This window comes from Mesoplodon mirus, assembly GCF_964341445.2.
Source record: "Mesoplodon mirus genome assembly, chromosome: 20".
NCBI classification, from domain to species: domain Eukaryota; kingdom Metazoa; phylum Chordata; class Mammalia; order Artiodactyla; family Ziphiidae; genus Mesoplodon; species Mesoplodon mirus.
Genome location: NC_138996.1, coordinates 23,749,018 through 23,962,580, shown reverse-complemented (window position 1 = coordinate 23,962,580; position 213,563 = coordinate 23,749,018). Strand labels below are relative to the sequence as shown.

At 40.3% G+C, this 213,563-nt stretch overlaps 3 protein-coding genes across 7 annotated transcripts; 2 read left to right on the top strand and 1 right to left on the bottom strand.

Moving 5' to 3' along the window:
- The first annotated feature begins 45,847 nt into the window (after positions 1-45,847).
- Positions 45,848-148,651, top strand: MTMR7 (myotubularin related protein 7). Of its 4 annotated transcripts, none has more exons than XM_082608645.1 (14): positions 45,848-45,990; positions 88,135-88,257; positions 89,469-89,631; positions 97,713-97,870; positions 107,222-107,350; positions 114,200-114,334; positions 123,468-123,600; positions 136,821-136,930; positions 138,014-138,139; positions 139,971-140,020; positions 142,115-142,315; positions 143,932-144,072; positions 145,405-145,531; positions 146,244-148,651. In XM_082608645.1, exons 1-14 carry the CDS (start codon positions 45,940-45,942, stop codon positions 146,604-146,606), a joined length of 2,010 nt encoding a protein of 669 aa, XP_082464771.1. In that variant the 5' UTR covers positions 45,848-45,939; the 3' UTR covers positions 146,607-148,651. The 4 variants fall into 4 exon arrangements, with proteins under 4 accessions (XP_082464771.1, XP_082464774.1, XP_082464772.1 ...); XM_082608646.1 differs by lacking the exon at positions 45,848-45,990 and adding an exon at positions 50,998-51,053; XM_082608648.1 differs by lacking the exon at positions 146,244-148,651 and having other exon boundaries at positions 145,405-146,012.
- Positions 148,652-153,951: 5,300 nt separating this feature from the next.
- VPS37A (VPS37A subunit of ESCRT-I) lies at positions 153,952-192,796 on the bottom strand. 2 transcript variants are annotated; one of them, XR_014292388.1, is made up of 13 exons: positions 192,374-192,796; positions 180,780-180,854; positions 178,774-178,888; positions 178,139-178,239; positions 167,244-167,469; positions 165,710-165,780; positions 163,007-163,134; positions 162,868-162,926; positions 162,721-162,789; positions 158,661-158,804; positions 157,092-157,172; positions 154,644-155,516; positions 153,952-153,999 (listed from the first exon to the last, which is right to left on the bottom strand). XR_014292388.1 is itself a non-coding variant. In XM_082608739.1 (12 exons), the coding sequence occupies exons 1-11, from the start codon at positions 192,496-192,498 to the stop codon at positions 157,092-157,094; spliced, it is 1,194 nt and encodes a 397-aa protein (XP_082464865.1). In that variant the 5' UTR covers positions 192,499-192,796; the 3' UTR covers positions 154,622-155,516. The 2 variants fall into 2 exon arrangements, 1 of the variants encoding a protein (XP_082464865.1); XM_082608739.1 differs by lacking the exon at positions 153,952-153,999 and having other exon boundaries at positions 154,622-155,516.
- An 89-nt stretch (positions 192,797-192,885) lies between these two features.
- Positions 192,886-209,939, top strand: CNOT7 (CCR4-NOT transcription complex subunit 7). The gene is made up of 7 exons (XM_082608742.1): positions 192,886-193,048; positions 194,546-194,756; positions 196,607-196,800; positions 200,189-200,350; positions 203,084-203,228; positions 205,566-205,676; positions 207,523-209,939. Exons 2-7 carry the CDS (start codon positions 194,640-194,642, stop codon positions 207,649-207,651), a joined length of 858 nt encoding a protein of 285 aa, XP_082464868.1. The 5' UTR covers positions 192,886-193,048; positions 194,546-194,639; the 3' UTR covers positions 207,652-209,939.
- Positions 209,940-213,563: the final 3,624 nt, after the last annotated feature.

Below are 213,563 nucleotides of genomic sequence, written 5' to 3'. Positions count from 1 at the left end.
TCCCTCCCACCCTCCCTATCCCACCCCTGTAGGTGGTCACAAAGCACAGAGCTGATCTCCCTGTGCTATGCAGCTGCTTCCCACTAGCTATCTATTTTACATTTGGTAGTGTATATATGTCCATGCCACTCTCTCACTTCATCCCAGCTTACCCTTCCCCCTCCCCGTGTCCTCAAGTCCATTCTCTACGTCTGTGTCTTTACTCCCGTCCAGCCCCGAGGTTCTTCAAAACCTTTTTCTTTTTTTTAGATTCCATATTATCCTTATCATGTTAAGACAAGTTACTGCAGTCTTCTCAACAACTCATGGTGCCTTCTCATCGATTATAGAATCAAACTAAACTCCTATCTTGTACAGACCCCATCAGTATATCTTCTTGACTTAATCATGTGTCCAAGATGGTAGCCACTTGCCACGTGCACCTCTTGAGTGCTTGATTCATGACTAACCTGAACTGAGATGTGCCGAAGAGTAAAATCTACCCTGAATTTCAAAGACCATACGATCAAAGTCATGTAAAAATGGCTCACTAATAATTCTTTCACATGGATTACACGTTGAAGTAATTGGAATTATTGGAATTATTTTCACCTGTTTCTTTTGACTTATTTTTCTATGCGACTGCTAGAAAATGTTAAGTTACAAACGTGGCTCACCTTGTATTTTACTGGACAGCGCTGCTTTAGACAATCAACAAGCCTGTTCTGGGCTAAGCAAGATGCAACAAATTTTTTAAAAAGCACGAATAATCCACCCCTTCACAACCCAGCTGGGGGATAAGACATTGAAAATCAATTATTGACACAACTGGTAGGAAAATGCCAAATGACTGAAGAAGAAAATTAGCCCTATGGAAGCTTAAAGGAGAGAAGTGGTCAGGAAGCCTTTTCTGAAGAAGTGGAATTTCAAAAGATCCTTGAAGGACAGATCGATTGCTTTTCTGCAGCTGTGGAAGAAAGATAAAGCCATTCTGGGACAGAGGAGGTGGGAAAGCACTGAGGAGGCTTGGGGTAAATGCGTAGACCATTGGCTGGGGTGAGTGCCATGCCCTGGAAGGGACTCGGGTCTCTGTGTGTCTCTATGTGCTCAGTCACCTCTAGGATGACTTCTTGCCTGCTTTTCACCATTCTCTGTCCCGTTGCTTCCTTCCAGGCTTTACCATACTCAGGACCTGAAGCTAGGATAAAAGGTACATGCACGTTGCCAGCCAGATCTTTACCTTGCTTCTGACGAAGTTTCCAGAAAGCGTGCTCCAGTGTAGGCTCCCAGACAGTGGCACCGCATGGTGTGTTTTTTTTGTTTGTTTTTTGTTTTGTTTTTTTGCGGTAGGCGGGCCTCTTGCTGTTGTGGCCTCTCCCGTTGCGGAGCACAGGCTCCAGACGCGCAGGCTCAGCAGCCATGGCTCACGGGCCCAGCCGCTCCGCGGCATGTGGGATCTTCTTGGACCGGGGCACGAACCCGTGTCCCCTGCATCGGCAGGTGGACTCTCAACCACTGGGCCACCAGGGAAGCCCCGCATGGTATTTTCGCTGAGGAAATGTTCTCCCGCGCTGGGGAAACCTTTGAATGGAGGGTCCGACCCAAGTAAAGAACAGAACTCAGTGTTCATTTAAATTGCCACCTATCTATGTTGGCCAACCATTCTGATTTGCCCAGGAGTGTTCTAGTTTCAGCACTAAAAGTCCCAGGTCCCAGGAAACCCTTCAGTCCCAGGGAAACTGGGATGGTTGGTTCCTTTTACTTCCTCTGCCTTTTTAGTCACTACTGTGATTTCTGAGACAAAATGACAGATAGTACAATTGGGTTGAAAAGGAGTGTGGTTGCTTTCTCTGGTCACAGCAGTGCTGACTTGACAGCATTTTTCCTCAGCCTTGGTTTTGTGATGTCCTGGGGGGGTCACAATTCTTCATGTTAAATTCATTCAACTTCCCTTTTAAAAATGTGTCACTGGATACACCCAGTCAAATAGAAGGGGGATACTTTAGTTCCAAAAAGTGGGAGTAGACAGAGTCCTACCTGCAAGTAACCTTACCTCTTCATTGGAGCCTAATCATCCCAGTCAGTTCCCTGTTACTTCCTCCTGAGCCTCCTTCTGGGCCCTGGGAAGTCATGCTCCTCTTGTAAGTCCCATTCTTGTTCTCAAGGCCTGATAGCTAAAGGACGTCATCCATACGAAGAGAAAACACCTAGATGAGAAATTCGAGAAGCAGATGCAATTCCAAGTTCCGGCAGGAAAAGGGTTACCTGATTTAAGAAGTCTCCTGTCCCAAAGGAATGAAGCAACAATGGTGAATGGGTAGGTGATACTGACCTGAAGATAAGGTCTGAAGATAAGATACTGACCTGAAGATAAGATACTGACCTGAAACCTTTCAGATCATACCATCTACACCATATATTCATAAAGCTTAGCTGCAGTAGAATCACTTACCCAAAAGTTCTTGCACAAGTCTGAAAAAATATCCAAATTCTAATTTCCACTTAGCAACTACCTCTTGCACGGTGCTGTGAATTCCAAGTTGCAAAACTTGGGTCTCAAAATACTCATGTGGAAAATGTTAGTATCTACCACCTTCCAGGGCTTCTGTGTAGCCTCATCAAAAAATTAAATACTTGGAGGTCAAACAATGAAAAGCAAATTAACCTCTGGTGGTGGGGGGTAAGGGAGAGGGACAGTTGGTTCCTTGCTTAGCATGACTTTGATGTTTTACTGTCTGGCTTGGGCTCCATCCCTTAAAAGATCCATCCCTTAAAAAGCTCTATGAGTTGGTAACCTGTTCTTAAAGACCTCAGGGGATGAGAGCTTCAGAGAGTATACTTCTTTTTTTTCTTTTTTTGCGGTACGTGGGCCTCTCACTGTTGTGGCCCCTCCCGTTGCGGAGCACAGGCTCTGGACGCGCAGGCTCAGCGGCCATGGCTCACGGGCCCAGCTGCTCCGCGGCATGTGGGACCTTCCTGGACCGGGGCACGAGCCCGTGTCCCCTGCATCGGCAGGCGGACTCTCAACCACGGCGCCACCAGGGAAGCCCCAGAGAGTATACTTTTAAAGCTCCCACCTCTTTTACTTTTATATTTGGATTGGCACGAATTGATGCCTCTCAGCAAATTAAGCAGTCTTTTGTGCCTTTTGTATCCTAGACAGAGAGGCAGTCTGTTTTAATGACGAGCAATCTGGTACGCCGAGTTTCTTCATACAAGTCAATGTTGGTTTACTCCGTCCCAGGGAGAACACCTGAGTTCTTCCTCGGTTGCATAGAAGAGTTCAGAGTGCTGGCTCTCACGTGGCTTGTTCCCTAGTCTCTACCGTCACATCTGGCCGCATAAGAAACTGTGCATTTTCTCCAGAAGCTTTAGGGGAAATTGCCCTTTTGTGCTTTTGGATCTGGATAGAGAGCTTGTACAGCCAGGCTAAACCTGAGTAGGATCCTGGTCTAATTTGGAAGGCACTTCAGTTCTGCCTGGGTTTTCATTTTCATCTTTCCCAAAATTTAATTCTGGGGAAGAAATCATGAACTAAAAAGATATAATTACATACAGATGTGCAGTAAAAAACACAAACTAATCCTACTGGTTGCTAAGTTAGCTAAATGTATGATTTTGAGCAAAAAGTTCTCAATTGCAGTTTTTTCACTTTCTTTTTCCTGTGAAGTGGGGATAATAATACTTCCTTTAACTTCTCCAAAAGATTGTGAGGGTGTTACACAGGTAAGCAAAAACACTGTGAACAAGTTAAGTCACTCATTAAGGTTTGGCATGGTTCATACCCCATCAGTCTAAAATTCAGTTCCAAATACAATTTAAAGTTAAAAATCCAACTCATTTCTCAGGCTATGCATGTAAACCACGTAATGTAGCATTATCTTTAACGTTACATTGAAACGAATAAAATAAAGTTTTAAATAACTGATACTTTTAAGCCAGGTTGATGTGTTCAAGCAATCTTCCAACAATAGTTCTATCTTTGGGGTCATCTTCCCTGTGTCAGCAGCAGTCATCGCCAGAGTGTGACCCATGACCTGTTAACTGGCCGAAAGGACCTCAGCCTGATGATCATAGTGCTTTCCCTTCTGTTGGCCCCTGTGTTGACCTTCTTTCTAGCCTTCTTACAATTCAGGGAAAGTTAGAGCAAAAAATAACTAGCAGAAGAAAAATAGGAGAGAAGAAAAAAATCTTGAAATTACAACATTTTAATTTTAAATTCTCAGTCATTTCACAGCCTATGTAGGTAAGTGATAATTATTAAAAGTATACAAAAATACATTCCCATTTATTATTAAATGCATCTAAGGATGAGTCTTAGGAAAATCTACTGGGGCCCCACGTCTAACGCTGCAATCTCAGCCTCCCAGCAAGGCCAGGCAGGTAACATCAAACTTTGAGGCTAGCTGGGCATCAGACGATAGTGGGGTGCGGGGAAGGAGGCTATAGAACTGAGAAAACATTCAAATACAAAACTTTAAACACTGAGCCAGATAGGCAACACACAAATACAGGCTGAATTAGTCCCCAGGCAGGGCTGCCAATTTTCCACATCTGTTCTAAAGGTTACTCATATAACCGTGCAGTCAACTGAAATGATTTATTAAAATTATTTTTTAAACTACATTCACTATAGGCATAGTGGATATTTAATTGTCTGTACTATTCTAGTACGTTATTCCTTTTAAGGTACAGTTTCACATTTTTTTTAAAGGAAATACAAAGTTTAGTGTAAATTTCTTTCAAAAAGTTACATAAGCATATTTCCCATGAGAAACTCCACTTGTTCGTGTGGGAAACTATACAAAGGAGTTTATTAGCAATAAATTGTGCATGGTCATCAGAATAGCAAAGTAATCTTTTTGAACTGAGTGCATATTCTAATCCTCCTGTATGAATTATGTGAATAAAATCTTTGAAGAGTTGTTGAGGAGGCAGTCTTGGCTAAATTGAATTTGACAGTGCCCCTTTATCTAGTTCCAATGTGATTAGACTATGGGGTGCATATAGAATCATAGAGGATACTGCTTTAAAATATGGTGCAATGAGTACATTCCAGCATTAGATAAAGCAACTCAGGACAGTGAACACTGCATTGAATAAAAGTAACTTCAACATCCACAATGTAACGTTTCCTTTTTGGGGGGAGGGGTTCAATTTGATAGGCTGTTTCACATCATTTTATTTTTATGAAAGTTTGACAGTAATATCCAAGGGGGTAAACATCCATTTTACAACTATATGTTTTACATCCTTAAGTTCCAGCCGGTTGTGCCCTGCTTGACCCCAGGAGGTGCCATTCTCATGGACAACAATGTGAAAAGCATCCCTGGGATTCAGGCAAAGTACAATGTACACAGCCTTAAAGCAACCTCACTGAAGATTCAAGGGGTAAACAACTTGTTCTGCATAGGCATGTTTCTCAAAGAGCAGAACTTTGTCCACTTAAGTACCCAAATTTAAAACACCTGTGTGGGGCTTCCCTGGTGGCACAGTAGTTGAGAGTCCACCTGCTGATGCAGGGGACGCGGGTTTGTGCCTCTGTCTGGGAAGATCCCACATGCCGCGGAGCGGCTGGGCCCGTGAGCCATGGCCACTGAGCCTGCGCGTCCGGAGCCTGTGATCCACAACGGGAGAGGCCACAACAGTGAGAGGCCCGTGTACCGCAAAACAAACAAACAAACAAAAAAATCTGTGTGTATGTACATAATTGTAAATAAGCACTTTAAATGTTTTTTTTAAATCAGTGTACAATTTCCTGGATCCTTAGAGAGATGATGCAGATGAAATTTTCTTGTACCTTTGGGTCACGATTATGAGGGTGCAAATAATGAGAACACTGTTTGTAATGTGTGTTACCCCCGTGGTTATTGAAGTGTGCATGGTATTTTTAAAATGTTATGAATATGTCTTTAAAGAAAAGACAATATTCAAGGACTCTATCTTAGCTTGGATTTCCCCAGAAACCAACACGAGACAAGGATTTGACTGCAAGAAATTTATATGGGAGGAATAAGGAAATAGGGAATTAAGATGGGGGAGGGAAGGAAACTAATAAAGGGTGTTGTCAAAAGCATCATGTTGACAAGTGGCGCTTAACCCTTTGGGAGACAGTGTGGATGATGTGTCTCAGAATTCTCATTGAGGGAGAGGGAAATGGGACACATACACATCAATTCCATCCCCTTTGATGCAGGGCTTCTCCTGGGGACTGTTAACTCTCCTCGAACACGGACAAACAGGCTGAAATGGCCAGAGAAAGACCTACAAAGGCACACGAAGGACCTTGTCATCGCCGTCCTCGTTATGTCATAGCAGCCCTGGATCCTCACGTTAATCAGGACTTCTTTCTTTGCTTATTGGTCACCTGGAGTAAGAAGCTGAAATGCCAAGGGAGAAGATGTAACTTAAGGTTCAGTGGAAACTCGCTCTGTCCCCTTATAGAAGGATCCCTCTCCCTCCCAGGAACCAGGACCCAGCACAGGCAAAGTGGTGGGAATGGGAAGCACACATTTCCAAGTCACTCCCTGACCCGTGTACTTTAAACACGAACCCTGTTGCAGGCTAACTTGTTAAATTAAATTAGGGTATATCAGGGCTCACAGCCCCTGCATCCTACAATTTTGTTCAAGATATGACATTGGGGGGCTTCCCTGGTGGCACAGTGGTTGAGAGTCTGCCTGCTGATGCAGGGGACACGGGTTCACGCCCCAGTCCGGGAGGATCCCACATGCCGCGGAGCGGCTGGGCCCATGAGCCATGGCCGCTGAGCCTGCGCGTCCGGAGCCTGTGCTCCGCAACGGGAGAAGCCACAACAGTGAGAGGCCTGCGTACTGCAAAAAAAAAAAAAAGATAAGACATTGTTCTTGATTTCTTACCATGGCCAGTAGAGGCATTTTCAGGAGACTTCCATTTGGCCTTTCTTAACAGATGATTTACTCTGCAGGTCAAGGAACCTGTGTGGGGTGAGATTTTGCCGGCTCTGAGCATTGTCATTTTGATTATGCCCTTGGGTAACACAGACATTTCTACTTGGATGCACTGGATCTCCTGTCAGATGAACTTGGGCCAGGACTCCAGACTCCATTTATTCTCTAGCCTCTGAGTAGCCCCGACTCTAAAAAGGGGCCACCATGTTGACTTACATCCACCAGGATGAGTATCCTGCATCTCACAACTGGAACTTAATTCTGCTGAGCAAATATAGGAGTACACAGTACAGTTCCATCTATTCTTCTATTCAGTGTGTTTATGCCCCCAATTAAGCATGAGACAGGGGCTGTGAGTCTGTTTGTCACTCCTTAGCTGCTTTCAGATCCCACGTTATCTGTCGTTCCACTGCACCAGTTACGACTCTGTGATTTGAAGGTACATATACTTTGTACGACATGGTCTCTAAATGCAATCCGTAACTCCTCCAATGCCAAGCAAAGGAGCGATCTGTTCCAGTGCTGGAGGAAAACCAATCGTGAAATAAGTAAGAGATAGTTTGTCTCCTGTGAGGTGACTCTTGGCATCCATCACCATCCTAAGAGATTTCCAAGGGTCATGCTTTTCCTTTGCCGTCATGCTACCCTATTTAACCTAACCCCTGAATAAGATACAGTGCCTTTGTAATATTTGCCCTTCACTGGTGTCATTTAGTAAAGAGATTTGGGGAGGAGCTAATTCTGTTTTCTCTTTGAGTGTAATATTTACCTTCAATTTGTAGCTGGTTTGCTAAGCTTGTTGACATATCTCTGAGGCTTGCCAATTTTTTTCTCTCTAAGAAGTACAACTTTTAATATCTTTTATTTTGTTCTCTTCTCTGTCTTTAGCAATAAAACGAATCAATTTTATACTAGTAGGTATTATTTTGTGCTTGTTCTGGAAATAGGTTCACCAGCAGTGTTATTGCACTTTCTCTTTTTTTAAAAATTTTTAACAGTATGAGAGCTTCCATGGCTTTCTTTTACTCTTTGGCAATGTTTTATGATAGACAGTTTCCTGGGCACTAGTGGTGATGGGATTGCTGGTCTAATAAAAGCATTTTCAGATATTCTTCAGTGTCCTTCTTATTTCCTTCTCTTTTGTAGCTGCTTATACAAAATCACCTTTCAGATTCATTTGTCCCAACACATACTGGTTGATATTCTATATTCATGTTAGTGTGTTGTGTTCCCTTTCTACACTTATGGCTTGCAATTAGATGTTTTGCTTATTTTATTTTTAAATAAATCATTCTTAGGCAGTCAATCAATTTTTAGGATTGACTGTAAGAAGAAATAAAACATCAAAGAAGTAAAACCTATATGCACATTTTTATCTGACCCATACTCTCCCATAGAACTTCACTGGTGATAAAACAAATGAAATCTGCAGCATTTTCAGTGTGCTTACAAGTATGTGAGAAGGTGAGTGGATATTCCCAAGCATGAGTTAGATAACATCTTAAGATTATTTTTATGCTATGGTTCTACTATTACCTCCAGGAAAAGAAAACAAACGCAACCAAATGTATTATAGGACAGTGGAGAACCTGGGATTTATATTTTTGCCGTTCAATGTTCTTTCTGTCCATTGGTAAATTATACTGTTGTCATAGAACCATTGAAAGCTAGAGTTGAAGTGGGTTTCTGGCATGACCCAGCACAGCTATTCCATTCTTCACAAAAGTGAGGACCTAGGTAATTTAAATGTCTTTTCCTAAAGTCGTAGCCCTAGTTAGTGGTAGAGCTGGTGGTGGGGAGATACCCAAAGTGAATGTTATAATTTTTTGGCTATCATTTTTCTTCTCAAAACAAATCCCATGACTGTGCCTATATGTAATGTAGGAAAATTCTCTGGAATTTCCCAAGTCAGCTGGACGTCTTGACTCCAGGGAAGAATGCAAATGTCAAGAGAGGTCCACCACTAATGCATCACTGCTCTCGTAATAAAGGGGGCAGGTGTCCTGTGGGTCAAGGCTGAAACAGTTGGCAGGAGAGTAGTACTTGCCGCAAACACGATTCACCACTAGACAAATACAGGATTTCAATACTTAGGACAACTTGTCCTGTAACCTTGTGATTTCAAACAGAGATGTGAGTGGAAGTGTAGGTAGAGAGACAGCAAGACAATGACTAGGCATTTGCTAAAACCATCTGTCAACTAAATGAAATGTATCAAAAACCTGTACAAATACAAAAGATAAAGTACATGGGGTACGTTATTAGAAAAGACAAATTTTTGAACATTGCTTTATCCATCTCCAATGTACTGCTTAATTTTTCTCTAAGGGATTAAAACGATGTCTTCTCAATGGTTGGGAGAGGTTAGGTTATGTCTCTAAGGTTAGGTGAGTTTAATAGAGAATACTATACAAAAGGCAAAGCTTTTAATAAAACTCAGGTGAAAATAAAGCAAGGCTGAATCGTTGGCTCATCTTTCCCATCTGGCAGCCCTGTGATTAGTGGTATCAGGGGGTGTGTGGAGGGGGTGTGTGGAGGGGTGTAGCTGGAGAGCTGCAATCATTGCTTTCTCTCTGGTGTTGACGTAGGTGTCAAAAACTGGTTGACATGCTTGATATGTTGGGCAATTCTTGTGATAACTTAGTTCAAGCTTCTGCTCTTAGGCAAACACCTAAGTGAAAAACAGACTATAAATATCCACTAGCTGGAATGCCCAGAGGCTAATCTGGTTTTGCTCCATGTACAGTATACACTTCATCCCAGCAGATGGTCACGATGTGGTGGTGCAGGGTGATACATGCTTTCTTATTCAGAGACCCACTGATGACAAATTCTCTCCTTTACACCGTTAGCTCTAGTTTAATGAGATCCTGAAAATAAATGTTAGGCTAACATTAAATAATGTTTCTAGGGAAATATATAAGGGGCTAAATCACTTTGCTTAAATTAAATCTTAATAGTGGTAACTTGATTTTGTGAGTGCAAAAGGGAATGCTATGACACCTCTACATGGGTTTGAATATAAAAATTATGTTTAATCTGCGGTTACCATAGATTTAGCTATAAAAATCATTTCAAGGACATTGTGTTGTGATGTAATGTACAACATGACAAATATAACTAACACAGCTGTATGTTACATATGGAAGTTAAGAGACTAGTAAATCCTGAGTTCTCATCACAGAAAAAAAAATTCTATTTCTTTAATTAGAACCTATATGAGATGATGGAATTCACTAGATTTATTGTGATAACCACTTTATGATGTATGTAAATCAGATCATTATGCTGTACACCTTAAATTTATATAGCACTGAATGTCAATTATATCTCAATAAAACTGAAAAAAAAAACATTGTGTTTTTACACTTCTCTGGGAAAAAAGTTGACCTTTCTAAAAATAATAAAGGATATACACACAGGCAAATTTTTTCCTTTTAGTTAATAAAAAGGAGTAATGCTATGCAATTTTGAAGCACACCTGACATATATTTGGCACTTAATTAAACAAACTTTGTAATAAATGAATAATTATTTGAGCTTTGAGGGGTTTTCTTTTCCTTCAGTAAGCCTTATAATGCTTTGAAAATTCTCTTAATACAATTACATTGGTCATCATCCAGTTCATAGAGAAATATGGAGCTTTTTAAACACCATATAAGCCGATAAAATGTACACAGTCTGCTTTCCAAGAGCTTTCAGTTGGAAAGAATAGTCAGTTAAATCAATATGTAGGAAAAATTCAGATATGTAAGTGTACAGCAGACTTAGGGATAATATAGCAAAGTCTGCATTATTGAACCTCCTTTTTTCAACACAATAGTTGATTTTATATAAATAAAATTTTATTTTCCCACCCACCCATTAACCCCTAAATGAAATATAGTCAACTTCACTTCCACATAAATTAGCAAATCTGAACACAGAATCTTTTTTTTAGTTTCATGTATTCAGTAGAAAATCATAAGCAATATAATAGTCATCCATAAAGCCCAAAGCTTAAAATAATGGATATCCTCAAATGAGACATTAAAAAGGGGAGGGGCTTCCCTGGTGGCGCAGTGGTTGAGAGTCTGCCTGCCAATGCGGGGCACACGGGTTCGAGTCCTGGTCTGGGAGGATCCCACATGCCGCGGAGCAACTAGCCCCGTGAGCCACAATTACTGAGCCTGCGCGTCTGGAGCCTGTGCTCCGCAACGAGAGGCCCGCGCACCGTGATGAGGAGTGGCCCCCACTTGCCGCAACTAGAGAAAGTCCTTGCACAGAAACGAAGAGCCAACACAGCCATAAATAAATAAATAAAATTAAAAGAAAAAAAAAGGCAAAATTCCTTTAAAAAAAAAACTTTAAAAAGGGGAAAAGTAAAATTCAGTGCTGTGCCACGTTTTTAGTAGAATTCATTAAGAATACAAATGAAAAGAATTTCACTGGGTTTGGTTGAGAGAAACACTGTACCAAGTTCTTCCCAGAACATGTTTTGACAACCACGGTTGCACTTGGTTTTTGAGCTCATATGCATTACAAAGCAAATGAAATCCATATGTTTCTGATTCACTTACACTCAACTCATCAAAATGTAGTTGTAGGAGCTTCTTGATGTCTGAGCAGCTTATAAACCATACTTTGCCCTTATGAAATAGAACTCAAAGACAGAATTGGTTTGCATTCAACATATAATTATCTAAAAACTATCTGAGGAATTTCGTTCAACCCATGTGGCTTAATACATATTGTGCTATCTCTTGGAAATGAACAAGCAGTACAGGATGTTTAGCCAAATAAATCCTTATTATCCCTTCTTCCCATTGCCTTTTTGCTTCCATTGGTTTTCAAGGGAAACAGAAGGAATTTAGCCTGCCAAGAGAAATCTGTTCATTCCTCGAGGAACATAATATATTCTATTAATTTTCTCTCGAATTCTTCATGTAAACAATAATGAAAAAGAAAAAAAAAGAAAAAGAAAAAGGACTTCCATGGTGGTCCAGTGGTTAAGAATCCGCCTTCCAATGCAGGGCATAAGGGTTCGACCCCTGGTCGGGGTACTCAGATCCCACATGCTAAGGGGCAACTAAGCCACAGTTAGAGAAACCCACGCGCTGCAACCAAGAGCACTCTCACTGCAACGTAAACACAGCACGGCCAAAAAAAAAAAAAAGTTTGTCGACTATGGAGTTAAGTAATTCTCATTCTTAGTTCTTGGTTGGACTATTTTTTTTAATATTTATTTATTTATTTATTTTTGGCTGCGCTGGGTCTTCGTTGCTGCTCACGGGCTTTCTCTAGTTGTGGCGAGCGGGGGCTACTCTTCATTGCGGTGCTCAGGCTTCTCATTGCGGTGGCTTCTTTTGTTGCAGAGCACGGGCTCTAGGTGGGAGGCTTCAGAAGTTGCAGCACTTTGGGCTCAATAGTTGTGGCTCGCGGGCTCTGGAGCACAGGGTCAGTAGTTGTAGTGCACTCGGTCAGTGGCTCCGTGGCATGTGGGATCTTCCTGGACCAGGGCTCGAACCCGAGTCCCCTGCATTGGCAGGCGGATTCTTAACCATGTGCCACCAGGGGAGCCCTCTTGGTTGGACTTTTAATCAGGGAATTTTGATCAGAGTTTGATTATTGTTTATAACGACTTGAAGTGTTAGCTCCACAAAGACAGTGACTGTGTTCTTTAGCCTTGCGTTCCCACATCTGGCACAACACCTGGCACAGAAGACTTGGTTGAAGGAATGATCATTGCTAGTCTTGTTGAGGTGACTGGTCCTTTGCTCCTTGTTCCTTAATAGAGTATAAGTGACACTACAATCAATTTATTTTAAATAGATGTGCTTGGGGATAATATAGAGATGTAACAGTAAATCTGATATTGGGTTTTGCAGAAGATTTGAAACATTTTAGCTGCTCAGATCATCAAGAATTCTTCAGGCAGCCTTTAAAGCTGCTATGTTATAACCAAAATGGGATTCAGGAGAGTCGCCAAACAAAAAATCCAGTGGACAGCTTTTCTGTGGGGTCAGTAACATTCCGTGTTACCCCATGAGAGAAGGTCTTCTCCAAAGACAGTGCTTCTAGGGCTATGGGTTTCTCTGTCACTTCTTCACCTACCTGGTGGGGTTGGAGTCCAGCCTCAACACAGCAATTGGTCCCCTGATACGTGGACCTTGTAGGCAAGGACTTCGTAAAATATATATTTACTAGGTTGGTCTCTTTTCTCCACTAAGCTTATTCCACAGATGACCCTGCAATTATTTTCCAGTCCCTTCCAAAGGGGATTTTGTCATTACATCCTCTCCTCTCAGCAGGGCTTAAGAAGGCAGGGAGAAATAGAAAAAAAAAGTATTTAAGGTCAACAACCCTTAAACTGTGTAACCCTGGGTAAGTGGTTCAACCTCTCTGAACTTCAGTTTGGTTATTTCAAAAGCAATTATAATAACTAGCTTGAGGATTGTAATAAGAATTATACGCAGTGCCTAGCACATAACTGGTTCTTATAAATATTCGATTTTTCCTCTCTACTCTGATAGCCTGAAGAATATCATACCTACTTGTATGCTCACATTTATTACTTCAGCTCATATTCATCAGGTACCATGAGCTAGGCAGTCTGTGAAGTAACTTGGCCATTGGCATGAAGGAAAGGGAAGTGACCATGTCCTCTTGGGGTTTCAAACTGAGTGGGAGGGAGACATTCAACAATTACACAAATGAAGATGTATTTACAAATTGCAACATTCTGTGAAGCAAAAGTAGAGTACTGTAGGCACTGAGGCTGCCAGGCACCCATTCCTAGTCAACCGACTTGTTTCCAGGAAAATACCGAGATTTATAACACCCCGTGAATTTTCATGGTTGTAGCTGCAGTCACATGTGATGCTTTCCAATTGTATTTGATTTTTATAGCCTTGGGAGGGATCAATACTTGTGTTTATCAGACATATAAAAACACATAAAACAGCGTGTGGGATTCATGTTAAAGCATTAATATAAAGAGAGGCTAACATTATCATTAATGTTTAGTTATTATAAATCATCAGTAGATTTGCATCCAGAAGTCTGTACGACACATCTGCTTACACTAGGGATATCCTATAGGCAAGATACTTATTGCCAACATAGAACAGAAAGTAGCCATCATGTGTTATTGCCCAGGAAAGGGAGTGCTCTATTCTCTTTTTTTTTTTCATTTCTTGAGGTTACTTTACATATTAAAAATTGCACATATTTAATGTATACATTTTGATGAGTTTGGACATATGCATACATTTGTGATACCATCACTACAACCAAGATAATAAACATAGCCATCACCTCCAAAAGATTTCTTGTGTGCCCTTGCTTGTTTTTTGTTTGTTTCATTTTGTTTTGTTTCATGGTAGTAAGAACACTTAGTAAGAGATCTGCCTTCTTAATAAGTTTTTAAGTGCACAGCACCATATGTTAAGCATAGGCACTAGGTTGTACAGCAGACCTCCAGAATTTATTCATCTTTTTTTTTTTTTTTGCGGTACGCGGGCCTCTCACTGTCGTGGCCTCTCCCATTGTGGAGCACAGGCTCCGGATGCACAGGCTCCGGATGCACAGGCTCAGCGGCCATGGCTCACGGGCCCAGCCGCTCCGCGGCATGTGGGATCTTCCCAGACCGGGGCACGAACCTGCGTCCCCTGCATCGGCAGGCGGACTCTCAACCACTGTGCCACCTGGGAAGCCCCTTTCCTGCCGCAAAAAAAAAAAAAAAAAAAAAGAGGAAGAAGGAGGAGGAGGAGGAGGGGGAGGGAGAGGGGAGGGGAGGGGGAGGGGAGGGGAGGGGGGAGGGGAGGAGGGGGAGGGGGAGGGGAGGGGAAGGGGAAGAAGATACTTTACTATCACCACAAGACTCCCTTACATTACCCCTTTATGGCCACACCTATCTTTCCTCCCCCATCCATAATCCCTGGTGACTCCAAATTTGTTCTCCATCTCTACAGTTATATTATTTCCCCAATGTTACATAAACAGTATCTTACAATATGTATCCTTTTGAGATTTTTTTCCACTGTGCAAAACTTCTTTGAAGTTCATCCAACTTACTTCATGTATCAATAGTTTATAACTTTTATTTCATGGCATGCATGTACCAGTTTGTTTACCCATTCAGTCAGTGAAGGACATTTGGTTAATTTCCAGCTTTTGACTACTATGAATAAAACTGCTGTAAACATGTTTGAAGTTCTTCGTGAAAATAAGTTTCTGTTCTTGAGAATAATTGCTGGCCTGCAGGGTATCTGCATGATTAGTTTTATAAAACACTGACAAACTGTTTTCCAGAGTGGCTGTGGCATTTAACTTTTCCATCAGCAATGCACGAGTGATACAGTGTCTCTGCGTCCTCTCCAGAATTTTGTGTTATCACCATTGAAAAATTTTAGCCTTTCTGATAAGTGATATCTCATTATGGTTTTACTTTGCATTTTTCTAATGAGTAATAATATTGAACATCTTTTCATGTGCTTATTTGCCATCTGTATATCCTCTTTGGTGAAATATCTAGTTATTTCTTTTGCCCATTTTCTAATTGGATATTTTTAATGTTCAGTTTTGAGAGTTATTTATTCTAGATGCAAGTCCTTTGTTGGATGTGTGATTAGAAATAGTTTCTCCAGTTGATAACTTTTATTTCTCATCTTTTTAACAGAATCTGTCATAGAAGAAAAAATTTTAATTTTGATGAGGTCCAACTTATTAATTTTCCTTTTATGAATTATGCATTTATTGTTTAGTCTAGAACTCTTCATCTAGTCCTCATTCCCAAAGTTTGCCTTTTCTCCCCCTTGGAAGTGTTATATTTTTACATTTAACTCCAGGATACATATTGAGTCAAATTCTGTATAAGGTGTGAGGTGTGAGATATAGGTTTTTTAATTTGTTTTGTTTTTTTGTCTATGGGTGTCCAACTGCTCCAGTACCATTTATTGAAAAGGCTATATCTCCTACATTGAATTGTTCTTGCCCCTTTGTCAAAAATAAATTGAATCCATATTTGTGTAGATCTATTTCTGGGTCTCTATTCTGTTCCACTGATTTATATGTGTCTTTGTATCTGCCAGTACGACAGCCTTGGTTACTGTAGCTACGTACTAAGCCTTAATCTTGGGAAGTTATTCCTCCCAATATTTTCTTTCTCAAAATTGTTTTGGCCATTCTAGGGCTTTTTCCCTTTCCATGTAAATTTTAGAATAAGCTTCTCTATGTCTATAAGAAACCTTGCTGAGATTTTGATAGGAGTTGTGTTGAAACTGTAGGTCAATTTGTAAGAATTGACATCTTTATTACTTTGAGTCTTCCAATCTTTGAACATGTATGTCTCTCCAAGTACTGAAGTCTCCTTTGATTTCTTTATTCAGCATTTTGTAATTTTCATTATCTAGATCTAATACATGTTTTCTTAGACCTATACCTAAGTATTTCATTTTGGGGGGTGCAATTATAAACGGTATTGCATTTTTTAGTTTAGTTTTCACTTGTTTATTGTTAGTGTATAGAAACAATTTCTGTATGTTGATTTGTATCATGTGACTCTACTTAACTCACTTTTAAGTTCTAGGAGTTTTTTTGTAGATTCCTTGGCATTTTCTATGTAGACAATTCTGTTGTCTACAAATAGAGATAGTTTCATTTCTTCGCTTCTAATCTGCTTGCTTTTTATTCCTCTTACTTGTATTATTATCATAGCTAGAACTTCCAGTACAATGTGGAGTAACAATGGTGAGAGTGTGCATCCTTGTCTTGTTCTTGATCTTATAGGGAAAGCAATCGGTCTTTCATCATAAAATATAATGTTAGCTGTAGATTTCTTGCAGAGGCTCCTTATGAGGTTGAGGACATTTCCCTCTATTCTCATTGTAATGAGAGTTTTTACCATGAGTCAACGTTGAATTTTCTCAAATGATTTTTTTTTGCATCAATTGATATGACCATATGATTTTTCTTCTTTAGCTTATTGATATGGTAGATTACATTGATTGATTTTCAAGTATTGAACCAGCTTTATGTTCCTGGAATTAATTCTACTTAGTCTTGTTGTGTTAGTCTTTTTATACCTTGTTGAATTGCTAAAATTATGTTGAGGATTTTTGCATCTAACTGCATAAGAACTATTTGTCTGCAGTTGTGTGTGTGTTGTCTTTATCTGGTTTGAGTATGAGAGTAATAATGGCCTTGTGAAAGGAATTAGGAAGTATTCCCTCCTCTTTCTGAAAGAGATTGTATAAAGTCAGTGTTCATTATTTAAATGTTTGGTAAAATTTTACAGTGAAAATATCTGGGTCTGGATAGTTCTTTCTCAGGAGGATTAAAATTACAAATTCAATTTCTTGAATACTTACAGCATTATTCAGGTTACCTGTTTCATCTTGCGTGAATTTTGGTAGTTTGTGGAGTGCATAAAAAGGGGAAGGGGAAAGTATTCGGGTAAAGACAGTGTTACCACAATGTAAGGTAAACTACACCTAAAAGTCAGCCCAAAGCTAAATACTCCCTAACAGATACTACTTGTTACTTTTCTCACTAATAGAGCTCCCAAGCTCCCAGACTTTCTAAAGTATCCAGCTTTGATTTATTGTTTTAACAGCACATGCAACTTGTTTAGAGCGGGTAACTGTGGCAGTAGCTATTAGTCTCTATGCGTAGTTCAGAAGTCCGTATCCATTTTTACAAGTATAATATGTGCTGATTCAGGCCCACTACTGGTTTTGTGGCAGTACACACTCCAAGGCACATGTAAACTGAGTCATATACAGACACGAGGCAGTGACAGAACACCCAAGCACCTGTGACACAATGAGTTAATGTAGAGCGCCCCCAAATGCCTTTGAAACAAATACATGCCTTAAAAGCCAACTCTAGCGTAAATGCTCTTTATTTTCAATTTGAGAATATTGATTATGAACAAAAAGAAAAAAGGTTTAAAATTATTTCTCAGAGAAACTGATCTAAATGTTAAGGAAACTGCTGCTGCGTATGGGGAGAAGCAAGTCCCTGTTCTGTTTCCTCCTTCCAGCAGTGTCAGAGATCGTGGACAAGTTTCTTAGCACCACGCCCTAGGAACCATGACTGAGACTTTTCCAATGTCTCCAGTCTCTATGGCACCCGTATTCTATAAACAGAGTGTAGTCACTCAAACCTGTGGCTTTTTAATCATATAGTTGGCAAGGTTGCTATTGGCTGCTCACAAAGAATTCTGTCTTTTTGAAAAGCACATCTGTTGACGTAGGATGGTCTTTTCATGTTGGATTTTCATGTTTATCACTTTTTAGCAAATAGTCACAGCATGGGTACCCCCTTCAAAAACAGATCTGAACATCTACATTCATGAGGAATCAATTTGTTAAGTCTGCTGGAAGGACACAAGACCTGAGGATGTTAACCAAATCCCCAGGCCTGGTTAGGAGTGGTCATTAGACCATCAAATAATCAGGGACCCTAGATGATCACAAATACAAGCCAGAAACATCCCAAAGTTATCCTGACTCATATTACAACCATCTACCCATTACTAATCCAGTTCTTGGCCAGAATATCTTTAAGAACAGACTCTAACTTTCTAGGTCACCATAATGGAGATTTATTTTTTCAGTTTCAGAAGAGTAAGACACTGATGAATCCTATAACTCCAGACTACACACATTGTAGGATTTTTATCCTATAAAGTTTCACATTATAGGGATTTGGTCCCCATAAGAAAATTACCGGTCTCTTAAAGCACGTATTTTATTTACATTTCTGCTGTAGTATTTAAGATATTTAAGAAATAAGAATACTTAAATCAGAGATTCACTTCTCACATTTTTATTTAGACAGTCTTTTGTTCTTTTCTGGACAGACAGATTATAGGCATACCTCATTTTATTGTACTTTGCTTTACTGTATTTCACAGATATTGCTTTTTTTTTCTTTTGTTTTTTTTAGAAATTGAAGTCTTGTGGCAACCCCGAGTCAAGCAAGTCTATCAGTGCCATCTTTTCAATAGTCTTTGCTCACTTCATGTCTCTGTGTCACATTTTGGTAATTCTTGCACTATTTCAAACTTTTTCATTGTTATTATATTTTTTGTAATGATCTGTGATCAGTGATCTTTGATGTTACTATTGCAAAAAGATTATGACTCACTGAAGGCTCAGATGATAGCATTTTTTAGCAATAAAGTGTTTTTTAAATTAAAGAATGCACATTGTTTTTTTTAGACAATGCTATTGCACACTTAATAGACTACCGTATAGTGTAAACATAACTTTTATATGAACTGGGAAACCAAAAATTCATGTGACTCGCTTTATTGCGGTGGTCTGGAACTGAATGAACCCACAGTATCTCTGAGGTACGCCTGCCTGTATTTTGGTATTGTTTTATAAAATGAAAGTGAAAACAGTGAGACATATGTCATCTAATTTTATGAATAAATTTTATCAAATAAGCTTACAACAACTTAAAGTATTAAAAATATGTAGGAGTGATGACATGGTAACATCGCATTCACTTCATTTTGCAGAATATGACACCTGGAAAGAGACATTGTGGGTGCAGACCCCATGATTACAGCTGCTTAAGCCCCAAACTGCAAGGAAATGGTCCCAATTTCTTCTTCCATGAAAACGCGTAGCTTGTTATCATCCTTCATTTTGAACTTCCCGAGCCTTTTTCAAGTCTGCCCTTCTGTCCATATTGTGATGCCTTTCTATTTCATTCTGAGAAGCAATAAGATGTGGAGTGGAAAGATGCCTCTGATTTCCCCAGGTGAGAGAACACGCCAATGACAAAGGTTGTTCTGGTGTTTTATTTTCCCCTAAATCAGTGTTTCCCAACGTCTATGAGGATGACAATGACCAAGGCACTAAAAATACTAATTCTCGGGCTTCCCTGGTGGCGCAGTGGTTGAGAGTCCACCTGCCGATGCAGGGAACGCGGGTTCGTGCCGCGGTCTGGGAAGATCCCACGTGCCAAGGAGCGGCTGGGCCCGTGAGCCATGGCCGCTGGGCCTGCGCGTCCAGAGCCTGTGCTCCGCAACGGGAGAGGCCACAACAGTGAAAAGCCCCGCATACCGCAAAAAAAAAAAAAAAAAAAAAAACCCTAATTCTCAACCTTTGCCTTTGAAGAGTCTAATTCAGTAGGCTTAGGGTGGGACCCAGGGAGCTCTCATTTTAATAAGTTCCCAGGATGCTGTTACTATCAGGGCAGTTTAGGAAATGTTGAATTAAAGTAGGGTTTTGTTTTTTTTTTTTCTTTTGCGGTACGCGGGCCTCTCACTGCCGTGGCCTCTCCCGTTGCGGAGCACAGGCTCCGGACGCGCAGGCTCAGCGACCATGGCTCACGGGCCCAGCCGCTCCTTGGCATGTGGGATCCTCCTGGACCGGGGCACGAACCCGTGTCCCCTGCATCGGTAGGCGCACTCTCAACCACTGCGCCACCAGGGAAGCCCCTAAAGTAGGTTTTTTTTGCACATTGCATTTCAAGAACCCCCTTTAAAGAATCAGGGCCACTGAAGGAGGCTGTGCAATTTGTTCTCCACCAGCCCTGCTGGCTAGGAGGCGCTGTCTGGCAGGAGTGTGTGGGAGCTGGGAAAGGAGAGCTTGTTAAATTTGTCCACCCAGAGGAGGCGCTTTTTTCTAATTGGCACCACATTGCACCTGTGCTCACAGCTGACTCTCATGAGAATGGCCGAGAATGCTGGTTATATATACAGAGTCCTGGATTCTTACCTAATATCTATTGAAAAAGGATCTCTGGATTGGGTTGTATTTTAAACAAGCTCCCCCACTTCCCACCACTTGGACTCTAGTACGTATAAAAGTTGGAGAACCACCAACAGCTTAGACCCAAACTCAAATAGCAATCTCTTTGATAGATGTGGCTCTGTATTCTTTAATCTCTAATCTTTGAGGACCTCAGCTCCTCGGCCCAAAGGCTCTCTACCAACTCCTAATACCTTTGAAACCGGAGCCAACTTATAATAAACACTGCACAACCAAATTATGATTTCCATCACTGGAGCTCAACCACTGCTACCCTGCCCTGCATGGCTGTGTTAACCCAACACCTGTGTCACCCTCATTTTCTTCTTAGTTTCCATGCTTTATTGGACTCTATCCTTCATGTTTCAGTTGTACTGCAACTCATTTGAAAATTTGTCTCTATTCTCTATAAAGTTTGCAAGGTCCCTGAACCCAGTCTCCTCTGATATTTCATCTGGTTCCTGCCGTGTTGCTTTCCACTCCTTGATTCTCTGCAGCTTTTCCTTCTCACCACCTGATTGGCTGTTATCCACCCACAGTGCTCAGCCTCATGTAAACTCAGCACCAGAGAAGTTCCCCCTGGATGTGCTGGTTTCCTTCCTGTGGGATGAACCAAGCAGTTTCTTTGGATACCTACAATCGATCAAGCTGGTAGGAGCTACTCAGGTTTGGATGTCTGGGAACAGATGTTATTGAATTGGTTTTTATTTACTTTTTTATTTAGTCCTGTGATTTGGCTGCTGTTGCACTAATTTTAGTCCACTGCATTTCACAAGATAGTCTCTGATTTAAAGCTTAGTGAAATGAGACACGGGAGAAAGGACAAAATGAAAACCACCACAAAACTTAATCAACTTCCCCAGTCCTTATTTATCTTATAACTAGAAGTTTGTACATTTGGCCACCTTCATCAAATTCCCCCACCCTCTACCTCAGGTAACCACAAATCTGGTCTCTTTTTCTGAGTTTTGTTTTTTGCTTTGTTTTGTTTTGTTTCCCCAATTTTAGTTATTTATTTATTGACCATCACAGGTGGTATCTATTTTTTTATTTTTAATTTTTTTGAATTTTTAAATTTAATTAAATTTAATTTTTTTATACAGCAGGTTATCCATTTTATACACATCAGTGTCTACATGTCAATCCCAATCTCCCAATTCATCCCACCACCACCCCTCCCTCACCGCTTTCCCCCCCTTGGTGTCCATACGTTTGTTCTCTACATCCGTGTCTCTATTTCTGCCCTGCAAACCGGTTCTGTTTTGTTTTATTTAAGAGTCCATATGTAAGTGAGATCATACAGTATTTGTCTTTCTCTGTCTGACTTATTTCACTAAGCATAATGCCCCCAAGGTTCATCTATAGTTAACCCTGCTATACGGCATATTTGAAGGTTGTTAAGAGAGTAGACCTTAAAAGTTCTCAGGACAAGGAAGAAAAACCTTTTTTTTTGGTAACAAAATGAGGTAATGGATGTTAATGAAAACTACTGTGATGATCATTTCATAGACTATGTAAGTCAAATCTTCATGCTGTACACCTTAAATTTATACACTGTCATATGTCAATCATATCTCAATAAATCTGAAAAAACTTAAGCAACTTCATATTTGCCGGTAAACCTTACATAGTGATTTAAATTCTGCTTCCCGCTTTCTTAGAATATTTTCTAATGTTAGAATTTTAAAAAATCTGTATCCGAGGGGCTTCCCTGGTGGCTCAGTGGGGATCCGCCTGCCGGTGCAGGGGACGCGGGTTTGATCCCCGGTCCGGGGGGATCCCGCATGCCGCAGGGCGGCTGGGCCCGTGCGCCACAGCTGCTGAAGCCCGCGCGCCTGGAGCCCGTGCTCCGCAGCGGGAGAGGCCACGGCTCACCACGGCTGGGGAGGGCCCGCGTGCAGCAACGGAGGAGACACAACGCAGCCAAGGATATAAAGAAAGAATTAATAAATAAATAAATAAATAAATAAATGCGAGTCCCTGCTCTTTGGAAAAAAAAAAAAAATCTGTATCCGAATATTTTTTTTTGATCCCTGCCTTCTAAAGCAGTGAATGCCTATAAGTGCTATTAAGTCTACCCACTTTAAGACACAGTGAGGGGTGACTTTCCTAGTCTCAGATTCCTTCTCTGTATTATTGGTTACTGCTGCTGCCATGGTAACCAGGCTCCTCCCACTCCAGAGTTCAGATGATTCAGATGACTCATTCAGATGAGTCCCGGAAGGAAGACCCTTCACTTACTAAGGGGGATGGTATTTAATGTGGTTTCGCTTGACTTCACATAACAAGAGTCATAAATAACATTGTAGCAGATCAAAAATCACCATTTTTTAAGCTTTAAAAAATAGCTTCCCAAGGGGTAAAAGAACCTTGATTTGGGGGAAATCGTTGATTGGGAGGCAAAAAACACAACTGCAACCAATTTTTCCTAAAAGCGAATATCGTGCCACAAGGATTAGATCCATCTATGACTTGTTGTTAGTCTATGATCATTAAAAAATGACCAGTTCTGAAAGTGAAAGGATACTCATTTTATTTATGAAATGTTATTAATGAAGCACACCATTTTATTTAATAATACAAAGTGAAGTTTTAGTCTTATAAAGCAATTCATTTCCCCCAAGAATTTGCCCCCAGAAAACTAGGTTATGGATGCATGGATGCTGATTTTCCATGTGACTTGACTGGGCTTGAATCATCGTTGCAAACTCTACTTAACGATGTCAAACATCTTGTGATACAAATATCCTAGAAAGGTTTGCTAATGATGCACTTTCAGTGGCCTTGGGCATGGAAATCAATAATGTGAAATCTCCTCTTGAAACAAAGCCATCTGATGGTAGGCAACGTTCCACACATGGTAAAGTAACTGACTCACGTGACGAGAATGACACACCAGCTAGGTGGTGACTTCACAGAGGGAGAGGAAGCTTAGGCTATGTCCAGACAAGGTGTGTCCTTGTCCTCAAAGGAAGGGGACAGACTTATGCCAATTGCCAGATGGTGTTTTATCTCCCGGCACTATTTTCCTGTCTACCTGCCTCCTTGTATTTAAAGTTATCCAAAGAACACTTCCGGTTGAAAAAGAATTTCTCTTTTACTTGCAAAACCAAATCTATATCTGTATCTGCTTCTCTTACTCAGATAATTTGGAAAATATTTAATTGCTATTGCCCACTGTGGTAGCCTGGGTTAAGGGAGCTAGAGCCGCAGAAGGCTAGGGATCTGACGTAGATAATATAGAGCCTGGTTCCGGGTGTTGTCCCTCAGCCCTCGTGTTCTGTCCTGGAGAGAAAGTAAATCGGTGCTCTAATAATAAAAGCAATCCCCCAAAGAGCTGAATTCATAACGACATAATATTGGAAAACGAGGGTTTACATTCTGAAAGCTTTAGAAAGTGATCTGGTGCCTTTCTTTGGTGGTTTAGAGAGAAGGTGAGGAGATTGACGGGAAGGTGTTGGTTAAGGGTTGTGCTGCGGTAACAGGCCCCCGACCCCCTCCCCCGCAGTTTTTTTTTTTTAACGGTACTTGGGCCTCTCACTATTGTGGCCTCTCCCGTTGCGGAGCACAGGCTCCCGACGCGCAGGCTCAGAGGCCATGGCTCACGGGCCCAGACGCTCCGTGGCATGTGGGATCTTCCCGGACCGGGGCACGCACCCGCGTCCCTTGCATCGGCAGGCAGACCCCCAACCACTGCGCCACCAGGGAAGCCCCCCGCGCTTTTTTAAGTTCAAGGTATGAAGACACATCATCTCAAATCTTAGCGGGTGGGGGTGGGGAGGCATGAAATAACGGTGAGTCCATGCTTAGTGTCAGGGTTCAGATAATATTTCAAAGTTTATGGTAAGTTCATAAACATCTGGAATCTCCCAAACTGGCCTGGCTTGGTCGCAAGAAAGGCTCTCACGAGATTTTTCAGAGTTACTTCCTGCTCTAATCAGGATGTACGTGTATAAATATCTTTTCCCAGTACGTCTCCATTTTTGTTTCCAGGTGAAATGGGATGTGTAGGTGTGATCAGAATGCAAAATGAGAAAACATACTTCACATCTTTTATTAATGGAGGATTGTTTCCATAGCTTCTATCATAGGTCTTTAGTAGTCAATAAGATCTATCTGATAATTTGTTTAAAATGTAATTTTAATCTTGCTATTTATGTCTATATTTGTACATATATATGTATGTGTGTATTTACACAAAAATATATATACATATATAAACACGCATATATACATATACTACACACAAACACACACATATTTACTTGTTTGTTTATGAAAAATAAGAGAGCAAGACATGACGTTCTGGTGTTCAGAGATATAGATACACAAGTGCTACAATCCTTTTGTGTGTTTCAGGAGAAAAATGTGGTAGCACAATTATGAGGAAATATGATTTTATCTTCAGTAAAACTCTCTATAGGAAATTATAAGGCAAATTTTAAAGACTATTTTTCCTCTGTACCCAAAACCCAAATATATCAACTGGCTTAATAGAGGAAAAAGTAGATAAAAATAACATTTTAAATTTCTGTATTTTTCTGTAGAAGGGAGCAAATGCTTATGACTATAGAAAATTGCAAATACTAATATTTGCAGTTTACAGGGAAAGTTCGAGACTTACACTAGACGTTTCAAAGCCCAACTTCTGAGTGCTGAGCCTTTGCCAATATACAACATTTATTTTTGGCTCCATGTGTGCTTACAGAGTTTGCTTATACCAAGTTTTATGTAGCCTTTGATTTTTATCCAAAAGATTTGTTCAACACCCCTAATGAGCTTCCTTTTCAGACAGGTTAGTGGCCTTTCTATAGGGGCTGAAATGTTTGCACCAATTTGGCTCATTTTAAATAAACATATAAAACCAATGATGGTAATGGAGAGAATACACAGGAACCCAGTGCTGGGACCTCATGTCACAGCAGGAATGATTCATCAGTAAGGCAGTCAGAGTTCCCAGGGTAAATAATTTCCATTTTACCACTGGACTAGAAGATAAGGATAGAGCTGTCTTTTAAAAAAAATTAAGTTTAAAATTTCTGACATCTTTTATTTGGTAATATCTTAGAAATACATATATATTAAACTCTATTCTTCCTAGTCCCTAAAATACTTGGGGTAGGGGGCGATCTTATGAGTAAAAGAAAACTCTCCAGGGCCAAGCATGAGGATAAGAGATTATAAAAACTCGATTATGAAGCCTAACCATATCTAGTTAATGGAGGGCAAAGAAATTTCTTACGAAAAGGCAAAAATAATCAAGCTCTTATTTTATTTTAAATTTGCTGAGTCCAGTGATTCAATTTTTCTAGGGAGAAGTCTAAAAGACCCTTTACTTCTTGAATTCAATGAATAGTATGTTGTGGTTAATAATGTATTCAACAAACATATCAAAGAAGTTTGAAAACAAGCCACCATGCTAATTTAGTTTATTATCCAAAAAGTGTGGGGTTCAGTATTCAAGTAATGCTTTCAATTTAGCTAAGAATCAGATCTGAGAATATGTAACCCATCTACTAGAGGTGAAGGGAGCTGCACAGAAGTTCCGGCCAACCATTCGATCATCAGCTATTAGTTATCTATTTCTATGGCAAGTACCATGCTAGGCAATGGATATATAGACATGAAGAATCAAAACTGGTCATTCATGGTCCAGTGAGTATCTGAACGTGTAATAGATTATTGTAATATACCATGACAAGGGCCATGTCACTCTAAGGGCTGGGCACTCTAAGAAAACATGGGGGTCATAAGACAGCGATTGCCTCAGAGAACTGGGAAAGGCTTCAAGGATGAGGTGACCTCTGAGTTGGATCTTGGAGGATGAGCAGGTGTGTTTCTGATGTGGGAGGAGCTGGTCATTCCAGGCAAGGGAACTGCCTGTACCAAGATGCGGAGTCCGAAATTTAGCAGAGCTTTTGAGAAAGCTGAATGTTACTAGAGTGTTTTGAGCTTGTACATGAGTACAAGGGCAGGGTATAGCATACATGGGTAAATTCTCCCATGGTTTTCCTGTATCATCTTTTCCTGTTCATTCACTTTATAAAATAAGACTGAATGATCCTTAAGGTTCAAAATTTTATGATCCTATGAAAGGGAAAAAAATCTGATCTGAGTTGGAAAAAAGAGCTTGGGGGTGAACGAGGGTGTGGGATTGTTTCTATGAAAGTGAAGATTTGCAGCTGCTTCACGCAAGTTACACTGAGTAAAGAGAAAAAAGAAAAAGAAAAAAAAAGACTTTTTTTTTCTATTCTTAGTACATTTTGACATGTGCCTCTCGCACTATTTGGAAAGAAGATGACAATTTTTCTTCCCAATAACAAATACTTCTTTTTTCATTTTCTTTTATTAGACTCCCTCCGCAAATGGAAAGTTTTTGTCCTGGTCTTGTCCTTAGACAGAAAAGCATGTATTTTAAAACTAGGCAATCTACGTCTAAGAACCAGTTTGCTGTCATTTACAGATAGGCACATGTGCAGGGAACCAGGGTCTAAGTTCTGGGCAGAGCTGCCCTGTAACAGTGTTCTTTGCAGACTTCAGACACCAAAACTAAACCTCAAGTTACTGGGATGAGAGAAACAACCTGTAAACCTGATAGGCTGTTGACAAATGAAAGACAAACAGAAAACTATTTCCCATGTGGTACATAATCCTAATTAAAAACATAGAAGTTGAAAAAATAAGGTGGCTTATAAAAGACAAAGACATGGGATTTTTCTCACACATTCTATTGAAAATTACCATGAGCATTTATATTCATGGGGAAAGAAATGAATCTGTTGTTTAGTTAAATAACTGAAATTGAACTCAAAAACACAGAGACTTAGTTTAAATTTAAACACTAGGAAAGGATAATTACTTTTCCAAATGATACTCTCTGAGAGTGTAGTTTTAACAAGTAAAGGAAATCAGAAAAAAAATTTCTGATTTTTTAAAGCTTGAATTTTAGCTAATTTCTTTTATTTTAATATCCAAAGTCCTAAAGAGTACTTGAGCTGTTTTGCTACTTTGAGATTGGTAATTAAAGACTACTGATTGCTCTGACATAAGTAGCTTGGCCCCAATACCCTTGTACTCTCAGACAGGAAACCTTTGCCTTTCCCTGTTCTCATGCCTTTCAGAGTAGCCGTCCTTCACATCTTCATCCACCCAAAGCTTAGCCACTTTTAAGATCAAATTCAAACCATCTCCCCTGTAAAATGTCCATTTGATCATCTCTGCTTGAATAGTTGCTTTCTGCTCAGAAATTCTTCACAACCTATTACCCATCACTTAACTGGCAATTAATCCCATGCTAGCTCTTATTATTATCCTGAATCTTGTATTGTTGACTCCCAGTACGAGCAGGTGTTTCTGCCTAACCTCCTCAGCAAGATCATTGCTCCTTGAGGACAGAGACCTTTTCTTCTTGGCGTCTTTACAGAGTTGAGTTCAGTAAATATTTGGTGATTTGTGTCATTGGTTAACTCAACAAACATTTACGAGGCAGCCACCATGTGAAATGAACTAACATAGACCCCGTGTCACGAAGGCTAACCGTAAATCTAGTCAATAAAATGTAAAAATCTTTAGCCCATCTTTAGATGAGTCGCTAATTTCTATAAGTTATTAAGTCAGGGTCCAGACTTCTTTTTCGTTGGTGACTCCCTTGGGCCTCACATGGACCCTCCAGGTTCACATTATTCTAATTTCCCAGCAGTCCTGCTGACATTAGCAGTCTTTTCTCTACAGTCTCTACAAAAATCTCATTTCACTTGGTTGGATCTGATTGGATGATGAGAAAGTTTCTACTCCCCCCCCCAACCTCCGGCCCCATGTATGAGTGATGGGACAGGATGAAAGTGGATGGGTTAGGGTGGTGTTGACAGAAAAACAAACCATTGTTCTGTTACCAGGACAAATGTAAGTGAATGCTGAGTAACAAAAGAACATATATCGGCTGTAACTTTCTTGCTCACTATATAAAAGTTGATAGAAACGAATCTCTAATGTAATGAAATTAATTGATTTCCTTTAAAAAAGAATTTTCTTTTCTAAATTTTGTCTTAGTCCTCACCAAAAAATCCCACAACAGGAATAAAACAAAATGTGCCAGTTTTGAGATGCTCTCAAATGCAGAATACAAAAATATTGGCGCTTCTTTTTGTAGCAATTTAATTTGTTTCTTAAACTCCACTCAGGGCAACACTACCACCAATGGAGATGCAGATTGTTTCAGGATAGGTTAAAAAAAAAATTGATACCATAGCCATTAGCCACATGTTACTATTCAAATTAAAATTAAATACAGTTAAAAATTCAATAACATTCACATTTGTCACAGTGCAGGTGTTCAGTGGTCATGTGTGGACAGTGCAGATGAAGACTATTTCCATGGTGGCAGGACATTCTATGTGCAGCAATGATTTAAACTATGATATTTATTTCCAGAATTTTATCACAGATCAGATTTTTGAAACCATCTCATGTAGGACAACTTAATTAGACAGGTAAAAGCAAATTCTGAGGGGGTTACAAAGAACGCCTCATGCTTTTCACGTTTCTGTCCTTAATGTCTAGATGACTCCCAGTTTTATGAGTTTGGCTGGATGCCCTTTGGTGGCTATTGTTAACTGTCCCATCCCAGTGCGACAGTTGAGTCCTTCGTGGCTAGACCCTGGAGTCTCCAGTGAGCAGTCAGTATTCAGTCAGCTCCGTCTCCCACTGGAATAGAACGTGCCCTCAGCCTCATCGCAGTTACTCATCTGCTGGCTGCAGCCGCCCTCTTTTTTTTTTTTTTTTTTTTTTTTTTTTTTTTTTTGCGGTATGCGGGCCTCTCACTGCTGTGGCCTCCCCCGTTGCGGAGCACAGGCTCCGGATGCGCAGGCCCAGCGGCCATGGCTCACGGGCCCAGCCGCTCCGCGGCATATGGGATCCTCCCAGACCGGGGCACGAACCCGTATCCCCTGCATCGGCAGGCGGACTCTCAACCACTGCGCCACCAGGGAGGCCCTGCAGCCGCCCTCTTGCACATGTCTGGCTGGAGCCAAAGCAGTTTGCTCCTTCCCACTGCCCCCATGGTCAGCACAACCTTCCCATTGAATCTTTTTCTTTTTTATTGAGATATAATTTACATACAACATTGTGTAAGTTTAAGGTGTACAAAGAGCTGATTTGATACATTTCTATATTGCAATATGATGACCACCAGCCTCAGCTCTCAGCTCTATCATGTGAAATAATTATCAGTTTTTTTCTGGTGAAGACAATTAAGATCTAGTCTCTTAGCAAATTTGAAGTTTATAATACAGTGTTGTTGACGATAACACTTTGAATCTTTTTTGAAATTGGCAGAAACAGAAAAATCAGGCCCAGAGCATACCCTTGGATCACTTTGGTCCCCTTGGCGCTTCTGGGCTTTTCAGGGGATGAGGAACACCAGGGATCTCTGTATGGCTTTTCAGAAGCCCCAGAGCAGGATTTTGTGGTTGCCTTCCCACAAGTGAGAAAGAAGAACCAAACGAGCACACACTTTGTCAGAGAGCGTCCCTTGTTGTTTGCCCGGGTAGGTGAGGGCTGGCCAAGGAGTGCAGTCAACCCCAGAAAGGCTTGGATCACATTTCTGTGGTCAGCCTGGTGCCTATACTTTCCCCATCCCAAGAGTCCAAGCTATCAGTTCTGTGTTCTCCTAGGTCAGCTTTTCCTTAGGAGTCCAGCATTTCTGGGACAGTCAAATCTCCTGAGTCCCTAAAGACAAAGTCTTTGAACACTTCGCCTATAGCACTCTATATGGCACCTGGTGACACTGAACCACTTGGGATCATTTGCTCACACAAATTTGCCTTTGAGAGGTCTCACTGTGCAGTTTTACATTTTCAGTCATACCATTCAAATGTGTAAATGTTCTTATAAAGTGATTGCTTGAAACATTTCCAAAAGTAACTTAACTTTTTTTTTTTTAATTTATTTTTGCTGTGTTGGGTCTTCGTTTCTGTGCGAGGGCTTTCTCTAGTTGTGGCAAGCGGGGGCCACTCTTCATCGCGGTGCGCGGGCCTCACTATCGCGGCCTCTCTTGTTGCGGAGCACAGGCTCCAGACGCGCAGGCTCAGTAGTTGTGGCTCACGGGCCTAGTTGCTCTGCGGCATGTGGGATCCTCCCAGACCAGGGCTCGAACCCATGTCCCCTGCATTAGCAGGCAGATTCTCAACCACTGCACCACCAGGGAAGCCCTAACTTAACTTTTTAAATTTTAAAATATAGGATATAGAAAAAAGTCAGATTTTCTTGAATCGAATAAATTAAAATCATTTATAAGGGTTTTGTGTGACAGCTTTACCGAGCTGTAATAGACATGTCCTACTGTCATGTTTCAAGTATACAATTTGATAGGTTTTGACATACATGAAAACTTCACCACAATCAAGTTAATGAATCACCACCAAAAGTTTCCTTGTGCGCTTTGCAATCCCTTACTCTTTTCCTCTCCACCCCCTCCAACTAACCCCCTCCCAATCCCCAGGCAACCAGTGATCTGCTTTCTGTCAGTATAAATTAGTTTGTATTTTCTAGAATTTTATATAAATAGAATTATACAGTGTCTACTCTTTGTGTGTGTGTGTGTGTTGCCGGGGGAGAGTCTGGCTTCTTTCATTCAGCATAAGTATTCTGACATTCATGCATGTTGCATGAATTAATAGCTCATTTTTTTTTATTGGTGAGTAGTATTCAGTTGTATGGTTATACCACAATTTGTATATCCATTCACCTGGCAATGAACATTTGGGTTGTTTGGATTGTTTACAGTTTTTGTCTCATAAATAAGCGTGCTATGAGCATTCATGTACAAATCTTTGTATAGACATATGCTTTTGTTTCTTTTGGATGAATACCTGGGAGCAGAAAGGCTGAGTCAAATGGAAGAAATACCTTTAAACATTTAAGAAATCGCCAGTTTTCCAGAGTGTTTGCTCCATTTTATATCTCCATCTGCAGTTTATAAGAATTCCAGCTGCTCGACATCTTTGCCGACATACAGTATGGTTAGTCTTTTAATTTTAGCCATTTTTATAGGTGTGAGGTGATATCTCATTATAGCTTAATTTGCATTTCTTTATTGACGAATCATGTTGAGCATATTTTTATGTGCTTATTTGCCATTCATGTATCTCCTTTGGTGAAGTGCCTGTTCAAATGTTTTGCCCATTTTTAAGTTAAATTTTTTTCCAGTTTTATTGAAATATAATTGACATGTAACATTGTGTAAGTTTAAGGTGTTCAATGTGATGATTCGCTCCATGCCTATATTGTGAAATACTTACCATTATAAGGATAGTTAACATATTCTTTACCTCACATAATTACCATCTTGTTGTCACGGTGAGAATATTAAAGCTCTCCTCTCACAGCAACTTTCAAGTATACAATACAGTGCTGTTAGCTATAGCTCCCAAGCTGTAACTTAGACACACAGAACTTGCTCATCTTATAACCAGAAGTATGTGCCGTTTGACTAACATCTCCCCATTTCTCCACCCTTCAGCTCCTGGCAACTACTCTGTGTTTCTATGAGTTTGATGTTTTTGATTTCACAAAGAAGTGAGATCATACAGTATTTGTCTTTTTCTGTCTGACTTATTTCACTTACTCTAATGCCCTCAAGGTCCATCTATGTTGTCTCAAATGGCAGGATTTCCTTCTTTATTACGGATGAGTAATATTCTACTGTGTCTATGTACCGCATTTTCTTTACCTATTCACTTATGAATGGACATTTAGGTTGTTTCCATGTCTTGTTTGCCCATTTAAAAAAATTACTTGGTTTGTTCTCATAATACTGAGTTTTGAGAGTGTCTTATATAGAAGTCCTAGATACAAATCCTTTATCAGATATGTGATTTGTAAATATTTTCTTCCAGTCAGTGGCTTGTCTTTTCACCCTCTTGAGAGGTCTTTCAATGAGCAGAAGTTTCTTGATTTTTGATAAAGTCCAATTTATGTCTTTTTTTTTTAATGAATTGTTGTGCTTTTGGTGTTATCTGTAAGAAAACTTTTGCTCAGCCTGAGGTCACAAAGATTTTCTCCTATGTTTTCTACTAGAAGTTTTATAGTTTTATGTTTTACATTTAAATCTATGATCCATTTTGAGGTGAATGATGTGAAATATGAATCACAGTTTATTTTTGCATGTGGATATCCAATTTTTCTAGCACCGTTTGTTGAAGATTATCCTTTCGCCACTGAATTGCTTTTGTTCTTTTGTTGAAAATCAACTGACTATATATGTGTGGGTCTATTTCTGGACCCTGTATTTTGTTTACTCTATTTGTCTGTTCTTAAACTGATACTACATTGTCTTGATTACTTATAGTTTTACACTTTTGAAGTTAAATACTATAAATCCTCCAAACTGGTTCTTATTTTTTTAAATTGTTTTGGCTGCTCTAGGTCCTTTGCATTTCCATGTGAATTGTAAAAGCAGTTTGTGAATTAGACAAAAACAACCTGCTAGAATTTTGACTGGGATTGCTCTGAATCTATAAATACATTTGGGGAGAAACATTATAATAATATCAAGTCCTCCAATCCATGAAGACAGTATAACCCTCCATTTATCTAGGTCTTTAATTTCCTTCGGCAATGTTTATAGTTCACAGTGTACAGGGGTTGCACATTTTTTTTGGTTAGATTTATCCCTATTTAACATTTTAAATGTATTGTAAATGGTATTATTTTTAATTTCCAATTATTGGTTGCTAGCATGTAGAAATACAATTGATTTTTGTATTGATCTTCTATCCTTGCTAAGGATACTTGTACTAAGTACCCTTAGCATCATTGCTAAGCTTACTTGTTAGTTCTTATAGTTTTTTGTAGGTTCCATAGGATTTTCTGTGTATAAAATCATGTTGGTTACAAATAAAGAAGTTAACTTCTTCCTTTTCAATCTGGGCATCTTTGAATTCTTCTCCTTGCCTTATTGCACTGGTTAGAATCTCTAATACAATGATGAACAACAGTGGTGAGAGTGTACATCCTTGACTTGCTTCTGATCTTAGGGAGAAAGCTTTCAGTCTTTCATTATCAAGTATGACATTAGCTGTAGTTTTTTGTAGATGCCCTTTGTCAAATGGAGGAAGTTCCCTTCCATTTCCAGCTTGCTGAGAGTTTTGTTGTTTTTAAATCAGGAATGGATGTTGGCTTCTGTCAAATGATTTTTCTGTATCTATTGAGATGACTATATGAGTTTTTTTCTAATAATACGGTAAATTACATTGATTTTTGATTGTTAAAAAAACTTGCCTACCTGGGGAAAATAGGGTTTTTATTTTTTTATTTATTTTTAATTTAATTTTTATTTTCTATTCGAGTATAGTTGATAAATAGGGTTTCTAAAACAGAGAAATCAAGTTGGATTTGAGTTTAATCTACTTGACTGCCTAGTTATCATAGCACAGTTTATTAACTTATGAAAGATTATTTTTCTAACTATGATTGTTTTCAAAAGCTCTCAAAAATTGTTAATTTTCAGAGTGAAATGATCTTGAAATAGATAAAATTTGTAATGATAATTGGATTACCAGTTGTAATGATAATTGGATAAATGCAATGTGTTCTATTCTTTAGTCTTTTTAGAAATGAGAAAATATTTGAAGTGTCTACTTTTCATGGGATGTTAGGCATTTCCAAACACATTTTTCAGTGTAGGGTGACGTGTTTTGTGTGGTTCCATGCATTTACACAACTCTCTTTCCCCCTCTCTATTTTGTGAGAACATTGGTTGGGAACTATCATGAATCAACTCCCTTTTGGAGTCATTTTCCTCAGAGGGGGTTGCAGGAACACTGCTCCGGGTGACCCTGGTAGTCCACAGAGGGGGGACATGAAGGAATTAAACAATAACACCACCCATCAGCTACTGCTCCCAGAGAGATGCACAGGAAATGTTCCTGATCAAATTTCAGTTGAAACTCAGAGCAGGAAATGACTGTTCCCATTAGAGGGGAATTAAAAGATTCCCTCAGGCCTCAAAGGCAGTGAGGTTGATTGTACCCCTGAGCAAGTTGCCAAAGTGAGAAGGCAGATAATGAGCTCTCTGGCTGCAGACACAGAGCCCGTCTGCCGTTTCATTAACCAGTAAATCAGGTGGAGCAGGCTGGAAGGAATCCAAGCCTTTGGAAGAAATGGCGTGATCAAGACTTCATCCTCAAGGAAGTTAAGCAACTTCTTTTTGTGTGTGTGTGTGTGGTACGCGGGCCTCTCACTGCCGTGGCCTCTCCCGCTGTGGAGCACAGGCTCCGGACACGCAGGCTCAGCGGCCATGGCTCACGGGCCCAGCCACTCCGCGGCATGTGGGATGCTCCCGGACCGGGGCACGAACCCGTGTCCCCTGCATCGGCAGGCGGACTCCCAACCACTGCGCCACCAGGGAAGCCCTAAGCAACTTCTTAAGCAAAGACTAGGAATAGTGGCAATACAATGGCAGGATTTCAGAACAGGGAAGCCGGGTGCAAACATTGCCCGTGCAATTTCTGGCCTATGTTTCCTTCTAGTTTCTTTCTGAGCCTCCTTCAGTTTTCTTGTGTTATCGTTAGGTGACATACACAAGGCAACTAGCTTGTTACTGGTACATAGCTGTACAAGGAGAAAGATGCCATTCATAACCTAAGTGACTTCTAGGGACGGATTTTGCTCCATGGAAAGATGCTTCATCTTACCTGAGACTTAACTGGCTTGTGTGTGATGAGATTAGGAGCTGGTGTTGACTTGCTCTGCACATTGCGGAAGCAGAACTTGGAGTTCCCAAGGCAAACTGGGTGGAAAGGAACAGAGAAGTGAATGTGAGTAGAGAAATCCAGAAGGAAGAAGAAAGGCTGGGTGAAGGGCCAGCGAGAAACCCCATAGTGAATGCCATGGCACTTCAACAGCAGGAATGCTTTTGAGTAAAATGTTTTGAGTAAAAATTGTATACACCTTCCTCATATATTGCACAGATATGCAAAATTGGAACTTTCTTCATTTCTCTATAATTGAACTAAATTTTGAGTCCCCTTTTTAATGGGTAGTGACAAAATAATCTTCTGATTCAGTGTTAGCTCAGATACTTAGGGTTGAAACTCCATAGATTCTGGCTATCACTTCAGTCATTTCCTATTCTTCCTCAACTCTTCCCTCCTTTCTGCCCAGGAGGTAACCTAAGTTCCAGAATGAAGTGACTTTAACAATCATCCAGGTCAGGGGAAGAGGATGTCTGGTCCTCAATCACCCCCTATCCATCTCTGGCAGCCTCTGAGCTGCACCTTCTCCCACCAGCCTCTGGATGCACGTCCTGCTGCTTGTGCTGAAGAGACCACTGTCCTCCCAATAACCCTCCTGATGATCTGTTGAATGCAGGCCACTCTGGGTCCTGCTCACTGGGGCATAGATCCCAGATTCCTTCATGTCCCCTGGCCTGAGTGTCACTCCCACCCCCCTTTCAGGGGCCACAGTAAATTTGTGTTGCTGTCCCCATATCACCATGGCAGCCCCTGAGGCTGCCCTTGGGCCAACTGTCTGGGCATTTTTCAGATTTTGCTGGTGCCGGTTTCTCTAAGAGACTCTCAGACTTCCCATATTATGCTTTGAGAGGGAAGATCTAGTCCTTTCCTGCCTTGGGTTCTCTAAACCCATCTTGGATTTCCAGCTGTCTTCTCCACCTGGACTCAGCCTAGGCAGGGAGTGAGGCCAGGGTCCAGGAGCACCAAATACTCACAGACTCACACTCCTGCTCTTCTCTCCCCTTTGGAGTTCTTTCCCTCGACAAGAAAAGTCTTTCATCCTCTTCTTGTGTGGCTGAATATGGACTCTTCATCTTTCTCCTCCCCATATATTGTTTGAGGGAAAACTTTATGTCTTCCTCCCTCAGGCTTTGGATCTTAACAATTAAAGCTAAGTTTTTGGAATTGAGAAAACATTTTTTTCCAGGTATTGTGGCTTTCAGCTCAACTCTCTGCTACTCAAGGGCTTTTGGGGTCTAGCTTTTATCCGACCTCCTCTTAAGAGCACATGAAAGATATTATAGCTGCCTGAGTAGTCGGAAGAAAGATAATGGTCAAAGGAAATGGAAGGAAAGGGAACGTCAATTCATATTTCAAGTAATATTCACTACACTAATAGGTGTTTTCAAATTGGTAGTACTGTGCTGGGTGATGTGACATAAGCAATCCTAAAAATTAAAAAATATATATATCCTCAGTATTATCTACATATTCTCAAATATTTGGTTTGAGTTGTTTTATGTAGAAATACAGGAAAAACTGAGTTGTAAGTCTAAGATGACAGACCATGGAAGAGAGGCAACAGGACCCTAGAACCTGTGTTGACTTTCCTCCTCATGTAAAACTCTGCAGAAATGTGGACTTTCATGGGGCCTGGACTGTGGGTTTAAGCTAATTTCATCTCAGAGAGTGAGTATATCCCAGCTGACATCTGGGTGAAAGAGGAAACAGTCAGGAAAGGTTAGCTAATTACAGTTGTGGTGGAATTAGAAATCGTGGTGGTAGGACTGTTCTTGAAGAAGCAGATACCCCTGTGCCACTTGGGTGGGGAAAGAACAACACGGTGCAAGGTAGAGCAGTGGGTATCCCCTTAGCTCGTTTAGGGTCCTAGGTGAGAGAAACCGAGACTGATACCCTAACCCACCTTGTATCTCCTACAAATCATTACCTACCACATAAAATAGTGCTCCAGAGGACCTTAGCATGGTCTTCGATCAATGCTGGTTTGCTGACCTTGCAAGCAGGTCATCTGAGCATCTGTTTAAGTTGCTATGATCAAGTACTTTTGGGTTGTCTGTAAGCTGCTAAGTGTATTAGTCATGGTTCTTCAGAGAAACAGAATCAATAGGAGATATATACAGAAAATATATAGAAGACATCATAGGCTATATATATCTATCATTATATATTTATTTTATCATCCTAATATCCTATATATATATATTCTATTATTCTCTATCCTATTATCCTGTTAGGACATTCTATTATCCTATATGTATTCTATGTATCTTTCATATCTATATCTATCTTCTCTCTATTTTTAAATCTAGATATGGATTGATTTATTTTGAGGAATTGGCTCATGGGATCATGGGGGCTAGAAGTCCAAAATCTGCAGGGCAGGCCAGCAGGCTGTAAATTCCAGCAGGAGTCGTTGCAGTCTTGAGTTCAAAGACAGCCTGGAGGCAGAATTCCTTCCTCTTTAGGGACCTCAGTCTTTCCTCTGAAGGCTTTCAATTAATTGCATGGACCCACCCACATTACGGAGAGTAATCTGCTTTACTCAAAGTCTACTGTTAACCACAGCTAAAAAAAAATTGCCTTCACAGCAATAAGTAGGCTGGTGTTTGACCTCACAACTGGGCAACATAGCCTGGTCAAGCTGACACATAAAGTTAACCACCAAAATAAGGGGGTTTGCTTTTGTTTTCTTTAGAGGCAAGGACAGTGGAAATCGTGACGGACACATTGTTTCATCAGACAGGTTTGAGCACCGGTGGAAAGATGGGTGAGCCACTAACTAAAGGAGTTCATGGGAAATTCTGTGGACTCTGGACTCAAACAGAGCTGCTTTGCAATTCAGAAGAATGTGACCCAGAGCTGGGGAGAGAGGCATCCTGCCCATGTCTGTGAGAAACCCAGCATGGTTCCTGCCCTTCTAAACGGTCAGCCTGGAGGTGCCAGGAAACAACTCCTTGGCATGATGTTAACCTTCTCATTGATGGTAGCAGTGGTGATGAGGAGGTGTCCCCCAGGTGGGGTTCTCATAAGACAGAAGCCGGAGTGGAGCTTGTGGAGAACAGGTGTTCCTGGGTGTATCCAGTAAGCCTCTAGGAATGTCTGGACATGCCTGGGGGTAACATTTCTGGAGACAGGAATTTCTGTCTGGGCCAATGGAGACAGTGAGCCCATGGAAGTCACATCCACAGGCTAGAAAGACCCAGAGACTTCTGGCTTATATTCTTTTTACTTTACAGACTGAGAATTCAATTAGTCTTGATACACTTTTTGTGGATTTCATAGGAATTCTTACAGGTATTGTTATCTATATCTATCTACAAACTGTTTGAACTCTACCTGATCATTAAAGTCTAGAGTCCAGGCTCAAGATGAGCAAAACCATCTCTGTTCAAGTATAGACATAAAGATGAGTGTGTTAATGTTGCATAAAATCTGGTCTTTGGTCAAACTTACGGCGCTGTCTGAGGGTCAGCTGACTTAGTTGACTTAAAGCAGTAAGCTATCTAGCTGTTGAACAAGAGCACAAGGTATGGGGTAAGAGAACCATGAATTCAAATTCTGATATCGGCCTTCCCTGGTGGCGCAGTGGTTGGGAGTCCGCCTGCCAATGCAGGGGACACGGGTTCGTGCCCTGGTCCAGGAGGATCCCACATGCCACGGAGCGGCTGGGCCCGTGAGCCATGGCCGCTGAGCCTGCGCGTCCGGAACCTGTGCTCCGCAACGGGAGAGGCCACAACAGCTAGAGGCCCGCGTACCGCAAAAAAAAAAAAAAAAAAATTCTGATATCACCTTGACACGTCTGTGACCCAGATTAGTTATTTAAGTCTTCATTCCTTCCTCTCCTTATGGATCTCTTATAAGCTTTAGCACATAGTAAGGACTCAACAAATTGTAGTTGTTAATGTTACTGTTGTCAGTTTCATCTGCCATCCTTTCCGTATTTTCCCCTTAAACTTCAGCTGACATCTGTGAAAGTAAGTGGTAAGTATCTACTGGGGTTCTTAACCCAGGTGGACATTTGGAAATGAAGGGGCATTTGTAAATATTGCTGGGGAGGGGCACTGTGTTTGGATGTCACAATGACTGGGTGTTCCGCGGGCATTTGGTGCCCAGAGATCAAGGACAACAAACGCTCTGTGGGTCGGTCTTGCATCAGGAATTAATGGTCCCACTCCAAATACCCCTATAGTGCCCATTAGTGAGAAATGCTGTGTTTTCCTTTCTGCCTATTTTGAGTTAAAAAAAGAGAAATGAAGTGGAGGAGGAGCTGGGCCCAAGAAGAGGGGTTTTCGAGGGCATAAGGTGAGAGGCGCTGTTCCAATTGCTTTGAATTCACCACTCCCTGATTCCTCACAACAACCCAGTCATTAATTCCCATTTTACAGGTGAGGAAACTGAGGCACAGAGAGATTAAGCCTAGGAAGTGCTTATTCCCCTGGTAAGTGGAGAGCCTGAATTCAAGCCCAGGCGGGCTGACCCTAGAGGCCCATACTCTTAAGCACCCCATTATCATGCCTCTCGATAAGGTAAAAGAAAGCAAAACCAAATTAAGCAAAACTAATTAAACAATACAAAACACTAGCGGTGCGTATAATTGGTTTTAGAGTTTCCTAGGCTAACTGAAAATTCTTTCTATTTTAAGCTCAAAAAGATTGAAGTGATTTTCTTGGGTAGTGCCTCCCATTATGTTGTAGGAGAAACAATTTGAGGAAAGTATTAATAATCTCAGTGGCACCAAATGCACTTCTCTACAATTGGAAGTGAGCCCTCTTGGTGCAGATAACACGTGTGTGCGTGTGTGTGTGTGTGTGTGTGTACGTATATTTTTCTATCTTCTATTTATAGAGATAAATTTATATTGAGGTATTATTCACTCTCCATAGTATTCGAATGAAAAGTTTGATATTAATTTTTTTTCAGAAAATAGAATTATACTTTGTTACTTAAAGGATGAGGTGAAGGAATAAAGAGAATACCTTGACTTACAAATAACCTACATGACTTAAAACAACCTGCACTTTTGTGTATTCCATAATGATGACCCCAAGTTGCAGATTGTAAACTTTTCCTTATTCAGTGATGAACACAGACTTAGAGGTGTCTCATGCTGACCCTGCTGGCCAGTTGGCATAGTATTTTAAACTATGTTGTTTTCTTGGTTTGTCCAGGAGAGTTTGTACAATTATTTGAATATTTAATACATTTTGCCATTATTTTAAATACTTAGTAATAGAAAAATAATACTAGTGATATGACAATTGCAGCAGATGTAAGTAACTAGTCATGGTCAGGTGTTTAGCTGAGTTAGAAACATGGACTTTTGAAGTTAAGCCTATCAAGTATGTATTAAATAGTGAGTGAAAATGTAAAGAAACAAAGCGTACAAAATGCTAGAAATAGGTTGTTGAAGCTCAGGACTGACAGTTGAAGGGCACTAATGGTAGAAATGGAAAATCTTTAAAATTAAAGATTGGAAATTAGATTGGCGAAACTCCAGAGATCCGAAAGCCTAGGGAAGTTCCCAGAGCTTCTGCCAGCTGTTTCCTCCTTCAAAGCACAAAGGAGTCAGGTGTTCAGTTTTCACTCAATAAATACTTCAGTAGAGTCAACAAGCATCGTCACATTCTCTTACTCAATCTTATGTGTTTTTTTTTCCTAGTAAGCTTCTCTTCCTAAGAATAAAAGAAATTGCTTTTGTTCCATGCTGATGCCACTTCAAGTAACTCAAGCAAACTAGAATTGAGATACGAAATTACTTAAAAAAATTTTTTTGTCTGTATGTACTTGTCCTGCTTTTTGGTGTTTAGCATATGTGTTATGTATCCTGAAAAGAGACGAATGATATCCATTTATACCACTATTAGGGAATTTTGTGATTTTTAAAACTTTCTAGTCAGGGAAGCTCTATTGTTTAGTCAATTGGGAGTCTGTGTCCTGCTTTGGTTTTCAGGGATCCTGGGCATACAAAGGTGGTCATTAATATAAGGTCATGGGAAATCATTGTTGAGTCAGTACCTACCTCTCTCAACTCTCCTTTGTTCTTTAATTCAGACGTTTAGAGTTTAAACAGTGCTTTCAAAAGTTGGACCAGGATACCATCAATTAAAATGGAATAAGATCAATCTTTCTCAATTTTCAGGAAAAGGAATTATCTCTTTAAATTTTTTCTCCTATACATGTTCTTAAAATCTTTTGTGTTTGCTATTCCCAAGACCAAAAGGAATGAACAAATTGCTAACAAATATGACCATAAAATTTGGGAGCATCCTACAAAGCAGATCTTTTATTGACACATTATCATGGTTGAGATATTCTATACATGACTGCAAAAATAGCCACACATACAGTTATATATATGTAATCCTCTATCTATCCTGATGGAATACTGTTTCATAGTCTGCAAAGACCACAGAACCTAAAGAGCTTTATGACTTCCAGGTGCTCTTTAACCTAAAAATGTAAAGAGGAAAGAGTTGAGATACTGGTCTTCAAGAGGAGTCACTTCCGTTGGCACCCCATCACTTAAGGCTGCTCTGGGGCTTGTGGAAGTGGCCCCTCCTGCTTCTAAGGTGGAGGGAGGAGGTCTATTCCTAAAATGCAATGTTCCTTATGCGTTTTGATGTAAAGTCATATGTGGAAATTCAGTACAGTGTAAGTAGCAGTATGACTAGTACCATTGTTTGCAGACCCTTCTGAGGAATGGCCCAGAAATTTAGTCATCGTCTGTGAAATCTGAGAACCAAACAACCTTCTTACAATGTGACTTTTGGACGATAATTCATTCCTAAGTTGGCGATTATTCATGCAGACTCCCTGAAAAATGACCAAATGATCAGGAACAAAACGCTGAAAATAAATGTGATCTGTTCTACCTGCAGGTGATGGGGTTCCTATCTTGTGCCGTGTTCAAACTCTTTAGGCTTGTCTTTGCCGTGGCAAGACAGTCAATCACGTCTGCCAAATCCAAATGCAAACATAGGTGGTTCTCAGCAAGTTAGAGCCAGATCAAATCCGTGTTTAGTTCACCATCTTGCACAAATCTTGTTCACTGATTTTGTTTACAAAAATATTCTCTCTGCCAAAGAAGAGATGGAAAAATTCCCTTGCAGAGCCAGCATTCAAAATTACTCATTATCTCCACAAGAAACCCTAATGTAACCCAAGAACAACTTTTACATTTGTTTATTAAGAGTCTCAAATTGTCCTGGCTATGAGATCTATGTTCATATATATTTTGCCAATACTTAGCATCTGCATCTAAATTTTAAAAAGAAGGGGATTAAGATAAGGTTTTATTAATTACATATGACCCAAACACCAAAGATACAGCTCAGATTTTTTACTAAAAGTTAAAGTCAGTGAAGTAATTTTTTTTATAGAACATTGGCTTTGAAGCACAGAACATTCCTCCAAGCTTGATTATACTTCATAGAAAAATCTTTGGGGTATTTTTTTTTTTTTTTGGTTGTAAAAACAGCATTGCCAAAATCCTTACAACTCAGGAGGGAGCGCCCTCCTCTTTTCTTTTTCCAGCTATTGTTAAACACTTGGGATATTGTTTTTATTGTTTCCTTATGGAAAATAAGCCAGATTTTATCCTTAAAAATGATTACTTTTCAGAAAGACTATTTTTGACCTGAAATTTTAGGTATACACTTAAAATTCTCTCAACTCTTCAGTAGTCTTTTTAAAAAAACAAAATAAATTTTTTCTCCACAAAAATATTTGTTTTGACTCTTGACACTATGACGTGATTATTGATTATTTTTCTATTTGAAATTACCTTTTTAAAGTATGCATTCTTTGTAATTATTAAAATGTGCAATGTAAATATTTGTAAAATATAAAAAAACAAAATTATAATCACCCACAAATCTACACCCAGATGTAATTGTTATGCCTGTGTTTTTCTCTTCTATTTTTTCTCTCTTTACTTTCACATATACACACACACATTTTGAAACACAACTCAGATCACACTGTATATACAGTTTAGTACTTGGCTTTTTGGCTTAAAATTTTGTTATGAGCATCTTTCTATGTCATTAAGTATCCTTTGGGAAAAAACTTTCAAGCTCATACAGTATTTCATATACAGCCAGACCACATTTTATTTTAAAATTCTATTTATTTATTTTAAAAGTTAATTAATTAATTAATTAATTTTTGGCTGCGTTGGGTCTTCGTTGCTGCGTGCAGGCTTTCTCTAGTTGCAGCGAACGGGGGCTACTCTTTGTTGCGGTGCGCAGGCTTCTCATTGCGGCGGCTTCTCTTGTCGCGGAGCATGGGCTCTAGGGGCACGGGTTTCAGTAGTTGTGGCACAGGGGCTCAGTAGTGTGGTGCGCTGGCTTAGTTGCTCTGTGGCATGTGGGATCTTCCCGGGCCAGGGCTTGAACCCATGCCTCCTCCACTGGCAGGTGGATTCTTAACCACTGTGCCACCAGGGAAATCCAAAATTCTGTTTATTTTTTGATATTTATTGCTTCTAATGTTTCACCAACCAAAACGTGACAGGGAGTCTTGGGTGGACTGGAGCTGGGGCTCAGATGCTTCCAGATTGTTGGATTAGGCAGAATCCTGTCCCCCAGGGGTCCGTTGGAATACTGTTATTTTCACGGGAGCTGAAGAACATCCTGAATTTACAAAAACTTGAATGCTGCACAGATATTTGCGAAAATCTGAAGAATTAGGGAGCCTGTGACGATATCAACCTGCCCCACAAAACCTAACTCCATGCAAAGAGAGAGAAATTCATCACGACTGAAAACGGGATCAAAATGAAAGGTACGTCCTAGCATCAGGGCTTGATGTCGGAAAGGGAGTGTGGTGGTTCTGCGTCCAAGGTTCTGACTGATCTCAGAAACATTCCGTTTCTGCGCCTGGTGGAAAACGGCAATGTCCACGTATTGACAGATTGTGAACTCTGACACTTGGCAACTCAGGAGCTCTGCTATGGACAAACCCTAAATGAGCTTCATGAGAAGGTCTTACCTTTCATTTCACAAGAATATCTGCCGTGGGCAGATGTCCCGCGCTGGAGTGCGATGGCGGCTTCACAATCTCACAAAGTTTGAGAAGAGCCTGTTTTCAGCAGTGTAGGTGTCGATGACCACAGAGTAGCAGTGTTGACAGTGGCGGTGACGGACTACAATAGGACGAAGTCTCAGTTGAGCATTGGCACTGAATGAAGCTGTCGAAGATCCAGAGTGGAACAATGGTGGAGAAAGGAAAAACCTCTCATACTCTGGAATATTGAACATCTTTGATGTGAGAAATCCTCCAAACGGAGTGCAAGTTTGATTTTTGAATCAGAAGATAGAGGCAGCATTACAGCTTCCCTGGCATCGAGAACAGCAGATTTCCAGCAGCAAGAGCAGCAGGTGAAGAGCAACAGCATCGTTTGCCTCTCACTGTGTCTGCTGCAGCAGGATCCTGCCCTGGCTAGCGATGCAGCAGGGAGCCACCAGGACTGGCTGTGCATACACGTTGGTTCCTCTGGAAGTATTAGGAAGAAGAGGACTCTATATAATGAAGATGGAGGCTTAGGGCTGTTGAGATTTTAGATATTAATATTCATGTGATTGCCTTTATATTCCTAAGTTTCTGAAGCCTGAAATATTTACATTTCATAAATTATGTTGTTCTAAATATCTGTATCAAGTTGGGATCAGTGCAAACCACTCTAGGTATTTGTATTCATCAGCTTGAGTTGCCATAACAAAATAGTACAGACTGAGTGGCTTGAACAACAGAAATTTATTTTTCATAGTTCTGGAGGCTGGGGATTCCAAGATCAAGGTCCCCCAAGTTTTTGGTGAGAGCTCTCTTTCCTGGCTTGCAGATGACTGCCTTTTTGCTGTATCCTCATATGATAGACAGGGAGAGAGAGCGAGACAGCGAGAGATCACTTCCTCTTCTTATAATGGCACCAGTTCTATTGGACTAGAGCCCCACCCTTATGACCTCATTTAATGTTTATCACCTCCTCATATTTGGATCTGCTGGGGTCAAAAAGCCACTGTCATAGATCTGGTTCCACCACAACTCAAATCAGCTGGAGACCCTTTTCTTACCCAAGGCCCCACTCAGAGCTGGTGGGCCTGATGGCCAACTCTGTAATAGGCTAGAGGGCTGCAAAGCAAAGCAACTTGCCTTTCATGCTGGAGAAGCTATTTCACCGCTGCGGATGCCTAGAAACTTCACTGAGATGGCAGGACCCCGAATTTCCCCAGAATGTATCTCCCATCCTCTGACACAAGTGTGCTTTATCTTGGGCATCTTGGACCCCTGCAACTTCCTGTTCATTCCATCCGACCAGCATGACATTGTCAGTGTAGTGACCCAGCGTGGTTCTTGGAACAGGGGACTGATTAAGGTCCCCTGTGGACAAGCTGTGACAGAGATGCATAAAATTGCACTTCCAGATGAAAATAAACTGCTTATGACGATCTCTGCTTATTGGAATGAACAGACAAGAGTTATTTTGCAAGAACTGCATTTGGAGGGAATGTTGAAGTGAATCTTGAAATGAACCTAGGGGATTTGATACACAGGAATAGTGTGAACAAAGACATAAAGGTAAGTGAATGCAGGATATAGAAAGTGATTGGTTGACTAAGTGATACATTCAAAAAATATTTATTGAGCACCTACTAAGCGCCAGTGACTTAACTTTGCTGAGTTTGTAAAAGAGAAAGAGAAAGGTAGGATGTGACTGGGCCTTGAATGACAGAATAAGGAGATAGTACTTAATTAAAAGGCAATTGTAAACCACCTGAAAGTTTTTAAGATGGAGAGTGATGATTAGAGTTGCTTTTCATGAAGATTGATCTGGCAGCAGAGGCTAATATTCCAGCCAGGAAGAAGCAATGAGGATCTTAGAGCAAAGGCAGTGAGAAAGGAAGGGGAAGGATCAGCTGAGGAAAAGTTGTGGATGAGGAATCCGCATCTGTCTGGGTATGGGGGCCGGTGAGGGACATAAGCCAGAAACAACTCGAAGGCTCTGAACTTGAGTGATTGAGATTAACCAAAGAAATAATGACGTCAAGAGGAGGTTTGGTATCAGGTAGAAGACAATGATAATAATAATCGTAGCTGATATTAGTAGACGGAAGCACCTTGAGGGCAGGACTGTGATTGCTTTGGTTCACACTTTATCCTTGGTGCTCGGCTCACAGAGAATGCTCAATAAATATTAGTCACAAAATATATGCTCGATCTCACTGAATTGTCACATCCATCCTAAGAAGGAGGTGTAATTATGCCCCATGTTTTGCTATCCATTTTATTTTTTATTTTGGACTACCTCAGGCATATACAAATAAACAGGAAATAATGTAATAAACATCATATATATAGAGATATCTCTCTCTCTATAGATATCTACTCCTCAGCTTGAGAAGAAGAAAGTAATACAGATATTATCATTATCTCCATTTTACAGGTAAGAAAGCTGAGGCTGAGAGGGGTCAAAAACTTGTTCAAGGTCACACAGCTAGCACGTGCTGCATCTGTGACTTGACTATAGGCCTGTCTGTCCTACCTAGTTTGTGACATTGATGGGACATCCATGTGGAGGTACTCAACAGGTGGATGGATATAGAATATGTGAGGTATGGAGAGAATCTAGGATTAGCAATATTGCCATGGGAATTGTCTGCATCAAAATGGTGGTTGAAGGGTCAGCAGTGGGAAGGGATAAACAGTAAGTGCTCTGAGGATACAGACTTGTGTCTGAGTGATGTGCCTTCTTGGAGGGAGAACAAAATAGGCGAGTCTAGTTTAAAACCTTGCCTGTTCATAGAGTAAGAGCTCCTTTTATGCTGGTCCAGAGTGTCCCCTTTGGTTTCTAGAAAAAGGGCAGAGCTGCCTGCAATCCACAGAGTGCTATTCTCTATGTCTGGCATAGGGCGAGGCCAAAGAAGACATTGGTATTTGGCATCATTGGCTTTATAAAAATCCTGGAGGTGAGGATGTCATTTTTTCTAGGCAGAACCCCAAATGCAGCTCTAACTCTATCCTACTGGGTATCTAGCCTGCTTCTAGCTGAGGCTCGGCTTGTATAGAGATGGGTGCCCTCCTCCACTCATCCCCGTGGAGCGCTGAGGCGTAGTAGGGCTGAATAGGATTTTACTGAGTTGGTAATCATTAGCAATACTACCCTCCTGAGGAAAGAGTTCTTGGCTTCACTCCAAATCAGAAGTTTTAGTTGCCTCAGGAGAAATGTAAGAATTCTGGAAAAAGTCTTGCAAGTGCTGATAAGCATCCAAATCTCCTCATGCCACTGAAGATCACAGCATTTGGGGAAGTTCCCAGTGAATATCAAGTTTGGATTTAAAAATTCCTATGATAATATTATTTGCAACTAGACTATCTGTGTGATAAAAATTTCTTAAGGAGAGGTTCTGCAGAAGAAGTGTGGTAACACACAATAAAGTTGAAGTCTTGGCAGATGACCTGTGTCATCAGATCTCTTCAATGACATTATCAAACCCCTTGAAAGAAGATCAGAGACACAGAAGGTATGTTATTTTGACTCTCAGTGTCCCTTCTTTAGAATGTCAGGGTAGGCGAGGGTAGGTACAAAACTTAACCTCTAAATCTCAGTGGCTTCATGCAATGACCACCACTACAAAAAGCTGTTCTTTTCACTCAAAAGAATCTGCTGTGACACTTCAGAGTAGCTCCCTGCCAAGTAATGACTTGGAGAAACAGCCTATTTTTCTCTTCATGTCCATCTAATGCTGAATAGTTTGTGGCCACAGTCACAGTATATACTCAGAGTGAATTTATCATCATTATTTTCTCTATAATTTCAAGATAAGATCTCCAAATAACAAGACAAGGGAAGAGAAAGCTGGAGGGCCACAGAGGTTTTGCAGAACTTTGGCTTCAAAGTGACACAGGTCACTTTCCACAGCCCTGGTCCATGGTGCCACCCAACAGTAATAGGGCGGGGAAGCATCGTCTCCTGTGTGCCCGTGAAGGAAAGGAGAATTAAATATCTACCATTTTCACAGAGGTAGAAAAGCACTGAAACATGAGCACTAAAGATAAAATGGGGACAACCATACTGTGTGCTGTCAAGGGAAGAAGTAGTTTGATGAATATGCAGGTAACTAGGTCTTAACCTTATTGTCTGATATTTTGCTTGATGGTGAAAATAGTTTTGTTGAATTTTCCATCCAGGATTCACAAGTGCTAGCTTAAAAAAAATAGCCATTTTCCAACCCACTGGGCAAAGTGGATCTGTAGTGTAAAAAGTAAATTGATGTAGTATAAATATGGATGTGGATCCCTCTGCAAATTATGTGGTGTTAGAAGGATACATTTTTTTCTACCCTTCTTACTTCTTGGTTCTGGTGCCAGATGGAGAGATTTCTGCTCTGTGAACACTCAGAGGTGCAACATTTATCCAAATGACCCATGGTTCATAACCAATGCAACAGTAGCAAACTTTAGGAATTAAGTATATGATCCCGAGTTCACCTATTATTTTCCATATAATTAACATGGAAAATGTAGGAAGTAGGTCAATCTCCTTGAGGCTACTTTTGGCATTTCCACATGCTCTGTTGCCATCTTACTGGTCTACTTTTCACTTCCTTGGTGTTATCCATATCACTGTTATGGAACTTGGTATCCTCCTCCTCTGGGTCTCCCTTCAATTTCCCAGCATCTGCCAGGGTACCTTGTGCATGACCATCAGTAAATTAATATCAATGATTCTTAACTAAATGAATGGCTGGTTTCACTTTCTGCCCTACTTAGGATCAACATGTATTCTAGCTTCTCTCACTCCACTGCCCTCCAGCTCTTGCTGCTTTGTTCAATCTCTTCTGCCCCACTGGGTGGTGGTTCAGAGAAGCAGTGAAACATGGGGGCACGAGGCAGTGCAGAGAAAGTGAGAAAGAGCAGAGTGGCTGTCTGGGGTCAACACAGCTTGTGATCTAATAAGCTGGATAGCGATCGGGGCTGGGGGTCAAGTCAAGGAGGATTCCTCAGAGAACTGTTAGATCAAACCCAAATGTTTACTTACAGAGATTTCTTTCCCTATTGTTATTTTATTTCTAGCTTATTCTATGTTAACTTATCCTAATAAGTGGAATGAGGTCAGAGGCTGAATTGGAACCAGAGTGCTCCTGACGCTATTCCTGGTGTTTTTTAGTAACAAGAAATTATACTCTGGGTCAGTTTTGCCATATGCAAACATCAGTTTACTGAACTTGTCCTAATTGCCTCCCAGATTGAAAGGAGGATGAAATGATAAAAGATATGTGAAGGGGACCTGGAAATTTAAAAAATGCAATACTGTATTGATTAAATAAACATTTATTTGGAAGGTTGCAGTGTGCCTACCATGCACTGGACAAAAAGAGATTAAAAAACCCAATGTCTACAGCCAAAGAATTTACAATCCAGGTAAAAGAGAGATGAGTAAGAGCTAGGAAAAACTTGGATAGATATTATTCTAAGAACTATGAACAGTTTTATGAAATAATTAGTTATGGTAAACCTTTACACACAGGTTTGCAAGAAAAAAAGGCGGGGGTGGGTGGCGCGCATTTCTTCCCTTTGGCTTTTCCAAATGGCTTCGTACTAACAGTGGCAACAACTACTCTTTTTTTTTTCTTTTTTTTTTTTGCGGTACGCGGGCCTCTCACTGCTGTGGCCTCTCCCGTTGCGGAGCACAGGCTCCGGACGCGCAGGCCCAGCGGCCATGGCTCACGGGCCCAGCCGCTCCGCGGCATATGGGATCCTCCCAGACCGGGGCACGAACCCGTATCCCCTGCATCGGCAGGCGGACTCTCAACCACTGCGCCACCAGGGAGGCCCAACAACTACTCTTAATATCATAAATGGAAGAATGATGCTTTATAATGGATGCTTTGTTATCTATATCTTCCAGTTCAGTTAGTTAGAGCTACGTGAAGATGTCAAATGAGCATCCAGTACGGTGCCAAGGGAAAGTGTCTCTTCCAATGGTAAAGTCACAGGCTGATGTGAGATGCCTGTCTTAACAGCACTTTCTCGAGCGCTAACACTGTTGCTATTTCCACCTTCATCCCAAATGCTCTGCCGCCTGTGGTGAAATATACAGACAGGGCCCAAGAGGCCACACTGGATCTGGAGTGTTTGTGGCAGCCTTTTTCCTGCCCCACCCTGAAGTCCCACCTATCCTGGGACGCTCTGGAAGGAAGCCCATAGGCGGTGTGGAGCAGCGCTTGGTCCCATCTCTCCTCCAAGAGGCCACACCCACCGCAAGGCCCCCATTGTGTCTCGGGTAACAGTAACCCCACAGTCTTACGCTGGCTGCCCTTCTTCAGAGGAAGCGGGCGGCTCTGGCTCCCGCGACCCCAGCCAGGCAAGGGGCTGGGCGGCGACAGGCGGTGCAGGTGGCAGTGGCGCAGAGACGCGCGCTCTAGGGCCGCGCGGGCGCCCCGAGCCCCGCACGCCTGCCTCGCGCGGGCGCCGCCGCACCTGAGGGCGGAGCCAAAGCCCGAGACCCGCCCGCTCCCGGGCGTGAAGCCCCCTCCCCGCGTCCCTCCCGCCGCGCTGCAGACGCGCGCAGGTGCGTGAGGCGTCTCCCGCCCGGGGCCTGCAGACGCGGGCTCGCCATGGAGCACATCCGCACGCCCAAGGTTGGTGCTGCGGGCGCGGGCGGAGGCGGGAGAGCGGGAGCGGGCGGAGGAGGGAGAGCGGGAGCGAGAGGAAGGATGCTGAGCCAGCTGGAGGCCCGGCTTCCCTGTCCGGCGCAGACCGAACTGGCACCGCGAGCGAGCGAGGGAGGAGGCGGCGCCGGAGCCTCTCCCGCTTCGCCGGGAGGCTGGGCTTCCTCTTGCTGCCTCACAGGCCTAGCCTTGGCTGCTGCTGGATCTAACCTCTTGTCCTTGGGGATGCTCACTGGACAGAGGGCTGGACGGGAGGGAACCCCAACTGCCTGTAGAGTAATGGGGCTGCTGATAGGCTGATAAACGCTCCCTTCTGGTCTAGCACTAGGTTGCTGCTTAAATTTTTTTTTTTTTTCTTCTGTTGGCTGCTCTGAGCAGTTGAAAGAGAAACAAGCCTTCCTAATAACAGGTGCAGGGAAACGAGTTACGTGCAGGTGCGTTGAATGCACTCGGGAAGCTTGTTGAATCTAAGGGTTCAGACCCGCCCAACCCGCCCTTCTGCTTCTTGGTCCTCAGGCTATCAGCTGCAGTGGACCTTGCACGGAACAGGTGATCAGTGTTCGCTGTAGACTGAATGTTATCAATCCTTCCATCTTCTTGCCTTTCCCAGTGGGTTGCAGCTTACAGACTTCGTCCACTGGTCTGTTTTAAACAACACCAGCTCTTAACAACTCAACAAAAGCGACTGGTCCCAGATCATTTCAGTTAAATAACACTGGAAACGTTGACCCCTGTACCAAACCTTACTATTCATGGTTGTACTAGTAATAACATTTAGAGCGAAAAAGGTGATCGACATTCCTGATAAAAACCCTAAACTAGGGACAAAACCTATTTCAGGAACCTGTTGGCTGTCTCTTGTTACTACCACTACAGCGCCTTGCGTTTCCGGGATGATCTCCTGTTCAAAATCTAGGTCCTGACAGTGAAGTCAAAGCTGGGCCTGAGTGGGCGGAACTTAGAAGGCCCCAGGGATCGTATTCATCTCATGGGGTCATTGCTGTGCAAAGTCCAGTAAGAAAAATTCATTCCTAATTTCCGGAATGGTTCCTCTTTATAAAGGCAGCTTTACAATTGTCTTATGTCGGTGGAAGAATAAAATCTTTTTAGTTTGCCACATAATGTGAGTTCCAACGGTAAAGTTAAGCTGTATTGATTTTGCACTGTGGAATTAAATTGTTGCTTCACAATCGGGAAATTGTAAACTTAGAGGAGAGGAGAGTGCCATAAACCGCGAGATAGGTGGCTCAGAGCTTTCAGGGTTTAAGTGGTGCTAAATAATTTATTCTGGAATGAGGAATTTAACTCATGAACTCCCTCTGCCCTTGACGGGGCATCCTTTCTTTGTCATGATGAAGGGGGCTCTTGATAAAAATGATGTCTGATGTGAATGTCCGTAGTGATAGGGTGACGTGACACTGAGTGCTTTTCTTCCTATGGAATATGAATTTTGGGAGTAAAGGCCTTTTCTCATCCTTATTCAAACTCATTCTCTACAAAGCCATGTGTGCAAACCTGAACATCAAGCAATATTCTCACTTGTTCTTAAAACCCGTTTTCATAAACACCCTGTACCATAAATCTTCTATCAGGAAACAGAAAGAAATGGGGGGAAATGGATGATTGTCTGAAATTTCATTGAGTTGCGAGTCATGAACATTTAGGATAAGGCAGGTGGAAAAAATTAAAAACTACAGAGGTTGGGGGGGATCCCATCCATTGATTCACTCATTTCATTCCACAAGCATTGGAGAACCTTTCTTGTGAGAAACTCCTGTGTGAGCTCTGTGAAGCTCCAGACCAGGGAGCTCCTGGTCTGGGACGGAGTCAGTTGTAAATCTGGAGAGAGATGTGTACAAGGGACAGTGGGCAGAGAGGGCACTGGATGGAGGATCAGCTCTACCATAAAGGGTGAGGGAAGGCTTCTTAAAAGAGCTGAGTCTTTTTTTTTTTTTAATTTTTTTTTTGCGGTACGCGGGCCTCTCACTGTTGTGGCCTCTCCCGTCTTGGAGCACAGGCTCCGGACGCGCAGGCCTAGCGGCCATGGCTCACGGGCCCAGCCGCTCCGCGGCATGTGGGATCCTCCCGGACCGGGGCACGAACCTGTGTCCCCTGCATCGGCAGGTGGACTCTGCGCCACCAGGGAAGCCCAGAATTTATTAATCTTAACTTTCATGTATAACATACAGCAGTGTAAATTATATTTATCATGTTATGCATTCCATCCCTAGTACTTATTTATCTTATAACTGGAAGTTTGTACCTTTTGACCACCTTCCTCCAGTCTGCCCCCCTGGTAACCACAAATTGGGTCTCTCTTTCTATGAGTTTATTTGTTTGTTTGTTTTGAGGTGTAATTGCCCTACATCACTGTGTTAGTTCTTGTTACACAACATAGTGATTCGATATTTTAAACAATTTCATTTTACGTTTTTAAGTGCAATACTAATTTTCACAGTATAAATGAAAAAGTACTCTACTACTTACAGAGTTTGTGTTGTAAAATGTATAATTTTTGATGGTCATATTCGTCTTTGTTTTGGGCTTCCATTATATTCTGGGGGTGCTGAATAGATAGCTTGTCTTATATTGTACGATTTCATGTCTTAGGTGGCTTGTGAGGGGTATACACTCAAGTTTGAAGTGTATTTACCATGTGGCTGGCAGGGGTTTATTTTAAGAGGAAAGGAAATGCATGTGTAATGTACAGTTGTTTTCCTATTACAGTGAAGTCATTCATTTACTCTTTGTAAGCTGTGCGATATCCACCACAGCCTCTGTACTCTGCTTCAGGCTCTGGAGTGCAGTGTAAGGAGACAGATACCCATGAATAATCTGGATGTTTTGCACATCTTTCTTGCTGGGGTGTGTGTGTATGTTTAACAGAAGCCTTTAACAGAGCGTATACTAAGCAGGTTGTTTCTCTCCCGGAATGGTTCCTGTATAAGTAAAAAAAAATGTTCCAAGGAGGAGCTAGTTTGCAGTTGGGTTTAAGTCAGGACACCAAGCATTACCTGTATTGCATCACAGTGAACTTTTTGTTTCTACTTCTCTGTCTGGTTTTCTCTGCCACTCTGAAAACTTGCTGGTAAGAAAAAACCCTGCAAGAAGCTTAGGGATAATTTGGGTTCAAGTGTTACTTAGTTATATATAAAGCCTTCAGGGCTTTTAGAAGTAACTTGAAGTGTTTTGTAGGGTTTGGGTTAGTATCGGATAGATGCTAACGTGTCTAGGAACCTGGTGAAGTAATCTCTACTTTTTATGCTTTGGTCTTTCTGGAAGACATTTTTTTTCCCATACATATAAATTTGAGTTGTAAAATAGAATATGTGTTGACCTCCAAAACTCCAAATAGACCTTGAAAATGCCTTTTGTTCCTTTCCACCCCGGTCCCTGGTCTGAGCCGTTACTCTCACAGCCTCCTAACTGGTTCCTCTTTGCTTTTCTCCAACCCCTCCTCCACAGAGGGAACCTGGGTGATGCTTTTATGACACAAATTGGTCATGTTACTTCCCTGCTGAAATTCTTGGGTGGCTTCCCTTTGTACCCAGGATATAGAGTGAGAATCCCCAGAGTGGCCGGCCTGGACGGACCCATGTTTATTTACCTCTCAGCCTCATTCTGTGACAGTCGTCTTCTTACTCACCACCCTCTGATCACAACTAGCCTTCGTGGGTTTCTCACATGTGACAGGTTCTTTTCTGCCTCAGGACTTCTGCACTGCTGTTCCATCTGGAGGATACTCTTATCCCCGCTCTTCACCTGCCTAAATCTCTCACCTTCACAGTTTCAGATTAAATATAATTTCCTCAGGAAGGTATTCCCAATTCTCCATCTAAATCAGGGCTGCCTGTTATTGATATATTCTGTCATGGAACCCATATTTCACCTTATGCCCCTTGTTACATACATGTTTTATATATATGCAAGTGATTATTTGTTTCATGTCAAGCTCCCCTTTTAGACCAGGAGCCCTGTGAAGGTGAGGATCACATCTTGTTCACCCCTGTATCCACAGCCCCTAACATAGTTTCTGGCACCAAGTAAGCACACAGTAAATAAATTAAGAATTGGATAATAGAAGGATTGAGTAATTCTTAATTTCAGCCCTTCAGTTTTTAATATTTTCTTTAGTAATCCAGGCCTTTTGTGCATTGTACCCATGCTAGGTACCATATTGTCAGTCTTCTAATAGTATTAAGTACTTGTGGATGTCAATATATTTTATAAAATATATAGCATATATATAATGATATGTATTTTGTCATTATATATTGTTTTAATGAGACAGAATTAAAATAACAAAATCCACTATTTAGCCATTTTAAAGTGTACATTTCAGTGTGTTTTGGTATATTTATACGTTGTGTACCTCTCACCACTGTCTAATTGGGAACATTTTCATCACTCCCAAAGAAACCTGGTACCTATTAGTAGTCAGTTCTCATTCCCTACTCCAGCCCTTGGCAGCCACTAGTCTACTTCCTGTCTCTGTTAGATTTGCCTATTCTGTACATTTCGTATAGATGAGTAATAAAATTTGTGGCCATTTGTGACTTGCTGCATTTAGCATAACCCTTCCTAGGTTCATCCAACTCGTAGTAGGTGTTGGTGCTTCATTCCTTTTTTATTGCAGAATAATATTCCGTTTTGTGGATATACCACATTCTGTTTATCCTTTCGTCAGTGGATGGGCATTTGGGTTATTTCCACTTTTTTGTTTATTATGAATAGCACTGCACATGAACACTCATACACTTGTTTTCTGGGAGAACATAACTTTCCAGTTCTCTTGGGTGTATCTCTAGAAGTGGACTTACTGGGTCATATAGTACCTTTAATTTTTGAGGAAACTATGAGGACATCTTACATATTATACAACTAAATTTTTTTTCTTTATATATACATCTAATAATCTAGAATGATTTATGTAGTATTCAGAACCTAGGCACTTTAGGACTAATTGTTTAAATGGGTGAAGAGATAGGTTTACATCAAAAGGGAGTATAGATTTTTATTGTTATATTTACATCAAAAGGGAGTATAGATTTTTATTGTTAGGTTTATATCAAAAGGGAGTATAGATTTTTATTGTTATACATTTAAACAATTTCTTAGAAAAACAACCTAATGAGATGGAGTTATATTTACATCACTCCAAATTCAATTCTAATTTGTGATAATATGCCTTTTTATATAGTTGAAAATAGCATGCTTTATCTCTCTTATTGACTTTTTTTTTTTTTTAATTTGCCATGTTCTGAATTCTTTTGGCCATTACCTACACCAGGACATTTTTTTTTTTTAAAGAAGATGTTGGGGGTAGGAGTTTATTAATTAATTTATTTATTTTTGCTGTGTTGGGTCTTCGTTTCTGTGCGAGGGCTTTCTCTAGTTGTGGCAAGCGGGGGCTACTCTTCATCGCAGTGCGCGGACCTCTCACTATCGCGGCCTCTCTTGTTGCAGAGCACGGGCTCCAGACGTGCAGGCTCAGTAGTTGTGGCTCACGGGCCTAGTTGCTCCGCGGCATGTGGGATTTTCCCAGACCAGGGCTCGAACCCGTGTCCCCTGCATTAGCAGGCAGATTCTCAACCACTGCGCCACCAGGGAAGCCCCTCTTATTGAATTTTTTGCCCACCATTATTTTGTATATATATTTTATATTCAGATGTCATCTCCCTATTTATTTTTTTTAATGGTTTTGATGGTTGCATATTATTCATTTGAGTAGGGTTTGCTTAAACTGTATCCACTCATAGGGATGTGGGTTTTGTGCCCCTAGGAAAATACCTGGTACAGTTTTCTTAATTAATTATTGCCCAGAGTGGAATGATGAGAGTAGGAACAGTCTGTACAAGGATTCTCATTACGTGATATCTTTCAGTATTGGAAAGCTTCTTTATGGTCCAGCGTTTAGAAAAACTCTTTATAGTCCCAGCAAGCAGAACTGAAGGGACTGCGGAGGAGAAGGTCTTGGCTCCATATAGAGAAGTTCTTTACCACAATTATACCTGTTATAGAAAAGAAATTAGTTTATCTCTTGAAGGATTACAGGTGTCTTAAGCAGAGTCTGGATGACTCTTGTTAGCAAAGACGTGAAGGTGTTTCAGGCATCTGAGGGGAGAATAGACTAGAATCCTGTTTGAATTTCCTCTGAGCCCAGTGCCCAGCTAGCCGAGCTCCCTGCTTCTGACGCTGAGAACTTGCTGTGTCCCTTGGCAATCCACGATGACCATGGACAGCTTTAGCCATTAGGAAGTTTTCCTTATATTGAGTCAAAATCTGGCTCACTGTAGTTTTTAGTAATTGTGTCTAGCTCTGTCCCCTGGGATCTTCCCCAATACATCAACCCTCCTTCCAGGAAATGGCCCTTCGAGGATTTCCTAGGATGCCACCACCTCCATAATCCTTCCCTCTCACCTAAGTAGTTGGTTTAGCACTGCTTTTCTGGCAACCAACCAGTGGCTTGGTTTTAAGTCCCTTTATATCCTGGTTACTTTACTCAATGAGTTAAAAAAAAAAGTATATGATTACTTCAGGTTTTGTTGAACTGGGAGAGAGTAAAGTTTGCTAACTATTTTTTAAATTTAAATATCATGGAGCCACAGCTCAGTGGCCTTCTGGTGAGCTGACTGTGGAAGAGAGCCCTGAAGTGGTCTCCACACATTGAGCTGTGAAGTCAGGTCTCCCCTGCCTTTTCCTTGAATGATAGTATCTTACACTTAGCTTTGTTGAATATTATCTCATTGGATTTAGCTTCTTGCTTAATCCCTAACACTGTTTTTGGATCCTGATACACATCTGCTATTCCTCTCAGTCGGGTACCATCCACTATTTAACAGCCTTGCCCTCTATTATTACCTCATCCATGATCTTATCCAGGGAAGAAACTAAATTAGGCAGATGTGACTTCTTAGTAGCTTAAGTTTGCCCTTAACTCTCAGGTTCTCCAGATACACTAGTTCCCTCAGCTTGGTGCCATTTACCGTTTGATGAACTTGGCTTCCATCACCTCTCCAAATAGCTCATCAAAGAAAAAACTGAAGTAGCCTGCAAATGATTGAGTGAATCCTCCTGCTGACTGATAGTTTCCTTTTCTAGGTTCATACAAAATTCCATTAAAGAAGCCGTTTTAGAATCTTGCCTAGATTTAATGTCAAACTCACCAGTTTATAACTCAAAATTCCATACCCCCATTTGAAAATAGTGATGTCATTTGCAAGATCTGTTTGTGATAGAGATCAATAGAGTCATGAGAAGATTGGCTTTCTCTGTGTCATTCACTGTCATGATACCATCGGCACTAAGTGTTATCTCTTTCATCTTTATTTTAAAAAGTATACATTTTCAGGTTATAAAAGTGTATTTACTTTTGATTCCTTAATAGGAAAAATATGGAAATTAACCACTGTTAATATGTGAGTATATTTCCTTCTGATATTTTTTTTCTTTGCATGAATACTCACACTTTTTATTTGCTTGTTTAGAAATTTAGGATCACCCAATTCAATTTTGTAGTGTGCTCCTTTTCATTTACCTTATTGTGGTCTTTGAAAACATGCTTTTAGAAGACTATGTGATTTTTTTTATCCTATGGAAATGTCATTATCACATTAACCATTTCCCCATAAGGCTGTTCCAATAATATAATGAAGAATATCTTATTTATTAATTATTATTTGCATATAAGCTAGAGCCCTAGATGGAATTACTGTGTCATGGAAGATGAACAATTTTATGGTTGATATATGTTGCCTAATGACTTTCCAAAAATATTATATCAATTTTCAGAAATAGGGCATAGTGTCTTTCTCACTGTACCATTGCTTAATTATTTAAAAAATATTTGTTAAAGGGGGGATAGCACTGCGTTATTTCATGGTGCATTTTTTTTTATTTCTAGTGAGGTTGAAGCATTTTCAAAAATATGTTTATTGACTATTTTATTACTTTTCTCAATTATCTATTTATATCTTTGTCCATTTCAATAAGTGTTGTTTTTGTGTGTGTGTACAGTATGTATATATATTTGTATATATATTTTACTGCCAGACTGTTTTCTGGAAGTGACTGCGCCATTTTAAGATCCCACCAACAATGTGTGAAGGTTCCAGTTTTTTCGTATCCCTGCCAACACTTGTTATTGTCTGTCTCTTTTATTCATCCTAGTGGGTGTGAAGTGGTATTGATCATGGTTTTGATTTGCATTTCCCTAATGGCTAATTATGTTGAGCATCTTTTCATATGCTTAATGACCACTTGTATATTTTCTTTAGAGAGCTTTCTATTCAGATCCTTTGTTCATTTTTTAATTGGGTTATTTGTCTTTTTTAATTATCGAGTTGCAAAAGTTCTTCATATATTATGGATATAAGTTCCTAATCAGATATATGACTTGCAAATGTCTTCTCCCGTTCTGTCAGGTTTTTTTTCACTGTCTTCATGGTGTCCTTTGAAACACAAAAGTTTTGAATTTTGACGAAGTCTACCTTACCCAGTTTTTCTTTTGTCACTTGTGTTTGTGATGTCATATCCATGTATATATATATATATATTTTTTAAAAGGAATTTTGCCTCTTTTAAAAATTTTATTTATTTATTTATTTATTTATTTATTTATGGCTGTGTTGGCTCTTCGTTTCTGTGCGAGGGCTTTCTCTAGTTGCGGCGAGTGGGGGCCACTCCTCATCGCGGTGCGCGGGCCTCTCACTATCGCGGCCTCTCTTGTTGTGGAGCACAGGCTCCAGACGCGCAGGCTCAGTAGTTGCGGCTCATGGACCTAGTTGCTCCGCGGCATGTGGGATCTTCCCAGATCAGGGCTCGAACCCGTGTCCCCTGCATTAGCAGGCAGATTCTCAACCACTGCGCCACCAGGGAAGCCCCATGTATATATTTTTTAAAAGCCTTTTTTTTCTGATTAAAAAGATAATACATTACAGAAAATTTAGTTCAAAAAAGCAGAACGAAAATAAATCCATGCATAATCTCAATACCCAAGAAGAACTGCTGGTAACTTTGTATATTGTGAGCCCTTTTCTTTATATAAAGATGGAAAAGTGTTATAAAACAAAATTACATTTGTTTTCCCTCTCTCTTTCTGTCTCTCTGTGCCTGTGTGTGTGTGTAATTTGGGGGGTGAGAGTCTGTGTTTTGTATGTCATAGTATACCATAAATATTTTTCTCACCTTATTAAACATTCTTCTGAAAAGTGATTTGTTGTAACTGCATGGTCTCACATCGTGTGGATGCATTATAAGTTATTTAGTGTTGCGAGGCAGTTAATTCTCCGTGGGTCGTAAACATTTCTGTTCTTTTGTTCTGAAATTATCTTTTCAAGGGTGATTTTATAGTAAACAGCCTTGGAAGAGAGAAATAGTTTCTCCCTTGGGCAAAGGGCAGACTTGTTTGCTGTCCGGGTAGTAAAGACAACATTTTCCTCGGGGCCAAAGGTTGGTCAGGGTTGCTAGCGGCCCTCTTATAAGATTGGCGTGTATGATGCTCTAAGCTCTGAGTTTCCTCATCTGGGACACAGAGCTGCTCTGAGTGCAGCATCCACTGGGCTGCTGTTTCCCCTCAGACTGGGGAGGTGGGGAGGGGTGGGTGTAGGCACTTGATGCAGACATGGAGCTCCTGCTTCCTGGTGTGCAGAGAGTAATGAAGCCCTTTGTTTCTGACCCAGGAGTCTTGTGTCTTCCCTCAGCAACCATGAAACTGTGACAGGCTGACTTGTTAGGTTGCAAGCAGACTAAAATTTCAGGCATTTTACAGCTTTTAACCAAGTTTATTATCACTTAATATTTGACATTTAATTTGCTTCCATTTTGTCACTAGAACAAATAACTGTGATAAACATCAGTGAATTTAAATTGTTGGGCAGATCTCTCTGTTGCCTCAGATTAAATTTCTAAAGTGTGATTTTGGGTTCCATTTCTATATATATCTTAAAGATTTTTGATATCTTCTGCTAGATGTTCCTCTAGAGTTGTGTCTGCTTTACCAGTGTAGCAGAGGAACTTTTTTCCTTTATTCTTATGAGAATGATATGTGAAGTGTGGTTTCTCATTAATTTATATACTGTAGCTTTGCTTATTGGTGAGATTGAATATACTTTTTTTTTTTTTTTCGGTACGCGGGCATCCCACTGCTGCGGCCGTCCCCCCTGCCGCGGAGCACAGGCTCCGGACGCGCAGGCCCAGCGGCCATGGCTCACGGGCCCAGCCGCTCCGCTCCACTGCGCCACCAGGGAAGCCCAGCCCTGCTCACATTTTTGCCTTGAGGCTGCCTCTGGATTATTAAACATGCCCCTTGTTTTTTCTTATGATGGCAGTTTGGTTTTATGGAAAGAACCAAGGTCAGCATTTTGTTTTGATTTAAGACAGATTATTGCCCAATTGTTAAAGTCTCTTCCGTTGCCCAATATTTGACAATATTGGGGAGGTAGTCTGTGTAATCAAATACACTATCTCACTTCAAAAGCCAGGCTGATAAGTTCGTTACAGTGAAACACGCCACTAGCGTGTAACGGCGGCCGTTACCTTTTCTTTAGTTTTCCAAGTTGTGGTTAAGCAGGAGTTTTTTCAGCATTCCTCGAAACCACCTGCATTTCTTGAAATCGTCACTTCTAGTAGGTTCAGCAAAAGTTTAGTTGAAGTCTGGTTGTTCGGGTGCGAGTCGGGTGTGGGTACAGAACACGTGGTGTGTCGTAGACCTTAAGAATCCCTATTCATTCAATACTGTGTAAATGCAGGTAGCTGCCAGGTAGCTTTCTAATTAGGGGATATACACTGTGTGTGTGTGTGTGTGTGTGAGTGATGGAGAAAATTCAATGAAGAAAAATAGCAAAATTCAAGGAGAGGGATGTTGGTGGGAGTGAGTTAGGGTGGTTATCTGATATATGCTGATAATACAGCCTTCCTGATAAAATGACATTTGAGCAGAGGCCTAGAAGTGAGGGAGCAAGGTATCCGCTCACCTAAGGACAGCAGAGGGTCTGGAAGTAGGAGTGTGCTTGGAGTCTTCAAGGAGGAGCAGGAAGACAGGGTAGGTGAGGGGCAGGGATGGGGCAGTCGTGGGCGATGAGCTTTGAGGGGGAGCAGGGCCAGAGCACGTGTGGACACTCACCTGGCTGTGAGGAGGTACCCAGGAGGAATCCGAGCTCGGACTTACAGTTAGCAGGCTCTTGGGCAAAAATAAACTGGGTGGAGGTAGGAGGGTAGGCAAAGCTGGAAAGAGGGGGGTGGTGGGTAGCAGTGGAAGTGGAAATAATATATTTACAAGTAGAGTGCTAAGGATTTACTGACAGAGTAGAGATGAGAGGAGAGAAAAAGAGGAGTTAAGAAGAGCGCCAAGGTTGTTTGCCCCCGCCCTGGAAGGGTGGATTGCTGAGACAGGAACAGCTACAGGAGGGGAAGATGGGAAGCGAGGTGAGAGGGAACCCGGGCCTCAGTTTTGGACACACTGAGTTTGAGATGCCTGTTAGACATACAAGCGATTTCCTTAATAGGATCAGGGAACCCCCTTAAGGAACTACAGAATGGCAATACAAGAGTGGCATACTTTTTTTTTTTTTTTTTTTTTTTTTTCGGTACGCGGGCCTCTCACTGCTGTGGCCTCTCCCGTTGCGGAGCACAGGCTCCGGACGCGCAGGCTCAGCGGCCGTGGCTCACGGGCCCAGCCGCTCCGCAGCATGTGGGATTTTCCCGGACCGGGGCACGAACCCGTGTCCCCTGCATCGGCAGGTGGACTCTCAAACACTGCGCCACCAGGGAAGCCCGAGAGTGGCATACTTTTTTAATAGGACTGTTTTTTTTTTCTTTTTTATCACTTTATAAAGGTCTCAAATCCTTTTGAAAATAGTCTGATGTAAATAAATTCAGTCAATAAATACATATTCTGGAAAATTTTCTCATAAGCCATATGCTTGTATGTTAGGTCAGAGTTTCCTATGGATCTCGTTGTTTTTAAAGAGTAATTAACACTGAATTATTTTCAGTTGAATATTGAATGTTCTGTCTTGTACATAAATAATACATTTACTCCCAATAGTTTAATTTTTGTTCTTTTCCACCTTCGCCTATCACTTATCAAGATGGACAGTAAACAAATACATTTCTCAGCATGAGAGGAGTATAATATTTAAAGGTATGCTAGATTGTTCCTTTGTAATATGAAAGGTTCTGCTTTGCTTTCTCTGGTTTCATCTGTTTTCAGAAAGCAAACTAATACACTTATAACTCAACAATAACAAAAAAATCAAGGAGCTCAATTAAAAAGTGGGCAAAGGACTTGAGTAGACATTTCTCCAAAGAAGATATACAAATGAAAGCATATGAAAAGATGTCCAACATCACTAGCTATTAGGGAAATGCAAATCAAAACCACTCTGGACTACCACTTCATACCCATTAGGATGGCTCTTGTTAAAATAAATAAATAAATGAAAATAACAAGTGTTGGCAAGGATGTAGAGAAATTGGAACTCTCGGACGTGGCTGGTGGGAATGTTAAATGGTGCAGCTGCTATGGAAAACAGTTTGGCAGTCCCTCAACAACTTAAACATAGAATTACTGTATGATCTAGCAATTCTGCTCCTACATACATGCCCCAAAGTATTAAAAATGGGGACACAAACAGATACTTGTATTCCTGTGTTCATAACTGCATTACTCACAATAGAGAAAGAACGGAAACAATCCAAGTGTCCAACAATAGAAGAATGGATAAACAAAATGTGGTATATACATATAATGGAATATTATGTAGCCATTAAAAGGAACAGAGTTCTGATATATACCACAGCACGCATGAACCCTTGAGACATTTTGCTGACTGAAATAAGTCAGACAAAAAGCTTCAAATATTGGGTGATTCCACTTCTATGAGATATCTAGAATGGGCAACTTCTTAGAGACAGAGGTAGAATAAAGGTTAACAGGGGCTAGGGTAAGGGAAAATGAAAGTTATTACTTAATAGATGTAAAGTTTCCATTTCAAGTGATGAAAAAGTTTGGGGATAATGATGGTGGTTACACAACACTTTGAATGTACTTAAAATGGTAAATTTTATGTTATGTGTATTTTGCCACAATAAAAAAAAAAAAACCGAGCAAAAACATTCCCTAACACATAACCAGTGCTGAATAAATAGTGAGTGAATTTGTTGAATGAATGAATGAATTCCAACTATGCTTAATTTGACAAATGAACATCAGCTCTTAGCATGGTAGTGGGGGGGTGACAGTGTGGCTCTGAAGTCAAGTGACCACAGTTTAAATTCTTACTCTGCCACTTCCTTATTAGGTATATGACTTTTAAAACTTTTGGCATAATTTTTAAAAATGAGAAGTAATTCACATAACCATAAAAGTCACACTTTTAAAGCGTACAGTTCAGTGGTTTTTGTTACATTCACAGTGTTGTGTAGCCATCATTACTGTCTATCTAATTTCAGAACATTATCATGACCCCCAAGAGAAACTTCATACCCATTATGAATACCCAGCTTCATACCCATCAATTCCAGTTTCTCTCTCCCCACACTCCTGCAAACACTAATGTGCTTTTTCTTTCTGCAGTTTTGCCTATTCTGGACATTGTATATAAATGGAATGTTATAGTATATAGTCCATTATGACTGGCTTCTTTCACTTAGCATAACGTTTTCAAGATTCATCCATATTGTAGCCTGTATCAGTATGTCATTCCTTTTTTTTGCTGAATAATATTCCATTGTGTATATTCACCCACATTTATTTATCCATTCATCAGTTGATAAATATTTGGGTTGTTTCCACTTTTTGTTTATTATGAATAATGCTGCTATGAACACTTATATACAAGTTTTTTGTGTATGTTTTCAGTTTTCTTTGGTATATACCTAGGACTAGAATTATTGGGTCACATGGTAACTATATGTTTAATCTTTTGAGACTGTTTTCCAGAGAGGCTGCACCATTTTATAGTCCCAACAGCATTGTGTGAGGGTTCCAGTTTCTTTGCATCCTCACCAGCACTTGTTATTGTCTGTCTTTTTGATTATAACTATCCTAGTGGGTGTGAAATGGTCTCATATTGTTGTTTGATTTGCATTTCCTTGATGGCTAATGATGTTGAGCATCTTTTTATGTGCTTATTGGCTACTTGTGTATCTTCCTTGGAGCAATACCTATTCAAATTCTTTCCTTTTTTAAATACTTTTTTTTTGGGGGTGCAGTTTCAGGTTCACAGCAATATTGAGCAGAAAGTACAGAGATTTTTTTGTATACCCCTCCCCCCCCACATGCATAGCCTCCCCCGTAATCAGTATCCCTCACCAGAGTGGTCCATTTGTTACAATTGATAAGCCTACATTGACACATCATTATCATCCAAAGCCCATAGGTTATTAGGGTTCAGTCTTGGTGTTGTACATTCTATGGGTTTGCACAGATTTATAATGACATGTATCCCCCAATGTAGTATCATCCAGAGTAGCTTCACTGCCCTAAAAATCCTCTGTGTCCCACCTATCCATCCCTCCCTTCCCAACCCTTGGCAACCTCTGTTATTTTTGTCTCCATAATTTTATCTCTTTCAGAATGTCATATGGTTGAAATCATACATTATGTAGCCTTTGAGATTGGCTTCTTTCACTTATAATATGCATTTAAGTTTCCTCCGTATCTTTTCATGGCTTGATAGCTCATTTCTCTTTAGTGCTGAATATGCCATTGTGTGGATGTATCAGAGTTTATTCATTCACTTACTGAAAGACATCTTAGTTGCTTCCAAGTTTCGGCAATTAGGAATAAAGCTGTTATAGACACTTGTGTACAGGTTTTCAGCTCCTTTGAATAAATCCCAAAGAAAGTAATTGCTGGATTACGTACTAAGAGTGTATTTAGTTTTGTAAGAAACTGCCAAACTTACTTCCAAAGTGACTGTACCATTTTGTACTCCCACCAGCAATGGATGAGAGAGTTCCAGTGGCTTCACATCCTTGTCAGCATTTGGTGTTGTCAGTGTTTGGATTTTGGCTGTTCTTGTCAGTGTGTAGTGGTAACTCATTGTTGTTTTAATTTGCATTTCCCTGATGACACATGATATAGAGCATATGCTTATTTTGCCATCTGTATGTTTTTGGTGAGGTGTCTGTTATGATCTTTGGCTCATTTTTCAATCGAGTTGTTTTTATCAGAAATGTCTTTTGCAAATGTTTTCTCCCAATCTGTGGCTTGTCTTTTCATTTTTTGACTGTTTTACAAAGCAGAAGTTTTTAATTTTAATTAAGTCTAGCTAATCAGTTCTTTCTTTTGTAGATCACGCCTTTGCTGTTGTATTTAAAAAGTCATCGCCAAACCCATGATCATCAAGATTTTCTTCTGTGTTATATTATAGGTCTTTGTTCATTTTTAATTGTGCCATCTATAAGGGACCTCCTTCGTGGTCCAGTGGGTAAGACTCTGCACTTCCACTGCAGGTGGCATGGGTTCGATCCCTGGCTGGGGAGCTAAGATCCTGCATGCCTGGTGCCGTGTGGCCAAAAAAAAAAGCATATGTTCCTTCTATATTTTTATTGTTGAGTTGTAAGTCTTTGTATATTCTGAATACCAGATCTTTCTCAGATATATGACTTGCATATATTTGCTTCCATTCTGTGGGTCTTTTTTTCATTTTCTTGTTCTTAGAAGCACAAAAGTTTTTAACTGTGATGAAGTCCAATTTATCTATTTTTTTCTTTGGTTGCTTGTACATTAGTTGCTATATCTAAGAAACCATTGCCTAATCCAAGATCACAAAGATTTTCACTGTGTAGGTCTTTGATCCATTTTGAGTTAATTTTTGTATATGGTGTGAGATAGCTGTCTACGTTCATTTTTTTGCATGTGGGATTCCAGTTGTCCCAGCATCCTTTATTGAAGGACTTATCTTATACCCTTTAATTATCTCCACAACCTTGTGGAAAATAAATTCACTATAGTTGCACGGACCATAGATGCCTGGGTTTCTTACTGGCCTCTCAGTTCTATTCCTTTGATCTCCATATTTATCCTTAATTAGTACCACACAGTCTTGATTACTGTAGCTACGTATATGGTCTTGAATGAGTCGCTTGAGGTTTCCCAAAGCCTTGATTTTCTCATCTGTAACTCATTAGGAGACTAAATGAGAGAATACATTTAAAACACTTAATAACGTGGCACTTAGAAAACTTTAGCTGTTTTTCTTAATTTTATTATCATCATCATTGCAAAAGGAGGTGGTCACCGGTTTGTATGCTGGAAGAACTTCTATGAAATTTGAGAATACTAATTTTTTCTTTATCCAAACATTTCATTTGATTTACTCATCCACTTCCTCACTTTACAGTGGGGTTGACTAGTTTTTCCTCTGAAGGCACTCTACAAAGAGTCCTTTCCTGTCACCCAACTCTAGTTCACACCCATACTTGAGAGCATATTTTTCTTTTATAAAAATGTTAATTTCATCAACCACGTGAATTTTAGGTAAGGTGTCAAGTTTTGCTCAGGAAGCCTCTGTCGTGGCCTCCAGTTCCCTGGAGAAAAAGCCTCAGTGACATCATCCAGGATTCCAGAGGGAGAGTCTTTTTGGAGTGGATGTGTGGGGAAGAAACTGAGAAAACAATCTCTTTTTTTTTTTTCTTTTAGTGGATGAAAGTAACGTAACATTGGTGTCTGCATTAAAGCTTTCAAAAGGGATACCATTAAGACATTATATACCTTGAAATATTTGAATGCTTGTGAGGAATGAGCAAGAATGAATGTGTAACCTCCTACATATGTCCACTTTGGACATTTATTTATTTATTCGTGAATTTCAACATATCTCACTTGAACTCACATTATTGACTGATTTGGTTTAGTTATCACTTCTGTCATATCTCCACAGGCACACAGTGTCTGGAATGCTTGTTTTCACAGAACAGATGTGCCTGTATTTTCTTATCCTTATTTAAAGTTTATTTTTATTGGTTTTTCCATTTTGAATGGGACAAGCTGTGAAGTATGCATGAAATTAAACCTCTTGACCACACACCCAGGGTTCCGTGACTCTGTCCTGTGTGATGGTTCCATTTTGTATTCTTCCGTTGCACTCAGAGCGAGGCCGAGAAGCTCATTTTGTACCATATTTCTTAGGCCAGGAACAGTGTAAACTATTTTCTTCTGGTGCCCTTTCCCCTGGTGGACAGCTAGTGGACAGCTAGTTGAAGCCTTTGGGAGTTAAAGTACTTCCCAGGACATAGGCCCAACCCTTTCTCCCTCAGCCATTTAAAATAGTTTAAAAATAACCCCACTTAACGTTTTGTGGCAGGCTGTGACAACTTTATAAAAATTGTGTGTTTACTTTTCTCCTCTTTTTCGTGTATTAAAACACTGTTTATCACAGATTCCCGGAGAAGGAAATTTACTGCCAAGCTCTGAAAGAAAGTTTCATTCCTCAGGGCATGTAGCAAAGCACAGATTATTTCGAATGTTCAAGGTGGAGTTGACTTCCACATGGAAGTGAGCTGCTCAGCCTGCATGAGTAGTGGTGGTTTACCAAAGGGGTTCTGCCTTCTTGAGCTAAGCGGATCGATTCAAAGACCCTATTCATGCATGTATCCTTTCACTTGGACCTTCAGCAGCTCTTCCTTGAGTGCTTTCTGTAGGCCAGGTGCTGTTTTAGGCCTTGAAGATCCATCCAGTGGTGAACAAGACAGGCCCTCTAGTGGAACCTCTAATGGAACTTACGTTGTAGGGAAGAATCAAGCAAACAAAAAATATTCCAATATTGCAATATAGATATAATCACTGTAAGTCAAGACCTTGGAAAATCGTCTACTTTTAGAAGGTTTATCTGCCAAATCCTGCTACCTTTCTTCCCCTGTAAACCTTCCAGTGTGGGCTTCTCAGCCCACTCAGAGTGAAAGGCAGTGTCCTAGCATCCTCTTCAAAGGCCTGATGGCCCCAGCTGCCTATGGCAACTTGTCCCCACTCTACACCAACTCTGGTCCAGACGTCCCACCTCCTTGTAGCCCTTTGAATTATTCAAAGATCTTCCTGCTCAAGGTCTTGCAGTGGTTCCTTTTGCCCGGAATGCTGTTTTCCCAGATTTCCTTGTGGCCGGCTCTCTCACTTCCTTTGGTCTCTACTGAAATGTCCAGTCATTTTATAGGAGAGGAAGTCCCTGGACATGCTGGTGCCCCTCCCCATCCAGCTGCTTATCTTGCTTCCGTTTCCTCCCTAGCACCTTCTGGCATGCATATATGTTTGTTTGCTTTGCTTGCTTATTTGTCATTGCCTGTTCCCTTGCCCCCCCAAACAGTGCAAGCTCCCTGTGGGCAGTGACTTTGTCTTGTCCACTGCTGTAGCCGCAGCATCCAGAGCACTCTGTGCCTGGCACAGAGTAAAGGTGCACAGTGAAGATTCCTTGAATGAATGAATCAAGGAAATGGTTTAATGTGACTGGGTCCAAGCTTCACTATCTTTCAACAGCCTTCTTTCTTCTTCTTCTTTTTTTTTTTGAAAAAATTTTTAATTGAGGAGTAAGAGACATATAGCAGTATTATTAGTTTCAGGTATACAACATAGCGATTCAGTATTTGTATACATTGTAAAATGATCACAATAAGTCTAGTTAACATCTGTCTTACTTTTTAACACAATTAAGCCAGTGTTCCCTGGTACTCTAGTGGTTAGGGTTCGGTGCTCTCACATTTATGCTAATATTTTATTAATTCAAAAGTACTTTACAAGAAAATATAACTATGGCTTCCAAAAAAAATGTTATACCTGGATTTAGTACCAAGTTCACAGATTTTCATTTTGCAAGGACTGCCAGGCTCTAAAAAGTGAAGCAACATTGTAACCAAAACTTTAACCCCAAGGATTCTCGCAAAACATTACAAATGACAGCACGAAAAAAAGTCTTGCATAGTCACTCCAAATTTAGTTCTACAGTGTACCCAGAAACTGGCAAGACATGGTGTCTTGCACAGTCTCAACTTTTCAAATAAAGAATGTTACAAAGAGCTATATAATCACAGCAATCACATAAAGAGTTTATGACCTAAAGCAAAATGACCTAAAGTTTCTTGAAACTTGTCAGCTTCTGTACCACCTGGGTAACGTCTTCCCAGTGTGAAGACGAGTTTTATTTTGTTTTTTTAAAATCTCTAATCTAGTTTAATGGTGCAGCTTTTGTTTTTACCTGCTGGCTTGTGTTCACAGCAGCTTTTGAAGACTGCTTGTTCAACCGTAGCTGCATCCTATACCCCAGCTATGGAGAAAAAGGTAAAACCTCTTAGTCCCATGGCACTTAGTTTTAGTTTTCACCTTTGCAGATGAAGTTTGGTATTTTGTTTTTTTGTTTGTCTTTACTCCTTGTTTCTTGTCCTTGCAACATCTTCCATCACTGAATATTACTTACCTTGTCTGAAAATTCAAATTCAATAATAGAGCATTCCTGGTTAATCATACCTGAATCTACCTATAAGCGCTCACATACTTTGTTTTTACCATAGTGCTATTAACTTTCAGTCACTGGACGAATATTTTAGCACATGCGTGTGCTAAGCATTAGGGCACAAAGATGAAAAACACATAGTGCCCGTCCTCAAGAAGCCTCTCCTCCAGGGGTTGCAGTGTTGCTCTGATACCATTGTAATGGTCCATCATTTCAGGATGCCAGTAAGCCAAGGACTGCATCTCCTTTTTCCTTCTTCCCACAGTTCTAATATAAGTGTGGGCCTGCATTGTTCATGGTGTTGCAGGGAATATTGGAAATAAAAGAACCTTCCTTGAGAATATACATTCTGGGAAACAATTAGAACGGTTCAGTAAAAATAGCATGTAATAAGGCAGTGCAGAATAAATGGGAAATAAATAGTAATGACCAGAAGTGCCACAGCAATTCAAATAGTAATGACCAGAAGTGCCACAGCAATTCCCAATCCACAGAGAGGATGACCTCTGTGGACTGGGATGGTCAAAGGGAGGCAGTATTGAGGAGGCGGGTCTTGGGTATTAGGCTGGAGGGGACATGCTGTGCTGGGTGAGTGGTGTCCTTAGGCTCCTGGGGACCTCAGAGCTCTTTGTGACAGGACAGTTGTGCAGTCTTTCTAATTGGGCCTCAGAAGAGGCTTCCACGTCTTTGCGTCTGCACGGCGTTCTGCTGTAAAGTCATTTCCCAGAATGGGAATGATGGGCTCCCAAGGGGTGTCCTGTAAGATGAGAAAGGGGAAAATGTGGTGCCGATTATAGAGTTTGTCCTTGGGGGCTCGGAGCCCAGGGTGAGGCATGGGAATGTGTAAATGGGCTGGAAACTGGCCTTGCCCGCGTGGACAGGCTGTACCCCTTCGCCCTCTGGCACCGATACTTGCCAGGAGACGGTGGGAGGGGCAGGGGCGTATACCACTCGGTTCTCTCTGTGCCCAGGCTGTCTCCTCTCTTTGGACCAACAATGAGTTCCATTTGGCACAATTCGCCCTTGGAAAACTGGTTTCCCATAGTTTCCAAAGAGCTATATAAGTAGATGGTTTAGTCCTTTGCTAGCGGTGCCTTTGTCAAAAATATGTCAATTTCAGAAGCGTTTTAGAATTTTAGAAATATTTTTAGAGGAAAATCATCATCATAAGATAAGCCTTTGCCTTCTATATTGCTTCCTAGCTAGGTCTTATTCTTCCAATATTATTTTAGTTTTCAAAATGACTATTGTTTTGAAACCAGCTATCTTGAATAGGTTGTTCCATAGGTTTATTCTTTGAGTCACAATGGGCCCAGGATCTGTTCTTCATTTGTTTTCCTCTCAATCTCTTTTTTCCTCTTTTTCTCTTATTTATGCTTGTTGAAAATGGTATTTTTGGTTGAGGTTATTTTAAGGTGGTGTTGAAATAAATCCTGAGACTGTCCTCTTGTTCAGCAGCGCATGTTCTTTTAAGCCTACACATCCAGGGTCATCCTACCAAAATAAATTATATGGGCCCTGTGCAAGTCTCTCAAGTGCCTGACTTTATTTATGAGCTTGGCTGCTGGCATAACGTTTATAGTTTCCCCTGAGCAAAAATGGGCTCCCTTTTCTTTTTTCTGTCTTTTCCAAGAATTGCTAGCAATTTATTTTCTTAAGTAGCTATATAGGTCTGTGTCACTTACTATTTTAGCTTTATTATCCTCCTCAGGGAATTTTTTTTTTTTTTTTTTTTTCTTTTTGCTGTATGCGGGCCTCTCACTGTTGTGGCCTCTCCCGTTGCGGAGCACAGGCTCCGGACGCGCAGGCCCAGCGGCCATGGCTCACGGGCCCAGCCGCTCCGCGGCATATGGGATCCTCCCAGACCGGGGCACGAACCCGTATCCCCTGCATCGGCAGGCGGACTCTCAACCACTGCGCCACCAGGGAGGCCCCCCCCTCAGGGAATTTTTAAAATTTAGTTGAATGTCAGTCAAATCAACTGTTTTATTTATTTATTTGTTTATTTATTTATCTTTGGCTGCATTGGGTCTTTGTTGCTGTGCACGGGCTTTCTCTAGTTGTGGCGAGCAGGGGCTGCTCTTCATTGTGGTGCACGGGTTCTAGGCGTGTGGGCTTCAGTAATTGTGGCACATGGGCTCAGTAGTTGTGGCTTGCAGGCTCTAGAGCGCAGGCTCAGTAGTTGTGGTGCATGGGCTTAGTTGCTTCGCGGCATGTGTGATCTTCCCGGACCAGGGCTCAAACCCATGTCCCCCTGCATTGGCAGGTGGATTTTTAACCACTGCACCACCAGGGAAGTCCCAAATCAACTGTTTTAACAATTGTATAGGCAGATGGAACTCAACATTGTGCCCATTTATAGGCATTCAGGGCTATCTGAAATCATCAAGAGATTTCCTTTACCTTGGCTTAAGCTGGATAAAAATATCCTTTTCTTTTTATTTTTTTAACTCAAAATTTTTTTTAAATTTTGGCCGTGTTGCGCGGCTTGTGGGATCTTAGTTCCCCAACCAGGGATCGAACCTGGCCATGGCAGTTAAAGCGCTGAGTCCTAACCACTGGACCACCAGGGGATTCCCAAAAATATCCTTTTCTATATAGGAAAGTTGACTGACTTTTTTCTTCTTTTAAAAGCAAATTTCCCACAACTTATATTTTTTCAGAGTATAACCTTATTTATTGGAATTATTTGGAGATTTGTAGATCTGTAGAAATAAGTGTGTCAAGTACCTATTTCTTGTGTGGAGAAAGGTCTTAAATTTTCCAGCCAATTGGGGAAATATGTAGATTCTTCACTTTGAAAGCTGACACACTAAATATCCTTATAACATGCATACAATTCAGAATCTTTATTTTCATTGTCCTTTTGTGCAACTAGCATAACAGAATATTCTGGATAAACCCATTCATTCTTTTACCTCTTTTTTTTTTTTTTTTTTTTTTGTGCGGTACGCGGGCCTCTCACTGTTGTGGCCTCTCCCGTTGTGGAGCACAGGCTCCTGATGCGCAGGCTCAGCGGCCATGGCTCACGGGCCCAGCCGCTCCGCGGCATGTGGTATCTTCCCGGACCAGGGCACGAATCCGTGTCCCCTGCATCGGCAGGCGGACTCTCAACCACTGCGCCACCAGGGAAGCCCTACCTCTTACTTTTGAAAATTAGATCAAGATTACCGGAATGAACTTTTCTACCAATAGCTACCCATGGGTGTGTCTACGCTCCTTGGATTATGAGTCTGTTTCAAGCTGGGTTTTAGGCTTTCCAGATCTGAACCCTCCTACTTCAGTTAACCTGCCTGATACTGGCTCTGTCCGGACAGAAGCTGGTGCTTAAGGGGGTAAGATGGAAGAGGCGGGCTCTGTAGGCTAGTAGATGCTGTCGGAGGAAGCAGCAGAAAGGGGGTTATCTGCGCATGCGCAGATTCTGGTAGCGCAATATGTCTTTGGAGAATAATCAGTGGCCTCTATTATATGATTTTGGCGATGGTTTTGGGTATTAAAAAAGGAACCTGCTGAAAAGGCAAGGTGCTGCCAGGCTGTGGGAGGCCCTGATCAGTAGTACTGGGAGCACTGAGGCTTTGAACAGCGAGTGATGTGACAAAGGCGTGAAGTAGGATGACAGTCTGGGAACAGAGGGCGTGGTAGCCGTGCGCCGGGCTCTGGCTGCTCACCGTGCATTCTCCCGGGCTCACTGAGGGCCCACGCCTGCTCTGCCCACAGACTGTGTGTTTTTGTGTGGCTCACACCGGGCCACTCATTAGGTCATTCCTGTGACCACTGTGACTGGCTAAAGTGTACGCGTAGGACCCAGTGAAATGCAGCGAGGCTGCGTGGGTTGCGGGGAACGCATACGGTGAGGCTGGGTTTCTGGAGCCCTGGTGAGCAGAGAGCTGAGAGCCAGCAGAGAGGGAGGGGCCCCTGCTGAGAGATGGGGGGTGGGGGTGGGGCTGGGGGCTTTGAACCCCTGGCCAGTCTCATCGTTATGGTTAAATGCTTCATTAAAATCCCTTTTGGCTGCAGCCATATGAAGTTGAGACTTCTGTCTCTTGCTCCTGGAAGAATCCTGACAGAGGTGGAGTCAGATAATCTGCGGGCAGTGTTACTGATTAGGAGCCTCTGGGTAACTTGTCTGGGTCCCTGGCACAGAATAGACACTCAACAAATTAATAACATGAATTAATAAATTAATTACATTAACAAAGGTTAAACTGATGGGTGGCAACCGTCTCAGGGATTTTTTTTTTTTTTTGCGGTACGCGGGCCTCTCACTGCTCTGGCCTCTCCCGCTGTGGAGCACAGGCTCTGGACGCGCAGGCCCAGCGGCCATGGCTCACGGGCCCAGCCGCCCTGCGGCACGTGGGATCCTCCCGGACCGGGGCGCGAACCCGTGTCCCCTGCATCGGCGGGCGGACTCTCAACCACTTCGCCACCAGGGAAGTCCCTCAGGGATTTTTAATAGGTGCCTTGCTTTGTAGTATATCTGACTGTATTGACTAAGTTTTAGAGAATAACTTAGCTTCATAGCGGGATACATTTTTAAAATACTTAATTTTTCAGGCAGCTTGAAAATAGGATTATTTTCATGCAGTCTGAATGTGTGTATCCTACCCGCATCTCTCTCTGTGTTATGTCAAAGATATTTTATAAATTTTACGAAGGGCAGGATGTCTTAAGTATTTCTTCTGGTTACATGCCATATATTTTCTTGGATTGTGCTTTGTGATTTTTGCCTTTCCCTCATTTATTCTCCAATATCTGACCTCTGAATAAAATGGTCCTGGGAAAAGACTTTCGTTAGTTTTATAGTTTTAAACAGATTAAATCTGACTTTTGGGAGAAGGATTGGTGTTTCTGATTTTTCTACCAAACGGCTGGATTAGAAAACTCCTGAAGCTTCCTGACTACCCCTGTTTTTTTAAAATACATTTATTTATTTACTTATTTTTGGCTGCGTTGAGTCTTTGTTGCTGCACGCGGGCTTTCCCTAATTGCGGTGAGGGGGGTCTACTCTTCGTTGCGGTGCGCGGGCTTCTCATTGCGATGGCTTCTCTCGTTGCGGAGCACAGGCTCTAGGCGCGCGGGCTTCAGTAGTTGGTACGAGGGCTCAGTAGTTGTGGCTCACGGGCTTAGTTGCTCCGTGGCATGTGGGCTCTTCCCGGACCAGGGCGCAAACCCATGTCCCCTGCATTGGCAGGCGGATTCTTAACCACTGCGTCACCAGGGAGGTCCCTGACTACCCCCTTTTATGAGTTCAAGCAACTTTATGCAACTAGGAAAAACGTGTATCTCTTAATTTCTTTAAGTAAAATTTTTTTTGCAAACAGGTTTATTATGACATTTTACCATGTGATTTTATTTTATTTTTTTGATGTGGATCATTTTTAAAGTATTGAATTTGTTACAGTATTGCGTCTGTTTTATGTTTTGGTTTTTTGGACGTGAGGCACGTGGGATCTTAGCTCCCCGACCAGGGATCCAACCACACCCCCTGCATTGGAAGGCGAAGTCTTAACCACTAGAGTGCCAGGGAAGTCCCTACCATGCGATATTATTTTTCCAGTTTTATTGAGATATAATTGACATAGAACATTGTATTGGTTTAAGGTATGCAGTGTAATGATTTGATATATGTGTATATTGCAAAATGATTACCACAGTGTTAGCACTCATCACCTCATATAGTTAACAATTTTTTTCTTGTGATGAGAATTTTTAAGATATACTCGCTTAGCAACTTTCAAATATACAATACAGTATTGAAAGTACTTCTTTTTAAATTGGAAAAATCAGATGCTTTTTTTCCCTATTATAAGAGATTATGACAATTCCAAGTGGTCTGAAAAATGTTTTACTGCTTCACTTTTTCTTCATCTGTGTCAAAATATTCTGCAACTGTCATTGAGTAGCCCATCTTTTTTGCAAACTCTGTCGTTACCACTACTGTAACGGGGAAACGGAATCACAGACACGAGGTGAGCATTCAGTGGGAGCAAGAATGAAATCTCCGAAGTCTCTGTTATGAACTTGTTTGTCAATAATTACAGTTTATTCATAACTACAGAGATGGACGCCTTTCCTCTTTCTCTCTCACACATGTAGTTACTTGCAGGTGGAATCATTCATTGTCCAGGAGCTCTGGGTTCAAACTTAAAACATCCTACTTGGTCTTCCCTGGTGGCACAGTGGTTAAGAATGCACCTGCCAATGCAGGGGACACGGGTTTGATCCCTGGTCCGGGAAGATCCCACATGCCACGGAGCAACTAAGCCCACAAGCCACAGCTACTGAGCTCTCGTGCCACAACTACTGAAGCCCGTGCGCCTAGAGCCTGTGCTCCACAACAAGAGAAGCCACTGCAATGAGAAGCCCATGCACCGCAACGAAGAGTAGCCCCCGCTCGCCGCAACAAGAGAAAGCCCGCTTGCAGCAACGAAGACCCGATGCAGCCAAAAATAAAATAAAATAAATACATTTATTAAAAAAATAATCCTACTTAGTGCCACAGGGACACCTACCATAAATGAAACATTTCTATAATTGATGCATGGCTGGTGAGAAGTGCACCTTGATTCCTGATGTGGTTCTCCTGCTGCCAGAAGGTTGTGGCACTTTATGACGTGAAACAGGCCAGAGCACCTGTCATGACTCTGGCCAGCTGTTCCTGGGACCACGTGGGAGCCAGGCTCCCCAGACCTCCTCAGTACCATGGCGGGCATGCACCCCTCCAGACCAGTGAAGTGAATAGACGGCGTTAACGTGGCCATTTTTTTTTTTTTTGCGGTACGCGGGCCTCCCAACCTTTGTGGCCTCTCTCGGAGCACAGGCTCCGGACGCTCAGGCCCAGTGGCCATGGCTCACGGGCCCAGCCGCTCCATGGCATGTGGGATCCTCCCAGACCGGGGCACGAACCCGTGTCCCCTGCATCGGCAGGTGGACTCTCAACCACTGCGCCACCAGGGAAGCCCAACGTGGCCATTTTAACTCAATGCTCTACACCGAGTTATCAGTGCTTTAGCTTTAGTCAGAACTTTTTATGTGTTAACCATGTAACTCTGTCATTGAACTTTTAGGGAAAATGGAGGATTTACAATGTTAGGCTTGGACCGAGGGGGTAAAGTATGGGGGCACGTGTGGGGAACGCGTGTGGGCGTCAGACACTTCTGGTCTGAAATCTGGCTCTGCTGCTTTCTAGCTGTGGGGCCTTGGGCAGTAGGTCTACAGGCTGCATGTGTGTTTTATCATGTGTTCAGTGGGACCACTACGGCTGGTTTTCAGCCAGGGGTGGAAATAGTGGGCGGACAACACTTAGGACAACACCTGACACTCAGCAGTTGCTCAGTTAATGCGACTGTCGTTGTTATTATTACCCGTCCTTCTTTCGTCCCTTCTGCTCAAGGGAGAAGTTGAGAGAAGTCTTCCTCAACGGTGCGTCCTTCTTTACCTTCAGCTTTTCTGGAAAAGTCCTAGATTGGCCTCATTGTGATTCTCAGCGGTTCGTGAGTGAGTGAGCAGGTAGTGGGCACTGCTTGAAGCCAGCACAGCCTCTGTACCCAAGACTGTGGATACCTGAGGCCGGGCTCTGCCCTCGGGGGCTTCTCTCCATTGGGCCCCGAACACTGGGCTGCACTGCAGCCCCTGGGCCACTTTCAGAGAGTGTTGTGGCATCTGCCGTGGCCGAGGCTGGTGCTTCCTTTCCTTGGGAAATCGCTAGAGCTTTGTTGGCCAACCACGGTACCGAGGCGCTAAATTTCTTGAGATTTAATATTGAGTCATTAGCGTGTGTATTTTCACAACTGCTGTTTCCTGGGTTTTCTGACGTCTCTCTGAAGCACCTCTGAGTTAACCTGTGCAAGTGTGGGAAGGCATTAAATACCTGTAGGTCCTTGACAGGAGTCAGAACCCAGATGGAGTCGCTCAGCTGCCTGCAGCCAACGGTTCCCTTTCAAAACCAGAACCGGAACCAGAACCAGAGTCGAGGCCTCCTGACTCGCAGACAAATATTTTACTTTTCATGTTCCTGGACTTAGAAAATGTCATGATACCAAATTTAGCACGACAAACTATTTATCTAGTTGCTTTTCTTAGATTAGAACATAAACTTGTCTTCGGTTTTGGCCGCTGCAGACATTTTGATTTCTCCTTGTTCGGCAGCCTCTGGATCTCTTCCCCCGGCTGACTGGCCATGACCCTCAGCCTACTTTATATGGGTTAGAGGACTCGTCTTCAGCCCAAGCAAAACCGGTGGCCAGTGCCATTCATTTTCCTTTCTTTCATTAAAAGGTAACCCTACACTGCACTTTGGACTCCCTGTCCTACAGGGCAGTTTTTCTTTTCCAGATAGTCAGAGATGATTCTGGAATCCCAAAATGCTCAGTAGTCAAGTATTCAAACTGCAGGGTAGAAAGTAAAGACTTCTGTTCTATTTAGATTGAAATTAGAAGGTGGTGCAGTGGAGAATGGCTGAGGAGAGGCCATGTCTCCCTGTGATGGATGGGGGAAGGACCCAGCCGTACTTGTGTCCTGTTTCAGGCCTCGCAGTGCCGTGGAGGGGCCCCATGTTTTCACTGAGGCTTTTCAGCCTCGGCCTAGAAAAGCTGATGAAAGCTTTTTTTCCTCTCAATCTAACCTCAGCAGAGCAGGGATGGGAATGAAAAGGCTATTAAACTGGGGCACAGCCTTCTCCATTGAGTCTGTAAGATTCTTCAGGATGGACAAAGACTCCATCCTAATCAGCCTTTTGTTCTTCTTCCCAGAACCTAACACCGTGCTACACAAAGGCATTTTGTTGAGTGGAATTGGATGTTTACTGTTCTTTCTTTTGGTTCTGAGAATCCTGAACATCTCCTCGTGCCAACATTCCGGTTCCCGTAGCCCATTCCCAGGCCTTTTGTCTTTGGGTTTATCTCAGAGAAGAATGTTCTCATAGTGGTTTGTGAATATAGTTTTACAGTATAATTTTCTCTTAAATCATTCTGTTTTTTAAAAATTAATTAATTAATTAATTAATTTTTGGCTGCGTTGGGTCTATCGTTGCTGTGTGCGGGCTTTCTCTAGTTGCAGTGAGCAGGGGCTACTCTTCGTTGCGGTGCGCGGGCTTCTCATTGCGGCAGCTTCTCTTGTTGTGGAGCACGGGCTCTAGGTGCTGGGGCTCAGTAGGTGTGGGTCACGGGCTCTAGAGCGCAGGCTCAGTAGTTGTGGCGCATGGGCTTAGTTGCTCCGCAGCATGTGGGATCTTCCCGGACCAGGGCTCGAATCCGTGTCCCCTGCATTGGCAGGCGGGTTCTTAACCACTGTGCCACCAGGGAAGTCCCAGCATTCTGTTTTCAAATACTAATTTCATGTATAAAGTTGCTTAAAATAATTGTTAACTGGTTATCCTAAACATATTAATTTTGGGTAACAGAACTAGAATGACCTCAGAGGCATCCACCGGGGTCCACAGCCTCGGTGACCTGTGAGCTTGGCCTTCGGAGCTGGATAGACCTTAGCTCCAAGCTGAGCCTTCCCATGTACTGCTCGTGTGACCTGGGAAGATTTGTCGGGTCTCTAAGCGTAACAGTGAAATGAAGATTATGTGAGGACCGGACTCATGGGGTTATTGTGGGGATTAACTGAGGTCAGACACGCAGTGACGGCACAGTGCACGGCAGAGAGTAAGTTCTCCAAAAATGTTTAATTGTTGTTTTTGTTATTATTATTTTGGTAATTTTTACATAAGCCAACTGACAGCTGGGATTGGCCTGACCCATGCCATGTTGGTAGTTATTTTGAACACCTCCATTCTATTCCCTTCAGAATTCCAAAGCTCTTCCCAGAATTTCTGCCGGTTCCCTTGGATGTTTGCATTTTCAGTCTCCTCTAGCTCCCACTGAATTAGTTCAGGTTAGACATTGTTTCACCATCCATTTAGGCCCCTCTGGTCCATGACTCAGCTGTGTTGTATTAAAACCCGCCTCTTACTTAATTACACAGCCCTTGTCCAACCCATCAAGGCAGTACAGTATACAGCCTACTCTCCTGAAGATTGGGGGCAAAGGAAAGGTTCAGTAAAGCAAAGGCAGAGATTAGATTTTTCCTCCCCATCCCTGGGTTTCTTTCCCCTGGCACTTTGCCACGTAATGAAAAAAATGCTTAAAATAAGGTATAAATATTTTCTAAAATACACCAAAAGGTTCACAGTGCTTGTGGTTTTTAAAAATATTTATTTATTTATTTTTGGCTGAGTTGGGTCTTCGTTGTGGTGAGTGGGCTTCTCATCGCGGTGGCTTCTCTTGTTGCAGAGCACGGGCTCTAGGCGTGTGGGCTTCAGGTGCTGTGGCACATGGGCTCAGTAGTTGCGGCTCACGGGCTCTTGAGTGCGGGCTCAGTAGTTGTGGCCCATGGGCTTAGTTGTTCCGCGGCACGTGGGATTTTCCTGGACCAGGGATCGAACCCGTGTCCCCTGCATTAGCAAGTGGATTCTTAACCACTGCGCCCAGTGAAGTCCCAGTGCTTGTGTTTCAGTTATGGGCCTAGGGTGATTTTCTTTCCTTCTTCTGTATTTCTGAATTTTTAAACATTGTATAAATAAGCATGTTTCTTAATTTTTAAAAAGACCAGTTTTGAAAGCTGGAGGAGAAGCTTTGTAGGACTGGGGAGACTTCAGTACAAGCAGGATCAACAAATCCTTGCCCAGTGATCCTCATCTCCTTTTTCTAATCCTTTAAAACGTATTTCTCACAGTTTCCTCCGAATGGGAGTTATTTTATTTCCTGTGTGCATCACAGTGTGAGACACCCCCTGGTTGGCAACGCTCATAGGCTTGTCTTGATGGGCCTGTTGCTTCTGGAAAGCTCTTTGCATGCTTTGGTCTTTTGCTGCTCCGGGGTGGAGTTTGAGTGGTCAGGTTCCCAGCTCTGGCTTCTGCCCTCACTTCCACAAAGAGTAGAATCTCCACTTTCTCAGCTCTAATGAGTTCACTCCTCCAGCCGTTGTGTTATGGCTTCTGATCCCAGGGCTCCCACAACCCCTTCTGCATCTTCCGTGTTGCTGAGTCCAGTGGGCATTTTACAGTTCTTGCCTTACCTGATTGCTCAGCAGCATTCGGCATAAACATTCTCCTTTTAAACCACTCCCTCCGCACCCTCTCCCCTGACAGCACGCTCTCCTGACTTTCCTCCTAACTGGCCATTCCTCCAAGTTTGCTTTTCTGATTCCTCCTCTTGCCTCAGAGCTTTAAGTGTTGGATGCCCTCAGATCTTTCCTCTTGTCACTCTGCATGCTCTCCCGAGGTAACCTCTTTCAGTCCCATGATTTCAAATATAATTTATATGCCAGTGACTAAAAACTTAACTGCATTTCAGCAAACCTAAGACATCAGTGATTGTAAGATGCACTGAGATTTTATTTACCACAGAGAAAGAAACAAAAGTGCTGCCCGTTAAATGCCACAGTGGCTTCTTACCACATTAATCATAAGATACATTCCATTTTTGGAAATGTCAGAAAGTGAAAAATGTACACTCAGGAGTTAGTGATAATAGTGTAATATCTTTTGCATAGATGAATTGCCATTTGCAGAGCACGAATGCCAAGTGTGTCTTAAGCGTGGTGTTCCCAGGAACATGCAAATGAATTGCAATAACTTTGTCTTAAGAAGCTGGTGGTTTCCTGGGCTTCCCTGGTGGCACACTGGTGAAGAGTCCACCTGCCAGTGCAGGGGACACGGGTTCAAGCCCTGGTCCAGGAAGATCCCACATGCCGTGGAGCAACTAAGCCCGTGCGCCACAACTACTGAACCCGCGTGCCACAACTACAGAAGCCTGCGAGCCTAGAGCCCATGCTCCACAACAAGAGAAGCCACCACAATGAGAAGCACACACACCGCAACGAAGAGTAGCCCCCGCCCGCCACAACTAGAGAAAACCTGTGTGCAGCAACGAAGACCCAACGCAGCCAAAAATAAATAAAATAAATTTATAAGAAAAAAAAGAAGCTGGTGGTTTCCTAAGAGTCATTAACTCTCCAAGTATGAAAGAAGCCTTATTACCATATAGTTTATTACATGTGTAGATGAGGTAGAATTAAGTTAGCTCAACAGTGAGGCGGAGTTATTGAACCACTGGGTCTTCATGACGGCACCCAAACTCTTGAGATTTATTTCAGTTTGTCTAGAATTGGCTGACTGTAGCATCACAGTCAAGAACGTTCTGGCTGTCTTAGTGTAAACCACGTGGTGGTCCCTGCACAGTGCTCCCCATCTGCACAGAATTTCTCAGATAATGGGATTTCAATTTTTATTACTCATTTCTTTCATGACATCACTGGGAAATCATGCTGTTGGTGTTTCCCTCATTGTTTTTTATTTTTTCCCTCCCTCTCCTTCAGCATTACTTTTGACAGCTGTGAGACCTGTGAGAATGATTGCCAAATCTTGAACTGTAATTTTCCTGCGGCAGCATCCAAAGTTAACAAAAAGACATGGAAAAATCTCATGAAGTGTTCTAACCTAACACCATCTGCAAACCTTGTTCTGTTCCACTGAGGTTTTCTAAAAATAATCTAAGTGGTATAGCTTTCTTCACTTCTATAGGGAGAAGAATTCATACTAAATACTTTGGCTTCAAAATATTATCTTATGTTCAATGTGGTTACCCTAATAAAGTTTTGTTTCATTGCTTCTAAGTGCAGAGAGAATTATTTACATTCTGTTTTTAGATACTTTTAATTGGTATATTAATCCTGGACCTCTGGTTAATTTAGCTAGGCACATTTCAGCATGCAAATGAGTTTTTCCCCATAGAAATGTCCTAAAAATAATATATCCCCTTGCTTTTCTCCTCCCACAGTCTCTTCCATGATATCTTTCTCATAGTCACTTCAGAATAGAATGTTTAATGACAAAAATTTAAATACCATAATTCAGTCGTGTGGGAATTGAAAAATACTCACTTTAAGAACTCTTGGGTCAAAGAAGAAATAAAAACTGCAGTTATAAACTACCTAGAAAGTAATAAGAATGATAATATTGCAAACAAAACTCATAAGATGCAGCCAGAGATTTACCTGGAGGAAAATGATTGGACTTAAAGCTTGTTATTAATCAGAAAGAATGAAAATTGATGAGCTATTAAATTCAAGCATTTAAAACTGAGCAAAGAGGGACTTCCCTGGTGGTCCAGTGGTTAAGACTCCATGATTCCATGGCAGGGGACGCAGATTCGATCCCTGGTTGGGGAACTAAGATCCTACATGCCTCATGGTGCAGCAAAAAAGAAAAAAAAAAATATAAAAAAACTAAAATGAACAAAGAAACAAAAACCACATGATATACTCAAGGAAAGCATGTTAAAACATTTATTAACAAACACAAGCAGAAAGTAGCGATTGGAAAAGAGAAAAATTAACTTGATAAATCCAAGACCTGTTACTTAGCAGAAAAACATATACATATCTAATCACAAAGAGATAAGAACGTAGTTCACAGTATTAGGAATGAGAGAAGGGGTAAGGAGAGAGGGATTTACCCACAGACAAGAATTAAAAGATTGTAAAGAATTTGAAAATCGGCAATAAGATAATTTGAAAAGAAAATAGATGTCAAAGTGAGATTTAGTAAAAAATAGAAATATTGAACAGATCTATAATTGCACAAAATTGAATGAATTATTAAAGTATTTCTGTATAAAGAAGTGCCCATATTTCTTTCAAATACTAAATAATTTGTATGTTGAAAGCTTCCTAATTAATTTATGTCATTTTAACTGTGATGATTTCTTAAAAGCATAGATGCAAAAAAAACAAAAAGGAAAACAAGAATAAAACAATTATAGCAGATAAAATATAAGGAATATTGAAACACTAACACACCGATTCCAAGTTGGTCATATACCAAGATCCAAGACTTCTTTAAGGATTAAGAAATCTATTACTATTATTAATAGCACAGGACTAAAATAAAAAAGTAAATATTCATCCAAATATATATTTAAAAGGCATGATGTTCATTCCTCATTTTCAAAAATCAAAACTCTTACTAAACTAGGAGTAGGTCGCTTCCACTATGTGATTTTTAGAAAAACATCAAACTCAAGGGTAAAATATAGGAAGTGTTCCCATCAAAAACAGATGTGCACATGAAAAGATGTTAGCATCATTAACCATTAGGGAAATGCAACTAAAAGTCACAAGATACTATCTCATACCTACTAGGATGGCTATGATCAAAAAAAAGAAATTATTTAACAAGGGTTAAGGCAAAGACATGGAGAAATCAGAACCCTTATAGATCGGTGGTGGAAATGTAAAATGGTACAGCCACTTTGGATTTGGAAAATAGTCTGGGAGTTCCTCAAAAGGTTAAACAGAGTTACATAAGAACCGGCACAATTCCATTCCTAGGTGTATATACACCCAACGTATGTCCTCATAAAAACTTGTATGAGAAAAAACTTGTATAAGAATGTTCATAGCAGCATTATTAATAATAACCAGGGCTTCCCTGGTGGCGCAGTGGTTGAGAATCTGCCTGCCAATGCAGGGGACACGGGTTCGAGCCCTGGTCTGGGAAGATCCCACATGCTGGCGGAGCAACTAGGCCCGTGAGCCACAAATACTGAGCCTACGCGTCTGGAGCCTGTGCTCCACAGCAAGAGAGGCCGCGATAGTGAGAGGCCCGCGCACCACAACAAAGAGTAGCCCCCGCTCGCCGCAACTAGAGAAAGCCCTCGCACAGAAACGAAGACCCAACACAGCCAAAAATAAATAATTTAAAAAAATAATAGTAATAATAACCAAAAGGTAGAAACAACCCTAATGTCCATCAACTGACAAATAGATAAATAAAAATGTGGTATATCCATATAATGGAATATTTTTGACAGTAAAAATAAATGAAGTACTGGCACATTCTACAAATGGATAAACTTTGATTGAAACACGGATCGAAAACATGATGCTAAGTGAAATAAACCAGTCACAGAGTATAACAGGCTGTACGATTCGGTTCATATGAAGTGTCCAGAATAGGCAAATTCGTAGAGACAAAGTAGATTGATGGTTGCCTAGTGCTGAGGTGGTTAGTGGGGAAAGAGGGCTGACTGCTACTGGGAACAGGGTTTCCTTCTCGGGGGATGAAAATGCTTTAACACTGACGGTTGCACAATGATGATCTACACAATGCTGTGAATATACTAAAAAGCGTTGAGTCATATACTCTTAATGGGTGAATTGTATGGTATCTGAATTGTGTCTCAATAAAACTGTTATTAAACCAATGACAAGCAACACAAGAGTGTTGTTACCGCTGTTATTTACTGTTATTCTGAAGGTTCTAGTTAATGCCATTAAACAAGAGGAATGAAGGTATAAATATTGGAAAGGAAGAGAGAAATTATTACAGAAAATATTCCTGTCTACTTGGAACATCCAAGAGACTTTGGTGAAAAAATTATTAGAACTAGTAAAAGAGTTTGGTAAAGAGGCAGTTATAAAACATACAAATAACAATTAAGCCATAGGCTACTATCCTTACTATATAAACAGTTTTCATGAATGTAAGAAATGACCACCTGGTATGTGAGGACCATTTATGAAAGAGACAGACTGATGAATAACCCTGTGAAAGAATGTGGAGCGCTGTAGTGACAAAAGAAGTATTTTTTAAAACCACAAGCTGGTAGGTTAAGGACACTGCTGTTGAATGACCATTCTTGATACACATAGACATTCACAAGGCCTCAGGAATGATGCAACCACCCCCCGCATAAATTGTATGCCCCCCAAATATAGTAAATACCTAATTCTTTATTTGCCTCATTAGATCCCTGGAAATTGGGAAGAAGTGGGACAAGACCCTCAAGTACTCTTCCCAGAAGGCTGGTTTGGTTCTCAGGGCTCAGAGGAAACTGAGGCAGTGGAATGTGTGGAGTGATGTTTGCCCTTGGAGTTGTCCTGACGATCCTGAGGGGTGTCCATTCAGTTCGCTGTCCCCGCAGGGCTTCCTGGAGCGGTTGAGAAGCCTTGGGCTCTCCAACTGCATCAGCACCACAGCTTCGATATTAGACTAAAGGATGGCACACATATGATTCACTAGTCTCTCAGCTGCCTCAAGGAAGCAAGTCACCATCCTGATTCGAGGGATGAGGGTTGAGCCAGTGTCTTTTTGTAGACGGTTGATCCTTGGCAGTAGTAAGTAGCATTGCTAAGCACTGCCATCCTTACTAGAATGTTCATCCAGTGTTTGGGGTGGCTCTGCCTTATTGGAGTTGTGGTTGCTGCTTTCTTTGTTTGCCCTGTAGAAACTGTCTTGTCATTTCCTTTACATTTCATATTGAAATGATCCCCATGCACATATTCTTTTTTTTAAAAAAAAAAATTTATTTATTTATTTTTGGCTGTGTTGGGTCTTCGTTTCTCTGCAAGGGCTCTCTCCAGTTGCAGCGAGCGGGGGCCACTCTTCATCGCGGTGCACGGGCCTCTCACTGTCGCGGTCTCTCTTGTTGTGGAGCACAAGCTCTAGATGCACAGGCTCAGTAGTTGTGGCTCACGGGCCCAGTTACTCCGTGGCATGTGGGATTTTCCCAGACCAGGGCTCGAACCCGTGTCCCCTGCATTAGCAGGCAGATTCTCAACCACTGCGCCACCAGGGAAGCCCTCGATGCACATATTCTTGAAATTACTCTACATTTCAGAGATGTATGCTTGATAAAAGTTGTTTCCAGAAGTCTCCTGTAGCAGTTTGAATTTTAGCTCAGGGGTGAGAATTCTATTTATTAGAAAGATTTTATTATAAATATTAGCATCTTAATTTGGTAGATTTTCTTGCTAAGCATGCAGAACATTCTTCTGATACTTTTTGCTCCTGTATGTATATTTGTATTTCCTACTAGTTTATATGGAAGCAGATAACCTTGGGGCCATTTCTACAACTGAGAAACACATAGGAAAATACATTATTTTTTTAATAGAATGCTATTCATATATAGTTAATGTGTAAACTCAACTTTCATGTGTATGCTTCCTGCCTTAAAATTACATAATTACAGTGAAGGAAAAATGTTGACCTATTTAAAACACAGAAAGGGTATTCTTAAAGAATAGGATCTATACATGGGGAGAGGGAAGGGTAAGCTGGGACGAAGTGAGAGAGTGGCATGGACATATATACACTACCAAATGTAAAATAGCTAGTGGGAAGTAGCCGCATAGCACAGGGAGATCAGCTGGGTGCTTTGTGACCACCTAGAGGGGTGGGATAGGGAGGGTGGGAGGGAGACGCAAGAGGGAGGGGATATGGGGACATGTATATGCATATGGCTGATTCACTTTGTTAAACAGCAGAAACTAACACAACATTGTAAAGCAATTATACTCCAGTAAAGATCTTAAAAAAAAAAAAGAGTCTATAACTCTTTTGTGGTACATTGAAGGTTATATTTAAGGAACTGGTGAATTTTTATCTTTTGATATACAGAATCATTGTGAGATCTAATTAAGAGGGCAAGTTTTGGTTTTTATCATCGGGAGAATTTTCAAAATCGTATTTGGATCAAGCTCGAGATTACTTACTGATTGTTTTTTTGTGAACAGCTTTTTTGCTCTAATATAACCTGTCACATTGATTTCTCTAGGTTGAAAATGTCCGCTTGGTAGATCGAATATCTTCTAAAAAGGCGGCCCTTGGTACTTTGTATTTGACGGCTACTCATGTCATATTTGTGGAAACTGCACCTGACACAAGGAAAGAAACATGGGTATGCATTCCTTATTGTTGGCTTTATGTGTTTTCCATTGTTTTAAGTAACAAGTTTTGACCCTCTATTTTTTTGTTTGTCCTCAGGGTGAGGAGGGTGGGATTTGGCGACTGGGTGTTCAGAGGACTCTTCTTGGAATGTGGGTTTTGCCTTTTTTCTGTAAAGGGTCACATCCACTTGATCTATTTACTCATTTTAAGCACTAATTATTTGAACATCGTCAAAGACATAGAAATAGCCAGAGCTATAAGTGCTTCGTGTCACAGCTGTCAAGTAGAGATTCAATAATGTTAGTGTACCAGATACAGCATTTACACAGTGCTTTATTTGCAATCCACTTTATTTGTAGCATCCTGTAATGCAGCCCATTTAGTCATCTTATTATGTTGTCTGCAGTTTTCTCATAATTTAAAAAAGAAAAAAAAATCTAGGGAACAGTCCCATCATCAGGTATTTCTGCTACATAATAATGAGACCATTAGATAGTTCTTATTTTATGTAGCCACCCAACCATGACATTATGACCAGAGCCAGAGTCCCTGAGTTGTAGATTTTACCTTTTCTGTAGCCCGTAGACTTTATCTTTTCTGCAGAAGGTGGCAGGTGCTACATAGTGGAGAGGAATTTAAAGGATGCAGTGTTGCCACTGAGGGCTGAGCAGAGAGAGACCCTCCTAAAATGCCAGAGCACTTCAGCATGATTTCCTTTCAAATAAATCTCTTCTGCGGCCTGCCTGACCACCAAGAGCTTCGAAAACAACGATCTCACGTTGCTGTTGAACTTGAGAGCATTCCATGTGGAATTGAGGAGCATGGTGGCACCTCCCAGCGGAGCTGTCTCTAACTTTTGTCGATTGCAAGGTTTACTTTACTAACTTCTCATGACCTTATTTAATTTTAGCTACTCAGTGCATTTCAACATTTGATGGCCCAAACGCTCCCTTACCTGGACCTGTGCAGAATTGTATGCTGAATAGTTTGCTTCATATAATTAGCTTGGATATCAGAAAGCTTGGCAATGAAAAATAAAATGATAAATTCAGACAGTTGGCTCTTACCCTGAACACGTAGGTTCTTGTCGTCTGAGTGCAAGCCAGCTGAAGGTCAGGGAGGGTTTCTTGTCTATGTGTGTGGCTCAGAGCTCTGTGTTACTTTTTGTCCTGTGTATCTGTTATTTGTGCTTAGTTTACCCACATTATCTTCTGGTGGTAGATTCTTCACAGTCAGATTTCCACCATCGAGAAACAGGCGACAACGGCCACCGGGTGCCCTCTGCTCGTTCGCTGCAAGAACTTTCAGCTCTTACAGCTCATCATCCCTCAGGAGAGGGACTGCCATGACGTTTACATCTCTCTCATCCGCCTTGCAAGGCCAGGTAGGGCAGAGCGGCTCGGCATTCAGCGTGGACCCACTCTTAAGACATTCACAGATTGTGTTGAAGACGTGGATAATACTTCAGAATTACAGTACTTTAGGAATTATCCCAGCCTTCAGATGAGGCCAAGAAATCTGACTGATAGAGTTCCTTGTCTTTTCGGGGCGGGGGGGGGGCTCTGTCCGAGTTACTTACTGTATGAGCTTCTTTCATTATTCATAGTTTTTATCCTGGAGGGGGTTTTAGTTGTGCTTCACTTTCGGGGTGAAATCATCCCAAAGTATGCCCTTCTGATACTGTGGTAGTCAAGCCACCTTGACTGAGCCCTAAGACAAAACCCACAAATTGTTTTGTGTGGAAAACATTGATATCAAACAGGTCTAGGGCAGTTTTCCCTATTTGGGGGCTTTTAAGATTTGGTTTCTGTTGCTTTTTGATAGTAATATGTATTTCCCAAGGTTGGCATAACTAGACCTTTGTTAGCATCAGTGAATGTTCGGGGTATGTATATGTTGATTCTCCTAAACAAAACCTCCTTAAGTGTTGTGGGAAGAATGGCTGATTTGAAAAATATATGCTATCAGTTACTCTCTGGTTATATATCCCTCATCTTAGGGTCTTTAGAATTACAGCTTATTATGCTTTAAGTCTAAGAAATTTATAGCTTACTATGCTGTAAACATATGAAAATCTACACAGGTGTTTCTTGTGTATGTGGCTTGTGTGAACTGTAGGGTTCCTTTGTTTAGTGTCTTGGAAGTATACAGTGAAAGGAGATCATTTGTGTAACAGTAACATCCATGGTAGTGGTTACCCAGAAGTCATTAATAAGGGAGATAGGACATGTGCTTATAGTTACTTTACTAAATGCTTTTTGATTCAGGACAAGAAGTTTGATTGTAAACTCTTCAAAGCCTTTGGTTGGGTCCTCAGATTCTTATGATACAACTGTATTGTCTGTTGAGAGCTAAGAGCTAACGTTACGTGATGGGAACATCAGAATCTGATCATTGTGACTTGACTTTGCTCCCCTTTCAAGTCAGCCCGTTGAGGCTTTTTCATCTCAGTGTGTTGAAAAGAACTGCCGAGTTAGCCAGAAAAGCAGTTGAACTTTTTGGAGGGCGCACTATAATTGGAACAGAAGTTCTGGGAAGATGTACGTGAGGTTGCATGTAGCAGAGAATGCGAGGGGAATTGCGCGCCAGCAGTTTCTGTGTCACTGATTAATGGATGTACTGGATGATAAATGTGCTCTGACCGGATTAATGGGATTTAGGAATAGCCCAGAGAACTGGGAAAGGGCTGAGGCACTGGAAGAGTAGATCACAGTGGCGGTGAGGGCTCTGGCCCCAGATGACAGTGAGTGCCCAGATTCACATTGCGAGGGTCCCCAGGGAGGAAAATCACTGTGTTCCCCTGCTTTTAAAAATATACACTTTTTCTTAAAGATGAAGTTTTGGGAGTTCAGTATTAGCTGTAGCCAGGGACCAAAGAAAGAAATTATAGTCATTAATTGAATTAGAGACATTACCTTAGAAGATTTTTTAAAAAGCCACCAGCATTGTGAAACATTGGAATTAGAAATGCCAGTTTATGTAAAACTTCGTACTTTAATGAGTATGGGAAGAGGAAATAGAATCCAGGCAGCTTCACAATTTAATGCTAAAGGCAGTGCTAAAATTAGGACATATTACAGCCTGTCACCTTGGAAGCAGGGTGTTGAATCTGGGTGGAGGTGAGGCAAGGTGCAGGGAGTTTCCACCAGGAGTGTGGTGGCTTCTCAGACCATCCCAGGACCTTTTACAAATTACACCTTTGCACTCCTCAGGGTATTTCAGAAGAAGTGTGTGTGTGTGTGTGTGTGTTTGGTGGGGAAATGACTTTGAATTCCAGCAAAGTCATTTCCCCAACACACACACACACACACACACACACACACACACACACACACACACCCTTTTCTGAAATACCTTGAGGAGTGCAAAGGTGTAATTTGTAAAAGGTCCTGGGAGGGGTGTGTGTGTGTGTGTGTGTGTTTGGTGGGGAAATGACTTTGAATTCCAGCAGCACAATATCCATCTCTGGGGTTATTGTGGTGGGTCACCAGCACAAATCATGTGTTTTCAGCTCCCCTTATGGGCACAGCTAAGGTCCTGTAGAGGACACTTTTTTTTTTTTTTTTAACAAAAGGAGAAATGTTTGGGAGTCCATTTCAGTCAAGGCCTGTGAAGGAGACAGCTTCAAAGCTCTGGAGAGTCTGTCTTCACTGAATTACAATTTCTGGGATACGGGTAAATCAAATGACTAAAAAATTTGTCTAGATGTTATTGGTTTGTCTTTCATATGAATTCAGATTGGTCAGAATTTGGTCATGGACTCTAAAAGATCCCAGCAAAAAAATAACGTAGCGAAGTCCAGTAAGGTCTTTAATTCTTCGTAAAGAAATAAGTTAAAATAGGGCTGTGGCTCAGATGAGAATAAATTAATGCTGTAGATCTGATGTACTAATAAGGTTACACATTTTTCTGATTTGAAGACCCCTGTTTCTCAGAGGGCTTCCATTTTTCCCATGTTCTTTCTTTTCTCCTCCCTCTAATTAGCCTCCTGCTGTTTATTTTTTTGTATCAATGATCTTTCCCTCTGTAGTGTTCTTGGGCCCTTTAATATTTAAGCCATCTCTTTTGTTTATTTTCCCATTTTTTATTAAATTGCAGTATTTTTTCAGCCCATCTTAGTCCCTAATTCTTCAGCATGTTTACTGTGATTTTTAAAAATCTCAGGATTGATATAGTCTAATTTGCTTAATTTAACTTTTTACTGTTCTTATCTAAGTCAGTGCCACTCAAGCAATTTTTACAGTCACAATTTCCTTTTTATTGATGATACTAATCTCTGGGTCCAGTAGCCCTGTTTTACTAAGTGTTAGCTTCCACAATCCTGATGTTTAATTCGAGCACTTGTTTGTTCAAAATAGACAAGAAGGTTCTCATTTTTTTGTTTTTTTTTTTTTTTTTGGTTTTTTTTTTTTTTTGCTGTATGCGGGCCTCTCACTGTTGTGGCCTCTCCCGTTGCGGAGCACAGGCTCCAGACGCACAGGCTCAGCAGCCATGGCTCACGGGCCCAGCCGCTCCGCGGCATGTGGGATCTTCCCGGACCGGGGCATGAACCCGTGTCCCCTGCATCGGCAGGCGGACTCTCAACCACTGCGCCACCAGGGAAGCCCCCTCATTTTTTTTTTAATATGCAAAATCCAATTAATAGCTGTGTTATCTTCTCACCCCTCTTTAAATGGTTTTTCAACTACGTTTATTTTCAGTTGCCTGAATTCATTAGGGCATGTAGAGCAATTTAACTTTCCTTACTTTGGGTTCTAAACCTCTGTGTTCTTCCAGTGACTGCTGGTGACTTTTCCCTTTCCCTCCTCATCCTTCACATTCTGCCGATGCTAATTCATGTTTGTGTTTCCTTTCGACTTTTAAAAACATTTGCATAACAATCAACAATGTAATTGTATTATTCAGGTTTTACATTGGTTGTTACAAGTTTCCTTTCGATTTTTAAAGTACTTTTTTTTTTTTTTTTTTTTTGTGGTACACGGACCTCTCACTGTTGTGGCCTCTCCCGTTGCGGAGCACAGGCTCCGGACGCGCAGGCTCAGTGGCCATGGCTCACGGGCCCAGCCGCTCCGCGGCATGTGGGATCCTCCCAGACCGGGGCACGAACCCGTGTCCCCTGCATCGGCAGGCGGACTCTCAACCACTGCGCCACCAGGGAAGCCCCAGTACTTTTGATTTTAGTATAAATTACCTTCGGTTTTTCCCAGTTAGTCAATAATAAGAGAGAATGCCCCCATGTTTTTTCTCTGTTTTCCTAACTGCTTTGTTCTGCCCGAAGGCTCTCTGATTTGGTGGAATGAACACCCTTTCCTTTCTTACGGGAGGAAGGAGCACAGGTTAGATGCCGAGACAAGGCCATTTGTGGGCTTGGTGCTTCCAGGTTGAAAGAGTTTCCACTTGACGGCCCATATCTTCTCCAGGAGTAGAAAGTGGGATTATCGGAGCGGGAAGGAGTTGATGAGAGCAGGAGGTATCGAATCGATTGCAGCCACACATGCTTCCCTGTGTTAAGGCGTGAGCTGAGCAATGATGCTAAACTAAGATAAAGTCAGTCCCATCTGTGTGTCTCTGTGTCTGGGTGGAGCTCATGCCCTCTACTTAGTCCTGAAGCACTGACTTGGCCTTCTTAGAACCATAGACAAAATGCTACTCATTCCTAGTTTAATGTAGTATTTGAGAAATTGCCATTTTTCTTTCTAAATAGAAGTCTGCCCTTGCTTAGCAGTTATATGATTTAGGTAGGTAAATAAAGTAAGTGCTAGAATGATTTCCACATAAGCTTTTCTGAACATTTTTTTAAATTAGAGGTGCACATTCAGTTTACTCCCCACCGTCCAAAGGCATGCTGAGGGTTTGCTTCTTGTTGGAGGAGCTCTTGTGCCCTCCTAGTCATGAGGACCCAAGGGGCGAAGCCTTCAATGCATCCCCTGTTGAAGGTGCCAGGCCACGAGCAGCAAAAGGCATTTTATGTTGGATGTGATGGCCTAGACTTTGCGATGTGAAAAGCCAGTGGAGTATTTAACGTGTTTGTTTTAAGAGTGGGTGGAAAATCAGGGATTTGGCCTTCCCAAAGCACATAAGTATTTTCTCTCAGTTCAGATTCTGTAAAGACCGGAGATTTCTCAAAGCCCTGCTTTGGTTGTTTTTGGTTTTAATTTACCTACCTTACTTAACTTATCTTAATAATGTTGATTACTAAACATTCTGCTATGTACTTTGCAAGAGATGGAGATGAGGGGAACAAAACATTATGAATGGGAAATAGTCAGTAAAATTTACATCTTTGTTAATGGTATTTTTTAATTTCTCAGAGTAGGCAGTTCTTAGCTGAGGGCTTCTCCTGGGCTGGCCTCTGGGTAAGAAGCTTGCCCACATTAACAAGACTGAGCTTTGACTGACAAAAATATGTTTCTCTGCCTGCATGTAGAATTTTAGGTAAATTGGGCCAAAGGTATGGTTGATCACCCTTTTCCTTAAAAATAACTGAAAGAGAAAATTTCATTATTTCAGTGGCAACCCATTCTGATGTCTCCCAATTCAAGAGTGATCTTCTTAATGTCGGTGACAAGTTATGCTTGCATTAATTTATGTGCAGTTTCCTCACCTCTTCCCAAGGGCAGCAAGAATGGGCCCATACATAGCAAACTATCAGTAGTCATAGAATGGTTTTCTTCTTCTACCTTTCAACCTATTTGTAGGCATTTAGCAAATGGAATTTAACTTCCGTTTTACCCCATCTTCCTTAGCTCTTCTTTCACTGAAGGAACGGAGGCTTTCTCAAGAGATTCTCTTGGCATCTTAAACAAATTGCATTTGTGGTTAACAGTATGATATCAGAAGCCTGAGTCATGAAAATGGTACTTAGAGATGGAAAACATATGTCAGTGTCGAGCCGACTGTTCCCAGAACAGGATGTCAGTTTTATATGCTGTCTGCACAATTTGCTAAGATGACAAGAAACCATTTTTACTGGAAGTGTCTGTGCTGTGTGTGTGTGAGTGTGTGTGCGTGTGCACGTACCTGTATGTGTGCATGTTCTTTGTTGAAATCTCAGTATGCTCAATTTTCAAATTTAGAAATATGACATCGAGAGAGACTGAAATAGACATCGCTTATCTCACTGATAAACCCCAGTCTTCTCGCTTCTTTTTTACAAGAAAGAGTGCATGTCTAATTCAAAAGTCTGGTACTTAAAATATGACCCTTATCTTATCATCCTTGTAGATGAGTCATTTCAGTAGTAATCAAAAGAAGCTGGAAACTTGAGTTTTGACCTTAGGCTGCCTGTGTATTATTGCGGCCTTTTGCTGGTGGTGAGATGCTTTGTTGGGCCTCCAGACACACATTTAGGAGCGCTAAAGTGTCCATGCTGAGCACCATTGACAGATGAAGGAACATATGGGATGATCTAAGAAAACTGTAAGGAGGAAGAATTCTGTTGGAAAAAAAAAAAAGAAGATTAGGGGGATGGTTGGAAAGAAAATATACAAAAGCGGCCCGTCTGGGGAGAAGAGAGAAGGGTCTGCCTTGGGGGGGCGGGTGGAGTGCGTGGTGGTGAAAGCCAGACTCCCTACCTCCTAGCTGTGTGACCCTGGGGACGCTGAAAAACATCCCTTTGCCTCAGATTTCTCATCTGTGCAAGGAGACCTGTCATGATGCTTACTAGATGGGTCAGGACATTTAATCAGAACAGAATCTGGAATGAAACAAGGGTTCACTGAGTATCAACCACGATTTATTATCACCAGAAATGCTTTGATTTGCACTGTCCAGTAGGTAGCTCCTAGCCACACGGGGCTATCGAGGGCTTAAGATGTGGCTGGTCTGAACTAGGTTGTGCTGTTTGGTGAGAAATACACATGGAATTTCAAAGACAGTACAAAGCAAAATGTATACAACATTAATAGGTTTTGTATTCCGTATATGTTGAACGATATTTTGGGTATACTGGGCTAAATAAAATATTTTGTGAAAATTAATTTCACTTTCTTTTTACGATTTTAATGTGGCTACGAGGACATTTTACATGACATACGGGGCTTACGCCGTATTTCTGTTGGACAGCGCTGGCCTAGTTGCTTCCCTCAGTGTAGCAAGGCCAGAGCAAGAAAACCAAATCCTTGATCTTGCTGGGGATGGCTGCTGGGCCTGGCCTCACAAGCATAAAAGGTGATGCATGAAGTCAGAGATGCCCTGGCACAACTGAAAGAAGACTGTCATCACACATCCTTCAACTTGCCCCTCATGAACAGGGTGCCATGTACTATGAATGGATATTTTTTAATGAATCCTGTAAATACTGTATGAACAGTACAGTTATGACATTTATGTAGTTGTTAAAAGTTCAAGTGTTTCAAGTGCAAACATTTAAATATATTCCACAGTTTTTTCACCTGTTTTGTCATTTAACACTGTTTGAGCATCAGAACATGGCAGTGGCCTGACCTCTGTGTATCTCTGAGAGGCCATCCCAAATTTGAGCTCGACATACATAAACAAATTTGAGTTCTGGTTTTCTAAGGAATATATATGTTCTTTTTTTTCTTTTTTTAAAAATTGAACTATAGTCAATTTACAATATTGTGTTAGTTTTAGGAGTTCAGCAAAGTTATGCATATACATTCTTTTTCAGATTCTTTTCCATTATAGCTTATTACAAGATATTGAATATGGTTCCCTGCGCTATGCAGTAAATCCTTATTGTTTATTTTATATATAGTGGTGTGTATCTGTTAATCCCATACTCCTAATTTCTGCACCCCCCTTTGCCTTTGGTAACCATAAGTTTGTTTTCTATGTCTGTGAGTCTGTTTCTGTTTTATAAATAAGTTAATTTGTATTATTTTTTAGAATCCACATAAAAGTGATATCATATATTTGTCTTTGTCTGACTTACTTCACTTTGTATGATAATCTCTAGGTCCATTCATGTTGCTGCAAATGGCAATATTTCATTCTTTCTTATGGCTGAGTAATACTCTATTTTATGTATATATATATATATATATACACACACACACATATATTTTATGTATATATATGTATATATCTCATCTTCTTTATTCATTCATCTGTTGATGGACACTTAGCTTACTTCTGTGTCTTAGCTATTGTAAGTACCCATATATTCTTAATTACTTTTTAATCTCCATATTTTATGTGGTCTGAAAATATATTCGCTTTCAAAAGCAAATAAAAAAAAAAAAAAAAAAACAAGATGGGGAAGGCCATGCTCCTGAAAGAAAAGAAGTTCTTGCAAAGTTGAGTTCAGTTGTCCTGAGGTCTTGTCGTTGTTGGGAAGAGGTGGGTGAACCCACCTCAGAGACAGGGTACCCCTGGGAGAGCCCCGAGGGGTGAGAAGCTAGGCTGGCCTCTCCAGCCCAGACAGAATGCATTTGGGAAAATTTGATTCTGGCTTTGACTTGGCTTGATTTGGCTTTATTCTCCCCTTTTCTTTTTTTGCAGTGAAATATGAGGAGTTATACTGCTTTTCATTCAACCCCAAGCTGGATAGAGAAGAAAGGGAACAAGGCTGGATGCTGATCGATCTCAGTGAAGAGTACAAGCGAATGGGCCTCCCTAATGATTACTGGCAGCTCAGCGATGTGAATAGAGATTACAGAGTGAGTGGAGGCATTTGGTGAAATGCAGATACTTAATCCAAATGAAACCATGATTTCACATAGCTTAGCATGACTTCTGTTTGATCTCCTTCAATTTTGATAGCTCTCTGTGGGTACAGGTGTGTGGATTCCCAAGTCTCCCTTGGTTATTGCTGGCTCTGTTTCCTACTTGCACCTAGAATCAGAAAGTTTGAACAAGGTCCCCCCAGAGAACATCCCCTCTAATGGATGAGGGAGTGGAAACCCGGAGAGGCCCAGCAGTGGGCCTCAGGGCCAGCACCTCCCTTCTCCCAGCCAGTCTTTTTATAGCTCAGTGAGTGATGGCTGGGGAGTCATGGCAGCTTGGCATGAGCCCTTTCTGTGCTCACTGAACTCTTGATTGGTACACAAGGTCACCAAGAGCCTTCCCTAGAGAAATGAGGAGAAATATGTCTGCACTTACAGAAGGGACTGGGCGATGCAGCGAAGCAGGAGGGGCAGAGTCAGTTCCATCTTCTCCCCGAGGGTGGGCTTACAAATCAGCGTTGGTGTCCCTGTGAATTTTTAAAGTGTTTTCAGTAATAAAAGTACATAAGAACGTTGCTGAGAATTTACAAAAGAGAAAAGAGCCGGCATCCCATTGCCCTAACATTCTTCTAGAAGGTTTTAAATTTCTTCTTAATTTTTTTCTCATCTGCATAGTCCAATAACTTTTTTCTTACATGAGTAATGCATTTCATTGTTTACAATGGGAAAATGTCGGGGCAAAGGAGCTGTTCAAATATATACAACAAAAGTGGAATCATACTGCATATGCCTTGTGTTTTGCTTTTCTTCACATAGCATATTGTGAGTGTTATCCTGTCAATAAATACAGTTTATATCATTTTAAAACATTTTATAATATGACATAGTATGGCTGTATCATATTCTATCTGTCTAATCTCTAATTTTTAGACATTTAGGTTATTATTATTTTTCACTATTTTAAATAACATAGTGAGAACATTCTGGTAACTGTACCTTTGCCCATGTTAAAAGTCTTTTTCTTAAAGACAGATTCCTAAAGGTGGAATTTGTATGTCAAAAGGTTTACTCAAATTTTTGTACATATTATCAAAAAGAACTGCAGGGCTTCCCTGGTGGCGCGGTGGTTGAGAGTCCGCCTGCCGATGCAGGGGACACGGGTTCGTGCCCCGGTCCGGGAAGATCCCACATGCCGCGGAGCAGCTGGGCCCATGAGCCATGGCCGCTGAGCCTGCGCGTCCAGAGCCTGTGCTCCGCAATGGGAGAGGCCACAACAGTGAGAGGCCCGCGTACCGCAAAAAAAAAAAAAAAAAAAAAAGAACTACAGAAAGATTGTACCAATTTATATACATTCTCAACAGTTGTGTAGGAGAATGCTTGAGTCTTTGTACCTTCACCATTAAAGAGTTTACTTCTTAAAAATCTTTTGACAGCTTGATAGTGGGATAAGTGATTTCTCAATTTAATCTTCACACCTTCATCTCTTGAATTGTAGTTTCGTACATGCCGACCATTTATATCTTGTCCACTCTTAATTGACCATTTCTGGCTGCATATTTTGAATCCTGATTACTTTCTTCACCTTACCATATGGATTTTCTATATTGTGACAGTATTCGTATCAGTAATTAAATGACTGTGTAACATTCCATCACATGAATGACCATAATATACTTAAATAGTTCCCTATTATTAGACATTTAGATTACTCATAATTTTTGCTATATGAATAGTTCTGGGAGTAATATCTTTGTTCATATGATTTTCCCCATATTTTAAATTATTTTCTAAGGATAAATTCCCAGGACCAATTACAAGGCATAAGAGGCTTAAATCTTTTTTTTTAGATTTCAAGCAGGCAGGCCATTGATGTTTTTGCTTTTGATCAGTATTTGGTTGTTAATTTCTGTTCCCTTGTATAGCAAGCAGTATATGTGACCTGTAAGATTTGAACTTTGGGGATTTTTTGAAGATTTATATCTTCATAAGACACCCAATATTTAATTAATTATCAATATTTGATTTTATCAATGTTTTGAGTCTGGAAAAAATGTATATTCTCTGTTATTTGGGTATAAAATTCTGTCTCCATCTAAATTAAGTTTCTTATGCTATTTTGGTTCCTTTGCTCACTTGATTTCTGACAGAGGTATGTAAAAATTTCCCATTACGATTGTTGATTGGACGTTTTCTCCTTACATTTCTAAAGTGTTTGCAGTATATTTTTGAAGTTATGTTGTCCAGCACATAATGGTTTAGGACATCTTCTTGGTGTGCTTTTTATCAACTTAAAATATCCTTTTTTCCTGTGAATGCTTTGAATTCTATTCTGTATTATTATGTTTCTACTGTTTTCTTCTTCTTGTCAGAATTTGCCTGGTAGAGCTCTACTTATCCCGTTACTTTCGGTGATCCTATATGAATGTTTTCTCCTTTTAAAAAATATCTAACAGTGGGAATTCCCTGGCGGTCCAGTGGTTAGGACTTGGCACTTTAACTGCTGAGGCCCAGGTTCAATCGCTGGTCAGGGAACTAAGATCCCGCATGCCACAGGAAAATAATAATAATAATAATAATTAAAAATAATAATAATCTAACAGTAGTTATCTTTGGGTTGTTAGGGTGGAATGTTTTGTTTTTTCTCAAATTAGGTATGGTTAGATTTTGATTTTGCAGTAACTGATATCTATGACGTTGTTCTAGATACTATGCTTTGTGGTTTTACTAGTCATGTTTTTCCCCTTTGCATATCTATAGCTAGATAGCTTTTTTCTTGTATTTGCCTGTGATAATTTTGGAAATATACATCTTACTGCTTTCTTCCATTGATTATTCTTCATTTTAAAACAGCTGTTTATTTATTATGCCACTCTTCCAACCTACACAAAACTTTGAAAAATAATGAAATGAACAGCAGGGACCTGCATACTATGTAAGAACAAACATGGCCAATGCTGTTAAACCTCCTTAATATTCCCTCCAAATCACTTCCTGCTCCAGGGTCACTGACTGCAATTTGGTGTTGTCATTACTTTCTATTTATAACGTTTCTACGTTTGTAAGTAGCAGCATGTAGTATTTTTTCGTGCATGTTTTACACTTTCTGTGTGCGGTATCATGCTGAATGTTGCTTACTGAAACTTGACTTTTCACTCAAGTTGTAATTGTGAGATTCCTTTTATTTAACAAACACATGTATAATAGTTACCACATGCCAGGCTATGTTCTAGAAGCTTAAAAAATGTTAGCAGTCCTGTGTGGTAGGTGTTGTTATTATCCTTGCTTTCAAATGGAGAAACTCAGGCAGAGACAGATTAACTGTCCAAGATGTAAAGAAGTTAGTAACTGTGGAAACCTATAGCTCTTGTTCACTCATTCTTCACTATTGTCTTATACTCCATTTTACAAATATACCAAAGTTTAAACTTTTATTTATTCTTTCTCTTTTATTTCTATCTTTTGTTTTACCATCTCAAATAAAGCCGTTATCTGGCTTATATATGACTCATAGTACATTTTGAGTTTCTACCGAAGAGTAGAATTTCTGAGTTAGAGGGTATGTGGATTTTAGCCTTACTAGATATTGCCAGATTCTTTTTTTTTTGCGGTTTGCGGGCCTCTCACTGTTGTGGCCTCTCCCGTTGCGGAGCACAGGCTCCGGACGTGCAGGCTCAGCGGCCATGGCTCACTGGCCCAGCCGCTCCACGGCATGTGGGATCTTCCCGGACCGGGGCACGAACCCATGTCCCCTGCATTGGCAGGTGGACTCCCAACCACTGTGCCACCAGGGAAGCCCCCTCTTTTTTTTTTAAGATTTTTTTTTTGATGTGTACCATTTTAAAAGTCTTTATTGGATATGTTACAGTACTGCTTCCATTGTATGTTTTGGTCCTTTGGCCACGAAGCATGTGGGATCCTAGCTCCCTTACCAGGGATTGAACCTGGACTCCCCACATTGGAAGGCGAAGTCGTAAGCACGGGACCGCCAGGGAAGTCCCATTATTGCCAGATTCTTTTCCAAAGTGTTTGCATGGACTTACACATCTAAGATATGATTTCTGATTACCCACAGACTTACCAACAGTTGGTATTTACAGTGTTTGGTGGTATCTCTACTTATTGACCCAACAGGCTTCTGGGAATTTCTTCTAAAGAGTTAGCATAAACGCACAGTGACGTACACAGTTATTTATTGAAGCGTTGTTTATCAAAGCATGTATTAGAAGAAACCCAAATTTCTTTAATAGAGGACCAGTTAAATAATTTTGGGTCTATTCGTATAATTAAATTAATGTGTAGCCATTAAAAACATGTAGGATATTTCCATTTACTGATAAGGAAAGATCGCTGAAGTATATTGTTAGGTTCAAAAAAGCAAGGCACAGTATCGTGAATATAGTGTCATACCTTTTATTTTAAAAAAGAGGGAGAAAAATAAGACTTGTTCATATGGATGTGTAATTGCCCCAAAGTGATAACCTAGAAAGTAGGTGGGAATGGGATGAATAGAACACAAGGGTGAGCATGTGCACCTTTTAGTATTGTTTTATTTTTATAACCATGTGAATTTATTTATTTATTTATTTATTTATGGCTGCATTGGGTCTTTGTTTCTGTGCGAGGGCTTTCTCTAGTTGTGGCAAGTGGGGGCCACTCCTCATCGCGGTGCGCGCCTCTTACTATCGCGGCCTCTCTTGTGGCGGAGCACAGGCTCCAGACACGCAGGCTCAGTAATTGTGGCTCACGGGGCCAGCTGCTCCGTGGCATGTGGGATCTTCCCAGACCAGGGCTCGAACCCGTGTGCCCTGCATTGGCAGGCGGACTCTTACCCACTGTGCCACCAGGGAAGCCTCCATGTGAATTTATTAACTGATCAAAAAGTTAAATTTGAGAAAATGCCAATTCGTGTGAAATAGATCTCAGTGTGGTTTTCTTTACATTGCCCTGTTGTCATTTATAGCTGTTGCAAATATCTCCTCTTAGGAGATATTTATGTACTGTGCCTAGAGTATCTTTTAATCCTCAGAAGTTTTGAGTTGTCAGTGTTTCCTATTTTGTTTCATGGTTTTAGCATATTATTTAAGAAAAAATCCTGGCCTATTCTCTAACCTTTGTCCCAATTTACACTGTATAATTTCCATAGTTACATTTTCACTAATTATGATTATTATAGCTTTATAGTAAATCTTGATATTCTACAAGTCAGGTCCTTCCACATCCTTCTTCTGGATATATTGAATGTACAGATTATTTGGGATAGAATGGCCACTTTCATGATGCTGAATTTTCTCTGTAATTACTCTTAAATCTAACAATCATAATCTTACACTGTGAGTGGACATTTGGGTCCTTTTTGTCTCAGTCATTATAAAGTATCTGGCTGATGTAATAGTTTGTTCCCATGCTAAAGCCAACCTTTGCAGTGAATTTTTAGCCTTGAAATGAAAGGCAGGAAAATCCAAGTTTAGTAAAGAAAATTGGATTTCCTTTTAAAATTAAAAAAAAATATGACACACCCTTGGGTGAGGAAGAAAATGAGGCTAAGGCACATCTTGTGGAATAATATTTTCTTGAAAACACAGGTTCTTGTTATTTTTGATGAGGTTTCCTTCTGGTCTTAGCACCACAAACATGACTCACATTTAGTTGCTTAAGTCCTACAGTATAGAGACTGCAAAACATGAGTTACTCAGCATTTTTTTTCCAAAGGTAATATACAGCAAACCCAAACTAACAATCAACAAACTGTGTTGAAACAGAAAAGGTGAAAACCTAGGGGATTTTCTGATTTTACGAATATCATTGAAATAGGGAGAAAGATGATGAACCCTCATTTGTTACCAGTTAAAAAATATAATAAAAGTTGGTTCTATCAAAATATTTCTGACTGTTAGTCCATCGGGAGGATTATGTCATCATCCGTTACTTTTGCTTTTAACCTCATGGTTGAGAAAAACCTCTACTTTTTCCTCCCTTCTTTCATAAGAGTTATTTCTTTCTTTTCACAAGTTATTTGATGTAAGTGGGGCTAGTGATGTCATCTGATGGAGAAGAAGCTTTTGTCCCTGGTGGAAATAACACCATACATAGCGCACAGAGACGCAGGTTCCAGAACCGGCACTGCCCTTTTCTCTCCATGTGGTCTTGGGCAGGCTAATTATTATCACCATCACCTCTATCAGCATTGCTATTATCCCTGTTTATAAGACACTTGCTTCTGGTAATCTAACTCTCTAAGCTAAGATTTCCTTTCTGTACCTAACTTTTTTTTTTTTTTTTTTTTGCGGTACGCGGGCCTCTCACTGTTGTGGCCTCTCCCGTTGCGGAGCACAGGCTCCGGACGCGCAGGCTCAGCAGCCATGGCTCACAGGCCCAGCCGCTCTGCGGCATGTGGGATCTTCCCGGACCGGGGCACGAACCTGTGTTCCCTGCATCGGCAGGCGGACTCTCAACCACTGTGCCACCAGGGAAGCCCTGCACCTAACTCTTAAAATTGTCTTTCTTTAAATAAAATAATTGGCATTCATTACTACGTTAAATTTTTAATCTGTTTCTCTTGGAATAAAATTGAAAGTATAACCCAAACCAGTAATTTTTTAAAATCTTGTTTATTTCAGTTCTCTACAGCTATAGTTTATGTATTATGTATTATGTTATTTTATGCATATGCAAATCATTTCATGCTGCTCATGCCCCTTTTCTTCTCCCCATTACATCAAAAATTCCTTGAAATAAATTTGAGGTCTTAAATGTTGAAGAAGACCGTTGTCTTTATAAATATATCTCAGTTCCTGACAACTAACCCTCGCCCTAAAGTGCTCAACTCAGTGATGGGTCCTCAATAAATACAGAGCCTTGGCTGGCCCTCAGATGGATACTATGCTGCAGTGGTAAATACATGTATTGGGAGGTTGTAACCAGGGCAACAAAGATCAAAGATTCCTGGGAATGTGAACTCCTTGAGACCAGTAAATCTTTTGTTATTCATCACTGCTCTAGCACCTAACCTAATGCCTGACACATAATAAGTATTCAGTAAAAATTTGTTGATAGACACCAGTATTCTATGATAATCATCACACTTCTAAGAAACTAGAACTTAATGATTCCAGCCACTAAAAAGAAAGGATGATTATGTAACATGATAGAGGTGCTAATTGTCACTACAACGGCAATTGTATTACAATGTACAAACGTATCAAGTTAATATGTTTTACACTTTAAATTATACAGTGTTATACGTTAAATAAAAACAACTTGTTGAATGAATGAAAGAATTATCAAAAAAGGTTCCTCTTGGCCAGGCGAAGCAAGACATGCAGGCGCCCCAGGCAGGCTTATTTGGCGGAGGACAAAGAAAATCGTTCCCTTATTAATTAAAAAAATATCACGCAGGAATTGTTTTAACTTACTGAACTTACTGAACTTACTGAGACTTAGTGAACTTACTGAAAACCTACCAATTTCCTTTTTAAAACTGCTATTTTAAGAAAACGTTGTTAAGTCTGGTGCAATGAGTACATGTCTCTTGAACTCAGACGCACAGGTGTGGTCTGTGTAGTATAATGTTCTGGCTGCCTGACTCCAGAGAGGTCCTGACACCAGATTTGCAGGGAAGCAAGTGTAGTGTCTGTGGGCAGTAATTCCAGTAAAATCTCAGGTTCCAAGTAGGTTGGACCATCTGTTCTTGGTCTGGGATTTTTGTCTCGGTGCCAGAGCCCACGTTGACGTCTTTGGTAATCTTGCCTAAAATGCCGTTGGGGAAATGCTCTGGGCCTGGGAACTTCACTTCTGTGGCCCATCTGTCTCCTGCTCAATGCGGTGCCCAGGCTGGAAGCAAAGTACAAAGTAGGCAGGAAGGCAGGCGAGGGAGGCGTCATCACAGAACAACTGATGTGAGCTTTGTGACGGGTTCTCGTTCCCTTCAGTCCCGTGAGTCGTAGGACGGGTGGGATGGTTAGAGGATGTGCAGACACACATTTCCCCTGCTGCTGCACCTGCTTGAGGACTCTTCTTGAAGCGCCCAAGGAGGTGCTTGACTTCTAGGAAATAAACAAAGTTCAGGAACTGCCATCTAAACCGTCCTCGTGTTGCAAAAGGATGGATTGGCCGCCATCAAAGCAAAGTATGTGTCGAGCAACAAGTCGACTATTACTGTTGCCACCATTCCCATTTCTGTCAGAATTCATGGTTGATGAAGAGCCTCGTCATGGGTGTCCTTGTGTCAGCCCTGGGGGATGTCATTTCTGTTCCGTGTCAGTTTTAGAGAATAGCAAGTGCTCAGTAGTTTGACTTCTTGAAGGTCATGAAGTTGGTAGGTTGGAGCTAGTTTTTTTTTTTTAATTATTAAATTATTTAATTATTTATTTATTTTTGCTGTGTTGGGTCTTCGTTTCTGTGCAAGGGCTTTCTCTAGCTGTGGCAAGTGGGGGCCACTCTTCATCACAGTGCGCGGGCTTCTCACTATCGCAGCCTCTCTCGTTGCGGAGCACAGGCTCCAGACGCACAGGCTCAGTAGTTGTGGCTCACGGGCCTAGTTGCTCCGCGGCATGTGGGATCCTCCCAGACCAGGGCTCGAACGCATGTCCCCTGCATTGGCAGGCAGATTCTCAACCACTGCGCCACCATGGAAGCCCTGGAGCTAGATTTTAAACCCCTGATTTCTGACAGAATTGCCAGACCATTCCAAGGTGCCAGAGCTTCCACTGGGGGAAATCACGGCCAGGGCTGCACAGAAAGGGTAAATCATGTCTTACCACTTCTAAAATCGTCACGTAAGAAACAAAAAGTTGTCATAATGTGTGGTGGAGGGTGGAAGCGCAGGGGAGAGGAATTGGGTCGGCCCCTGAAGTGTGGGTGGGCTTTGGGAAGATGTCTGGGGACGGTGTTGGCTTGACTGTCACCTCCGATAGGAGCACACAGAGGGTGTGCCAGGGACAGGAAGGTGCCCTGAGGAAGTCACCACTGGTGCTGGCATCTTAGGACATTGTCTTCCAGTGTCAGGCTATCTTAAACAGGCAGCTAAAGTTTGCTCAGTTGCCAGGATGCAGAATTGCAGTTTGTCCCTTTTCGATGAAAGAAATGCTTGTTTGTCACTGTCTTACCTCCCACAAAGAGCCCTTGGAGAGAAGGGGCAACGCATGAGGGCAGGATGATAAAGGGTGTCTTGCTTTGCTTCACTGTGATTTCTTAGAACCAGCACTCCATTTCTCTGAAGTGGCTCTGTAACTTGGTTAAGAAAACTTAAATATGCAACCTGTAAGCCCAGTGAAATGGAATTTCTGGTGGCCGTTTGTAAAGCATGACGAGATTGCCTAAAATATGCCCTTGTGCTTTTCACAACAGGTTTGTGATTCTTACCCTACTGAACTGTACGTTCCCAAAACGGCCACGGCACACATCATAGTGGGGAGTTCCAAATTCCGGAGCAGACGGCGATTTCCTGCCCTTTCTTACTACCATAAAGATAACCACGTAAGTCTCAAGGCATGCTTTTGTTTCATGCTTTGCTTTTCTTCTTTTATGATAAACAGGCCTTTTCCAGGGGCTTCTGCTGTGTGTGTAGGTTTGAATTCTTTTTGAAGTATGTGGATATTGCTGTGTGTGTGGTACGACATGACACAACGCCACTGTGCTTAAGCCCTTATCTCCTGTAGAAGTTGACCTTCCGTGTTTATTTGACAATAAAGGAATGGGAAAGGGTCACAACACACCTAACCGTAATCATCTGAGTGAGCGCCGTCCTCTCTTCTAACTGGTCACCTTGGGAGGCTCTGTACTGAAGAGCCTCTGGAATGCCTATTTTAGAAAAGCCCCTAAAAGCCGTGGCACGTTCTTTTTCTTCTTTTTTTAAATGGAACATAAATATGTTTTTTTCAGTATCTTCAGTATAAGAAATCTTTCTTTATGGAGAATGAGTTTCATTTTTTAAAATAATATTGGTAAAAGCTAGAATTAGGTTTGTCTGCAACTAAGAGAGACCATAAGTAACCGTGGCTTCAATAGGATAGAATTGTATTTTCTCTCACATAAACCTCCCCAGGTAGGCAGTCAGGGCCTGGTGTCCTGGTTCTGCGCCACTCAGCCCTCAGGGACCCGAGCTCCTTGCACCTTTCTGCTCTGCCAGCCCTGGGGTGTCGCCCTCATCACGTGGTGTGAGAGGTGACTTTAGTGCCAGCCGTGACCTCCGCGCGGCCACAGGTGGAAGGGGGCCCAGTGGTGCCCTCACTGCTTTCGGAGGGAGGCTCCCCAAAACTGCCGTGTGATGGTGCTGCTCCTATCCTGTTGATCAGAACTGCACAGGGCCTGTGGGAAAAGACAGTCCTGTGGGTAACCATGTAAATCACAGCTAAAAACTGTGATTCCAGTTCTGTGGAGGATGAGAAGACACATTTGGGGAGACAAGAATGATCTTTGTTACCTGCTTTAGAGGTCGTGTGACTTTAGCCAGGCGAAAACGTTTGGTTTTCAAGTGAGATAACATAGCCTCATTTGACTTTAATCCCAAACTATAAACAATTGCAACAGATGTGTGTGAGTGTGTGTGCCGTGCATGCACCTATAGGCAGGGCGTGGGGCAGGATCTATGTCCGCTCTTAAAAGGAGGCTTCCACAAATACACTGAGCAATGCCAACTTGGCCAGAGTGAAGCGTATAGCCTTCTGTGGTGCCCTACTTTGAAGGGAGATATTCACTCAGCAGTGTCAGGTCTGTTAATTGAAAGGATACAAATGGTCTTATTTTCAGTTACACTCACTGCTCTGAAATGGCCTAAAGAAGGCAGGTATTTCGTTAATATCCTGTATTATTTGACTCCAAATATATCTCAGCCTACACAGAGCTGGACCAATGGTGAGAGGCAAAGGAAGATGTGAATCTCTTTTTTTTAAAAAAATGATGGGATGTAGGGAGGGTGGGAGGGAGGGAGACGCAAGAGGGAAGGAATATGGGAACAGATGTATATGTATAACGGATTCACTTTGTTATAAAGCAGAAACTAACACACCATTGTAAAGCAATTATACTCCAATAAAGTTGTAAAAAAATAATAAAAAAATATGTTGGGATGAAAAGGGATGTGGAATTTCATGATGTTGTCTTTGAATTTAGGATGCCAGTAACATTTACTTTTTTTTGTAGCATCCGTTGATAAAGAAGTAAGAGAGGAGAGGGAGGGAGAATCTTTTTTTGTTATGTCAGAGGTGGGGATGGATTGGGTATTTTAAAAGTGAGCTTAGTTCTTTTCCTACTTCTTTTCCTTCTGTTTTGATTTTCTTGAGAAAAGGGATTTTTTGTCAGTGTGAGTATTATAAAGGGCAAACATGTAATGTCTGAGGATAGGGTAGAATTTTTAGCAGTTAGGCCACAGAGACCAGCTTCTTGGCCTCTTGACGTCAGACCCTCATCACCGCATTCCCGCTCTCGTGCGCTGTTCTTTACTTGGTCCCCAAGCCCGGAAATGAACTCACACGGCCATCAGTTCTAGTTAAAAATAATTGATTTCCTGTACTTAAAATTTTAAAGCAAACAGTACTTTAAGTTCTAGCTCTTCTTACAAGATAGAAAAGGTTTCCAAGCATTGCTAAAGTATCTGGTTGCCCAGGGAAATACTTCATGTACATGCACGCCCACTCTCCCACACCCACGACCTAAAATCTATGCCTCAGGTAGAATACGATCAAATTTGTGGTTTTATAACATCGCTCAGGTTTTAATATCCAGGTTAATTATGTAAATCCTTCCAAGGTGAGCAGGGGTATTGAGAGATACCATTAGCGAAGGTGGATTTCTGTGGTTCGGTGGGAGACACGGGAAATATCAGTGCAGTATTTCATGCTATAGTTGCTCAGAAAAACCCACACATAAACCAGGCATCTTCCGTGAAAAGTCAACAGCTATAAAGTACCTAAGTTTGAGGACCTTTCTTTCTTCCTTTTTGTGATTTTAGACTTTTTAGACTTGAGTATGTATTCCTACCCCACTAGAACTCAGGCTTGGGAATAAGAATATCACATTTTCTAGTTAAATTCTGTTCCTCATGTAGCCCCTTGTTCCCAAGGAGCCCTGAAGACTTTGGTGGTGAGATGAGTTGGCCAGTGTTGGGTAGTGGGAATTGGTGATTAGATTAAGAAAAAGCTTGACATGTACCTCATGTCATGAACAGGAAGCCCCGTTGAGACTCCTTTGATACAAATCCGCCCCCCCCCAGGGTACATAATTACCTTTGGACCGGCTTTTATCATACATGGTGTTGTAATCACTTCCTGTTCACCCTTGGTGAGGTCAGAATTCCTGCCCTAGGGTTTACTGGGCTGACTGAACACATGACATCTGACACTGGACAAATGAGGTTGACGGTGGTTTATTAGTTACACGTGCCCACTGCCCAGGGGAGGAGGGCACTGCATGCCGGGCAGGGCTGTAGGAAGGCTGCACTCAGGAACAGAGTGAACAAGCAGAGATGGTGTGAGGCAGGCTTTGTCGTCTCAGGAGGATGAGTGGACCCCTTGTTCCCAGGGGAGCATGTGATTGGCTGGTTTGAGTAATTCCATGGGCTGGCAGGGAGCGAAACCCACTGCTCTGGGATGAGAAGGAGCTGCGTCTGGTCCTTTGGAAGAAGGGTCACTTAGCTGGGGACTTTATCCACGGGAGCAGAGTCTGGAGGGGAGCTTGCTGCTGGCCATCTGAGGCCCTCCCGATTTTACCAGCTGTTAAGGGCGGCACGTAATGTTAATTTCAGGCCTTACACCACACATGAGTTATATAGAGCCATCCAGAATCCTTTTGGATATCCAACCGTGCAACAGCTTTGTAGATCACAGTTAGAGACGTATCAGTGTCACTTGTGTTTGGGAGCTGCTGTATCCTTTGTTCTTTCTTACTAAATCTTTTAATTACTTTTAAGAAAGCAGTTCTGCTTTCAATCATTAATAGCATGGTATCCCAAATCACAGCCCAAATCTCTGGGAAGCCCAAGTCTGAAAGATTTCCAAAGAGGCGGTTTTCCTTAAGAAAAATAGAGACCTTCTTGCCCCTCTTTTATAAATAATGTTTATTGAAACTTACTGTGTGTTAAGCATAGTTCTAGGAGTGTTATATACCTCATCACACTCTGTAGTTTTGGTGTTATTATTATCCCTGTATTGAAGATGAGAACAACCAAGGTTCAGAGATGATGGGTAAATTACCTAAGATTATATAGGAAGTGAGAACACACCTTGGATTAAAAGCCACATCTTTTTGAATCCTGCCTCTTAATTCTATCTCATGCTTCTTTTTTTTTTTTTTTTTTTTTTTTTTTTTGTGGTACACGGGCCTCTCACTGCTGTGGCCTCTCCCGTTGTGGAGCACAGGCTCCGGACACGCAGGCTCAGCGGCCATGGCTCACGGGCCCAGCCGCTCCGTGGCATGTGGGATCTTCCCGGACTGGGACACGAACCCGTGTCCCCTGCATCGGCAGGCGGACTCTGAACCACTGCGCCACCAGGGAAGCCCTGTCTCATGCTTTTTGACTTATTTACACACATGGGCGCACTGTATTATGTTGGTTCAGAATCCAGGTTCAGGAAATATTTTGCCTGGATTCAACTCCTAGCTCTGTGACATTGGGCAAGTTCCTTTACCTCTCTGTGCTGTGGTTGTCTCATCTATAAAATGGAGCAAATAATAGATCTTACCGTATATGGTAGTTGGGAAGATGAAATAAAAATACACGGAGTTCTTCTAATAGTGCCTACCACATAGTAAGCATTCAAAAAATATTGGCTATTTTATAAATTATCAGTAGCCTTTATAAATGAGGCTCTCATGACAGCTTACCACTGAGGAGGCTTACCTCTGCTCTCAGGTGGCTGACATCAGTAAGAAATGCCGCCGGGTAATGGTGCGGTTCTCTCAGCAGTCTTGACTCTCTGAGGTGTGTATAGGGTGGACGGGGCACTTAGAGACCACTCACCACTCTTTACAAAGCGGACAGCTCTGTGCCAGCAATCACTGAAGTCAGTGACGGGTTCTGTTTGGAGCCTATCTATAGATTATGAAGAAAATGTAACTACAAAATATTAACATGTAGTCTGTTTAATCTATCTGGTTTAATTTATCGACTACATTTCATAGTGTAACTCTGTTCTGGCTTAACCCTTCACTGAAAACTGCTCTCAGCCTGAAGGTAAGTAGTAATAGTTGTCACTAATCGGCTTCATTTCATGATTGGACCTGCACTAGTTGAGTGAGTTTAGGTGCGCCGTATGCTTCCTTGGACAAATTCTCCCCATTGAGATATGTTCTCTTCCCCGTCTAGCTCTTCTGATAGAATCTAAGAAATTGCCTGATGGTAGCTGTCCTTAATTAGTATTTCTTCAGCCCAGACAAAGCCAGCTCAGAATTGTTTTCTGCTCCAGTCAGAGCAGCTGACCTGACCCCTCTGCACATCATAGGAGACGGGAGCCGGGATGAGCGCAGTGAGAGCCATCTGCAGCGCTTTACTCTCTGTCCATCCAGTGCAGCTTGCCTGTTGTCCCCAAGCCCGCTCTGGTCCCTGCTGTCACTTTGCCTTGCTGCTGGCCGGCCTCCCGTCCACGGTCAGACCCCCGGGGCCCTTTCTCCTCCACTCTGTGGTTGGACTTCTGTTGCCAACAGCTCGAGAACTCAGCAGCCCTGGAGCCCCTCTCTTGCCCCTTGGCTTTGCTTCCCACTCCGCAGGCACCGGCCCCCTGAATTCTGGCTGCAGGCACAGAGTTCCTGGAGCCCCTCAGTAATTGCCCCCCTCTGTCACAGAAGGTAGTGGAACCCTCGGGCAGCTGCCCGGTTACTTGTCTGCAGTTCTCGGTGCTGCTGGGAGCTTCTCTGCTGGAGGATCATATAGTTAGTAAGAAGCCTTCCCCAGCGAGGAGTGCCAGAGCTCACCTTTTCTGGAGAAACCCAAACCCTGGCTAAGGAGTGCTGGCATGGGCTTTAAGGACAGTTAAGCTGTGCTTGGACTCAGAGCTGGAATGGCTTCCAGGACGAAGCCCTGCATGCAGGCGCCCTGAACTGGCTGGGCCACGGCTGTTTTCAGGGGAGGTTTCCCTGCTCAGCCTGCCCCGAGCTGGGGGGCTGCCTGCATCCTCTTACACAGGGGGTGCCTGGGCTCAGTGTAGGTTCTTCAGCAGAGTCGTTCCTAGATTGTATTTGGTGATTTGAGTTCAATTTAAATGTTAAAATAAATCTAAATCCATAAAAAGTACTTTGCCACAAAAGTATAAGTTTTACAGCTGTGAGGTTGTGGCTATACTCACCTATTAATAACTCAGGGAAATGTTTATGCTGTTCTGTATATATTGTTTATGCTGTTGTGTGTGTGTGTATATATATATATATATAATTTATTTATTTATTTATTTTTGGCTGCATTGGGTCTTGGTTGCTGCGCACAGGCTTTCTCTAGTTGTGGCGAGCAGGGGCTACTCTTCGTTGTGGTGTGCAGGCTTCTCATCGTGGTGGCTTCTCTTGTTGCGGAGCACGGTCTGTAGGTGTGTGGGCTTCAGTAGTTGTAGCATGTGGGCTCAGTAGTTGTGGCTCGCAAGCTCTAGAGCGCAGGCTCAGTAGCTGTGGCACACAGGCCCAGCTGCTCTGCGGCATGTGGGATCTTGCTGGACCAGGGCTTGAACCCGTGTCCCCTGCATCGGCAGGCGGATTCTCAACCACTGCGTCACCAGGGCCGTGGTGTATTGTACTCTTAGAATCGCAGAGTAGGGAAATCGAAGAATAGAATGCAGATCAATTCCCCAGAAAGACCTTGCTTCTAACTTACCTGGTCAGCCCAGGTCCATGCCTGCTGTCCTTAGAAGCTAGCAGCAGCCTGGGCTTCATCACCGTGAAAACTGCCCCATTTAGGATTAGAATTGGTTTTTGGTATTTGTGATGTTTCTAAATGGGCTAGTAAATGATGGAAACACTAAAGAAGTCACTTTTATAATTTTTATAAATTTTAGTAGAATAGTTACTTACTTTATATTTCTACTTTGGCAGGAAGGTGAAACAGTAGTGGCGAAGAGGAAAGCAGGATACTTAACTGGCTTTACGTTTCATAATTTGGGTCCCACCTAAACATCCTTACTCATTCCTAATTTCTTACACAGAGAAACTTTTTGCACTGCTTGCCCATGTAGTGGTTTCTTGACTTGAATTAGAAAGAAAGCAACCTCGGTTTCCAGAAGGCACTGATACTTTTACGAGCTAGTGGTGGGCGTCAGTGAACTGGGGGGCCTTGTGGGGATGGGCTTGAGGGTTCCAGGGAGGTGCCATCACACTGCTGCCTGATGCTGCCGCGTTGCTTCCCCCCAGGTCTCCATCTGCCGGAGCAGCCAGCCCCTGTCTGGCTTCAGTGCCCGGTGCCTGGAGGACGAGCAGATGCTCCAGGCCATCAGGAAGGCCAGTCCAGGAAGCGACTTCATTTACGTCGTGGACACTCGGCCCAAAGTAGGTATCACCACGCTGGTGTGTGTCTTTGCCGCTCTGAATCATGGAATGGGAGATGAGGCCATGCTCCCTGACCACCCTCACCTGCTCAGGGAGCCCCATCTGCAGAGGCGCTGTTTCCCTTTGCACAGTCGTGCGTGGCTGCCCTGCTCAGCTGCCTTCTGGGGCCCCTGAGGTCGGCAGGTACTTTTGATATTTCCTCTGCTCTGAGCATTGTGCTTGGTACATAGTGCACACAATGAAAGTGTGGTTTCGTGTTGGAGATTACTCTCCTAAATATACCAAATTACTTTTTTGGCTTGTTTATAAAAGGACCGTTCCTTCTCTGACAGTATGAAATTTACTGTGGAGTTCCTACAGTTCAGTTTTTGTGAGACATTCACCTCTTCTACTGCAAATTCCACTTGTACTGCTCTGTAGCTATGCCTTGGAAAGATTTACAAAATGTAATGTTAAGTAAAAAAAGTCACAAATTAATGTGTATACTACTGTGTCTGTGGAAAAAACCACACTATAGGTAGGTAAAAATTTAAATTAAAATAGAAAAAGATCTGGAAGGATAAACACTAACCTATTCAAATTGCATGGAGAAGAGGGGAGGCTTGAGGGAGGTAGAGAACTTTTCTACGTACCTCGTTTGAAAATATTATTTTATAATTATGCAGGTATTCATATATTAATTTTATAATTGAATAGAACAACCAACAGGAAATAATCTAGTTATCAGCGGGTAGATCAAGTCCATCTTATGCTCACCACCCACTCAGCTTTGTATGTTCTTGACATTAGTCAGGGTTAGGTCAAGTACAATTTGTAATTTCACTCCTTACACCTATTTCTTTGTAAACCAACCAACACATGGAGTCCTCAAAGGTATGTGCCATTGAATACATGGAAACAAAATCACCTACAGGGACATGGAATATTTGGGACAAAATGAGGTGACAGAGAGAAATGGCCTTTATTCAACGTATTTGGCATAGGAATTTCTTGCCAGTTATGAAAATACACCTGGACCTATGGCTGTGAGAGAGAGCTGCATGTTCTTTCTCCACGTGGGTGTGGAACAGTGTCCAAGACAGACCGTGAAGCAACAAGAGTGAGCTCCAGAAAATCTGTGATGCCGTGTATGTAATAATAATTAAATTATAAAAATTATACGTTCTATAGTTTTTTCATTGAAAAAAGTTTGAGGGTACATGTAGTCAACTGTTAACAGTGGCTTTTCTTGTGAGGTGAGAGGAGGATTTTAAGAAACCTTTATTTTTTAAATTACAGTGTGAAAGAATTTTTAATCATAAAAAGGTTGAAAGAACGTAAGGACTTCAAAATGTTACACGTAAAAGTTACCATGCGACCCCGTAATTCCACTCCGAATTTAAGAAAAATGAAAACGTATGTCCACACCGAAGCTTCTAAGTGAATATTCATTGTTAATAATAGCCCCAAAGTAGAAACAACCAAATTCCATCAACAGAGAATGGATTAATAAAATAGGGTATATCCATCCCCTGGAATATTCTTTGGCTCTTATTACTAAAGGAATGGAGTACTGATAAATGCTACAACATGGATGAACCTTGAGAGTGTTGGGCTAAGTGACAGAAGTCAGCCACAGAGGATCACATATTGTGTGATGCCATTTATATGAAATGTCTCTATGACACATCCGTAGAGACATCAGGCAGGGTGGTGGTTGCCTAGGGCTAGGGGAATGGGAGGCGACACTTGATGGGTAGAGGGTTTCTTTTGGGGGTGATTAAAATGTTCTAAAAATAGATTGTGGTGATGTGGTATATTCACAGTTCTGTGAATATACCAAACACCATTGAATTGTATACTTTACATGGATAGATTATATGGCATGTGAATTCTGTGTCAAAGAAGCCATCAAAAAAAAAAAACATAAGGACATAGAAACATTAGAACAGGAAGGAGGAAATATGACCAATGGCCCCAAGTCACTTCAAAGTCTACATGGATGTTAGGAGTGGGTAATTACAGATAGGGTCTATACTCGTGGCCGATAAGAGAAATCATGGAAACTGGATACTATCCATTGTGTAGCCGCTCAGACCCTGGCAATTTTGCTGCTTCTCTGAGCCCTATTTCATTAAATGTTGTGATTCACGGTCTCGCTCACTAAGTTTCATGTCTTCCTAGTGTCAGATCACTCACATCACTGCCCTCAGCACAGTCCCTTCCTCTCTAACGGGAGGGTAGCTGTGGGATGGCCATGGAGGGGTGGGTAGTGAGGATGAGTTACTCTCAGATGCCAGATCAGCAGACCAACCATGCAGGTCAAGGTCAAAACATGTTGCAGCTGGATCCCATTCTAGTAAACGACAGGTAAAGGATTCCCTTCCTTTTGGACAGATTTTCAAAGCACAGCAGGGAAGAGCTTCAGACTGGGAAACAAATAGCTTCTCTGCTTGAAGGTTTTCACTCGAAAGATGCCGGGCTCTGACTTTTACTGCTCTCTTTCGATTTGTGCCTTCTCTCTGCTTCATCCTTCTCGCATTGACTGTTTCCCTCCTGTCATCGTGCCTTTTGCGTCAGGACAGTGGAGCTGCTCTGAATTTCCTAGCAGTCAGAGACAACTGAATGAATGCCTGTCCTAGACACACGTACTGAAGACAAGATAAGAAAAGGCCGGGAAGACAGGGCCTTTCAAGTGAATTGGGGTGCCCTTCTCCGATCCCATTTTCCTAGATTTAAATAAAGGCAGACAGGTTCGCCTGCTGCTTTAAGGGCCAACGACCCAAGTGTGTACTACGCTATGCAAACCTTCTGGGAAATGTGGCAGCTGTTGAGCCAGGCATAGTCCAGCTGTAAAATAAATTAATCCAGAGGATTTGATTTGAAGGGTGTATTTAGCCCTGAGTGCGTTTGCTCTTGGCGATAAGAAGTTGGATGCTGATCCCTTAAAGAAAACTGGTCTCATACAAGTCGTGCCCTTTTCCTATTTCCCCAGGCACATACACCTTCACAGGAGTCTTCACCTGTTTGCTTAGAGCTCTCAATTCTTTTAAAGATCACGTCCGTTGATTTTTATTCCTCGGTAGCCAGGAGACCAGGTCCATGTTTGCTGTGGGTGGTGGACAGACAGATGGACCCTGGCCAGGTTTGCTCACAGGTTTACTGAAAAGGAGAAAGGCTAGAAGTCATTCTTGTGCTTGGAGCAAGGCTCGCCCCAGATGCTGCCTGTTCAGATGAAAGCTTCTGGATTGCTTGTTGATATTAAAATCTCAGGAGGCAGAGGCAGTGAGGGCCTCAGCATGAACTGAGTATCTGTTAAGAAACAACATAACCTTCGAGGTCATATGTTACTGCTAGAATTTGGTGCATTAAGAAGATAGGAGATCAGGTTGATGCCATAGTTGTTGGATTTTAAAATGATACCGAACTCCTTCTATCTCAGCCTCGCTCATGACTTTAACATTACTTTCTTCTAGGACTTTGCTGAGCTTGTGAAAATGCCAGGCACTTTCCCATTCAGTTCTTATAATAATCCTGCATATTAGGAGTTGTTCTTTTCTTTTATGGGTTAGGTCTCAGATTGAGAGAGGTTCAGTCATGCGTCCAAGGTCAAGCCGTTCAAATCTAGGCTTATCTGACGCCCGAGCCCACGCTACTTCTGTCTGATAACGGTCTGTTGGCAGCGATATCCAGGGGAGCCTTGGGTCCACTGTCAGGTTCCACAGGGTTCCCCCTTCTGAGCGCATTTGCAGTGAGGCTGGAAACTCAGAGCTGAAGGACCAACCACAGGCTCGTACACGCTCAGGCCGGGGCAAGAGGTGTGAGCAGGCCTGAGAGCCAGGCTCTGACGCAGGCGGCCTGGGAAGGGTGCCGGGCAGCGGAGGGAAGGGGTGAGCAGGCCGGCGGGGGGCTCAGCTCACGCCCGGCCCCTTGTCCTGACTCTTCCTCCAAAGACAGCTTAGTGGTTAAAGGGCCTCTGATTTCACCTTGTGAGCAATTCTTTAGCTGCGAGACAGGAGGTCATGTTGGAAGTTTTTCTGTGTCTGTGGAATCAGTAATTAGGTGGTTTCCACTCACTGAATCCTGTGAGGGGGGATCCGGGAGGATCTGTCGTAGAGATCGGGGTGCGTGGCAGAGGGGTAGCTCGGAGGTCACTTCCGCGTGGGATGCGTGGCCGACCTGTTCCACTGCGGCAGTGAGCGGGCAAGGGGAAGGAGAGCGGCGCGGCGTTTAGTGGCAATGGGGCATCTGCGCTCCCTCTTCGGCCGGACAGGGATGGAGGGGGCGCCTGTGAGTCCAGTGGACACTGAGTAAGAAACTTGTACGTGAGCCATCTTGCTGAGGCCCGGCTCCCACCCCCCAGCTGGAGGTTCCCAGCTGCGGCTGACTGTGGGGTGCGCGCTGGGGAGGGAAGCCGGGGGCCTCGGAACAGGCTCAAGCCAAGGTGGGTCTCATGTCAGCGAGCTGTGTACCTCCTCCTCCCGGGAGCCCACAGACTTGCCCTAGGATTCGGACACTTAATGCCAGAGAGGGCAGTGCTGGTCAGCAAGTGTTAACCGGAAAAGCAGTGACGACCAATGGAGAGAGAACAGCAGTCTCGTCCAGCTTTACAAGGAGATATTTACCTCCTCTTTTATCCCCCTCTCTCCCTCCCCCTCCCCAATATAAAGATAGAGCCTAGAAGAAAGAGGAAAAGGAAAGTACCAGAGCAGACCCCTCACCAGTCCCAACAGCCTATAATAAGAGAAGGAGTAAATTTTGCATCATATATGGGGTTGGGATTTTAAGTTGAGCTGGACGGTGATTTCCTCTCTGATTGTATTCCAAAAGTTATTAATTCTTCCTTCGGGGGTAGGGCAGGAGGATTTTGATGAGCACAGTTGTAGACAGTAGTTGCAAGAAACAAAATCATCTCTTATTTTCATGTTTATATCACAAGATAAGAGTCTTCATTTCACCAGATGCAGATGCAGGGAGAGAAAAGGACCCTGAATTGACACCGCAGGCTGGAACGTGGTCCAGTCCTCTTTCTGCCAAGATCAACTTCAATTCTCATTTTTCAGCCACGTCAGATCAGGTCCTGTCATTCAGGTACAGAATGTGCTCTGCTGAAATGTTAGACTCCGAGACTGAGATGGTGACCAGGCTGACCTTTAACTTGATATGCAGATGATGGTTGACTGAGTTTCCATGATTTTGATGTGTTAGATTGATGATTTAAGATTGGGGGGAAAGAATCTGATTCTGTTCTTTTTTTAAACATTCTTGGCCCGTTCGCCTCTCAGCCTCACTCTGTTACGCATTTATTTGGTCCGTAAATCTTCACCGAGTGCCTGCTCTGTGCCAGCTTGATGCATAGGGTTCTGGCCATAAATGAGATCAGCCACCTTCGTGTGCAGCTCACGTCCCCTGCCCCACTCCAGTGGATCGTCTCTGTCATGGATACTAACTCTCAGATGTTTCAGTTAATCCTGCTCAGAAGCCTCCAGTGGCTCTCTGCTGCCACAGATAAAGTTAGAACGTCTTGATCTAGCCTGTGTGTCGAGGACCCGAATCATTCCCAGCCTCCTTTCTTGCTGCTGCTGCCAGACTGGAACCTTCCGCTGTGCTCGCACTGGTTGACTCACCGATACCCACCTGCTTCTTTGGTGGCCACTGATACCCTCCCTCTTCCCTTTCGCATCGCTTCATCTGGGATGCCCTCCCCGTTTCTCTCCATGCTTCCTGGTTATTAAAGCCCGTCTCAAGGCCTCCTTCCATCATGAAACGTTACCCCTGATGCCCTAGGCCACGTGGGGCTGTGCCAGATTCAAACAACTGCCACCTCCTCTACCAGGCTCTCGGCTCCTGCCCAGTCCTGGTGCTGCGTGCTTGCACGTCCATACTCGATGATAAGCTTGTGGTGGCTGCAACGACTTCTGATTCACATTTTTATTCCATTTAGTGCCTGGCACACAGTAGGTGTTCGTTAAGTGTTTGTTGAGAGTGAGTGAATTTTTTGTTTCACTTAGGAGCTTTTTTGCACCCAAAGATGCTGAGATGATCAAATAGCAGAGTGACCTTGGATTAGGAAACAGGGCACTTTTTCCAGTACCACTTTTCAGTTGTCTGTTGTGTTCTTTAAGCATAGGTTGAAACTGGAATGCAGTTACCTCTATTGTTTTATCTGTTTGAGAATTTTTTTTTTAATTAGACTTTCTATTTTGAGATAATTGTAGATTCACATGCAGTTGTAGGAAATAATCAGAAGGATGCCTTGTACATTTTACCCACTTTCCCCCAGTGGTAACATCTTGCAAAGCTGTGTACAGTACTGCAACCAGGATATTGACATTGATAAAATCCACCAGTCTTGTTCCGATTTTCCCAGTTTTACTGTAGTTGTGTGTGTGTGTGTGTGTGTGTGTGTGTGTTTAGCTCTATAAAGTCTTATCACATAGGTATGTTTGTATATTCAGTACCATAGTCAAGATACAGAACAGTTACATCACCACAAATAACCACTAATCTGTTCTCCACCTCTATAAGTTTGTCCTTTCAAGAACGTTCTATAATTGAAAACATATAGTATGTGACCTTTTGAGATTGTTTTTTTTTTTCACTATTTGAGAACTTTTAGGAGCTGAAATGAACAGCTTTTTCTTTGCCTGTGAAATGGAGTTCTCAGCCTAAGGGACAGGGCACACATATAAGAGATACTCTATCTGAATGAATATACATATAGGTCCAAGATAACTTCTGAATTCCTTATTAATTATGAAACCGTGTTTCCTGCTTTGAAGGGTCAGCTGGTGCCCCATTATCCTGACAGGGCCTGTAAAATATGTGGAAACCTTAAGAAAGTACACTTTGGATGGTAGATTAAATATTGCCACCTTCTGTTCATTATGAGAAGTACCGTTGACTTTTAAGAGGCCATCTTGTGTGGCTCCTTTGCTTTTAAAGAAGGCCATCGATAAATTCTACCAGGTCATAGGTAATCAACTACTAAAAAATGTGAACATAGGGTCCTAATTATAGATTAAAGTAATAATAGTGTTTTGGTTTTTATTCACTGCACTGTTTAAAAAGAGTATGGTATGTGGTGAGAAGGCTTAACTTGAATTATTCAAGATACAGAATAAACATAAGGTTCATGTAACATAAAGATACTTGCACGTATCCTATTAACCATTTTATTTATGAAGCTTGTAAAGAATAAGCCAGCAACTTTGGAAAATAATTATACAAACCAGTGATATTTTTATAATAGTATGTTTCAAAAGAACAATGTCTATAGGTAATTTTAGAAAAATTTTCCTCTTAAAATATTTAAAAAATTTAAAGCATGAACATCAATTGTCTTTAAAATAACACTATTTTTATATTTTTTTCTTTATTGAGACCAAACCCTTTATCCTTCTCATACCATGCCTGGGAGAAAGGGGATGATCTTTTCATAAATGGGAAACAGGGTAGTGGGGCGTGCCCCAGCTGATGTCACGTGAGCTGAATCACAGAGCAGGAAAGTGAGGGGCCTGCCATATGTTTTTTTTTTCCTGTTATTTAAATTACAAACCCACTATATCTGGTTTGTAACAAAGCTCCGGAGGAGCATCCGGAGTAGTATTGGCAGCCGCTCCTCACACGTGCCGCCTCTGTCTGTCTGCTGCAACAGCTGCGAAATTGGTATAGCCTTCCATTCATCTCTCTTCTGCTTACCCCAGCAAGCATAAACGTAAATGCATGTCTGTAGGTCGGCTTGTTTTACAAAAAATGGGATAATTGTATGAATATTATCCTGGAGCTTACTCTTTTCACTTCACATGTCATGGCCCAGTATCTCCTCTCTTCTCCCCTCCCTCCTCTCCTCCCTCCCTCCCCCCGCAATATCTAGACATCTATATAGCTGTCTATCTCTGTGTCTCTACTTGAGCCTATTAGAAGTCCAGGGTATGAATATACCATAATTCATCCAATCATGGCCCTATGGAGTTATTCATAGGTTTTCCGTTTTTTTACTCTCAACTATTATAAAAAAAAAAAAAGATTGCAGTAAACATCCTTGGACATCTGTCTTTATGTGCTGGTATTTTAATAGTGTCAGATTCTCACAGATAGGAAATCTGGGTCAAAAAATATGTATGCTTTTAACTTAACTTGGCTTTTTAAGCTTAGATTTTTGAAAAGTATGAATATCCCCCGAGTGCTGCCTTGTGGTCCTAAAAACTGATATTTTTTTGGTAGTGAGTTCTCTGCCCTTTGTGGGCAGAGGAAGAGAATGGTCAGTGAATATTGATGTCTAGGACGTGATGACCCGCTTAGCTGGACAGCAAGAATGGAGCGTTCACAATAATACATTCATTCTAGAAATCTGGGTATTTCTCAGCTAAGGCAGGACTTGTCCCCTTCTTGATTTTAGTTACACAGGAATAAGGCAGAAGTTTGCATATCATAAATTTCTTCTTCAAAGTCCATTACCATTTAACCCAGTCTGCACTAGGAACCGTGACTTTTTATATATGAAATTATGATAATGAAATAGACAAAAAATGATGGAAAATGATATAAATGATAGAAAAAAATCCTCTCTGGAGATTTAAATAGGGTGGCCAGAGGAAACGTCTCTGGAGGCTGAGCACCTGCTTGCCCTCTCTCTGTTTTGTTCAGCGTTTCCTGCTCAAGGATGAATTGGGTGCCTGAGGGATTCTTGCAGGCAATTGAGAATGACGTAACTATTCCTATATGTTGATGTGTTTATTGGCATTCTAATACTGGAAGATATAATAATTTAAGTTACAGAGCTTTATGTTGCCAACTGTATCCGCTGATATTCTCCTGCCAACCTAAGGCTGTCATGTTTGGTATTAAATTGGGGCGACTTGGTTCTGTACAGAATCCCACATTGGATTTGGCATCTCTGACAGGGAACGTCTCCAAAAGGGTTTATCTGTAGGATGCTTCCAGCTCAGAAAATGTTGCCACATCAACAAACTGATGTTGTTGAATGTAAGCTCAGCACGAGTGTCCGTAGCTACCTAGCCCAGCACAATGTTCCCGGGATTTAAAGCATGTTTCTGCACATCATGTTGAATGTTCTTACGGAGAGCCGTGAAGTGTTGTGATTGTTTCATGAATATCACTGGTGACTGTTCTGTTTTGCTGCCCACTGCAGCTTAATGCGATGGCAAATCGTGCTGCAGGGAAAGGCTATGAGAACGAAGACAATTATTCCAATATCAAGTTTCAGTTTATCGGGATAGAGAACATCCATGTCATGAGGAACAGTCTGCAAAAAATGCTGGAAGGTAAACCATTTCCTTAATGCACGGCATTTAAAAAATGCAGTTAAATGTTTTAATGCCAAGATGGAATAAGATGGTCTCTTGATGTGAAAATTGTGCTTTACTGTGATGTTGTTGGCAAGGGTGGGTTCAGTTGGGAAGAATATCAAAATGCAGGGACTCTTTAAACATCGAACAGCTTTTCTCTTCTTTTTTTGTGTCATCGTGGAGTGGTTTTGTCACGTGGCATTAGCTGCCAGGCTGTCTCCGGTGGTACCTGACACCTAAGATAAAAGTGCACGGGGATATTTTTTCTTTCTCTCTCATAAAAGTAGTTTGACCCATATTCAAGACCATTTGGAGATAAAGCAGTCCTACATCGAAAGCAACCGCCAGCTGTTCACGTGCGGACGTGAGGTTCATAAACTGAATCCGAGCGGCTGAATGGCCATTAGAAGGATGTTGGGGGGTCCTGGTTCTCCCTTCCATCAGCAGCAACTGCTGCAGTGCGCCCCCTCCACCTACCCCACCCAGCGAGCACCACGAGACACGTACGCCCAGGCTTCTGTACTCACGGGGAGAGGAAGTCGCAAAGCTGGGTTATGCAACATAGAGGAATTATTCATGTGGCCACACCAGCCGTAAACTAATTGCCAGAAATCATATATTCCAGCAAAACCAGCTTCGTTTACTGCTTATGCTCTTGCGATTGTCAGGGCCCAAGGAGGTGTCTGTTGTTATGTCCACCACTTCTCCCTCTTGTGGGAACTGAAGAGAAAGAGGATGCATAACCCAGGGCTTTGTGCCTCTGGACCAGGGGAGGCTGTAAATGCTGGGCTCGCACTTCTGGGGGGAAGCCCTGGGGAGGCGGCGCTGTGTGCCAGGGAAGTGGGCAGGCTGGTCTGAACCGGAAATGCGGGGTCTGTAGTGAAGAGGGACAAAGAAAGTGCCGCATTCCCTTTTTCTCGGGGTACACATTTCAGTGCTTAATCAGAGCAGGATGTAGTGAGAAGCTAGCGGTGGGGCTGGAGGAACTTGAGGGTCACAGACAAGCCTGATTTCCATTCTCCTTCCTGGATTCCCGGGGTCATCTCAGTCATGAGACTTTGAACACGTCATGTACCTTCTTTGGGGCTCTGTTACCTGCTGTAAATGGAGAGGACTGGCCTAATAATTTCTGTGGACCCATCCAGCCCTGACAGTCTGCGAGTCCACACTTTGATGCCCCGATTGCAAATAGTTTAAAATGGAGGGTTTGAATGGTTAGATGAAACCTCTTCCTGCATCTTAATAAAAAAAAAGAACGGCCCCAGAGCTATCTATCTCCATCTTACCTCCACGTGAAATTTGCCGTGTCTCAGGTGACAGGAGGGTGCCTTGGGCACTGAACTTCGTAAACTTTGGGAGATTATCATGGGCGATGGGGCTCTCCCTGCTGTAAGCTGTGCTTTTTAGACATTGAAAAACTGGACTAGCTTGTTACTGTAAGTGAACGGGCAGTCTAGTTTTAGTGTGAGGGGTGTTCAGTATCAGAATCATTAAAAACATTTGCATGCTTTATATTTTTCATTTAGTAACTTCATAAGCTGACTTTTGAGAATATATATTTTCTTCTATGCAGAAGGTGGCTCCCAGGAGCGCTTGTAACATGGCGATTTGGCTTTTGTTTTAAAATTAGCATTTACTTGGTTTCTTATTAGGAACCATGTCTCCTGCCCTCATACTTTTGGTCTGACTCGCTATTTCTAAAGGACCAGCAAACTGACCGAGTTCCAGAGGGAGGGCAGCCTGTGTTTCATAAGGGATCATGGTTCTTCTGCATCACTTTTTCAGCTCTGTGTCAGTGAAATAAGCAAGGACAACTTTCTGGATGCCTTTCAGGGGACTTGACCAATGTTTGACTATCTGTTTTTACCAAGTAAATTATAAACTGCTCGTGGAAGCTCAGCTGATGAACTGATGGAATCACACCCACCTTTTGAGGCTTTTATCCTTCAAACAGCTGTCTTGGCATCAAAGAGATCGGAAGGTTTGTACTGCTGGTCACTTGGTAGGAAGCGGAATAATGCATCTCCTTCATGAGTATTATTTTTTTTCAAAATTTCTCTTATCAGGGATATTGATATTATCAGGAGAGATTCTGAATAACAGAAGTGAAAAATTGTTTGCATTCTGGCCCAGAATAGCCCTGTCTGTGAGCAAGAGCTGCAGGATATTTCATCAGAAACTGAAATCTAGGACCAAGTTCACATCCGGTGTAGGTCCTTTTATGGAGCTGATTGATTGCATGTTAACTTTGGTTTCTAAGTTCTAAACCAAACTATTTTGTGGCATTCACACCTCCCAGTGAGATAATAATGAAGCCTTTCAGTTATGTAGCAGTTGTGTGATTTATTAAGTGCTTTCCACAGAGCCTTTCCTCTTGATCATATAAATAATGGTTTTTCCCTCAAATAATAAAAGGATGCCCTATATTTTCTTTCTTTTGTTGTTGTTGAAACAGGCAGTAGAAGAACCTGGAATAGGCTCTTTCCGTGGCTGAGGAAATTGTTATCAGATGTGGAAATAAAAACCTCCTAGGGCATCCTTGATTTGGGGGGAGGAAATCAGTGAGAGGGAGGGAGAGAGGGGCACATGGAATTACCTCACATCGGGGCTTTGAGATTGAGCCGCACTATTGCGCCCCTTCGTAAATAAATACCTGTTTTCAAGGTAGGCAGGTGTTTATGGGAAAGACATGATGGCAGTGACACCTTCCTGTTTTTCAGTCAACATGCTCCACCTTTTGTATGTTGCCCAGAAAATTGACCTTTCTCCCCACCACTAGTTGCGGCGTGCCTGGATTCTACATGAATCTTAGATTAATATTGTTGGCCACAGTGTAGCTCTGTGTAACTACAGTTCTGTAGTTCTGACCCCTTATTCATTGATTTGTGCATTTAACTAAACACAGAGCACCTGCTACGTGCCAGGCTTCCTCAGGATTTTTACTTAAATGATTCATGAATGGGCAGACCTTGAAGATATCGCAGGTTCAGTTCCAGACCACCTCAGTAAAATGAATATCGCTATAGAGTGAGTCACGTGGGTTTTTTGGTTTCCCAGTGCATGTGAAAGTTATGTTTACCCTATCCTGTAGTCTATTCAGTGTGCAACAGCATTATGTCTAAAAAAGCACTGTACGTACCTTAATTTAAAAATATTTTATTGCTTAAAAGATGTAACCATCATCTGAGCTTTCAGAGAGTTGTAATCTTTTCACTGGTGGAGGGTTTGAAATATTTCAAGAATTAACCAAAATGTGGTACAGAGGTATGAAGTGAGCAAATGTTGTTGGGAAAATGGTGCCTATAGACTTGCTCGATGCAGGGTTGCCACAGACCTTCAACCTATAAAAAACACAATATCTGTGAAGTACAGTAAAATGAGGTCTGCCTGTATTTGATTTCACAGGAATAGTGTGCTGTACGTAATATTATCTGCACTTTATAGATGAAGAAAGTGTCTCAGTGAAGTTAGGCAACTCAATCTAAGATAATTCTTTAAAGAAAAATAAGTTGAAACAAACATAGAAAAACATTTAAACTTGCTCTGATAATTAAAGAAATGTAGCTAAAACCTCAAAGTACCATTTTTCACTTAAAATTTTTTAAAATTTAAATACAATTAAATTTATTTAAATATTTAAATTCAAATACATTAAAATATTCAATACTGAAAAGAATGTGGTAAAACTAGTACTTTAAATATTTCTAATATCATTGAAATTGGCAAGAGATACCTAATATATTTTGTTCTGAGATACATATTTTTACCAGATTAATTCCCCTTAGGGACTAATCCAAAATATGGTTTTAAAGAAGAAAGACATATAATGCCTATTTTGATAGTAGTGTTTTATTTATAATAATAGAATTTTGGAAGCCTCAGGAATGTTCAACAATAGTAGACTGACTAAACACTCTACCTTTTGATAGAAAATTTTGCATCCATTAAAAATGTTAAATGTGAAAAATATCTTACTGACGTGGGAGAACGTGTATAATGTAAGTGAAAAATTCAGGTTGTAAAATTGTATACATACTCTGATTCACTATACAGTAAACCACATTTATGAAGAATTCCCAGAATGATAATTGGATTAGAATGAGAGGATGATGGGTGAATTTTTTCTTTTTCCTTCTTTATTTACAAAATTGTCTATGGTTGGTACGTTACATGGAACACAAACAATACACACTTACCAGGTCACAGTTTCTGAGGGTCACGAGTCTGGGCACTTCTCATGTGTCAATGGGAAGCCAGGATCCCTCTGCCCAGGATCTTACAAGGCTGCAGTCAAGGTGCTAGCCGGATTGTGTCCTCATCTGGAAACCTGGATGGGGCAGAATCTGCTTCCAGGCTGATTCAGGTTATTGGCTGCATTCAACTGAGGGCCCTGAGCGCTGTCAGCTGGCGGTCACCCTTAGGTCCTGGAGTTCACATAAGCTGTTCACAACACGACAGGTTATTGTTCAAGACCAGTAGGAGCGCCTCTCTTCAGTTACAAAGTCCGGTGTATTACATTTTTTTTTTTTTTTTTTTTTTTTTTGCGGTATGCGGGCCTCTCACTGTTGTGGCCTCCCCCGTTGCGGAGCACAGGCTCCGGACGCGCAGGCCCAGCGGCCATGGCTCATGGGCCCAGCCGCTCCGCGGCATATGGGATCCTCCCAGACCGGGGCACGAACCCGTATCCCCTGCATCGGCAGGCGGACTCTCAACCACTGCGCCACCAGGGAGGCCCTGGTGTATTACATTTTTAATTAAAAAGTTTTTAAAGACATAACCTTCTTGGTATCACATAACAAAGCAAGAATTAAGCCTAGTACTTTCCATCATTTTACCATGATCCTCGTTGATTTGTGGTTCTTTTATTGGACAGGCTCACAGATAACCACCCACATGGTAATGATGATATAACATTTATGGGGTGATTATTATGTACTGGACACTGTTAATTTTTTTTAATATACTTATTTATTATTATTATTTTTTGCGATAAGCGGGCCTCTCACTGTTGTGGCCTCTCCTGTTGCGGAGCACAGCCTCCGGACGCGCAGGCTCAGCTGCCATGGCTCACGGGCCCAGCCGCTCCGCGGCATGTGGGATCTTCCCGGACCGGGGCATGAACCTGTGTCCCCTGCATCGGCAGGCAGACTCTCAACCACTGCGCCACCAGGGAAGCCCTATACTTATTTATTTTTGGCTGCGTTGGGTCTTCATTGCTGTGCATTGGCTTTCTCTAGTTGTGGCGAGCGGGGGCTACTCTTTGTTGCGGTGCACGGGCTTCTCATTGCAGTGGCTTCTCTTGTTGCGGAGTCCGGGCTCTAGGCGCGCGGGCTTCAGTAGTTGGGCATGTGGGCTCAGTAGTTGTGGCTCATGGGCTGTAGAGTGCAGGCTCAGTAGTTGTGGCATACGGGCTTAGTTGCTCTGTGGCATGTGGGATCTTCCCAGGCCAGGGCTCGAACCCATGTCCCCTGCATAGGCAGGTGGATTCTTAACCACTGTGCCACCAGGGAAGTCCCAGACACTATACTCTTAACCACTTTTGCTTTACAGTCTCTCTAGGTGGTGGCTTGGGTAGAAAGTGCCCTGGCCTAAGTGTCTGAAGATCTGGATTTGGGTTCTTGCCTTAGTCTCTGAGTAAACATGAACAAACCTCATTTCCTGTATTTGTAAAACAATGTAAGCAATATATCATTGCTGTCTAACTCACAGATTTGTTAAAAAAGATTCCTTGCAAACTGTAAAGTGCTTTCCAGTATAAGGTGCATTATGCTTTTTCTTGGGAAGCAGTACTGTAGTTTAAAATAAGTACTGCGTAAAATGGATAAGCTAATGGGCTGTAGATTAATTCAGGCAGCTAGGCAGGTATTTGATAGGTCCCCTGCTTTCTTATGGGTGACTTTTCTTAATTTTTTCATTCAAGAGACGTGGAGTAAGCACAGTTTCAGAGGCATGGAAGTGCTTGCCTTGTGATACGGTCTGTGTCCACTCAGCACAAGTTCATCAAAAATAATTTAATAAACCCCATGCCGGGCCTGGTGGGTGTTTTCTCAGCAAGTTGTCTGACAGAGATACAAACCTCAGCCTGACAGCTGATCAGATGGGAGCAGGTCCAGAGCACAGGAACAAAGGCCCAGTGCCCATTCAGCAGTTTGGACAATACTATACTGAAGGGCTGTTTGTAAGATTCAACTGAAAAGATTGGAATCCTTTTAGAGGGCCCCAAGAGGTAACCACTTTTATCATGTCCCCTAGAATTGGGGACAGTGATGATGGGGAAAGTTTTGTGGTAAAGTAAGGTGGCCCCAGAGATATGTGACCTGTGCTTGTGTGTGAAGGTTGTGAGGCCCGATCGTTCAGAACCTTTGCTGGGTGCAGAAGGGACAGGTCAAAGCAGAGAACTTCGAGTGTCATGGGAGACAGCACGGCCGTGGGTGCTGTGCTCGTGTGACGACTCCCTGCTCTGGCGTCCCCGCCCGGTGCTCTCGGGTGCACCAAGGTCTAGAAGGGGACAGCCCCTAACACACCTGGCTCCGAGGTTCCCACGAAGTATTTTTCTCTGCTCAGAGGTAAGGCTGTAACTCTCAGTCCCAGTGTCCTTTTTATTTGCTTCTTTCGTCCTCCCCTCATTACTTTATGTGGCGATGGCTAAGGAAGCCTGGAAGAAATGGAAGAGTTCAACCTTTTATAGTCACTTTGAAGTTTTTCATTTCAAAGTGAGTATTTCTTGTAACATGGCCTACAAGTTTATGCTGTGAGGTTCTACCAGCTGTGAGCTAATGAAAAGCTATAAAGGTTGATCTTTTTTCAGTTCTCGATCTTCTGACTTTCCCCATTATTAATTTCCTGAGATTACTAACCTATTAGACGGGACAGCCAATAAGACCTGGCTGAAAATCTGGTCACACTCCCTTAAAATTTAGCAGTGTGGCATGGGTTTCCACACAGAAAACCTACTTTCCGGGCTTCTCTGGTGGCGCAGTGGTTGACAGTCCGCCTGCCGATGCAGGGGACATGGGTTCATGCCCCAGTCCGGGAAGATCCCACATGCTGCGGAGTGGCTGGGCCTGTGAGCCATGGCCGCTGAGCCTGCGCATCAGGAGCCTGTGCTCCGCAATGGGAGAGGCCACAACAGTGAGAAGCCCACATACCGCAAAAAAAAAAAAAAGAAAAGAAAACCTACTTTCCCATTAAAGTGAACTGGATAGCCCCACCTAGCGGTAAAGTTTTTAAATAAGCGTTCTGCTAGAGCAACAGGTCTCCTTGTCAGGCTCCACTAGTTATCAATTCATGGTCACTTGGAAGAAAGAAATGCATCAAGAGTGTGTACCTGGCTCTCTCTGTGTTGTAAGAGGATGTAAAATGTGGCTGGATGGTGTCGCCTGATCTAGACTGAGATCTAATGCTCTAAGCACTGAGGTAGAGAGGAAGGAGCGTGAGCTTTGGGGCGTGTGTGCTGTGGCCAGGACTCCAGCTCAGTTATTTGCTGGCCGAGTAACCATGGATGACTTAGTGAACTCTTTTTTTTTTTTTTTTTTTTTTGCGGTTTGCGGGCCTCTCACTGCTGTGGCCTCTCCCATTGTGGAGCACAGGCTCCGGACGCGCAGGCTCAGTGGCCATGGCTCACGGGCCCAACCGCTCTGCGGCATGTGGGATCTTCCCGGACTGGGGCACGAACCCGTGTCCCCTGCATCGGCAGGTGGACTCCCAACCACTGCGCCACCAGGGAAGCCCAACTTAGTAAACTCTTTAAGCCACACTTGCTAATCTGAAAATTGGGAGTAAATATACGCTGCAAGGTGGATAATGGATGTAGAGGAAGTCACTGGGAGCTACATAGTTATTTTAGACAGTCATCTGTACATCAGACAGGTCTTGAGAGTTTTCTATACGCTGGGCATTGCATAGAAAAAGGCTTTATTTATTAATACAAAGTGACGTTACTGATCTTGATGTAGGGCAGAAAATCCTGGCAGGAAGAGAAGACGATGCTTTCTCATAAGTGATCTTCCTGAGGGCTGTCCTTGGGTAGATCAGATGGTTGAATGTTTTAATTGGATGTCAAAGCCAAAGATTTCATCTCTGGGTGATTTGAGCAAAGGAGAGGACAAGAGAAAACAAAGATTTAATGGGAGAAGAATGGCTATTTTTTATTCTAATTATGCTGTATCTTGATGTTCCTTGGGACAATTCAAAGATCAAAAAATTTCACCCTCAGAATTATTGTTTTCATTTTATTAATCATGACAGCTAGTTTTTGGATAACTAGGACATCTACAAAAGGAGCACTTATAGAAGAACATGTCTCCCATAAAACTAAAGATAGGGCCTCCCTGGTGGCGCAGTGGTTGAGAGTCCGCCTGCCGATGCAGGGGATACGGGTTCGTGCCCCGGTCTGGGAGGATCCCATATGCCGCGGAGCGGCTGGGCCCGTGAGCCATGGCCGCTGGGCCTGCGCATCCGGAGCCTGTGCTCCGCAACGGGGGAGGCCACAACAGTGAGAGGCCCGCATACCGCAAAAAAAAAAAAAAAAAAAAAAAAAAAAAAAACTAAAGATAGACATGACTCATATTAGCCACAAGGTGAGCAGTTTTTCCACAAGGCTGCAGGTGGGATGGGGCAATTCAGTATCTGCTTGCCAGTGACAGTGTGGCCTCAGATTCGATGGGTGCACTGGTCCTGCAGCTTTGCTCAGCCGGTGTGATGAGCGTGGAATGCTTTTCCACCAGTTACGTCCCCAGCTACGTGTACTGCTTATTTCACCACTTCTGTTATTTGCTGCCAACATCTTAATCTCACATGATTCTCGGCCTTCTCTCAGCATTTACCACTAATATCTTCCATCCACCCCGACTTCACAGGCTCTCAGCACCCCTTCCTTCTCATTCCTTAAGCCCTATCTTTGGTTGAGTTCCTGTTCACTGAGAGAAAATGACCAACTCCCAAGCCTTATATATGGTAAATGTAACATAAATGGGCACATATATTTTACAATTTATTTGTGGCAAATTGTGTCTTTAGACACAAAACTCATAAGCAAAGCTAATACATGCTCATAGGGCAGTCTCTTGTGAACCAGCTGCTTGATTTTCTTTAGGTCAGTGGTAATTAGCATTACTGGAATGTGTGTGTGTATACGTGCCTTTACACGCACATACATGTTTATTGGTAGCTCGACACGGACCCATTCATGCCCATGTGTGTTTGCACATGGTTCTGTTTGCTGCTGACGCAAGCAGCGCCAGCGCAGGCGTACAGAATGCAGGCTGGATCGCCACTCACCAGTTTACATTCGCATCGAATTCTCTAGAGGAGGACAAGGCTATTCAAACATGGCTTTTGGGCTTCCCTGGTGGCGCAGTGGTTGAGAGTCCGCCTGCCGATGCAGGGCACACGGGATCGTGCCCCGGTCCGGGAGGATCCCACATGCCGCGGAGCGGCTGGGCCCGTGAGCCATGGCCGCAGAGCCTGCGCGTCCGGAGCCTGTGCTACGCAACGGGAGAGGCCACAACAGTGAGAGGCCCGCGTACCGCAAAAAAAAAAAAAAAAAAAAAGGTTTTCATGTCATTGTTAATTGTGTGGAGATTCCAGAAAATAGCATCATAAACAAAGCTGGAATCTTATTGGTGTCCAGTAATATACAGAGAAGCTAATATACAGATCTCTCCAATTAATGTAAAGGCCTCTATAAAGAGGGTCCATGTCAGTTGGCAGGGGAGTGGGGGAGGAGAGCAGCACTGACAGGAGTAGACTGAGTACACTTCACTGCAGAGTTTACTCTGTCACCAGGGTGGGCTCCAAGTAAAAAAGGGAGACCACAGGGCAGGCTTCACCAAACACTTCTGTTGGACAGGCCATAACTAAGTCCTCTTTAAATGGCATCACCTGCTGGGATGTTCAGTTGAGGGAAATTACCATCGTTTTGCCAGTTCTTTGAAGGCTGTTTCATTGGGCGTGGGTTTCTGACTCCAAAATGGGAAGGAGACAAATCAGACATTAGGAGAGCTCAGGTATGTGTCTGGCTGGCAAGTAAGGGAGAGCCATGTACCTTCCAACCTTAGATCTTAGACACAAGAAAGACCAGTCCCACAGGGCTCAGATGGAGACTTTGCACCCTCACTGATCCCCATCCAGTCACTGTGTAGGAAGAAATGAGCTTGGTATAGGAAATAGCTGAGGAAGATCATGGGAGGTTAGTTTTCTTCCAAATAAATTTCCTATTTCCTCAGGTGCCATAATTATCGATCTTTTTTTAAGTGTTGTTTTTATGTGTTTGTGGGATATAGTTGCCCTGTTATGTAAAACAACTGTCACTAGACCCAGGCATTAAACTCCAGGTTAGTGTAATAAGTCTGGTTCTCTGTGATCTGTGGCTGATGCCTCTGAGGTCAGCTGAAATGAACTTTGTTCAGCAAAATGGTTTGTAAATATTGGTTCAGCTTTGGCAACAGGGGTGAACCGATCAGTATTTCTGCCTTATCCTGAGTTTATCCAAACAAACCCACCAGTTTTATATTTAAAAATCCAGGCGCTAATTCTTGGGAGTCTCAAGTGTACCCCCATCTGTCCATGTGTATTAATCACCTGTGGGCTGATTGCTCTTAACCATCGCCACTCAGCACGTGAGGGGAAACTCTCTCAGCCGTTACCTTGTGTGAAACCTCGGGAGGCTATTTTAGTGAATGCACCCAGTTTTAATGTTCCTGAAAGCAGATGTGTTAAACAAGGAGCCATCCTCTGTGTGGAAGGAAAGGAGCTGACCTGGGAGAGATGCGGCAGCTGGTCCCCTGGGCCGTGAGCCAGTGAAGAGGGTGGCCTGGGCATCCTCTCCACAGCACCTTTTAGGGCCTTGTTCTGTGAGCTGGCCGGTCCCCTGTTGCCACTGGCACAGGCCACCTCCCAGTCAGCTGGAGAGCCTGGCGTCTGTATTTTTAAACTTACTGTCATTTCCATACCTGGTGGGAAGAGAAGGCAAAAGGGATCATTTGTCCTTGGACTGAGCTTCAGAGCTTGGATGCCAAGATATCCCTCTAGCTCCCTGGACTTTTTGAAATGAAGGAGGATGCCAGCTAGCCCTGAGCCCGATCATGACCACCAGAAATTTGGGCTAGTTCAGTGGAAAAAAAAAACCCCACAAACAAACAAAAAACTGTTTGCAAGTCAGTCTTATCTGTGGAAGATTTAAAGGACTCAGTGGGTCCAGAGACTGTACGTGGTGGAATGTGTGTATTTTAGGATTAAGCTGAACGGTCTGGGTCACGGCCGGGGTTGGACAGAAAGCCCAAACAGCAGGCGCCCGCGGGAGAGGCCGCAGCACAGAGGGTGCGGGGATTGCGTCACGTGCGCCGCACGGAGGCCCTGGGCAGCACTGCGGCCAGCCCGGCCCCGTCCACCTCCCCGAGGGCAGAGCCACGCCCGGCCCAGTTTCTCACCAGGGCTGGCATTTTTCAGTTGCAGCAGATTCAGCGTCTGTCTTCACACTGAGTACATACACCCCGAGGTCACGGGAAGAGTTTCCCAGGGGCGCCCTGGCTGGATGGCTTTATGGCACTGACTTCCGCACATGGTCCTCCCTAAAACTGCCTCTCCTGCCTTAGAGATGCTCCTCCGTCCAGGTGTGAACCAGCCGTCCTTTCCCACCTCCCCTAACGAACTGCCCTTTTGCCACCTTACAGACGGCGAACACACCTTCAGCCTTATTATGGTGCGTTATTCCAGGGTGCCTGAGAGGGTACGTAGTTTTAAAAATCAGTGGAGGGGCACACGTGCAAAAACGTTTGAAGACTGCAAATGAGGTTAATAATCTTCCTGGAACAATCTAAATCGCTGCTGGTGGGGAGCCGGCGGCACTGTGGCCTCAAAGGGACAGTGTCCTGAACCCGGGCAGTGCTGGAGAGAACTCAGTTCTCCAGCTGGGCTTCCAGCTCAGGGCAAGCTTTTGGAAGAGTTTGGACTCTTGCCTGAACATATTCATAATACGGTTTTTTCTTAAGAAGGGCCTTAACAGCTGGGAATCTCGGTGTTATTTTCTTCCTCACTGCTGCCGTCTGTGACTCAGAATTTAACTACTCGTGCTTTTTTTACGTGGCTCTTATGTTGCGGGAAATACGAGTGAACCCTCTGATCTGGCATATTTGAGGGAAGGGTATCTGAGAAATTAAACGTTGTTAACTGTTTTTATGTATTGCAAATGCGCAGTGCTTTCATAGACTTAAAGTTGAATCTGGGAGTTTAGAGTTGGAAGGGCACTTAGACAGAATTTAGTACACCTTCCCTGTTTTAAACGTGAAGAGATCAAGGCCCAAAGAAACACTTTAAACAAACAAAATCTATGGAACATTGTTTAATTTTCATTGATGAATTTATACGGTTCCTCAAAAGGGCTTTATAGGTATGAACCCCATGAACCTTGGAATGTCGTATTTGTGATACGTAGTCAGAACGCTGAGTCCTAAAATTTTTTCATGCTTCATGTTAACTAAAAGATAAGCTCTCGAGATGAAATTGTTTGTGATAATATTATAGAAGTGTTTACACACCTGCCTTAGTTTTGTAAAATATAGGTATCATTGGAATCCTGGATTATCTTCATTTTCAACCAAAGGGAAAACCCCTAACCTGATGCTCTAGAAGCATTCAGAAGTGCAGGGTCTCATATTTAAGTTCACACGCTTTACTCCCTTTGGGTTGGACTGTTGGTAGCAGGAGTTCGATCATTTCCATTTCAGACTTCTAGGACAGCTCTGTTTTGTATTTTTACGGCAGTCCGCACCTGAAGTGTTTGGATGATGGAGTTCTAGTTGGGAAAGTGCTGGAGTTCGTTGTAGGAGTCTTTTCCTCCAGGGCACTCTTACTCAAGTGCTTCTCGGTGGCACATTTTGAATATCTTTGCTGGAAGAATAAATAAATCTTCTCTTATGTTTACTATGGTAACAGTCAATGATTTTCATTGATTAGGGTTTAAACTTTACTAATATAATACTCCTAACCAGATGCAGTGTCCTCTGTGACCCAAGAAGATAGAAAAGCCTTATTTAGAACCGTTCAGTAGAAAGAGTAAGCGTGGGCATTTATCTTGACTCAAGTCTTCCAGAAAATACTACAGTGAAGGAATCATTAACGAACTGCCTGCAAATACGATCACACGTAAAATGAGAGATTTTCTGTATTTTGTCTCTGTAACACAATTTATCTTGCAGTGTGTGAACTTAAGTCTCCCTCCATGAGTGACTTTCTTTGGGGACTGGAGAACTCTGGCTGGCTGAGGCATATTAAGGCCATCATGGATGCAGGAATCTTCATTGCAAAGGTATGCGAACGCAGAGAACATAAATTGTGGGGCAGGGCAGCCAGTGTGCTGACTTCAGAATGGAGATCTTGTTCCCTCGCGTGAGCTCCTCTATACTAAACGGGGTGATACCACATGGGGAGCTGGCTTTGCAGACCTCCATGAAGTTGGCCCTCTGAAGATGGGATTTTGTGAAAGAGAGGATGGTGTTCAGTGGACGGTGTATCATCAAGGCGATCAAGTGGTAAAATACTTTCAGAATGGTCTCTCTTCAGTTAGGCTTGGTCCTGGGTGGAGGAAAGAATTTTCTATAGCAGGGTACATCCAAGTGTGAGAGTCACCTGAGTGACCGAGGCCTGAAGCTTCCACCTTAGCAAACAGCTCCCCCTTTTCAGTGATGGCAGAAGCAAGTCATGTTCCTGAACCTGGCAGGTAGATTCTGTTCTGCCAGAGGAAGATTTTGCTGCAACTTTCACATAAGCTGCTTTTGAATGCATTGTCTATTTTGTTTGTTCCGTGCGTTTTTTTAAAAAAACAAATTCCCCTCAGATTTATACCTAAAGACAACCGTATCTTTTCTGATGACATGGTATGCTCCCCTTTATTAGATAATTCCTTTATTTAACAAATATTTATTCAGTGCTGGGCACTTTTACTTGGCTCTTATCCTTTTATCTCTAATTTCATAGTTTTACAATTTATAATTTTTGTCTTTTCCTTTTTGAAAATGATTGCAGCCAGCAGCAGCTCCAGAATTTCATTTGGAAAGGCTTAAAGTGGAAACCTGGCTGGGAGGAAGAGAGGGTTGAGGGTGGGCTAGGAGACGTTCACACAGGAAGCCTGCTTGTATGTGGTACAGAAGCCGGGCTCGTGGTCCTGGATATAAGGGAAGGGAAGTGACGCTTCCGTTACCAGCACCAAACCTCTCCTTGGCTCCGCCCTAACTACACGGGGGCGTGAACACTCAGTAAATGAAGGAACAGGTTTTGGTATTGATTTTTTGCCTGTAAATCTTTTTTTGATTCTTTCTGCGAGTACAAAGCCAAAGCTAATTCTGATGATTTTTCCTGTTGATAGCCATCCTTTGCCCATCCTGTTTTTCAGGCAGTTTCAGAGGAAGGGGCAAGCGTGCTTGTTCATTGTTCCGATGGCTGGGACAGGACTGCTCAGGTGTGCTCGGTGGCCAGCCTCCTGCTGGACCCTCACTACCGGACTCTGAAGGGCTTCATGGTGAGTGTGGCCGCCTGGCCACTGTCCCATGCACGCAGTGCCTGGACAGAATGGACCTCTCTTCTGACAACTATTGGCAACTTTCCCCCCTCCTCATCAACATTATTTTTCTCTTAGTAGATCAGCATGATTAATTAAAGGGGAAAAGGTGAAATAGGCTTGGAATAAGAAGGTGAATCTCTGGGATTTTGGAACCAATTCAAATCAATGCTATTAAAGGTGAATCTGGGGGCAAATATAAAATATCTATTTAGCAGTTTGTAAAATAGTTTTATACCTCATTTGTATAAATATATTTCAAGTTTGATATATATTTTCAAGTTTGAGGTAACATGACTATAAAACAGAAAACAGTTTCGAGAAAAAATATTTGGAGAAAAAACTTTCTATAGGAAAAAGTGTTTTCACTTACTGCTTTTATATTTTAAATTGTCTTCACAACTCTGGATGAGAATATTGAAAACTTTACAATGTTTTTGCATTCTTTGCTGAAATAATGGGTACATCCTCTCCTAGATTTTGCACCTTTTTAGATGTGCCTCAAAACTTGACATTTTGCTTCCAACTGCAGAATATTTGTTAGTTGCCTGGAAGGGTGAAGCTTTGGCTAAGCCAGAAGCAAAATCTTAGTGACTGCAGGGACTTCCTAGCAGCTGGGAAATTACCTGGTTCCTGCCTCTTGAACCATGATTTGGTAGAAAGTGCTACAGAGGATCCTGAATCCATGCTTGGGATAGATGCTGAGCCAGGAAGCCTGATGGGATAGCTCTACTGCTAGGTCTCCTTTGTCAAGTATTATCAGCTGACACTCTGGGGACGAGGGAGAAGTGGCAGGTTTCCACTCTTGGGCTTTTTCTTTCCTTTTGTTTTGAATGTGTCAGAGAACTTCCTATCACCTGTGACAGCACTGAGACTTCAGACCGACATTCCTGCTTCAGACCCCTCCCCTGGACTGAGGTTAGGGGCTGGAGTCCTTCATTTCTGTCTGGAGAGTGGGGTGCGGGAGCCTCTCCCCTTCACCACCATTGGCTCTTTTTGATTCCTCCCCATTAAACTTAGGAGTTGTCAAGGCCAAACTTCAACCAATCCTTACTCTTTTTAAGGGAAAAGCTCTGGCTGTTTCAGAGCATTGGTGATATTGATGGTACTATCCTATAGTATTTGATTTAAAAGTTTTTTGGTTTTTTTAATCCAGACAAGTTGAGAGTATAAACTCGTTACCCCTAACTCCAAAGCAGGGCTGAAACTTCTAATATGTTCCAGACCCTCATCCTAGAATTCTTCTAAAGTATACTGAAGATCACTGGAAAACATCCCTAATTGTTTCTTGTAAAACGGCTAGTATTTGCTATTATATTGACAAGCAGCATCGCCTGTTGGTTGAGTTGGGCTGGATGGGCTGTGGTGGTTCTGGAGCTCGGTTACGAGGTGGCATCCACCGCTTGCCAGTAGCGTGATGTTCGGTGAGTATTTAACCTCTTCAGTTTCCCCCTCTCTAAACTGAGAGTGAGAATACCTACCCCACAATGAAATGAGGTCCTACATGAAGCGGTATGAACAGTGCTCACGGAAAGCACTCTGTGGGTTCTGGCATTACATTTTCATATGTCCACTCTTGTTTATCTTTCCTATGGAAGGCTTTCAACTTGGCCCTCTGACATGCATCTCTATAGGGGTGGACAGTAAGTGCTCGTTCATTTGCAGGTTACGGAGGAGAGTGACTTCTGCTCCAAGAACCTTTGAATTCAGAATCCTTCAGAATTATTGGTGCTGGTCTCTTATTTTCCTTCATTTGCTTCTCTCCATGATATTTATATTCTATCTTGTGTAGGTATTAATTGAAAAGGACTGGATTTCCTTTGGTCATAAGTTTAATCACAGGTAAGAAATATTTTTAAATCTGTTGTAGTGAATGTTCAGGATAAAAAAGATAATCTGTTTCTGAAGTTCTTAGTTGAGTGGGGGAAAATAGCCTTGTTTTCAGAGTTTCCTTGTGTATCTTATTCAGGAAGTTTAAATTTTGTTGAATATGTGTATCACAGATAAAGAAGTTCTAACTCGAGAACGGTTGGTATTTACTGAGCAGAACTAACTAATGTTCTTCCAGAAGAGTCAGAAGCTTGTTCATTAATCGACCTAGAAAGGATGGACTCTCCCTTCCTTCTGCACACATTTGATTTACTAAATGATTCCATTTTGGAAGCGCAGACATTCATTTTAAGCTGCACGTTGTGAAATGCCTGTGGAACAGTTTCTCTTTGATCTTCCACAAGGGGAGTTAAATTGGGCTTATCCTGCGGCATTTCTGTCCCAGGCATCCCTGGAGAGCTAATGTAGGACAGCGGCCCAGGCTTTGAGCCCAACAGATCCAGCCTCAAGTCCAGGCTGTGGCATTTGCTGTGTGGCCTTGGGCACCTGTCCTCTCTGAGCATTCGCCTCCCATCTGTTTAAAGGGGAGACCCTCCCTAATCCACGGGGTTATAGCAAGGCTTTTAAAACCGTGTATGTGAATAGCCCAGCTCCTTGCCTACTAGCCCATCTACTGGGCTTTCAATAAACAGAAGCTACTGGCCTCATTTGGTTAGTGTGGATGGTAATGTCTGACTGGTGTTCTGGTGTCTCTAATCCCTGAATGTTACGTGTTGTAGCTGGTATGGTCTCGTCTTTTAGAGGTAAAATTTAAATTTAGGCAGCATGCTGATAATAATTTAGAGATTTTGATATACATTTTTGTTTGAATGTTTTCCTAAAATAAATTCTGAATGTATGGAGCTGCCCATATTTATTTTTGTAAGTTTTTGCATTTAGCATTAGTTGAGCATTTATTATGTGGTTTTCTGGAATTCTATTTTTATAATTAATTATCTTTCCCAGAAAGCACAGTGATTCGATTTTACAAATGAGAACATTAAAGCCCCCAAACAATTAAGTAACCTTACGATCAATTGTTATTTTCAGTTTTGGGGGTTCCACCGACTGTCTGATAGGCACTTAGGATCTCTGAGGTAGAGGATCTGTGGCAGAAAGAATATAGAAATGGCCGATAAATATGTGTCTTGTGAGGAAAGCACATATTGGGCAACCCCTTTTTAAAGCGACCAAAGGTGAGTGGGACTAAACCTTTTGAGAGGTTTCCAGGCAGTTTCTAAAGTTTCCACCCTGGAAAAAACGACTAAACCGATCCTTGCTCATTCCTATTCCTCAAGTTGATTATCCAGGTCTGAGAAGATGAGGTTCTATATTGTTATTTTGTATTTGATGGCACCCAAATCACCCTTTTGGATTCTTTCTAAAATTCACGTAATAGTGTAAAGGACGAGGCAGTCTTCGTTTAAAAATCAATACAAACGTGAGGGAGGAGATTCCTGATGTACTCTTGAGAACAATGATACGAGAGATATAAAGGTATGTGGGAATCTGTGGTCACGTGGAAATAAATTATTGACAGTTTTAACACTGGTCTAGAAATGGAAATATCCCTAGAAACTTGGGGAACCAGTTTTTTTTAAAGCTATCTCTCTTCCTCTTTTCTTCCCAACAAAACCATGCAAAAATGAAAAACTCTGAAGTTGCTTAGGCATTTCTTCCCATTCTCCCCCGGTCACTAATTAAAGTGGAAGATTTATTTTAGAAGTTCTGATGTACTTCACACGTTTGAATGAAAGGTTGCTCTCTCCATGGAAAGACTCCCTGAATTCTATCTCTAGCACTAACATGTTTCTTTTGTAATTATAACGTCAACATGTCCCTTCTCTGCCCAGACCTTCACTACAAAGTTTCTCTTGACATTAGAATTTAAAAAGTTATGTTTTTCCACTTCTTCTGCATTCCAGGTTTATAAGATAAGATCTGTTTAGGAATTAGGGTTGCTTCTACTATTGTTTTTGCATTTATAGCTTTCGAGTTAAAAAACAAAACAAAAAAAAGAAACCCCAAAAAACCTTGCCATAATGTCTCTCATACTTTGTTTCACAGATATGGCAACCTAGATGGTGATCCCAAAGAAATCTCTCCAGTTATTGACCAGTTCATTGAGTGCGTCTGGCAGTTAATGGAACAATTTCCCTGTGCCTTTGAGTTTAATGAGAGGTTTTTGATTCATATTCAACACCACATCTATTCCTGCCAGTTTGGAAACTTCCTATGTAACAGCCAGAAGGAGAGACAAGAACTCAAGTAAGTGTTGCAGTGTTTAATTTTTATCGAAAGAGTTTGTGACTGAGAATTTCAGATGGCCTTCCACAGTTTTGAAGACTGTTTTAGCCACACATCTATACTGACAGAGTAAAGTTATTTTCTTTTTCCTGACGTCACTTTAACAGTTTAATGCCATCAGCTGACAAAGATAGGTACAAGTCCATTTTGCCCAGTTCCTGCCTAGTGTCCACAGACAGGTAGGTAGACTTCACGTACTGAAAATGGAAAGGAAGCTTCTTGGAGTCAGAGAAAGCAATTTTTGCATTTAAAAGGAAAGAGTTAGACATCTTTGGCGTCTGTCGTAAGAATTGCAAGTACAGTAGTCCCCCTTATCCATGGTTTCGATTTCCGTAATTTCAGTTATCCAAGGTCAACTGTGGTCCGAAAATATTAAATGGAAAATTCCAGAAAAAAAACCGATTCATAAGTTTTAAATTGTGGGCCATTCTGAGTAGCACAGTGAAACCTTGTGCCGCCCCTCTCCATCCTGCCCAGGATGGCCTGTTACTTACTTGGTAGCTGTCTCGGTTAACTGATTGACTGTCGAGGTTAACACAATGCTTGTGTTCAAGTAACCCCTATTTTACTTAATAATGGCCCCAAAGTTCAAGAGTAGTGATGCTGGCATTGTGGATATTCTTATTATGCCTAATTTATAAATGAAACTATCATAGGCGTGTATGTATAGGAAAACACAGTATACACAGGGTTCAGTACTGTCCACAGTTTCAGGCATCCACTGGGGGTCTTGGAACATATATCCCATGGATAAAGGTGGATTACTGTATAACTGGGAAAGTAAATTAGAAACTCAGGTCAGTCTCTTATTCAGATTAAAACTGGATTGCTTTTATTGAGAGGGAAAAAGTAGATGAAATGTGGACTTTTTATAAAGTCAAAAACTTAACACAAAGTGACTTTAGAGCTGCAAATGAAAGAACATTTTTGAAATTTTGATAAAATAAAATGACTTTATTAAGTGTGGTATATATAATATCAGATTTAATTTTGGAAATGATCAGTTCAAATAAAATAGACTCTACTAGTTTACGGAGCCTGAATGGAAAGAAAATGACTTTTTCCAGTAGGTACTAGTTAATGTTTTCTCCAAGGAACTTTAATTCCTATAAGTTGTAATGATTTAAAAGTAGCAGAGTACATCCTTTAAGCTCACCTGTTTTCCTAGGTAGTTTTGTGATTTGTTGGGCCAGATTAGCAAAAGGGACAAATGTCATAAGAATTCAGTGAGGATTAAATGAGAGAAAATATGTGAAGCATTTAAATAGTACCTGGCAAATAATAAAAGTCCAACGACTATTTGGGGAAAAATTCCAAAAAAATTCTTGTGGTTTTATTTTACACTCAGAGGGATCAAGCATCTTGCCGAGGCCAGTACGGACAGCAGAGGAGTCGAGACTGTTACAGAGCTCTCCTGCTGTACCGTGAAGACACAGATTGCAAATTTCCCTGCTAGAGAACAGGGACACCTGATGTTCAGATAACAGTTTTTGATCCCTTTCCAGCTTTAATATTACATGTCTACTATTTGTAAGATTGAAGATAAGCTGTATTCAGGCTTATTTTCTTTGTAACAGAATTCAAGAAAGAACATACTCTTTATGGGCTCACCTGTGGAAGAATCGGGGTGACTACCTGAACCCTCTATTTAGAGATGATCCCAGTCAGACCCAGGGAACCCTCCATCTCCCCACGACGCCATGCAACTTCATGTACAAGTATGTAAACCTCTAGGACCTTCACAAGTATGGCTATGAACTTAAGATTCTGGCACTTTTTACCATTTGGAAGTTGAAGTGTATGAGCTTCAAGGCTTTTTTGGATGCAAACACACTGAAGGAAGATGCTTATCTCATCTGGCATTTTTGCCAGTGTCTCCTCTCTCTCTCTTTTTCCCCCTAAATGTGGAATTCTCTTTAGAAGTCAATATTTTGTAGTAATGATATCCTAAAAATGTAAGTTCCAGTCTATTTAAAAGTGAAGGAGGGAGGGAGGGAGGACCTTAGAAGTTAAATGTGGAATCACAGGTTTAGGTAGTGATCATGACACAGCTTACCTTCAGAAATACTGTGGCTTTGGTTCCCGACCACTGCCAGAGAGTGAATATCGCAATGAGTCACATCGATTTTTTAGTTTCCCAGAGTGCGTGTAAAAGTTATGTTTACACTATACGGTAGTCTATTAAGTGTGCAACAACAGCATTACGTCTAAAAACAATGTAACCATGTTCTATACCTTAATTTAAAAACACTTTATGGCTAAAAAACGCTAACCGTCACCTGAGCCTTCAGTGACTAGCAGTAGTAACATCGAAGATCACTGATCACCATAGCAAAGAAAATAATACTGAAAAGTCTTGAAATATTCTGAGAATTACCCAGATGTGACACAGAGACACAAAATGAGCAAATGCTGTTAGAGAAATTGTGCTGATAGACTTGCTTGGCACAAGGTTGCCACAAACCTCCGATTTGTAAAAAAACGCCATCTCCACAAAGCACAGTAAAGCAAAGTGCACCTGTATTCTCATTTGCATTCCAGTATGCTTTACTGTGTAGAATAAAAAAGGGAGGATTTATTGCAAATGTAAATTTTTGGTGGTAGTGATAAGAACAAGCGAAAACCCGCAAATTTAAAAGACTCCCTTTGTGGCTGAAAGATGCTGCATGTTAATACAAACACTCATTTTTCAAGTTGACTTCCAAACTAAGAGCCATTTTCTTAAGCCCAAAAAAGAAAGAAGATGTTAACATGTACTACCTTCACAGTCTGTTTTAGAAAAATATGTTATGTGCCTACTAACTCAGTACCATCTATACAAGTAGACTTCATGAATTTATTCTCCCCAAAAGAACTACTGATTCAAGAAAATGAAAACATCAACATGAAATTATTGCCTTAAGTTAAAGTGGCTTTTTTGAGCCTGTGCTTTGCATTTGGTTATTATTAGGACGGTGGGACTGTGGTTTGAAAGATTCCTTAGAAGACTTGAGGATGTGGATGTACAGATTGTGACCTGGTGTTTCATGAAGCGCTGCTGTCCTCTCTAGATTTTGGAGTGGAATGTATAACCGCTTTGAAAAGGGACTGCAGCCCCGACAGTCGGTCACAGATTACCTGATGGCTGTGAAGGAGGAAACCCAGCAGCTGGAGGAAGAACTAGAGGCCCTAGAAGAAGTAAGACACACTTGCTCTTGTTAACCTTATTTTGTGACGATCACTGCTCTGGGAAAGCCTCTCATGACTCAGGATGTGTGAAATGTAGCAACAGAGCCATTTCACATTTTTAGCCAGTGGGTAACAAGAAACACAGCCCCCACTAGGGGAGCACTTACCTAGGCACTTAATACGTTTCAGACATCTGGCTTGGCTCACTTCCTTGGTTTGCTTCGGGGATGATGAAAATATTAGGGAACTAGATGGTAGTGAATGGTTGTGTACCCTTGTGAATATACTAAAAACCACTGAACTGTACACTTTAAGAGGGTGAGCTACTTATATCTTAATTTAAAAAATTAGATAATGAACACCTCACTCCTCATTTTTAAAAATGTATTTTGAGTTCACAGGATGAAAATCTTTATGTAAAACCAGATAGATGCAGAAAGAAGGATGCCAGGTACTCTACCTATGCTACGTTTTCTGCATTTTATAGAAAACCTGTGCTAAGGCAGTGCCATCCTTACATTAGAGATGAAGAAAAGCAAGCCTCACAGAATCTAATTATTTTGTCCAAAGTCATGAAGTCTAGTTTTCAACCCAAGTCCATCTAAATCCCATGTTCTTAACATTATACCCAGCTGGAAGGTAATGAATACCTTTAGGCATGCATATACAAAAAAGACACATGATTTATGATCGTTCCCTGAAATTGTTGTTTCTTTTTTAGAGGCTGGAAAAAATTCAGAAAGTCCAGTTAAATCGCACTCAAGTGAAGAGTAAGCAAAGTGAACCCAGCAAACACTCAGGGTTTTCTACCTCAGACAACAGCACGGCCAACACTCCCCAGGATTACAGCGGGAATATGAAATCATTTCCATCCAGGAGCCCTTCACAGGGCGATGAAGATTCTGCTTTGATTCTAACCCAAGACAATCTGAAAAGCTCAGACCCAGATCTGTCAGCCAACAGTGACCAAGAGTCCGGGGTGGAGGATCTGAGCTGCCGCTCGCCCAGCGGTGGGGAGTGCGTGCCGAGCGAGGACAGTGGCAAGGACCGGGATTCTGACGAGGCCGTGTTCCTCACGGCCTGAAGGTCCCCCGTGGGGTTCCCAAGTAAAGGACACACAGAAACACGTTCCAGAAATAAGGGAACAGTGCAATTTCACATGACAAAGTAGCCCAACAAATGATACAGGTCCTTGAGAATTATCAAATGTAGCAGTGAAAAGAAAAAAGCCCAGTGTGTAGTTCCTTCAGGTGTTGAAGAACAGGAAGTAGCCATTTCTTTTATCAAACAAGTATAAGGAAAATGATTCCCCATTTTGAAAATCATTCTAGACTGTGGAAGAAGTTTTATTCACTACAGAGCAATGACCTCTACCAGCACCTGAGGTTATCAATTCAAATCTTCCTTGATAGCCTGCGGCTGGTCAGAAAGTGCCCTGACCTCTTCACACTTATCACTTCAGCCTTTCCCCTTATTTCACTTCCAGATGCATATTTTGTTTCCTAAGATATTTTGTTACCTTCCTTCCTGACTCTCAGTATTTCTAATAATAGAACACATTATGGTTAATAGACATACTTCTGTAACTGATGAGCTCTGTAACTGCACTTAAGCTTATCTTTCAGGTTTATTGTTCACTTTAACTTTCTCTTAGGTAATATATTTTAAATCGTTATAATAATTTCGTTGCCTTTTCCTGGAATTTCATATTGCTCCTTATTTAAAAAACGCTAAGACTTACAACACACTTTTCTCTAACACCAGTGTACCACCTAATAAAGTAGAAACAACATTTACTCTCTGGTTCTTAAATATGAATTTGGATCATATTAACTTTTTTAATAACAACCTTTTATTACTACTCCAGAGACTACATCACCAGGACAGGGTGGGTCAACCACCAGCCTGATCCCTGAAGTATGACTGTATAAAGTCACAGGGCACCATTTCAATGAGAAGATGTCACATTAAAAGCTAGAGAATTTGGTTTTCATGTCTGTTTACCACGTAGAGTAAGTTCTGTCATTTGTTACCTTAGGAACCGTGTGACTGGTTAGTATTGTTTGATCTTCTGCCTGAAAAGCCCACACAGCTGTCTCAGCCAGCAGCCCTGTTCATCGACAGAGTCCGGTCGGTCAGTGGTGCAGTCTGACCAGAGAATGCAACAGGGCACAGGTTTGCCTGGCTTGGGCTCCTGAGGGGACGTGCTGCTGGCCCTGGAGTCCAGTCTGCCCACGCCCAGGCAGAAGAGCTGAGCCATGGCGCCACTGCTGCAGACTGTGGCTCCTGGCCCCTACTGACCAGAAAGCCTGTTCAGGAAGATTTGGGAGCTGCCTGAAATGGGCCTTCTCAGTCCTCCCCCGGCAGGAGACAGAGAGCCCCACCCGATAGGGAGGGGTGGCGAGAACACCTGGAAGCTGCATACCCCAGCAGCACTTGAGCTGAGAAGCAGGTGGGCAGAGCTGACTGCCCTGAGAGCAAAGCCAGTGGCCCTGTTTGGCCAGGGAACCTGGGGCACAGGTTGGCTTGAGACCGCGAACAAACAGTTAGTGACCTTCGAGCTGCTTCTCCCATGGTGCCTGAGCAGGGAAATTCATCTGTAGCCCCACTTGCTGAAAACACACATCAGCCTGCCTGACCAGGGAGCTTTACCAGAACACATGGGAAACTGCATAACCCATCCAACAGCCCCGTTTACAGTGGCAGTTGAATAGAGAGCACAGCCTGTGACTTTCCCTGTCTGCAGAGCAAGACTGGTGGCCTGCACCTTCAGTGCACACTCCTGCCTGATTCAGGTCCCCAAACAATGAGCTGTGCAGGCCTTGTGTCCCATCCTGCTGCACCGCCAGGGCAGGGAGCTAATTTTATAGCCCCACCTAATGCTGAGTATAGTATCCAGTCCCAACTGTCTAGTAACATCACAGACTCCAAGCAACCATGAAGCCCATCCTACAGCCTCACTTGGGTGGGAGGGGAACCAAACCAGCAGTCCTACCAGGCTATCTCAGCCAATGACCCTTGCCTCCCCCTCAGTGCTCAAAAAGATGCCTTGCCCAAAAATAGACCACCTAAGTACATAAAGCAAAAACTAGCAGAGCTAAAAGGAGAAATAAAAGCAATAAAATAATAGTTGGGGACTTTAATACCCAACTCTAGACAATGGATAGGTCATCCAGGGAAAGAATCAATAAGGAAACAGCAAATTTGAACCACACTATATACCAAATGTACTAACAGACATATACAGAACATTCTGTTCATCAACAGCAGAATACACATTCTTCTTAAGTGGACATGAACATTTTCATGGATACACCATATATTAGGCCACAGAACAAGCCAGTAAATTCAAGAAGATTGAAATTATACCAGGTATCGTCTCTGACCACAATGGTATGAAACTAGAAATCAATAACCAGAGGAAAACTGGAAAAGTCACAAACATACGGAATGAAAACTCTCATGAACAACCAATGGATCAAAGAAGAAATTAAAGGGGATATAAAGAGTATCTTGAGACAAACGAAAATGGAAACAACAAAACAAAACTTATGGGATGCATCAAAAGCAATTCTAAGAGGGAAGTTCACAGCAATAAATGCCTACATTAAGAAGCAAGAAAGATCCCATATAAACATCCTAACTCTACGCCTTAGGGAACTAGAAAAAGAAGAGCTGAGCCTAAAGTTAGCAGAAGGAAATAGCAAAGATTAGAGCAGAAATAAATGAAATAGAGAATAGGAAAACAAGAGAAAAGATTAACCAAACTAAGCCTTGGTTCTTTGAAAAGGTAAACCGAGGAAAAAAGAAAGGACCCAAATCAACAAAATTGTAAGTGAAAAAGGAGACATTACAACTGATAGCACAGAAATAAAGAATTGTAAGAGACTACTATGAAAAACTATATGCCAACAAACTGGACATCCTAGAAGAAATGCAAAATTCTTAGAAACATACTATCAAGAGGGAATCAGGACAAAATAGAAAGTCTGAATAGACCAATTACTAGTAAAGAGATCGAATTAGTAATCAAAAATCTCTCATGGAGGAAAAGCCCAGGACCAGAGGGCTTCAACTGGTGAATTTCACAAAACATCTTAAGAAAAATTAATGCCAATGTTTCCCAAAAAATTGAAGAGGAGGGAACACTCCCAAAACTCATTTTATGAGACCAGCATCACGGATAGCAAAGCTGGAAAAGAACATTACCAAAAAAGGAAACTACAGACCAATATCCCTGATGAATAGAGATGTAAAAATTTGCAATAAAATACTAGCAAATTGAAATCAGCAGCACATTAAAAGGATCATTCACCATGATCAACTAGGATTTATACCTGGCATGCAAGGATGGTTCAACATACACAAATCAATGTGATAAAGCATATTAATCAAATGAAGGAAAAAAATATCATCTGATTAGATGCAGAAGAAGCATTTGACAAAGCTCAACATTCATTCATGATAAAAACTCTCAACAAAGAGTATAGGTATATAGGTATAGTATTAGGTATACAAGGAATATACTTCAACATAATAAAGGCCAAAAGGGTTAAGCCCACAGCTAATATCATACTCACTGTTGAAAGGCTGAAAGCTTTTCCACTAATGTCAGGAACAAGATAAGGGTGCCCACTCTGACCACTTCTACTCAACAAAGTAGACCACAAAGTAGACCAAAATAGAAGGAAAAGAAACAAAAGGTATCAGAATTGGAAAGGAAGAAGTAAAACTGTCTCTGTATGTAGATGATATGTTTTTATACATAGAAAATTCTAAAGACTACACGAAAAAAATCTGTTAGATCTAATCAACAAATTCAGTAAAGTTGTAGGATACAAAAGTAACATAAAAAATCAATGGCATTTCTATATACTAACAATGAAATTATCTGAAAAAGAAATAAAATGATCCCATTTACAAGAGCATCAAAAACAATAAAATACTGAGGAATAAACCTAACCAAGGAGGTGAAACATCTCTACTCTGAAAACTATAAGACACTGATGAAAGAAATCAAAGAAGACACAAATAAATGGAAAGGCATCCTGTGTTCTTGGATTGGAAGAATATTGTTAAAATGATCATACTACCAAAAGCCATTTATACATTCAGTGCAATTCCCATCAAGATTCCAGTGGCATTTTTTAAAGTAGTAAAAACAATCCTAAAGTTTATATGGAACCACAAAAGACATGGAATAACCAAAGCAATACTGAGAAAGGAGAACAAAGCGGGAGGCATCACGCTTCCCGATTTCAAGCTATCCTATAAAGCTATAGTAATCGAAACAGTATGGTACTGGTATAAAAACAAATAGATCAATGGAACAAAATTATGAGCCCAGAAATGAACCCAAGCATATATGGTCAACTAATATTTGACAAGGGAACCAAGAATACTCAGTGGAGAAAAGATGGTCTCTTCCATAAGTGGTGCTGCAAAAATTGGATAGTCATATGTAAAAGAATGAAACAACCACTATCTTATACCACTCCCCAAATGAACTCAAAATGATTAAGACCTAAATGTACAACCTGAAACCATGAAACTCCTAGAAGAAAACAGAAAAAAGGCTCACTGGCATGTGTCCTGGCAGTGATTTTTGGATATGACATCTAAAGCACAAGCAGCAAAATAAAAAATAAGTAAGTAGAAGTACATCACACTAAAAAGCTTCTGCACAGCCAAAGAATAATCGACAAAGTGAAAAGATAACCTATGGAATGGAAAAACATTTGCAAACCATATATCTGACAAGGGGTTAATACTCAAACTATATAAAGAACTCATACAATTCTACAGCAAAAAAAAATCCAATTAAAAAATGGGTAAAAGACTTGAGTAGACATTTTTCTCAAAGAAGATATATAAAAGGGTCAACAGGTATATGGAAAGACGCTCAGCATCACTGGTCATTAGGGAAATGCAAATCAAAACCAGACCATAATGAGATACCACCTCACATCTGGTAGGATGGCCAACATCAAAAAGACAAGCAATACGAAATGCTGGTGATAATGTGAATTTAAGAGAACTCGTGTACTGTTAATGGGACCATAAACTAGTACAGCTACTATGGAAAACAGTATGGAGGACCCTCAAAAAATTAAAAATAGAACTACCATACGATCCAGAAATTCTAATACAAAGGAAATGAAAACACTAATTCGAAAAGGTAATCTGTACCCCTTTCATGTTCATAGCAGCATCATTTAAAATAGCCAAGACATAGAAACAACCTAACTGTCCACCAGCATATGAATGAGTAAAGCACACACACCATGGAATAGTATTCAGACATAAAAAATGAGGAAATTCTGCCTTTTGCGACAATGTGAATGGACCTTGAGGGCATTATGCTAAGTCAGAGGAAAACAAATACTGTATGATTTCACTTATATGTGTAATAAAACAAACAAACGAACAAACCAAAGTTAGAGAAAAAGAGATCAGATTTGTGGTTAACCTGAGGTGGAGGTGGGGTTGGGGAATTGGAGAAAGGTGGTCAAAAGGTACAAACTTTCTGTAGCAGGGAATACCTTGTTAATGGTACTTAGGATAAGTTGTAATAGCTTTTGCATTTTTATAACATAACTCACTGCATACCACTCTTGTAGTTGATTATCAACCCTTAGAAACTTCTTTGCCTCATGTTGAGGATGAGACTTTAATTTCTTCCATTTGGCAGTATACATCTACAAAAATAAATAACAAATTAAAAAAAAATGACACAGTAACTATACCAAACAGAATTATGCATTTATTTTGAAAAGCAAATACTATAAATCTTTGATATTTTAAAATTTAGTTCTTTAATGTGATGTTTTCCACATAAGATACAAAATTTTTTTTCAGCCCCACACCAAATATTTTACAAAACATAATTTAAGCATATGTTCATTTAGACTACTTATAAGTTAACCTAACACTGAAATTTATTTTAAAAAGGTTACCTTTATCGCTTATTGTAACTTTATTGTGCTGGACAGAGCCTTAAAAGAGCATGGCCAATCCAACAAGGCTAAAATCTCTAACAGTATATTCTCATTTTAAATCAAACATCAATCAAGGAAGTGTTTTATTTAGAGCAGTTGGTTTAAACCAATGTAAAACTGACTCAAGACAGATTACTTCCCAACTAGTAATATTTAGAGCTCAAGTGATTTATTATTTAGTGATTTTCTGGAAAATTTAATAATATGAAGTAGGTAAGCATTTTGATCATGACTCAGCAATCAACAAAGAAACCTTTTTAGAATAAAGGAAGGTGAAGAGAAGGGAAAACCTGGCATAGGTTTTTATTCTTTAAGAGCACATGATTAGTTTACTTTCTTTCCCTAAAAATGAATCTGAGCTGTCCTTCAATTTAAGCACGTATGAAATATGATCAGACTTACCTGTCAATCTCTATTTCAATATAAATTTCCTAGTCTAGAATTATTCCTAGAAAATCTTCCAACTTTGAAACATTATGTTTAGCATGTATCGCATTTATTTAGGAAACTTTCTTCTGTTTTTGAGATGTTAGCCTTTAAATTTCTACCCATGACAAACCCCTACTCTGAATAATCTAATAACTCCTAAGCTTTTCTCTACTATTGTGACTTCCATCTAGTCTTCTATTATGTGTTAAAGTAAAATCAGAATCTCTGCTTTGGCAGGCTTTTTTTTCTTCCTCTGGCACTGTTTCTCCAATATAGCCAATTTTAAGAAGAAAATAATATATCCAAAAGATTAAAGAAAAGTCACTAAAATTTTTATTGTAGTAACAGAACCAAAATTCATACATATTCAAATGCAGACTATTGTCCATCCTGGATGACTTATATGACCTATTATCTGAACTGATTTGTTGGTTAAATGTAGGTAATGATGATCAGACTCCTCTTATTAATGACTGGGTTGTAAGGAGGTTATCTAAAAAATTAATTTTAAAAGGAGAAAGCAAGGTATGTTAACTGGTACAGAATGCAACTGGGATAGTTCAAGTTTAAAGAATAAAAAACATTGAGATGAATTACTTATGTGATTATGTAGGAGATCTACTATATAAGAAAATGACTTTTTTTTTTTTTTTTTGGTGGAGGAAAAGGTAGGTAAGTACCTAAACACCTAGACCATGTTTGAGTCATTATTGTATAGTATTTCCACAGTGCCTCATTCTTAGTAGGGGCTTAATAAAATTAGTAGATCAAATGAATTAATGGCTGTGGTCTGCTGGCCTCTTGTTCTGGGCTGGGCCTGGTTTCTCAGAAAGCTTCCTGATTGTTTGCAGAAGATTGGGACTACCATGTCCTCCATTGTGGTGACTGCTGGGAAAGCTGAAGCTTCTGTGACCACTACAGTAAGGAAAGGTTCCTGAATACCCAGAAGACTGCCACAAATTTGAAACACTTACCTCAGTTATCTCATCTCCACATCCGAAATAATAATACCTTCCTCGTCTGGTCATTTTGAAGATTAAATGGCATGCCCTTAGCACAGTACCAGGAAGACAAGTGATTAAAAAAAGTTAATTTCTTTACCCAAATTATATCTTTATAGTCCGTGTGAATACTTGCCCTTCCACACACATAGACTAAGTATTATTCAAGTCTAAGAAAATTTTGTTTTTCCTAAAGTTCTATTGCTAAATGTATAGAAAGAAGAATAAAGAAAAGAAAAAAACTGTACTGTATGCTGGTGTTTGGAATGGCAATCATACTGTGATGAATTTTAAGTAAAAATTGTCATTAGGTTGTTTTGTGATTTGGATACTACTTTACCAAGCCTCAGATATCTAGTTCAAGATTTTCTACTTAATTAGCTTTCACAGTTACCCATAAAATATATTCATTCTGTAACGTAGTATAAAAGCAAACTGTTTAACACAGTACGAGTTAAAGCGAAAATCCAATTAAATTAATTAAAAACTAGGCTGCCTAAAAATTAATATTAATTTTATTTATTATTAAAGCTTTTCTGTTATGAAAAGCTAACACAGTAAAGGTCAGAAAAATTCACTGACTTTTGTGTGTTTAAATTTACTATTTATTAACAAAAATATTGTTTTAAACTTCAATATGAGGAACTTAGAGTATCCTTACCTAACCACAAACCAGCAGATACTTATACTTACAAAGTTAGCATGAGGCAATTCCCTGGTGGTCCAGTGGTTAGGACTCTGCACTTTCACTGCTGAGGATGCGGGTTCAATCCCTGATTGGGGAACTAAGATCCTGCAAGCCGCGCGGTGTGGCCAAAAAAAAAAAAAAAAAAAAAGTTAGTATGAAAGTTTATGTTGGACTATTTTAAATGAAACGTAGTTTTTTCTATTAGGTAAAATATTTATTTACCTGTATTGCCTCTTAAGTGAAACTTTAATTTTAAAAATAAGACAACAATAGGTAAAAACCACTGGTTTACTCTTTTAATTTATTGTATGAATTAAAAGTTACTTCCTTGAGACGGCACATTGGCAGGTTTGGTGTTTCCTGACACTGTGAATATTTAAAAACAAATTATTTTTGAAAGTTTTATCATACAGAAAGAAACAGGAAGAATAACAGTTTTTCTACAGTTGAAATGGTAATTTTTCAAAAAAGCCTGAGAGGAAAAAATTCAAACCATTCTTGATAAAGCAATGAGGCAATTTCAAATTAAAATTACAAATTTAAATGAAGTAATTTTATAAAATATTGAAACTAGCTAAAATTCCATGCATATGTATTTAATCAATAGTAAGAGAGGAACAGCAGTGGAACTTAAATATGATAGGATTTATCAACAAATAAACATTTTTAGTGCAAATAGTGCAGAAAAATTTCTCAAAGCAAAGATCATAGCAATCGTTCTAATCTGTACAAAATCAGTCTCAGTTCTGTATACAATCTATATAGTGTATCTATGAATTCAGCCACTGTAATGAAATGCCAATTTGCAAATCATAAATATAAATGTGCTTAGTTTTGTGTCCCATTCCTCTCTTGGCAGTTCATGTTTTCAGGAAAATCTGAAAAGAAAAGAAAATCGAAACCTAAGATTTAATTTAAGATGATAAATTAAGATTTACCTATAAGAAGATAATCTGACTCTGAGGGAAAAGAGGTAGGGAAAGGATTCTAGCATGCTCATGTCAATAAGCAATTACTCAGTGCCCACTTACTTCTCAACCTTGAGAAATGCATACTTGATATTAAAAATCAACCCTTACCCTCAGGGATTAACAGTCTGATTTGTAAAATAAAACAATTCAATGTTGCTACTAATGTTAAGGACAACTAGATTGAGAAAAGGGGCAGATGAGTTTGAATGGGGTTGAGAAATGCCTGTCACTTCCCTCCCTGTAGCCTGATCCCTTTTAAGGGAACCTCCCATGCTCCCTTCTCAAAGTCTACTCCTTTAGCCCAGCAGAGCGGGCAGATGAACACATGACACCAATCTCTAGGTCAAACTGCTGAGGTCAGGATGGACACTGTCTATGCAGGGCCAGTCTCTTTCCCTGAATCTGTGGTGAGACCCTTGTCAGTCTCCATTAGCTGTTTGGACTGTCGTGATATGATCGAGCTTGTGGGCAGCACTGGTTGAACCACGTGCAGGTGTAGCAAAGAAAGCTCTCTGAAGAGCAAGTGAGAAAGCACATGGGAGTGAGAGAAAAGAAGAGAGATGCAGAAATGAAAAACGAGCAGTCTTGGGAAGGGTCTAAGAGGAGCTGCTTTGGTTACTGATGGCCTCATGTCGTGTTTTCACTCCCAGGTGACTGAGGTGTACTTTTCTGCATTTTGGCTCTGTTTTCCCTGCATTATCCAGTAACACAAGCTTCTAAAGTTGTTGAGGTGGGAGCTAGTCTTTGCCACCAGATCATTCCTAAAACAAGATAGATGGAGAGGAAAACAGAAGAGTGTCCTGAGATCAGGTGAGAGCATGAACAAAGATATGGTGGTAGAAAAAACAACATGACATGAGAGAAGATAAGGGGAAAAATGGAAAATTAAAATGGATGATCTAAAATATAAGCCAGAGAGAGAAATTTGGCATTTCTCATCCCTAGGGGTTCATTGCAGGTCCTGGAGCAGAGAAATGTTATCACAGAGTGGTATTTTAGGAAGATCACTCTGTCAGTGCTGAGCAGGAAGGAGAAACCCTAAAGTCAGAGGACTGGTCAGATAGTTACTGGAATAATCCTGATGTGAGATGGAAAAAAGACTGAGCGGAAATTCACTTTAAAGGAAGAAATGACAAAAGAGACTACTGAGAAATATGTCAACTAATATGGTATACTCCCCACACCAGCTGAGAGAAAGGAACTAATTACAGCTTAAACTCTACATAAGTAGCTATCAAATACTGAAAAAAAATTCATTTACGCCAATATCATACTGAGAAAATATGCAAACAATTTCTACTGGTTATATGCTTAGGTATAAAACATTATGCTTAATATAAAGTATTCTACATGTTATATAGCACAATAGCTATAATGACAATATTATGCTTAAAGCTGGCTGAACAAACACTGGTAAGAACACTTCATTAAAAATAGCCATGCAATAGCCTGAAGACTCAAACCTTCTAGAATACAATTTACCTATAGTGGAGCATGAAATTGGCTGTGCATTGCTATCACTTGTTGAAGTTTCTCTTCCTTGGCTCTTCTACAGTGGCAAATCTAGAAGACAAATTATTTAAAATACCAGTCACTTCTTCAGTAATCTTCCTACTACTAGCTAAATTTGACAGAATTCTAAGTAAAAATCTTTTAACTTGTTGACATTATTTAAACTGTGGATGTCTAAGGTAGAGCAGAATTTAAGAATCAGAAAGAAAAAAATTTTAATTTTGCTTGGAAGATAATCTTTGTAAACTTCCAGAGCGTAAAACACACTCTGATCCTTTATACCAGTTCTCTGATTATATAATTTCAAATATCTGTGTTTTAAAAATATGAAAATAAATCCTACTGTTGTTACCCAGGAAGCTTAACAAATAAAAACTTCAGCGCTTCCCTGGTGGCACTGTGGTTAAGAATCCGCCTGCCAATGCAGGGGACACGGGTTTGAGCCCTGGTCCGGGAAGATCCCACATGCCGCGGAGCAACTAAGCCCGTGAACCACAACTACTGAGCCTGCACTCTACAGCCCATGACCCACAACTACTGAAGCCCGCGTGCCTAGAGCCCGTGCTCCGCAACGAAGAGTAGCCCCACTCGCCACAACTAGAGGAAGCCTCTACACAGCAACGAAGACCCAATGCAGCTAAAAATAAATAAAATAAATTAAAACAAAAACAAAAAAAACTTCAAGATACAGTATATAGTACCGAAGAAAAATGGACCCAAAATCGACGCTTCACTAATGCCATAACCATAGTCATTAATGTCCCTGTACTTCAAATTTTCTCATGGAAAATGGGGATAATAAAATCTGCCACACTTTCCTTAACAGTTTATATATATATATGGCACATCTGTTTTATAACGTTTATTAACAAAAGGTTATTTTTAAACTGTGATGTTTCAGAGAAATTAGGTAAATATTTAGGACTCTATCAAAGGACAAGATACTGCTAAGCAGACTTAAATTTTTTTCTTTAAATATAATGGAAATACTAGAACAGAAATTATCCCCAGAATGTTCTCAGTAATATTAAAACCAAAAAAATTTTTAAAATCTCTATAGGGAATTCCCTGGTGGTGCAGTTGTTAGGACTCAGCACTTTCACAGCAGTGGCCTGGGTTCAAACCCTGGTCAGTGCACTAAGATCCTGCAAGCCGTGTGGCACAGCCAAACAAACAAACAAACACACTATATAGATTATTCTCTTTTTAAACAACTTGTGAAACAGGTTATTCAGGAGTATATTACAACTATTAAGACTAGACTTCAGCTAATTTACTAGCTTTACTACAGAACGATACAGATACTATCATTTCTGAAACAGAACCATTATGTGATTTACCTGCTTGTGTACTCACAACAAGCAGGTTTACAGTGATAGCAGGATGTTGCTATCATTCTCAATAGAGGCTCTTCAGTTTCCTCTCATGGCACTCAAAACTCCAGCTCAGTAATGTGCTAAGGTTTTTTTTACTCATGAATATACATAAGTTATTTGATATTACGCTGTCACTTGTCCTCAACTGAAGAGTATTACATACTGTTCTCTTTTCCATGAAGCTACTGAGAAAATCATCTATATCAGTTTTTCCCTCCAAGAAATCTTCTGCAATATTATCAGAGTCTTCCTCAGCTTCATGTGCAGCTACTTTCAATCTTGCCTGTAGGGCACTCGCACTACAGCTCTGAAAAAGAAAATCAAATATATTAGTTTCTAATGCTCAGAAAAACTCCTTAGAGGGAAGGAAAATGGATTAGAGGTAGAGGTAGGGAGAAGCAATTCATTATGTGCCTAACATAGCTTCTTTTTGAGGAAATCTGGTCCCATCTAAGTCCTCACCTTTTGGATATGAGATGGCTACCTAACACAATAGAAACCAATGCATTGCCTGCAAACTATTAAGTGAGAGAAACTGGGCAGATCACTGTCCTCTCTTGGGAATTTAGGAATCAGATCATTGTGGCAGGCACCCTCTAAGATGATCCCCAATGATCCTCCTCTCCTGGTATTCCTGCCCTTGTATAATCCCCTGCCCTTGAGTGTGGTCTGGACCTAGTGACTTGCTTCTAATGAACAGAATATGGCAAAGGTGATGGAATTAAATTTAACCAAAGTGGTGAAGGACACTGAAAACTACAAAACATTGCTGAAAGAAATTAAAGAAGACACAAATAAGTAGAAAGACACCTGTGTTCATGGATCAGAAGACTTAATATGTTAAGACAATACTACCCAATGTGATCTCCAGAGTCTATGTAATCCCTATCAAAATGTCAACAGCATTTTTTGCATAAATAGAAAAATCTACCCTAAAATTCATAGAGAATCTCAAGAGACCCCCAAATAGTCAAAACGATCTTGAAAAAGAACAAAGTTGGAGGATTCATACTTCCTGATTTCAAAACTTACTATAAAGTTACAGTAATCAAAAGAGCATGGTACTGGCAATCAGAAGAGACATATAGATCAATGAAATAACAAACACTCACCCATATGGCCAAATATTTTCAAAAGTGTGCCGAGACCATTCAGTCGGGAAAGGACAGTCTTGGACAACTATTGCTAGGAAAACTGGATATCCATGTTCAGAATTAAGTTGTGCCCTTACCTTACCTCATACACAAAATTTAACTCAAAATGGATCAAAGATCTAAATGTAGGAACTAAAACTGTTTTTATTAATAGTCATCCTAGTGGGTGTGAGATGGTATCTCATTGCGATACATCACATACAGGGATGTATAGAAATACACCATTTTTAATCACCTTTACCTACACTGGTTATCTATCTTTACAAGTCTCGCTCACACAGATAATGTAATTTTGCTTATTAGTGTAAGGTTGAGCATCTGTTCAAATGTTTCTATTTACTTACTCATTAAATATTTATTGAGTACGTACCACGTGCCAAGCACTGGACCAAGGTACTGGGTATACGGGGGGGAAAAAACAGGACAGGTTCCTGCGCTAATGGCGCCAACCAGTCTAGTGAAGTGGTTTCCATACTTTGAGTGTAGAAGAGTCACCATCTTCAGAGGTTCTGAGTGAACACATCTATAGAGACAATCCTAGGAGTCAAGGAGTCTTTTAAACATTTCAAGAAGTCCGAATAATTGCTCTATCAGAATGTTTACTGGACCTTCATATTTCTCCTTTTGTGAGTTTCCTGTTCTTTCCTTTGCCTGTATGTAAGGTTTCTTTATGGACCATTGGCATTAATATTTGTTATATCTGCTACAAATATTTGTCCCCTTTACTTCACTTTGGATTTTATGATCTTCAATGTATACAAAGTTTAAATTTATATATAGCTTAAGTCATCAGTTTTTTATTTTGTGCTTCAGCCTTTTGTCATAATGCTTAGAAAGGATTTTCCCATCATAATCCTAAAAAAAAAAAAACTCTAGCAGATAGTTGTCTCTCATAATTTTATGGTTTCCACCTAAATACGTACTCTATCTAGAGTATCTTTCTGTGTATGCTATGATACAGGGATCTAACTTTTTTCTAAATGGACTGGCTTTATTAAATTCTCATTTTTTTCTAACCAATTACTCATATATATGTCTGTTTCTGAACTGCAGAATCTGTTCCATAGAACTATTTTTTGCTTCCTACAAGGCTACTCTACTGTTTTAAATAAAGAGCTTTTATAGTGTATTTTGATACTGGGAAGGGGTTTCTTTTTGCTCAAGCTCTTCTTGACTAGTTTAACCTGTTTAGTTTTTCAGAAGAACTTTAGAATATATCTGTTTAAATTAAAAAAAAATACTCGTGGGATTTTGATTGGAAGTATAGAAGATTTTTGTTATTTTGGGAAGAATGAAATCTTTATAATACTATATCTTTCAGTCCATGAATATTCTATTACTCTATTTCTTCAAGTCTTCTTTTGTGTCATTCAGTAAAGTTTCCTAACTTACTTCACTGGGTTCAGTTCTAAATTTTTTACAGTTTATATTGTAAATGAGTTTTTTTCTTCTACTTCATTTTGCACTGGTAATTGCGAGATATCTAGAGGAAAACCTTCTCAATTTGCTAGGATTTTTACTTGTTTGGTTTTGGTTAACAACCGTTTCATCTTTTCTTTCACATTATACCTCTTTTCCTTTTCTTGTCTTCTTACAGTGGCCAGAACCTCCCAAGCAATGTTAAATAGCAGTGATACTGGGGCATCACTGTCTCATTCCTAACATTAAAGGGATCCTGGAAATGTTGAGTCATTAGGTATGATGTTTGCTGTTGGTTTCCTTATTAAATTAAGGAATTAATTTTATCTTAGTTTACTAAGAGTTTGTCTAAGGAATTATGCTGTATTGTGAAAAGCTTCTTCAGCGTCTACTAAGCTTTAATAAGCATCTAAAGGTATTTTAGTTGACTCTGTCAGATTTTCCAGTTAAAAGTGAGGGAGGACTGCTTACATGTGACTCCTGACTCTGACACTTTCTATTTACATGACCTCAGGGATGTTATTTAGTATTCATGTGCCTCAGTTTCCTCATCTGCAAAATGAAAAAACAGCAACAACATCTACCTCATAGGGTTTTGGGTGGAATAATGGGCAATATATGTAAATAGCTTAGTGCAATGCAAAAGATACAACAATTGTACAATGTCAGCTACTATTACTGTATTCTAAAGAATGATCATCTGAAATCTATTATAAATTTATATTATCCTTTACCATCATTTTTTTTGCTGTTGTCTTATTTCTACTTTATGTTTTACTAAATTGGCTTTACCTTCTAGAATTTCTGATTTTAAAGGAAACAGAATATTATGATTGGGTTACTGACATGAGATATGAAGATTATATCCTCTTCTCTTTCATTTATTTTAATTTTTTAAATGATTTTTGCCCTTTTTATTTTTAAAGATTTGGTTTTTTAGGAACATGGGTTGAATTTTATAAAGTTTTTGATTTTTCACATATTTCTAGCATAAAATCTATTATTTGTGGTGAATTATACTTTATACTTTTTATATATTATATTTTTCAATTTGCTAACTTTTCATTTAAGATACTTGTATATAGGCTTACAAGTAGTCTAAAATTAAAATTTTTGTTGGTAGCTTTTATTAGAAGAGTTAAACTGCCTTTTTTTTTTTTTTTTTTTTTGCGGTATGCGGGCCTCTCACTGTTGTGGCCTCTCCCGTTGTGGAGCACAGGCTCTGGATGCGCAGGCCCAGCGGCCATGGCTCACGGGCCCAGCCGCTCCACGGCATATGGGATCCTCCCAGACCGGGGCACGAACCCGTATCCCCTGCATCGGCAGGCGGACTCTCAACCACTGCGCCACCAGGGAGGCCCCTAAACTGCCTTTATAATAACTCTCCCAGAAGAGTTCTTTATGGGGCTTTTTATATTTTTCTGTTTTGGAACCAAATGCTCTTGCATGAGCACAAATGATTTACAATGGCTTATAACTGACAGCTGTTCATCTGCATAACTTGGAGCTGTTTATCATGACTTATAAACAGATAAGATAAACTCAGATACCTAATAAATGCTTTCTGGTAATAATGAATTTAAGAATGTGGCACATGCACATTAAGATTAAAAATTCTTATGGTAAAAGAAAAGAGCTAAACAATCTTACCTCGCTAAGTTCATGCTGCCTTTGCATCTTCTTTTCAAAAGTTGATTTCATTTGTGTAAGTAATTCATACTAAAAGAGAAAATTCAAATTCTATTTAATTCTATTTTAAAATTGTATGGATTTCTTAAAAAATGATAACTAACTCACCTTATCTAAAACAGTTTGCCTTTTGGCTTCCAAGCTGGGCTCCAAAAGGAGATTTTTTCCTGTAAGATAAATTTTTAGTTTATTGCTAGGTAAAGATCACATTTTTCTTAGGAAATTTAATAAGTAAGGAAAGACATACTTGCTAGCTCCTCAATACTTTTCATTAAGTCATCCTTGTCAGTAATAATTTGTTTTAGTTGAGGCAAAGTCAGAAACTGTTCTAGTAATATCTCCTCTTGATCATTCATATCTGTAAGTTGTGATACACTAGAAACACAACAGAAAAAAATGTTAATGAATATCAGTCAACTAGTTTTTTTTCCATAAATATTCACCATTTTTCAGTTTCATTCAGCTGATAAGAGTTCTAAATAATTTTTGACATATATATTTTTATATAGACACAGAAGAAGGCAAATTATAACCTTAAAAGCAAATAAAACATCAATCACAATAGAACAAAAAGTACTCTAAATACAGTACAGTGTCAAGTCACTACAGGACTATGAGGATGAGGGTTTATGAACAGCCCTAATAACCTACCAATTTTAACCTCTGAGCCTATTTACCTAATAGGTATGTGGCTGTCACAATAAATGATACATGTATATGTGTCTGTGTACATACAGTCATAAAAATGTTTTTAAAAAGCAATCGTGGAAGGCTAATCCCAGAGCAAAAATCATATCCAGAGAGTGAAAGAGGGAACTGGATGGGTGGGATAGGGAGGGAGGGAAACCTTTCTGAACCTATCTTTCAGTTTTGACTAAATATAGATCCATATAAATGCAGTATATAATTAAAAAACAAAATTAAAAAAGAAAAAGCAGTCTCTAAAATTCAAAGCAAATGGAAATAAATGAACCTGGTTTTTTTTTCTAAGTTATATAATCATCCAGAGAAATTTTACTGAAAAGACTTTAAAAAATAGTATTTGGCTGTACATCCCTGGTGTGCTATATCCTAAAGACAAAAGAAGTGTAAAAAACAAAACAAATAAACAAAAACTTATCCTGCTTTCAATAATCACTACTGATATTGTTATTTTATTAGTATTGTTATTTTGAAAAAGAACAAGTGCCTTTCAGAGAAATGGCTGGCTTCAGGTCAGGGGAAAAAAAATGTTCATGTTGAGCCTATGACATCTTTGTTTTGCCAGAGTTTCCTACTGACTAAAGATAGAACTGTTTAAGCAGCAAAAAGAATAATGTTTGAATGGACTGAAACACAAATTTCTTTTTTAATTTATGAGTTTATAATAACTCAAAAACAACTATAAAAAAACAAAAAAAACCTCGCCTATCAGAACTTTTGCAGCTAGCTTATACATCAACTCATTATTCTGAAAATCAATAAATTAAGAGCAAAAAAACAAGCATATATCTTGTCTTTCTGTATGAAGTATATTTCAATATAACTAAACTTTCCTTTTCTATGAAGGAAAGTCTTCATAGACTTTTGGCTAATTCTGGCAGTAGGAAATCACATCTGCAATCCTTAATGAAATAATGCATAGTCAGTGATTTCAAGTGTTTCAACCTGTTTCAATCCTAATGTCACTAAAAATAAGGCAACCAGACATCACTGCTGCCGTATGTGATGTAATAGGAAATATGCACTAACTATGATGTAAATATTCTTGCCAAAAGAATTAAACCTAAATTTTTCCCCCAGTTTCCTTGAGACATTGTGCAAGTTTAAGGTATACAATGTAATGATTTGATAAAAAAATTGAACCTACATCTAATCAAAACTCTGTATCTAGCCACCAGTAGAAGGAAATATGAGAAATAGAGGAGCACCCTCAATGGAACCACAAGGATGCAATCAGGCAACAACAGGGTATGGGAAAGTGTATAGGACAAATAACCAGTTTCTTACATAAATATTTAATAATATGTGTATAATTTACTCTATATGTATTTATATGTGTATTATATATATTTGTATGTATGTGTATGCATGCATATATGTATATATGTGTTTGTGTGTATATGTACATACATATTAATAAACATGGGAGAAATGGTTCATGATTAAAAGAACTATAAGAGATAAGAGTATTCAAATCCAACAGGTAGATCTTATTTTGAACTGTGATTCAAATAAACTACCAACCAAAAGATTTAATTATTAAGACCCTGGGGAAATAAGATAATATCAAAGAATTAAAGAATTAGCATTCATATTGTGAGGTATGATGATGATGTGGATTGGGATTATGGCAAAGAAAAAGTCTTTACCTGGTGGAGAAATTTAGTGAAGAACTTATAGGTAAAAATAACATAATATTTGGGATTTGGTTTAAAATAATCCTGACCTATACCCATATACTTCCTGAAAAAAGCTGGAAGAAGATGGCAAAGAGGTTCTCCTTTTTGTATTTTTGACGTTTTCATAATAATGTTTTTAAAGGGAAGGAAGAAAAGAAGGAGGAGGAGAATGCTCTGTAACACAGCAACAATAACAGCCCCTATTCACGGGTTGCTGCAAGCATTACTCCGTGTATGACTGCTTAACATGTACGTGCTGCGTGTAAACTTCATTATTAGTAGAGAATAACACATCACCACTTCCTACAAGTGACTGTAAAACACTGGATCAAATAAAGCTAAACCTTTTTTAACTGTAGGATTTCTCACAGACCAGTAACTCAATAAATATAACCTACAAGACATACGACTGATTCACAGAACTTTCCCACTAAGACAACCACAATATAGGAAGAGTGATGATTTAAAAGTTTTTTTTAACTTAATATGGATATGAAAATGATGATGTGGTTTCTATTTACAAATTAAATAGACAACAAACAGCAATGTTACTCTCCTAGTTTTTTTACCTTAGTTCTGAGAGTTCTGGAAATACATCAGGGATATCAGGCATCTTGTAACCAAAACCATTTTGGCTTATCTAAAGAGAGTGTGAAATGGTGTTAAATTTCAGCCATCTTTTTGACTGCTCCTATTTGGTTATAAAACTAATTCTTAATGTACCGCGTCCCATAACTGTTTTCATGATCACACTTAATCTTTGCACTTCACATTGTCCTTACCCTGCCCTTCTTTCTTCACTGTTTTTTTCAGTGTATCTTTATACATATAGGGTTACTTTTTTTTTTTTTGATGGGGATCATGTGAGTACCTGTGTTTAGCCCTTGGACAAGTATACGGTTGTAAAACAAATCTCCTAAGTGTATCTGTGACAAATGTGGAGAATTATCTGTGGGTTTCATTGATGTATATGAATGTTTGTCTCAAGTGAAAGGCATTAAGTATAGAAAAATTAGTAAGTTGGCAAAAATCTGAATAGTTACCTAAGTTCCATGAGAGAGTAGGGTAGATAAGGAATAGAGTATACATTGTTTGAATATAGATGACATTTTAAAATCAAGGACCCATGGAAAGTTCTCTTGTAATTTTATTTATACTACTAATTATAATTTGTGCATAATATTCATTAATACAATGATGAAAGGTTTCGGAAAAATGAAGTCCACTTGGGTCTATATTCTAATGGGTCTATATTCTAACTTATTACAAACACTAAAATTAGTAAAGTCGATTATGATAATTTTTTAATATTTGAGTATTACTATGGGTGATATTCACTAAGGGTTAAAAATGCAGGTTTTAAAATCCCTTTAATATGTTTAATGCACAGTCTCTCCTTCCGTAACATCCCACAGGGCAGCAGATACCAGCTTAACTTAAGAACACACAATTTTTTACACCAATGAGATACTGGATTAAAAGTCCTCAGTATGCTAGAGCAGACCCTCCATAATCTGATACATGCTTCTCCTACACAATCCTTCTCATATCTTTGCCTGTGTCCTATATGACAACCAGAGGGGCTCTATAACAGGCAGCTTCACAAATATGCCATCTGGTTTATGCTTCCAAATCTTTGTCAACGCTGTTGCCTCTTCACAGAGTTGCCTTATGTGACCCCTTATCATCCTGGCAAATTCATTACCATCTATCAAAATTTGACCCCAAGTGTGAATTCATTCATTCATCTGCCTCATTTTGAATAAGCACCTACTATGTGCATCAGGCATGCTTTGAGGCACCAAGGATAAGTGGTTTAAGAAAAAGAATTGCATCTTTTATAAAGGTATCTTTCTAGCTCTACGATGGTCCCTGGGAGCACTGACTATTCCCTTAACTGTGTCTTTGCCATAGCTCTAGACTACCTCTTCTACTTACAATTATTTAATTATTTGCTGGTTACCTCTTTGAAATTGTTACTGAAGTTGAAAATGTGATTTAATCTTTTTATCTTTTGTGCCATGGTGGGTGGCATACTGGAGGGATATAATGTTGGTTGACTGAATATTTCAAGGGTACAAACTACAGATATCTGATACCTACCGGTGCTGAAGTGTCTGTTGTGGGAACAGGCAGTGGCAGGTTTGAAAGGACACCAAATGAAGGAGCAGCAGGTTTGGCTGCTGTATGACTTGTCGCTGAAGAAGAAACAGCGTCGGCAACAGATAAAGAACTGACAGTCCTGGTAGCTTCTTGTGGGGGATATGGAGGAAGAAATGGAAAACCCGGAGAAGCACAAGGAGGCGTCCCACCCGCTTTACTGTACAGGCTAAAGAGAAAGAGACGAAAAACATGAGGTTAGATTTTAGGGGTAAGTTTGTAAAAGTATTCCTAAATTGTTCTAAATAACAGTGGTTATGCAGTACAGATGGCAGGTGCCACTGGTTATTATAATTACATAAGTGAATCAGATATCATATAAATTGATAAAATATGAACACCCCTCAAGAGAAAATTTTCGTTTCTTTCCATGAAAAAGAAAAATGTTTTAGAAAATATACAATTCAACTGGTCACACTGGAAGTGAAGAGAATGTTCAAAACTCAAATATGGCCTTTCTGTTGGCATCAATGAGTATCTTCATAGAAGAAATGGAGAACATTTAAGTCCAGGAAATTTATTCAAGTGTAGCTTGAATAAATGCGTAGCTTTCATTATATTTGGCAAAATCTGACTGCAAGTCAAGACTGCTTTTCTGGAAAATTTCAAAGAAAAATTAAATGTATAGATGAGCTGCTAAAAATGTTAAAACACAAAAAAGATGCGTATAAAAACTATGTATATATTAGAAAAAGCGGCACAGCAGTATGTACTCAAGATATAATCAGAAAATAATTTATTTTTGCAAGGTAATAAATATTGGGTTCTGGATCAAGATGGTGACATAGGAAGATCCTGAATTCACCTTCTCCCACAGAAATACTGAATCAACAGCTACACAGGGAACAATTTCCTCTGAAAAAACCCTAAAAACTAGCTGAGCAGCTCCTACACATTGGGCAAACAAGAAGAAAATGACATCTAAGCTGGTAAGAGAGGCTGAGACACAATCTCACCATAAACCCCACCCTCAGCAGGACAACCCACAAGCTGGAGAAAACTCAAAACCCAGAGCTTTTCCCTGGGGAGTTAAGGGTTGAGTTTGAACCTGAAAAGACAAGCCCCCAAAACATCTAGCTCTGAAGACCAAAAGAGCTCATGTCCCCGAGACTCCCAAGGCTACAGCGAACTAAGAAACAATTCTTACAGGGCTCATACTCTTGGACTCCCCTGCCTCAGGGCCAAATGCAGAAGAGGACCTGACTTAATGTGAAAGAGGCTCATTGGCCAATCTTAAAGCATCAGCTAGAGGCAGCGGCAGGCATCTAACTTAACACACATCTAGGGGTCCGCTGGGATACTTTCTGGGGATGGTGGCCGGTGGGTGACATCTTGTTTCCCACCTGCTGTGCTCCAGAGACCCAGTATCACCCAGAGGGAGCTCCTACATGCACCTGGTGCTCTGGTTTCTGCAGCTACTGCCCAGGGAATATCCCTTGATTGCTTGACTCTGGATGCCAGGCAGGCTAATATTCCTGGGTCCCACAGGATTGTAACAATCAGAGAGAAGGTTCTTGGTAGACTATGACCCCCAGGACACCGCATAGACAGCAGACAGAAGCAACCCCCAGTCTTTCTGTGAAAGAGGCCTATGTGCTTGTCCAGGGGCTTTGACATCTAGGCACCCACGGAGATGCTCTCAGGGAATGGAGGCCAGTGGACGCAATCTCCGCACTCTCCCTCCGCCTCACTCCAGCTCACCAGTGTCTTAGAGAAAGGAGCTTTATACCCTTGTTTTTGCAGTGGCAACCAGAGGACACCACAACATTGTCTGAATCTGACAGCCAGCGGGGCTCACACTCACAGAAATGGAGAAAAAGTGCTTAATCAGCTACCCCCCCCCGGGGGGGGGGGAACAGCATGAGACAACGGGAGCTCAGTCTTTCTGCTGAAAGAGGCCTATTAGCTTATTATCATAGCTATAGCCTGAGGGGCAGGCTTCTAATTAAACACAACTCTAAGGATTGACTGTAATCCTTCCATAGACTCCAGAGGGCGGGCAGGCTCTACTATCTTTGTGTTCTCCCCTCTGCATGTTCCAGAACGCCAGCGTGTCTTGCAGGAGAGATCTTACATGTGTTTGGTGTCCTGGTTTTGTATTTGGTGCTCTGGTTTTTGTGGCTGCCAACCAGGGAATGCCCCTTACTTACCTGGCTCTGGTGGCCAGGGGTGCTGACATTCCTGGGTCCTATGAGACTGTAACAGTTGTAGACAGTTCTTGGCAGGCTACCACACCAGGGCACTGCAGATAGCAGACTTAAACACACCCACAGTCTTAATGTGAAACAGGCCTATTTGCTTATCCTGAAGCTTCAGTCTGAGGGGTGGGCTTCAGGCTTGGAACCCATGTATGTGAAAGCCTACGGAGGCACCTTCAGGGAACAGAGGCCAATGGACACCATGTTTTCATTCTCATCACCTGGCTCAGGTGGCTAGCAGGACTTAATAAGCTTGTGGTCCCACAGAACTGTATATATTTGTATACATTAAAAGCTGCTGGGGCTTCCCTGGTGGCGCAGTGGTTGAGAGTCCGCCTGCCGATGCAGGGGACACGGGTTCGTGCCCCGATCCCGGAAGATCCCACATGCCGCGGAGCGGCTGGGCCCGCGAGCCATGGCCGCGGAGCCTGTGTGTCCGGAGCCTGTGCTCCGCAACGGGAGAGGCCACAGCAGTGAGAGGCCCGCGTACAGCAAAAAAAAAAAAAAAAAAAAAAAAAAAAAAAAAAAAAAAGCTGCTGCCTGAGGGTCTTGCTTCCAATCAGCCTAAATCTAGGTATGATATCCTCCCCTGTGGGGCAATGACAGGTCTTGGCACACCCTTAATTCCTGGGAGCTATTAAAAAAATAATAGGTTGCTTGGACAATCACAAAGGCTTGAGAGACAGTCAAGAGCCAGGGTAGGGTTGAATGATAAGGTTCATCTCCTAGTCCTGTTCTCAAAACTGGGAGAGGTAACTGTTTTATCTTACACAGAGTCAAGCAAAAAGAAGAAACAAAGAAATATGTTCCAAATAAAAGTACAGGATAAAACCTCAGAAAAAAAAACCTGAATGAAATGAAGATACATAATTTGCCTGATAAAGAGTTCAGAGTAAAGGTCATAAAGATGCTCCCTGAACATAGAAAGAACCTCAACAAAGAGAAAGAAAATACAAGAAAGAATCAAAGCTGGAGAATACAACAACTGAACTGAAAAATATACTAGAGGGATTCAACAGCAGACGGGATGAAGCAGAGTGAGAAATGGAATATTTCCTGCCATATCAGTAAACAAAGGATGTCACAGTCATCAGCCAGAAGACATGATCAGTGAACTCAAGACAGGGCAGTGGAACTCCCATAATCAGAGCAGAGAAAAAAAAGGAAAAAAAGTGAAGATAGCTTAAGGGACTTATGGTTTGTATTATAGGGGTACCAGCAGGAGAAGAGACAGAGAAAGGGGCAGAAAACGTATCTGAAGAAATAATGGCTGAAAACTTCTCTAACCTAGGGAAGGAAATGAGCATCCAGATCCAGGAAAGCCAGCAAGTCCCAAACAAGAGGAACCAAAACACATTTTAATTAAAATGTCAAAAGTTAAAGACACGGCAAGGATCTTAAAAGCAGCAAGAGATAAACAACTTGTTAGGTACAAGGGAACCCCCATAAAACCACCAGCAGATTTTTCAGCTGAAACTTTGCGGGCCAGAAGGCAGGGGAATGACATATTTAGAGTACCAAAAGAAAAACACTTTCAAGGATATTCTACATAGCAAAGTTCTCATTCAGAATCGAAGCAGAGGTAGAGTTTTCCAGACAAGCAAAAGCTAAAGGAGTTATCACCACTAAACCGACCTTATAAGATACGTTAAAGGGACTTCTTTATGCTGATATTACATGCAAACAGAAACCAAAAGAAAGCTGGGGTGGCTATACTTATATCAGACAAAACAGACTTTAAAACAAAGAATGTAATAAGAGACAAAGAAGGGTGTTACATAATGGTAAAGGGGTCAATCCAACAAGAGGATATAACAATTATAAATATATATGCACCCAAGAGAGGAGCACCTAAATACATAAAGCAAATATAAACAGACCTAAAAGGATAAATAGAGAGCAATAAAATAAGAATAGGGGACTTGGGACTTCCCTGGTGGTGCAGTGGTTAAGAATCTGCCTGCCAGTGCAGGGGACACGGGTTCGATCCCTGATCCGGGAAGATCTCATATGCCGCGGAGCAACTAAGCCCGTGCGCCACAACTACTGAGCCTGCGCTCTAGAGCCCACATGCCACAACTACCGAAGCCTGCGTGCTTAGAGCCTGTGCTCCGCAAGAGAAGCCACCGCAATGAGAAGCCCACACACTGCAACAAAGACCCAACGTGGCCAGAAATAAATACATACATACATTTATTTAAAAAAATAGGGGACTTTAATACCTCACTTACAAAACTAAACAAATGGGACTACATCAAACTAAAAAGCTTCTGCACAGCAAAGGAAACCATCAACAAAATGAAAAGGTAACCTATGGAATGGGAGAAAATATTTGCAAACCATGTATCTGATAAGGGATTAATATCCAAAATATATAAAGAACTCATACAACTCAACAGGAAAAAAACAAATAATCTGATTTAAAAATGGGGATCTGAATAGCCATTTTTCCAAAGAAGTCATACAGATGGCCAACAGGTACAAGAAAAGATGTTAATTCTTTGATAATTAGATTACTAACTATCAAACTTGTTAGAATGACTATTGTCAAAAAGATAAGAAATAACAAGCATTGGTGAGACTATGGAGAAAAGTGAATGCTTGTACACTGCTGGTGGAAATGTAAATTGGTATAGCCACTATGGAAAACAGGATGGAGGCTCCTCAAAATAGAACTACCATATGATCCAGCAATTCCACTTCTGGGTATTTCTGTGAAGAAAATGAAGACACTAACTCGAAAAGATGTCTGCTCCCCTATGTTCACTGCAGCATTATTTACAATAGACAAGAGATGGAAACAACTAGTGTCCATCAGTAGATGATTAGATAAAGAAAAGGTGGTGTATACATACACCGAAATATTATTCAGCCATAAAAACAAAGAAAATCTTGCCATTCAAAACAATATGGATGGACCCTGAGGGTATTATGCTATGTGAAATACGTCAGACAGAGAAAGGCAAATACGATATGCTCTCACTTATGTGTAGAATTTAAAAACGAAAACCAAAAAAAACACTGAGCTCATAAATACAGAAAAGAGACTGGTGTTTGCCAGAGGCAGGTGGTGGGCAGCAGTAGGCAAAACGTGTGAACATGGTCAAAAGGTACAGACTTTCAGCTATAAAATAAGTAAGTCACGGGGAGGTAATATACAGCATCCTTATGGTTAATAATACTATACTACATATTTGAAAGCTGCTAAGAGTAAATCTTAAACATTCTCATCACAAGAAAAAATTTTGTAACTATGTATGGCGATGGGTGTTTGCTAGACTTACCGTGGTGATCATTTTGTAATATAAATTACTATTGAATCATTCTGTTGTACACGTTACATGTTAATTATACCTAAAAAATTACCTAAAAAATACCTAAAAAATTTTAGGTTTAAACCTAAAAAAATATTTTACATTTAGTATTTTTTTTCTTTTAGAGCCGTTCAAAGAGAACCACACTCTAAAATAATTAGTGTAATTTAGGCCAAAATGCAGATGAGAATTATCTAAATACCAATACTTAAATTAATACTGTTAAGTTTAAATGGGTCAGTCACTCTTGTATAAAAGATAAAAAGACTTTTTTAAAAAATAGAATACTAAATACTTTACTTTGTATTTGTGGTATAATAAGAAACATATTTTGTCTTTGATCAGGTTCTAGGCAAAGTGCTCCTAAAATCCTGGTAAGTTCCTAAATGATAGGATCCTTTTTTGTTATTTGTAACATCTGAAGTTTATGCTAATGAGGTGACTTAGGCTGAGTCCCTATATAGTCTGAGGACGGGGTTGGTCACTAAAAAGACCAAGTGACAGAAAGTTGGAACTTTCAGCCCCACCCATCGATCTCAGGGAAGAGGGGGGCTGCTGAATAAGCTCTATAAAAACCCTTCAACAATAAGATTTGACAAGCTTCTTGTTGATGAATGTATCCATATGGTAGGAGGGTGCTGCACCCCAGTTCATGGGGACAAAAGCTCCTGTGCTTGGGGCTCTCCTAGACCTTACCCTGCCCTATGTACCTCTTCATCTGGCTATTCATCTGTATCCTTTATAATATCCTTTATAATCAACTAGTAAACATAAGTAAATTTATTTTGGAGTTCCATGAGCCACTTAACAAATTACTCAAACCTGAGGTGGTCATGGGAACCTGTGATTTATAGCACAGGTAACAATCTATACATTTTCAATTGGTATGTAAAATGGAGCAGCCTGTGAGACTGAGCCCCTAATCTGTGGGATCTGACGCCATCTCCCGGTGGATAGCATCAGAATTAAGTTAAATTCGTAGGAAACAGTCAGTGTCTGGTGAGAACTGGAGAATTACTTGGTGGTGTTGGAAAAAAAAAACGGGTATCAGAGTATTGAAATGTTCCAAAATATATCAAGCTTAAACAATTTTTTTAAACGGGAGTGCTATTGTTTCATGACATAATTTAATGTCATATTTAATGACATAAGTTAACATAAATTGGAATTGTGTTGGAAGAAAACATTTGTCACAGATTTTGAAAATACCAAAGCTAATATGGAAAAATAAATAAGAATATAGAGAAAAGTACCTGAAAAAGGAGGGTAAAGAGAGATTAACCCTGCCATATAGCAAAACACATTAGAAAACCTTAATAATTAAAAAAAAAACACAAAACTTTTTTAAAGCATAACACTGGCAATGGATAGGTAGATCAATGGAACTGAATACAAAATCCAGAAAAATCCCAAAGATATATGGCAATTAAGATATAATAAAAAGAATCTCAAATTAGTAAAAAAAAAAAAAAAAAAAAAAAAGATTGATCGGTCAATAAATAGCATTGGGACATCTGGAAAAAATTAAATTGGAGCCAAGCCCTCATATCTATAATAAAATAACAACCAAATGTATCAAATTTAAAATGTTTTTGGATTTTTTTTTTTAATCTTAAAAACTGGAAGAAATCACTGGGAAATTAAAAACTTGGGGTGGTAAAGGACTTTCTGTGATCCCAAATTCAAAAGTCATAAGAGAAAATAATGATAAATCCCATGACATAAAAAACAAAACACAACAAAACAACAACAAAAAAACCCTCTACATGACAAAGCCCATTATAAATAAAGACAAATAACAAATTGGGGGAAAACATCTGAAACATGTCATAGGAAAATGGATAATTTCTCTAATATATAAAGAATTTCTCCAAATTAATAAAAGACTAACAACCCAATAGCAAAATGGAGAATAGGACAGAATACACAGGTTCAAGGAAAGGAAAAAAAAAATCTCTAAATCATAGGAAAAAACTGTCAACTTCACTGTAAGATAAATACAAATAAAGTTATACTAATACATTTTCCGCTTATAAGTTAGCAAAGATCCATTTTGATAATTTACTATGTCAGCAAAGGGAATAAGCATTGCGTACAGGAGTAGAAATTGGTACAACTTACTCTGTAGGGCAATCCTGCAGTATTAGTCAAAATTACAAACATGTATACCACTTTGAGAATGTATCTAACAAATAAACTTACACTTGGGTAAAATATTATTTTTAATGTTATTCACTGCATCACTGAGGGCAAAGAAGGATGGGCCTTTCAGGAAAGATTGGAAACAACAAAAATGTCCATTAATAGGAGTTTTGTTAAGTTATGCTATATCCATAAAACAAGTACTTTGTGGTCATAAAGAATGAGGAAGTGCTTTAGTAACCAACATGGAAAGCTCTCTGAACCATACCATTTAGTGAGGGGGAAAAAAAAAAAAAGGGCAAGGGAATAGTTTGCTACCATTTGTGTGAAAAAAGAGGGAATAATACTATGTGTACGTATTTCCTTGTATATGCATAAAATATCTCAGGAATTCTATACATATGCACCCAAATGAAAAACTCTGGATACCAATAAGAAGAAAAAGTAAACCGCAAGGGAAAAAGTGGAAGGAGACTTTTTGCCCCATACCCTTTTACAGTTTAAAAATTTTTGAGCCAAGTGAATATATGATTGAAAAAATTAAGTTTAAAAAAGTTCTCTAAAAAGCTTGTTTATTTCAAAGTATGGCTCACCTTTATCTTAAAGCTTTACTTTTATGTAAAGGTATATTATTAGCAGGTATGTAAATATAACATAAGTTATTTAGAAACAATATGTTGAATGTGAGGAAATATTTGTACTATCCTTGAAATAGTCTTAATAATTCTGAACCAATCTGCTTTATTTTAATCTCAGTAGCGGGTACAACCTATAAAATAATCTAAGAAATGTATCAAACTTGCTTTTTAACAACGTGTACTGTATCACAGTTGTTGGCTTATATCTTCAAATAAGGTGAATGAGATATATTTAACTCTTTCCTGACAGAAGATAGGAAATACAGTTTTTAGATAAAGAATATCAGCGAGGCTTATGACTCCAGGACAAAGACACAGGAGGGCAAAGATGATGGCTGGGGCTGATATACCCAATGAATGGGATAATCTAGCTTAAGCAGATTTCCAGGCAGTGTTAAAGATGCCACATGACTTCTGAACAAGAAAAAGTTCTTGGAAATTAAGTAGAAGAACTGGGTAGTTAAGCCAAGAGGTATTACAGGAAGAGGAAGTAAAGATTGTAAGAAGTTGTATCATCATGCAATTTCAGAATATCTGAGATAAAAAGTTACAAAGGATCAGGGACTTCCCTGTGGCACAGTGGTTAAGAATCTGCCTGCCAACGCAGACAGGGGACACGGGTTCAAGCCCTGGTCCAGGAAGATCCCACAGGCCGTGGAGCAACTAAGACCGTGCTCCACAACTACTGCGCCTGCACTCTAGAGCCTGTGAGCCATAACTGAGCCCATGCGCCACAACTACTGAAGCCCGTGCGCCTAGAGCCCGTGCTCCGCAACAAGAGAAGCCACTGCAATGAGAAACCTGCGCACTGCAACGAAGAGTAACCCCCGCTCACCACAACTAGAGAAAGCCTGCGTGCAGCAATGAAGACCCAACACAGCCAAAAATACGTAAATAAAATAAATAAATTTAAAAAAGAAAAAAAGGTTACAAAGGATCAGAAATCAAAATGGCACTGGACATCTTGGCAACAGAAGCCTATATATAGACAATAGAGGAATGCCTTCAAAATTCTCAGTGGAAAACCACTTCAACATAGAATTTGAACTCTACCAACTTTTAAGTGTGAGGGTATATTAAAGACATTTGCAGGTTAAAAAAAAAAAAAAAAGAAGCCTCAAAATTATTCTTCCAAGCATCTTGTGGCATACTGTATTTTCCAAAAGTGGCCACAGCACTATTTCTGGTCCCATATACTCTTCTAGAACCTTGCCACTCCACCATAAAGAGGAAGAGCCTGTTTTCTTCCCCTGGAATCTGATCAGGACTTCTTGATTGCCTCAACAAGCTGAATGAAGCAGAAGCAGAATGAAGCAGAACAAACTGAATGACCTCAGTAGCTAGGTCAAGAAGGTGAATATGACTTTCTCATAACTCGTTTAGGATGTTCACCCCAGGAGCCCAGCCGTTATGATGTGAGGGAGCCCAGGCTCCATCCAGGTATTCTAGGTGACCTCCCCAGGTAAGGCCTCTAATGAGAGCCCACCGATGATGAGCAGAGCAGACAAGAGCTCTCCCTGATGAGCCCTTCCTGAATTGAAGATCAGTGAGCAAAATAAATGTGTTCATTGCTTTAAGCCATGCCAGCTGATGCAGAAGGTGGAGCACAAACAAGCTCTATTAGTTCCTAACCAAATTGCAGATTCACAAGGAAAATAAATGTTGTCATTATTTTAACCACAAGTTTTAGGATAATTTGTTATTCATCCTTAGTAACTGGAACATGCTGTTACTTAGGAAGCTATAGGGAGGCAGTAATGCAAGAAACTAGGAAATAGCCTGAGAAAGAAAACAACTTAGGATGCAGGAAAAGGAGAATCCAATACAGGAGAGTGGGAAAGGGAAATCCCAGGATGACAGCTTTATAGCAGTTGTAGAGTAACTAATTCAGAATGGAGGGGGAAAATGGAGCAATGTCTGCAAAGAGAAAATACTGGAACCTAGAGATTACCTGACAGGTTTGATGATGTGAAAAAACGATTTGAAAGGTATTTTTCAGAGCTGCTAAAAGATGTGGAAAATTAAAAAGATCAAAGAAAATAAAACCAATGGAAAAATCGAAGTAATTATTAACTCAAGAGAAAAGCAAAGTTATACCATCAGGGAAAAATAATCATTATAAAGTACTAGGCTCAGCAGCAAGGAATATTTAGAGAGTCAATGTAATGAAAGTACCAAACATGAGTTTAAGTAAAAATCAAAAATTTCTCAGAGGATAAGGGAAAAGGAAGGTTTGTGAAAGGTAAGTAAAATCATCATCAATCCATAACAGGAAGTCAATAGATAGTATCTAAAATGAAAGAATCAAGAGATAGCAGTATGTATATATTATTCAGAAAGATGAAGGTAAATATTAGAGAAGCAGCTTAATAAAGAAAAACACAGTTGCCTCTGAAAAGTATGAATGTATCTGTGTGTGAAGGTGGGGATGTGGAAAGCAGAGGATTGCCTTTTAACATTATTTGAATTTTTAAACTATATTTTGATTACTTAGATCAAAAGTAAATAAATGTATATACAAACTCTTTCGATATAAACATACTTACTATGGGAATGCTGTTGAAGCAGGAGCTAAAGCTGGAGGATTCTTCCAAAACTCATCCAACAGACTCTGAATAATTTTCCCAAGATCTGAGTGCATTGTAAACTAAAAGTAACAGTAATACACGGTGATCAAATTCATCTTCAGAAAAAGATTATAAAGTCTCATTAGGATAATTTAACTGTAAAACTCAATCTTAAATCCACTTTTGCAAGTCAAGAATTAAATGAAAAGCAAAGGATATTATGTGAATTGAACATATCAGCAATCCACAACTTACAATATTTTCTTATAGAATCAATACCATAAATGAGGTTAGAAGTTTATTTAGTCAATAATGGAGCTGAAATATTTCCACATTTCACTACTGACAATAATTTGAAGGTTCAAAGGTAAATACTGAGTACATTTAAGTTACAGTCCTTCACATTAATCAATCATATATATATATATATATATCCTAAGAAATTTAAGGCGTATTTGAATTTTATCCCTTCCTAACCACTATAAAAGATCTACTATGAACCAAAGTTCTTAACATCAACAGGTCCTCACCACTGAAAAACAAATAACCTTCAAATCAGGATTATCTATTAAATACAGTGAACATTTTTGAAATAAATTATACCATATACATACATTGTTTACTAATGGAGAGGTAATATACACTCCTTGTTTATCCACTAAGTGATGTCGTATTGGTGGATAAACACTGATCACTGGTTTTTCCTGAGGAAATTGTGGAGGAAGCAATCTGGTAAAGGTAGAACAGATTAAAAAACAAAAACAACAAATGTGGTATTATACAGTCATAATCCTAAAACAAAATTACTTAAAAGCAAATAAAATTTTCATACTTTCATTTGGATTACTCAGTAATTAGTGCTCTACTATGGTTGTTGAGTTGATCGAAAGTATACAAAAAGATACACTTTGGCAACAAGACTATAAAGTAATTCACATAGCAAAACCTTCTTAATGTGGAATAAGGATACCGTGAATTATAGACTACTCTTCACACCATGCCAATTAATTGCTTTCAAACACAATATACCAAACTACCCAAAATCTCAGCTAAAATTAGACCAGGCATTTTTATCAGGTGAACCCTAATTTAACCCAGTCTGGCTATTTAGTGGACCACAGGTTCTGGCCATATACTTTTCTTATGGCTTTCCTACTTTTGAAATACTGCCAACAATTATTTCATTATATGCTGAATTGTTTGAAGAGTTGAGTGGATAAAATGGGAAGGGCTAGGATTGGAACAGTGTAGCTGTCATCATGCCTTGGTTCTATAGGGCTCTCTTCTAAATGTCTCAATTGACACATCTCTCCCAACTTTGAGGTAAATCACATGGTTTCAAGTAAATAACAGTAAATTCTCAATACAAAAAATAAAGAGTAAAAATCTTAACCTTTTTTGAACTACTACAAATTTAAAATTAGGGAGTAAAGTCTCTAAAAATGAGAGTTTACTGGACATGGAACCGTTTTCCAAATCTCTAAAACTCAGACCAGTATGTCCCTTTAAACTGCCACTCTGTTTCCCTTCTGGCTCAGAAAACTATGTTGGCAACTGGCAAGAAAACTGGGTCCTTGTTGGCTTCTCCTACTAGCTCTACCTAAGGCACGTGATGAGAGATAAAACTAATTCATTTATATAGTTGAAGATGTTAAACTAGTTTGGTAAAAAAAGGCAACGTATGGCCTTTGGACCCCAACCAGTCTGGGTTTCTCTCCCCACTACACTATTCACTACCTATTTGTCTGTAATTTGTTCCAATTTGCAGGGCTGCTGTGATGATTGAGAAACTCCCATGTATCAAGATAACACAGCATAATGGTTGTCACTGTTATACAGTCATGCTTTAATCCGCTCATTCAACTAGGATTTAACAAGGCCTCCTATGCGCAGGCACCATGCTAGGCATGTGGATAGGACGATGAACAAGTATGGTTCCTATCTTCAAGTTAAGTGCCTCTTTACCTCACCCACTCACTCACTCTAGTGGCCAGCCACCTGATGCAATCTGAGGTAATAACTTAATTCTTTCATGCTAAAGACTAATAACTGCACTTAAGGCTAAATGAGTACTTCAGCAATCACTTTGTCCAACCTTTCCTCTTTATAACTTAATAACCTCATGATTACATTTTCAACTTTTAATTTTTTTTTCTTTAAAAATAATTAGCAGATCAAATTCAGTCTTGAACTTTCTGGTTGACGTAGTATATCTGTTGCCGAAAACTAGAATATTTTCACTTATTTCTGATGTAAAAGTGCCTATATCTCTAATGGTTTTCCACACATGATCCCTTTGAGTGTCATTATCATTCTTACTCTTTCAGCCTACCTCCAGCTTAGATTTTAGTGCAAAACAATAAAAACAATAAAAACGATTACGTCTTTTTATTACATTTCCTCTTTTACAGTTTCTTACAGCAATATCTATTACTTTAAAAATTTTTTATTTCACAAAATTTTAAGTTTAATAAACTATAGTTACTAGAGAGGGAGATAAATACTAGAAAGGGAATAAATTCACTTTTAAACAGTTTACTTCTAATAATAGCTAAGAAACAAAATAATAAAAAGATTTTAAAGTCCTATTACATGAAAAAATATGATAAATTCTACTCACATATTAATGTTAATTGTCAGGTTATTTACGGTGAATGGCAACCTGTATTCCACATCTTTCTGTATTTCAGCTATACTGTAGGAGAAAATTTGAGAAAAAAAATTTATCTAAAGTTATAAAAACCATTAATGTTAAAAACAAATGTTAAATATTTTTAGAGTCTACTAAAACTACTTTATTTTAATAATAGAATTTAGATGGCCGACATAACTTGTATCTTGAGGGGAAAATGATCATGTTTATCGAGTAAGCAGGCAATACTATTCTGAGATATGGGTGGGGTCGTTGCTGAGAGGGGGAGTTAGATGGTGAGGTAAAGAGACAAAGAAAAACCCTTGTATTAGTGCTAGATCGATTTACTATCACTTTATCTAATTCATCCTCAGGAGAAGCAATTGTGAGCCCTCTAGTTAGAACAGGTCAGCAAGACATCAGGGTTCTGATTATAATTCTGCTATTGCCCAGGTGTACAGATAGCTGGGGAAGCCTGGGCCTTAAGAGCTTAAACTTAGAAGTCTGGATGAGATGTCTCCTACAGTCTTACGATAGAGACCGCCGGCTGCCTTCCGAAACCAAATATTCCCCTTCTTCCTAAATTTAAGAGAAGCCTGATTTTATACGGAGTAGCAATGTTCTAACTTTTCTTGCAGCAAGTTGTTGCTGTAGACTTAAGTTCCAGTCAATGAAACATAGAAAAGTTGTAAGGTGGAATTTCCAGGAAAGCATCTTAAAAGGGAACAAAAAAACTGGTATGAGTCCATTTGCCCTTCCAGCCTGGCCTGCTAGCTGAACTTCTAACAGCCATACTGGACCAGGAGTGACCCTGAGAACGGGAGCCATACACTAGGGAGAGCTCAGCAGGAAGAAGTAGCTTGGGTCCTTGATGGCTATGGAATTGTCAAACTGAATTTCTTGTATGCAGAGAAAAAGAAACTTTTATCACATTTAAGTTTCTATTTTGGGAGTCTTTGTTACTAGCAGCTGAATATAAATGCCAACTAGTATAAATCCCATATACTTTAACACTCTACATTCAGAATTTTATTTTTAATTGCAGGCATGCAATTATTACAGTTATAATCTACCAACCAAATCTTTTGGGGGATGACTTGGAACGCTAACCAACATTCATAATCTTTCCAAAGGGAAAAATGTTAAGTAGTATTAATGAGTTAACGCTGAAAGGAAGCCTAATATCCAAACGGACGTGAAACTTTTTCAAGCATAAATACCTTTGAAAGATCTAGCAATTACATAATTTACTTTTCTTTTTGCTTCAATTAGTAGCTTTAGAAAACCTTATTTTCCTCATTTTCTTTTTTGGACTATGACTTTTTTTTGCCTTCTGATAAAAATCTAGCCTCTCAAATATGTAAATTTTAGGTAGCTTGAAAGGTTCAAAAGTGCTGGGATGGAGTTATGGAGAAATCATAGATGTCTCCTCTGACATCCCATGGAATGAGGTTATGACTGAAGAGAAGAAATGGTTGAGAAAAGACTCAAGAAGATATTCAATATTAGGACTAACACAATTTTTATGAAAGTTTCTCTTTGGGGATCACATTTGGAGTAGGATACCAACAGTCTTCTCAGTTGTATAAACATTATGTAATCAATAAAATGACTTAAGTTTTTTATTCCTCTTTGTTATCTTAGGACCCTAAGGTGTCCAATGCTTTAAGGGAATACTGATCACAAAAGCACCCACCAGTTCAAAGCCAAGTGGAGCATCTTAGTGATTAAGAGCACGACCTCTTAAACTAAGCTTCCTGGGATCAAATCCTCTACCATTCACTTGTGTGATCATAGACGACTTATTTAATCTGTCTAAGCCTTATCTCTCGCATGGTAAATGCAGATGTTAAAAATACCCATCTACCTAAAAGAATTGTTAGATTAAGTGAGATAATGCATGTAAAGCCCTCCCCACATAATACCATAATAACTGTTAAATATATGTTAGTTATTATTAAATAAGCATTTAGAACACACATCTAAATTGGAGTCTGTCTAAATTTGTAATACTAAAGTTTTTTTTTTTTTTTTTTTTTGCGGTACATGGGCCTCTCACTGCTGTGGCCTCTCCTGTTGCGGAGCGCAGGCTCCAGACGCGCAGGCTCAGCGGCCATGGCTCACGGACCCAGCCGCTCCGCGGCATGTGGGATCTTCCCAGACTGGGGCACGAACCCGTGTCCCCTCCATCGCCAGGCAGACGCTCAACCACTGCGCCACCAGGGAAGCCCAGTACTAAAGTTTTAACTCATTTTTTCAGACACTGTATTTTTATAGAAAATTTTTATAGAAAACAAAGTGAATTTGATTAAAATGATTTTTACTTAAATCATTGGCTAGAAGTGTTCAATTCACTGTTCCCATAATTATGTTCCTGACATTTATTAAAATTTTTGACAAGTTTCCTCCACAAGTGAGGTATCAAAAATAACTAAATGTAATATTTGTAACATTAATGAGAGCTAAACCATCATTAACAAATTCCAAAACAACAGGTTAATCATGGCAATTGATGGGGTTCAGGACACGCTACCCCTAAATGTGGCACCTTGGCATCTTGAATATTTTAAGTTGAAGGAGTATGAGAAAATAGCAGAAACAGGAAGGTTACTCTGACCTCCTCCCCCCTCCCCTTCTTCCCTGAAACAGGTCATAAAACCTCATTAATAGGTGCCCTCCCCACGCCAAGAGGAAAGGAGCATCCTTCTCTCAGAAGACAAAGGGACACCAAGAAGAATCCTAACAAACCGGCCTTGCTATGTCATCGTGGTACCCTGCAACCACATGCCCCCTGCCCCATTTACTACAATTACAAGCATACTTCACTTTATTGTGCTTCATAGATATTGCCTTTTTCTTTTCTTTTTCCTTTTTTTTTTTTTTTTTACAAATTGAAGGATGGTGGCAATCCTGCATAGAGTAAGTCTATTGGTGCCATTCGTCCACTAGCATTTGCTCGCTTCATGTTTCTGTGTCACATACTGGTAATTCTTGCAATATTTTAAACCCTCCACCAGCAGATTGCGACTCGCTGAAAGCTCAGATGACAGCATTTTTTACCAATAAAGTATTTTTAATTAAAATACATAGTTTTTTAGATATAATGTTATTGCACACTTAATAGACTACAGTATAATGTAAACATAACTTTTATATGCACTGGGAAACCAAAAAATTCATGTGACATGCTTTACTGCAATATTTGCTTTATTGAGGTGGTCTGGCACTGAAACCGCAATATCTCCAAGACGTGCCTCATACCCCTTAACCCATCATATTCCTCCACAACTGTCCACTCTTCATCTAACCCAGCATAAAACACTCAGGTCTGTTTCTTTGGGTCTCCATTTCCTTTTGAAGGCCCCCCTGATATGTAAAACTCATATTAATTAAATTTCTATGCTTTTCTCCTGTTAATCTGTCTTTGTCAGTTTAATTTTCAGACCCAGCCAGGGACCCTAAGAGCATCAGGGAAAGCTTTTTCCTCCTCTACACTAGCTGTGTTGGACAAAACGGCAGATATTTGTTCTACTAAGTTAAAACAAGAATCATTCCCTGAATCTTTATCACAAATTTATTTTGAAGTTTTTGCTATTTTCAAATAACTTTTAAAAAGTTATTCTGGGGCCTCCCTGGTGGCGCAGTGGTTGAGAGTCCGCCTGCCGATGCAGGGGATACGGGTTCGTGCCCCGGTCTGGGAGGATCCCATATGCCGCGGAGCGGCTGGGCCCGTGAGCCATGGCCGCTGAGCCTGCGCGTCCGGAGCCTGTGCTCCGCAACGGGAGAGGCCACAACAGTGAGAGGCCCGCGTACCGAAAAAAAAAAAAAAAAAAAAAAAAAAAAAAAAGTTATTCTGAAAATAATTCATTCTCATTAGAAAAAAAAATATTTTTCCAAATCAGCAAATGTTATTTTACAATATTTTTAAATGGCTGCATAATGTTCTAGTATGTTGTTTAAACTACTCCATACTATTAGATATTGAAACTGAGCAGGACCCTGTGGGGCTCCTGGGCTTGGAAGCCTTTCTGTGTCCTCTGTTTCTTGTTTGTAGGGAATAGACTCCAGCCTCCATTACCTTCCCTGAATTCTAAAGGGCAGATTCAGAGCAGTTGCTAATCAGGGAAGGGAGGGGATGCAGAGACAAGGGAGGAGACCACCTGAGGCCAATTTAAAGGAGTGCAGGCCCAGCACACACCCTGATCCTTATTAGCAACTCCGCCCTTGAACCACTGCTATAAAACTCACCAAATCCTCCCAGGTTGGGACACAGTTTCTCAGCCTGCTATGTCCCTGTTTGCCTAGCAAGGCAATGGAGCTATTCTTTTCTACTTCTTCCAAAACTCTTGTCTCCGAGATTTGATTTGGCACTGGTGCACGGAGGCTGAGTTTTTGGCATCAATAATTAGATTGTTTCCAAGTTTTACTACTATAAACCCTACTTTGATAAACATTCTTACAGCCATATAGCCATATCTTTATGCTGACAGGTAAGTACTCTTTGGATGGAAACACACATACACACACACTTTGAAGTAATACTGTAATCACACCAGAGAAAATTTAAACAGCCTTCCATTAATAATTTTATTTTCTAGGTTCTCTGAGAGCAGTGAATTACTATGGCTTTACTTCAGTGGCTCGGGACTAAAGAAAGCTGCAACAACAGAAAACTTTGTCAGAATGTGTCATTAACTGGCATCCACATTTCTTTAATAGTCCCTAAATCCCTAAAACTGTAAACAAGCAGATCTTGAAATGCAAGAGAGGCACTAGTTATGGTTAAAAGATTCCTTTTATAGAACAATCATTTATCTCCTTACTTTGTATTTTGTGTAAACTTGTATTTTGTAATTAAGACTAGGTTCAACTGAACAGCTACCATATATCCAGCATCTTCCAAGGAAATGGAAATAGCGTGGTCTTTGCTCTGATGGGGGCACACAGCACATCAAGTGACTGAAAAAGAGCAATTCAAGATACTGATTTCATGCATCTCTGGCAGTGTTGGGTAGCTCAAGGGAGGGTTTTTAGGTGATCCTTTCCAATAAAGGGTTTAGATGCTTCAAGACAGTAGATGAAGGTTAGACAATTTCCCTTTCCCATCCCATTTTCTCCAGGAAATATCAAAGCTGACTTTTAAAAAGCAAATCAGTAACAGTGCTGGAAAGCAAATAGTACCATAAACTGACAAGAAGCTTTGAGGAATCTTAGAAAGATAAAACAAGATGGGATTAGATTTAAGGAAAAGATCAGCGTTAAAAAAAAATAAAGAAAATAAATACAGGAACTAATGACGACCCAAAACATAAGACCAACGCAAAGTAGGAGCAGTCTGAAGGTCCTCCAAGCCCTAGAACCGATTCAACGCAAACCAGAGTGTGGAGGGCAGGGCAGGAGCGCCTCTCAGGGTAGAGTGCGGGCACACGTGGACCAGCAGGAAGCTGGAGCACTCCCCCGGTGCCCTGCTTGTTCCAACCAGCGGACAGCAGTAAGATCTGCCCCCGAACAACATGGGGCTGTAGCCTTTAAGGTAGCAGTGCCCTAGGAAGCTACTGACTCCCAGGAAGCCTCCATTTCCAAAAGACCGCTATCAGCTTGGCCCATAACAAAGCGAGTCATTCTTTTTCACCTATCACCTGAGGCAGGCTATGATAAACAGAATTAAATATCTACAAACAAGTCAACCAGGAATCTCAAATACAGAAAAGGTTTGAACAAAACAAAACCACGCAAAGCGTGCACCAAACTCAAAAAGCCCCAAACACAAAACTTCAAGGAAACAGAGTTAAATGAGCAAACAGAAGACTATCAATTTCTCTAATACCCTCAGAGGAACAAAAGAAAATAGCCCTTGTGTTACCGAGTCCAAGCTTGAACTCCTCGCTGCACGACAAGCCAATAAATTGAGAGACGAGTTGTTGTGGTAAGGAATAGCGACTTCACTTGGAAGACCAGCAGATAAAGAAGATGGTGGACTCAGTGCCCCCAAAGAACCATCCTGCCTGAGTTAGGGCTTCTTTTATACTAAAAGGGGAGGGAGTAAGGGCAAACACTTCCTGTTTCCGGTCAGCCTCCGGAGGGGATGTGTTAATTCCTTCCTCCCTGCAGTCATTCACAGATGGGCCTGCTCAGGAGCTAAACAAAGGTATTTTAGCTTAATGCTCTTTACCTGGGAGGCAGGGCTCCCAGATATGGGCCATGATGTATAATTGAAGCTAATAGGCAACATCCCTTTAGTAATTAACTTGCAATAGAATACAAAGGTTCTTCCTTATTAACATTTGCATTCTCAATAATTAAGAAACTGGAAATTTAAAATAAATAGCTAAATAGCTCAAATAGATGGTTCAGTGCTCTGCTTGGAAGATGCTTCATACTGTATCCTTCTCTTGGAGAATACTGATGCACTTTAGCATATTAAAGCCTTTTAGAAATTCTAGAGTACTGGATTTAGTACTCGATTTTCCACAAGAAAATTTTACTCTCAAATACCTTTAAGAGTTAGAAAGGTACATGAATGAAGGCAGTTGCTTGTAGTACAAAAGGGTGTGATTGCAAACTGGTAAAATGGAGAAGCCCAGCCCAGTAAATAGGACAGCTACTCTTAAGCTCAAAGCAAGCACTGTTATGTGGGAACTGTTGCCAGATCTTTCTATTTTAAAAGAAAAGTTGGAGAGGGCAAAGGCTATATGGGAAATCTCTGTACCTGCTGCTCAACTTTTCTGTGAACCTACAACTGCTCTAAATAATAAAATCTATTTTCTAAAAGTTGGAAATTTGGATATTTTAATGAAAAATCTCAAATTATGTCGACAACAGACCTATTAAAAAAATACAACACTAGACAGGTTAAAACATATACACATATCCTCTCATTACAAACTTTTTGTGTTATCAAGTTTGCATGTGAGTCCTTATGAGCTGACAGTAAAAACTACAGAAAGAAAGGTTTGGAATCTAGGCTTACTAAGAAACCCATGAGTTTACAGGAGACAGCCTTATACCTGGGAACAGGGGGTTAAACTTAACAGCTATAGGGTAGAAAATTATACAAGAGCAGACTCTCCAAAGATGTTATAAGGTTTTTAAAAAAAATCTGGGTAATCAGAAAGAATATCCAAGGACTGGCAACAAAAGAAGATTTCAAAACAATTTTTAAAAACTATGAGGTTGGCACTATTATATTTAAGATACAAAAATAAAATAATTGGCATTTACAGAGTACTTACTGTGTGTCAGATAACATTCTAGTTTCTTCACATGTATTGTCTGAAATCTTTCAAAATGAAATCTTACATTTCATTTGTGAAGACAAGAACTCTCTGGACTGGACTTGCTTTCTGAATGGAAAGTCAGAAGTAGTCCTGCCAGAGGCAAATGAGCTGTAGGCTTGTGAGCAATTCATAAACAATAAGCTGGCTAGATCCACGTAGGCTAAGAGGCAAAGGTTCCAGGCACACTGATTCTATGCAGTGGAAGGAAGGAATACAATCTGTTGCCTGTTTACTGTGTGTCAGATACTCTAATAACTGTTTATATATATTACTTAAATACCAACAATCCTGCAGAATAAAAATCACAATTCCTGATTCTACAGATGGGAATTGGAACTCAGACTTCACCTAAGTCATGTTGCTTTTCCCAATGTCAATAATTTTTGCTTGTTTGCATTTACGTTCCTCAAATTCATTTTGTCTAATATCTCATACCAGAGTGAAAAAGAAAGCAATTCTGATAAAAGTAATTCCCAAATTAGATTTTCTGATTAAATATAAAATAAAAATAGCACCAGAATTACCACATAGCTAACTGATTATTAAAATGGAGAAGTCCTTTACTTGAGAGAGCTGATCTCCCTAAGTAAAAGGTAACAAAGAAAGAGTACTATTTGTATAACTTTGAATTTATATAGTTAATTACAGATAACAATTACCATTTACAACACAGCTCCAGGTTGTTCCTTCAGAGCTAAGGAAATAAAATAATAAAGAAGCTAATTAACTGTAGATACTGTGAGAGAGGAAAAACCAGGATAGTGAGGATGGTAAAGTAACTGTTGGGCTACCATCAGATTTTAGTATTTTCTGACTGCAGGGTCAATGCAGGGAGATACTTAACAGCTTCAGTTCCGAAGAATCTTTAAATACTGGGATTAGTGAGTATCACTTGGGGCAGTTTCAACTGCAAGTATCAATAATTGAAAAACTAGGCCGGAAGTGTCTTAAACAGTGAGGGATTATTTGTATGTATAATACAAATGTATATGTATCCTATAATCTTATACAGCAAGAAGTCCGGAGGAAGGAAGTTTCCAGATCTGGTTAATTCAGCATCACAATATTATCACAGACTTTCCATCTTTCTACTCTACCACATTCAGTAGTCAGTCTGCTTCCTTCATGATCCAAGCAGTTCTAGACGTCCCATGTAACACAACGATATCCAAAACACAAAGAAGCACTTCCTCTTAGACACTTCTATTACTAAGAAAATGTTTTGAGCAGCTCCCCAGCAGACTTCTTCTCCAACCCACACAACTGACTAAGATTAGGTCAAGTGTCTTGCTTCCACAATAACTAGCAGTGGGAATGAGACCACCATCATTGGTGTAAACAATCATCATTTACCTAAGCAGGTTGAAAGAGCACAGCCTCCATTAAAAAATTGGTCCCACAGACCAGGAACCCACATAAAAACAATGTTCTTCCAAGAAATCAGAAGAAATGGATTTAGATGGGAAACCAACAGTGTCTCTTAGAGTGAGTTTCTTTAGGAAGTAAAAGAAACAAAAGAATTAGTTCTACTCCTGCCCATAAAGTCAGGAATTTTAGTGGTAAACTGAATACTGTGATCACTGTTATTTAGAAGGTGGAATAAAATTCTTGAGGCTAGTAATCTACACAACTTTGTTTCCATTTTCGTAGCAGACAAATGTTATTATATTCTGGGTAAACACTTTTTTGGTCATCATTATGACAGTGTCCCATTTGCCCTGCCTTACCAGTAAGACTTAGATGAGGAATAAATACACATAAAATTCAGCTAACCTTTAGGAGAGGCCTGAGGAAGATGAAGAGGTAGGAATTTCTTAAGGTAACTGAAAAGAAGCTTACATTAATTAGAGAAAGGGAATTAAAGAGACTCTTTCCTGAAGTGGGATTTTTTTTTTTAATTATAAGGAGTTGGAAGGTAGATGAGAGAATGGGGGTGGGAAAGGTTATTGAGGAGATGAAAAGAAGTCAGATGCTTTCATGGCCAAGAAAGAGCTACTGACCCTATATTTGGAGAAGGAATAGAGTATTAAACATGAGGCAGGTGGGCAGCACGCAACAAGATATTAATACTCATAACTGAGGAAGTTTTGTATTATTCATTAAAATACCGTTTGAAACATTCTTTGAACTTTTACAAAGTGCACCTTCAGAATAACCAATCGCAGTGTCTTTTTATACAAAAATCTTTAAGCATAAGTTGTAGTATTGAATTTGGTTACTCAAGCAACATATTTTCAGATACTGCACACATACATCATTTTTACCGGCTAGTTTTAAAATGTATGTCATGAGTTCAAAGGGCAGACTTAACAAGAATAGGTAAAGACATTTTTTCGGGGATCGTACCATTCTCTGAAAAATGGAAGTACATGACCTCCTTAACTGTCACCAGAATTACCCAAGTATAGTTTATAAATGTGAAATATTTCAATAAAAACTTCAAATATTTTTATAAAAGAACTTAAAGGAATCAAGTACTTAAAGTTAGCTGTTCATAAAACATTACAAATATGTAGATAATATCACATGTCTGATTATGTCCATAATTTCTGGCTCAAAAAATAACAAAATAGATCCCTTCTGCATTTGACTCAGAGTATTTACCGATCCTCTTAAGCCAATTCCAGAACTCCTTAGATTAGCAATTCCTGCCTTAGAATCTCACCTTATTTGGAAGGCCAAAAAAATATACAGTAAATTTCACATCCATCGCTTTCCTTCTTTACCAGCCTTAGCAGCAAGGGATTTTGGAATGTTTGAAAAATTCAACTCCAACCTCAAAGAATAAAAATTTGCCAGCAGTGAGAATACCTAACCGAATACACTAAAGGCTTAAAAGCAATTAATTCTTTGGTTCTAACGGGTATTTCGGCATCAGTAGTACCTACCATGGTATACAGTCTTCCGAGGTGACGCCTTCTAAGGAGACAAACTTTCGTTGTTTGTTAAAAAGGAGTCACCTTATTTCACAAGCATATTTTGTAAGAGTAGCTCTTACAGGTTAGCAGAGAACACTATTTGGAGCAAGACTGACTTGTAAGAACTCTATGAACTTAATTTTCCAAAAAGAAAGCCACCATTAAATCAAATACCACGCCATTCTTTCCCGTTTAACACCACAAATTCTCACCTTCCTAAAGTTCTCAACAAGCAGAACAATTGAGACAAAGAACCAAGAAACACCTGAAGTTCAATCAGTAATAGGCCTCATTTTAGCCAAACTCATGTTGCAGTGATTTTTGCTTTTAACACGGTATCTAATTTAAAACTATTCTACACTATAACTTGCTTGGGACAAAATCCTTAGTGTAACAGATAAAATGGCTCCTAGAAGTTCCTTCAACAGGAATTAATCAACTTTAATATCTCTGAATATATATTTTTTAAATATATGAAAAGTCTATTAAGATGTTGACATCTTTACATTAAAATACGTGCTGACACTCAAATAAATATAATTCATATAAGATAAAGAGGCAGTTCTAATTTTTGAAAACCACTAGAGGTCACAGATTTTTGCAATATAAAGGGCTGCAGCAAACCAGTTTACAATAAAAACAGCTGAATTAATTTGAATTGCAAAATATTTCTAATCTGACCACGCTGAAAATGAACAACTCATACAACGCCAACAGAACAATCAAGATGACTCTAAGGCAATTCCTGAGTGTGGGAACAAGAATAACAAAGTGAGAAATGAACAGAGACTGATAGTTGCCAGCTGGGGGGAGGTGGTTAGAACGGGGTAAATCTTCTATTAGAGACCTCACAGGATTGAGTATTTCACTCCCAGAGAAGAACTCACTGGTGAAAACTGTCTTCCCTTTTCTTTAATGTTGAAACAGTTTTGTTTTGTTTTTTTTCAAAAATGGTCCATTATTTGTGAAACTTGGAGATTACTCTTCAAGATTCTTTTTACCCAAGTACAGAATTTTAACAATTCTGCCAACGCGGCAAACAGGTGGGCAAAGGGAAAGATTAGTGAGGAAGCCGGGCAAAGCAAGGCGTACTGGAGACAGACTATGAGACAGATTACAGTCAGCAGCGCTGTGTCAGGAGGGATGAGCAAATCGGAATTAGACGAGCTGAGCAGTGGTGGGGCGGGACGGAGGGAAGGAGGGCCCGGAAGAAAATCCTGAACGTGGGTCAGGGATGGGAGAGCAAGCGTGAGAGGCAGGACGAAGGGAGGTAGGTCAAAAGGCGGCAGCTGGCGGGAGTCGGCCTGAGGAGCTGCGAGTGTAGTTAGGACCAGCCCGCCCTCCCGCCCTACTTTTTCTTCCTGTCGGAGAGGCGGCGACCAGTCACCTGGAGTGTGAGTTCCGGAGGGACTCGATCAGCCGCTGCTTCTGCTGTTGGAGGCTGGTGAGACCACCGGGGGACCCAGCCGCGGAGGAGGAGGCGCTCTTGGTCAGGGGAAAGAGCCAGCTCATCCTCCACGGGTCCCCGGGCCCGAGGCCCTAGAAGGCTCTGGCCTGCTTCTCCCAGCTGCTCAGCCCGGCGGTTCCCCCAGCGACAGAGGAGGAGCGGGCAGGGACGCCCCAGCCCAAGTGCTGGGGAGCCGCGTCTTTTCTAAGCAATCCCGGCCGGGGGTCCTCGGGGTCAGGGGGGCATGCTCTGACTGCGGACAGCTGGAGACAGGGAACTCGCCGCCCGGGACCGGCCGTCCTCCCTTCCTGGCCCTGACGCTCCAACCAGCCAGTCAGGACGCCTGACCGCCCAGCTCTCCACCACCCCAGCTTCCGTCACCTGCGTGCCCCGCCCTCTCTGCGTGTCGCGTCATCATCTGGCTCCCCCGCCCGGACGTGCGAGAAGCGACGGCGCAGCGCGGTGCGGCGCAGCTCCGGCTCCCCTTTCCCCCTTACAGGGCGAGAGGTGTCTATGGGGCACCCGCCACCGCCGCCGTTGCCGCCACCGCCGCCGCCGCTGGGTGCTGTCTCTATGGCGAGGAGGAGGAGGAGAAGCGCGAGCTCAGCGACACAAGTAGATCTTGGCACAAATTTGCGGGGGGAGGGGCGGGTTGGAGAAGTAGAAAGGGGGCGGGAATAACGAACCTAAGTGGGTGCGCGATGGCGCCAGCTGGAGCGCGGCTGGCGAAGGAAAGGGCTGGGCGGCGGGTGGAGGTGGGGAGGGTAACTGGGGCTGGGGGTATGTCAACGGGGTGGCGCGGAGTGATGACGCGAAGGCTTTGTACCTGGGGCTTCGATGGTGTGGGGCGGAAATTGGGAGTGGAGGGCGGTGGCCTAGATCCTTAGCTTCTCGTATTCCTTCACGCAACGGTGCTTGGGAGTCCATCCGGCTCCGGTCAATGGTTATCAGCACCTTCGCTCTGGCTCTCTGCCAGGGAAGAGAGTTATCTGTGAATTGAGTGTGTCTGTACTGTCCTCGCGTTTCGTCGGGAACCCGCTGTTCGGAGATGTGTGTCTGTACTGTCCTCGCGCTTCGTTGGGAACCCGCTGTTCGGAGATGCTACCTCCAGTAATGAGGGCCTCTGATCTTCGGGGCTTCTGGAACTGTAGTAGAAAGCAATGTTCAACTACAGGGTCTTTCCTGTGTGTGTGTGTGTGTAGCGAAGAGGGTTATAAAGGAATGGGCCCCTGGATCTTTGGTTTCTGTTCTTAGAGCACTCGAGGTTCCATTTGTGACTGCATAGTTTGGAAGGGGAGGTCATAATTCCCTTTTTTACACTTTCTGTTATGATTTTTTTCAAAGTTGTGTGAAAAATGAAAGCGCATCTGGAATTTCCCTGCTCAAGAGTCAAAATGTTGGTCTGTACTGTTATCATTATATACCATGAAACCTGTGTTTAGGGACCAGAAACGTGACATGTGTTTGGTAACCAGGGAAAATGCTCTGGTTTTTAGGACATTAGAAAGAAACAATTTGAAATGCAGACCCTCTATTGCTTGCTTGCTTTCTCTCATCCACAGTTACAGACATGGAAACAGTTTCTGTGGCTGTTACTTATTGCAGAACTTTTTTTTTTAATTGGTTTACTTTTGGCCCCTCCAATCTGACTTGAATAAATTCCAGTAGATTTTGTAGTTAAATCAGACTTTGAATGTTCAGTTAATGAGGAATAAAAGCAAATACTATCTTTGCCCTAGTAACATCTGATCTGATCTTTTCACATGTATATCAGCATGTTACTTTTCCTTTTTTTTCTGGAAAGGGATGTCTTTATAAAGTTTTATTCAGAGAGTGAGTTGAATTTAGAGCAGTTTTTAAGTAATGAAAAATTTTTTAAATGATTAGTATGTACACAAAAAACACTGTTTTTACATAACATATTAGAACCAGGAAACCTATGTTGTAGTCCTTTTTCTCCTACTGATTAGCTGTGTGACTTTAGACAAGTCACTTTCTAAACTTTGATTTTCTTATAAAGCAAGGACTGTGTATAGATAATCTCTTAGATTTCTGTCAACTCAATTATTCTGTGATTCAGATTCCTCATAAAGCTGGTTCTTATTTTGACAGGTACATAAATAAAGGATAAAGTATTTTACGAAACAAATCTTCAATCAAGTATAACATTTTGATGCTTGGCAGCTAGACTCCTTGTGCCCTCACTATGCCAGCAGCGACTGTAGATCATAGCCAAAGAATTTGTGAAGTTTGGGCTTGCAACCTGGATGAAGAGATGAAGAAAATTCGTCAAGTTATCCGAAAGTATAATTATGTTGCTATGGTATGCCTATGAGCAAAATCCTTAAAATGCTTTTTATGAAAGAGGAAAGGGGATTTTAAACATCTTGAATTCAACCCTTCTGGCTGATTTTTTTAGTGATTAATTATAAAAAGAATTTTGTCGATGACCTCCAACTAAAGACCACCAAGAACACACCTGTAATATGACAAGTTGGGTTTCTTACTCATTGCACTGAGGGAAGATGCATTCTTAGAACCATGGGGCATTTGAGTAAGAGAGTGTTAGAAAGGACTTTTAGGGTTTGGGCTTGTGGCAGGTGGTTTTAGGAAAGGAGTAAGGAAGCAGGGCTTTGCTCTGAACTGGATGCTGTTAGTAAGCTCGGGTAATTCCATGATAGGGTATCTTATTGAGTCTCAACTAGAATGAGAGAAGACTGGAGTGAGGCTAAAGCTATAAAGAAGCAGCAGTCACTCAGCCAAGATAGAAAGATGTTTGGTCATTTTTGTGGTTTGGACAAATGTCTGTGTTTTTGCGTATGTTCAGTCATGATTACAGACTGGCCTTGTCTGATGTTATAGTGTGAAACTGTTTATATTCAGCAGAGGAATGCTAGGACCTAGCTGTGAATGCCAGGTCTGCTCCTAGCAACATTAAGGCCTAATATTAATACCAGATGGAACTCCTGAATGTCTTTCTCAAACAAAAAAATTCACATCTCCCAGTGAAGTATTGTTGATCTGCAGTTTTTTGTTTGTTTTTTAATTACCAGTGGAGTTCGTGGACACACTGTACTGTTAAGCATTTCTACTTTTGCATATACTGTTCAATCTGCCTAGCTTGTCTACTCAGTTAATTATTTTGCTTCTTTACTATTGTGTTTTGGCTTCTCTACTGTTTTCTAGATTATTAGCTTTGAGAAGTAAGAGATTAGTGTCTTAATCATCCTTTCTTCCCCAACACCTAGCATAACACATAGCGTCCAATAATGTGGTTGTTGAGTTGGACTGAATTTAGAAAAGTTTTAATTTCTTTACTGCTTCATATGAGTTGGTATTTAGGTTTTGTTCTTAGTTTCCTAATTTGAATTTCAATACTAAACTGATATATTATTTTCTTAGTATATTTAATACAAATAAATTAATACTTTTTTGGGAGGGGCAGGTTGATTGGTTAAAATATGAATATTTGCGTGTACATAGATAATGTCCTATTTAATAGATGTACTTACAATTAGAATGAAATTATTATTTTTTTCTAGTAGGAATTCATAGTGATCATTTCTTTCTCAGATGATAAGGAGTGACAACATTAGAGATGGGTTTAACATTCTACAGGAATGAGTGGTGGCATGCAGTTTTCAGCAGTTTTTAAGGATGTGCTTTCTCTGGACTGTAGAGAGAGTACTGTTTTAGCCCAAGAAATTAGGAGGGTTTTGGTGTTTAGATAAACCTTACTTCAGAAAAGCAATTGGAAAGTATGGTGCCTTTTCCATTCTTTTTAAACAGTTCTTCATTGGTTTTAACATTAGAATACTGTGAGCATAGTTTCACACACCGGTTGAGAAACATGAATTTGTGACTTTTTCCCCCTTCCTTGGGAATAGAGTACTCAGTTGCATTATTATGTGTATCTATTACATAGTAGTTTTTTACTAATATGATATTTAAAGTAAGAAGAAGTCGTTAAGTTTGCAGAGTTTTCTTTTATGGTTCTAAAAAGTAATGCTCTTCCTAGTTAAAAGGTACTTTGCAATTGAACGTGAATTGTGTAGAATATAACCTGTAACAGGATTCTTTGACTTGTACCCCAAATTGATTATTTATTCTAGGAATTTGTGGATTGTGGTTTCAACCATTTAGTAAATAATGAACCTTAAAACTATTTTACAGGACACCGAGTTTCCAGGTGTGGTTGCAAGACCCATTGGAGAATTCAGGAGCAATGCTGACTATCAGTACCAACTATTACGGTGTAATGTGGACTTGTTAAAGATAATTCAGCTAGGACTGACATTTATGAATGAGCAAGGAGAATACCCTCCAGGAACTTCAACTTGGCAGTTTAATTTTAAATTTAATTTGACGTAAGTGGGAAATAAATTTAACCCAAACTTTTTTTTTTAGATTAATTTTAGGAATTAATTTCCCTCAAGTATGACAAATGAAATTCTAACTGAATTTGGTGTCATTATCCTGGAAATATTTAAAACCTAAAATTTCAAAAGTTTACGTTTCTTTTTATCATGGGACAAAAAAATTAGGCTAAAGAAGACTTAAATGCAAATACTTTGAGTTTTAGAGATGTTATTTGAGAAGTATGACTGCCACTATTTTGAAATTTGGAAAACCTGGGTATTGAGAATACTTCTTGATAGAAAAAATAATCTTACAACATTAATTTTGCTTTCTACTTTGAGTGCAATTTGAAATATGTATGTTTTTGTTGTAATAGTTATCCTTCTTGTGAAGAGATTTTTATTATGGTCATACTCCAGTGTATGAGTAGATTACACGTCACAGGTGGTAAGATAGTTCTTGGAAACTTGGGTGCATTTTCCTTTTAAATCAATATTATACAATGTTTATATTCTCAGGTCAGTCCACCAAACCTTTTGTAAGTTATATGTGGGAGAAGTAATAGTATCTTTGAGCCTGGTGTTTCTTTTAGAAACAATTCAGAATCTGAATTCTAACTCAAGCCCTGGGTCAAAACCCAGTTTCTTTACTCACAGTATTTCTGTATCATTGGTACGAGTAGTCTTGATAGCTTAGGGAAGTTTCCAGTGTTTTGGGGTAAGGGCAGATTGTTTACAAACTGACTGTAAGGTAGGGAAATGTTTAATACATTTAATACATTTAATACATTACTATACTGCACCGTCCTGTTTGACAGCCTCTGATTGTTTCATATGATCTAACATCCGATTTGACAAATTGTAAAAGAAGCTGTAGGACAATTAATGGTAGTGCCGCGGAAGAACCTCCATTCTCTGTAACGTGATACTTAGCATGTAAGATCTGAAGAAAAGCAGGGCTGATGAATTCAGAGGGTAGCGTTGTCAATGGTGCAGTGGTATGGCTTCTGATTTCATCATGTTCTGCCTGACTCTTTGTTTTTACTCTGTTGAATTTAATAATAAACACGCCAGAACTTGGTAGAGGGTGAAAGGTACTCATCTCTGTTAAAACTGATAATAACCATTTATACGTACTTTAGTTCCGAAGATTCCCTTTTATCCTTTTCCCAAAAGATAACCCTTTTTAAAATCAGTTCTTTACCATTTCATTTGTTCCATGTTACCTTTTTTCCAAGCTGATCATTAGAACATTGGTCTTTACTAAGATACTGCTGTGATCGTATTACGTGAGTAGGTGACCGTTAAGTGTCTCAGTTTTGGTAAAGTTGACATTTTTCTTTTCTAGAAACATCCTTGTTCTAATAATAACTGCTTTATTATTACAATCTCTGAAAGATGTTTTTTTCTTACACAGAGAGGGCTACTGTAGTTTTGCTACCATTCATACTGATGTTAATATCTTAAGAGATGTTTAAGGATACAGTGAAAAATATTGTTTACGTAGAAAGGGTCAGTTGGAAGATAAAACCAGTTCTACCTAATGTGGAGAAAGAGCACCACGAATCTTGGGTGTTTTGAAGAAAGATGAAAATTGACTTCTTTATTGAGTGCCTAGAATGAGTGTGTCAGCAGCTGTGCTAGGCCCCGGGGACATAGTGTTGAAGAAGGTTGGTCATAGTCATTATAACTTAGTGTTCCTATACCTCTTCTGTCTGCTTTCTATTGCCAAAGTACAATGTTTGGGAATTTGCTCTAAACTGAATTTGGAGTTGACATGTACATGAAAATTAAAGTATAATTTGATACTTGATCATAAAACACCAGAGGTGCTCATCCAGGTCTCTCTCCTGGAGGCTGTGATCCAGTAGGTCCGGGTGTGGGACTCGGGAATCCATATTGTTGCTAAGTTCTCTGAGTGACTGTTATCATTGGTCAGGTTTGGGAAATACTGATTTGAATAGTGCAGTACTCCTTGGTGATACAACATTGAACAAAACAGACAAAAATCATTGCCCTCTTCAAGCTTAAATTCTGATTGAGAGAGAGATAATAAACTAAAATAAAAGTAAGTGAACATATGGCCCAGAATAATGTGTGCCTGGAGAAAGAATCTGGTATGCCTTTGGTTGGTTTTAGCTGCTAAAGCATGTCTCTTAGTATTGGGGCGTGATGAGTGAGATTCTGCTTATTTAAGCTACCTATTTTAGTATAATAAGGACAATAATATCTGTTGTGTAATGAAAAAACTTGGATTTATTCAGATACCCTTCTGTAACAAGGGTTTTCCAGGGAAATTTTCCAGGGAATTTTGACTTACAGTGATCATTGTGGTTCCTCTCTGTTTTTAAATATTTCAGTTGCTAGTTTTGTTATTTTTCCAAAGACATTTAATAGTAAATTGATTTCCAGAGAGTAGACCATAAGGATACTTTTTGGCCTAAGTGTAATGTTCCTTTTGGTTTTGTTTTATTAAAACTTTTGTAGAATTTTCTTTTGCTAAGTGGTAAAAACCAGTATTCTCACAATTTTAAAAGTAAATAAAAGGAAACATCCAGTGGGCAATGCATGAAATACTTTTTATTCTCAGAAACATACTTTCATTTTGATCACTTTTTTGATTTAATATAATGTTTTGGATACCTGTGTGTTTGTGCTTAGAAATTAGAGATGGCTTTCTTTTTGGCTTAAGTAAAGTCTTGAAAGATTGGTTTATATTTAGATTTCCTGGCTTGACTTTTGGGAGGTAATCTTCTAGGAGTAAGGCTGTTAGAAGAAGAAATTAATGCTATTCTAGCAGAGCCCTTCATTTTAAACAGTTTACTGCTTATCAGAACTATTTGAAAGGCTCATCATTAGTGAGAGGAGGCATCTCCTTTTTCTTTAAGACGGAATGTGGTTTAACTCAGCCACAGCAGATGTCTTCTACTCAGTCTCTTTCCTGCTGAGAGCCTGGGAGATAGACACAGGCCTTCACCCCCGGGGCTGCAGCTCCATGTGGCAGCATTAAAAGGGCTGCTGAGACTGAAAGCCCCCGATAAGAACACGTCTCTTACTTTGTGGGGATAGCCACTGGTGAGAAGAAGACCCTTTGTTTCAAACCCAGTTAAATTTACTTAACTTGTGAAAGGCTCATGAAATTGATAGTAAAGATGAAAATCTCACCATTGGACTGTTGTGAATGATTATTTACTATATGAACATTTTTCTAAAATACTAAATGACCTTTGTACTTAAGTTGTATTTTCCTTCCATATATGTGAAGCGTTGGAATAAATGGACCCAAGCCCATTCTCTCTCTTGATATTTCTGGCGCTGTAGTTGTAGATATAAGTGGGAGAAAAAACAGTTTGAAGTATGGCACTTTTGAATGTTGTCTTTCTTTTTCTTCTGCCAGGGAGGACATGTATGCCCAAGACTCTATAGAGCTACTAACGACATCTGGTATCCAGTTTAAAAAACATGAGGAGGAAGGAATTGAGACCCAGTACTTTGCAGAACTTCTTATGACATCAGGAGTAGTCCTCTGTGAAGGGGTCAAATGGTTATCATTTCATAGGTAAAAAGATTACATTGAAAATGGCATTTGTGTTACCATTTCCTGGCTGCTTCACACTTCACTTGGGTCACTGTGTCAGCAATTTCAGGCTTAGTTACAAAAAATCGGCTGCCATATAGCAGTCTCCTGACTCTTGACAGGCTAATGTTGGTCTACTTAAAGGTAAATTTAATGATATGGGATCCATTTTAGACTAAGAGACAGTATTGCATGTGGAAAGAGTACAGGCTGGAAAAATAGACCTTGGTTTAAATCCAGCAGTGTCATTTGGAACCTTTGTTACCTAGGGTTATTTAACATTTCTAAGCCTTAGGATGAAAACATTTATTCATTTTTAAAAATAGTTATTTATTATCTGCCATATGCCAAGCACCGTGGTAAGATTCTAGGCATTAAGCTACAAACAAAGTAGAGTAAAATCTTCCATTTCATGGAGTTTACATTCTGGTGGGAGTAGGCAGACAATTTTTTAAATGATGAGATGTATATTGTGGTTTGTTAGATGGTGATTAAGTGCTATGGTAAAAAAATGGCAAAGAGAAAGCTAGGGGTGGGTCTCTGTGGTGGATTTTAATGTTTTTTTTTTAATAGAGTGTTAGGAAGAAATCACTTAGAAGAATTATCTTACAGAATTGTTCTAATGGTCGATAATAACATATTTAAAGCATCTAGTAAAGTGCTTTACACACAGTTAAATTCTCAATAAGTGGTAGTTTTAAATTCTTTCTTATCATAAAACCAGATTGTTGAAGAGAATTTCTGGAAAGGAAATTAATTCCATTTTGTAAATATAGACTTTTAGGTAAGAGGAAGAATTTTCCTATCTAAGTAAACTAAATTAAATTGGCAGCCCGGGGACTAATAGTGACCTTGGGAATTTTATTTGGCCTCTTGTTATCTTTTTAAAAAGCACTGCATTTTGCATATATTAATGTTCTTATACTTGGTCCACTTCACACATTTAAAAACAAAAAAACAAGAGTTTCTGCATGCTTTAGAATTTCCAGTGCTGGCCTGTGTAATCAATGAGAATAGTGAAGGACTGTTCATATTGTCAGCTTCAATGCAGTACTAAGCAGTAATTTTTGAGTTGGAGTGTTGAGCATACTAATTTCCACCTATCATCTTTTTTCTCTATTCTCCATTTGAGCCTATACCTCAGGAGATGAGGCTTAAGTCTCTGGTAATTTCAGGAACGTTTTTTGAGTTTTTTTTTTTTTACTTTCCTGGTCATGAAGATACAAAAGAACTGGAAAGCATAGTCCTGTTTTTTTATTACTATGTATGACAGGTTCTTTCTTTCAAAAAATACCCTGAGCAAATACCATGTGCTAGGTACTAGGATAAGATGAACAAAAACAGAAAGGGGTCATGTCTTCTTAGAATTTAGAGTCTGGATTAGACTCTGATATATTTGAGTATTTGTCAAGATATGTTAAGATTTTATTCTACTAAATGTCATTAAATATTTTCTTCATATTCTAATCTATTTCTAGTAGATAAAGACTAGTTGAAGAAATTTATAAATCCTAAACTCTAATATGATCTTCCTTTTACTAGTATTGATGCTAAGCAAATATATTGACATATTTTAGGTAGACAGCAAAGTTAGTTACTTCCTTGTTAGCTACCAGAAATTTAAAGGTTTCTGCTGTTTATTGTTTATTCCTTGATATTCCTTAATGGTCTTCAATGTAAAAACATTTTTTTCTCTTTTTAAAGTAAGAAGTAAAATTCTAAACATTGAATAGAAATTTTATTTGTAATCTCCCCTGAAAGATATGTTAAATAGCATCTCTCATCAAATATTTGAGTCCCAACTATGTGCCATAAGGAAAAAAAAATTTTTAAGATGTGACACCTACCCTTTAAACGTGGAGAAAACAATACATGTGCTTTAAAGGGAAGTACAAGAAAACAGCTTGTCTGAGAAATCTGCGGGAGCTGAGCTCTGGAGGGAGGGCATCCTGTGGGAGGTCCTTAAAGGAACGGTAGCTTGTGGCATGGGAGTGTAGAGAGGTATTGATATAAAGCTGTGGAAAAGCCAAACAGTAGGGAGAGGAGGTGTTGATTTGAGAGTGTGGGAGTTGTGGTTTTTTAGTTTCTAGATACTAGTTGTCAGCCTTTACTACCTTCGCTTCAAGGTTCAACATTACCATTAGTATCTCTTGGGGATTGAGATAGGAACAAAATTTTGAGGGAATAGAGTATTATTAATAAAATCACTTAAGGGAAGTGAAGATACTTTGTTAGGGAATTACTGTTTGGGTTTTTGAAGTGTATGACCTTGTTATGTAAATGATGGGAAGATATGCATTATTTTTGCCTTCCGAATGCCAGTTTTCCTGCGTCATTTGACATTTTTGCCAAGTTTCCTTTCATCTTTATTTTTTGAGATACCTGCTATGGACAGTTTGATACTCTTTAGAGAGTCCTCTGTTCAAGGATGAGCAAAATAGTAGTTTAGTGACTACACGCTTAGGAGGGTAGTAGAGATCTCTGTATATTGGTATCCCTGAATGATGAAATGACACTATCTGTAAAGGATGGCATTTTCCCATTATAATTGTAAACATATTTATTTTCTCTTTTCTTCTGTGTACTTTTTTCTGGTTCATTTTCTTTTTTCCGCCTACAGTGTGACTCACTTAAAAGTTGTATCAGAAAAAAATTTATCTTTTCATTTCTGTGGTATTTATGGTTCCTCTTCTTTATTCTTTAACCCTTTTGTAGTGGTTATGACTTTGGCTACTTAATCAAAATCCTGACCAATTCTAACTTGCCTGAAGAAGAACTTGACTTTTTTGAGATCCTTCGATTGTTTTTTCCTGTCATTTATGATGTGAAGTACCTCATGAAGAGCTGCAAAAATCTCAAAGTAAGGCTTCGAATGGCTTTATCTGTAATCAGCACAGTATTCAGAATGGGTGACTGACTTACAAGGTGCTGGGTTGGCATGTTGATTTAAACCCTATTTTTAAGTTTTATGTTAAATGCAGTTACATTATCTGATCATTTGATTCCTTCTTTGCATAAATACTAGTTTATAGGAAATCCTTTTTCAGAGCTTCAATATATATTGGCAGAATAAATTTTCAACAAGATTTAAACAGAAGATCAGATTTTTGTCATTGCTTGCCAGACTGAACATAAACTAGCACAGAATCGGAGCCTCTCAGGCCCAGAAGTGCAAGTCCTCACTCTCTTGCAACACACACATAATCTTTCCATGCAAGATGAAGTCTGAAGTGGCCAGCAATGTGCAGATATAGTCAGTTGTTTAGCAAAAAGAGTTTCCCCTTCAGCTTACCTTCGTGAAAGATTATTTTCTTGGGTCTAGTCATAGGGTCATGTTACTAGGAGTAAATTACATAGCTAAAAGGGTTTTTTTCCCCCTCCCCTGGCCCATAGATGTCAGCTTGTTAGTAGTAAGTGCTAGTGATTGGGTAGGTCGTGTCTAGACAGCAGCTTACATTCTGACACTGTTTACCATGTGTATAGTGATTTGTTACTTCTGAACATTAATTCAAAAAGAAAAGAAAGTGTCTTTATTAAGGAAAAGTGCTCCTTTAGTCTTAGAATGAATTCTCTATGGGGGTACAGACTCCTAAGGAATATAGTGGTTTTGTTTTTTCTGGTGTTTGTGTTTAAGCTGTAATTCAAGAAAAGCATTTATGTAAAGTGGTTGCTTCATAGAACTTTACATCAAGGTTAATCAAGTTTTCTCACCAGCTTTTTAGAAGTGCAAGGAAGGTTCTCCTTTTAGAAGACGGTAAAAACTTTAAGAGTTTTACTTTTATGCAGAAAGAAATAATTTAGGAATTGAATAAAAGGAAACTTTGCTTTTGACAGATGAACTGAAAACCATGAGAGTGGTCTTTTGTGCAAAGTTTGCTTGCCTCATTACAGGATATAGCATATAACCAGGGAAGTTTTTAAGAAATATTACTTCATGTTTGTAGCACCAGAGAACAGCAGAATTCTGTGCAATTTGAAGAGACTACTGTGACTCAAGTGAACTTACAGTAGGTTATCCTCATTACTCTAGAAAGGGTACCCCCTGAAAGTATTGTGTGCTGAGAATCCAAGGCATACATATTTTAATCTGGCTGTGGAAATGCTTTTTAAAATTGACATGTCTGTACAATGACAGTTTTGGGGAACAGAGAACTGAATTATTGTTCATTATGTGTATGTTGTTGAAAAATTTCTAAGCATATCAGATATTCTGAATACGCCCCAAGTTACTGGCAGTGTTACAATTTAGGTTAATGACAAAGGTACTTTCTGACCTATAGTCAGTGGTACTGAATGGCTCTATTCTGTTGCTCTCCTAAGCAGCTGCTAATGATACCTAATCCTTGTGCTATTTTTAGCTCTGAAGCAGCTGCTGTGCAAAGCACTGTTTCAAGCTGTGATGTAGAGAAGGGCTAGTTTGGTGGTAGAGGCCTTAACAATTTAGAGAAATTTCTTCGTGTGTGTCGTTGGTTCTGATGTTTCTTTCCTTTCTCTCCTCCCATTTTCCCCCTTTATTCTCCTTCCCTCACTCCCTCTCCTTTTCTTGTATTCTTTCTCTTCCTTTCTTTCAATCTCATTATCTTTCTTTTAATCCTAGCAATATTTACATAGGAGGGTGTTTAGCAGACCCTTCTAAGGAGTTGTATTCTTATAACAACGTAACTTTTTAAAACTAACAAAACCATAGTTAAGCACTTAGTGAATTCTTATGGATTTGACTAATCATAACAGCTTTGTTTTGTGCAAATTGTTTAGATGAAACTATTTAGAGATAGATTGGTGTGAAGCTTAAGAAAATTTAAAGTAACTGCCTACAGTCAGTTTTATAATAATTGATGGATGGATAGAGGTACTGTGAATATACTTGGTAAATGTTACCCTGTGTACCTGTTACCTTATATATGATCTGCTTCCCCCATATCTTTAGGGAAGTTATTTGCCTGCCACGTGCCTTAGAGAGTATGATGAAGATAAATTTTCCCAATTAGGATCTCATTTTTTATTAAATTATAAACATCTCCCCCATTCAACAAATACATCAGTAATTCACATTCTCTGTTTTTTGCTGATCTTCATAAGGTCCATCTTTACATACTGAAGTTCATTTCTATTTTGGTCATTGTCTAAGTTATGTAATTTGTGAATTCGAGTGTTGCAATGTTTCTTCCTTTTGACAGGCCATTTTTCTTTCTTGCAGGGTGGTTTACAGGAAGTTGCTGAACAGTTAGAGCTGGAGCGGATAGGACCACAGCATCAGGCAGGATCTGACTCACTGCTCACAGGAATGGCCTTTTTCAAAATGAGAGAAGTATGGGGACATCAGTACATTTTTCTCAGTTGGTTGTTAGGTTGAGAACATTAAAATCTAATGGCAAAAGTTTGGGGGCAGTAAGTACATATTAAGTGAAGATATAATTATAGGTACTGTATAAGTCATACTCACTACACTTGAATGAAAGTAATCAAAAGTCGTCAGAAGTCATCTTGAAATGTAGTTCAGAAGGCAATAAAAAAAATAAGTTCTTTGTAGAATAAAAAGTTTAAACTACCTTAGAAGTCATGTAGGTCCAACCATATTATTTCTTAGGTCAGGAAACTGAGGCCAGATGCAGGTAGCCTTTATCCAAGGTCATACCCATTACTAATGGGAGAACTCCAGAGGACTTTCTGTTGGCCACATCAGTGTTGCTTCTGTCAAGTCAAGGAATCCATATGTTAAGTTTCCCCTGGCATTGGCTTTTCTTAGGTATTAAACTGCTGCTGAAAATACTGTTTGCTCTTGCCATTCTTCAGTTCTTTGAGGATTTACAGAGTAGGACTCATGCTTTTTAGTAGATTCTTACAAAGAGGTTTTGAATTCTAAAGGGGTTAAATCTGAAATAGTTAAATCAAAAATCATGTTGGGCAGACACTCCTTAAGTGGCAAAAGACAGAGATAAGTTCTTCAAATATAAAGAAGTTAGGTATGGAAGAATGAAATTTAATGAACCCAAGTCTACTCTTAGGTTAAGTGACAGGTATACTTCACTGTAGCTAAATGCAAAGAAAAGAAAGCCAGTTGTGCAAAAACAAAACAGAACGGAATTTGCTTACAAAAAAGTTTTCCTTCTTGCAAAATATTCACTGTAGAATTCTTTTGAGTATATCCTCTTAGACATTAAAGAAATGATTGAGAATACTTCTGGGAGTTTAACACTTTTTGTAGAAATGTATTAATAATACATACAATAGCAAGCATATAGCTATTTTGCCAAGTGGTGTTGATTCACAAGTGATTTGGACTGTTCATGACAAGTAAACATTTTGTTTTGTACTTCTTCCCAGTGCTTCATTAGAGAATTAAGACAACCTTCTGAGTTTTCAGTTGTGCATTTAAAAATGCCTTAATGGGGCTTCCCTGGTGGCGCAGTGGTTGAGAGTCCGCCTGCCGATGCAGGGGAAACGGGTTCGTGCCCCGGTCTGGGAAGATCCCACATGCCACGGAGCGGCTGGGCCCGTGAGCCATGGCCGCTGGGCCTGTGCGTCCGGAGCCTGTGTTCCGCAACGGGAGAGGCCACAACAGTGAGAGGCCCACATACCACAAAAAAAAAAAAAAAAAGCCTTAATGGTTCAATTAATGGTGGATTCTCTGCTACTAATTAGTTATCTTTATTTTTCTTGGCTTTATTAAGGATAATAACCTAATCTGAATGTTCAGGGTTTGCTGTCCAGACATGTTTGGGGTTTGATTGTTTTTAGCCAACTTAGCCTTGCACATAGACTCAAGGCTACTTATAAACCTAAACTTCCCCTCCCCTGCCCATTATTGGCTATTTTTATTCATTCTCATAATTAAGTATTATTAAATTAATGGAATAAAAATGCCTGCCATTTTCCCATTACAAATCCTCAAAAATGGTCTGAGTGTTAATAGGAAAGGCGTTGTGTTTATACATTTTTTTTGGTAGTCTTTTTCTTTGGTTTCTTTTGAGCTCTGTACTTCTTGAGAAAGTCAGTCTTATACGTTTAATTTAAACGTGTGGCTTCAGAGGAGCACCATAGAAAAGAGCTGTCATAGTTAATGAACAGTCAGTACTTACATTGCTGAAAGATAAATTACCAGTGGTACCTTTTGGTTAAAATTATCTTTTTTTTCTTCCAAAATTCCTTTTTAGATGTTCTTTGAAGATCATATTGATGATGCCAAATATTGTGGTCATTTGTATGGCCTTGGTTCTGGTTCATCCTATGTACAGAATGGCACAGGGAATGCATATGAAGAGGAAGCCAACAAGCAGTCATGACATGAAATAGTTCTTTTATTTGAGCTACACACATGCTTGTATATAGGTTTTATCTCTGGTTGAATCCCTTGAACAACAGACATTACTTTTTTTTTCTTTCATAGCTCATTTTATTTCCTGCCTTTTGGTACTAAGTATGACCATTCCTATCTCAGATCTTAATAAACAGAAAAGCATTCAGGTTAAATCTGGCCTTAATATACTTGTTAGTAGGCGTGTGTGACAGAGAGTGGGGAAAGCTATTCAGTACATCATATTGAATACTTTGATAAACGTTACTTACTTGAGCTTGTTTTTTCCCTTTCCTAAATTAACTAGCACTGACTGTAATTTATTTCCCTGTTTCATGTCTCCCTTCCATTCTGCAGGAGTTTTAGCTATTTGAGATTGTGGACCATCAATTTTGCACTTTAGAGAGTGATTCTGACTCAAATCCTCTGTTTTATCAGCAGTTTTGGCTTTTCTTGCTCTTAGCTGGAAAAATGACCATCTGCCAACTTTATACAGTATTTACTTGCTTTTGACCCACAGAATATAGAACATGCATTGTGCAAATGGTTGATTCAGCAAGACTACAAAAAAAAAAAAAAAGACAAAAAAACTACTGAGGAGCTTAGTAACTGCTGTTTCTGTACGTAGTACTTAACCTCCCAAGCACATCTAGTGTCTGTCAGTTTCTAATTGGCATGTGTAGGCTGCTCTGTGACTGAAGAATTTTTCAAACCAGCTTTACACCCTTCAGGAAAAATCCTTTGTGATTGGATGTTTAGTGTGTGCCCGGAAACTGGTATCCAAGATGTTGAAGCTGTGGTTATTTCATGATAGCACACTTCCCTTGATCTGCTGCTTTTTATTCCATCGCTATTTACCCTTATTTTCAATTTTTAAAAATTTTATAGCCATACTTAAATGATGCTCTTGTTGATTACACAAATCAATTTCATTAAAATCCAAAGATTGCAAGTCTTTAGGTATATTTTGTACCAGATTAAATTAGAAGACAAAAAATTTGTGCTTTCATAGTTGCTACAAAGATAAATAATGGAGAGATTTGGTGCAAAACAAAATACAAAAAATATAAATTTATTAGCTATATACAGTGTAGCTAATAAAATTACCTGAGGAGTGTAATGCTTGTTTATTTTTTTGTGTATATCGTTGCAATCTATTTTATATATATTGACAAAAGAAACTGTGAAATATTTAGCCATGCAGAATATGTGACCAGATCAGAGCATGTATAGGAAGACACTTTGGTAATCATTAACTCTGCCCTGAAATGATGGACTACAAGTTATGATGTGTGTTATCTGCACTTCAATCAGTAGTATTAGCAAATCTCCAAATGTTAGCCACATTGGTTTGTTTCCCTTGTACGTTCTTTATTCATGATACTTCAATGCTGTAACTGGGTGGTCCTTTTTAAACAAAACATTTGTGAAACAGAGGGATTATTTGTTTTTAAAGCTTTTGTAAATAAAAGCTTCAGAAATGTTTTCTTATATATGTTGATAACTAGTAATTTTGTTTTAGAAATATTTGGGGGCTATTGTGGTGGTTTTTTTTTTTTTTTTAATTTGGGCAACTGAACTCAGTAACTTCATTAACTAGCTGATTTTTAATCTCTTAATTGAAAAAACCAACCTGAGCCTTCTACATTTCAACAGTGTTGGCTTATTTTTTAATGCATACCTCAACTAGATGTTAAGACTTGACTTCTGTCTCCCCATTTATTCTGAAAGATGTACAAAGTAAATGCATTTGGTATAACTTACTGTGGCTTCTTTTAAAGTCAACACAAATTAGCAGGTATCTAATTGGTTTCTTTTTCTTTTGATCTTTTATAAAGATTGCCTTTTAAATAGCCATGTAGTTGCCGAATTTCAGTTTGTAGCTGCTGAATTTCAGAGTTTGTATCAATTTTTTGGTTTTGGTTTCTGTCTCCAAGAACTAATATATTTTATAACTTCTAAAAGAGGAACATTATAACCTTTACTAAACCTAGCTTTTGGATAAAAGATATTTGATCATTTTTTCATGTTCCTAAGCCATTAATTCTGGACTTAACCATATTCTGTTAAATCTACTAGAGCAAGAATCAGCAAACTATGGCCTACTGATCAAAACCAGCCTGCTGCCTGTATTTTGTATGGCCAGTGACATGAGAATGGATTTTACAGTTTTTAAATGGTTGGGGGGAAGAAAAGAGCATTTCCTGACATGTGAAAATTATGAAATTCAGCATTTACTATCCATAAATAAAGTTTTATTGGATTGCAGCCACATCATTTATGTACTGTCTATGGCTATCTTTGCACTACAATGGGAAAGTTGAGTAGCTGCTACAGAAACTGCCTATGGCATTCTCATCATTTCATGACCCGACAGCAGTTGTGCCATGTATATCTCTGAACCACAACATTTTATTATTTGTTTATGTTACCAATTCATACCCACTATGTCAAAACAAGAAAAGCGCACTCTGGTGTGCTTTTTAAGGCACATTGGAGTGTGAATTATATTATCAAATTTTAATAAACTGTGACACTATAACTGTGCTAAAAAAATACAATGTATGTTGATATAACCAGACTAAGCCCTCATCACAATATTCCCAACTCATGGGAAAGCAACAGGAGAATTAGCAATTTTAAAATGGAGTATCTCATCACAGCATAATTTCTTCATAAAAATAAAAAATGAAAATAAGCCTGCAGCCAAAGTATGTTTACAAGTGGCCCATTTGTTAGCCAAGCAAAGCTGTTTACTGATGGTGAGTTATATATCATGTCTGAATGCAGTAGCCCAAAGAATGTATCCAGAGAAAACTTAAGCTTTGTGTACAGCTTTCTGATGAGAACAGTTGCTTGAAGAGTGGGGCACAACATCAGCACTTAATTATGGAACAAGACAAATGATTTTGAGTGTTTTTCTTTGGCTCTTAATGAGTCATGTTATCAGTACTGCCAGCTGTTTTTTAGTTTTGAGAAATCAGTACTGAGTTTGAGTAAAGAAGTAACTACAGGTGAGAATATTTTCAAAGACGTTGAGAAACCACTAAGTCAGTACAACCTGAAGTGGAATCTACAAGGATGTGATATAACTGATGGTAAAAGTATGCATGGAGCAGGAAAAAGTTTAATCAAATTTTAAAACTTGTGGAAATGTAAGGTGTTTGGTTTGGTGGGGACCCATTTCACTTGTGTCCTACACCTTCGTTTTGTTTTTTTTCCTAACAAGAATTAACATTGTTTACTGATAGCTGGTGTCTTATACCACTGCAAAGACCATGTAGAAAGAGCATAAACCAAAAAAAAAAAAAAATCGTACCTGAAGTATACATCTGTATACAGACTGTCCTCCTGTTGATTCTTTCTAGCCATTACTCCAGGGCTCATCCATATTCTCTACTTCTTGCCTAAGTATATATTTTTAAAGAACTTTAAAACATGTTTGTATGTTACACTAAGATTAGTGTATAATCAAGGTTGCTTTTTAAAAACATTCAACTTTCACATTATAAATGATTAGGGCATTTATGATACTTTCAATACTAGGCTTTAGGGGCTATACATACTGACAGAAAAAGACACAAACCTAAATTCTGACAACAATCTTAGTTTCAGCTGAATAAAAAACAACTGAAGCTTTCCATGGTAACCGTTCTTTAATTCAGCATCAACAGAACTCTACTTTGGGCAATTATGTTTTTTTCTTAATTTGATTAAGCACCTTTATCTGTCAAACAAGAAACATTAAGTATTAAATTCAGGTCAGGATTGAACTCCTTACATTGTTAAATCTTCCCTGGAAGATGCAACATAAATCAGTTTGTTTTCATGAATCATAAAATAATATGTCCTTTCTGAGCAATAAGGAGCTGCTTTAGCATAAACCAGAGCTTAAAGTCACTTATCAAAAGGACCCCTTTGGTTTAATTGGTACTCAGAAATAAGTCAACACAAAAGATGAATAATATTAACACATTTCCCCCCCAACTGTAAGCTAACAGTACAGAAATACTGAATATTGGCTATATGAACAGGAACATCAAAGATCTATGTTTGGGCGTTGTGACCATTTTGTTTTTGCTGTCACTCTCCTGCAGTGAGAGGGCTGCAAGTGATTTAAAGTTGTCTTTGTTGGCACTGGCCAGACTTTCATTTGACCTTTTTGTTGGTAAAGAACAATGCAAGGGTGTCAGACTGAGCTGTTAATAACCTAGACTGCATTATGGACAAGCATCCTCTTTACTTACATCCTTTTTGGAAGATGGAAAAAACATCCTATTTCAGAGCCTCCTGCTATACTGAACATCGTGCTGGGAGATACTTCACGTTCATAGTTTGTGATCCACAGGAGTTCCTTTGAAACAAGCCTACTTGAACTCATCCCTTCAGTGATGTCCACTTGATACAAATTGGGACACTACTGTAAAAGAATAACAAATCCATCATGGCAAAGACAAAAGGAAGGGTGCACGGTTTGGACCATTATAAAGTCTAACACAGTTGCCTGTGTTCTGTAACTAAGGTATTTTGGTAGTAAATTCTGAATCTAGTGGAGGAAGAGATTGCTCAGTTTTAAATCAAGACCTCTAATGTTGGAATGTAATGTTTTTAGTAAGTGACATGATCAAATTGCTGAAGTTTTAATAAAAATTAGAATCTATGAATTTTTACCACGGTAAAAAAATTCCGGTGGTATCTTTGTAAAAGAGTAACAAATCCTTGAGGTGTGTAACACAATTTGCTTCCACAGGTAAGGAGAAATACTTCTAAGTTGGCTAAGTATGTGGAAAAGGAGTGCAGGCTGTTAAAAAACATTTGGGGTTACTTAGAAGTTTTCCACAGAAGGATCTTACCCAGAGATGTATGTTACTAGTGAAAATCCATTGTTGAAATGCATCACTTCAGATAAAATGTTAGCAGATCAGAATTTGTAGTCTGTGGAAGGGGGATGGTCGTGCTGGAGGATACCTTCATCACGGTTTACAGTGTAAGTGGATTTGCGTTTAAGTTTTATGAGGTTTGAATATACGTGGTGTTTTTTTTTAATTCATAATAGTATCAGAACTATCACTTTTACAAGTAAATATTTGACAATAAGTGTACCACAGTATACAGTATAACTTAAGAATCAGCCCAGCAGGTTTACATGTACTATTGCAAAATAGGGAAAATTTGCTAGTTTATAATATAAGGGAGTAGCAGCTTTTTCACAGGTGGTTTTCTTGAAGCATGAGAATCACATTACTAGCTTAATTTTTTATGAACATGGTTTATAAGACCTTTGTGTATGATTTTCCCAGTGAAGATGTTTTTTTGTCAAACATATGCCATATTTCCAACAGTTATCTATTGATTACAGCACACTCAAATGTTAATCTTTTTCTAATTGTCCTCAGACTCCTTTAACTACTAATGAGCAATCACTTCATCCTGTCATCCACTTCTTCTCCAAAGACCTATATTATAACCAGGTTGTAGACATGAATCTTGCCTGCAGGAGCTCTGGTAGATGATTAGGAAAAGTATATCTTTAAAGCAATTTAGATTGTCAGTGCAAAGGCAATTTCATATAGACAGCTAACAAAGGTGATCAACCAGACTTTATTATGGTATAACAGGAGGGAATTCATAGATAAGCACTTACTTGAATGTCTCATCACTGTATTCAGATGCAGTTTTTTTCTCTTTGAAAAAAACAAATCTTTCACTGGACAATGGCAAATAGCTAATGTATATGAAGCATTTGTACAACATTTTTAAATGAAAAAATTCTTAAATATTGATACCTATATGATATAATCTCTAAAAACAGGAAAAATCAAATCAATTATCATTTAATGGACTGTCAGGACTTATACTTCAAGTGTCTTCAAGTTTGAGTTAAGCAATTAAAATTTTTTA

Coding starts and splice junctions, on each gene's coding strand:
- MTMR7 (XM_082608645.1), top strand. CDS start 45,940: ATGAACCTAGGGGATTTGATACACAGGAATAGTGTGAACAAAGACATA. Junction 88,258..89,468: donor ACACAAGGAAAGAAACATGG/GTATGCATTCCT, acceptor TTCTGGTGGTAG/ATTCTTCACAGTCAGATTTC. Junction 145,532..146,243: donor AACTAGAGGCCCTAGAAGAA/GTAAGACACACT, acceptor TTTCTTTTTTAG/AGGCTGGAAAAAATTCAGAA.
- VPS37A (XM_082608739.1), bottom strand. CDS start 192,498: ATGAGCTGGCTCTTTCCCCTGACCAAGAGCGCCTCCTCCTCCGCGGCT. Junction 165,781..167,243: donor CAACAGACACTTCAGCACCG/GTAGGTATCAGA, acceptor CACTCTCTTTAG/ATAAGCCAAAATGGTTTTGG. Junction 157,173..158,660: donor GCTTCATGGAAAAGAGAACA/GTATGTAATACT, acceptor TTTGTCTTCTAG/ATTTGCCACTGTAGAAGAGC.
- CNOT7 (XM_082608742.1), top strand. CDS start 194,640: ATGCCAGCAGCGACTGTAGATCATAGCCAAAGAATTTGTGAAGTTTGG. Junction 194,757..196,606: donor AGTATAATTATGTTGCTATG/GTATGCCTATGA, acceptor ACTATTTTACAG/GACACCGAGTTTCCAGGTGT. Junction 203,229..205,565: donor AGAGCTGCAAAAATCTCAAA/GTAAGGCTTCGA, acceptor TCTTTCTTGCAG/GGTGGTTTACAGGAAGTTGC.